General features: G+C 40.9%; 3 protein-coding genes across 4 annotated transcripts; 2 read left to right on the top strand and 1 right to left on the bottom strand.

Moving 5' to 3' along the window:
- The first annotated feature begins 11,413 nt into the window (after positions 1 to 11,413).
- On the top strand, positions 11,414 to 14,911 carry mnx1 (motor neuron and pancreas homeobox 1). Its single transcript, XM_052016159.1, has 3 exons — positions 11,414 to 11,888; positions 14,199 to 14,359; positions 14,615 to 14,911. The coding sequence occupies exons 1-3, from the start codon at positions 11,414 to 11,416 to the stop codon at positions 14,909 to 14,911; spliced, it is 933 nt and encodes a 310-aa protein (XP_051872119.1).
- Positions 14,912 to 55,112: 40,201 nt separating this feature from the next.
- Positions 55,113 to 100,609, bottom strand: nom1 (nucleolar protein with MIF4G domain 1). Its single transcript, XM_052016194.1, has 11 exons — positions 99,564 to 100,609; positions 96,469 to 96,605; positions 91,147 to 91,342; positions 90,285 to 90,608; positions 85,160 to 85,270; positions 74,370 to 74,531; positions 69,573 to 69,694; positions 65,997 to 66,129; positions 61,253 to 61,384; positions 58,208 to 58,317; positions 55,113 to 55,316 (listed from the first exon to the last, which is right to left on the bottom strand). The coding sequence occupies exons 1-11, from the start codon at positions 100,422 to 100,424 to the stop codon at positions 55,139 to 55,141; spliced, it is 2,466 nt and encodes an 821-aa protein (XP_051872154.1). The 5' UTR covers positions 100,425 to 100,609; the 3' UTR covers positions 55,113 to 55,138.
- A 180-nt stretch (positions 100,610 to 100,789) lies between these two features.
- Positions 100,790 to 268,517, top strand: lmbr1 (limb development membrane protein 1). 2 transcript variants are annotated; one of them, XM_052016196.1, is made up of 17 exons: positions 100,790 to 101,141; positions 118,194 to 118,266; positions 126,986 to 127,025; positions 128,316 to 128,455; positions 138,971 to 139,074; positions 160,223 to 160,349; positions 165,058 to 165,126; positions 188,898 to 188,962; positions 197,090 to 197,162; positions 211,080 to 211,166; positions 213,863 to 213,939; positions 223,364 to 223,441; positions 233,529 to 233,602; positions 233,855 to 233,945; positions 235,087 to 235,153; positions 258,814 to 258,975; positions 262,224 to 268,517. In XM_052016196.1, the coding sequence occupies exons 1-17, from the start codon at positions 101,079 to 101,081 to the stop codon at positions 262,307 to 262,309; spliced, it is 1,476 nt and encodes a 491-aa protein (XP_051872156.1). In that variant the 5' UTR covers positions 100,790 to 101,078; the 3' UTR covers positions 262,310 to 268,517. The 2 variants fall into 2 exon arrangements, with proteins under 2 accessions (XP_051872156.1, XP_051872157.1); XM_052016197.1 differs by lacking the exons at positions 188,898 to 188,962; positions 197,090 to 197,162 and having other exon boundaries at positions 100,798 to 101,141.
- Positions 268,518 to 276,070: the final 7,553 nt, after the last annotated feature.

Genomic DNA, 276,070 nt, shown 5'->3' with positions numbered 1-276,070 from the left:
AGTCAAAGTTGAGTTTATTGCTGTACGCACCAGTACATGTGTGCACAGGTGAAGTGAAAAACTTACTTGCAGCAGCATCACAGGCACATAGCATCATACAAGCAGCATTCACAAGGAAAACATAAATTAAACACAATTTTTACGAGAAAGAACACAATTAGAACAAAAAAGAGTTCATTTGAATCAAGGAACATGGAGAGTGGACAGGAAAGTGTACCTAATATAGGAACACCCACGACCCCCGTGAATGGTGTGGCCATTCTTAAAACCATTACCCCTAATTTCCATGTGTGACTCCTCACACTCTGTCCCATCTCTTCCATGTACAATTCTTAACCAGTTTCCACTCGTATGGACAATATCAATCTCATTCTCATTGTTCATTTTGTTGATTATCTAAAATTGGCCCTGACTCGCTTCCACCACTAAGCTTCCTTCCTCCGGAGTGTCCACTTATTCCTAAAGTGTTTTAGCAATCCCTTTCTTTAAAAGAAAACAATTTACACTTGGGATGCAGAGCATCAAATATGTGACAATAATGAAATAATGAATTCAGAACTTCGGGGCCATAACTGCAGATAAGCAAATGTGAATGAGCTGAAATATCGTTTAATGCTCCTTAATTAGTTAGGCAAAGAAGGGACGTGTGGCGTTTCCTGAATGAACTTTGGACACGAGGACATAAAATATATGAGCTGGGTCAACAGAGGAAATTACAGAAAATATTAATTATTCTTGGTGTAGGATGGAGTTGATTTAATTCCAGGTAAATCCATTTTTGTCATTAAACGTACATTTACACCACGCAATGTGTGATGGCTAATGTAATCAGCGGGACAGGCAGAATGGTGATATGATGTGACTCAATTTACCCTTTATTTCTTCACTAATTTGTATCGTAAGTCTTGTTTGAATGTGGGCTTCCAGTAATCAGCGTGTCCTCTTTGGTCTCCTCTATAAGGCCATGCCTGGATCAGACAGAAATGCTGGTTTAAGGTTTTTGTTTAATGGTTTTCTATTAGCGAGAAGCTATAAAGAACGTCCGTTAGACCAGAGGTCAACGTGTACTACAGTTACACATGACAAAGATCTGTAGGCCTGTGACTATGTCTGTTCCTGTGGGCAGAACACGACACCGTAGAACATGTTGCCACATTAAAAAGACTAACATAAGCCCACAGGATCCCTTTTGTGATACCGTAGTAGTGTCCTGATCACACCTTTCTTCTGAGGGACCATAATTTTGAGCATTTACAAATATTAAAATTATCGTTCTGGGTTTGTAGCCTCATCCGAGAATACCAGTGAATGGCATTAGTAGGGAGGCGAGTCCAGTGCCTGGTAAAACTCCGAACAGTTAACGCGATAGAAAGAACAGAAGACTGCATTATAGGGACAGGCCCTTCGACCCACGATGCCAGTCCGACCATGATGCTAAATTAATCTAAAGCTACCTGCCTCCACATGATCTATATCTCGCCATCTCATGCATGTTCATGTGCCTGTCCAAATGCCTCTTCAACGCCACTATTGTATCTGGTTCCACCGCCACCCATGGCAGCCCGTTCCAGGCACCTACCGCTCACTGTGTAAAAAATTTACCCCCACCTCTCCTTTCTTTCCCCCCAATCTCACCTTAAAGCTATGCTTTCTAGTATTTGACAAGTCTACCCCGAGGAAAAAAATTCTGACTGTCTACCCTATCTTTGCCTCTCATAACTTGATAAACCCCTCAGATTAGGGTTCTTCTGCCACTGGAGAGGGAAGGGCGGGATCAGGCGAGGAAGCCCCTTAAGTGGTGTGAATATAGGATTGGGGTATCACCCCAGGGAACCACACGAGTGCCATCGGTGCTGTGGGTTTAATAAAGAAGGTAACACTAATGATTCATCCGTACACGAATGTAAAGTTTGCACTGTTTTATTGTTGTATATAGTTCGTCTTTTTTAATGATGAATGAATTTTATTTTGTAATATAAAAATAAACCTCTCAGCCTCCGACGCTCCAGAGAAAACAACCCGAGTTTGTCCAACCTTACGTTAAAGTAAGACATATTTAGTATCTCCTTAGTAACCGGGATGATGACTACTTGCTACTTGGTGAGAAGAGACAACAATAGGCTTTATTCATGTTCTTAATAATCACTTGGAGAGAAATCAATTCAATAAACGAGAATATCAAAAGAAGGTTGTCAATTAAAATAATTCGCAAGAAAATTGCATATATTTGAACATGTATTTCCTTCACGTCATTCCTAATTATTTTCTGACCAGTTTCGTTACAAGAGGCCAATAACAACAACGCGGGGTATTCACAATATTTTAGAATTACATCAAACGAAAGATATTTGAGCCCATTCTTTCCTTTCTCTGGGAATATGTTTAAGTATTATATGTTGAGTACCCTGCCACATCCTGGCTATGCGCAAGTCCACCGCCACTTTGGTCATTTTCTCCACAGATTTCGGGAGATTAAGGCGCATCCAGCATCCGTTCCGTCAAAGTCAAAACCGGAGCCCGCACCTACAATATGTTGGGTTTTTTTGGCCATTTCTTCATTTAAAAAAAAATTTCAGCTGATAGCTGCATAAAAAAAAATTGTACACGCTGACATATATTTAAAAAATAACAAATAACCCAGTCGCTCCCCAACTAAACCCCACTTAGAATCCGCAAACTGATGTCTGGCTCGGTAATGTGCAAACATTTTAATGGCATCGCTTTTGTCTCGGCTCCACTTCAGAACAAAGTCCTCAAAACTAAAACACGGCTGCCGTTTTGAAACGCCCGATTCGACTCATTATTATTTATGTCGAAATAAAAAGAAACGGATAGCGGTGGGACGAGGGAAGAATCATTCTGTAATGCAGCAACTGAACATTTGTACAGATCAGCGGCGGATAGAAGTTGAATGAGAATATCGACGTCCCACTAAATCAACGCGCAAAGCCTTGTCTTTTGGATGCATTTAAAGTAATCGTGTAATGATATTATGATTCGCTCATCATGTCTTTATTTTTGAGAAATAATTATATAAAAGATTTATAACAAAATGGTACATTTTAGGCTCTCGTTTCCTCGGGCTAATTTATTGCGCCAAAGAGGACGCCTAGAAAGGTCTTTCACCCCTTCGCTCTTTTTTCATATTGCATAAATTTCGAGTGGCTAATTAAATATAAACTGGGACAATTTGTCAGCTTGATTTGTATTTTAGTTAATTGTGAAAGTAATTAGGAATACAAATTTACAGGATCCGGAAAAAGGGCCCAGTGTAAGGTTTTTCCCCCTCATCTTCCCCTCTCCCCTCCTTTAACCCGAGTTGCACAAAAATTAATTTTCTCCCAGCCTTTTCATTTGGGCATCCAGCAGCATCACGAGTCATAAATCAGACTGAAGGGCGGCGGCGGCGGCGCTAAATGGCTTCATATATCACCGGGTTTAATAGAAATAATCAGTGGCTGGTTAATGAAATTAAACTGAACAGAAGGTGTTAGGGCCCCTAAAGGGCGGAAGACTTTTCCTACATGTAAAAGAGACAGCTTAGGTTGAAGGCAACCCGTGCAAAATAAACCCCCAAAGGTATGTCATTTGTTTCAGAACTGCTGTGCCTAGCACTTCCCCCTCCCCGACTTCGGATAGCAGCGTTTTAGCGGATAGAGATGGGGCTAATTCCTATCCTCAAACGCAATATTTTCTTGCTTTAAAATTATTTTGCACTACTAGTAAGCAGCAGAGTGGAAAGAGTAAAGAGGGAATAAAGTCTAGAAGTATCAAGCGTCCAAACTTCGACCCACCTATTTATTACAGGTATTTTAATTCCTCAATAAAGTTATGTTGGAAGATAATTTAATAATCAATAATTATACACATCGACTGATCCCGATTCTGCGAACATCTGCTTTATATAGACTTCACTTGCTGTCTGGCGTGATCCGCACTCTATCAGTGAAAGGAACAGGAGGTGATTTCTGTCTGCCAACTCTCAATTGGAGGTGATCCCAAACCACCAGCCAGAAATTAACTGTTTCCATGTCTTTCATAATTCAATGAATGTTTTATTCGCATATTATTCGATTCTATCTTTGTGCTCCAGATACAACAAATCGTTGAGTTGTCGACATCATTCAAACATTCACTATCACATAATGTTGTCTGAAGAGTATAATTGTTTCTTCTTCAGTGACAACAATGGTAAGGTTAAAATTATTTCACTTCATATGTTGATGTTATTTGAAAAGTAGTTGGAAAGACACTGCACCCCCTCTGTATGAGTTTCTGCGTGGTGAGCTTGCTTTATTTGGAAGGACGCCATTCCTTTTTCTCAGTTCATCCGCCGCATCTGTTCCCGAGATGAGGCCTTCTACTCCAGGATATCCGAGATCCCACCCACCCGGGCCATTCTCTCTTCTCTCCTCTTCCATCGGGTAGAAGATACAGGAGCCTGAGGGCACGTACCACCGGACTTAAGGACAGCTTCTATCCCACTGTGATAAGACTATTGAACACTCGGTTCCCTTATACGATGAGATGGGCTCTGACCTCACTATCTACCTTGTTGTGACCTTGCACCTTATTGCACTGCACTTTCTCTGTAGCTGTGACACTTTACTCTGTACTGTTATTGTTCTTACCTGTACTCCTCAATGCACTCTGTACTAACCCAATGTAACTGCACTGTGTAATGAATTGACCTGTACGATCGGTACGCAAGACAAGTTTTTCACTGTACCTCGGTACAAGTGACAATAATAAACCAATACCTATACCAATACCAATGTCCTTTTTCAGAAAACGCCCCACTATTTAGACTAGCTCTATTTATAATTCGCCTGACAATCTTATTTTCCGTTATTACTGGCCGCCAGAGACTTCGCTCTGCGCTCCAGTCTCCATTGTGAAGGGATGTCCTTAGGATGTTTTGACGATGGGGTCTCCCACGAATTATATCAAATGACTTGATACACATCGGGGACAATAGGTTTTAGTGATTCAACTCACACGTTTTGTTTTTAAAAGTCACAGAGCCCAAAGGAAAGGAAAACGAATAAAGAAACTAACATACCAAAAAAGAACCTAAGGCCTTCATTAACACGAATGTGGGAGGATAAATCTACCCTTCAGCGTTACTTAAAAAGACAATCACCGCTGATACCCACAGTCTGAACAAGCCTCATCCACGATAACTACTACCTCATTCATTCTCTTGCAGTACTCAGTTGGAGGAGTTGAGCGGCCGTTTTAAACGTGTGCGTGAGTGGTGTTGGGGGACGGTGAAATCTGTTGAGAATCTTGAGATTTAACCATTTCATCACTGACTGGAGATACCTTTGACATTTGGCGACTTTGAATATCAGTTTTATTTCGATGTGGTTGATATCAGGTTTTCATTGAAGGTTTGTGGAGTCAAGCTGTCTTCTAAGAGGAACACACGCTAACCACATGCATTCTCCAGTGCCATGGCGCTAAATGACAAGGTTTTGCCTTGTCCAGTTTTGTCTTGAATTGAGATATTTCCTGAAAAGTACCTATTTTCTCTGGTATCTATTAAAACCATATGCATTGGCTGGTTTAGGGAAATCTGATCAATCTGATGTCCGTATATCGACCAATAAAAATAAGAATACTTTTTTTTTCACTTTAGTGCTGCAGATGACTCGGTTGGTAATGATGTTATAGACTCATAGAGCACCGAAATAGGTCCTTCGGCCCATTGTGTTCCTGCTGACTAATCTTTGCTAGTCCTGTTGCTAATTCTATTTCCCAGCACTTCGGCCCATATACTATGGCTTTTCAAGTTCTCGTCCAAATACTTCTTAAGTGTTGTGACTGTGCTCTCCACCGCCCTTACGGATGGTGTGCTCCAGGTCCCAACCACCCTCAGGGTGAAGTAAAAAAAATCTTCCTCAAGTTTCCTGTAAACGTCCTACCCTTGTCTCTGTGCCAGAAGGTTCAAGGTTCAAATTCCACTCTAGTGCAGTATTGAAGGGGGGTTACTCTGTCGGAGGTGCTGGCTTTCAAGGTCCCTTCTGTTCTCTGATGTAATAGACACTATGATACAACTTGGAAGAAGTTATCCCTTGGTAATCCTCAACTAACATCCCATTACCAAATTGGCGTTGCTGGGAGTTGCCGCAATCCTTCCCATTGAACAACTGTGACTGCACATCGAAGTGTTTTATTGGCTATGGGACGTTCTGCAAGGGACGTGGAAGGTGCTACAGAAAATGAGTTTATTTAAGACTATTTAGTAAATGGGTAAATTAATATGAATTATTCCCTGTAATCCCGCAGCTAAAAATTTAAGTAAATACTGCAAGTTGGAACGTCCTCTGAAAGAAACAGAAGAAACCTTTAAGCTAAAGAGGTTGAGTTCAACTGTATAAGAATAATTGAACACACAGCCAAATCCAGCGGTTTTTTTAACGATTTCTTGTAGTAATAAAATAATATCCTTGGATACAATACTTGGTATGAGCGATTAACCCTTTCACAATTCTTCAAAAATTTATTATAAAACACATCCATTTACAACGGCTGCAAGTGTGTGCAATGTCCGTGTGTTGTAGAAATTGGTAACTTTGATACTCCAAGCTGCTACTTTAATGCTTTGTTGAAATGTTCATCACATCTCAACCAACCCCAGGGATTGTAGTAAAACTTTGATTTTGCTTAATATGTTCTCGGGGAACTCCGAGAGAGAAAGAATAAGAAGCCAACTCTGTGGCTCATATTTCCTGATATTATCGGGGGGTTAATGTGAAAAAAGTCACTAAATTAAACAGGCCGGGTGTGTGTGTGTGTGTGGGGGGGGGGGGGGGTGGGGGGAGGTGGAGGACAGGAACGGTAAAGGTGAGAGACAGAGGGCGAAAGAAAGAGAAAGGCAGGGTGGTTGGCATCGCCGAGTTCGTTGTGGCTGAACTTGGCAGAGTTCGTTCTTTTTTAGGAACGTGTTTTTTTTAAACGAATCTATACGAGTCTACTGGAGTGTCCCCATTGAACACCTTTACCGCACATTTTTTTTTTATGTTGCTTAACAACAGCACAAAGTTTTGTACTATTTTTGTTAAAGGAGCTATTTTGTTTAAAATATGCATCGGAGTAAGAGAGAAGGGTTTCAATTTTCTTTAAAAACATGCTCACAGTTACTCTCCTCTGTATTTTCTATCAGCGCCACAATAGCAGGAGACCCCTCGCGTTAACTATCGTCATATAAAGTATCTGGGACATGGTATTAATACAAATAACGGATTCCTTTGCTATTTCCCATATTTATGACGAGAAAGGGGTAAGGATCACTCGTTTGATTTAACGTGGCACCAACTCCTCGAGAAATGAGACGAGATTATTCAACGGAACTCCATCAACACGCCTGCCGAGCAGCTGAAATCTCCATGAATACAGTGGGGTGTTCTCGGAATAAAAAATACTTTCAAATTTCAAAACACTAACCATTGATACATAATTTTTACAACTTAAATCACTTGTGTTTTTTTACTAAAACAAAGCAACTGGTGAAGATTTTAAAAAAGTTGTAAAATTCAGATCGGAGTAAGTTATATATTTTTTGAAATGGTTAAATTGGAAAGAGACGGGCGATGGGAAACCAAAATGCCCACAAAATGACCAGCAGAAAGCCTCGGGAAGGTAATGGATTTGATCTGTGCCTTGTTGATTTCCCCTGAGCAAATAAGCCTTTGATGCAGTCACAGTGAGAGTGGTTAGCTGATGAATTGAGAAAATGTAATCAGCTTTATTGGGAAACAGGTTACGGAGAGCTGGGTGTCAATAATTCCGATCATGACCCGTTCATCCATTAAATGGAGCTGTCTGATTAGGCCGATGAAGCTCCGGTGCATTCTGTAAAGAAATTGCTTCCATAAACTTACCATCATTAGCCGTCTATGTAAGCTGCCTCTTCGGGGGTAAGACAGAAGAGTCGTCATCCATCACCAGCTTAATATATCACAATCTTGTTACTTAATGTCAAAATGTTACGGACAGCTTTGGATCACAAATATGACCTGCCGGCAGTAGATGGGATCCTGATGTTTAGCTGACTATCAATGATTGCAACTCATCCGCCGTCGTCTTTTTTTTTAATAAATGCATTTATTTACAAAGGAATCAATTCACGGGATGCGACTACACAGGTCGCCGCAGCTACAGAAGCAATCCTAAATAAAACGGGGAAAAGACGGTGATGGCCCCTTCCTTCTCGGGTCCCACAGTGCATGTGAAAAACATCACACGGTGCAACGCAGGTCTGGTGAGAAAGCCCTCGCAACCGAAAGCTCTTTGCAGATAGTGACATTAAATCCAGGATTTAAAGAAAATGCATAATTTCATTTTTTTGCCAGTGGAATTGCATTATCCGGCTACAGCCGCGTCATTTAAAAAATTACATCACAAGATCACAATATCACAAGACAAGGGAGAAGAAGTAGGCCATTCGGCCCATCGAGTCTGCTCCAAAGAAAAGGGGGAAAAAAGAAAAAGAATGAGAAATGGGGGGGGCAATGAAAAAAAACTATTCTAACCCCAATTTCTGGCCTTATCCCCATATCCCTTGATACCTTGACTAATTAGATATCTATCTATCTCCTCCTTAAACGCCTCCAGTGGTCTAGCCTCCACTGCTGTAGGTGGCAAGGAATTCCATAAATTCATTATCCTCTGGCTAAAGAAATTTCTCCTCATCTCTGTTTTAAACCTGTACCCTCTAATGTTAAGCTTGTGCCCTCTGGTCCTGGACTCACCCACCAAGGGAAACAGCTTGGCCACATCTACTCTGTCCAGTCCTTTCAACATTTTAAATGTCTCTATGAGGTCCCCTCTCATTCTTCTGTACTCCAGTGAGTACAGTCCAAGAGCCGACAAACGCTCATCATATGTAAGCCCTTTCATTCCGGGAATCATCCTCATAAATCTCCTCTGAACCCTCTCCAACATCAGCACATCCATCCTAAGACATGGGGCCCAAAACTGTGCACAGTATTCCAAATGAGGCCTCACTAGTTCCCCGTAGAGCCTCATCAACATTTCCTTACTTTTATACACTATACCTCTCGAAATGAATGCCAACATAGTATTCGTTTTCTTTGCCACCGATCCGACCTAGTGGTTAACCTTTAAGGTATCCTGCACGAGTACCCCCAAGTCCCTCTGTATTTCTGAACTTTGAATTTTCTCCCCTTCTAGATAATAATCTGCCCGTTTATTTCTGTTTCCAAAGTGTACAACTGCACATTAAATCTCATCTGCCATTTCCTTGCCCATTCTCCTAAACTATCTAGGTCTCTGCAACCTTCCTGTCTCCTCAATTCTCCCTACTCCTCCACCTATCTTGGTGTCATCTGCAAACTTAGCCACAAAACCATTTACTCCATCATCCAAATCGTTAATGTACAAAGTAAAAAGAAGCGGCCCCAACACCGACCCCTGCGGAACACCACTAGTAACCGGTAGCCAACCAGAACAGGATCCTTTTATTCCCACCCTTTACATCATACCTACATAAACCTATGTATTGCAAACGGTTCTTGGTTACATTTAGAAGCCGTGGAAACGTTTTATATTGAACCCTTATATTTAAAATTAAGAAATCTTCTCGCTGACTGTTAAAATGACAGCTCGACAGATTTTAAGATAGGAAGACAATCGAGGGACGTAAGAGTTAGTGCAGGAAAGTGGCACTGAGGTAAAAGATCGGCCATGGTTTTATTAAATGGTGGAGCAGGTATGAGGGGCCGAATGGCCTACTCCCCCTTCAATTCCTTATGTTCTTGTGTCCTTATAGTTGTATGCTTAACTGGTGTATGATTAGAAGTTGGTTGAAGTCATAAGACATGAGAATCCGGTCTCTTGGCAGTGGAACTATTTAAAATAATTCGGAAATGCGATATCATTTTTCTAATTATAACAAAGTCGTTCAAATTTGAAGGGGGTTATTGATGTAGGAGAAGACTGGTAGAAGCCTAGGGGGATTGCTGGTGAGCAGATCCAGTTTATCATTAGCCTCCGGGAATAAAACTAACTCGGGTAAATAATATTAAAACGAACTGCCGGGATCTTCAAATGAGTGATATCCACTGACAGTTCAAGTCATTCACAATTGCAATGCGGCGTTATTATTTGGGATTGTAATATTTTGATAACTACAGATAAAACACTTGCAAAAATGTTCTCTTAATTTTATTTTAGTTTTAAGGTCTCTTTCGCTGCACTTTAGTCCCCAGCTGTTTATTTAACTCACCAAACTATCTTAGAATAAAACGAGGGGAAAGTTTCACTTGTAACTTACGGAAAGAAATCCCGAAAGCCCGAAAAGTACACATTGCACAGTCGCCTACAATGTGTTCTTTATATAAAATAAAGCACACAGTAGGTATTTACTTGCGTTCTCACACCTCTTGTGTGTGTGGAGGGGGAGGGGGGGATTGCTGTCAGTGCGTGGGGGTTGGCTAACAACATCTTCAGTCAACACAGGTGCACGGACTCATGTTAGGTGTTCTGACCGCGGGCAAAATAAATGGTAACATTTACCAGAAAGTTTCACATCAGATTCCTTCTAAAATTAAACTGTGGCGTAATGGTCTGTTCCTTCTAAAATTAAACTGTGGCGTAAGGGTCTGTGGCGTAAGGTTCATATACCTGTCAACTGGAACGAGATATTCTAAGGGTCTCCGTCCCTTAAAAAGCGTGACCCCTTGCACCAGCGCAGACTATAACACAGTTGGGTTATTTGCTTTCTATTTTATTTCCATCTATTAAATCATTGCATAAGAAAATGCCTCGCTGGAGTTCTCCAAATTTCAGAGTAATTTTCCACCCTCAAACTGGAGCTAAATCTCAAAGGGAGGAAAACAGAATTAACACCTTTAATTACTTTAATTAAGGAGATTATCTCCTCCAATAACAAACAGTGACTTCTTCTCAAATAATGTTGATGACGGCAACGAATGGGCGAGCAAGGTGTCAACAAGTGGACCAATCACCATTGGGGTGGTAAATATTGACGCAAGTAGGAGTGACGTTGGCCAATCAAAAATCCGAGTTGGCTGATTCTTTCCCCGCAAGTTTGTCTATGGACCAATGGGGAGCGGGGAGTGGGAGAAGTTGAGCGGGGGGAGCTCTTGAAATCAGCAGATTCAACCTATTGAAATATACCAAACCTTCAGCAGATTGACCAATAGAGACCCAGTTTCGCGCAGGGAAGACTGGTTTAACCAATGGGATAGAGGCCAGGATCTTCAAGCGTGAAATACTGAACCAAGGTGGAGCTGAAAGCTGCTGTCTAGTAAATACAGTAAAAGAACTAACCGGATCTGCAGGAAGAGAGAAAGGATCGTTGCATCATCTTTCCAACAAAATCTAGCGTTTTACTTTTCCTCCCACGGTTTGGAATAAAAAGCCGATGGAAAAATCCAAAAATTTCCGAATCGACGCCCTCCTGGCCGTCGATCTGCCCAAACCGCAAACTTGTTCGCCTCTTCTTGCAACTTCACCCCCGTCCTCCAGCGCCAGCCCTCCAATGCTCGAGCAGCACCCGGCCACCTCCGACTGCCTGCGCACTGACAGCCCGTCGCCTCCCAGGCTGACTCTCGGGAACCTGATGTCCAAACCCGGTTTCCTGAGCGTGCAGCAGCACCCCGGGGTGACCGGCCTTCATCCCCACGGGGCCATCCCGGCTTCGGCTCTCTACGGCCACCCGGTTTACACCTATTCGGCGCTGACGGGCCAGTCCAGCGCCTTGCCATACCCTTACCCCCAGCTAGCAGGCACTCATCACTCGGAGCCAGTCAAAGTAACGGCCGGGACGTTTCAGATAGACCAGTGGCTTCGAGCCTCGACTGCCGGGATGATGCTGCCTAAAATGCCGGATTTCAACGGTAAGCGTCCCCATTTCTTTCTAGAAAAAGAGGCAAAAATCTTGATGCAATTGCAAAACTTATTATATTGCACCGTAACTGCAAATTATAAAATCAGTTAAGATTTTAAACAGTATCGATTGTGTGATTAGCTCCCCTAAAGGATATCACGATATCAGAACAGTGGGATATTGCATAATCATTAAGCTCTGTTTAATCTTACATTAGTTGGCCGCCATTGGACAGCGAGCCGTCCGTAAACAAGCTTTCAGTTTGCACTTTAACTGCATTTAAAAAAAGAGTCATTGGATAGGGAAACAGCAGCCAAATAAACCTTCCAACTGTACACTGTTTTCAACCGTAAATAGAAACCAAGTCACTGCCCACCTTGGAAAAATAAACAGCAAAGGGGGAGTTGGTTAAACACGTTGGCCGATTGGAACATATTCCTTTGGAAGAATTCTGCCTCAGCTCCGTTTTCAATTACGAAGTTCACTTTCCCCGTTATGGTCGTACTGGCACTTAATGTTCACTGTGGAAGGAGCAAAATGGTGGGTTTAGATGACATGTAAATAAATGTTCGCCCAGCCGTAAAGATGCGAGATGCTGCAATGCACTGATTTTAGGAACACTTAAAAATAGTTATTGGGACATCGGGTTTTTTTAATGGTCCAGTCATGTGTGTGAAAAATTCCTGAGTGAAAAAATACTAATTAGGTGAGGAGTGAAAATTCTCGAAACGTAAATCTCAAACAAGGTTTCAGTGGTGATTAAATAAGGAAAAAGGAAGCGAAATGGCTGGATAATAGCCGGCTGGAAAGTGGCAAGGTGGTGTTAAAATCTCAACGCTGTTGCTGTTTGCAGAAGAGAGACTGGGCTTTTTGTTTCTGCCTATTCTAGCAGATTTGTTCAAGATGAAGCAGTAAATAGCGCCTTTTCTTTCCACCGTTTGCTGTGAATGGCGGGCTCTATGCAAACCCAGCAACAATGAGCTGACAAATCCAACATGTGGCTTATTTATTAGCCTTTGCAAACGATTCTTTATTCGACCTGATTTTAGTACCCTGTGACACGAATTCTTTCTACGTGTTAGGATCCTTTAAGTAAAATAAGCACATTCCTGTAGGTTTTTTTAAAATGTCCAGATGTCCAGCGGCCATTAAAATATCCACAATCCTAATGTTCATAGAGTATTTTAATATTGATATGAAATAGACAACGATTTCTTAAATTCTCAGTATGTGGTTTTATTTGTCGATTTAGTAATCAACGGTATGTTGGAATGAACCTGTAGGTATTTTCGCATTTGGGGTTAGGTGTACACTATATTTAATCCCTGTGGGTTAGATAGTATTGATTTAATTAAAGGATTGTCTACCTTACACTGGGATTTAGAGGGGATGCCGGTAAACGGTGGGCGTTTTCACTAAACAGAGCCAATCAACTTTCCCTGGGGATCTGGAGCTAATTTCACCCGTCTTCTATTGTACCTTTTATTGTCTGGCCCATGTTAGCCCTGTGGGAAATCAGTGTTCTTTTTAAAGAAACTATTTGAAATTGCTGGCGAATATAATATCTTAATACATCAGGAAACCACAGTTATGTCCATTTAAAGGGTTCTGCGTGTAGCTAATGATGATTACATTTAACAGATGATTCGGTGTCAGGCAACCAACGAATATAAATTGTTATCTTAGTACAAGGCCGCAAGACTGATACGGGTTACATTTCCAGTCTTTGAATTTTAACTCACAAATGACAAATAATGCCATAATCACATTTTAAAATCTGGAACTCACTGTTCTAAGTTAATATTAAATAAAGATGAGTTCGGATTAATATTTCAGTTTAAGGACAATACAATAATCCGTGAACATTTTAAAAGCTCTGCAGATGCTGAAAGTCTGCAAATGCAGTAGTCAACACATGCAAAGCAACCAAGTGGCAGTCTTTTCTATTCCGATTTGACATTTCCGCGGACCGATCAAAACGTGTGATTATTATTTAGCGGTAGACAGGTTTAAAATAAAAAAAAGTTGCCATTTGGCAAACCAGTTTGCTAATTTTCATATGTAGTTTTGTAGAGCGTGTTTATTTTAAAATCCAGCCTTTAGGAACGATACAACAACAAAAAGATGTTAGGTTAGAAAACTACATAAAACACCCCTCCCAAATACCAAAAGGATAGGTTCATATGAATGTAAGAAAAATACAAGAGCTTACCTCTCCCCTCCCTCACTCTACCCGTTATACCCTTGTAGCTATGGAAGGAATGTTAATTTGTTAAGGGATGTTCGCCTGTCATGTTGCTGCTTAACTCGTGTTCCGCAGCACAAACACAGTCCAGCATGCTGGGGAAATGCCGCAGGCCGCGAACCGCTTTTACCAGCCAGCAGCTCTTGGAGCTCGAACATCAATTCAAACTGAACAAGTACCTCTCCCGGCCCAAACGATTTGAGGTGGCCACATCCCTGATGCTAACAGAGACACAGGTAAGAGTCGCCAGCACACATTCTGCACAGATCAGTCATCTAATATAAACCGTTGGCAACTTTTAAAGCTTCCAGTTTTAATTCAGAACCGCGTTTGCGTTTGATACTTTTTTTTATATATCCGTTTGATTTACGTGGTGGGTGGGTCGTAAGGAAATTGCCTCGTACTGTTCCATGTTTTAAACTGCCCGCCTTTGCCACCTGCGCGGCTCCTGTTAAAATCTGGATCTACTTCTCTCTTTTAAACCCAAAAAGGTTAAAATATGGTTTCAAAACAGACGGATGAAGTGGAAACGGAGTAAAAAGGCCAAAGAACAAGCGGCCCAGGAAGCGGTCAAACAGAAAGGGAAACCCACGGAGCACACGTCCAACGATTTCCAGGAGAAACCTGACATTACCAAAAGCGATCAGAGCAAACATTCCAGATTAAGGAACGTTCGGGGCAGCGACGAGGAAGGAGGGAGTTTAACGTGCCCCTCGTCCGAATGTTCTTCAGACGAGGAACCGGAGCAGGCTCAGACACATCAGGGCCCAACCATGAAAATTAAATAGGTCCCATCCAGCAGATCACGCCCTCAGGCAAATAGCTCGACCTGTACAGCGTCTCACGGAGGGTCCGGACTGGCAAGTTTCTCTGAAACCAGGTTTGTTTCCGTCTTTTGCAGTTCAAGTCGCTCCATTGACGACGTCTGTAACCGATCGCCATAAACATACAGGTTCGTGTATCTCTGAACGTTAAAAAATGAAAAATTGCAAGACTGTACCGTCTTTATTTTTGTATTGTATTTATAAGAACTGGCCCATAGTTATGCATGCTAAGTTATTGTTTAGCTAGTGTGCTGTTTCGTTCCCCTACCCCAATATATTGCAATATGCTGCTGTATATAACGCACAATAAATGTTTTGTATGGAACACGGCATTGCGATTTATTTGAGTACATTTTAAACTGTGACGATCCGATTCCTTCGCTAACGTGCCACAGATGAGATAACATCGAGGCAAAAATCATGGAGCCACGTCTAATACCGCTGAACAAAATAAAGCAGGGTAAAACTTAACGTTGCACCGCCCCGGCTTCAAACCATGCACCACAGCTCTCTTCAGTCAGAGAATCAAAATATCCACATGTAGGATACAGAATTAAATGCCAGTGCCCAAACCCGAACAATAAAGAATAAAGCAGCGCGCACACTGTGTGCATCCGTGTAGAAGCGAAGGTGAAGTGCCCGCAATACAGCGCTGCCGACTGCCCGTGGGCGAGGCCGCTGCTCCCGGTGGATGTTGGCACTTTTCCTCTATCTGAAGGGCGGTTGCTAATGATTCTGTCGGATCTGTGCGAACGTGCCGTTCGGCAAACACTAGGATCGAGTAAAGCTGCAGAAACATTTAACAACCCGGGCTGAAATGGTTTTATTTTAATAAACCTTTGGAACTGCCGTCATCAATCACCGCTGTAGAGCGAAGAGTCTTCCGCTGAGGTGTGGGAGTTCGCCCGTGGACCATATGCTCAGCAGATAAATCAAACATTTATCGCCTTCCCCTTCGTTGATTTTATTGATTTTTTTCAAACTTTCAAATATTTGCAAATAAAATTATACCCGAAGGAGGCAGCGATAACTTCCTACGGTCAATCGCGGATTGGGTCTGCAAGAGTAAACTGCGTTTATAAATCCCATCCCTTCACTCAGTTCAATCAAAATAAAGACAGGAAAAGTGAATGTTTATTTTATATCATTTTTCTCCAAGGCAGACTTTATTTCCACCATCGTTTCCGTTTCAATCGTTGTGTAATTTAGCAGGCAGGTAAATGAGGTGTGACATCACGGCGCCAGCCTCACCGCTGGGGGAGAATGGAACATAACTTTGAGCACCCGAATATTAAAAGACAATCTGTTTTGAACTGCAGCGACTATCATTTGATAAAAATGGAAAGGATTTTGAGTGCATGAGTTCCGTCCCGCATTCGTCACGGCCGTAATGCAGCGGCGAATTAAAGGTTCATTTTGTGTTGAGTTTTGCTTCACTTGTTCGCGAATAGCTTCTCACTCTCCCTGTTTTCTGAGAGACCCCGTGAGTTGACAGAACGCCGCTCAACATTATTACCAGCACAATTAGTAAGAATATTTCCACAGATTCCGTAAACCTAACTCTTATTCTCCAGAATGTCAAAGGAAAACAAGTAACGAAGTTTTCTTAAAAGGTGTAGGGCCGCGCTGGAGTTTGGGGATGGGTCGGAGCGCTTGGATGTGGAGCGAAGCTCTCAATGTCTGTGATTACTTACATTTTGAGTATTCGCCGGTTTTATAGCCTGCAAGGAAATATGAACTTCTGAAAACCCAGCATTCTTTTATTCAGTCTCATCGTTCTCAGCACCCACGGGACTGGTGCGGAAACAAGTCATTCTCGATCCCGAGGGACAACCTAAGACAAGAGATAGGACGCCGGTCTGTTTTCTGACGAAACCTCAAACCCGAGATTTGTACGTTGTTTTAAAACATGGAATTTTCAGCTAATATTTTTTCAAGACCATAGTGTAAAATTAGCCAGTAAGTGGCAAGTGCTGGAACTGGTGAAAGCTTACTTTTAAAATTGATAAGCGATCAGTAATCAATAATCAGAACAGACCCTATAAATTCATGCACAAACAGTCCCTATAAATTCATGCAAGATGCAGTCTTAGATTTAAATAAGTGAAAAGGGGTGAAATATGAATGAAAGCTGTATTGATTTGGTTTTGTATCCTTGAAGATATGGTAAACACAGAATGAAGCCCGCAGAGTAAATTGAACAGGTGTTTGCAGAGGCTCTGTGGTTTTGATACTACATCGTTATCAACCCGCCTTTCATTACAATTCACCACGGCAAGAATATCTGAAGTAACAACATTTGCGAGATCGTATTAATTGTTTTATAGCCTATTTAAGGATTCATTGCTCTACTCTAATATTTTTTCACTTGCCTTGATTTACACGTATTACCTATTAGTTCTTAATCCCTCGCAATACTCAAATCCCTAAATGCCATTTGATAAAAACGATCACTTCAAGTCTAAATCCAATTTAAAGGCACCGTGTTAGAATCTGGCAAATGTTTAAAGCATTTTGTACGTAACCGGAAAAAAATCTTTCGACTTCCATCAGCGAATTATATTACTCAATAAAAGAACTTAGTTTACCGCTGCACATTTCAAAAGCACATCACGTTTTTTTAACGTGTACTAACCGCTCATAATGATCGGCTAAGCCAATTATCAATTCAAGCCGTAGAATGACTTTCCCAAATAAATTCCCGCCACAACCAGATGAGTAATAAACTAGCTTCATTCTTGCTAGTTGATTCCCAGCACAGAATTAACCACAATGATGTGGACTTGTTTGATACCGGTGGCGATAGCTGGTTTCATACAGCTATTGTTGGTAGTGCCAGCGCTAGCGAAAACATCGAAGGGCTTTCGCTTGTGTTCATATGCAAAATCGCAAAGTTGTCTGTATGTGTGCATCCAATATGAACTCAGCAGAAATTTATCCATGTTGAAAGTAACGAGTCGGAGCCCGTGGCTGTTGTTTGGCGATAAATTAAGGATCAATTCATTATTGTCATCTCAGCTAATCCTGCAATCAATTACAGTAACATTAAATATAATCACTGGCAGTACTCGTCAATTGGTAATTCATTTCCAATAATACATCGAGGACGTCTTTCTGCTTCATTTCTTCATTGGTCTGCAAGTCAATGGCTGTGTGGGCAAAAGTTACTCTGATTAGAAATATAATAGCTCACATCATTGAGAACCTGTCTCTCAGCGGACACCACACAACGAGGACACGAGTAATAAAACAATACTAAATATCAAAACAGCACCAATTGTACATGCAAGTTAAGTGTATGCGCAGCGCTGTGCCTGTTACGAGCGTGCACCGGTCACTACGTGGATAAAATGCAACTAATTTTCTTGCTTTTCTATTGTAATCATTAGTAAAATGTCTTGCGTGCTTGGCTACAGCGCTTTATTATACCGTCACCTGCCCATCAACTACACAGCAATGAATTAAAATAAAAGCGAAGGCACTTGTGATTGAAAGCTGTTTTGTTTTGAGAATGACATTGATATGAAATACTCATATACCTCAATCAGATGCACAAATAACGAACAATAAATCGACGTACACGCATAGATTCAGATAGATAATTGATAGATGTCCACCTTCCACACTAAGCTGTGACCCATTCGCAGCAGCGAGACAAAGGCTAAAATGCTAAGGGGAAATGGAGGTGAGGGACACAGTTGTGAAAACTAGGAGTTTTGTAACGTTTTGGGTTGCTTTCTAAAAAAGAATAAAGAATCTTTCAACGTGACTACGTTTGCGATGAATAACCGGGATACGAGCAGAAAATATTGATTGTATGGCCCAATTTCCAGTTGTAAGTACGAAAAATTTTAAGTCAGTTTGGAAGTTGTTTTATCACTGCGAAATCCTCGGGCATGGTGTCCTCTCTCGTTGACCAGGATATACCCCAGAAGTCGCAATCACAGCCGTAGTCCGAAAGACAACACACTCCGGCTTTAATATTTGAATTAACTAATATAAGATCATGAGGGGCATAGACAGGGTGAAAGCACATAGTCTTTTTCCCAGGGAGGGGGTGCCAAAAACAAGAGGGCAGAGGTTTAAGGTCAGAGGCGAGAGATTTAAAAGGGACATCAGAGGCAGCTTCTTCACACAAAGGAATGAGCTGCCAGAAACAGTGGTTGAGGCGGGCACAGAAACAACATTTAAAAGCCATCCAGATAAGTACATGGATAGGAGAGGTTTAGCGGGCTAGGGGCCAAACGCAGGCAAATACGACCAGCTCGCTGGGCAACACAATCGGTATGGACGAGTTTCCATGCTGTGACTCTAATTAACTCGCTTCGTTTAAAAAGGAAACCGATCTTGAGATTTACTCAACGGTGCAGAAACTTCAACACCATCCAGACCTGATCACCATTTTAGTTACCATATGCATTTGGCTGGGCAGCAAATACATTTTATGTTTTATAGCAACATGATGGCGCGTTCCTAGTAATAAACTAGAGGGCACTTTAACAGATGTTGGCCAACAACCATATGATTTGGAAATGATTATGTTAATGATCTATGGCATTTTTTTCTGAGCAATAATCTTTCACAGAGATGAAAGAAACTGTTCAATAAACTTTCAATTGCACTGATACCGCCGACGTTTAATTATATCTGACGACCCTTCCGCGCAATGATCTGCACAAGGCTGTCATTTATCAAGAACTCGCACCTTTACGGCACTAATCACGGACTCTGTACCCAAGTCCCAATGCAGTGTTGTATCTGTCAACAAACTAATCCTTTAAAACTCCGATCTCGCAGTCCCAGGATCAGCAAGGCACCGTTGCTGCATCTTGCCCGTGATAGGAAATAAGCACCATCATTGGTCGTCAGGCAAGTGGAGAGAAATCGGGAGAAATTCACTGCAATTCTGATAATTTATTATTCTTGTTCAAGATACTGTTGTTCCTTTAATGCGGATGGCAACGAGTAGGGGGACCTCCCTCGCCAGGAAGTTCGCCCCTCTGGCTTTTTTTTTTCGCCTTTATTTTCGAATCTCCTGACTGCATAGAGCATTAAATTCAATTGGCCTATCTCCTAAATTATTTTATTAACTTGCAATATTTTACTGATCGTGTTTGCTTGATCAGGTTAAGGTTTAGTTTCAGTTGGTCTCATTGCACAATATCTTAGCGATTTGGCAAACTAAATCAGAGTTTAGTTACTGCAGTTGCTGGAAATACGAAGCCTTAACAGAAAGTGCCGGGAATACTCGGCATTGGGAGTCACGGGACGTGGGTGGTCAATCAGCGCGAATGGTAATTGGGCTGCTCCTTCACAGCCCGAGGGTTTGGGTTTCAATTCTGACCGCGGGTGTTGTCTGTGTGGAGTTTGCGCGTTCCCCCTGTGGGTTTCTAGCCACTTGCCGAAGGTGTGCTGGTAGGTTAATCGGCCGCTGTAAATTAGCCCATAGTGGAAGAACCAAAAAGAAGTTAAAGGGCACGTGAGAGGGAATCAGGAGCAGGGCCATTGGGGGAAGAGTGAATGGGGCGGGGGGGGGGGGGGGGGGGGGGGGGATTGCTCTGCTGGGAGCGGACCTGGGACTCGACCGGTTTCTCTCTCATAGTAAGTAAGTGTTGGAGCAAACTGGTCATTGTTGCGATGAGAGGGCATGTCTTCTGCAGTGCTATGCAGGAGTCATTGTCTGGACCTCAGCTTTTAACACCTGCACCAATGATGTGGATAAAGAAAGCCACAGCATTATCTCCAAATTCCCTGACGATACAGAATGCAAAAGAATTTGCAAAGAATCTGCAGAGGGATATAGATCAGTTAAGAGTCTGGGCGAGAAAGTGCTGACCAAAGTATAATGAAATTATTCACTTTGGTATGAAGAATGGATACTCGGAATTTTGTTCTGAAAAGACCACTAAAGGTTGATACACAGAGAGACCTGGATGCCCTCAGGTATCATACAATGTTAACATGAAGTGACTGTAATCAGTAATGGGTCGTGGGACCAGATTCCAATCCAGCTGTGGTGCTGAAGACTTGTGCTCCAAAGTTAGCTCTGCCCCTGGCCAAACTGTTCCAGTACAACTGCACCCAGCAATGTGGAACATTGTCCAAGTGTGATCCATAGAGCAAAACAAATGTAATCATGCTAACTACTAGTGATCAGCCCACCCTCAATCATCAGTAAGACATTAGAGGGTGTTGTGGATTGTAGTCAGAAGCAATACTCACTAATAACGTGCTTTCTATTGGTCAGATTGCATTTTGCCAAGACCACTCAGTTCCAGACATGATAGCCTTAGTCAAAACACAGCCAAAGGAGTTAAGCTCCAGAGGTGAGATGAGAGTGACTATCCACGACAGCAAGCAGCACTTATCCAAATGGAGTACTGATGATGCTCAGGTAAAACTGAAGTCAATGGGCATCAAAGGGAGAGACTCATCTTTTACACTGGAGGACTGCAAATGTAGGCAGCATAAGACAGGTGATACACACCTGTGAGTCTAATGTCAGTGGAATGTTATTGGAAAATATTCTGAGGGATAGGATTAACCTATACTTGGAAAGGCAGGAATTGATCAGGGATAGTCAGCATGGATTTGTTGGTGGGAGATTCTGTCTGACTAACTTAATCGAGTTTTTTTTAAGAAGTTACAAAATGTATTTATCGGGGCAGTGAGGTTGATGTAGTCTTCATGGACTTCAGTAAGGCTTTTGACAAGGTCCCACATGACAGACTGGTCCAAAAAAGTTGACAAATTGCACCTAAAATTGGCTTGGTTATAGATGACACAGGGTGATGGTGGAAGGTTGCCTTTGTGATTGGGAGCTTGTATCAGTGCTTGGACCCTTACTGTTTGTCATATACGTTAGTGATTTGGATATGAATGTAGGAGGTGTGAACAATAAGTTTGCAATTGGCACAAATATTGATGGCGTTGTTGATAGGATGCTGGTGAGGAGGATAGGTCGCAGAGCACTTTTGATTAGCTGGTAAGTTGGGCAGAGCAGCGGCAGATGGAATATAATGCCAATAAGCTTGAGGTACTGCGTTTTGGGAAGTCTAATAAGGATAGGACATGCACCAATCATATTAGGGCTCAATGGAATATTGGGGAACAGAGGGACCACTAAAGGTGGCAGCACAGACAGTTGCGGTGGTGAAGAAGACGTACAGGATGCTGGTCTTCATCAGCCAGGGCAAAGAATATCAGAGCAGGGAGGTCATAGTACAACTTCATAAAACTTTGATTAGGCCACAGATGGAGTACTGTCTGCACTTCTGGCAATCACACTATAGGAACTTTGTGAACACACTGGAGAGGGTGCAGAGAGATTTACCAGGATGTTGCCAGGGATGGGACATTTCAGTTATGAGGAGAGACTGGATAGACTGGGTTTGTTTACCTTGGAGTGGAGGAGGGTGAGGGAGGATCTGATAGAGCTGTACAAAATTATGAGGAGCATAGACAGGCTGGATGGTGAGAAACTTCTCACTGTAAGAGAAGCATCTAAAACCAGAGAGCAGAGGTTTAAGGTAAGGGATTAGAGCGTAAGAGGAGATCTGAGGAAAAATATTTTTACTCAGAGAGTGGTGACAAACTGGAACACGCAAGGCAGTGAAGATAGGGACTCTCACAACATTTAGAAAGTATCTGGATATTTTTGAGATAAAAGTATCTGGATACAGGACATTTCTGCAGGAATTCCTCAGGGTAGTGTCCGAGGCCCAACCATCTTTGGCTATTTTATCAATGACCTTCCTTCAGTCATAAAGTCAGAAGTAGGGATGTCTGCTGATGACTGCACAATGGCCAGCACTATCCATAACTCCTCAGATAATGGAATAGTCCACATCCAAATGCAGCAAGTCCTGGACAATATCCAAACCTGGGTTAATAGGTGACAAATGTCAACAAAACATTGACTTCAGGAAAGGGGGCATTGACTTCAGGAAAGGGGGCGATGTACATGCACCTGTCTACATCAATGGTGCTGAGGTCAAGAGGGTTGAGAGCTTCAGGTTCCTGGGAGTGAACATCACCAACAGCCCGTCCTGGTCAAATCACGTAGATGCCACGGCCAAGAAAGCTCACCAGCACCTCTACTTCCTCAGGAGGATAAGGAAATTTGGTTTGTCCCCTTTGACTCTCACCAACTTCTACCGATGCACCATAGAAAGCATCCTATCTGAATGTATCATAGCTTAGTACGGCAACTGCTCTGCCCAGGACCGCAAGAAACTGCAGAGAGTTGTGGACACAGCCCAGTGCATCACAGACATCAGCCTCTCCTCCTTGGACTCTGTCTTTACCTCTCATTGTCTTGGTGAAGCAGCCAACATAATCAAAGACCACACCCATCCAGGACATTGTCTCTTCTCTCCTCTTCCATCGGGTAGAAGACACAGGAGCCTGAGGGCAAGTACCACCAGACTTAAGGACAGCTTCTACCCCACTGTGATAAGACTGTTGAATGGTTCCCTTATGCGATGAGATGGACTATGACTTCACGATCTACCTTGTTGTGACCTTGCACCTTATTGCACTGCACTTTCTCTGTAGCTGTGACACTTTACTCTGTACTGTTATTGTTTTTACCTGTACTACCTCAATGCACTCTGTACTAACTCAATGTAACTGCACTGTGTAATGAATTGACCTGTACGATTGGTATGCAAGACAAGTTTTTCACTGTACCTCGGTACAAGTGACAATAATAAACCAATACCAATACCAGTACCAATACCAAATAACATTCACACCACACAAGTGCCATGCAATGACGATATCTAACAAGAGAAAATCCAACTATAACCCCTTGACATTCAATGGCATTACCTTCACTGAATCCCCGGATATTAATATCCTGAGGGTTACCACTGACCACAAACTGAACCAGGTCAGAGGCTGGGAATCTTACAGTGAGTAATGCACCTCCTCACCCCTCAGAGTCTGTCCATCATCTACAAGGTTCAAGCCAGGAGTGTGATGGAACACTCTCCACTTGCCGGGATGAGTGCGGCATCAGCAACACTTAAGGAGCTTGACACCATAAAGGATATAGCAGCCCACTTGTTACACACCCCATCCACAACTATTCACTCACTCCACCACCGACGCACAATAGCAGCAGTTTGTATCGATGACAGGAGGCACTGCAGCAACTCACCAAGCCTCCTTAGGCAGCACCTTCCAAACCCACCACCTCTACCAGATAGAAGGACAAGGGGAGCAAAAGCACAGAGAACACCACCACCTAGAAGTTGCCCTCCAAGCCACACACCATCTTGACTTGGAAATATATCGCTGTTCCTTCACCGTCGCTGGTTCAAAATCCTGGAACTCCCTCCTTAACAGCATTACGGGTATACCCACACCTCAAGGACTGCAGCAGTTCAAGGGCAACTAGGGGTGGGTAATTAAATGCTGGCTCATCCTGCAAAGGCCACATCTTTTGAATGAATTTAAAACAAAAGTATGAGCACTTGAATAGAAGGTTCTGGTAACTGGGATTAGAACAGATGGGTCAACAAACAATCTGCTGGAGCAACTCAGCGGGTCGAACAGCATCTGTGGGAGGAAAGGAATTGTTGACGTTTCAGGTCGAAACCCAGCTTCAGTTTGTTGCTCCAGATTGCAGCATCTACAGTCTCTTGCGTCTCCTTTAGAATAGCTGGGTACATAATGTTTGGCAAGGTGGGCAGAATGGCCTGTTTCTGTGATGTACATCTCTCTGATGAACAAAATAGTTAAAATTGTTGGAGGTCAATCATCCCAGCTCCAGGACGTCACTGTAGGAGTTCCTAAGGAAGGTGTCCTTGGCTCAAACATCTTTAGCTGCTTCAACTGTGACTTACCTTGGTAGTGTAGCAGTTAGCGTAACGCTATTACAGCGCCAGCAACCCGGGTTCAATTCTGGCCACTGTCTGTAAGGAACTTGTACGTTCTCCCCGTGTCTGCGTGGGTTTCCTCCAAGTGCTCTGGTTTCCTCCCCCATTCCAAAGACATACGGGTTAGGAAGTTGTGGGCATGCTATGTTGTCGCCAGAAGCGTGGTGACACTTGCGGGCTGCCCCCAAAACACCCTATGCAAAAGATGTTTTTCACTGTGTGTTTCGATGTACATGTGATTAATAAGGATATCTCATTCTATCTTACCATAGGCTCAGGAGTGGGGATGCCCAGCAATAACTCTCTCCAAGGGACAATTTAACCACCTGTCCTTTATATTCTATGACATTACCATCACTGAGTTCTTCAGTACTGAGGTTGCCACTGAACAGAAGTTTAACTGGAATAGCCACACAAATGAATTTAGAATAGGTCAGAGGCTGTGCATTCTGCAGCAAGGACCTATCTCAAGACTCCCAAAGCCTCCTCACCACTTACAGGAACAAGTTAAGAGTATGATGCCTGGAAGATGGTCTTTGCCTGGCATTTATGTGGCATGACTGTTACTTACTGCTTATTAGCCCAAGTCTGAATATTTACCCAGGATTAGTTCTTTGCAGGTACTGGCTATTTCATTTGCTGAGGAGTTGCTAATGGAGTTGCTAATGAAATTGGGCATTGTGCATTCATCAGCGAGCAGCCCACCTCTGACCTGACGATGGAAGGCAGTCATTGATGAAGCAGATGAAAATGATTTGGCCTTGGGCACCCACTGAGGAACTGCCACAATATCCTTATCACTATCCATGATAGAGTACCTGTTTGTTGGCATACCACCCGCCACTTGAAACATTCACTCCATTCATCATCAACACACTGTGATTACAATGTAAACCCAGCCAAAAGATTCACTTCAAATACTTGCCTTGGCTACCCCAACAGCACCACCCAATCATGATCTCTGTCATTCTGACTGGTTGCGTCATGGCCTGGTACGGGAACTTCAATGCACAGGAACGCAAGAGGCTACAGAGAGTGCTGGGACTCAGCCAGTTCCGTCAGGGATACAGCTCTCCCCGCCATCCAGGACATCTACAAGAGGCGATGTCTCAGGAAAGCGACATCCAGCATTAAGGAGCCCCACCATTCCAGCCATGCCCTCTTCTCCTTGCTGCCACCAGGCCAGAGGACCCACACCTCACGGTTCAACAGCAGCTTCTTCCCCACTGCCATCAAGTTCTTGAACTGACCTGAAAAACCCAAATTCTCCCTCGGACTATACTTCCCTCAGCTTGCACTAATGTTGTTATGATTATTCTTGTTTATTCTATCATGTCTGTATAATTTATGTTAATTTAAGTTTATGTAATTTATGTTTGTAATGTATTGTGCTGCTACTGCAAAAACTAATTTTCATGGCATTTATAGCCTGGGTATATGTGCCCATGACAATAAACTTGAAATTGTACTATCAAAGAGGACAATAGCAACAAGTGCATTGGGCCACACAGCTGGTGAAGCTGCTGCCTCACTGTTCCAATGACCCATGTTTAATCCCAAACACATGTGCTCTCTGTGGAGTTTGCACATTCTCCCTGTGATCATGTGGATTTCTTCTGAGAGCTCCGGTTTCCTCCCACATCGCAAAGACACTCAGGTTGGTAGGTTAATTGGCCACTGGTGTGGAGGTGAATGGTAGAATCTGGGGGGAGTTGATGGGAATGTGGGGAGAGTCAAATGGGACTAGTATGAATGGGTGCTTGAAGGATGGTTTGGGTTCATTTGCCAGAGGGCCTGTTTCCATGATCACTCTATAACATCACTCGTAGATTACCCTCCAAGTTGCATATCATCCAGATATTGGAAATATAAATCTGTTCCTATATCATCATTACTTCTAAATCCTAGAACTCCCTCTCCAATTCCAGAGTAAAATAGGAACAAGAACAAGCTATTCAGCCCTTTGAGCCTGCTCCACCATCCAATATTGTGGGCAGGCATGGTGGTGGAGCAGTTAGTGTAACACTAGTAGAGCTCAAGAAACCCGGGTTCAATTCCAGCCGCTATCTGTAAGGAGTTTGTACGTTCTCCCCGTGTCTGCGTGGGTTTCCTCCGGGTGCTCCAGTTTCCTCCCACATTCCAAAGACGTACGGGTTAGGAAGTTGTGGGCGTGCTATGTTGGCGCCGGAAGCATGGCGTCACTTGCAGGCTGCCCCCAGAACACTTTACGCAAAAAGATACATTTCACTGTGTGTTTCGATGTACATGTGACTAATAAAGATATCTTGTCTTATCAATACCATCACTGCTGATCATCTATCTCAATGCAATATTCAATATACAATACAACTCTCTCTCCACACCTCTCAATTCTTTTCTCACCTGGAAATGTATCTATCTTCTTCTTAGATATATTCTGCTTACTTCAGTGGTAAAGAATTCTTCAGGTTCACAATACACTGCGTGAAAAAAGTTTCTCAGTCCTAGATCTCTTGGTTTGTAAACTGAGATTGTGACTTCTCATTCTGGACACCCCAGGCAGGGGAAACATCCTTCCCACATCTAATCTGTCGAGCCCTGTCAGAATTTTGCATGTTCCAATTAAGATCCCCCCTCACTCATCTAAACTCAAATGAATGCAAACCTCATTGAATTAAAAGCAGAAACTGCTGGAAACACTCAGCAGGTCAGGCAGCATCCGTGGAAGGAGAAACAGTCAGCGTTTCAGGTCCAGGATCCTTCGTCAGAACAGGGAAGGAGAGAAAAGCAAGTTAGTGTTCAATAGCTGAAAAGTGGAGGAGGGAAGAGTGGAAGAACAAAGGGAATATCTCTGATAGGGTAAGACCAATTGGGTAAATATAGCAGTAAAGTAGCAGTAAGGGTCAGATTAAGCATCTTTATGTGTTATCAATAGTAAGTCTGTGGGACATGTTCAGCAGGCCAGATTACACAAATAAAATAGAATGTGAAACAAAATGCTGACAGGCAGAAATGGCAAGTTCTGATGTAAACAGAAAGAAAGTGGGTTACTTAAAGTTGGAGAAGTGGGAGGCTGGAAGGCTGCAGTGAGCTCAGCTGGAAGATGAGGCGTCATTCCTCAAACTTACCTTGGGCTTTATTGTAATAGTGTGGGATGTCACAGCCCGACAGGGCAGAGGGGAAACACTGGGTCACTCCTGAGGACTGAATGTAGGTGTTTCACAAAGCGATCATCGAATCTGCGTTTGGATTCTCTGCTGTATAGGGGGACACTTTGTGAATACTGAATGCAGTATATTAGATTGGAAGATATGCAAGTAGGTCATTACTTCACCTGACGAGGTAGTTTGGGTCCCTGGATGGAGGGGAGGGACAAAGTGAAAGGCGAAGTTTTGCACCTCCTGGGGTTGCAAGTGCATTGGACAAGGAGTGGGAGGCAGTGTGGAAGAGTCGATGGGGGAGTTGTGAAGGGAACAAATCCTTTGAAATGCTGAAAGGTGTGGGAAGTTGCTGAGATGTGGTTAATATTCAGTATAATAGAGGGAAAGCCACAGTTAAGGAAGAAGGAGGACATTTCAAAGGTGTCTGTACCAAATGTCCCATCACTGGAACACGTGACAGAATCAGAGGAACTAGGAGAATGGAATGGAGTCCTTACAGAGGGCAGGATGGGAGGAAGTATAGTTAAGATAGCAGTGGGAGTCTATGGGCTCAATATCGATGGTTGTAGTTAGCTTATCCCCAAGACAGAGGCAAAGAGCATAGAACACAGAACGGTATAGCACAGGAACAGTTTCTTTGGCTTCGGGCATTGTGCCAAACTAATTAAGCTAATGACACCTAATTCCTTCTTCCTGCACAATGTCCATGACCCTCCATTCTCTACAGATTCGTGTGCCTATCTAAGAGCCTCTTAAATGTCTCTGCTGTATCTGCCTCGACCACCACCCCTGGCAGTGCATTCCAGGCACCCACCACTCTCTGTGTAAAACACTTACCCTGCACATTTCCTTTGAACTTTCCCCCTCTCACCTTAAATGCATATCCTCTGGTATTAGATATTTCGACCCTGGGAAAAAGATACCAGCTGTCTACTCTATCTATGCCTCTCATAATTTTATAAACTTCTATCAGGTCTCCCCACGGCCTCCGCCGGGAAGGGAAGAGTCAGATGCATAGTGTGAAGGTGAGGGCAGGGTGGAAAATGGCAGCAAAAGTGATGACATTTTCAAATTCTTCAGGAGTGCAGGAAGCAGCATCAATATGGTCGTCAATGTACAGCAAAAGGAGTTGGGGATGGGGGTTCGGTTAAGACTGTTCCCACAAAAAGACAAGCAGAGCTGGGGCCCATGTGTTTGACCGAGGTACACCTTTGATCTGGGGAAAGTGAGTGGAGTTGAAAGGGAAGTTATTCAATATCAGTACAACTTCAGCCAGGCAAATGTGTGGTGGTGGAGAGGAACTAGTTGGGCCTCTGTCGAACGAAGGTGGAGGGCCCTCAGACCCTCCTAATGTGGGATGGGGTTGTAGCAGATCGAATGTCCTTGGCGAAGATTAACTCATTGGGACAGGGAATTGGAAAGTGTTGAAGTGGCAAGGGGGCACTTGAAAGGTTACAGATGTAAGTGGGAAGGGACTGAACTTGGGGCGATAGGATGAAGTCAAGGTAGGAAGAAGTAAGCTCAGTGGGGCAAGAGCAGGCTGGAACAATGGGTCTGCCTGTGCAGCCCTGTTAGTGGACGTAGGGCGTGAGGTAGAAATGGGCTGAGCAGGGTGGAGGCACCACAAGGATGGAAGCTGTGAAGAGAAGACCTCTGAGGAAGTGAGGCCAGTGAATGTGTGGTCCGATGTTCAGTGGGGGGGAGGACTGGGCTCACAGTCCAGAGGGAGGTATGAGGATGTGTCTGAGGTCTGACTTCTGGTCTCTGCAAGACAGAGGTCAGTTCACCAAACCTGGTTGGCAGGTTTGATAACGATGTCAGAATTGATTCTTAGTGAGCAGAGTGTCATGGAGTTATACAGCACAGAAACAGGCCCTTCAGCCCAACTCGTCCATGCCGACTAAGGCACCTACCTCAGCTAATCCCTTTGCTTGTGTTTGGCCCATATCCTTCTCAAGTTTTCTTATCCATGAACCTGTCCAAATGTGTTTTAAATGTTGTAATTGTGCCCGCCTCTACAACTTCCTTTGGCAGCTTGTTCCATATACCCACTACCATCTGTCTGGGAAACTTGCCCCTCAGGTCCTGTTTAAGTCTTTCCCCTCTTACCTTAAGTCTATCCCCTCTAGGTTTAGACTCCCCTGCCCTGGGAAAAAGACTGTGACCACTCACCTTATCTATGCCCCTTATGATTTTATATAAGGTCACCCCTCAGTCTCCTACGCTCCAGGAGAAAAAGTCCCAGCCTATCTAGTCTCTCCTTATAATTCATGCCTTCAAATCCCAGCAGTGTCCTTGTGAATCTTTTCTGCACCCTCACTAGCTTAATAACATCCTTCCTGTGGTGTGGCAAATGGAACTGCACACAATATTCCAAGTGTGGTCTCACCAACATTTCCTACTGCTGTAATATGACAGACTGCAATACCCTGACCGATGAAGGCAAACGTGCCATGTGCCTTTTTCACCACCCTGCCTGACCGTGTCACCACTTTCAGGGAACTATGTATTTGTACCTGGAGTTCTCTCTGCTCTGCAACACTCCCCAGGGCCCTGCCATTCACTGTGTATGTCCTGCCCTGGTTTAACTTCCCAAAGTGCATGACTTTACACTTGTCTGAGTTAAATGCCATCTGCCATTCCTCTGCCCAGTTTCCCAGTTGATCTAGATCTATATGTCATCTTACACAACCTTCTTCACTGTCCACTCTACCACCAATTTTGGTGTCACCTGGAAACTTACTAATCATTCCACCTACATGCTCATCCAAATCATTAATATATATGATAAACCAATCCTTGCAGCACACTGCTGGTCACAGGACTCCAATCTGAAAATATCTGTCCACTGCCGCCCGTTGACGCCACCACCAAGCCAATTTTGTATGCTGTGCTGACTATCCCTAATCAGTCTTTGCCTTTCCAAATGCAGATAGATCCTGTCTCTCAGAATCCCCTCCAGTAACTTTCTCACCACTGAGTTTAAGCTCACTGGCCTGTAGTTCCCTGGCTTGTCCTTGAAGCCCGTGGATAACAAAGACACAGAAATCTCTGTCAGGGCCCCAGCAATTTCTTCCCTTGCCTTCCACAATGTCCCACCGCAAGTGCTGCAAGTTTGGAGGGCAATAGGTTAGAGTAAGTGAGGGGAGTGGAAGAATCAAGGCCATCATTTTGCTGTTGGCAGTTAACAATGAAAAAAATCGAGACAAGGCTGCAGACCAAGTGAACAATTCTGTCACCTCAGGAATCTGTCTGGAGAACCCTTGTTATGCTCCCTTTATGACAAATGTGTCTATTCTGAAGTTTGGAGACCAGTACTGCATATAATAGTTCAGGCATGATTTCACCAATGTTCTGTATAACTGTAACAACATATCCTTGCTCTTGTACTCAGAACCTCTTGCTATGAAGACCAACATAACATTTGCCTTCTTAACTGCTTGCTTTATGCATCTACATATTTAACCTCAAAAAAGCCTTCAACAAATGGTGGAGTTAAGGTTCATTCTGAAACGTGGCTGTCCTCAAACATTCATCTTCATCCTCTGTTCCAGGATGACATGCAAGCCCTGATCCTCACGGGCAGATCCAACACAAAGTCAAAGTCGAGGTTATTGTCATCTGCACATGTACATGTATGCACAGGTGTAATGAAAAACTTACTTGCAGCAGCATCACAGGCACATAGCATCATATAAGCAGCATTCACAAGAAAAACATAAACTAAACATAAATAATACACAGAATTTTTACAAGAAGGAGTACAATTAGAACATAAAAAAACAGTCTATTTTAGTTGCGAAGTGATCAAAATGAATGTTGCTGAACTGTAGTGATCAGGGTTTTGGCAATTGGTTCAAGAACTGAATGGTTGAAGGGAAATTGCTGTTCTTGAACTTGGTGATGTGGGACTTCAGGCTTCTGTACCTCCTGCCCGATGGTAGCAGCGACAAGGTGGCATGGCCCGGATGGTGGGGATCTTTGACGATGGATGTTGTCTTCTCGAGACCCTATCCCATTGAAGACTGGGGTCCAGCAAAGTTGTGTCATTGCACAAACTCTCTTAATCTTACTTGCTCCAAACTTGCCCCTTACCTCCGCTTTCCTTTTCTCTACCTCAGGTACCCTCCAAGGTTTGGGTCTCTGCATTGGACAACTGCCCTCCCTAGCCTGGGACTACTTTGGGGCCAACTTCCTCCAGACCTACTGAAGGTGCAGCCACCCACACCCCAGGTACTGACCTCCCAGGCCAACATTGAGGGGCACTTCCTGCTGCAGGAATACACTGGGCAGCTCCTGCACCTTATTCAAATCAAGCAGTAGCACTGTGGGAGCACCTTCACCAGAAGGACTGCAGCAATTCAAGGCTGTCATTATCACCTTCTCTAGGGCAATGAGGAATGGCCAATAAGTGTGTAAACCCATGATGTCCACCCACTGGAAGATTAATAAAAATAAATATCCTTTGGCCTTTATTGCAAGCATCTTGGAAAATAAGTACATCTTGTTCCAGTTACATCAGGCTGCAGTGAGTTCATGCTCAGAACACGTGGGGTTGTCTCTCCCCAACAGAGGGGTTCAATGAGTCCTGAAGAAGGGACTTGACCCAAAATGTTGACTGCCTGCTTTTCTCCACGGATGCTGCCTGGCCTGCTGAGTTCCTCCAGCATCATCGTGTTTTTCATTAGAGGGGTTCAATGATTGGTTCCTGGAAATAGAAAGGTTAAAGAGCAATTGAGTAGGTGTTTATGTTTTCTGGAATTATTTTTAGAATGAGGGGTGATCTCACTGAAACATATAAAATTATATAGTGGCTTAAGAGGATGGATGCTGGAAGTTTAGAACTAGAGTCATAATCTCAAATTAGCAGGTCAGACTTTTATAAATGTGATGTGGAGAGATTTCCTTACTCAGTGGGTGTGAATTTTTGGATTTCTCCACTAAAAAAGCCATGAATCTTCTGTATAATCAAGACTGAGCTCAATAAATCATGGGATGTCACCAGTATGTGTGGTCTCAATGTCAAGTAGCTGTCAATCTTTACCAGGGTGCATGAACCACAACACAGTTAGGTCATGCTATGAAACTATGGTTTAACATGTGAAATGTATTACAATATTACAAACTGTTGTTTGCAGCAACTATAGGCTGCTTTTAGAAGATGTAAATATACCAACAGTTATGCCTGGTGCAAAGGCTGCAATGTATATAAGCTAATTTCAACACACAGTTGCAGATTATCAACTTCTAAACAATCATTTGTTTATGATTGCCTCCTGAGTATCTGCGGTCTGTACTTGTCTGGAAAGGCTGTATCAGTTCAGGAAGATGGCTCACAACTTGATTGCATGGATATTGAATATAGTGTTTACACAGGCACAGTTGCATCTCCAGGGCATTCCCACACAGCTTCAACTTATCAGCACATGTAACTGGGGATGGTAAAGATGTGTTTAGGAGGTGCCTGGCTCATATACATAAGCAGAGTTGGAAATAACATTTGAGAGACTGGAAGATCCCTCCCAACGCTACCAAAGCATTCATTCGTTGCTCGTTGAGAATGAGCTGGGCAGACAACTCCTTTTCAGACTGTGAGAGTGCTATCTGATCAATCAGTACAATTAGGCCTTTGTTAGCTGTACATCGATTTGTCATTACCGGATTCAAGCCAGGAGCATCGTATCAATATAACCTAAGGTTTAACTAGATGTGTGTGAGCTCTTCCTGACATGCAGATTACTTGACATGTTAATTGTCTTCTCAATTTTTAGAAGACTCTTCCATTAGCTTTAGGGCAGGCACAGTAAGGTAGCGGTTAGTGTAATGCTATTACAGTGCCAGCGACCTGGGTTCGATCCCGGCCGCTGTCTGTAGGGAGTTTGTATGTTCTCCCCATGTTTTTTCCTCCGGCTGCTCTGGTTTCCTCCCCCATTCCAAAGACGTACAGATTAGGAAGTTGTGGGCATGCTACGTTGGCGGTGGAAGCGTGGCGACACTTGCGGGCTGCCCCCAGAACACTCTACGCGAAAAGATGCATTTCACTGAGTGTTTTGATGTACGTGTGATTAACAAAGACATCTTATCTTATGGGAAATTATCGGTGGTGTCTTAATGGTTACATCACATATGATCTAATTCATCCCTTGTCCTCAGACCTGTTTTACTTGTGTATTTGTTTTATATCTGAGCATCACTAACAAGGACAACATTCATTGCCCATCCCTGATCACCCTTCGGAAGGTGGGAATAAGCTGCCTTTTTGAACTGCAGCAGTCCCCTGGTGAAGGTAGGGAGTTCCAGGATTTGGACCGAGTGATGAAGAAGGACTGACTATATACACCTTCAAGTCAGTGTGGGGTGTGACAAGCAGGGGCAACCTGCAGCAGTGCTTCTTCCGTGAATCTGCTGCCCTTGTTCCTCTTGTGTGCTGGAAGTCATGCGTTTGCGAGATGCTGTTGGAGTTTATCAGCCACATAACTGCAGTACCTTTTGTATATGGCAACCATTATAGCCATGGTGCACCCAGTTGGAGCGTTTAGAGTGGTTGATGGGGAGCCAGTCAAGTGGGCTGCTTTAGTGCCTGGTGTAAGAGTGGCTGGCACTGTACTCATCCAGGCAAATAGAGATTATTCCCTCGTGCTCCTGGTGTGCCTTGTAGATGGTGGAAAGGTATTGGAGTGTCAGGAAGTGACAGGATAAGATAAGATATATAAAATAAGATCTCTTTATTAATCACACGTACATCGAAACACACAGTGAAATACATCTTTTGTGTAGAGTGTTCTGGGGGCAGCCCGCAAGTGTCGCCACGCTTCCGGCACCAACATAGCATGCCCACAGCCCCTAACCAGTATGTCTTTGGAATGTGGGAGGAAACCGGAGCAAACTGACACAGACACGGGGAGAACGTACAAACTCCTTACAGACAGCGGCCAGAATTGAACCCGGGTCTCTGGCGCTGTAATAGTGTTACACAAACTGCTACACTACCATGAGGATGCCCAGCGTCTGACTTGTTCTTGAGGCTGTGATGTTTATGAGGCTATTCCAGCTGAATCTCTAATCAATGGTGAGCCCACGATATTAATGGTGGGAGACTTGGCAATGGTAATGTCATTGAATGTCAAGGGGAGGGGGTTAGACTCTCTCTTATTGGAGATGGTCAGTGCCTGGCCCTTTTGTAGTGTGAATGTTACTTGCCACTTATCTGCTACCTCTTTGTGTTGTCTAGATCTTGCTGCATGCCAGCATGGGCTGCTTCATTTGCTAAGGAGTTGTGAATAGAAGTGATAAATTGATCGATGTTCAATAAAAACCATTTACCTGAACTAAATCTGCATTTAATAGCTAAGAAGTGCACTAATTCTCCTCAAATCATAGAATTTTTATGGAACAGAAAGAAGCTGTTCCATAAAGTCTATGTTGGCTTCACATACAGTAATTTACCATTCACTGACTCTTATAGCTCAGCAAATTATTCTCCCCCAGGTGCTTATCCAATGCCCTTTAAAAGCCCTAATTGAATCTGTTGCATCATCCATTCTGTGAATTCCAGATTATTCCAATCCCTTGAGTAAAAAAACTTCTCCCGCACACTGCCCAAAATTTTAATTCTGTGATCTCTGGTCCTTGAACCATCCACAAACAGTTTCACTCCTTTTACTGTATCTAAACCAATCCTGATCTTGTAAGTCACTGTCAAGTTCCCTCTCAAGCTGCCTATCACCCACACACTCAACCCACTGGGTCACCTAACCACCCCTTCCACTGTTCTCATCTGCCGCACCATCCCTCCCTTATCTGCTTCCACACATCTCCTTCCTTTCTTATCAGATCCCATCATCTGCAGCCCTTTGCTGCCTCCACCTATCATCTGCCAGCCTCTGTCACTGGCCCTACCCTTCCATTCCCCCACCTGACTTCATCTGCCCATCACCTGGATCCACCTATGGCTTGCCAGCTCCTGCCTCGTCCCTCCTCATCACCTCTTTATACTGGCTTTCTCGCCTCCACACTCCCAGACCTGATGCAGGGGGTTGATCCGAAACATTGACTATCCCTTTGTCTCCACAGGTGCTGCCTGACCTGTTGAGTTATTCCAGCAATTTGTTTTTTGTTCCTCTCAAGCTACTTTGCTCTAAGGAGAACAAGCCCAGTTTCCTTAGCATAAACTGACTGCTGAAACCTCTCATCCTTGGAACCATTCTAGTAAGACTTTCCTATACCCTTTCTGGGATCTTCACATTCTTCTGGAAGTGCATTCATAGGTATTGGAAACATTACTTCATTTGTGGTCTAAGCAGCATCTTCAGTCATTGCCTGATACAGTAGAGAAACAGGCCTTTTGGCCCACGTGTCCATGCTGCCTATCAAGTTCCTATCTCCTGTTCATCCCTGATCTCCCCGTTGACTGAAAATCAAACCAAATGCAGATGCTGGGAACTTGAAATTAAAACAGAAAATGCTGGAAACCCTCAGCACATCAGCTAACTTCCCTGGTACTCATCCTCCACTCTTACATTTAACAGGTTATCCGTTGCAGTTTCTGCTAGTTTCAACAAGATTTTAGCACCAGACACACCTCTCCCTCTCCACCCCCCCCCATTCACCAATTTGATCATATCATTACCTTCACAACTCCCTTGTCTGCTTTTCTGTCTCCACCAACTCTCCCCTTATAGGACTTCCCCATGCAACTGCAGGAGATGCATCATCTGTCCTTTTAACACCTCCCTTCCCACTATCCAGAGATCCAAATCATCTTCCAAATGAAGCAGTGATTAACTTCCTCTTTTTCAAACAAACAAGATGCTGGAGGAACTCAGTGGGTCAGGCAGATCCCAAGATCACAAGACAAAGGAGCAGAAGTAGGCCATTCGGGCTATCGTGTCTGCTCTGCTACCTCACCATGAGCTAAACTATTCCCATCTAGCCCCAATTCCTGGCCTTTTTCCCATATCCCTTGATACCTTGAGTAATTAGATACTTGTCAATCTCCTCCTTAAACACCCCCAATGATCGGGCCTCCACAGCTGTATGTGGCAATGAATTCCATAGATCCACGACCCTCTGGCTAAAGAAATTTCTTCTCATTACTGTTCTAAATGGGTACCCTCTAATTCTAAGACTGTGCCCTGGACTCACCCACCAAGGGAAACAGCTTGGCCACATCTACTCTGTCCAGTCCTTTCAACATTTGAAATGTTTCTATGAGGTCCCCTCATTCTTCTGTACTCCAGTGAGTACAGTCCAAGAGCCGACAATCGCTCATCATATGTAAGCCTTTTCATTCCAGGAATCATCCTCATAAATCTTCCCTGAACCCTCTCCAACATCAGCACACCCTTCCTAAGATAAGGGGCCCAAAACTGCACACGGTATTCCAAACGAGGTCTCACCAGTGCCCCGTAGAGCCTCATCAACACATCCTTACTTTTATACGTTATTCCTCTCGAAATGAATGCCAACATAGCATTCACTTTCCTTACTGCTGATCCGACCTGGTGGTTAACCTCTAGGGTATCCTGCACGAGGACCCCCAAGTCCCTTTGCACTTCTGGATTTGGAATTTTCTCCCCATCTAGATAATAATCTGCCCGTTTATTTCTTTTTCCAAAGTGTACAACCGCACATTTCTCAACATTGAATCTCATCTGCCATTTCTTTGCCCATGCTCCTAAACTGTCTAAGTTTCTCTGCAACCTTCCTATTTCTTCAGTACTCCCTACTCCTCCACCAATCTTGGTGTCATCCGCAAACTTAGCTACAAAACCATTTACTCCATAATCTAAGTCATCGATATACAGTGTAAATAGCAGCGGTCCCAACACCGAACCTTGCGGAACACCACTGGTAACCAGCAGCCAACCAGAACAGCAGCCCTTTATTCCCACCCTTTGCTTTCTGCCAACCAGCCAACGCTCCACCCATTCTACTATCCTACCTGTAATTCCATGGGTTCGCATCTTATTAATCAGCCTCTTGTACGGCACCTTGTCGAAGGCCTTTTGAAAATCCAAATACACAACATCCACAGCCTCTCCCTTATCCACCCTACTTGAGATTTCCTCAAAAAACTCCAATAGGTTGGTCAGGCAGGATCTTCCCTTCATGAAACCATGCTGGCTTGGACCTATCTTATCATGTACCTCTAGGTATTTCATAACCTCATCCTTGAGGATCGACTCCATTAACTTTCCAACCACCGATGTCAGACTAATAGGTCTGTAATTTCCCTTATGCTGCCTCCCACCTTTCTTATACAGAGGAACTACATTTGTGACCTTCCAGGCCTCTGGAACCATGCCGGCAGCATCTGTGGAGGAAAATGGATAGTCGCTATTTCAGGTTGAGACCCTTCATCTGGACAGATGCTGTCTGACCTGTTGAGTCCCTCCAGCATCTTGTTTGTTGCTGTAGATTCCAGCATCTGCCGTCCCTTGTGTCTCCGCCTTTTCCAATCTCAGGCACTGCATTTGGCATTCACAAGTAGTACGGTGGGTGGCCATTTTACAGGGCACCTAATGTCTAGTCCACAAGGGTGACCCTGACCTTCTTGTTGCTTGCCATCTTAATTCTCCATCCTAGTCCCACTCTGACCTAACGATGGCTTCTTGCACTGTTGTAATGAGGCCCAAAATAGGCTTGGGCATGTTGCAGCTTTCTTGACTTAAGACAGAATTCTACAGCTTTCTCTGCCTGTACCAATCCATCTCTGATATTGGTTCAGTTTTTCTCCATAACCGTAGCCTGATCTGCCGGGCATGTCCTATGGTCCCGTGTTTTGCAACTTTTACATTCCTGTGTTTGTGTAACTGCCCTCATTTCATTGCTTCTGTCCATTTTCTCTGTCTCTAACTGTCCTTCCATTAACCTATCAACTAGATGACCTCCACAACTTACCTCATTGGCATCCCTGGCCTCACCCCATCCAATATATTCCCTATGGTCTATCCATCCTTGGCCAATCTCTCTGCAACTTAATACTAACTTGTTTTTGCACTTTCCCACTTCTGATGAAGGGTCTTCAACCAAAAATGTTAACTCTCTTTCTCTTTCCACTGATGCTGGCTGACCAACTCTTTCCAATGGCGCTTCTATTTTCTGTGACCATCTACACTAATCCTATTGGCCCAGAGCCTCCTATGCCATGACATTTCAAGTGTTCATCTAGATACTTCTTGAATATTGTCAGAATTCCTGCTGATACCATTCACTCAGGCAGTGCTTTCCAGATTTCAGCCATCCTCTGGGTGAAAAGATTCTCCTTCAATTCCTCTCAACTTAAACCGATGCCTTCTAGTTCTAGAATCTCTGGTAAGGGGAAACATTTCTTACCATCTGCCCTATCAGCTTAGTAATAGAGAAATACTGTTACAATTTTACCAAATATTGGTGGGACAACACCTGGAGTACTGTGCCGTTTTGGTCCTGTGTTTCAGAAAGGATATTGTATCATTAGGAGCATTACAAAAGGCTAATTCCTGCTGGTCCTGTTGTGAGGAGCTAAAAAAGTTGGATTTATGTTTTAGAATGAGGGGTGATCTTATTGAAACATACAGGATCCTGAAGCAGACATTGAGATGTTTTGATTCATGGGGGAGTCTTGAATAAGGGGACTCTAACTCCATCTACAAGTTTGCAGATGATACCACCGTTGTAGGCCGTATCTCAAACAACGATGAGTCGGGAACAGGAAGGAGATAGAGAGCTTGGTGGCATGGTATCTTGACAACAACCTTTCCCTCAATTTCAACAAAACAATAGAGCTAGTCATTGACTTCAGGAAAGGGGGGGGGGGGGGGTGTACATGCACCTGTCCACGTCAATGGTGCTGAGGTCGAGAGGGTTGAGAGCTTCAGGTTCCTGGGAGTGAACATCACCAATAGCCCGTCCTGGTCAAATCACGTAGATGCCACTAAGGTCAAGAAAGCTCACAAGCACCTCTATTTCCTCAGGAGGCTAAAGAAATTCAATATGTCCCCTTTGCCACTCAACAACTTTTATCATTGCACCATAGAAACCATCCTATCTGGATGCATCACAGCTGGGTACAGCAACTGCTCTGTCCAGGACCACAAGAAACTGCAGAGAGTTGTGGACACAGCCCAGTGCGTCACGCAAACCAGCCTCTCCTCCTTGGACTCTGTCTTTACCTCTCGCTGCCTTGGCGAAGCAGCCAGCATCATCAAAGACCCCACCCACCCGAGTCATTCTCTCTTCTCTCCTCTTCCATCAGGTAGAAGATACAGGAGACTGAGGGCACCTACCACCAGGCTTAAGGACAGCTTCAGTTCCACTGTGATACAACTATTGGATGGTTCCCTTATACGATGAGATGGACTCTGACCTCACAATCTACCATGTTGTGACCTTGCACCTTATTGCACTGCACTTTCTCTGTAGCTGTGACACTTTACTCTGTACTGTTATTGTTTTTACCTGTACTACATCAATGCACTCTGTACTAACTCAATGTAACTGCACTGTGTAATGAATTGACCTGTACGAACTGTATGCAAGACAAGTTTTTCACTGTACCTCGGTACAAATGACAATAATAAACCAATACCAATAGTTACAAGATAAGGGGTCGGTCATTTTAAAACTGAGGTACATAGTCATGTTTTTCTCAAAGAGGGTGATGTGTAGATGCTGGTGAATCCCTGGAATTCTTTACCCCAGAGGGTTGTTGCAGAAGGATCAGTGGAGGCATTTAAAGAGGATGCAGATGTTTTTTTGAAAGATCAGGAATCGAGGGCTGTGGAACTGGCACAGAAAGTGAGGCGAGGCCTCTGGTAGATCAGCCATAATCCTATTGCATGGCGGGACAGCCTTGAGGGGCCTGGTAATCTACTCCTGCTCCTATTTTGTTGTGTGCGGTGCTCTCTGTTTAGTGAAAACAGCATCTCAGAATCAGAAACAGATGTATTATCACTGACATATGAGGTGAAATTTGTTGTTTTGTGGCAGCAGTACAGTGCAAAGACATAAAAACCTATAAATTACAAAACTAAATAAATAGTGCAAAAGGAAGGAATGATGAGGTAATGTCCCTGGGTTCATGGATCGTTCAAAAATCTGATGGCGGAGGGGAAGAAGCTGTTCCTGAATCATTGAGTTTGGGTCTTCAGGCTCCTGTACCTCCTCCCTGATGGTAGTAAGCAGGCATCTTTGAGGTGCGCCTGTGTTGATAGTTGATAGAGAGCACAGGAGTCAGGGTTGGTGTGGAGGGAGTGGAGAGCAGAGCGTTCAGAAGGGGTGAGGTTGGATTAGGTGAGGGGGGGGCAGAAAAATTGAGCCGGCTGGCAGTTGACTATGAATAGGTCCAGGGAAGGTAACAGGCCCGGAAGGTGATAGTTGATAGATTGTGCTGATCTGGCTGATAGCCTCCCCACTGACACGGACTGGTTTATGCATTGGTAATTATCAATTGAACACACCAGAGTAAATGACTGCACATCAATCTTTCTGGATTGGATTCACGAATGTGTCCCCAAAATGAGGAGGCAACAAGCAAAAGAACTTTGAGGAAAATAGCGGAAGTTCCATTCCCCCAGTGCTGGGAACCTATAAAGACCGATTTGTCGCAAAAAAGGTTCATACATTCCTGGCACTCGCCTCTTGGGCAGTTTTGCCTATCGACTGAACCGATGTGCAGTATGACCGTAAGGTTAACTCCGTGTCTCTTTCCACTGAAGCTGCATGTCCTCATGCCTGTTCCCAACAGTTTTGTTCTGCTTTTAAGGTGGGTCAAGTCATAGGCAGCTCCTTTTTTTTAAAGCAACCCGTCACTCAAACATTAAATCAGAGGCGGAGAACCCATTTGAAATGAGAAAATTATCGAGGTCTTGAACAGGGAGACCCCCGTCCACCCCAACCTGAAATGGGACAGATAAATTGTGCAGGATCCGTGAGAATCCACTGCGGCGTTATTGGTTTATCCTGATAAATCAGTTCATCTCCTTTCAAGATGACCTGTTAAAAAAGGACAGTGACACTAGGCGTATCTCCGATTCGTTTGCCGAGTTAATGGGACAATGGAGTCGGGGCTCTAAAAGCACACATCAACCAGATAAAGTGCGACCTGTTCCTTCGCAAATTTCACGGCAATTAGTGCGATTATGGCACGGCCTGGATTACCAGTATCAATTATTGATTAAACTACAATTCGAAGAAAAAGGCCCGGTTTGCCCAGCTGGGACGGAACAAAAGGAGTGCAACATCTTATCTCGTCTATCGCAGGGGCCCCAAAGCAACAAGTTTTATTTAAATGACAGAGACCACAATGTCAACAAGCAGAGAGAGAGACACACAGAGACAGAGAGAGGGAGCAATGATCTTGCTCACCTGGGCCAGACAAAGTTCTCCGGAGGAAAATGCTTGGAAGGAGAAGCGCGCTTGTTGCAATACACAATCTGCAACAGGTTAGAAAGGAAGATCTGTGTTGTTCTACACACGTAGCTTATTTATTTAGACATTCAAGTGAAACGAAATTAATAATGTTAACATCAACATCCACCTACCTTCACGGTTTCTTCGTTTAAGGCGCCTCCATGGGGTCATTATTAATATTTAACTAGTCAGTGGGTAATGATGACCACAGCACTATCTAATTGTTGAAAAAAAGCCTTCAAGAAAGGAAATCTATCATCCTTACCTGGTCTGACTCCAGAACCGCCAATGCGGTTGATTTTAACTCAGGTTGAAGGTGTGTTGGCTATCACAGATTGGTGAGGTTTATTAAAGGTGGATAGGTAATGGCTAACACATGTTGAAATGGCAGGTACACATTCCTTTCTAGAACAAAAACGAAAGTGGCCCAAACCGCTGCTTATAAAGGAATTGAACTGGACCCAAAGATGAGGCATATAAAGTTACCCAGAAAATGTAGCAAGCCTGAGCATTGTAAGTGGTTTAGAACTCAGTCAAAAGGAGCAACAATTTGATTAAAAGAAGAAAACTAGTACGAGAATAAACTTGCAAGCATAAAGGTGGACTGCTAAAGTTATGACTATGTGAAGGAAAAAGAAAATGAAGCCCAATGTAGGCCCATTAAAGTAAGAAATGGAGAATTTATAAAAGGAGGGAAAAGAAATAGAAGAGCAATGAAACAAAACGTTTGGTTGTCTTCATGGAAGAGGATACAATAACCTTCCCAGAAATGCTGGGGCACTGAGTCTGTTGAAAAGGAAGAATTAACAGAAAAAAATGCTGGAGAAATTAAAGACAAATTCCCAGGGTTTGATAATCTACATTCCAGAGTACTGAGAGAGAGATAGCCAGGAAGGCATTGCTTGTCACCTTCTAAACTTCTAGAGATTATTGAACAATTCCTGCAGATGCTGCCTGGATTAGAGGGCATGTGCTCTCAGGAGAGGCTGGACAAACTTGGGCTCTTTTCTCTGGAGCGGTGGAGGCTGAGGGGTGATCTGTTGGAAGTGTATAAAATTATGAGGGGCATAGATAGGGTGGACAAGCAATATCTTTTTCCCATTATTGAGTGATCCAATACCAGAGGGCATGCATTTGTGAGAGGGGGTAGGTTCAGAACAACAGTGAGGGGTACGTTTTTTACTCAGAGAGTGGTGGGTGCCTGAAATGCATTGCCTGATAGGGTGGTGGAGGCAAATTTATTGGGGGCTTTTAAGAGGGGCTTGGATGGGCACATGAATGAGAGGAAAATGGAGGGATATGGGTATTCTGTAGGTGGGAGGGATTAGCTACAGTATGTTGGCACAACATTGTGGGCCGAAGGGCCTGTTCTGTGCTGTACTGTTCTATGTAGATGGAACAGTGGCAAATGTAATCCCACTATTTAAAAAAGGAGAGAAATCAGGGAATCATAGATTGGTTAGCCTATCATCAGCAAGAGGGAAAACATGTAACATAGAAGAGTACAGCACAGGAACAGGCCATTCAGCCCACATTGTCTGTGCCAACCATGATACCATATTAAACTATTCCCTTTTGCCCGCACATGTTCCATATCCTTCCATATTCAGATGCCTATCTAAATGCCACTACTGTATGCTTTCACCACCACCCATGGGAGCACGTTCTAGGCACTTACCACTCTCTGCATAAAAAAGTTGCCCCACACATCTCCTTTAAGCTTTCCCCCTCTAATCTTAAAACTATGCCCTCTGGTATTTGACATTTCTACCCTGGGAAAAAAGTTTCTGGCTGGCCACTCTATCTATGCCTCTCACCATTTTATAAACTTCTATCAGGTCTCCCCTCAGCCTCTGCTGCTCCAGAGAAAACAATCCAAGTTTGTTCAACCTCTCCTTATAGCTAGTACCCTCTAATCCAGGCAGCTTCTTAGGCAAAGAGTGGTTGTTGACGGGTCATATTCTGCATGGAGGTCGGTGACCAGTGGTGTGCCTCAGGGATCTGTTCTGGGACCCTTACTCTTCATGATTTTTATAAATGACCTGGATGAGGAAGTGGAGGGATGGGTTAGTAAGTTTGCAGATGACACAAAGGTTGGAGGTGTCGTGGATAGTGTGGAGGGCTGTCAGAGGTTACAGCGGGACATAGATAGGATGCAAAACTGGGCTGAGAAGTGACAGATGGAGTTCAACCCAGATAAGTGTGAAGTGGTTCATTTTTGTAGGTCAAATATAATGGCAGAATATAGTATTAATGGTAAGACTCTTGGCAGTGTGAAGGATCAGAGGGATCTTGGGGTCCAAGTCCATAGGACACTCAAAGCAGCTGCACAGGTTGACTCTGTGGTTAAGAAGGCATATGGTGTATTGTCCTTCATCAATCATGGAATTGAATTTAGGAGCCAAGAGGTAATGTTGCAGCTATATAGGTCCCTGGTCAGTGCTCAGTTCTGGTCACCTCACTGCAGGAAGGATGTGGAAGCCATAGAAAGGGTGCAGAAGAGATTTACAAGGATGTTGCCTGGATTGGGGAGCATGCCTTATGAAAACAGGTTGAGGGAACTCGGCCTTTTCTCCTTGGAGAGACGGAGGATGAGAGGTGACCTGATAGAGGCGCATAAGATGATGAGAGTCATTGATCGTGTGGCTAGTCAGAGGCTTTTTCCCAGGGCTGAAATGGTTGCCACAAGAGGACACAGGTTGAAGTGCTGGGGAGTAGGCACAGAGGAGATGTCAGGGGTAAGTTTTTTTACTCAGAGAGTGGTGAGTGCGTGGAATGAGCTGCCGGCAACGGTGGTGGAGGCGGATATGATAGGGTCTTTCAAGAAACTTTTGGATAGGTACATGGAGCTGAGAAAAATAGAGAGCAATGGTAAGCCTAGTAATTTCTAAGGTAGGGACATGTTCGGCACAACTTTGTGGGCCGAAGGGCCTGAATTGTGCTGTAGATTTTCTATGTTTCTAAACCTCTTCCTCTCCCTCTCCAAAGCCTCTACATCCTTCCCATAATGGGGTGACAAAAGTGGATGCAATACTCCACGTGTGGCCTGACCAAGGTTTTATACAGCTGCAATATGACTTCCTGACTCTTATACTCAGTGCCCTGACTGATGAAGGCAAGCATGCCATGTGCCTTCTTTAACTACTTGTGTTGCCACTTTCAAGGACCTATGAACTTGTACCCCAGGTACTCTCTATTCATCAGTGCTGAGTCCTGCCATTTACTGTATACTTTCTGCTTACATTTGACCTCCCAAAGTGCAACATCTCACACTTGCCTGGATTAAATGCCATCTGCCATTTCTCCGTCCATATCTAGTCACTAATCTATATCCTGTTGTATGCTTTGACAACCTTAAAGGGCCCTAAACAGTCCTTCCAGGTAATGCAGTCCTTCAAACGCGAATCCATCAGTGTTATTTATTGCATCCAGTGCTCCCGTTGTGGCCTCCTCCACATCAGTGAGGCCGGACACAGATTGGGGGACCCTCGCTCCGTCCGCTGTGTCAGCCAGGATCTCCCGGCGGCCAGCCATTTCAATTCCACCTCACGTTCCCACACTGACATGTTTGTCCACAGCCTCCTCTACTGCCAGGTCACAGCCAGATGAAAATTAGAGGAACACCACCTCATATTCTGCCTGGGCAGTCTCCAACCTGGCGGCACGGACATCAAATTCTCAGACTTCCGGTAACTGCTCCCCCTCTGTCCCTTTTCCCCCTTGTTTCTTTTCTCTCTCCTCCTGATGCCACTGGCCCCCATCACCCTATGTACTTCCCCTCCCCCCCCACCCTCTCCATCAGCCCATCATCCACACACCTCCCACTGGTTCCCCTCCCCACCTCCCTCCCTTTACTCCATGCTGCACTGTCCTCTCCTATCACGTTCCATCTTCTTCAGTCCTTTGTCACTTCCACCAATCACCTCCCAGCTTCTGACATCATTCCCGCCCTCACCTTCCTATCACCCTCCTCACCTGGATCCACCTATCACCTGCTAGTTCTTGCTCCACACCTTCCCTCCACCTTTTTATACTGGCCAGTTTCTTTACAGTCCAGAAAAAGGGTCTCGACTTTTAAAAATTCAAAAATAGGACACTGAGAAAATATTTATGGGATTAGACAAATTCAACAGAAGATTTATGAAAGAGAAATAGTATTTGACAAACCTGCTGCAGTTGTTTAGGATCTAACTGGTAGGAGAATCAGTTGGTGTGGTGTATTTGGATTTTCACAAGCCCCTTATAAAGTCTCACATAAGAGGTCAGTGTACAAAATTAAAGTTCATGGAATTGAGGGGTAATACACAGGAATGAACTGAAAATCAGTTGGCAGGTAGGAAACAGAGTAAGAGTAAACAGGAGGTTCTCATCATGACAGATGGATACCGCAGGAATTAGTGCTTGGGCCCCAGCTATTCATAACATATGTCAATTATTTGGGTCAGGGAACCAGATGTTTTGACACTGGCTTACAATGCAAAACCAGGCAAGATTGCGAAATTTGGGGAGGACGCAAGGAGGCTTCAAGGTGATTTAGACAGGTTGTAAGTGGGCAAACACAAGGCAGATGCAGGTTAATGTGGATCAGTGTAAAATTATCCACTAGGAAAGACATAATTATTTAAATAATGATAGAATGGAAAACATTTATGTACAAAGGATCTTGTCCTTGTACACCTATAACTAGAGACAATGATGCAGTTACAGTAAGCAGCGAAGAAGACAAATGATATGTTGGCCTTCGGTGCAAGAGGATTTAAGTGCTGGAGCAATGACCTTGGTGAGACCACATCTAGAGTATTATTTACAGATATGTCTCCTTACCTAATAAAGGACATATTTGCCATAATAGTAGTGAAGTATAGGTTCACCAGACTGATTCCTGAGAATGGCAGGACTATCATATGAGGACCATTGAGGCTTATGTACATTAACAGAATGAGGAGATCTCATTGAAATGTATAAAATACTAACAGGACTAGATAGAATGGGTGCAGGTAGGTTCAAGGACACAGGGTCAGAGTTTCAAGGTAAATGGTAAGAGATTTAGGATTGAGATGTGGAGAAATGTCATCAGAACGTGGTGGACCTGTAGAATTCTCATCCACAGAATGATGTGGAAGCCAAATGGTTGGATGTATTTAAGAAGGTAGATATATTTCTCAACACAAAAGGCAGAAAGTGGAATGGGAGAGGTGGGAATATGGTATTGCTATAGAACATCAAGCCATGATTGTATTGAATGGCAAAGCAAGTTCAAAGGGCTGAATGGTGTACTCCTGCTCCTTTTTTAAAATGCTTCTATGTTTAAAGGTTCATTGAAATGGCCTGCAAGTCATTCAGTTGAAGGGCATTTAGGGGCAGGTCCTGAAAAAAAAATACAACCATTAAGACAAAACCAGCTAAGATCTTTCAACATGTTCATTTTTCCTCCCCATTTCTAACTGACAGGAACGATTCTTCCTCCATAGAAGGCAATGATTTCCATGAGGGCCCTAGGGTACCAGTATCCTTCTGGTCATGGACATAAAGGAAGTCTTTATGTTTATATCAGACGAGTTCACAAGATCACAAGACAAGGGAGCAGAAGCAGGCCATTTGGCCCATCGAGTCTGCTCCAAGGAAAAGGGAAAAAAAGAAATGAGAAATGGGGAATGGGGGGGGGGGGGAGAACAAAAAAAAACCTATTCTAATCCCAATTTCCGGCCTTATCCCCATATCCCTTGATACCCTGACTATTTAGATATCTATCTATCTCCTCCTTGAACGCCCCCACTGATCTGGCCTCCACTGCTGTACGTGGCAAGGAGTTCCACAAATTCACCACCCTCTGGCTAAAGAAATTTCTCCTCATCTCTGTTTTGAAACTGTACCCTCTAATTCTAAGATTGTGCCCTCTGGTCCTAGACTCACCCACCAAGGGAAACAGCCTAGCCACATCTAGTCTGTCCTTTCCTATCAACATTTTAAATGTCGCTATGAGGTCCCCTCTCATTCTTCTGTACTCCAGTGAGTACAGTCCAAGAGCCGACAAACGCTCCTCATACTTAAGCCCTTTCATTCCTGGAATCATCCTCGTAAATCTGCTCTGAACCCTCCCCAATGTCAGCACATCCTTCCTAAGATGTGGGGCCCAAAACTGCGCACAATATTCCAAATGAGGCCTCACTAGTGCCCCGTAGAGCCTCATCAACACTTCCTTACTTTTATACACTATACCTCTCAAAATGAATGCCAACATAGCATTCGCTTTCTTTACCACCGATCCGACCTGGTGGTTAACCTTTAGGGTATCCTGCATGAGTACCCCCAAGTCCCTTTGTACTTCCGTACTTTGAATTTTCTCTCCTTCTAGGTAATAATCTGCCCGCTTATCTCTGCTTCCAAAGTGTACAACTGCACAGTTCTCAACATTGAATCTCATCTGCCATTTCCTTGCCCACTCTCCTAAACTGTCTAGGTCTCTCTGCAACCTTCCTGTCTCCTCAATACTCCCTACTCTTCCACCTATCTTGGTGTCATCTGCACTTAGCCACGAAACCATTTATTCCATCATCCAAACCATTAATGTATAAGGTAAAAAGGAGCGGCCCCAACACCGACCCCTGCGGCACACCACTAGTAACCGGTAGCCAACCAGAACTAGATCCTTTTATTTCCACTCTTTGCTTCCTGCCAACCAGCCAATGCTCCACCCATTCTGTTATCCTACCTGTAATTCCATGACCTCTCATCTTATTAATCAGTCTCTTGTGAGGCACCTTGTCGAAGGCCTTTTGAAAGTCTAAATACACAGCATCTACCGCCTCTCCCTAATCCACCCTACCTGTGATTTCTTCAAAAAACTCCAATAGGTTGGTCAGGCAGGATCTTCCCTTCACAAAACCATGTTGGCTAGGACCTATCTTGCCTTGCGCCTCCAGGTATTCTGTAACCCCATCCTTGAGGATAGATTCCAATAACTTTCCCACCACTGATGTCAGACTAGTAGGTCTGTAATTTCCTTTATGCTGCCTCCCTCCTTTCTTATACAGCGGAACTACATTTGCGACCCTCCAGTCCTCCGGAACCATGCCGGAATCTATCGATTCCTGGAAAATTATCACCAATGCCTCTGCTATCTCTAAAGCCACCTCCTTCAGAACCTGGGGATGCACCTCATCCGGTCTGGGAGACTTATCAGTCTTTAGCCCATTTAGTTTTCCTAGCACCTTCTCCCTAGTAATCTTAACTGAACTCAGTTCCATTTCGTGAGACTCCTGACTAACCGGCACATTGCTGATGTCCTCCACGGTGAAGACCGATGCAAAATATTCATTCAATTCCTCCGCCATCTCTCTATTGTCCATTATAATATCTCCTGCACCGTTATCAATTGGTCCTATATCAACCCGTGTCTATCTTTTACTCCTTATGTATTTAAAAAAACTCTTAGTATCCTTTCGAATGTTATCCGCCAACTTCCTTTCATAATTCATCCTTTCTTTCCTAATGACCTTCTTAGTTTCTCTCTGCAGGTTTTTAAAAGCTTCCCAGTCTTCTGTTTTCCCACTAATTTTTGCTTCTTTGTACGCCACCCCTTTTGCTTTTATTTTAGCCTTCACCTCTCTCGTTATCCACATTTGTGCCTTTTTTCCATTCAAAACCTTCTTTTTTCTTGGAATATATCTATCCTGCATTTTCCTTATTTCCTGTAGAAATTCCTTCCACTTCTCCTCCGCCGTCCCTCCAGCTAGCTTACTCTTCCAATCAATTTGGGCCAACTCCTCTCTCATACCATTGTAATTTCCTTTGTTCCACTGAAATATCGATACACCAGTTATCAGCTTCTCCTTCTCAAACTTGAAACTGAACTCAATCATATTGTGATCACTGGTTCCCAGTAGTTTCTTTACCTTTAATTCCCTAAACACCTCCGGTTCATTACACAGCACCCAATCCAAAACAGCCGATCCCCTGGTGGGCTCATCAACAAGTTGCTCCAGAAAAACATCCCTTAGACATTCCACAAACTCACTCTCCTGAGTTCTACTGCCTTGCTGGATTTCCCAGTCCACCTTTATGTTAAAATCCCCCATAATTATCTTCACATTGTCACGCTCTGGCACGCTTTTTCTATCTCAAACTGCAACTTATCGTCCACTTCTTGACTGCTATTAGGGGGCCTATATATGACTGCTACTATTGTCCTTTTACCCTTGCTATTTCTTAGCTCCACCCATAAGGATTCCACCTCCTCTGACCCAATGTCCTTCCTTTCTATTGATTTTATATCGCTACTAACCATCATGGCCACACCTCCCCCTCTGCCTACCCGCCTATCCTTCCTATACACTGTGTACCCCTGGACATTCAGTTCCCAATCACATCCATCATGAAGAGTTATAGGAGTCAAGCTCAGTGCTGACTTCACCCAACATTCACACACAGTCATTGGCCGGGTTCACTAACATGGAACAAAAGTGATTGCTGCTGAGCCATTTAAACAATGCATATTTAAGGTAACTTTCTTGTTCATTTGCAGGTTTCTCACCACCCATTTTCGCATTGTTCCAAAGCAGCTTGAGAATCAAATGAGGCAGGTTCACTGCCATGACTACTGGAGAATCCAGGCCACTGTTTCACCTTTTAAAAGCTCCAAAACAAAATTTCATGTTATTATCAAACCTATAATTGATCATTTGAACCATAAATACTTTGTTAGACAACTACATACAGGGCTCTGCAGAATTTTTGTTCACATGGCCATATATGCTTTTTTTTAAACAGCAGATGTAACGGATTTATAAACAATTCAACAAACAGCGTCTGGTGAATTAAAATAAGTAGTGGGTTTAAACAATGAGCCAGGGAATTTTAAATAGTTCAGGGTAATTAAACCAGCAAGTAGTCAATAGTAAAAGTAGTATATTCTGTTAGTTGCATTCATTACTGGCCACCTGGTCCCTCTAGCCTGCCCGGCCATTCAATGTGATCATGGCTGATCTGCCCCTCTTCAGTGCCAGTTCCCAATCACTCTGGATTCTCTACATTCAAAAAATTATCTACTGCCTTCTTCAATGTGCAGATTCCATAACCGTCTGGGACAGAGAATCCAGAGATTCATCCCACTTTGGGATAAGAAACTCCTACTCCTCACAACAATCTGTTTGTGAGACTGGGTGTTTTGTTACAGCACACTTTAAAGATGGAATGGGTGACAATCACACAGACAAAAAGAACAGGCAGGACCACCCCCCCCCCCCCCCCAACCACATCTATCTAACCAGGTGTTCAGTTCTGACTACTGAAGCAGGAGGTGGCTTCCCCTGCCCAGATATAGGGCACTCTACAGTTTGAGAAGCTGACAGGCATTTCTGTGGTTGTGATTGTTCTGTGGTTCTCGAATGGGTATGGTTGCAACCTTGGTGCCAGGAATATATCACTGAGCATTCTAGAAGGGGATGATGAAGAGCCAGATGTTGTGGCCCGCATCAGTAGAGAAAGATGAAATATTGCAAGCAGATTTGGAAGAGATTAAGCTGCTGGACCTCAAAGATGGCGGTTTCCAGATTACTCCTTGCATCATGTGCCAATGAGTAGAGAAATAGGAGGATAGCACAGATAAACAAGTGGCTGGACAGACAAATATAGGAGGAAGGTCTTTAGATTCCTGGAACCAGTTCAGGAGGAGCTGGAATTAATGACCCCACTCGGTAGTTTACTACTGCTGGCAGGCAGTTGGGCACAGAAAGTGGGCAAAAAAAGTGCAAAAGGATTGAGAATAAATAACATAGACAAGAAAAACTCCTGTCTAAAAATTTAAAAAACTCTAGAAGGGAGTGAAAGAACATTCACAATGGGTTTACAGTGCATGTATGTTAACGTGAGAAGTTGGTGACCAGCAGACGCAGTTAGAACATAGAACATTTACAGCACAATTCAGGCCCTTCGGCCCACAAAGCTGTGCCGAACATGTCCCTACCCTAGAAATTACTAGGCTTACCCATAGCCCTCTATTTTACTCAGCTCCATATACCTAATAGTCTCTTGAAAGATCCTATCGTATCAGCCTCCACCACAGTTTCTGGCAGCCCATTTCACGCACTCACCACTCTCTGAGTAAAAAACTTACCCCTGACATCTCCTCTATATCTACTCCCCAGCACCTTAAACCTATGTCCTCTTGTGGCCACCAATTCAGCCCTGGGGAAAAGCCTCTGGCTATCTACCTGATCAATACCTCTCATCATCTTATACACCTCAATCAGGTCCCCTCTCATCCTCCATCTCTCCAAGGAGAAAAGGCCGAGTTCCCTCAACCTGCTTTCATAAGGCATGCTCCGCATTCCAGGCAGCATCCTTGTGAATCTCCTCTGCACCCTCTCTATGGCTTCCACATCTTTCCTGTAGTGAGGTGACCAGAACTGAGCACAGTACTCCAAGTGGGGTCTGACCAGGGACCTATATAGCTGCAACAATACCTCACGGCTCCTAAATTCAATTCCACGATTGATGAAGGACAATACACCATATGCCTTCTTAACCACAGAGTCAACCTGCGCCGCCACTTTGAGCATCCTATGGACTCGGACCCCAAGATTCCTCTGATCCTCCACACTGCCAAGAGTCCTACCATTAAGACTATATTGACTATAAGACTATATGACTGGAGGTATTACAACAATGGAGCAATAACAGAGACTTGGCTAAAGAAAGGGCAGGAATGGCTTCTAAATATCTGTGGGTACAGGTTTTTGGGAAAGTTAGCTTGTAGGAGAGAATGGATAGGTTGGGCTTGTTGTCCTTGGAATGGAGAAGGCTGAAGGGAGATCCTATTGAGATATATAAAATTATGAATGAAAAATTTTTCCTCTTAGCAGAGATGCCTATAACCAGAGGACCTTGCTTTAAGGTGAGAGGGGGAGGTTTAGAGGGGATTGGAGGAAGAACTTTTTCACATAGAGGGTGGCTGAGATCTGGAACACACTGTGAGAGAGCATGGTAGAGGCAGGTACTCTCCCAACATTGAGCACTTGAAATGCCATGTAAGGTTAGCAATATAGAGGTGACATTTATAAAAGGGGTGAGATAATATACTTGCATAGTTCATTGGAAGAGCTAGGGCAGGGCAGAACAGCAAATGCCATGCTGGGCTTTCTAAATAGTGGCATAGAGTTCAAGAGCAAGAAAATACTGGTGAACCCTAATAAAACACTGCTCTGACCACAATATTGTGTTCATTTCTCTGTGTCAATCTTCAGAACAATGCAGCAAAAATGAACCAAAATAATTTTGGGGTTGATAAGATTTTTGTTTTGTGGAGAGATTGGAGAAGGTACGGTTTTTGTCCTTGGAACAGAGGTAGTTGCAAGGAAATACAGTAGAGGTAATTAAAAGCAATGAAAGGGTACAGTAAGAGTAAGTGGGGATAAACTGTTCCCACTGGCAAAAGGGTCAAGAACTAGAAGACATCAAATAAAGGTGATTGACAAAAGGACTAAAATTGATACAAGGATTTTCTTTTTTGGTTTATACAGCTTGTGATAAAGACATTGAATGCACTGGAAGCAGTGGAGGTAGATTTAACAGTAGGATTCAAAAAGGAGCTGGATAAGCATCTAAAAGGAACAAATTTGCAGGCCAATGGAGAGAAGGACAAGCTGCATTGCCCTTCACCGAGCCGGTACATACTTGATGAGCTGAATGGCCTTCTTCCTTGCTACGATTTTGTAAATTGCAGACTAAAGATTACTCTCTGTTCCAATAGATTTTTACTTCCCGATAAACTCATTCACACAACAAAACATTTTCAATGTAATATCCTCAGAACCATTAACTTCTTTAACTGGGAATTATCAAACTGGGAATTATAAAAGTTTAATTGGAGAGAAACTTTGAAATTCTTTTGTTTATAATATTATTTATACAGAAAATACTGGTAAATATATAATTTGTTATAAATTGGAAACTGGATAATACTGGTGTTCATTATCCAGTGAATAGCATGGTGAAAGGCACAAGATATTGAAGGATAAAACATACGCTGGCTTGTGGTTAATTTTGCAAATGCTGAAACTTGCAAAAATTTCTTTTAAATACAACAGCATGTACTACATTCTTTATAGCACAAATCCTACAAATGGAAATGCTGAGTTTGGTGTCCACAGATTTTGACGTGAATTCAAATACAGTAGTGTAGTGGTTAGCATAACGCTATTACAGCGCCAGCGACCCGGGTTGAATTCCGGCCACTGTCTGTAAGGAGTTTGTACGTTCTCCCCATGTCTGCATGGGTTTCCTCCAGATGCTCCGGTTTCCTCCCACATTCCAAAGACATACAGGTTAGGAAGTTGTGGGCATGCTGTGTTGGCGCCGGAAGCATGGCGACACTGCGGGCTGCCCCCAGAACACTCTACGCAAACATGCATTTCACTGTGTGTCTCAATGTACATGTGACTAATAAAGATATCTTATCTAATCTTAACTGTGGAAGTTGATTTCAATAGTTAAAAATAAACAGGTAGTTTCATTGTTGGTGACCGAGTAACTGGAAGACTGTCACAAAAGCCCAGAGATTCACTAATGCTCTTCAGGGACTGAGATCTGCCATCTTTGCCTTTGACTGTAGACCCATCAATATGGTTAACTTTTAACTGCTGTGCAAAATGACCTAGGAATTAGGGATGAGTAATAAATGCCAGCCTTGTCAGAGACAGTCGCATCCTGTGAACAAATACATAAAAGATCTTCCGCTTCACATTGGAATAAAATTTTTCATGGTTTTTTTATTATTAAAATTTTAGTCTGCCATCTTTGCTTTGTAAAGCCTTTTCAGCAATGTCCACACGTTCTTTAAGCAAACTAGCTTGTTCTGAACTGCCCAGGCTGGAGGCATTCTTCAATAAGAAATGGGAAATGAAGAGTTTCAGACCTTCCCGTAACATTGCCAGATTTGGAATTCCAGCGATCCTGTAAAAACAGAATACAAAGGTCTTTTGAAGAACACAGTTTCAGTTTGTGTTAATGGTTATAATTATTGGAGCATTTTGTTATGCTGTTCTTATATAGAGATCAAAATTCAAAATAAATAACAAAGATAGTTTAAAATTTGTAATTTTTAAGTACAAAACTTTAGTCTAAGGGCAGATATTTGAAATAATATGGCATACCTTCTGTTGAAATCTGAGACAAATGACTGGGCAATTCCTGAGCACAAGTTGTAAAACAGTTTCCTCTAAAGAGGCCACTAATAATGTGATTTCAACGCTGCCCTAATCATAGAGATATATAGCAAGGAAACAGGCCCTTTGGTCCACCAAAGGATGTGATGTAATCATACAAACACTACACCTGAGAGACAGTTAGACAGGCAAGGCATGGAAGGATACAGACCTAATCCGGGCGAATGAGATCAGTGTAGATGGGCAACAAGTCAGCATTGACATAGTGGACCAAAGAGCCCATTTCTCTGCTGGACAATTCTATGACTCTATGTCAACCATTAACTACCCAAAAAGACTCACTCCAGGCAAACGGGAGCTAGGGCCCCAGTGAGCCAGAAGGGAGTGCAGCAAACATTACCCATTAAGATAGATGCTGAACCACTGGGATTTCTGAGTGGTTGGATAGTGGATTATTGGAGTTTTAACTAGTCTTATTAGTACTTTTCTAACAAACTTTACTTACTGTCATCAATGATTGGGATTAGATCTCCTGCTGGAAGCAAGTTAATTATGGAGGCTGAAGACAAACTACAATTATATACCTCAAATGTCAAAAGAAAATGCATTCTGCATACAGAATCATTTTGTACGAAATCCCCTCCAGACAGTACACAGAACATTACAGCACAGTACAGGCCCTTCGGCCCATGACGTTATGCCGACATTTTATCGTGCTATAATATCTATCTAACCCTTCCCTCCCACATAGACCTCCATTTCTCTATCATTCATATGTCTATCTAAGAGTCTCTTAAATGTCCCTAATGTATCTGCCCCCACAACCTCTGCTGGCAGTGCGTTCCACGCACCCACCACTCTGCGTGTAAAAAACTTACCTCTGACATCTCCCTTGTATCTTCCTCTAGTCACCTTAAAATCATGCCCACTCGTGTTAGCCATTTTCGCCTTGGGGAAAAAGTCTCTGACTGTCCACTCGATCTATGCCTCTTACCATCTTGTACACCTCTATCAAGTCACCTCTCATCCTCCAAAGAGAAAAGTCCTATCTCACTCAACCTATCCTCATAAGACATGCTCTCCAATCCAGGCAGCATCCTGGTAAATCTCCTCTGCACCTCTAAAGCTTCCACATCCTTTCTATAATGAGGCGACCAGAACTGAACACAATACTCCAAGTGTGGTCTGACCGGAGTTCAAAAGAGCTCTAACATCACCTCGCAGCTCTTGAACTCAATACCCCGACTAATGAAGGCCAATACACCATACGTCTTCTTAACAACCCTATCAATCTGCGCGGCAATCTATGGATGTGAACCCCAAGATCCCTCTGTTCCTCCACACTGCTAAGAGTTCCGCCATTAACCTTGTATTCTGCCTTCAAATTCGATCTCCCGAAGTGTATCACTTCACACTTTTCCGGGTTGAACTCCATCTGTCACTTCTCAGCCCAGCTCTGTATTCTATCAATATCCTGTTGTAATCTACAGCAACTTTCTACACTATCCACAACACCACCAACCTTTGTATCAGCACCAACCTTACTAACCCACCCTTGCACATCCTCATCCAAGTCATTTATTAAAATCACAAAGAGCAGGGGTCCCAGAACAGATCCCTGCAGAACACACTGGTCACCGACCTCCAGGCAGAATACTCTCCATCTACCACCACCCTCTGTCTTCTATGAGTAGTCTAATTGGCCTATACAATTGTTGCAACCTGATGCACGTGTAATCTGAATTATTGATGAAAATAGGCAAAATATGTGTAATATGTTGTTGCACTGGTCAACAGCAGCATAACTAAGGCAAAGGATTGATTATCCCTCTGTTGGTATCTCCAGCAGCTCTACTTTCTTAGGAGTTTGAAGAGATTCGGTATTTCACCGAAGACTCTTACAAATTTCTACAGATGTACGGTGGAGAACGTTCTGACTGGTTACATCACAGCCTGGTATGGAGGTTCCAATGTGCAGGATCACAAGAGGCTGCAGAGGGTTGTAGACTCAACCAGCTCCATCATGAGCACAGCCCTTCCCATCATCGAGGACATCTTCAAGAAGTGGTGCCTCAAGAAGGCGGCATCCATCACTAAGGCCCTCACCATCCGGGACATGCCCACTTCTCGTTATTACCATTGGGGAGGAGCTACAGGAACCTGAAGACCCACACTCAGTCATTCAGAAACAGCTTCTTCCCCTCCGCCATCAGGTTTCTGAATGGTCCATGAACGCTACCTCATTATTCTTTATATATGCACTAATTATTTATTTTTGTAATTTATAGTAATTTTATATTTTTGCACTGTACTGCTGCCACCAAACAACAAACCACATCCTGTAAGTCAGTATTAATAAATATGATTCCGATCTGAATTATCTTGGATTTTAGAAGGCAGAACTCTTTGCAACCAGGCCACTCAAATAAGCAATTCAAAGAATTGTACAAAGTCAATTTAATGATTCAATCATTAATCATCATTTTCTCTCAAACTAAGCATTAACATAAGGAAGTTAAGAGTGTTAAAATAAGCAGTGACATATTGGAATTATTTACATTTACATCTTAGATACATTAAATAGATGTATAAGCCTATTGCATTTTAAAGTAAACTTACATGGGTGAGCACTTATGGAATTCAATATTATTAGTAATAAAATGTAATACAAAAAGTTACCTTTGAAATATTGTTACTAATTCTTCTGGTTCTGTATCCATAAGTAGTTTATGGAGAACTTGTCGCAGGAACTTGACTCGAGGTTTATCCAGTTCACTGAACTCAATCACCTGCAATATTGGAACAGGTAATTTATGTATACAGATTGCTTTCATTGGGAAAATAAGGGCAGGTGCAATTATTAAGCCCATCAAGCCTGATTTGTCATTTAATTAGATCATGGCTGATTTGTATCATTACATCTCACAATAATCAATAAAAATGTAACCCAACACCCATAGTTTTTTGACTAAAAGTGTCCTAGATTTACAATATTTCTCTTCCAGAGTCCTGCTTCCTGAGTTCACCTGACTAGTCCAGCTTTAATTTTAAAGTTACACTGTCTGAACCACCCAAGCCCTCATTCCCCAGTAGTGGACACAGATCTATGGCTGCACTGTTGACATGCTGGTAGAAACGGTGTGTAGGGTACAGATAAATGGCAATCTTGGAGCAGTAGAAGGTATGCTCTAATGTGCACTTACTCTTAGCTCCTGTCTCTATCTAATCATCTCAAACAGTACAATGAGTTCATTTATTTATCTTCTTTACATCCTTCATCGTTCCTTCATTCTGTGATTATGTACTCTAGTAGGTTCCAATCAGAACTGTGCAATTTTTAAAAAAATATGTACTGGGATAGAACTTCTGTTGTTTTAGGTTTATATGCATTTTGTTATTTTCCTCTGATGTTTAAACAGACATAAAGTAGTCATTTAATCAATCTATTTCCTATTACAGCCATGTGTTTAAAGGGATATTTTACAGCATTGGGTTTGCTAGACAAAAAATAGTGACCAAGGGGCATCCAGTTCACCATCATCCTGGTAGATGCTTGATTAAACATTAATTTATTTCATTTTTGAGTTATGGGCATTGCTAGAAAAGCCAGCATATTTTGCCCAGTTCTAATTGCTTGAGAAGGTGCTGGTGAGCCACCTTTGTTAATTGCTGTTGTCCTTCTGGGGAAGGTGCTCCCACAGTGCTGTTGTGGAGGGAGTTCCAGGATTTAGACCTGTAATCATGAAGGAATGGTGATATATTTCCAAATCAGATAGTATGTGACACAGAGGGGGGCCTGCAGGTGGTGGTATTCCCAGATATCTACTGTCCTTTGTCCTTCTTGGTGTTGGGATTACGGGTTTGAGGAGCGTTGTTGGAATATCTCCGTCGAGTGACTGCAGAGAATTTTGCACATGGTACACACTGCCTGCCGGTGGTGGAGGAAAGGAATATTTAAGGGTGGTTGATGGGATGACAGTTAAACAGGCTTTGTCCTGGATGGTGTCTAACTTCATTAGCACAGCATTTATCCAGTGACAAGGCCAACGTGGAATCTACAAACAGGTAGTGACATGAAGTACTGTATTCTTTCCACTGTTTTTCTATGTGCCCCCTATTCATGGAGTTGAGATTATCAGTGTCATCCTGAATGTTCCTTCCTCTCTTTGAGCAGTCATTGGTTAGGTATTCCCAGAAGTCATGGGGATCCTATAAATTTCGAAAGGATTTGAGGGCACCCTGAATATTTCTGTTGGGACATCTGGTGATCTCATTCTGTGGCAAAGCTGGAATAAAGCATCCATTTCAGGAGTCTGCTGTTGGGCATGCAAAAGATCTGACCTGCCTAGTTGAGCTCAATGCTGAGGATGCTGGCCTGGGACAGGATGCTGATGTTGGTTCACTTATCTTGACAGTGGATGTAGAGGATTTTGCAGAGACAGCATTGGTTGCATCTTTCCAGAACCTCGATGTGCCTCTAGACTTAGACTAAGTCTTAGAAGCACACAGGTACGTAGCAATTATTGCTGTTCCGTAGAACATGAATTTTATGCTGTGTTTTAGGTTTAGATCTGCAAGCATCCATTTTCTCAGTTAGTCAGAGGCTGCATTGCCATACTGAAGGCAATGGTGAATTTTATCATCTATGTCTAGATTTCACTGAGAGGATATTAAATATATCTGAGAGAATCACTTTCAACAAAATGATGAGTAATTTTTTGGAAGAGGTATAGGCTATGGCTATGATTTTCATTCAGCACTTGAGTGAGCATTATTTATTTGTTTAATTCAAACAGAATAAGTTTACAGGGTTTCACGCTTGGGTGCATTGCCATCAATCAAACTGAGTTCTTACTCCACATCAATAGATGCAAATTAAGAACAGTGTTCCTGGATTGCAATCAGGAATGGAATTCTCAGTCATTTCTCTCCCCTATTGCAATCAACACAGACAAGGATTAAATTTAGATATATACTGCATCATGTAAGGCTTAATAACCAACTAGCTACAAAAACTAAAACATGATAGCAACCTTACGATTGTGATATTCATGGCTCGTATTGAGAGATTAGATGGTTTTAGATTTTACCTATTGTTTTAACCATATCAATATTTCTTTTCTTAATTTCCCACGTTGAAAGCAAGTATCCAAGTGGATGGTTTTACAGTGGAATTGAGTCATTGGCCAGATTCTAATGCTAGCAACTCAAGCAATCCAGCATCCCACTACATTTCCAGTAATATTATAATCTACTTTTGAAATAAAGGCTTCCTATTTATCCACCCAAACACACACGATTCACTTTTCCCCCACCTACTCATTATCCTGATAAAATCATTTATACTTGCTATAATTGCTATTTGTTCTCTCACTTCTGTGGAAACTTGGTTCATACCTTTGTGTGAAAAGTATATGCAAATTAGATCTTTTTATGTAATTAAATTATATATATAGAAAATTAGATCCATAGGCAAGCAAGTTTACATAAGTTTTTCATGTGAAGATCTCTCCAACACTCCAGGAGGTACGCTATTTGTTTTCTGCGCCCAATGCTGAACATGGCTAGCAGAAGTTCAATAACAGTGACCTAATAACACACTAGGATGTCAAATTACACATTGTGCCATAAGGAAGGCAACAAAGAAGCATCTAAATTAAATATCTTCTACAATAATCAATAACGTTTGGAACAGCAATGAATTCACATCCATTATGCATTCACCTTAAAGATGGCGAGGGATAGCACTTTCCTACTGAGAAGGTGAATAAGAAGATGAACCAAATTTGTGGTTGCCACATTACTCATGCTCTTCAATTCTCGGAAGTGATCCCACATGCTGAATTGGAATGTCATCTGTTTAGGATCAAATAAAAATATTAAAAGTATCTGCAGATAGGTAATGAACCTAAACACCATTTGCAAGGTTTTAGCTTCTTAATCCAGTTGAACAGCACAAACTCTCCCACTCTCAGACAAGCAGGTTAAAGAGTATTTTAAATTTGTAATTAAAAATGAAAATAACCACACTTAGTATTTAAACATGAGTTTCAAAGTACAGGGGGTGAATTGCCACCATTTGTTCATCACATTCACTCCTACTCCTGTCACAGAAATTGCAATGTAAAGGTATCAAAATGGTAGCTAAGAGTTTGCAACAGGTTATTCTGGAAACAGCACCCAAATGGATAGGATGAATCATTTGATTCCATCAGAATTCATTGTCTATTTTTTATAATGTTAGCAAATAAGTTCAAATCTGAATCCAGGACTATTTAAAATGTGCAGACAAACTTTGTTCATTAGTATTTCCTCAGTAGAGATTGATGTTGAGATCGGAAACCACATCTGAAATTAATTCTTCACTCTGTGAGCTTTGTTTTAAAAAGATTTCAGCTGTTATCACATCTGTCTACAGGTCCTGCCTGGGTTATGAACGCCCGACTTATGGATACTCTGTACATATGAATGAGCATCTGGGAGACTGGCAGAATAGATAGGATGGATTTACTAGCTTCTGTGGGGCTGCACACATCTTCTGCTGGGTGGTAATGGGGCATTTCTGTGTGCCTTCTCTCCCCACCTCCCCCTCCCCCCCACCCAACTCCAAGCCGCAACAATCGGCGGCTGTGTCAAGCTGAGCAGAGCTGGGAGTGCTGAGCAGACTCACTTTCTGTCAGTGAGGCTGGCTGGTGGCTGCTCTTCCCACACCTGCTCGTTCTCCTGTTGTAGCTGTATCTGTGATCCTCTTCCACACGTTTTGTTCATTTCTGACTTACGATCAGGTTGTGAACAGTTCTCAGGAACAGAACCCGTCGTAACCATATTATATGTTGAAAAAATGTAAAGCTATTTATTGTTGTTAACTCTAACTGATACGATCGTAAATACACTATTATATTGTTAGAATTGCTAAACCTTTCAATCTGTTTTAAAGTCAACATTACATCACGAAAATCCATCAGCTTAAGTTATTAGAGGAAATGTTGAATGGCATCTTTTACAACACGGCAAAGTACCAATATCTTGATATGCTAAATGGAGGTAAAATGCAATTTAACTTGCAGTATATAATACAACCTGCATTATAATGGAAGAATTTTTTTGCTGACATCTCCCAACCTGTTGACATGTGAGCATTTAGTTCTCAAGGCCAGCTTTAAGCACAGAGATTAATGCTCACAGAAACAAAACAAATATTGAGTGTGGTCATGTTTATCTTCAACGGAAGAATCGTGTCAGGTAAATGCATTCTAATTCACTTGTAAACTTGTATAGCTGAATGAATAGACGTAATCCTTTAAGTATCAGAAAGAAAGAAAACATAAAATATGGTATTAAACGAAAATCAACTGGCACTTCAAATTACCTGACCACAATATCAAGTTGAATAAAGAATGGCACTCATCACCTTTTTGTACTGATGTCTATAAATAACTAATTTGTTCCTAAATAGTTTTAGAAAAAATACAGCTCATTTTGGAGGAGTTCCCCACTTGTTAATTTGTGAGAAATCTGCTGTATTCAACAGTGTAATGAGAAACAAATACTCATTTTCACATGTTCAATAATTTTCAATTCGTACTTTCCAAACTTGGGCTCTCAGAAAAGTGTCAGTGTGTGGCAAAGTTGTGAAGAGGATGTAAGGAGGCTACAAAGCGATAGAGATAGGTTAAATCAATGGCAAAGATCTGGCAAATGGAATATAATTTGGGAAAATATGGAATTGTCCATTTTGGCAGGAAAAATTAAAAAAAAAGCATATTATCTAAATGGCAAGAGTTTAGTGCTCTGAGAATCAGAGGGATCTGGCTGTCCTGGTACATGATTCAGGATAGGCTAATATACAGGTATAGCAAATAATCAGGGACAGTTAACAGAACTTTATTGTTTGTTGCTGGGAGAATAATTAACCTACCAATCCACACATCTTTAGGATGTGGGAGGAAACCAGAGCACCGAGAGGATACCCATGCTGTTACAGACTCCACACAGACAGCGTCGGGAGTCAGGATTGAACTCAGCTCCCAGAGCTTCGACGCAACAGCTCCATTAGCAATGCCGCTGTGTCACCCCATGCTTAAATTACATATAGCACTGGCAAAATCACATCTGGAGTACTGGCTATGGCGTTGGTCACATTATTTAAGGATATTAATATATTGGAAGGTATTCTCGGAAGGCGCACTGGACCAATACCTGGAACAGGCAGATTTGTCTTCTAAAGAAAGGCTGGACAGGCTAGGCTTGTACCTACTGGAGCACAGAAGAGTGAGAGGGGAATTGATTGGAATACTTAAGATCCCAAGGGCTTCTGACAGCATGCATGTGGAGAGGATGTTTTCGTCCATGGAAAAATCTAGAACTAAGAATTTTTTTTCCCCTCAGAGGTCACCAGTCTTTGGACCTCCCTTCCTCAAAGTACACTGGAATCAGACTCTTTGAATATAATGTAGATAGATTCTTTATAAGCTGGTGAAAGGTTACAGTGGGTAGAAAGGAATCTAGAGTTGGGGGGTCACATGATCTTATTAATTGGCACTGCAGGGTCTGAGTGCCTTACTCTCACTCCTCAGTGATATGTTGTTATGTAAACTGTGTTATCAGTATCTTAAAAAGCCAGTTCAAGTTCTGTTCCTTCCAAAATTCTCTGTATCCAAACAAAATAAGCTTTGAGAGTCATCTTTCATAACTTAGGGCTCTAAGTCCTAGGATCATTTTGTACCTTTGAATATGGTCAAAAATATCTTAAAAGGCAGGGTACCCAAAGTTGCACAACTATACAAAAGAGGTTCAAGACTGATTTATTGTATATTAAATTAACTAATTTCACTTTACAGTCAAGTCAGTGCCCAGTGGAAGGGATGCTTTGAAGGTCCCTTCAACCACAACTCTGTCACTGAGCTCATTTAGGCAACCTGGTCAGCATGGACGAGTTGGGCCAAAGGGCCTTTTTTCGTGTTGTATTGCTCTGACTCTATTGATGCGAGTGCCCTTGACCCCATCCCACAACATATTATTCCTTCCTGCCTCACCGCCACTTCTGACGATAAAAAGTCTAAAATGTCATAAGAATGTAGGAAATATGAGCAAGAATCCATATAAGCATGCTAATTAGGAGTAGGAGGCCAGTCGGCCCTTTAAGCCTGCTTAGTTTTTGAGTAGAATCATGAATGATCTGACTGTAGCCTCAACTTTGCATTTCTACCTACATTCTTGCATATCAAGAATTTATCTGTATCTGGCTTAAATTATTCAAAGACTCTGCTTCCACTGCTCTTTGAAGAAGCGAGTTCTTATGACTTGCCACTCTCAAAAAAATGTCACCTCATTTCTGTCTTAAATCGGTGAGCTGCCATATTTTTTAATCGTGACCTCTTGCTCCAGATTCTGCCACAAGAGGAAACATTCTCCCTGCATTGGCCCTTCACGACCTCTTGATATCTTGTGTTGCAATCACATATTCTCAATCTGTCCCTCGCATCAGTTTTGCCACTCAGTGAGACCATAGAAGATCTATGTCAAAGACCAATCTCCCTCCTTTGCTTCCTTTGATTTCTGAAATCTATCGATCTCTGTTTTAAATGCAATGATGATGATGATATTCCATAGTTCTCCGGGTTATAGAATTCCAAAGATTTGCCATTTTGAAGAAATTTCTACTCAACTCATTCCTGAATGATGTATATATTGTTTTGAGAAACGCTAGTTCTAGACTTCTTAGCCAGGTGCAACATCCTCCGCAAATCTACGCTGTCAAGCCATCTAAGAATTTTGTATACTTCACTGATATCACTTTTCATTGTTCGAAGCTCTCAATAGGCATGATGGCATAGCAATAGAGCTGCTGCCTCACAATTCCAGTGACCTGGGTTCAATTCTGACTTCTGGCCCTATCTGTGTGGAGTTAAAGATTAAACTTTAACCAGAATCCTCCAGCATAGGGCTCACCTTCGTCAGTCACTAATTCATTAAATGCTGCAATTCCATTTCTCTTTCAAACCCTAATAAGATAACACAAAATGTGGGGGAAAAGTAGTGGCACAATTACTTTTGGCTATCTTAGGGTCAATGGAGTAAATATTCTGCTCTTATACTGGGTTACTAAGACTGACCATTATCACCAGTTTGGTACCTAATTAGGACCGATGCCTTCAGGCTCTTACTACCTTCACGCAAATTAGCTGACCAGCAAGGCGAACAATGGAAATTAACAGCAGGCATTACTATTGCATTAGTACTGGGATTGCTAACCCAAGGGGTTTCTCAGCCCTTGTTTTCATAATCATGAGTGTAAATGACCTGGCTGTCAGAAGTACAAACTCTACTGCTTAAATAAATGATGCAGAAATGTTAAATATTGGCAACTTTAATTTTCTAATTTCATTAATGCTGCTGGTAAAAGGATTAAAATAATTAAAAATCCAACAGATTATGAACCATCAGAAAATTGTAAATGCAGTATTACCTGAAATCTCCTCTCATATTCACAGAATTTTTCCACCAAAAAAGCATAAAAAGGATTAAAAGTCTTTTCTTGCAGGCAACAGTGAACAAGGACGTGAATAATCTCCCTTTCCTGTTGATCTTTCAGCCCAAGCCTGTGAGAATAAAGGTTAAATGTAAAGTCTGAAAAATGGTTAAGACATGAAGAATTTTAAGTATCTTTAACTTAATGGAATGTTGGCAAATAGGGTGAAGTATAATATACACAAGAGTGGTATCAAATCATTAATTGATGGCTGTGCTGAATAATATAAACTTAATCACAGATAAAAGTACATTGGTAACAATTTAGTGACAGCAGTTGGTTAGAAAAATCATTACAATTAATTATTGGATAACATTCAGTTGCTTCTATGTCCTTACATTCTAATATTCAGAAATGGGGACAAATACATTAGAAAATAATTGATTTTGGAAATTTTTCCTACAACCTTCTATAATTAAGGGAATGTAGCCTGGTCGATTCAACTAGTCCTCAATTTAATGCTTTTGGCAATGCTGCATCACAACCTCTTTAAGAACACATTCATCATGCCACAGTCAGGGCACTGAGTATAGAAGTTGGGCTGCTATTTGCAGTTGTACAAGACATTGGTGAAGCTGCATTTGGAATACTGTGTTCAGTTTTGATTACATAGTACAGGAAAGTTGCCATTAAGCTGGAAAAAGTGCAGAGGGGATTTACAAGGATGTTGCCGGGACTCAAGGGAGTGAGTTATGGAGAGAGGTTGAGCAGGTTGGGATTTGTTTCATTGTAGTGTAGGACAATGAGCTGTGATCTCATAGAGGTATATAAAATTATGAGGGCCATAGATAGGGTGAATGCACACGGTCTTTTTCCCAGGATTGGGGAATCAAGAACTAAAGAGCATTAGTTTAAGGTGAGAGGGGAGAGATTTAACTGGAACCTTAGGGGCAACTTTTTCACACAGAGAGACAGGTACATTAACAACATTTAAAAGGTACTTGGACAGGTACATGGATAGGAAAGGTTTAGAGGGATATGGGCCAACCGTGGGCAAATGAGGATAGTTTAGGCAAGAATCTTGGTCGGCATGGGCCAGTTGGGCTGAAGGGCCTGTTTCCATGCTGTAGGACTCTATCCTGAAGTACTGTACACAAAACTGAACACAGTATTCCAAATGGGAATTATCTGGAACTTGTGCTGTATAATAACTTTCACTACATGGTAATCCAATATACAGGAGATAAATTGCAATACTCACTTACCCAGTTCTGCTAAAGGGCTCCTGACCTGAAGTGGTAACTTTGTTTCTTTTTATACAGATGCTGCCTAACCTGCTGAGCATTTTCTGTTTTTATTTTAGATATTCAGCATTTGCATTTTTAAAAATTTTCATCCAATATTAAATCATTTTTTCTCAACCTGTCCAGTACCATTTAGTTATTTCTCCACTCATCTCCAAACTCCTACATCTGGGACTCAACACCTCCCTTTGCAACTGGATCCTTGAAATCCTAACCAACAGACCACAATCAGTGAGGATAGGCAGCAACACCTCTGCTACAATTATCCTCAACACTGGTGCCCCACAAAGCTGCATCCTCGGCCGCATACTTTACTCCTTATACACTCACAACTGCGTGGCCAGATTCTGCTCTAACTCCATCTACAAGTTTGTAGATGATACCACTGTACTGGGCCGTATCTCAAATAACGATGAGCTGGAGTATAAGAAGGAGATAAAGAGCCTAGTGGCATGGTGTCATGACAATAACCTTTCCCTCAATATCAGCAAAACAAAAGAGTTGGTCTGACTTCACATAGGGGAGCAGTGCACATGCTCCTGTTTACATTAACGGTGCTGAGATCAAGGGGGTTGAGAGCTTCAAGTTCCTAGGAGTGAACATCACCAATAGCCTGTTCTGGTCCAACCACATGAACGCCATGCCCAAGAAAATTCACCAGCGTCTCTACTTCCTCAGGAAGCTAAAGAAATTTGGCATGTCCTCCTTGACCCTCACCGATTTTTATCGATGCACCATAGAAAGCATCCTATCCAGGTGCTTCATGGCTTGGTATGGCAACTGCTCTGCCCAGAACCGCAAGAAATGGCAGAAAGTTGTGGACACTGCTCAGCACATCATGAAAACCAGCCTCCCCTCCATGGACTCTGTCTATACTTCTCACTGCCTTGGTAAAGCAGCCAACAAAATCAATACCCCACTCATCGCGGACATTTTCTCTTCTCTCCTCTCCCACCGGGCAGAAGATACAACAGCCTGAAAGCACGTACCACCAGGCATAAGGACAGCTTCTATCCTGCTGTTATAAGACTATTAAACGATCCCCTAGTACAATAAGATAGACTCTTGACCTCACAATCTACCTCCTTATGGCCTTGCACCTTATTGTCTGCCTGCACTGCACTTCATCCGTAACTGTAACACTTTATTCTACATTCTTAATGGATTGATGTGATGAAACGATCTTGTATGGATGGCATGCAAAACAAAGATTTTCACTGTACCTTGGTACATGAAAACCAATCTACCCTGCCCAGTACAATTCCAAGTTTCTCACCATGTAGAAAATGCTATGATCCATTTTTCGTTGGTCCAGAGATAGACTTCATACTTCCCCAAATGGAAGTTGAATTGCCACTGTTTCACCCATTCACTATTTGTAATATTCTGTTTCTGCCTACCCTATAATATAGTGACACTCAACTTGGTGTCATCAACAAACTTGGAACTAAGACTCCTTCATCCATCTAATTCATTTCAGGGGAAAAGCAAGGCTTTAGCAGAAGTCCTTGGAAGAACAACACATTTCTATATTCTGCCATACGAATACATATTCTTGCGCTTACTCTCTGACTTTGAGGCTGCTTCCAATTCCCTTTGATTATATTTTCTCATTAGCTTCTCTTATCTGGAACCTAAATGAATGCTTTCTGAAAGTCCTTAAAAATAACATCCATAAAACATTCCTTTATTGACCATACCAGCAGGGGCTACAACATTATGTCATCAGTTAAATCTGCTTTGGCTGGGTTACCCAGATTTCTCCTACACACCTCCTGGAATAGGACAATCAGATCTGAATGTACAAGCAATTGTTTTAGAGTTTAAGCTGGAAGCTGACAACTCCGTCAGTGAGACACATCTCACTAATGCACTGAAGTGCCTGCCTGAATGACACATTCCAGTCCTGTGTGGGGCTTTCAACTTTATTAATTGATGTTACCAAATAACCAAGGTTTCCTTCAATCACTGTTTCACATATGAATTAATGGAGCAAACTGTCTTCTAAGCAGCCCACTGCCCAGTTTCACTGACCTATGTTGCTTGTTATCTAACCCCTCTTACTTTATCTGGATGTGAAAGCTGGAAGAACTGACTATCCACACCCAAAAGGCAACTGGCAGCATGGATTGGGCTCAGTCTGCATGTTTGCTGGCTGTCAAAGGCTATGCCAAGGTGCATGTGGTTGATGGCCCAATTTGGCTCAACATTTACTGTTAAATTGTGTTAAGTTATTTTGCACTCAGCAAAAGAACAAGTGGATACTGACCTTAGAAGTTTTTCAAAAGCATCCAAGTAATCCTCACTGGTCATCATGACACAGAAGATGTTTTTCCGTATATCTGTATTCATCCTCTGTTTGCGTGCCAGCTCCATAATTTTTCCACTTAGCTAAAATGTAACAAATAGTCATCAAGTATGGAGAAATATTGATTGTAGTTGAAGGGTACTTTATTGTGTTTTATTTATACATTGGGTGGAAAGCATATTTAAAACCAGAAGTGCTTTGAACAAGCTATGATGGCATTGTGAAGATAAATTCATGATTAGTTTTATAGTTATGGTAGAGCGCGCTAATGTTTGTCAATTGACAAATCATTGGCAATGTGCCTTTTTGAGGATATCATAGCTTTCCAGGTCTTTAATTTGAGAGCAGCAGCATTCAAGTAAATTCTAATTTACTTGATTTAATCAGCACAGTGGTGCAGCTAGCAGAGACGCTGCCTCACAACTCCAGAGACCTGGGTTCAATCTTGAACTCGGGTGCTATCTGTGTGGAATTTGCACATTCTCCCTGTGACCATGTGGGCTTCCTCAGGGTGCTTTGGTTTCCTCCAACATACCAAAGAGATGTGGGTCAGTAGCTTAACTGGCCACAGTAAATTACCCCCAGTGTCCAGCTGAGTGCCAGAATCTGGGGGGAGTTGATGAGAATGTGGGGAGGATTTAAAAAAATGGGATTGATGTAGGATTAGTGGTGTGCAGACTGATGGGCTGAAAGGCCTGTTTCCATGCTCTATGCACCTCTCTACCTCGCAGATGTTTATTTGTTCTATTAGTTATTATGGCTGCAGTTCTTTTTTATTAAATTGATCATTAAGTTGGGGGACCAATATTCTGGCAGAGAGATTTGCGAGTGCTACTCTGGAGGCTTTAAACTAGATTGTCAGAGGCTGAGACCCTGAGCAGTAGTGATGCAGATGAGAAGACAGGGGAAAATACCATAGCCAACGAGAGAACGTTTAGTAGTCAGGATAGCCAGCAGCACAGTAAAGGAAGAGGAAAGACCGCTGGCTTAAACTGCATTTATTTCAATGCAAGAGGCTTAATTGACAAGGTGGATGAACTCAGGGCATGGATCGGTTCTGGGGACTGGGATATTATTGCCATAATAGAAAGATGGCTGAGAGAAGGGCAGGACTGGCAGCTTAATGTTCCAGGATACAGATGCTACAGGTGTGACAGAGGAAGAGAGGAGAGGAAGTTGCCATTTTGATGAGGCAGGATGTAACAACAGTGCTTAGAGAGGATATTCCTGGGGGATCATCCAGCGAAGCCATATGGGCAGACCTTAGAAACAAGAAGGGGATGGTCACTTTGATGGGACTGTATTATAGGCCCCCTAATAGTCAATGGGAATTAGAGAAGCAGATGTGAAGAGAGATTGCGGATAGTTGTGAGAATAATAGGGTAGTATCAGTGGGAGATTTTAACTTGCCTAACATTATCTCGGCCACCTATAGTGTAAAGGACTTGTACAGGATGGAATTTATTAAATGTGTCCAAGAAAGTTCCCTTAGTCAATATATAGAGGGACCTACTAGAGAGGGCTCAACACTGGACCTCCTCTTAGGGAACGAGGTAGGGCAAGTAACTGAAGTGGCAGTCAGGGAGCATTTTGGGTCCAGTGACCATAATTCTATTGTTTTAAAACAGTTATGGAGAAAGGTAGGAAAGGTCCACAGGTTAAGGTCCTAAACTGGGGCAGGGCTAATTTTGGAGGCATTTGGTGGGATCTTGCAGAGGTTGATTGGGTGAGACTGTTTGCTGGTAAAGGGCTGACTGGCAAGTGAGAGGCTTTTAAAAGTGTGATATCAAGATTCCAGAGCAGGATGCTCTTGCGAGGGTGAACGGCAAGATTGGCAAGTTTAGGGAACACTGGTTGATGAGAGACATTGAGGCTCTGGTCAGAAAAAAGGAGGCATACACTGGGTTTAGGTGTTTGGGAACAAGCGAATCCCTCGATGACTATAAGTGCAGGAGTACACTTAAGAGGGAAATCAGGAGGGCAAAAAGAGAGTATGAGATGGACCTGGCAGGCAGGGTTAAGGAAAATCCCAAGAGGTTCTAAAGGTATATTAAAAGGGTGGCTAGGGAGAGAAAAGGTCCCCTTAAAGATCAGCATGGACATGTATGTGTGGAACCACAGGAGATTGTGAGATTTTTAATGACTATTTCTCATCAGTTTTTACTGTGGAGAAAATGATGGATCCTAAAGAAGTGAGGGAAATGAGCAATGATATCTTGAACCACATACAAATTACCAGGTGGGAGGTACTGGCGGCCTTAAAGTGCATTAAGGTGAATAAATCCCCAGGGTCTGAGTACATGCTTGGACCTTGTGAGAAGCAAGGGAAGAAATTGCAAAGGCCCTTGCACAGATATTTGCTTCATCTTTAGCCAGGTGCTGGGACCTTTGTTGTTTATATAAACGATTTGGTTGTGAATGTACAAGGCATGGTTAGTAAGTTTGTGGATGATACTAAAATATGACAGTATCATAGACAGTGAAGAAGGTTATCATAAACTACAGAGGGACCTTGATCAGCTTATTGAGTGGGTCAAGGATTGGCAAATGACTTTCAATTTGGATAAATATGAAGTTTTCCATTTTGGGAAGTCAAACCAGGGTTGGACTTAAACAGTGAATACAGTGACTCAAAGGCTTGAGGTATAGAGAGAGGTTGTGCAGCCTAGACTTTATTCTTTGGAATACAGGAGATTGAGGGGGTGACCTTATAGAGGTGTACAAAGTCATGAAGGCTATAAATAGCGTGAATGCACATAGTTTTTTTCCCCTAGGGAAAAGGAACTAAAAACTAAAGGACATAGGTGAAAGATTTAAAAGGGACCTGAGGGGCAACTTCTTCACGCAGAGGGTGGTGCATATATGGAACAAGTTGTCAGAGAAAGTGATGGAGTCAGGTATAATAACAATGTTGAAAGACATTAGGATGAGTATATGGACTGAATTTGAAGAACGGGAAACACTATGATAAAACATCATCGACCTAAAACTTTAACTTTACTTGAAAATAAAAAACATCTCTGCACAGATGTTGCCTGGTCTGTTGAATGATAGAAAAATAGGGGGCTATGTGGGAGGGAAGGGCTAGATAGATCTTAGAGCAGGATAAAATGTCAGCACAACATTGTGGGCCGAAGGGCCTGTACTGTGCTGTAGTGTTCTATGTTCCACAACATAATGTGTTTAGAGTACAATTTTTAAATGTAAAATTTTCATGCAATGGTCATTTATTCATTTTCTTCAGTCTTCTGTTCTCCTGTCTAACATACCTCAGAGACATAGAGAGGTACAGCATGGCAACAAGCCCTTTGGTCCCCTGAGTTCACCTTTTTTTTTTAAAGACAATTGGACAGATACCTCGATAGGAAAAGTTTAGAAGGAAGTGGGCCAAACATGGGCAAGTAGGACTAGCATGGGCATCATGGATCAGTTGGGCCAAAGGGCCTGTTTTCATGTTGTGAGTTCATGCTGACCATCAAGCACCCATTTTTTACACTAATTTTAAGCCATTTTATCTTCCCCTTTTCCCATCAACCCCCCCCGCCCACCTCCAACCCTCCTCCCCACCCCCCCCCACCACCACCACCAACCAATACCACTCTCATCTACACATTGGCAGCAATTTACAGTGGCTAATTAATCTACCAATTTGCACATTTTGGGGATGGGAAATGAAACCATAACATCTAAAGGAAACTCATGCAGTCACAGAGAGAATGTGCAAATTCAACACAGATAGCACTGGAGGTCAGGATTGAACCCTGGTTGCCGGAGCTCGGAGGAAGCAGCTCCACTAGCTGATGCCTCTGTACCCGTTCTTGATTCACCTTTATTCTTACTTTATTGGGATGGTAGATCTACTTGGCATATCGTTGTTCAATGCCAGTGGAAAATTTTGCAATGAAAGATAATGTACCATTTGCCTTATTAGCCGTTGACTGGTGTAGAAGGACATCCAGATCCCTTTATACATCAACATTTCTCAATGTCTCACTATTTGAATAATATTCTACCTTTCTGTTTTTCCCACCAAAGTGGATACCCTCACAATTATCTTCATTATACTGCATTACTATATATTTGACCACTTACTCAACTTTTTAAAGTTGGTTTGAAGCCTTTTTTGCTTCCCCTTCACATCTCACGATACCACCGAGTTTTGTGTCATTAGCAAACTTCAAAATATTACATTTGTTCCCTCATCTTAATAATTGATGTCGATTGTGAATAGCTGGGTCCCAAGCATTGATCCTTGCCTGTTGCGTTGAAAAAGACCATTCATTATAGAAATTAAAGTGAACTGCCACTCAAATTTTTAAAGGTTGAGAAGGTTGTGGGCCAAATACTGGCAAATGGGACTAGCTTGGATGGGGCGTCTTGGTCGGCATGGACCAGTTGGGCTGAAGTGACTGTTTCCATGCTGTACAATTCTATGAATAAATGATCAAAATCATTACCAGGAAGGTTAGAAATATTTCATGAAAATGATTATCAGAATGTGGATTGCATTTCCAGAAAGGCAAATAAAACATATTCAGTCACAACACTATATGATGAAATAAACATGCAAGATATGGAATGCAGGAAATTAGATTACAAATCCAATGGGGAAAGCAACCTAGCTACACAGGAACGAAAACTCAATTAGCTCTCAATGTATCAAAACTACTACATAATTTTTGGAAGTAGTGAACTTTTTTTTTTAATTAGAGTTCCCCAAGTCCATTCCCAGAAGACAGTGGCAAGCCAAATACTCACCTCACCAACAACTACGTCTGGCTGTGTTTTAGTACCCACGGGGTCAATCATAGGGGCACCACTCCATGAAGATCCCACAATCCACCACCGTCCAACTTGGTCTGCTGAAAGTAGGTTTTCTAATGTTACACGGAGTTGGAAGTCACCACGACTGTTACGAATCTGGAAATAGATAGGTGAGCTGCAGGTCTTACTTTCCAGAATCAAGACATATTTTAAAAATTGATTCCAGAATTTTGACACAGCAATGATAAACAGTTGGCAATATTTATCTTATTTTAAAATCGTTAATTTGGAATTCTTCCGGGGGGGGGGGGGGGGGGGGGGAGGTGTCTGAATGGTCTACATCTGTTCTTATGCCCGTTCCAGCTATTTCTGTAAATTTTGCTAGAGATATAGATAGTTCTGAAATGGCCAATATTCATGGATTCCAGTGGACAACTAACATGTATTGTAATGTGAAGCGATTACTGGGCCCTAAAATTACTGGGCCTTTTTACTGGGCCTTAAAATAGAGGGATATGTTGGAGGAAGGGATTAGATAGTCTTAGGCGAGGTTTAAAGGTTGGCACAACATTGTGGGCCAAAGGGCCTGTATTGTGCTGTGCTGTTCTATGCTCTATGCACTAAGCTGAATGCAGGGCAATCCAAGTACACTTGCACAGAAAACAGAATTTGACAGCAGTTGCATCAGCTCTTTCCAATGAAAAAAGGATTAGTTATTCAGAAAAATATGGTTTATGGAGAATTATTACATACACCTATGTACAAATTGATGCAATGGTGGAAATCCAAAATGAAAACAGAAATGGTAGAAATCTGGGGAGAAATAAAGAGTCAACATTTCAGACTGAAATAAGGGGTCAGAGTCAAAAACAACAGCATGAGTGCAGAACAGATTCACTGCATGTAGCCTGGATTGTGAGATGTGAAGAGGAAGCAAAAAGGCTCCAAACCAACTTTAAAAAGTTGAGAGTGGTCAAATATATACTAATGCAGTATAATGAAGATAAATGTGAGGGTATCCACTTTGGTAGGAAAAACAGAAAGGTAGAATATTATGCAAATAGTGAGAGATTGAGAAATGTTGATGTACAAAGGGATCTGGATGTCCTTCTACACCAGTCAATGAGAAGAAATTGGATAGGTTTGGTTTGTTCTCACTGGAAAATAGGAGGCTGAGGGGTGACCTTATAAAGGTTTATAAGAGGGGCATCTATAGGGTTGATATTCTGAGCCTTATTTCCCCAGGGTATGCGTCTAAAATTAGAGGGCACAGTTTTAAGGTGAGAGGGGAGAAATGTAAAAGAGACCTGAAGGGCAAATTTTTCCACACGGAGAGTGGTGATTATTTGGAATGAGCTGCCAGAGACTATTCTAATATTTAAAAGCCATTTGGAGAGGTACTTGGATAGGAAAAGAGTAGAGGAATATGGGGCTATTGTGGGCAAATGGGATTTGCAAAGAAAGGCATCACGGTTGGCATGGACAAGTTGGACCAAAGGGCTCATTTTTATGCTGTACAGCTCTATGATCCGATGATCTTTCATCAGAATACAATTTGCCCCACTCTGGCTAGGTATCACATAGGCATTGACACATTTTCTTAAAAAAAAAATCCTCACAGAGAAGTTTGAAAGTTCTGATAGGTTCTCAAACAATAAAGCAAGCATGTAAATAATGAATGGATTAATTGAGGTGGGCTGGGGTTGATTAACAGCTAAAGTGGATATTTACAATTGGAGCTAATGGAGCATGATAACTTTTCATATCTTTACCAAAGTCATAGTAAAGGAGGGAATAGCTGAGATACTGGAAAGGCTAAATAATTGATACAGGAGAGGTACTAGAAAGGCCAGGTGTACTCAAGGTAGATAACCACTAGGTTGGGAAAGGATGCATCCTAGGTTAGCAAGGAAGGCATGGATCAAAATTGCAGAGGTTCTGGTCACAACCTTCCAATCCTCTTTAGATATTAGAGTAATGGCAGAAAACTGAAGGATTGCAAATGGTGTGCCCGTGTTCAAAAAAAGGATTCACAGGCCAACCATTTTAATATTAATTTTCGCAAATATGAATTCTTGAGTGCTTGCATGTACAAATATTAGAAGGTTGCAGGATAAGTTGACAAAGTAAGTTTAAAAAATAACAGTTTGCAGGCTTTTTAAGAGGCATGGTGTTATATTAAACCTCTTCAAAATATGTCAGTATGGTTTGGCTGCTAATAGAGTATTGCATTCAGTTCTGGTCATTGCATTAGAGGAAGGAGGTGAAGGCCCAGGAGAGTGTGCTGAAAAACAAAACACAGTAGAATGATCATTGCAGTGAGGGACTACAGTTTTGTGCACAGAAAGGAGAAAATGAGATTTTACTCCTTAGAGCATAGATGGTAATAAAAGGCGATTTGATCAAAGTATTTAAAACCACAACAGAATAGACAACAGAAAGAAACTGCTCCCATCCAGTGAGTAGCTGTGACTTGTGATTCATTGTCTAAAAGGTCAGTAGAAGTAGATTTAATTGTGGCTTTTAAAAGGGAATTGGATGAATATTTGAGGGAGAAAAAGTGACAGGACAAGGAAAGAGCTGGGGAATGGTACTCACCAGATTGCTCTCGCACAGAACTGATGTGGGCACGATGGGCCAAATGGCCACATTCCACATTATAATGATTCTATGATTTTAATTTAAAATGTTGAAAACCTCAACAATAGATGTTTTCAATGAGTAATAGTTCTTAACAAAAGAATAATTGCATCTAAAATTATTTTTGGCACCCACTCACCCCAGCCCACTCTCTGGGCATCTGCCATGGAACTTTCTCACTCTATGTTCGTAATGGTCACCACAAACAAAAGATACTTATATAATGATGCATCTATAATAACACTAACATATGTTAATTCATTAGCTTTTATTGCCAAAAAGAATTTCTCATTTTTTAATGTCTCCTCCTTTCCATATTTCACTGTTGTAAAATTATTTCCATTTACATCAAAATCTAAAATATTTGGTGCATTTTTGTCCTTACACAACTTCTTAAATAATGTTCCCTCTCATTATACCGATCTGCCTCAGCAAAACACAATTGAGTTGCATTAGTTGAGACCAGATGTTCCACACATCCAAATATTCCATTTTACTTAAAACTGAAATAATAAAGTTGGAGGAAAAAAAAACATCAGGTCAAATAATGTTTATTTTTCAGTCCATAAAGCAAAATTTGCCTGGAAGTACAGAAGCAATAAAACACATATCATCTGAAGTGTTCTTATAATGATCCCTTTTAACTGTAAAGTAAACAGACAGATTTACAGTCTGGATATAAAAACAAATTCACTTTTCAAACACGGTAACATTAACCTTTTCATCAGCATAATGCAGAGTTATAGTTCAACAAAATTTTGTGCATTTGTGCAAAACAAGAAGTGTTTTCTGCTTCTATGGATCTTTCAACATAGTGTACATATCTAGAAGAGTAGATGAGGGCCAACAAAACAATTTCATTGTTTAGTCATACAGCATTACATTTGAAGCATAATGATGCACTAAATACTTAATGCATTGCAAACTGACTTGTGCCTTGTCATGCTATAATTATGCTAATTTTCATATCCAAGCAAAATTAAGATTAACCATAAATAAATCCACACAATCTATAGTTCCCTCTGCTACTTAATCATTTAATGGAGAACCTCTCCCAAAATGTACCCCTTCACATTTCTCGGCATTAGTCATGACTGAACATCTTTTTGCCAATCTGCCTGAAACCACATTCCCCATTTCAGAATCAACCATATTCCCTATTTTAGACTCAACCACATTCCCCATTTTATGTTGTCTCCAAAGCAAGCTCATTTCCACATATCCAAGACTAGATCCATATATAGTATGAAAGTAGTAAGAGTAAAGGCACCAACACAAACCACTATTAAAAAGAACTTACACCACAAAAGTCACTAATTAATCATTACAATGAAAGTCAACTTTCCACTTGCTCACTGTGTATCCTCATCCACTGGAAGAACATAACAAATTGCATGTTAATGGAAAAAATCAGGAACTGCACAATCAGGATCTGCAATTGTCTTACTTGTCCTTTAGATATTCAGTGCTATCGCAAAGGATAACATAAATGGAAAACTCATCCTTTAATCATCAACCTTGCTTAGGGAGGCTTCAAAGATGAGTTTTTCAGGAAATTGGGACTGGATATATTGTTCGAATAGGATACTCGAACAAATCCATGTAATACTTCTCTGCAAAAGGTTTACATGGCAGTGTGGAGATGTCAGTCATGACCGAAAGGTAGCATTTTGACTTTTGTGATAATAGATTGTGGATGGAAGTTCCATGTGAGGTATGAACAGCTATTCTAGGTCAGCATTTTCATACGGGGACTGTTCATGTCAAAGATCCCTTTTTTATTGCATGCAATATTAATAAAATCCTATTAGTAAATAAAAAAGATTTCATGGTCTATTTCGTAGAACAGGAAAATTCTACTCGGAATCCTGGATAATACTTACATTTATTCTGAAGAGATTTGAGAGACTCAATTACATTTTATCTTTTCAAAAATTTAACATAACATTTGAGTTCATAGGCTAAAACTACTATATCACATGCCTAATTTCACATTAGCATTAACTCTCAAATATGTAGTGAAGGTTGAAGTTTGCTTTTATATTGCAATTTTTCATGCACAATACCATTTTTGCGAAGTGAGCTTTAGCTTAAGATGAACATCACCTCTTGACCTGTTATTTGCATATTGATTCAAATAACAGAAATATAGAAAAATAGGAGTAGGCTATTTGGTCTTTGAGCCTACTCCACCATTCAATATAATCATGGATGATCATTCAAATTCAGTATTCTGTTCCAGCTTCTTCCCCATATCACTTGATCCCTCTAGCCCCAAGAACAATATATAACTTCTTCCTGAATATATGTATTGGGACATTCTGTAAACTACTCAGTGAGAAATTTAGATAGCTGAGTGTTTTGCCTCTTTCTAAAGCAGTCAAATTGGTTGGCGATGTTGGGGCTTTTCATTGTAAAATAATGTTACACGACCACATAATCATTCTGTTTGCCAAGGCAGGCTTGCTGTATTCAATTTTCATGATGGTAAACACCACCCATAAGAACTGGAACGGTGTAATTATCAGATAAATTTGCAAATGGTTTTGCTGGAATGGCAAAAAAATGCATCTAGGATCTACCTATTGCTTACTTCTTCTGCTCCACCCCTTCCTTTCATCTTATGTTTATGTTTAGTTTAGGTTTTTCATGTAGAATGCTGCTTATATGATGCTATTTGCCTGTGATTTTGCTGAGTAAGTTTTTCATTGCACCTGTGCACACATGTACTTGTGCACATGACAATAAACTCAACCTTGACTTTTTATACTGGCCATCTCCCCTCTACCTTTCAGTCCAGGTCGAGGGCCTCCACCAGAAATGGCAACTGTCCATTTCCCTCCACAGATGCTGCCTGACCTACTGAGTTCCTCCAGCATCTTGTTTGTTGCCACTGGAAAATGGAAATCATACTTGAATGATACTGAGTGGAAAAAGATGCCAAAATAGCTGGGCATTTATGAGAATTGTGAAGAAAAGTGATAGTCCGAGACAAAATAAGGAAATGGATTTCATTTAATTCAGAATTAAATAAAACATGGTATGTAGCTGGGATTGGGCAGTCCGCCGAGCCAATGAGTAGCAGCAAGTGTTTTTTTTAAAAGAGGGCTGGCTGAGAAGCTCATCAAATATATAATGTCCGATGGTGGAGATGGGTCCAGTTGAGCTGCCAAAGGCAGAAGCACCATACAACAGATCCAGTGGATGGAAGCTAGAAGAGCTATGAATAACATAAGAAATATAAGCACACAAGGCCATTTGGCCCTTTGCACCAGGCCTGCCATTTAGTAAGATCATGGCTGATCTTTTAACTCAGTGCTACACTTCTGTACTAACCCCATGTTCCTTGATTCCCTTAATGTCTAAAAGTCTATCAGGTTTGGTGTTAAATACACTCAGTGACTGAGCCTCCACAGATCTTTTGGGAGAGAATTCCAAGGATTCATCATCTCAGGGTGAAGAAATTTCTTATCACCTCTGTCCTGAATGGCTGACATATTATTTTGATACTGTGCCTCCCCAGTTCTAGATACCCTGGCCAGGGGAAACATCAGTTGTACATGTACCTATTCAAACACTGAAAAAATGTTGTCTTGTTTAATGAGATCATCTCTTATTCTTCTAAACTCGAAAACATAGACTCATTCTGTTAATAGACCGACTCTTCTTCACTGAAAAAACCCAACATCCCAGAAATTAATCCTGCGAACCTTTGCTCACTTCCTCTATTACAAGAATATCCTTTCTTGGCTTGGGAGGCTCGTCCTTTGCACAATATACCAGATACAGTCTCACCGGCACCCATGACTTCTCTACCCTGGCACTCAAAGTCTCTTGCCATAAACATGTATGGAAGACATAGACAAGGAAAGGCTACATACATCAGGAAGAGTATGACAAAGCACTACAGAAATAAATGACAAGGGAACACAATGTACATGTTAAGCGATAAATTAACATTTCTGAGATCAATTTTGACATTGAACAAATATTCCAATATCAGGATCAATGGGGAAAAATTACTAATAATTACTTTCATTGATAGATATGAGTGGAACCAATTCTTTTTATTACATATTTTGTAAAAACAGTTGGTTGCAGTCATATCTATCAATGAGATTGCTAAATTTTGTGAATAACTCTGACCATACAACATTGCCACCTAGTGGCATTACACCAGCAGGCATTTTTCAGGAGCTTCCCACTGGGCTCGCCTACAAATATGTGAAGGTCAGTTGAATATTGACTGAGAATAAGTTATTTCATTTAAAATTTTCTGTGTCTGAAGAGAGAGACAAAATATGCAATGGACTCGTTCAGAGGCATCTAAAAAGAAAGAAACCTTAAAGATCATTAAATTTGGAAGAAAGAACAAGTTTTTTCTTGAAATGTTGAGGGCAGTAGAAGTGTTCTATGTAAGTGCAATTTATTTCACTGAACCAAGTATGTTTTCTTCCTGGATACAAAGCAAGCAGTTCAGTGTGTGAGAGAAAGTGTTTGGCTCCAGTGAAATGAAAATCAAAGGTGACTGTATTTCTTAAAGTCACTACATATCTCTCCAACCTCCACCATTCCCATCTCCAGTCACCTTTGTCGTATGTGATTCTTGACTACGCTCTTGTCAGAGTCAGAAGGTTGTGGCTTCCAATCCCACTCAAGCGATTTCAGAACAAAAGCTAGGATGACCAGTGTAATTGTTAAGGGAGTACTGCAATGTCTGAAGTGCTGTCTTGCATTTGAGATGTTAAACGAAGACTCCAACCAGGAAAAAGCAGTCAGCCTGATTGGCAATCTATAACCACCCTAACCATTGATACATTCTACTATTGCTGTAGACTGCACCATCTTCAAGTTACACTGCAACAACTTGCCACGTCTTCTTTGATAGTACAGGTGACCTCTTTCACCCAATTTAAGAAATTAGGTCACTGAGAATACCACTACCCTGCAGTTCGCTTCTTCTGGATGTGGAAATATACCATTTCTTCATCATCACCCACTCAAAACATTATTGGACCAACTTTCATTCCTAACACTCTTGCCTCTGACTCAGAAAGTCATGGGTGCAACTTGTGCTCCAGAGGTACAATCACAAAAGAATCTACATCTACATCAAATCACATCTACCCTGCTAACCAATTTTTTTTATTCATTCAAGAGATGTGGACTTTGCAGGCTGAGACAGTATTTAATTGGCCATCCCGAATTGTCCTTGAGAAGATGGCAGTGGGCTGCATTATATAACCACTGCAGTCCTTGAGGGGTGGGTATACTCACAATGCTGTGAGGGAGGGAATTCCAGGATTTTGACACAGTGACGATGAATGAACTGCAATATATTTCCAAGTCAGGATGGTGTGTGGCTTAGAAGGCAACTTCCAGGTAATGGTGTTCCTATGCTTTTGCTGCCCTTGTCCTTCTAGCTGATAGAGGTCGTGGTTTGGAAGGTGCTGTCTGAGGAGTCTTAGTGAGTTGCTGCAGTGCATCCTGCAGACGGTACAAACTACTGCTACTGTGAGGCCGTGGTGGAGTGAGTGAATTGTTGTGGATGGGGTGCCCATCAAGTGGGCCGTGTTGTGTTATCTATAAACTTTCTTGCCCATGATCCAAATCTGAATTCAAATGACTTATGGCATCATCACGAATCTAATGGAACTCCATTAGTTACATCTGGTTAATTTGAATACTGGGCCAAAATCTGTTTCCTGTCACTCAGCCATTGTCCTAGCAAAGTCAATACACTGCCTTCAGTCCCTTCGGCTTCAACTTTAGTTATCAATCTCTTCAAGTACTTCTGGGTCCAAATAAATGGCAACCTATAGACATTGGACAGAGGTGTATAAAATCATGAGGGGCATAGACTGGGTGAATGCACAAGTCTTTTTCCCCTCAGAGTTGGGGAATCAAGAACTAGAGGGCATAGGTTTAAGGTGAGAGGGGAAAGATTTAATAGGAACTTGAGGTACAATTGTCTATTTTTACACAGAGGGGGGTATGTAAGTGGAATGAGCTGACAGAGGAAATGGTTGAGGCAGGTAAATAACAACTTTTAAAGGACAATTGGACAGGTACATGAATAGGAAAGATTTAAATGTTTGTGGGCCAAATGCTGGGAAATGGAACTAGCTTGGAAAGGCATCTTGAAGGGTCATCACATCATTCAGCGGCAGGCACAGTGGTGCAGGGTTCAATTCCGGCCGCTGTCTATAAGGAGATTGTATGTTCTCTCCGTGATTGCGTGGGTTTCCTCTGGGCGCTCTGGTTTCCTCCCACATTCCAAAGATGTATGGGTTAGGAAGCTGAGGGCACACTATGTTGGCGTTGGAAGTGTGGCGACACTTGCGGGCTGCCCCCAGAACATTCTACGCAAAAGATGTATTTCACTGTGTGTTTCGATGTACAAGTGACTACTAAAGATATCTCTTATCTTCTGAAATGTTAACTCTGTTTCCCTCGCCACAGAAGCCCAACCTACTGAACAGTACTGTTTATATACCACTCCATGTGCACAACTTCAGCTCTGGAGGAGGCTAGGGAGAATGGAAGTGTGAAGACATGGAGGGATTTGAATACACAAATGAGAATTTCAAGAAAGAGACACAGAGACTGCAGGTGCTGGAATCTGGAGCAACAAAGAAGGCACTGGAGGAACTCAGCGGGTCAGGCAGCATCTATGGAGGGATATGGACAGTCAATGTTATGGATCAAGACCCCTCACCTGGACTGGAAAGAAAGGGGGAGATAGCCAGTATAAAAAGGTGGAAGGAAGGGGTGGAACAAGAGCTAGCAGGTGATCGGTAGACGCAGGTGAGCAGGGTGATGTCAGAAGCTGGGAGATGATTGATGGAAGTGACAAAGGGCTGAAGATGATGGAATATGATACGATAGGATGGTGGAGCATAGAATAAAGGGAGGGAGGTGGGGAGGGGAACTATTGGGAGGAGCGTGCGGCGATAGGCCAATGGAGAGGATAAGAACGTCAAAATGGAGTAACTGGTAGACATTAGCCAATGCAGGCATAGGATGATGGGTGAATGGGACAGAATAGATTTACATAGCTAACGAAGATGATGTTTAAGGATTGAAAATGAACCTAAGCCAAAGTCCACTAGTTGAGTCTAGAATTGATAGAAGCATGAATGAAGTTTTCAGCAGTTGGTAACTTGACACAAGGGCAGATATAGGTAACAAGAGAGAAAGCAGGTTTAGGCCACAGCTAGAGTACTATGTGCAGTTCTGATCACCATACTATAGGATGTGATTGTATTGGAGAAGATTAACCAGGACATTATTGGGATGAGGACAGAATGGATATGCTAGTTTGTTTTCTTTGGAACACAGAATTCAAGGGTGGGAACCTGACTGAGGGGGATATATAGGGTCAGTATAAACTTTTAGCAGAGGCATCAATAGCCTGAGGGCATTGGTTTAGGGTAAATGGTAGGACATGCAGAGGACATACGAGGAAGAATTTTTCACAGAGAGGGTGGCTGAAACCTGGAGCTTGCTGCCTAAGGGGGTTGTACTCTCACAACGTTTAGAAAGTATTTAAATAAGTAACTGAGACATCATGGCATAGAAGGTTACAAGCTGAGTGATGGAAAATAGGATTAGTGTATGTGATGGCCACATGATCACAGTGGGGCAAAGGGCCTGTTTCTGTGCCTTGTGACTCTGAGTCTTTGTAATGGAGTGGATACACAATTGGAAGCTTATCACGTAATTTCATACAATGCTGAAGTTCTGAACAACTCAGTTGGACTGAGAGAGGAATGTTACTGTATACATGTCAGTGAACAGAATTTCTGATGCTAGCTAAGATACTGACAATGGTGCTTCTCGTGTTTAACTGAAGACAACTGTGACACATCCAGTGATGTACATCAGAGAAGCAGCTGACGACAAAGATTTAGAGGGGTTGAGAGAAATGGTGGTAAGATGGAGATATTGAATCTGTTATCTTTTGGATGGTGCTGCTTGAGGGGGAAAGCAATTCAAGTGGAGGAGATGCCATATGTAAATACCCAGACTATGATTCATTATAGTCTAATCAGTAAACCTTAATTAGGGAAAATTCCCAGCATACTTCCACTTGTTAGAAGTATGTTGTTTAGAAGTAATATTTAATAATATTGTTACATTACCAGACTCCTCTGCAGTTTTCGAAATCTTTCCACTGGTTCAGGATCATAGCCTGGAATTTTTCTCATATCATTATTTTTCAATGCCAACATGATTTCCAGCATAAAACGAATCTGGAAAAGGAAAATGAGTTGCAGTGTAAAGAGGTAAGCAATGGATTGCAAAAGACCATGTTGGTTCATTTGGCTGATTCTAAAGCACACACAGAAAAAAAATTCATTACCCACAGTCCAACCAATTTCACTATCAAATGTTTGGCAAAACTGCTGGTGTTGTCAGCCTCATTTGCCCTCCGCGATAATCCACTCAAAATAATCATTATATCACTGGTGAAATGTTTACAAACGAGCTGGATTTCATCCCGGTCCAACTCATTATCATTCTGATAGTTTTGGCTCTCTCCACAGATGCCATCTGACTGCTGAGTACTTGCAGCTAATTCTGTTTTTATTTGCATTTGATGTTGTCTATGCAGATTTTAGCAAGGTTTTTGACAAGGTTGCTTATGGCAGGCCAGAAAATTCAAAATCCACAGAATCCAATGGGGGTTGGTAAAGTGGATGACTAGAAAGTTGTAATTGCACTGGAGAGGGTGAAGAAAATATTTACAGGGACACTGCACTGGAAAAGGTTAGCTATCAGGAAAATATTGATCAGGCTGTGGTTGTTACATTGGAACAAAGAATCAGACTTATACAGCATGGAAGCAGGCCTCTTGGCTCAACTGTTCTCATTTGCCTGCATTTGGCCCATATCTCTCTGAACCTTTTCTATCAATGTACCTGTCTAAATATCTTACAAACACTGTAATTGTAGCCGCCTCTACAGCTTCCTCTGGCAGCTCATTCCGTATACCCACCACCCTCTGTGTGAAAAAGTTTCCCCTTAGGTTCTTTTTAAATTTTTCCCCTCTCACCTTAAATCTATGTCCTCTAGTTTTACACTCCCCTATCCTGGGAAAAAGACTGTAACCATTCACCTTAACTATGCCCCTCATGATTTTATAAACCTCTTCAAGGTCACCCCTCAGCATCCTACGCTCCTATCAGCCCCTCTTTATAACTCAAGCCCTCCGGTCCCAGTAACATCCTTGTGAATCTTTTCTGCACCTTTTCCAGCTTAATGACATCCTTCTTATAGCAGGGCGACCAGAACTGAGCACAATACTCCAAGTGCGGTCTCACCAATGACTTGTACAGTTGCAACATGATATCCCAGCTCCTGTACTCAATGCCCTGACCATTGAAGACAAGAGTGCCAAACGCCATCTTCACCACCCTGTCTACCTGCGTTGGCACTTTCAGGGAACTATGTACCTGCACTCCTAGGTCTACAACACTCTCCAGATGAGTCTGGGGGGAGATATAATTGAGGTGTACAAAACTATGGGGAGCCTAGACAGCATAAATAATCTCCTAAACAAAGTTGTCAAAAGCAAAGGTTAGAGTCATTCAGCACAGAAACAGGCCCTTTGACCATCATGTCCATCAAGTACCTATCAATACTAACCCCACTTACCAGCACTTGGTCTATCACCTTCTATGCACTGGCAATTCAAATGCTCATCTACATACTTCTTAAATATTGCAAGAGTACCTCCTTCAACACGCACTCAGGCATTGCATTCCAGGCAGAGATGGAGGACAGAAAATGTGGTAGCTCTATTCACAAAGGGCAACAGGGCTAAGCCAGGGAATTACAGTCTTGAGACTCTAATGTCAGTAGGGAAGTTATCGGAAAAAACTGAGGGACAGGATTAATCTACATCTGGAAAGGCAGGGATTAATCAAAGATAGTCAGCATGGCTTTTGTATTCTTTCTACATTGGTTAGGCCACAACTGGAGTACTGTGTGTCATTCTGGTCTCCACGTTATAGGAAGAAAATGATTGCATAGGAGAGGGTGCAGAGGAGATTCACCAAGATTCTTCAGTTATGAGGAGAGACTGGAGAGGCTGGTTTTGCGTTCCTTGGAGCAGAAGAGGCTGAGGGGGACCTGACAGAGAAAATTATGAGGGGCATAGATAGGGTAAGTAATAGGAATCCTTTCCTCATAACGGAAGTATCAAAAACTAAAAGGCAAGAGGTTTAAGAGATTTAGAAGGGATCTGAGGAAGTTGGGCAGTTCTCCAGATCTCCAGTGGGCAATTGGAATCTCTTAGGACCCCTTCAATTCCCTTCCTTGCCTCCCTAGCAGTTTGTGGATTCCTCGACCATTAAGCCTGCTAGGGCATCCAATACTCCTTTGTAGTGACAACGTGTTCTAGAATTTCACCACGCCTTTCCCTAGCATTTACCCTATCCTACTCAGAAGTAAAATGCAATGGAAGAAATCACTATCACTACCAACAGGCAACACTTGATCATCAAAACCTCTTTTAGCATGCACTCCCAGATATTAGAGTGCTAATTTCATCCATACTAAAAGGTGGAGAGTCAAGCCCTGTGTTGATAATAACTTACCCATTATGCTACTGCACCATGTCAGAGATGGACATTGATTAGAAAATCAAGTGGACTAGCCATTAAAGCTGTGGCCACAGGAGGAGGTTGGAACTTGGGAATTTTATGATGTGGTTCACCATGTAATTTTCCGAAGCGTCTCCATTAGTTACAAAAGAATACGCTTCATATGTCTTAGTGAGTTTTGTTGCATGAAAAGACAAAGCAGTTCTGACTGCCACTTCACCCTAAATATCACTCCATTTATAACCAGTATATCATGGCTAGAGTTTCTATCATCTACAGAACGGACTGGAGCAATTCCATCAACTCATATCAGCAAAAATTGTTACAATCTGTAATCGCCACCAACTAGAACAAGAGCATCAGATGTCCTGGGCATTAACAGATATCTTGATCTCGTTACTGGCATATTAATTAGGATATAAAGCCTGCTTTGGACTCAAGTGGTTCAAGTAGAAGATTCACTGCATCATGACAATTTGTGCTAGGCATATATGTTGGCCTTGCTAGCAAAGCTCACATCTCAAAACTGATACAAAGCTGGGAAGCAGTGCAAGTTGCGAGAAGAATGCAGGGAAGCTTCAGAGGGAAATGATAGAGTGGGCAAGGACATGGCAGATGGAATATTGTATGGATAATGGCAAGATAATCCACTTCGGTAGAAAAATAGAAGCGTTAAGGAGGGACGGAGGATGAGGGGGGACCTGATAGAGGTGTATAAGATGATGAGAGGCATTGATCACGTGGATAGTCAGAGGCTTTTTCCCAGGGCTGAAATGGTTGCCACAAGAGGACATAGATTTAAGGTGCTGGGGAGTAGGTATAGAGATGTCAGGGGTAAGTTTTTTAATCAGAGAGTGGTGAGTGTGTGTAATGGGCTGCCGGCAACAGTGGTGGAGGAGGATACGATAGGGTCTTTTAAGACACTTTTGGATAGGTACATGGAGCTGAGAAAAATAGAGGGCTATGGGTAAGTCTAGTAATTTCTCAGGTTGGGACATGTTCTGCACAGCTTTGTGGGCCAAAGGGCCTGAATTGTGCTGTAGGTTTTCTATGTTCTATGTTAAGGATCAGAGGCTGAGGGGAGAACTGATTGAAGTTTATAAAATTATGAGAGGCATGAATAGGGTACATAGTCAGAAGCCTTCTTCCCTAGGGTGGAAATGTCAAGTACTAGAGGGCATAGCTTTCAGGTGAGAGGGGGAAAGTTTAAAGGAGATTTACAAGGCAAGTATTTTTTTAAACATAGAGTGGTAGGTGCTTGGAACGCACTGTCAAGGAAAGTAGTGGAAGCAAATATGATAGCAACATTTAGGAGGCATTTAGACAGGCACATGAACAGGCAGGGAATGGAGGGATATAGACCATGTGCAGGCAGATGGGATTTGTTTAGTTTGGCATCATGGTTGGCACAGACATAATAGCTTGAAGGATCTATTCCTGTGCTGTACTGTTCTATGTTCTAGGTTTCTTTAAATATGAGCAATTGAAAGGTAATGGTATGCAGAGGGATCCAGGCACACGTGCATGAATCATTGAAAATTAACATGTAATCAGCAAGCAATCAAAATAAGCATATTGCAAGCTGATGACACTTAACTGTAGGATAAACAGTAATTATGGCCATGTGTGAATTACAATGTTAAAGACATTAAGCATTTGCAATGCCAGACATAAATGGACTAATCCATGGTACAAGGACAAGGGGGAAGAGATAAAGGTAATGAAGGTCAGTTACAATGTTAGATAATGGGTTGTATTGGGGGTAACATCTGCTATAATCTACATGGCAAAATTAACCATAAATGGAACATATCAGAGTCAGCTGTTGAGGAGGTAAGAAATTGCCATGATCACTGTCAATTTGATATGGTATACCAAGAGTTTGCCCCTTAAAAAGTTTGAATAAAACTTTGATCACTTAAACTCCAAGGACTCGTGACTACTGGTCATTATCCCACAAAAGCCTTTTATAATAACTATCTAGGACCCTCTTGAGATAGCACCTAGAATACTATGTACAGGTATGGTCTCCCTACTGAAGGAGGGATACACTTACAATGCAGGGAGTGCAACAAAGGATCACCAGGTTGATTCCTGGAATGGATTTTGGGGGTGGGGGGTGGGGTAGGGGGTTGGTTGTGGAGGTTTAGGACTCAGATGAGAAAATATTTCGTCACATGAAAGGGGTACTAAATCTTGGGAATTCTCCACCCAAGAGAACTCTGGAAACTCAGTTATTTTGAAGACCAAGCTAATATCTTTGTATGTTAAGGCAATTAAGGGACATTGGGATATTGCAGGAAAGTAGTGTAAGGAAAAGAGTAGCCAAGAGAATTTGAATGATGGAGTTGGCAATAGAGCCGAATAGCACAATTTTTTTCATTCCAAGCAATTCAGGTCAAATGTATTGCAGCTAAATGGAAAATTGAAGATCCTTAATTTAATCCCAGATCTGTATTAATGTCAATTATCGTTTCCCCAATTTCTGATCAGTTCCTCAATGGTATAACTGAATTAAGAATTGAATAATGAACTTCAGAGTCTGACAATATACTTCAATTTCATAACAGAGTAGGTGCTATATTCTGTAATATTTTAACCAGTTTTAAGATTCCCAATCCTTTAATTAACTATGTCTTAAATTTGAAATCTTTCTTACCCTGGTCTGGTCATGAAACTGTTTACCATCACTGTTAACTTTTTTTTGAGCCTCCATGATGAATTCTCTCAATGTCACAGCATCATCTTTCCGAAGAGTAAATCCCACATGTTTCAATAAAAAAAGGGTGAGCTCAATGTCTTTCTGTTTGAAGCTTTTTGTAAGTTTTCTTAGAATATCAAACACCAACACAGAGTGTATCACATGGAAGTTGTAAAAGTGCGCAATCAAATTGATTAGATTATCACATTCCTTTCCTTCAACAACATTTCTGGAATGTTCTTCAAATCTCTTCACCACTGCCTCCAAAACATGTGCTCCAACCTGCAAAACAAAAAGGCATCAATCTTGTACCTATAATTCTAATACATTCTAGTTAGAGTTTGAAGTATAGCTCAAAATTCATGATCATGAGTAAAAAGGACTTAAAAGTTATGCTGACCTTATAACCACCAGATAACCCAAAGCACTTTACAGCTACAAAGTACTTAAATCGGGCAATCATTGTTATCATTCAAGAAACTTCAAGACTGTTCTTAACATTTAAGAATCTCAGTATAGGAAGAATGCCATGGCTTCATTAGATCTGGAAACCTGTTTAACAAGCTGCTACAGTTATCTGAAAGCCCTTTTCTAGTAATAATGGAATTGAAAGATGGTTCAACTATGAGTTATTTTAAACTTACAGCCAAAATGAAATGTCTGCACTTGTTCTACCAAATATAACGCAATTCCTGAAAACTTGTTTTCAACGATGTTGATTTGTTGCCAAATAAACAAATGGTAAAAAAAAACAATAGAAATATCACATGCATAAAAAGAGTTCATGGAACAATTTGGTAAACATATTTGAGAAATTTACCTCAATTCCAACATTGTGATGAAGAATGCTAACCAGCAGAACATGTTCCATCATCAGCCTGTTAGGCATCAAGGCTGGTGTGACACATGCAGTTAGGAGAATATCAGTTAGGGTCTCATTCATGTCTTTACGACTATTTGCCATGTATAATTCTTCAAGCTGGCCACTAATGGAGGCCATATTAGGTTCACTCAATCTGAAAGCAGAAATCAAATTATTTAATACATATATAAGGCATACATGTAAATATCAGTATAATTGAATATTTATCCAATATTGTGGTTAACCTTTACAACTCAGGTACCATTCTAGTAAATCTATGCTGCAGATCTAATACTGTGGTTCTCAAAACTGCTCTCAGTATTGTAGGTGCAGTCTAACAAGAGCTTTGTATTATTTTGGTATGACTCCTGCTAGAAGTCATCTATACACAAAGGTAAATTTTCATTACCCTTTGTTTTTGTGCCATGATATTTTAATGATCTATGAGCATGAACCATCAAGTCACTTTGGATCCACAATGCTTCCAGCTTTTTGTCATTTAGAAAGAACCACCCTTCTACGTTCTCAAGTAGATTTTGCACACCATCCCACATTTACATGTTTAATTGAAACTGCAACACTTGCTTCTACTCTGTTCTAAAGAAGAAAATATTAAGAAAAGCAGTTAGCAAATGAAAGTTTCTTGACATCTGAGAAACAACAGATATTACACATTCACTCGTTACTCACCCATCAAACCTTCAAAGAAATACTCTATTTACTTTGCTGTACAGATTACAACTCCATTTGCATTCCCAAACCCAAATTAAAAGATTTCTTCTATTAGTTCTCAGTGGTAACAGCATAGGAGGAGCTGCCTCTCCACCAAAGTAATTCACTAGTTCCACTTCCAGTCCCTTCTTCGTAGCCACGCAATTCTCATCTTCATTTTTTTTTCACTTTTTTCTTTTAATTTTATCATTTTTCCTAACTCTGACTTTATTTGCTAGTGCACTCTGTCTCTTCCCAACACACTTTGTTCCTTCCCAATATACTGTACTCTGGCAGTCACTGTTCTGCATTATTCAGGGGTTTCCTTCCTGAATATCCCCTTAGTCAAACCTCTACTTTAGAGTCATAGAGTCGGAGAGTTATACAGCTTGGAAATAGGCCCTTCGTCCCAACACATTCATGCCGACCAAGTTGTCTGCCAGGGCTAGTCCATTTGACTGCATTTGGCCCATATCCCTCCAAATCTTTCCTACCCAAAGACCTGTCTAAATGCCTTTTAAACATTGTAATTGTATCTATCCTACAGCTGTCTCTAGCAGCTTGATCCACATACCCATATACCTCTGTGTCTCTTTTAAATCTTTTCCCGCTCACCTTAAACCTATGCCATCTAGTTTTAGACTTCCCTATCCTGAGGATAAAGACTGTGACCGTCACTTTTTCTTTGCCCCTCATGATTTTATTTACCTCCATAAGGTCACCCCTCAGCCTCGTATGCTCCAGGGAAACAAGTCCCAGCCTATCCTTAATAATTCAGCCCAACAGCCCCAACAACATCTTTGTGAATCTTTTCTGTACTCTCTTTAGCTTAATCACAACCAGAACTGCACACAACATTTCAGGTGTGGTCTCACCAATGTCTTGTACTCAATGCCCTGACCAATGAAGGCAAGCGTGTCATATGCCTTCTTCACCACCCTGTCTACCTGTGTCTCCATTTTTGGGGAACTACGTACCTGTACCCCTTGGTGTCTCTGTTCTACAACACTCTCAAAGGTTGTGTAAGTCCTGCCCTTGTTCAACTTAGCGAAGTGCAACACCTTGAACTTGTGCAAGTTAACCTCCATCTGCAATTCTTTGGCCCAGTTCCCCGGTTGATCTAGATCTTAGATAACCCTCTTCACGGTCCACTATATCACCAATTTTGGAATCATTCACAAACTTACTAACTCTATTCTCATCCAAATTGTTAATATAGATGACAAACAACAGTGGACCCAGCACCGTTCCTTGTGGCACACCACTGGTCCCACCTGAAAAACAACCCTCCACTACCACCCTCTGACTCCTGTCATCGAGCCAATTCTGTATCCAATTGGCTAGCTCACCCTGGATCCCATGTGATCTGATCTTCTGGACTAGCCTATCATGTGGGATCCTGTCAAAGGCCTTGCTAAAGTCCATGTAGATAACATTCTCTGCCCTGCCTTCATCAATCCTCTTCGTCAAATTTGATTTCCCATGTACAAAGCCACGCTAACTATCTGTAATCAGTCCTTGCCTTTCCGAATGCTGGTAGATCCTTTCTCTCAGAATTCTCTCCAGTAAGTTTCCTACCACTGATGTTAGGCTCACTGGCCAGTGGTTCCCTGGCTTGTCCTTACAGCCCATTTTAAATAAAGGCACAACATTTGCCACCCTCCAGTCCTCCAGTACCTCAACCGTGGCTAAAGATGATGTAAATATCTCTGCCAGGGCCCCTACAATTTCTTCTCTACCTTCCCACAATGTTCTAATCTACACTTGGTCAGGCCCCAGGCATTTATCCACCTTAATGTGGTTTAAGGCTGCCAGCACCTCCTCTTTTCTAATGTGGTTAAAACTGCCAGCACTTCCACTTCTGTATGTGGTATTTTGTAAAAATTTTCTATTTCCTGTTCAGTCTTTTCCCCTTCTGATTCTACCAACTCTTTGCCAACAACACTAGCAAACCCATGAGGATATTGGTCCCATTCCTGTTGAAGTGCAGCTCATCTTGTTTGTAAAGGTTCCATCTCCTCCAGAGATGGTCTGAATTCCTCAGGAATCTAAAGCCTTCCCCTCCTACATCACCTCTCCAGCCAAGTCAATAATCTGCTTTACTTTTCCTATTCCTATGCTCAAAACATGTGACAATGATATAAACCAGATATTAATAACTTTGAGATCCTGCCTTCTAATATCTTTCTTAACTCCCTAAACACTTGCCTCTGGAACATCGTCCGTCTTTCTACTAATGTCATTGGTATCAAGATGAACCACGACCTCTGGCTGTTCACCCTTCCTCTTTAAGATATTCTGTAAAGGAAATACAAAATCTATCTTACAGTCTAATGCCTATCATTTCCTGAAAATATTTCAAATTTAACTGAATAAATGGCTTAAGTTATTTAAGCTTTATAAGTCATTTAACCAAGTAAGTCACTCTAGTAATGATTTTTTCAGCTTGCTAAGAATATCAAATTATATTGGTTGAAAAGCAAAAAATCTGCAGGTACTGGTGATTTGAAATAACAATCGAAAATGCTGGCAACACTCAGCAGGTTAGGCAGATCTGTGGAGAAAGAAACAGTTAACCTAGTTCTGATGAAAAGTCATCAATGTGAAATATTAACTGAATTTCTCTCTCCTTATATGCTGTGTGACCCAAGTATTTGCAGCATTTTCTGTTTTTATTTTATACTAAACTGGATGACAAGACCCATCATGTTCAGAATCAAACAATGTCTTCCAGATTAACCATTTCCCTTACAAAACATCCTTAAAGCTTCTAAAACATTGAAATTAGCCAATTTGTTACGGAAGTTATTGGTCTTTAAAGGTTTACTACAATATTTGTAGTAAATTTTTGTAGCAGTTCAAATATTTATAATGCATATTAATTTTAAGAACAAAATATGTTGGAAACACTTAGCCATTCAGGTAGCATCTCTAGATTTAGTAAGACAGAAACAATACTATGAATATGAACCGTTAAGTCACTATGGATCGCAAATGCTTCCAACTCTTTGCCATTTAGAAAACACCATCCTTCTACATCCTCAAGTGAATTTTGCATATAGTCCCATGTTTACGTGTTTGATTAAAACTGAAATGCTTGAAGCAAGGAAGGTGATTGCGGACAAAGGACTGTTTGGGGTGTGGGGGTGGTGTCAGCATGATTTTGTGTATGGGAAATCCTGCCTCACAGATGTTTGAGTTTTCTGAGGAGGTTACTTAGAAAATTGATCAAGGCAAGATGGTAGATGTGGTATACATGGACTTTAGTAAGACTTTTGACAGTAGGTTGGTCCAGAACATTAGGGCACATGGGATCCAAGGTGTTTTGACAAACTGGATTCAAAATTGGTTTGGTGACAGGATGCAGAACGTACTGGTGGAAGGTCATTTTTCCTGACTCGAAGTCTGTAATTAGAGGTGTACCGCATGGATCGGTGTTGGGACCTTTGTTGTTTGTCGTATGACTTGGATGAGAATGTCTGTCGTCTGATAAGCAAGGTTGGTGATGACATGAAGATTGGTAGTGTTGTAGATAGCGAGGATACAGAGGAACATAGATCAGCTGGAAAGTTGGGCAGACCGGTGGCAGCTGGAACTTAGTCCACACAAGTGTGAGGTAATGCATTTTAAGTCATCTAACACTGGCTGATTAAATACAGTATACATCAGAGATCTTGGAAGCATTGATGTACAGAGGGTCCTTGAGCTGCAAGTTCAGAGCTGCCTGAAAGTGGCAACACAACTGGATAGGAGAGTGAAGAAGGCATTTAGCTTTCTTGTTTGCCTTCTTGGGCAGGTTGATGGAGTATAAGAGTTGGGACATCATGTTGCAGCTCTCAAGACATTGGAATATTGTGTGCAGTTCTGGTCACTACACTATTGAAAGGATGTGGTAGCACTAGAAAGAGTGCATTAGAGATTTGCCAGGATGTTGGCTGGAATGGACAGCTTTGGTTACAAGGAGAGATTGAATAGGCTGGGATGGTTCTTACTGGAGTGCAGGAGGATCAGGTTTATAGAATTATTAAGGCATAAGTACAGTAGATAGTTAGTCTTTCTCCAAGGGTAGCAGAGCCCAAAATTAAGGACATAGTTTATGGTGAGAGGGGAAATTTTTAGGAGACCTGAGGGGTAAGTTTTTCCACAGAGGGTAGTGGGTATATGGAACAAGCTGACAGGTGAGGTAATAGAGGCAAGTACAATCACAGCATTTAAAAAGCATTTGAACAGGTACATGGAAAGGAGAGGGATATGGGTCAAATAAAGGAAAATAAGTAAACTGCAAGCAAGCTTTTCATTGCACCCATGTATATATGTACTTGTGCATATGACAATAAATTCAACTTTGACTTGACTTTGAAAATGCGATCAATGTAGATTGGCATCTCAGTCGCATGGATGAGTTGGTCCAAAGGGCCCATTTCCTTGCTGTTGCTATGACTTCAGATTGCTAACTTTATTTGAAATCAAAAACCGTTGCAAGATCTGGGCTCAAAGCAGCATTTTTTATTTCTAAAATAAAATTCTCTACTGTCTAAAAGCACCACTACAGAGTGTTCATATCTATACCTATTCAGAAGTCCTTTTACAGTCTTCCTCAGTCTTGCAAGTTCTTCTTTCTTTTTTGCTGTCACAGTTTCAGACAATTCACGTAATTGTGGAGGAATATATTTTCCCAAAACAGTGCCATCGTTTGATCTTTGGTCCTATAAGAAATGATTGAACATGTTGTACCAGCTGAGGTGTACTGTATGTCCCTCCCCATTTCCCCCTCCCTCCAGAGTATAATCTAAAATTTTTTTCTTAAATACCTGTTAGGGATAAATTCAACATTCAAATCCAATTAAGAAAAGTTTACTTTGCAAGATTCCCTCATGGATTGCACATGTTGAATTAGATGCCCAAATAGCAGAATCATATTGAGATTTAAATTCTTTTTTAGAATTAAATATGTCATGTATTTTGATATGCTCCATTGTTGAGAATGGAGTTCTGACTTTGTATGCAAGTGAACATTTCTCTCCTAGTTTTATCAAGAAGTTTTATACATTGTAAGGCTATCATATACTATGACCACTTTGCACCAAAATAGACTTTTTTTTGTTCCAATTGTGTTCTTTCTTGTTTAAAAAAGTGTATAATTTATATTTAAATTATGTTTTTCTTGTGAATGCTGCTTATATGATGCTATGTGCCTGTGATGCCGCTGCAAGTAAGTTTTTCATTGCACCTGTGCATACATGTACTTGTGCAGATAACAATAAACTCAACTTTGAACATGAATGGGTTTATTTAACTCTCACCCCCAGAAACAAAGCCCAGCATTGGACTGGATAGGACAAAAAAAGATAATAATCCCAAATAACACACCAAATTGTCTCATATCTCTCAGTCAAACAGGGCAAAATATCAGGAAACATTGGGCCAACTCAGCCTGACTCTGATTGATGGTTCCAAAGAGAAACACTGTTGTTTAACTACTTATCCAATACTCCTAAATGTATGCAGATTCACTACAAGTGGAGGATCAATTAAACTCTACTGCTGGGCTTCTATATGGAGCACAGCTGTAATGCTAAAACATGACAAGTTTCCCAAGTCGAATGCTGGAGATTTCATCTCCAAGATCTTACACCACCAAGACCTGGCGTAGGATCAGAATCCCTACTCATTTAAATGGCAATTTTAGTCTTGAAATTAGGAAGGAAGTGGTAACCTCAGTTACACAATGTTTCTAATTATTTGTGCTTGAATATACTTTAAGCAATTAAAAAATTTCGTTTCCGATTTTTTTGTTATTTTTAATTATTTAAAGCAACAAGAGCAGTTTTTAAGAATTAAAAATAATATTATGAATATTTGGCTTCCAACATGGTGTGGCCAGAGAGCACTGGGTGTGGGTCACAGTGAAAAGAGACCATAGAAAAGTTTGTCTTGCTAATAATGGGATGGAAAAAAAATCCAGGATTTATTGAATGATTTGAAATTTAACAGGATAAAGGACAAAGAGGGTGAACAATTTCTGAATTGTGCACCAGAGAGTATTTTTATTGACAATGGAACTGTATTCCAGTAGGAGACCATCCAGGTAACAGTGATTATAACAGGTCACCTTAAAATTTTTCCACTCTCAGCTTAAACTCATGCCCTCTAGTTTTAGATTTCCTTGCCCTGGGAAAAAGACTGACCATCTATGACTAGAGGTCATAGGTTTAGGGTGAAAGGCGAAATATTTAAGGGGAATCTGAGGGGAAACTAAGAGGGTGGTGCGAGTGTGGAATGAGCTGCCAGTGGAAGTGGTAGGTGCGGGTTCAATTGTAACATTTAAGAGAAGTTTTGATAGGTGCATGGATGAGAGAGGTATGGAGGGTTATTGTCTGGGTGCAGGTAGATGGGACTAGGCTGAAAACCAGGCCGGCATGGACTAGATGGACCAAAGGGCCTGTTTCTGTTCTATGGCACTCATGACTCTATCCACCTTAACTGAGCCCTTCATGATTTTATAAACCTCCAAGATACCCTCTGCCTCCAGGGAAAACAGTCCCAGCCTATCCAGTCTCTCCTCACAGCTCAAACCCTTCAGTTCCATCAACATCCTTACATATCTTCACTGCACCCTCTTAAGCTTAATCACATCCTTCCTATAGTATGGCAACCAGAACTGCACACAATCTTCCAGATGCAGTCTTACCAACGTCCTATACAGCTGTAACATGAATTTCTAATTCTTGTACTCGTTGCCCTGTTCAACGAAGGAAAGCATGCCGTACACCTTCTTCACCACTTTAACTATTTGCGTCGCCACTTTCAGGGAACTATGTACTTGTACCCTTTGGTTTCTCTTTTCTATATGATTATGATGCAATTATACACAAAATGTCAGCAGCTGGAATTAATCATAACTGTTCTTCCAAAAGACCATCACAAACACAATTGCCAAATGACCTTCTTCATTGTGACAGCAGCACAGCCAGTAGCGTCACTGCCTTACAGCACCAGAGAGCCAGGTTCAATCCTGACTTCGGATTCAGTCCGTGTGGAGTTGGCACATTCCCTCCGTGACTTTGTGTTTCCTTCCATGTCCCAAAGATGTTGGTAGGACAACTGGCCTCTCTAAATTGTCCCTAGTGTTCAGATGAGTGGTAGAATCTGGGAAGAGCTGATGCAGACAAAAAGAAATGGGACTAATGGAATATTAGTTTTAGATGGGTGGTTTTTGGTTGGCATGGACCCAGAGGGCTGAAAGGGCCCGTTTCTGTGCTGTCTCTCTCTCTGTTTCTTTGTTGTAATGAGGGCAGTGGGTCAAGGGAACCTGACAGGACCTCACAAATATCTTCAAAACAAAAGGGCAAGATCAAGGTAATGTGTAAAATGTGTATGATTGGAGGAAATAAGTATGATGGGTAAATTGAATAAGAATAGTAGAGGGGAGAAAGGGAAATTTAAAGGAAATTAGGTTTAAAAAAATTAAGGAAAAGTTGCTCAACACAAAGACTATGGAAAATGAATGAAAAGTTATAGCATGAAATTATTACTGGACTTCGATAAGTAACAGATTCTTGAAGTATTCCAGGGAAGAAACCCAAAAAAGTTTTAAATTAGTCAACAACTTTCACAACTCCTGCCCATTTTGGGCATACATGACAATAATTGTATTGAAATACCCGTTCGTCTTCAAGTGTTGGTTGACTTGGCTGGGTACCTTCGTCAGCGTCATCACTGGATTGATCAAAATCCTGGTTGGGAGATGCTGTCACTGCCATCAGATCATCATCTTCCTTCATACAATCAGTGTCGGACGGGCACGAACCCGCTTCTGACATCTGTTCATCATCGGACTGACCCAGGTCACTGTCGGCCTCCTCATTCATCAGCTCCTCTTGCAGTGCGCCCATCTCATCGTCACTCTCTTCATACAAGCCTGACATGGAAGCAGCGGCTCCCGGCTCTACAATCCCTAAGATATAATCCAAACCATCCCGGGCGAAGGCCTGTGGGATGGTAGTTTTATTTTTCCTCTTGTTCAGTCCCAAGGCTTTTTCCAACCTCTTGATCTCCCTCTCCTCCTCCTGGTTGGCCTCCAGCAAGCCCAGTCTCCGGGCTTGCTTGCTCTTGACTTTGGCTGGGGATCTTCCTTTACCATGGCCGGTGGACTTGGCCGAGACTGATGTCGCCTTCTTCTTCTTCTTCTTTTCCTGGCGAGACCCGAGTCCTTCACCATCTCCCTCGCCCGATTTCTCTTTCGGAGCCGGTGTTTTCACGCCGCTCTCCGGAGCTTCCTCGGGGCTCGGGTTCAGGTACTTCCTATGATAATAGTCTCTCATCCTGCGCTTCTTCAGCACCCTCTGCTCCTTCCTCATCTCCTTCCGACTCTTCGGCCTGCTCGGCCCGAGGCCGGAACCTTGGAGCCGAGCCCCTGCTTGCTCCGGTTCGGCCGCCGCCTCCGCCTCTCCCACGAACCGCTCGATCGCTTCTTGAAACTGCTTCAAGGTGCCGGGGCCGCGCCGCCGTCTCTTCCCCTTCATCGCCGACCAAAACCACTCCTTGCCAAAATAAAACAAAACCCGCGCACGTAAATATTTATTTGCAACGCCTTTACAATCGCAGTTACACGTGGTTAAAACTCCACGCAACGTGATTTAAAAGTGAATCCACGGCCGCGGCAACCCACGAGAACCGCCATGAGCAATTTAAAAAAAAGTCGTTGGACGGGTACATCCTAACTTGACTCTCCAATAAATACCGCCCCTCTTAGCAATTTTAAACCACTATTGGTTCGATTGGCGATCAGTCTCCAAGCACTTCTCCATGTTCATTGGTTGTTGTGCACATCAATCATCCTTCGCCTTTCGTTTTTTCCTGTTTATCCCACCTCCGCTCCCGACAAGTTAGGTTGATGCCACGTCTAACCTATCGGTGGATGGGATTTAGCGGGGTGCTGTTATCTTGCGGGAGCGGTCAGCCTATGGAGGGGATCGTTACTGCCTTAGGCTGCTGTCGCGCAGTGATGGAGGGGGGGATGTGACGGTCTCGGCGTTGCGCTGCCGTTTGAAATACGGTGCCGGTGGTTGTGTGTCTTTGCTCCAGCGTCGCCTCGCCGTGAATGTAGTTGGTTCTCAATCGCTTGTTATGTGGCCTTTATTTTTGTCGTTGACTTGAATGTTAAGCTTGAGTGAAGGATGGACGCCGACGATGTGACAATCAGAGAACAAAACTTTCACAGCCAGGTCCGGGAGTACATTGTAAGTAGTTGCACCTGCACTGCCTCCCCGCCGCATCGTTTCTGTGTTATTTTTGCACAATGCCTCTCGAGTGAGAGACCGAGAGGGGCAAGGTGAATATTGGCGGCTGTTGAGATGGGTCTCATTCTGTTGAGATCGGTCTCATTCGGTTGAGATAAGTCCATCGAAGTGGAGGCTTCTTGCTTTGTTTTTTTTTGTGCACATTGCTGATGATTTGCGGTTTTTGCGCTTTCCGCGCAAGAGTTTCGGGTCGATCTCGCATCGCCTGTTACTGGTCGCAGTGTCTTGCAGGTTGAAATGTTTCATTAGGCTACGTGCTTCCTGTATTTGGATGGTCCGCTGTTCCCCGCCCACCCCTCTGTTTCCATGTCTTGGTGCTCGTAAAAATAAATTGCTGTGGGTAGTTGTGACAGAATAACCATTTGGGTCGAGATGCAGGTGTACTTGTTGCAAAGGCTGGTAATGTTGCCATATTACTGCACATAGGCCTAGAATATTGCGAGGAAGTGTCAAGGGAACTGGTTCGACAGAGAGCTATTGTTGGGCGTATTATCAGCGTTTCTAAATTAATTTTTGTCAGTATGACTGATTAGATTTGCATTATAAGGTCTCCTGATACTACACTTCAGAAAAGAAAACTAATATCTAATTCAGATGAAAAGTCATGGACCTGAAACATTAATACTTCTTCCACGGATGCTGTTTAACCTACTAAATATTTTCAGCATTTTAAAAAAAAAATCATATTTGTAGTATTTGCTTTTCTCTTTGCCCTTCAATAAAGTTCTGGTTAATTTTAGTATTATAATACAACGTATTTGGTATATTGACAACAAAGCTATGTTGAATGAGTAAAGTATTACATTAGTTGGTGCTGTTGTTTTAGGAAGAACAAATGTTTTTAAACATTAATTTGTTTTATTTGGAATGAGAGTATTTGTCTTTTGATTGCAATATTTTATGTATTTGCACTAAATTCTTAAGTCTTAATTTAAATACTTTCATTCAAGGAACCAGGGAATCTTGTTGATATCTTATTAGCAGTTTGTAGTTATTGAATTTATATATTCCATGAAATGTGTTTGCTCTAGTGTGTTAATGTTGGTTCTGATTCTTGTGCAAAATTATTATTTTTTTGGGGAAGGGGAATATGAGTGGTGTCTGAAATGAACACTATTTATTGTATTTACCAGGGAGGAGGATGGAAAGTTAAGGGAGGGGTATGCTGACATTCTGAAACATGTTTGTATCAGGAGTTGACACATGTTAAGATACATCAATTCCCAGGGCCTGACACGATCTATTCCAGGATGCTGTCGGTAGCCAGGGAGGAGGTCGCTGGGGCCCTGATGGAGATTTTTGCATCTTTAGACTTAGGTGACATACCAGAAAGACAGTAGGGATAAGCCACAAAATACGGGCCTTGGATCGGTAGTAGGGAAATTATTGGAAGAAATTCTAACACACAGGATTTGTGTTCACTTGGAAATGTGAGGACTGATTAGGTGGAGTCAGCATGGTTTTAAATAAGATAATCCAGTCTCTCAAATCTTGCTCAATTTTGTTTTTGAGGTAACTGAGGAAATTGAAGGCAGGGCAGTAGGTGTGGTATGTGTTAACTTGTCGCAAGGGCTTTGACAAGGTCACATATGGTAGACAGATCCAGAAGGTTGAAATGCATTGGATCCGAGGTGAGTTGGCAATCTGGATCCAAAATTGGTTTGGTAATAGGAGGCAGAGGGTACCTTGATTATTTGCCTTCCTGATTATTTGCCATCACAGTTAAAGGCATTGAGTGTAAGAGTTGGGATGTCATGTTGTGGCTATATGATATATTGATTAGTCCTGCACTTGGGGAATTGTCTATGGTTCTGGTTGCCACACTACAGGAAGGCCGTGATAACATTAGAAAAATTGCAGTAGAGATTGAAGGAGAAGTGGATCGGCTGTGTTTGCCCTCACTGGAGCATAGGAGGATTAGAACCATGCTGACTCTTCCCAATCAATCCCTACCTTATAGAAGTTTATAATATTACGAGGGGCATAGATAGGGTAGATAGTCTTTCTTCATGAGTAGAGGTGCCTAGAACTAGAGGATATAGGTTTAAGGTCAGTAGAGAGAAATCTGAGGGGCAACTTTTTCACCACAGAAGGTGCTGGTTAGATATAATGAGCTTTATCAATTTATAGGCAGTAAGGCCGGAGTTTTTGTCTTGATTCAGAAGAATGTATCTCTTTCTTACTTGAGTATTTTATCAAAGCTGACCTTTCAGCACTGTACCAAATGAAATCTAAGTTGGAGACATGAGATTGCAGATGCTGGAAATCTGGAGCAACACACAAAGTAGCTGGAGGAACTCAGTGGGTCAGGCAGCGTCTATGGAGGGAAATGGACAATCAATGTTTTGGGCCAAGACCCTTCATCAGGACTGGTAAATCTGAACTGCCTACTTTTGGATTTGATGTCAAATTGAGGTTGTGTTATCAAATCACCCTGAACTGAAACTTGAATGTCAGTTCCATTTCAGTTTCCTTTTTATGTTGTTTGTTTCTTGGCTTAAAGCCCTTTTAGCACTTTAATGAAAGATGAAATCCTATTGGTAGTGTTAAAGCAAACAGTGGCAAACCTGATGATACTGGTTCTCTGGAGTTGTAAGAGAAGCAGTGGTGATATTACACTTTTATGTCTAGCTTAAAGATGCATGGGAGATGGTGAGTTGTGGCAAAATGACAAAAATGGAATTCATTGCATTATTTCTGTGCCTTAATCAACTGAACTTGGACAAGGTGAAACAAAGAAAACTCATTGTTCTAAAGCAAAATGACCAATTTTTCAATTGACTATTAAGGCAGAATCGGAATCACATTTATTATCATTGTCTGGTATGATGTGAAATTTGTTTTGCAGCAGTGCAAAGACATTTTAAAAAAAACTATAAATTACAAAATAAATATTGCAAAACAAAAGGAACAATGCATACTTGAATGACTTAAACACTGAACAATGATTGTGATGTTTCTGTATCTTGATGAAAAGGTTGTGCAAGAAGGATCTTGCTGCATCATACTGTGTTTTTTAGTCTATCAGGGCCAAATGTTTGCTCTTGCCTTGGCCTGAACCAAGGTTGAAGCAACACTATAAAAGCAAAATCTGCAGAAGGTGATTTCTATTTTGGATCGCATGAGGAAACTGATGTTTCACGGTGAATGAAACGGTAATGTATTGGATGTTGCGTACTTCCCAGTGGAACTTGGAACACTTGATTCCCAAGTGTCAGTAATTGCTGTAGAAACTGTTTTGTGGGAAAATTGACTCTGGTGCAGATGAGGTGGTTAGTGAAGCTTCAAGAGGATATGGGCAAACTGAATGAGTGGGCAAGAATGTAGCAGGTGGAATATAAAATATGGAGAAGTGTGAGGTCATGTGTACGTAAATGGTAGAGATTCAGTCGTGTTGATTTCAAAGGGACCTGTATGTGCTTGTGCACTAGTCGTGGAAGGCCAATGTGCAGGTGCAGTAAGCAATAAAGAGGCCAAATGGAATGTTTCCCTTTAGTAGCAGGTTGTTCACAGCAGTTTGTTTCTCATTCTCTTTTAACAAAGTGAATGGTGTTTAACTTTTAAAGACTTAACTAAAAGTTTTTGTGTATCAAATCAGCCTTTATTGCTTTGTGGAAATGTTTTATTTATGGTTGTAATCGTATGTTTATATTTAATTGAGATTTGGCATAGAGAGGGTGGTTATTCATGTCTGGGGTAGCAGGCTTTTTGCTGGTGGTGCAGCCCGACAGAACTGTCCTTAGTCATCGTTTGCACATACACATCTAGGCATAGCTTAGTATTTAGCAGTGTTTCTATTTACTGAAGCCAATTGTACCCATCCCAATTGTAATTACCAGAGAAAATCTTTGTGGCATCTACCCGACTGTGGAAAATTATACTGATGTGAGCAATGCACAAAAAGACTAACCCAGATGCATCACCTCCCTTTTGGCTCACTCCATTTATCATCAAATGATGGAGTCATTAATCACATTGCCAAATATCACTTGCTCACCAATGACCTGTTTTGGAGATGCTCAGTTTGGGTTCTGCCAGGGCCACTTGGCTTCAGACATTAATACAGAACTATTGCTAATGTCATAACTGCATCATTTATTGGACGAAGGAGATCAGGCCATACTCTCCAATGCAAGGCTAGTCTTATCAATTTCCTTGGATTATCTGTGTCTTTAAACAGGAAATTATTTTTAAATTTACAGCACGTGAGTAATCTGGGATAAAAGGCATAGTGTGGCGACTCATCGTCCATGCAGGCGAACTGGCTCGGCGGTCGGGGCGCGTGTCGTCGGAGCGGCAGGGCCCAAGATGGCGCTGGGCCTTCATCTTCCCCGAGCGATGGGGGAGAACCCGCACGTGAAGAGATTTCGATGACGTAGCACGTACGTCATTTCCGTTTTTCGGAAGGCGGGAACTGCGCGGCTTAAAAGGCCCACGCAAGGCGGGTAAATAAATCAGCCTTGTTCCACAGCTTGCAGACTCGTGTCTTTATTCTCACATCGTGGTAGCGGCTGCTACATAGCCCGATGGTCCAAACGGATTTTGGACCGACACAATGAACGACAACGCAGTGGCACTCAAGCTGCCCATCTTTTGGATGCTTTGGCCCCACATGTGGTTCAACCAGGCCGAAGCCCAGTTCCAACTTTGACAGATCACCTCCAACTCCACACGGTACTACCACGTGGTCAGCTCCCTGGACCAGGAGACAGCAGCCCAGGTCAGAAACTTCATCCAGTCTCCTCTGGAGGAAGGCAAGTACCCGGCTTTCAAGACCCTTCTCATTCGGACCTTCGGCCTCTTCCGTCGTGAGCACGCAGCCCGCCTGCTTCATCTCGACGGCCTGGGGGACAGATCTCCATCGGCCCTGATGAGCGAGATGCTGTCCTTGGCTGAGGGACACAAGCCCTGCCTGATGTTCGAGCAGGCCTTCCTTGAACAGCTGCCCGACGACATTCACCTGCTGTTGGCCAACGCTGACTTCAGCAACCCACGTGAGGTAGCTGCCTGGGTAGATGTCCTGAGAAAGGCCAAGCGCGAGAGCAGTTTGTCCGTCGGCCAAATCGCCAGACCGTGTGCCCAATGCCTACCTAAACCAGTCCCGGCAGCCGAGAGACCACACCCCAGAAACACAGACGATGACACTGACGACCAGCTGTGTTCCTACCATCAGAGGTGGGGCGCGGAGGCCCGTCGATGCCGCCCACCCTGCAAGTTTCAGGGAAACGCCAGGGCCAGCCGCTGCTGATGGCTACAGCGGCTGGCCACCAACACAGCCTCCTATTCGTTTGGGACAAGCAGTTCGGGTGTCGTTTCCTTGTCGATACTGGAGCAGAGGTCAGTGTTTTACCCCTGACTGGCTGCGACGCTTGTAGCAGGCAACAGGGACCTGCCCTCAAAGCTGCAAATGGCACAATGATACAGACTTCCGGTACCCGTACAGTCCAATTACAATTTGACGACAGCCGTTTTACCTGGAACTTTACCCTTGCTGCCATCGCCCAGCCACTCCTGGGAGCCGACTTCCTCCGGGCCCACAGCCTGTTAGTTAACCTGCAAGGGAAACAGCTAGTGCACTCCAGAACCTTCCAAACTTACTCTCTGGGAGAAGCCAACCTACCAGCCCTGTGCCTGGACCCCGTTTCCCTGTCTGGCAACGAGTTCACCAAGCTCCTAGCCGAGTTCCCATTGGTTCTGGCACCTCAGTTCACGAATTCGATGCCCAAACATTGGGTGTGGCACCACATCACTACGACAGGGCCACCCCTTCACGCCCAAGCACGACGACTACCTCCAGACAAGCTCAGCCTGGCAAAGGAGGAGTTCTGCCGCATGGAGGAGCTGGGGATCGTTCACAGGTCAGACAGACCCTGGGCCTCCCCCCCCTGCACATGGTCCCCAAAGCTACCGGCGGGTGGAGGCCCTGCGGCAACTACTGCAGGCTGAACGATGCCACTACCCCAGACCGCTACCCCATCCCTCATATCCAGGACTTCGCGGCAAACCTACACGGGGCCCACATCTTCTCCAAGGTGGACGTCGTCCGGGGATACCACTAAATCCTGGTCCACCCTGACGACGTCCCCAAAACTGCGCTCATCATTCCATTTGGCCTCTTCGAATGCCGTTTGGCCTTAAGAACGCCGCGCAGACCTTCCAGCGGCTGATGGACGCAGTAGGCTGCGACCTGGACTTCGTGGTCATTTACTTAGATGACACCCTCGTCGCCAGCCATACCTGCCAAGAACACCTTTTCCCACCTCTGCCGACTGTACTCCCGCCTCAGTGATTTTGGCCTCACTATCAACCCAGCCAAGTGCCAATTCGGACTCGACTCTATCGATTTCCTCAGCCACAGAATCACCAGCGAGGGAGCAACACCCCTACCCGCCAAGGTAGACGCTATCCGCCATTTTGCCCATCCCAACATGGTCAAAGGCCTGCAGGAGTTCGTTGGGATGGTCAACTTTAACCATCGTTTCATCCCTGCAGCAGCCTGTATCATGCGCCCTTTGTTCTCGCTGATGTCTGGCAAGGGCAAGGGCATCGCCTGGGACGTCGAGGCTGTGGCTGCCTTCGTTAAGGCCAAAGAAGACCTAGCAGACGCCGCGATGCTGGTACGCCCCGGGACAGACATCCCAACGGCCCTCACGGTGGACGCATCCAACATCGCGATCAGTGGGGTACTGGAACAACTAATTGAAGGCCGTTGGCAACCCTTGGCGTTTTTCAGCAGGCACCTTAGGCCACCCAAACTCAAATACAGCGCTTTTGATTGAGAACTACTAGCGCTGTACCTGGCAATCCGGCATTTCTGGTACTTATTAGAAGGCAGGCCTTTCACCGCGTTCACTGACCAGAAGCCATTGTCTTTCGCCTTCTCTAAGATCTCCGATCCCTGGTCAGCCCGCCAGCAGTGACATTTGTCCTACATTTCCGAGTTCACAACGGATATCCAACATGTCTCCGGAAAGGACAATGTCGTTGCTGACGCACTCTCCAGACCGACCATCCACAGCCTATCCCTGGGTGTAGACTACGTGGCCCTGGCTGACGCACAGCAAGCTGACAACAAGCTGCCCAACTACAGAACCGCAGTCTCAGGCCTGCAGCTCCAAGATTTCGTAGTTGGCCCAGGTCAGCGGACCCTCCTGTGCGATGTTGCAACTGGTCAGCCCCACCCTATAGTTCCTGCAGCCTGGCGGAAATGCGTTTTCGACTCGGTACACGGATTGGCACACTCATCCATCAGATCGACTGTCTGACTAGTTGCCAGCAAGTTCGTCTGGCACGGCCTGCGCAAACAGGTCAGTGAGTGGGCCAAGACTTGTCCACGCTGCCAGACATCAAAAATCCAACGATGCACCAAGGTCCCGCCACAGCAGTTCGAGCCTACCCGTAGAAGGTTCGACCACATTCACATCGACCTCGTTGGTCCCCTGCCAGTTTCAAGAGGAGTGCAGTACCTCCTTACCATCGTGGACCGGTTAACGAGGTGGCCAGAGGCAACTCCTCTCTCAGACATCACAACCGATTCCTGCGCCCGGGCACTGCTCACAACTTGGGTCTCGCGCTTTGGTGTTTTGGCCCACATCACTTCAGACAGAGGTGCCCAGTTTACCTCCAGCCTATGATCTGCATTAGCGAACATGCTAGGAACGCAGCTGCACACCACCATGGCCTACCACCCTCAGTCAAACGGGTTGGTAGAACATTTCCACCGCCATCTGAAATCGGCCCTGATGGCCTGCCTGAAAGGTCCTAACTGGGTCGACGAACTTCTTTGGGTCCTGCTCGGCATACACACTGCCCCCAAGGAGGACCTCCACACTTCGTCAGCCGAACTCGTGTACGGTGCACCCCTGGTCGTCCCAGAGGAGTTCATACCCGCCCTTAGGGGGCGAGAGGAACAACCTGCGCCAGTCCTGGAAAGACTGCGCGAGAGGCTCGGCAGCTTGGCACCAATTCCCACTTCACGACATGGTCAGTCCCCATCCTGTGAGCCCATGGAACTGAGACTGTAAGTTCGTTTTCATTCGCAGGGGCACGCCCCGGGTACCGTTGCAACGACCACTGGAGGGGCTGTTCCGGGTCGTCAGAAATAATGGGTCCACCTTTATTTTGGACATTGAGGGCAAGGAAGAAGTCTTCACGATGGACTGGCCCATTTAGACCTACGACAACCGGTCGAGGTCCCAACACCGCGACGCAGAGGCCGACCACCTAAGCAACGGCTAGCACAGCCCGTGAACTTTGGGGACCATATCGCCGGTTCTGGTGGGCGGGGAGGGGGGGCGGCTGTGTGGCGACTCATCGTCCGTGCAGGTGAACTGGCTCAGCGGTCGGGGCGTGCATCATCGGAGCGGCGGGGCCCAAAATTGTGCTGGGCCTTCGTCTTCCCCGAGCGACGGGGGAGAACCCGCATGTGTGAAAAGATTTCGATGACGTATTACGTACATTATTTCCGTTTTTCAGAAGGCAGGAACCGTGCGGCTTAAAAGGCCCGCGCAAGGTGGGTAAATAAATCAGTCTTGTTCCACAGCTTGCAGACTCGTGTTTTTATTCTCGCATCGCGGTAGCAGCCGCTACAATAGCATATTAAAAAAAGATAAATTATTTTAAAAAATGTTTGAGATAAAAGGGATGTAGGCAGTTTGACTGAGCATCTGGAGGCAGGAGGTTAACAGGAATACATCTGACTAGAGTTGGAAGCCTTGGTGACAATTGGAGCGAGGAAAGATGTTGCCAATCCCATGACACTTCTGCAGGAATTTCTCATGGCACTGTGCAAAGTTCAAGTATCGTCTTTACCTCATCAATGAGTTTAATCAATGACCTTCTCTCCTCTATACTAGCTATCTCCGCTTTACACTCTGTCCTGATGCAGGATATTGACCTGAAACATCGACTATACCTCTGTCTCTACAGATGCTTCTTGGCCCACTGAGTTCCCCCAGCAGTTTGTTTTTTTGCTCTAGATTCCAGCATCTGCAGTCTCTTATAATACCTTCTCTCCATTGTTTATTATGTTTGAGGTGAATCCGAGTTATTATCACTGACGTATGACATGAAATTTGTTGTTTGATGTGGTTATTTCATTGGTAATTGCAGTCTTTGATACCGTTTGCAATTCGTTGCACATACCCGGAATTATTCAGAAACCTTGCTCAAATATTTGTGGGCCTATTGCTCATCAATGCCCACCACAAACAATGGAGTGTGTAGCTGCTTCACACTGATGCTCTATGGCAATACCGTAATTGAATCTTCCAGTATCAATGTCATCATGGGCCAGAAACTGAATGGACTAGGCACATAAATATCCTTCCCATCAAAGTAGGACAAATGCTTGGGTGTTCTGTAGTGGGTGATTTTACTTTCTTCATTCATAAGGAATAGGTGTTATTGGGAAGACCAGAGTATAATCCCCATTTCCAATTAGGTTCTTTTATTCTCTGAGGTAAAATAACAAGAATTAAGGGAATAGGAGCAGAAAAAATAAATGATTAAAAGATGAGAATTGCAATACTGAGATTAAAGTATGATTAAGTGACTCTACCAATTTCTGTATAATGGGATAAGATATAGTAATGTATTCAGCATTTTGTACATTTTGCCATGATGTAATGTCACATGTTCTCCCGCCCACAATACCCCCCCCCCCCCCCCAAATCCAAGATGCTAACACAATTATATCTGGAAAGGTGTAAATGGCATAACAGATCTACAATGATTATAACATTAGTACATTTAAAAATAACAACAAAATTATGGTTTTACGTTGAGGACCGAGTTGTTCCAACATGCGTTGTGCATTGTCTCTCACTCCTCCACCTTGTTTTACCTCAAACGTCTGCTTTTGACTGTTTATTATACCATTGATTAACACCTATTTTCCTGCATCTACTTTCTTGCTGTACTTCCAGCATTTTTTTCTCTTTACTAATTCCTGTATTCATTGTCATGATATATTCAATTGTTTCCTGAAGTTCTGTAATTACAGGCCTCTTTGGTGGACATTTTAATTGCTGAGCAATGGAGTTAGCTGTGGAGCAGAAGATAAGGTTTTAATTTTTGGGGTCAAAGCTATTTTTGAGAGCTTGTTTGTGTAGTTTGGAGAAACGGTTGCAATGAGTGCTAGCATTGTGAACTAGTAAAGTCAAGTCTAGTTGGAATGGGGCCAAGAGATAGAGGTGGCAGTGAGAGACTTAAAAGGAGTGGGAACTCTGAGACTTCGTCAGCAGGAGAAGCTTGGAGGCAGCAGGAGGCCAGAGATGGAGCAGGGTTTAGTTTAGAAGAGCAGGGACACAAACCTGGGTACAGTTTGTTTGTATTTGTTAGTGCTAGGGTGTGACATCACCGGAGAGCAGTTGGACAACTAATGAATCTCCACCCCCCCCCCCCCCCCCACCAACCGCCTCCACAAGTCACTTCCAATTTAATTTGGGGCACAGAGAACCAAAGGACTGCAGATGCTGGAATCTAGATGAAAAACACGATAAATTAATAGGTCCTGACCCGAAACATTGACCGCCTGCTTTTCTCCACAGATTCTGCCTGGCCTGCTGAGTTCCTCCAGCATCATTGTGTTTTAATTTGGGGCATGTCAGTATAACTAAGAAGTACCTACTTAAGGTACTGAAATCCAATCTGAATTAAATAGGACAGAGATGGCTGGGTAGGCAATGCTATAGTTGCAACAAGTAGGAATCAGTGACTAAATCTACAGCAAGTGTTGGCTGCTTGAGCAACTTCAGCTCAGGGTTAATGAGTTGGAATTCAAACTTCAAACACTGTGACACATCAGGGAGGGGGAGAGTTACCTGGGCACTGTTCTGAGAGGCAGTCACGCCCCTTATATTAACTCCTTTGAGTTTGATAAATTGATTGTGTGATTGCAGGAAAGGCTTTTTTAATGTCACATATATATTTTATTTATAAGAAGTACAATAAATTGAGCTATGTTTTCCTCTACACTCATTGTACCATTAATTAAATGCATTCTCTTACAATGCATTCAATTCCATGCATGTTTCCTCCTTAAGTGCCCCTGTGAAGCTTTTGAGAGGCTGTTACACAAGGCCCAGGAGGTGGGTAGAGGGATTGACAGTGTAGTTCTGGAGGAGTTTTGGCCTTTGCATTTGTCCAACTGGTAGCAGGTTCTTGCTTCCTGTTTGGAAAGGATGGGAGCTGCAGGGAGGATGTACAAACTGTACACGGCACCACAGTGCTATATTATCTAGGGTACCATTTCAAGTAGGGGTGTGGGGACTGGAGGAAATGTTGTAGTGGAAGGGGATAGCATAGTTGGGAACCCAGACACTGTTCTCTGCGCCAAAAACAAAGTCCTGAAGGCTCTATTGCTTGCCTGATGCCAAGGTTAAGGATATTTCTTCTGGGTTGGAGAAGTGGTGGGGGGGGGGGGGGGGGGGGGTGGAGAATCCAGTTGCAATGGTTCATGTAGGCATTCTTGACATAAGTAGGACCAGGAAGGAGGTTTTACTGAGGGATTATGAGAAACTGGGGGCAAAATTGAAAAGCAGACCATAAGGAGGGTAGTCTCATTCACAATCTCGTTTTGAGCTATGTGCAAATTGGCAGAGGATAAATAAGATATGAGAAGTAAATGTGAGACACTAAGCTTGGTGTAGCAGAAATGGGTTCCAATTCATGAGGCACTGACTACGGAAGGAGGGCGTTGTTCCATTGGGACTGGCTTTATCAGAACTATGCTGGGACCAGTTTCCTGGCAAATTGCCTACATTTAAAGACAGGATTTTAAACTAGTTGGTGGTAGGATTCTAGTGATGGCAAGTTTCTAAATCAAAAAGAAATGGGAGAGCAGTAGTGCAAAATAGAAAGAGGGAGAATGAAAGTCAAAGAAAGGGCAGAAACTATAGGCAAAGGTGTGGAGCAGAAAATGAAATCACAGTAAGTAAAAATTGTAAAAGTTGAAGCTTGAGGCTCTTTATCTGAAAGCATATAACATTTGCAAAATGATAGATGAGTTGATAGCACAAATAGTGATTTATGTATATTATCTAAGAGCTGTTACAGAGATATAGTTGCAGGGTGATCAGAAATGTGAACTCAATATTTCAGATTATTAAAAATTTTCAAAACTCGTTGAGTTTTGAGAAGCTACTTTTGGATTAGAAAACAGCAAGTGTGACTCCATTGTTCAATAAAGGAACGAGGCAGCAAGTGGGCAACCAAAGGCCAGTTAGTTCAACATCTGTTGTTGGTAAGATGCTAGAGCCGATATTCAAAGAAGTAGCTAATCATTTGAAAGGTTAATATAAACTAACTTACTGTGGTTTTGTGAAAAGTAAAACATTTAACCAATTCGTGAGTGTTCCTCAACGATGTAGCAAGCAGAGTTGATAGAGGGGCACCTGTAGGTGCAGTGTATTTGGATTTCCAGAGGACATTGACAAGGTGCCTCAAAGGGCTGGTGCACAAGATAAGAGCTTATGGTGCTGGGAGAAGTGGGTTAGCATGGATTGAAGATTGGTTATTACGTCGAAAATGAATAGCTGGAATAAACAAGTTTTTTTTTCAGACTGGAAGGATGGAGTTAATAATGTGTCCAAGGGATCAGTTGTTGGTCCTCAATTGTTTACAATTTACAGGCTGTGCCCGGGTTACGAATGTTTGACTTATGGACGCCCCTGTGTATGAGTGGACTCCTATAATATTATTAAATTCAAAAGTCAGATATATGTAGCTGTATTTGTTCCTACCAATGGTAGAACTAACCTCCTCTCTCCACTTTTAGTAATTGTTTCTTATTTGCGTGCGTTTGATGCCATTCATTACAATACTGTGGAGGTATGGTTACCATACAGAGTATTTTTTTTTGTGTATTTTTTGACTTGTAGGCAAAATCAATATATGAACCTCTGTAAAAATGGAATCTGTTTGTTACCTGGGGATGACCTGTATATTAATAATTGGAAGGGGGGCAGAATGTTAAGTATCTGAGTGGCTGATGACACAAAAATAGGTGACAAGGCATTTTGTATTTTGTGACTCTGCAATAGGATATAGATTAAGTGGGTGAAAATTGGCAAATGGAGTTTAATGTTGGAAAGTGTGAGGTCATGCACCTTAGTAAGTGGAATCAAAAGACAGACCAATACCTTAATGGAGAGAGCTCTCAATGTGTTAAGTACAGAGGGATCTAGGTGTTCTTGTGCAGGAATTAAAAAAAAATTAACAAGCAGGTGAAACAAGTGGTTAAGACAAACAGCATATTGGCATTTATTGCACGGGAATTTAGAAATAGGGAAGTATTGTTACAATTGTACAGGGTGTTGGTGAATTCAGTAATCTCTGTGCACCATTTTGTTCCCTTTACCTAAGAAATAATGTATTAGTATTGGATAAGAGAAGATATCTTTATTAGTCACATGTACATCGAAACACACAGTGAAATGCATCTTTTGCATAGAGTGTTCTGGGGGCAGCCCACAAGTGTCGCCATGCTTCTGGCACCAACATAGCATGCCCACAACTTCCTAACCTGTATGTCTTTGGAATGTGGGGAGGAAACCAGAGCACCCGGAGAAAGCCCACACAGACACAGGGAGAACGTACAAACTCCTTACAGACAGTGGCTGGAATTGAACCCGGGTTGCTGGCGCTGTAATAGCATTACGCTAACCGCTACACTACTGTGCGTGAGGCAGTCCAAAGGAGATTCACCAGGCTAAGTCTTGGGATGAGAGGATTGTCCTTTCACGAGAGACTAAAGAAGTAGGATTTGTGTTCTTCAGAGTTTAGAAGAATGTGAGTTCATCTTATGGGGGCATTTCGGGGTAGATGTTGAGATGTTTCCACTAGTGGGAGAGTCTTGAATGAAGGGACATAGGTAAAAGATAAGGGGGTGGTAATTTAAAACTGAGCTGCAAGGAAATTCCTTCTCAAAGAAGGTGGTGGATTTGTGGAATTTTCTACCTAGAGTGTTGTGGAGGCTAGGTCATTGGAAGTATTTGAAATGGAGGTAGAGAAATATTTGAAAGATTAGACAATTAAGTGCTGTGGGAAACTGGCACAAAAGAGCCTTTGAGGCCTGGGGCTTTTTAGTCATGATCATTGTTCTTTCCCTGAGTTTTGAGGAACTATTTGGCCTACTTCTGCTTTATCTTGTGTTATTGTGAGATGGTTTTCATTGGCAATGTGAAATTCCTGTGGGCAAGAAAGAGGATGTGGGAGGTGTCTTTGGGTAGTGGTTTCATTTTATTGAATTAGTTTGAGCAAAAGAAAGACAGGTAAAACAGAATTGTTTCCATTTCTTACCACTTGTAACGGATGTTGGCCATTTGGCTCAAATTAGCGTGTGTATGTGTGTATATTTACAGGTGTGTGTGTGTGTGTACACACACACACACACACACACACACACACACGCAAAAGTTCGGGCACCCCTGGACAAAATTTCTGTTACTGTGAATAGTTAAGTGAGTAGAAGATGAACTGATCTCCAAAGGTTATAAAGTTAAAGATGAAACATTCTTTTCAACATTTTAAGCAAGATTAGTGTATTATTTTTGTTTTGTACAATTTTAGAGTGAAAAAAGGAAAGGAACACCATGCAAAAGTTTGGGCACCCCAAGAGATTTGAGCTCTCAGATAACTTTTACCAAGGTCTCAGACCTTCATTAGCCTGTTAGGGCTATGGCTTGTTCACAGTCATCGTTAGGAAAGGCCAGGTGATGTGAATTTCAAAGCTTTGTAAATACCCTGACTCCTCAAACCTTGTCCCAACAATCAGCAGCCATGGGCTCCTCTAAGCATCTGGAAAATTAAAATAAATGATGCCCACAGAGCAGGAGAAGGCTATAAGAAGATAGCAAAGCGTTTTCAGGTAGCCGTTTCCTCAGTTCATAATGTAATTAAGAAGTGGCAGTTAACAGGAACAGCGGAGGTCAAGTTGAGGTCTGGAAGACCAAGAAAACTTTCTGAGGGAACTGCTTGTAGGATTGCTAGGTAGGCAAATCAAATCCCCCGTTTGACTGCAAAACACCTTCAGGAAGATTTAGCAGACTCTGGAGTGGTGATGCACTGTTCTACTGTACAGCGACATCTGCACAGATCTGATGTCTCTTCATGGAAGAGACATCAGAAGAAAACCTTTCCTGCGTCCTCACCACAAAATTCAGCGTCAGAAGTTTGCAAAGGAACATCAAAATAAGCCTGATGCATTTTGGAATCGAGTCCTGTGGACTGATGAAGTTAAAATAGAACTCTTTGGCCGCAATAAGCAAAGGTATGTTTGGAGAAAAAAGGGTGCAGAATTTCATGAAATGAACACCTCTCCAACTGTTAAGCACAGGGGTGGATCGATCATGCTTTGGGCTTGTGTTGCAGCTAGTGGCACAGGGAACATTTCACTGGTAGAGGGAAGAATGAGTTCAATTAAGTACCAGCAAATTCTGGAAGCAAACATCACACCGTCTGTAAAAAAAAAAGCTGAAGGTGAAAAGAGGATGGCTTCTACAACCGGATAATGATCCTAAATACACCTCAAAATCCACAATGGACTACCTGAAGAGGCACAAGCTGAAGGTTTTGCCGTGGCCCTCACAGTCCCCTGACCTAAACATCATCGAAAATCAGTGGCTAGACCTCAAAAGAGCAGTGCATGCAAGACAGCCCAAGAATCTCACAGAACTAGAAGCCTTTTGCAAGGAAGAATGGGTGAAAATCCCCCCAAAGAAGAATTGAAAGACTCTTAGCTGGCTACAGAAAGTGTTTACAAGCTGTGAATCTTGCCAAAGTGGGTGTTACTAAGTACTGACCATGCAGGGTGCCCAAACTTTTGCTTCGGGCCCTTTTATTTTTTGTTATTTTGCAACTGTAAAAGATGGAAATAAAAAAGTAATCTTAAAATATTAAAGAAATGTGTCATCTTTAACTTTATGCCTTTTGGAAATCAGGTCATCTTTCACTCAGCTATTCAGAGTAACAGAAATTTTGACCAGAGGTGCCCAAACTTTTGCATGCCACTGTATATGTGTGTGTGTGTGTGTGTGTGTGTCTATATATATATATATATATGTGTATATATATATGTAGTATTACTTTATTCAAAAAGATTCTGGAATGTGAATGATAATGGGATGAGCATCTGAGAGCTTGGTGAACAATAGGGCAAAAAATATAATTGTTTAACCACTGGGGTTTAAGTGTAGAAAAATGATCATTGTATCATGTTTGGAGTTGCATCAGTTCCAGAATAGGAATGTATCTGGCATCCTACATTCAGCTTGGGACATGAAACTTAAGATGTATCACCTTTGGTTAACATAGCAGAACCCTCAAAATGAATTGGAGGAATTTTTGAAGGCTAATTTGAGAGGATTGTAAACTAGATGTATGCCTTTGGATTTTAAAAGCTTGAGGTTTGATGTTACTCCCCTTTCCCACTTTCACCCGACTAACATGATTTGTACCTATAGCCCACTAGTCTTGTAAGATACTTGGGACATTTATGTGCATATCGTATAGTTTCCTTCTTATTTCTTTGCCATTCAGAAGTAGCCAGCATTTTTAAGTTGTTATAATCTGTAATAAATTGCCTCTGGTATTTCTCACTATCTGTTTTGATATTTCTCACAAATGAACAAAGTTTTTTGTTTTCAGGTCATACCATATAACCTGTAGTATGTTATTTTATGTTGAAAAAATGTGGTCTTAAGAATGAAACTGGGTGACAAATTGTGATTTGTCAAGGAAGCACAGATTCTTCAGCAGAACATGGTTTAGTGAGGAAAATCTGTATTGAAGTGCATGTTTGAGGCATAGGTTTGAAATGGTTAGGACTTTCAAGGTGGTTTTGCCTTTTCAGTAAACTGTAGTTCTCTTCTGATGTGCTCTTGTAAAACATCACAATAAATGTATAAAATGAACTAGTTTCAGGTATATGTTTATAACAAAAAGCTGATCATTGGTAGGATTTTTCTGATGAATGTTTCTGTTCTCTTTTAGATTTGCTTCCTTTTGTTTACCATTCTATACACAATCTCCTACTTCATTATCACCAAATACAAGAGGAAACCAGGTTAGTAGAGATTTTCAGTCTTAAAATGATGAATTTGCAACAATAACTGGAAAAATTGGTATAAATATTGATCTTGGATGAACAAAGGACCGTAAAAACTGTCTCATTGAATGACTGTTTGTTTGCTTGAAGAATCTCTTTTTGTCACCAGCCAGAAAGACTGGAAAAATCTATGAAAAATTATGTATTTCATTGTTTCTAGGGCAGCGATTGAATGCTTTCTGATCTGATGCCTTGCATATATAGAGGGAAATTGGATACAGGAATAAATTGCCATTATGTTGTACCTGCTTTATTATTTTGGTAGGAGGAAACATGTAGAGCCTCTTCATAGAACTCAAAATGAACTTGTGTATGTTTTGAAGAATGAATCTGTTTCATTGTTGACGTCGAGTGTCTGTATATTTCCATCCCTCATCAGGAAGGCTTTAAGGCTCTCTGTTTCTTTCTTGAGAACAGACCCAACCAGTTCTCCTCCACCACCACCCTCCTCTGTCTGCCAGAACTGGTACTCACCCTTAATAACTTTTCTTTCAGCTCCTGTCACTTTCTCCAAATTAAAAGGGTAGCCATGGGCCCCAGTTATGCATGCCTCTTTGTTGGCCACATTGAACAGTCCATGTTCCAAGCCTACACTGGTAACACTCCCCAACTCTTTCTCTGTTACATTGATGACTGCATTGGGGCTGCTTCCTGCACCCGTGCTGAGCTTGTCAATTTCATCAACTTTGGCTCCAACTTCCACCATGCCCTCATTCACTTGGTCCATCTCTGACACTTCACTCCCCTTTCTGGATCTCTCTGTCTCCAGCTCCGGAGACAGAGTAACCACAGACATCTTCTACAAACCCACTGACTTCCACAGTTATCTTGACTACACCTCTTCCCACCTTGTTACTTGTAAGGGCGCCATTCCCTTCTCCCAGTTCCTCTGCCTCCGCCGCATCTGTTCCCATGATGAGGCTTTCTAGTCTAGGACGTCAGAGTGATGTCCTTTTTTCAGTAGCCGGGGTTTCTCGTCCATCATTCTACCCTTGCCCGTATCTCCTCCACTTCCTGCACATCTGCCCTCACTCCCTCCACCCCCCCCCCCCAACATAACAGGGACAGGGTTCCCCTTGTCCTCACTTACCACCCCCAAGCCTCCCCTGTATTGAACACAGCATTCTCCGCAACTTCCGCCACCTTCAACGGGATCCTACCACCAGGCACATCTTCCCCTCGCCCCCTCTCTCTGCTTTCCGAAGGGACCACTCTCTCCATGACTCCCTTGTCCACTCTTTGCTCCCCACAGATTTAACCCCTCAGCACTTATACCTGAAATCGCACCAACTGCTACACCTGTCGCTACACGTCCTCCCTCACCACCATTCAAGGTCCCAAACAATCCTTCCAGGTGAGGCAGCGCTTCCCCTCTGAGTCTGAGGGGGTCATTCATTGCATCTGGTGCTCCTGGTGCTGCCTCCTGGACATCGGTGAGACCCGACACAGATTAGGTGCCCACTTCGTTGAGCACCTTCGCTCCATCCGTTGAAACAGCAAGGACCTCCCAGTGGCCACCCACTTCAATTCCACATCCCACTCCCAAACTGACATGTCTATCCATGGCCTCTTCCACTGCCACGTTGAGGCCAGGCGCAAGTTGGAGGAGCAACACCTCATATTCCGCCTTGGGAGTCTCTAACCTGATGGCCTTAACATCGATTTCTCTAACTTCTGGTAAACCACCCCCCCCCCCCCCCCCCCCACCACCACCCCAAACTCCTTATTCCCTTATTCCTATGGCTCCCTTCCCCTGCCTTGATGACCTGCCCATCTCCTCCCCTCTCCACCCCTATCCTTTATTCCATGGACAACTGCCCTCTCCTACTGGATTTCTCCTCCTTCAGCCCTTGGCCTCTTCTACCTATCACCTCTCAGCTTATTACATCTTCTCCCCCTCCTGCACCCACTACCTTCCCCCTCTCACCTGGACTTGCCTGTCACCTGAACTCGCCTATCCCCTGCCTTTGTGTACTCCTCCCCCTCCCCCTACCTTCTTATTCTGGCTTCTGCCCTCTTCCTTTCCAGGTCTGATGAAGGGTCTCTGCTCGAAATGTTGACTGTTTATTTCCCTCCATGGATTCTGCCTGACCTGCTGAGTTCCTCCAGCACTTTTTGTGTATTGCTCCAGATTTCAGCATCTGCAAAATTTCTTGGTTTCTATTTCATTGGTTGCTTTTTCTTATTTTTCTTTGATTGTATGACTAAAGTGTCTGATTTAAGGTCATACCATAGATGTCTGATATTTAACTGCCAATAAAGTCTCTAATTATTTTAGCTCGAGTCAATAGTTTGGTGTTACAGTTACATTAAAGTTTGCCCAGAAAGCCAGAATCATAGAACATTACAGCACAATACAGGCCCTTCGGCCCATGATGTTGCAACAACATTTTATCCTACTGTAATATCTTTCTAACCCTTCCATCCCACATTGCCCTCCATTTTTCTATCATTCATGTTCCTAAATTCTTGAATCATAGAACATTATTTTTTGTTATTCAGGAAGTCCAGGGTTTTGTTGCAATTTTATGCTGTTGGCTTCATGTGAGCGCTACAGTTAGCTTCAGTATCTTTGGGTTTAAAATAAAAAGGAATATCACTGCCCCTTTTCCAATATTGGTAAATACCAAAGCTTCCAGATCAATGAATTAGTCCCTGTTTCATCTAAATCAACTTTTTTTTAAAAAAAAGGAAACTTTTTGTTCTAATGTATGTATTAAAATGTAAAATGGATCTGTCCACTGACTCATATTGAGCATTGCTGGGGGGAAAACATCCAGTAATACAATTTCTAATTGATGGACATGCATTAATCCAAGGCCAGCATTGGATAACCATACCAGTAAATATTGCATTGCAAAAATTATTTTCTGTTCAGCATATTAATTTGCTGAACAAATTACACATTTTGCTCCATTAGGAAGTTGCAGTGCCTAAATGCCTAAATTTACTGCTGTGGTTGCAGAAATAGTTCAGCCCCTAAATTTAATATTGTATTTTGTAGAAATTAAATGCCATTAGTTTGGTGTGTTAAATTGCTCAAGTTGAGTGGACTTTGATACTTGATCTGTGTGGGAAGGGAATTTTTCTCCATGAGGTCAGTGTTGAGACCAGAGTTGATTTCTTTCATACTGAGACACGAATGTGGAGAGTAACATTTCCAACTTTGCTGATGACACAAAACTTGGAAGTGTGGTAAATAGTGAGGAGGAAAAGCTGTAAGAAGATGTGGTTTGATAAATATACTGACATGTATGGGTGAAAATTTAATACTGAGATCTGTGAGGTGATACATTATTGCAGGGAGGTTAAGTAAGGACATTATTGATCAAAAGACACTTGAAAGGGTGTTGTTGTCTGCAGCAAAAGAGGGACATGAGTGTACATTTGTGTGAGAATCCTTGTAAGTAACATGGCATTGTGAGGGAGTGGTTTGTAAAGTGTATGGACTCCTTGGATTAATAAATTGAGGCACAGAGTACAAAAGGAACTGTGTTTAGGTTTAAGTTGTACAAAACTCTGGGCCATAACTAGAATATTCCTTCCAGTTCTGGGTAATGTACTCCCTGGAGGATGCGATGGTTCAGAACAGATTTACTAGAGACGCTGCTGGAGTTGTTCTCGGAGCAAGGAAAGACCAGAACAATGCAAAGAAAAAAACGATGGAAATATTGGCATGCCAGACAGCATCTGAAGAAAAAGGAACTGAGCTAACCTTTCAGATCAAAGACCCATTTGCAGAAAGATTTGATAGGGTGGAGAGAGGGAAGCTGTTAGGATCAGGTGGCACAGGTTTCAAATTTTGGCCAAAAGATAGGGGGATGTGAAGAAAGAAAAAACAAAATCACTGAAATCTATTGCCTGTAGGAGTTAGTGCCAGAAGGGTTAGGCATTTAAGAGGGGATGATTTTCAGAGCTATGGAGAGAGAATGGGTACTTGAGCCTGACAAGATTGGTGTATGCAGCATTGAAGCAGAAAATGTGTTATAAGAGTTTGATGATTCGGTGCTTAATAGATGGTGCTGTTACAGAGCTGCTCACTTTCAGGATTAAAATAATCAAGTTGTCTGTGCTCAAAGGCAATTTGGATGAATAAAGTTGATTTTTGTTTTGTTCTTAATCAATACCAGGCATGATAGGTGATAATTTCACAATAAATCTCTCAAATTGGCATAGCCTAGGCTTTGCTAAGTATAAAAGTTAATAACTGGCAGTATCATAAAATGTTATGAAGGACAGTTTTCTGCAATTGATTGTTGTTCCCAATCATATTGGTGCTCTGAATGTAAAATTGCAATGCCTGAAAGTGAAGCACATTTTAACTTTGATATCCACCAGGTACTTGCCATTTGATGGGGCATAAACAGTATAAACTTCTAATGTCTGGGAATGCAAGTGGATTTGGACAAGTGAGAAATTATGTAAAAAGAGATTGCGAAACTATTTCATTTGCTGATGACCTGCACCAGGCATAATTAGGGCTTAAATAGGCAATGAATTCAGTTATGAAATTGGTTTTAGTCTCTTCACCTTGTGAATTCTTAATTATTTTCTTTGCCTTTTTTTTTACTGTCAGGTACTTGAGCTAGATAGCTTATATTACAGCCAGAAAGTTGAGTTTAACCACTGGTGAAATTGTACAGTCATTCTACAACTGCTTGGGAAAAAAGAATGGCCATTTTCTTTTCAAGTTGATCCTTTTTTACTTAATCACTGAAGTGCTTTCGAAGTACTGCCTGGATAATGTCTGTCTTGAAATGTTTATCTAAATAGACTATGTAAGGCTTTGCACTCTTTCACTGTACAGGATGGATCAATAAATGAACAAGCTGCAGGCTTTAATTTAAGATGTGTTTGAACTAAAGTACAATAGGACCAGACTTCAATAAGGCCTTTGATAAGCTTCCATATTTAAGGCTGATCTAAAAGGTTAGACCCCATAGGATCCAAGGCAAGTTAACAAATTGGATCCCATGTTGGCTTGGTAAGAGGAGACTGAGGGTGATTGGAAGCCTGTGACTAGTGGTGTACCCAGGGATCACTACTGAGACCCTTGCTATACATGTACATGAATGAATTGGATATGAATGTGATGAGTATGATTGCAAGTCTGCAGGTGAGATGAAAATTAGTTGAATTGTTGATACTGAGGAGGATAGTCTGAAGTTAGAGGATATTGATCACTTTGTAAGTTGGCAGGACAAGGGCAGGTGGAATTTAATCCTGATAAGTGGGAGGTGATGCATTTTCGGAGGCCTAATAAGGGTAGGACATAACGAATGTTAAGACCCCTGAGAGCATCGAGGATTGCAGGAACCATATAAATAAATGATATAGTTCCCCGATGATGGAAGCATAAGTGGGTAGTTGAAGAAGGCATACAGGATGTTGGCCTTTATTGGATGTTCATAAGTATAAGGGCATGGGAGTCATGGTACAACTTTATAAAACTTTGGTTAGGCCACAGCTGGGGTACAGTGGCAGTTCTAGTCGACACACTGCAGGGGAGTCTAAAACTAGAAGGCATAGGTTTAAAGTGAGAGGAGAAAGATTTAAAAGTGGGACTGAGGGATAAGTTTTTCCACACAGGTTTAAAAAAGTATTTGGACAGGTATATGGCAAGGAAAGGTTTAAGAGGGATATAGGCCAAATGCAGGCAAATGGGACTAGCGGAAGTAGGCACCTTGGTCAGCATGGACAAGTTGAACCGAAGATACGGTTTTCATGCTGCGTAACTCTGGCTCTCTAACCAAAGCGTCATTGCAATCTGGGTTGCATTGCCTGAGAAGATGGAGCAGGTACTCTTGGAAAACTTAAAATATCTGGACCAGCACTTGATTTGCCAAGGCATAAAAGGCTACAGACCACAAAATACTGGTAAATGGGGTTCATGTAAATGGACTTGATGGTCTTTGTGGGTTGAAGGGCCCACTGCTGTGCTGTGTGACTCTGTAATTCCATGATAAAATGGGTGAAAAGAAACTAGGAATTGACAAGGAAACGGATATGGGAGGATATCTGGAGTTTAAGGTTAATTCTGTTAATACTGGCGTGATTAGAGGGCGCAGAGAAGATGCGCAAAAATGGCTATCTGACAGCTTTAGTCCTTGCATTCTCAAGGCTAGAGAAAGGTTTTGAGGTGTGAGTGATCCAAGACTAAAAGATAGGAAAACAAAGTTATTAAATTTTGTGCATTGACTTATTATATTTTGACGATCAAGAGATGACATTAATTGAACTCGATGAAGGAAGGCCAGCAAAATGGATGTTAGAAGTGACATGTTTATGTGTAAGGATTTTGTCAGTGAAGGGTTCACATGAGGGTGAATGAGGAGAAATGTTAAGCAGGCATAAATAAGTGGCTTCAGTCATTCTCGTAACGTCATATTGAAGTATGACCTAGCTTTGAATATTATGCCCAAGTTTTATGAAGTTTTGATGAAAGTGAAAGGGTGGTCAACAAGGGGAGGTATGTTGATGGTGAGATAGAGGGGAGGTGTGAAAATGAAGGTTTTGATGTTTTGAATTTGACAATTGAAGATAGATTCATGGCATAATAGAAATTTTAAATGCTAATTATTATCAGAAGTTCACTTCGAAATACTATGTTATCTGTGATATCTCCTTTGCTGCAATGTATAAGGTGTTTCTCCTGAAAAAGCAATTTGAATATTAACTAAGAATACAGTCTGAGGTTGCAAACAAAAAAAATCCAGATGATTCATATGCAATTATGCACTGCTGCTGCTTAGAATCACTCAGATTGCAGTGATATTGGCTGTGTTTTGAAGGAAGCTATTTATGTATTGTCTTCCATGTTCTTGGCATGTCCCAGTGAAGATTGTAGTCAATTATATATTTCCAGAAACCTTGTCACTACTAATTTATTGAGAAATGCAGCACCCAAACAATGAATAACAAAGTTCTGTGAGATAAACAAGCAGATAATCCACTGATGTGGCAGCCTCTATTATATTCTGAGCTCTCAACCTTCTGAGCCAAGACTGACAGTTTATAAAAAGGCTTTTTGTGAATCATATAATGAATGAGATAATCTCACTTTTGCGGTGACCAACTACATGCACTCAATTTTGCTTAATTATTTTCAAATGAAATTTTAATGCACTTAAGCAAAATCAATACCATCAATGTTAAATCTCTGAATGTAATCCTAATTTTTTTTTTATCAAGCAATTTTTTTTAATCCAGGTAAATGTGAAGTCTTGACCATTTATACTTGCATATTTTGCAATTAATTTTGAATTGCATTTAGAATCCTACTAATTATATTTAGCAATACTTCAACTTCAACTTCATGTTGATTAGCATATTCTAATTATAAAAAAATTGTTTAGACAATTGAGTGTATTGAAGTATTAATTATCTAAATAGTAATACCCAGTTATTCTGTTTAATTTAATAAGATATCTTTATTAGACACATGTACATCGAAACACACAGTAAAATACATCTTTTTGTGCAGAGTGTTGTGGGGGCAGCCTGCAAGTGTCACCACGCTTCCGGCGCCAACATAGCATGTCCACAACTTCTTAACCTGTAAATCTTTTGGAACGTGGGAGGAAACTGGAGCACCCGGAGGAGACCCACACAGACACGAGGAGAATGTACAAACTCCTTACAGACAGTGGCCAGAATTGAATCCGGCCCGCTGGTGCTCTAATAGTGTTATGCTAACCACTACACTACCATGCATTCCTGATTAGTTAATTAAAGGATTATAATGAATTGCATTATGAGTTATATCAGCACATACTGATGAAAGTATTAGGAGCTTTATTTAGTTGAACTTCCTCATGCATTTTTTTCTCTGAGTAGGTAATTAAGTTTTGCTTGGGACTGGTTTTGTTCTTTTGTGATAAGTTTAGCATGTTAAAGAAGTTTGCAGATGTGATTTTAAAAATTGGCCTTCAGGTTGACAGTGAGGCACATTGCTTTAAACTGCAGGGTGATGTAGGTAGTGAGGTCAGTTGGGTAGAACGGTAGCCAATGGAATTTAATCCAGAAAAGTGTATGGTAATACACTTGTGGACGTGCAAAAGGGCAAGGAATACACAATAAATGGGAGGATCAAAAAAGCAAACAAAAAAAACCCTGCAGATGCTGAAAATGGAAAATTAAAAAAAAAGTAGCTGAAAATCCTCAGTACTTGCCAGGTGAGGCAGCATTGTGGAGACTGAATCTGAGTTAGTGTTTTGAGTTGACCTTTCATCAGAACTGGAAGCTCTTATAAATGAAAATGATCATGTGCTTTTCTTCAATAAATAAATATATTGCAGCTATTTGTTGCATATCAGTTTGACAATTTCTCATTGATTTCTCCCTAAATTAATTTTATCCGTGGTTGTGCCCTTTGTTTCTGAAGGTATATCCTGACTGTTAACTTTTGTAGGGACTTGAAGTACAATTGTGATTGTAAACTGATAAATGCAATTAGGAGGATTTGATAATTTTATGATATTTTGTTTCCCATAGCTGTTCTATTTTTGTCCATGTATTTTGTTCGAATCCAGTCCAGAGTTTTATATGAAAATCTCTTCTCTCAACTGGAAGAAAATTTAATTGTTTACTTGGGTTTAAAACTGAAGCTATTTTTGACTGTCCACACACAAGTAAATTGTTGTGCAGTTTGGATATAAGATTTTCCTTTTGTTTGCAGATGATCATGAGGATGAAGATGCCATTGTGAACAGGATTTCGTATGTATTAAACACAATATTTCTCATATTGCCCAGTTATCCCATTTGCTGTTATAGTATCCCTTTAGTCAAGTGGAGGACTTGGGAGTACTTGATTGACTGTAAGTCATTTGCTGCCTCCAGTCATCTATGGCTAGAGAAGGTTTTTGTCACAGCCCCCACAATTTTCTCTCTTGCCTCCCAACGTGTATTCCATGTCATTAGGATCCAAGGATTTATCCACCTTTTAAAGTTTGCTAAGACATATAATGCTACCACCTTCTTGATGGTAATTTACTCCAATGACCTCCTACGAGTTGTCCAACTAGATTATCCTTCTCCTTAGTAAATACGGATGAGAATTATCCATTTAACAGCTCATCTACGAGCTCTGGTTCCATGCCAGACCACTTTGGTCTCTGATTGACTTGATTGGTTATACGAGCCCCTGATAAACTTACAAAATGCTTTGGGGTTTTTCTTCATCTTGGGTTATTTTGTGCCCCCACTTTGCTCTCATAATTTCTTTTTTAAAATCCCCCCTATACTCCTGTAGCATTTCTCTTGTTTTCAATCCTCTATATCTGCCATATGCTACTATTTTAAAAATTATTTATCCAACTCTCAATATTCCTTGACTTCCACTTGTCAGCTGATAACATAACTACAGGTAATTGCCACTAGTCTACTTTTGCCAAGTACAGTCTTGCAATCCTGAAATTGGCCTTGTCCATCAGCACCTTAATTTCTGATCATCCCTATCCCATGCCTTAATTAGTTTGAAACTTAAGAGTTATGTTTACCAATTTGAAATGTTATCCATCACTAAAGACCCTCACCATCTGGGACATAACCTCTTCTCGTTACTACCATTGGGGAGGAGGTACAGGAACCTGAAGACCTGCACTCAATGATTCAGGAACAGCTTCTTCCCCTCCACCAACAGATTTCTGAATGGTCCATGTACCCATGAACACCATCTCGTTATTCCTTTTTTTTTGCACTATTTATTTATTTTTGTAATTTATACTAATTTTATGTCTCTGTCTCTGCACTATACTGCTGCCGCAAAACAACAAATTTCATGTCATACAAGTTGGTGATAATCAGTCTGATTCTGAGGCTCTCTCACTGACACTCCTGCCACTTGTCTGACTACGTTCCTAACGATTGGGTTCAGTGCTGCCCTTCTCCAGTTGGATAAGATGACACTAATTTAGTTGGAGTGATGCGTCGTTTGATTTTTTTTCTCATTGATGGTTGTTAGCTGAAATAAATTCCTTATTCTAATTTTTTTCTGCACATTTTCAGGTTGTACCTCTGCACGTTTACCCTGGCTGTTTCAGCTGGTGCAGTCTTGTTGTTGCCATTTTCTATCATCAGCAATGAGATCCTGCTTTCTTTCCCACAAACGTACTATATACAGTGGCTGAATGGGTCATTAATTCACGGTTAGTATATATTATTTTGTTTCTCACATTATCTGAAAAATCATATGTCATTTTGTCCACTTCCCAAGCATGAGTACACAAAGCTCTGTTGTCTTATACCTTTTGTCTGTGCACTGGTTTAAACATTAAATTCTGTTCCAACAATGATGTTAATGGGATTCTGACAGTGATTTCCTCTTTCCCTTTATGCTGATTTTAATTAAACTGACCTCGTACTGTGCTGTTGCCATTTGCTTTGGACTGTGGAACAAAGGACTTGGGAACATGGAAAAAAAAGAGTGAAATATTGGCTTGCCCATTGTACTGTGCTTGCATCATCATTTCTCCATCAATGCAGGCTGCTATCTCTTTGGGGAGGGAAAAATAAGCAGAATGAAAACTGTGGGTCAATTTAGAGTAAGGATATCTGGAGAATTCCTGCCTGTTCCCTAAAAGCAGTCAAATTAATATCAGCAGACCACAGTGACTGAGAGACTTGTTTCCCTTTTATAAGCTTCTATATGTAGTGATGCCGGTCATTCCTAGATACTCTCTTGGTTTCCATTTTGATGCTTTCTGAAAGTATGCTCTCAATTCATCAAGGCAATTTTTTTTAAAGAAAAGAACCTAGAGACTGTTTTGAAATTTCATAATAACCCTTCACCATCCATATCTTGATTGAATGCTTATAGCAAGCTCCCTGTAACCAAAATCAGATTAATGGGTTTGGTGGTACTTGGATTTGACAATTCTTTTTTTTAAATATTGACACTTCCCAGTGCATGGAATTAAATGCATAAATTCAGACCCTGTTAAGCTGTTAAATATTTGCTTGCAGAGCAAAACCTACAATTCTTCAAGTGAATCTGTTCTATGATCAGTGATAAAATTGTACTTATCATTTTTGACTTTTTAGCATCTTGTGTTGTAAGGGAGCAGCATCTTCAGCCTTCTAATTTGTCGGAACTGTCTGATGACCCCAATTACTAACTATTGCATGCAATTGTATGTGTAGAGCTCCATCTTGTGGAGCAGTTTATCTGGAGCAGAATTTATGCAGCTTTTTAAAGGATCATGAAATCCTGACATCTGGCAGTTTATGCTATTGACTTGGCCACCAAGGTATTTTTTATGAAGGGCTTTTTAAAGCAATACGCTGTTGTGTGAAAGAGTGGGCATCACTGGATAATCCTACTGTCAATCAAGCCTTATAATCTCATTGGTGCACATGAATGACATTGTACCGAAACATCTAACTTATGTGTAACTATTCTCCAACTACTGTTTCTGACAAAAAAGTCTCTGCTTAGATACAGAGAGGTTGCTCTAATTGCTTTTAAGTTTTCTTTCTTTCACTAACTTGTCTTCTCAGTTAGATTATGTTGGTAGAAGTTGGCATTTGTTCTCCCTCTATGCTTTGTCTGATTGCACCCAGCTTCTTTTGCATATATTAGAGGTTCTTGAGTCATAGAGTAATACAGCACAGAAGCAGGCCCAACTTGTCCATGCCAACCAAGATGCCCACCTAAGCTTGCCCCATTTGGCTCGTATCCCTATGAACTTTTCCTATCCATGCACGTATCGAAATGTCTTTTAAATTTTGTTATTGTACCTGCCTCAACTGCTTTCTCTACCATCTTGTTCCATATACTCGCCACCTTCTGCTTGAAGAAGTTTCCCCTCTAGTCCCTTTTAAATCTTTCCCCTCTTACCTTGAACCTCTGTCCTTTAGTTTTTAGTTTCCCTTCCCTGGGAATTCACCCTATCCGTGCCTCTCATAATTTTTATATACCACTTCTAAGGTCACTCCTCAGTCTGCTATGTTCCAAGGAATAAAGTCCTAGCCTGCCCAACCTCTCCCGATTAACTCAGGCCCTTGAGTCCTGGCAACATTCTCTTAAATCTTCTTTGCACTCTTTGAGCACTCGTGCCAAATAACAAAAATTTTCATTCACATTTTTAACTTCAAAGATACAAGCTGTTGTTGCCAAGTAATTGTATTTCCTGTTTGAACTAACTGTCAGGATCAGTTTTAACTTGCAGCAGGTGAGCATTAGAACATGGAACACTACAGCACAATACAGGCCCTTCGGCCCACAATGTTGTGCCAACATTTTATCCTGCTCTATTATCTATATAACCCTTCCCTCCCACATAGCCCCCTATTTTTTCTACCATTCATGTGTCTATCTAAGAGTTAAGAGACTGTCCCATTATGGGCAATGTTAGTATTTGTTGTCTATCTTTAATTGCCCTTGATAAGGTAATGATGTGTAGTTTTTCACCATTGCAGTTCATATAGTGAAAATAGTTCCTCAGTGCTGTTGGTTCAGGAGTACCAGGATTTTGATCCAACAAAGGCGATGTATTTCTATGTCAAGATTGTGTGCGACTTAGAAGAGAACCCACAATTGGTGATGTTTCCTGTATCTGCTGCTTATATCCTCGATGGCAGAGGCTGTGGTTTTATAATAGGCGTGGAGGAATGCTCTTGAAGAAACCTTGGTAATTTGTTGCATTGCATTCTGTTGATGGTGACAGTGCAGATGTGGTGCACTGGTGGCAGAGAAAGGGGTGGGTCTGAATGTTTAGGTGGTGATTGGTATGGTGCTTCATTGTTGAGTTTAAATATATTACCTTGATGTACTTTAAGTGGCTTGTAAGACCATTTCACAAGGCAACCACATTATTACATGCGGATATTACAGGATAAGGGGAGATCAATGAAACCGTTGCTGATAACTTTTAATTAACTGTGTTTTTAAAATTCCAAGCATTATTGTAAACACTTGAATTCATGTTTTTAATTCACTCGTTCAGGTCTGGTTTACTAGTCCAGTAATGGAACCACGATGCCACCATTCACTTTGTCCTCAATGGTTTGGAACAGCTTATTTGGATGCAAAGCTGATGTTTTTTCTTACTTAACAATTCATTTTTCAGAGTCTGTATGTTGCTGGCAAGGCTAGGCAAGGCAAATCTCATATTGCTCTTGAGAAGGTGGTGATGAGCCACTGCCTTGAACTGCTTCAGTCCTTCTGGTGAAGGTACTTCCATAGTCCTGTTAGAGAGGGAGCTTTAGGCTTTGGAACCAACATAAAAAGTCAAGATGGTGTGTGACTCAGTAGAAAGCATAAAGGTAGTGGTGTTCCAATGTACCTGAAGCCTTTGTCCTTCAAGGTGGTAGTGGTTACATGGTTGGGAGCTTCTGTCGGCATGGCCTATGTGAGTAACAGCAGTGAATTTTGTAGATGGTCCATGCTGCAGGCATTGTTTGCCAGTGATGAAGGGAATGGGAATGAAAGTGTAAGTTAGAATACCAATGAAGTGCACTGCTTTGTGCTTGCTCTGTGGAGTTGCTTGAGTGTTGTTAGAGCTACACTCTTCCAGGCATGTGGAGAGTGTTCCATCATATTCTAGACTTTATACTTTTGTAGATGGTGGAAAGGCTTTGGGGGTGTCAGGTGGTAGTCACTCAAGTCACTTTCCCTTCATTATAATGAAGGGGACATGGTTGAGGTCAGTGAATGCATAATGAAACCCCATCTTAATTACACTGCTAGTCTCCCACACAGCTCCATACACCTAATGAGGCAAGGACATGCACCATGAATGGTAGGGTCTTCAGGAGCATTGATGAACAGAGGGACCTTGGAGTTCAAGTCCATAGATCCTTGAAGGTGGCAGTGTAAGTAGATAATCCGTAGGGTAGACTGCAGGAAACTTTTCCCCATTCAGTGATATCTAAAACTAGAGTTTTTAGATTTAGGCTAAGGAGCAAGAGATTCAGAGGGGATATGAGGCTGACCTTTTATACCCAGAGAGTGGTAAGTACTTGGAATGCACTGCTCAGGAGGGTGGTTGAAGTGGGATTGCTGACAGAATTAAGAGTAGTTGAGCACTTGAAACAATTGGGCATGGAAGGGCATGGGCCAAGTGTTGGGGAATGATATTAATGCAGATGAGTACCCATTGATTTGGCATGGATATACTGTGCCAAATGGCCTGTTTCCCTGCTGTATGCCTATATGACTCTATGATCTGCATCCTGCTTTGTTAAATTAGTTTATTTTTGTGGGTCATTGATCTCCTAAACTTCAGATTTAATAAATTCACTGATGTAGGATCCTTGCAGAAGATAAGGTTACTTCCTCAGTTTGGCTTGGACCTGAACCCTATTAATGCTGGTCTGTTTTCCATATTCAAAATGTGTTTCATTTGTGTACTTTTGTGGTTAAATGGGAATTAGTAACTTCTATTTTTTCTGCAAAATCATCACAAGTATTAATAGCTGAGATAAGAGAACATGATATTCTTGGGTATTCAGGTGCAATATTTGGAGAAAAATGTTTTGGTATTAAATAGCTTCATCATACATCTTGCTTTGCACTAAAAAACCAGCAGGTGGTGGTAGTGCACAACATTAAAATTTTGTGGAGCAATTGGATGGCACTGGAATGCTTTGTTATCCAGTGTCCAATTGACCAGTGCAGGACACACAAAATTCATTCCCCTCTCAAAATCTCATTGTCTTGATTTTGGCATTCAGCTGCCCTTAACAGTGCCATTTAACTTGGTGGTGTCCATTTTGAGTGGCTAACATCAATTGAAACTATGCTTGTACCCAATAAAGGAAAGGCGCTCATTGCCTGCAACCAGTGACATTGCAAAAGGTTGTAGATACTGAGGGGAAGTCATGAAGAGTAGGAATGAAAGCAAACATACTGATTTTTGGATATGTTGTGGATCACCTTGGTCAATGGAATAAAGTGAAGATGCATAGCTCCACGCTATGCCACTTGTTACTCCATGAAGACTATCAAGCATCAGTAGCCACTGAGTTGAGCACTGGGAGTGACGCCCCCAGTGTCATGGAGGCAGTGCCACAAGAATTTTACTGGACCTCGTGGACACAGTTGAGGTCTGTGAACACATTGAATCGCATCCTTCCAGGACTGCACTGCTAGCATTGCACACAGCTCCATATCCCAAACACCTCATCTTTACAATGGATATCAGTCTCTAATCGCTGATGCGGTGGATAGTGAAGAACATATTCTAAAGTTACAACAGAGTCCAAATCAACTGGGAAAGCAGGTAAAGGAATGGCAGATGGAATTTAACTTGGACAAGTGTGAAGTGATGAAGTTTGGGAAGTTAAAGGGAGTATTGTCAAACAGAGAGCCCTGGGACTACAAGTACATACTGGGATCTGGAACAAAACAAAACAGCTGCATCAGGCAACATCTGTGGATGCAGTCAAAGTTTTGGGTCAATCCTGTTTCAGGACTGAGAGTATAAAGGGGAGATGGGCACTACAGAGGTGAAGGGGAGGGGTGAGGTAGGAGCTGGCAAGAGATGGGTAGATCAGGGTGAGGACGGGTTGACGGGCAGATAAAGCTAGTTGGGCGAGGGAGGGGTGGAGACAGCGAGGGAGGGGTGGAGACAGCGAGGGAGGCTGGAAGGTGTTTAGTGGAGACAACAAAGGGCTGCCAGTTTTAGAATCTCATAAGAAAGGAAGGTGATCAGTGGAACCAAATAAGGTAAGGATGCCGGACAGATGGGAATCTTCATCTGCTTCCATCTTTTGCCTACCAGCCTCTGTCTCACTCCCTCTATTTACTGGCTATCTTTCCCTCTGCACTCAGTGCTGATGCGGGGTCTCAATCTGATTTGCCTCAACAGATGTTACTTGACCTGCTGTGTTCTTCCAGCAGTTTTTTTTTACTCCAGGTTCCAGCATCTGCAGTCTCTTGTGGGTCCATATTATAAGCCACTATGTACACCTGTCATTCACTTTAACAACATCTCTATCTATTACTGCTCCTGCCTCATGAATATATGTACGTCTACTCCCTCACACACTTGACAGTACACCAACCTGCACCCCCACATTTTGCGTGTAGTACGTATTGTAAGCAGGTGTAGTGGTAGTGCAGCAGTTGAGTTACTTGCTAATGATCGAGATCCCTGGACCAACAGTCCAGAGATCCAAGTCTGTGGCACATATGGAATTTAAATTTGGTTGGAAATGTGGAAATTTAAAAGAAAATGTTATAACGGCAGTTATAGAACTCAAGGTTCACGAGTCCTTCAGGGGAGAAAATCTGTTGACCTTAGTGTTGTGGGAGGAGTGGGGTGTAAGACAAGACCACTTGGCGATAGGTTCAGATAATCAAGTGACATTTTATACAACTAAGAATAGTATAGAACATGTGCATAATAATGGGAAGTTGGAAAATGCTGTGTTCGTTCTAGATGGTTGCAAAGTGCCCAGACAGAAGAGATTTTTCTTCTAGTTTACATTGGGCCTTGTACTAGAAGTGGCGGAGGCTGTAGAATTGGAGTAGGATTGAGAATTGAGAAGACAAGCAACAGGGAGTCCAGGATCATCAAACTGCTTTAATTTTAATTTTTTTTGGACCAGATTGTTCTAGACCAGATCCTGGCCTGGACTTGCAACTTGTGGTGCCTGCTTGTCCACACTTACCTTTTGAGGATGCAGTGGGCTAAATGAGCTGACCCTTTGCACCCTAGAGGTGTCCTGTGAGGTGGAGCAGGCTGCCAAGGACAAGTAGGCCTCTGGCAGTGTATTGTGAATGATTTGACAGCTCACCACTGTCAAGTCCTTTGAAGTGTTTTTAAATAACTCTCTGATTAGTCAATTTCTTTTCAAATAGGTGTAAATAATAGCAAAGATTACAACAAAAAAATTAAATGGCATAAAAACAAAAATAATTAAGTACATTAACTTAAACTCTTAACTTGCACACCTTTTTTTCCACAGGGTTGACCATCCACTTTAAAGAAAGGCAACACTGTTAGAATGCTAGCATTCTCTGGCATAAAAGGAAGGAGTTGGATGTGAATTGCATCCTGGTCCCCTTTTCCAGCAGGGGACCAGGATGCAATTATTCTATCTGCTGGATTCTATGGTGAATCTAATGACAAATGCAAGGTCCGATGTGCCGACATCCAACTTCCAACTCATCTTGAGCTGTCTGCTGTTTGTTTGTCAGTCAGCTTGATTCAGTCTGTTGTCTTAGTGATGCATCTGCTGTACCCAAGAATTATTTGAAAGGTGATTTACTCTTGAGAATCTGATATTTTCAGCTTTTTAAGACCTTGTGATCTTTGTATGCCAGTGCACTTTGTATTGGGGTTACCAGAAGTAAAAATGGCGGTATTTTGTAGACAGTGGAGATTTTTGCTCAAGGATTGGCTACCACTTAGTTCAAGAATTTGTGGGTAAAGAGAAAAGGTCATGGATCTGTTCAAAATGCATCTCACCCTGAATTTGGACTACTGTTTTGCTCTGATGCATAAACGTTTGTTTGTCCCCATCTCTGATCAAGCATGTCTTCACCCCTTCGAAAATCTTTCCTGCTGGATATTTGTTTTTGTTTGATTGTGGTTTGCTTTTCTCTGTTGTAAGTATATTATGTCAGAAGGAATTATTTTACAGTTCTGTTGAGATTTCCAACATTAAGGACAATCTTGTATGTCATAACAACTAATTTCAATTTAGCTCTTCTGCCTCTTCTTTCTCCATTGCTTCTTCCCTTCCCAAAAAGCCCCAACTTCACCCATTCAAGATGGTATCAGAACAGAAAAATATGCAATATACCTTACTCTGCACATTTTTGGATGTATTAATTATGGATACAAGGACAAATACTGTTTCATGTCCTCTTCATGATACAGAAAAGAAATTATATTTTTGAGATTTTTCTTTTCAAACTGTAAAGCAATGAGTTAAAATTTCAATATTGTGCTGGCTGCATCAGCTGCTAACTAATCCATCACAATTGGTGTTACTTTTTCACTAATTGTGTTTCATTTAAAAACAAAAGCTGTACAAGCAGCACCGCATAGACTTCTGTACAGGCAAAATATACCAGCATGGTATTTCCTTAAGAAGTTATATTTGGCCATTTTTTTGAGACAAGTTAATGGATGGTTTAACTGATGTTCAAGTTTAGAAAATATAGTTCTCATTTACTTGGATTTGCTTGTTTTGAAGCTGAATTGGTGTCTGCAATAACCAGCTCAATAAGACTGAAGGTTCCCAGACATGAAATGTTAACCATTCTTCTTTCCACAGATGCTGCCTGTTTGTTTCCAGCATTTACAGTATCTGTAACTTTTTGATTTTTCAGTTTAATAAGGCTGGCTGAATAACCATTGTGTCAACTGGAAAGATAAAATGAGTTGCAGCAGCTGCTAAAACTCAAGACCATTTTAATTTTTTCTTCAGAAATTGACCTTCCTGAAGTTCTTAACATGTAAGCCATTGTACTACAAATTGATGCTCTCCAGTTGTGAAAAAGGAGGTTTTAGTTTCTTACAAAATGGATAAATTGCCAGGGCCAGATCAAATATATTCCAGACTGTTAAAGGAAGCATTTGCCTATAAAGTTTCAATTCTTCTTGGTAGAATGATGGTAGAGGATCAGAGGACTGCTAATGTACTGTTGAAAATGGAGGAAGGGATAAATGGGCCAGTTAGTTTAACTTAATTTATGAGTAAATTTAATGGAATCTGTTATAATGGACAATATAAACCTTCATTTAGAAAAGGCACAAACTAATCAGGGACATTCAGTATGGATTTGTTAGGGGAAATTTGTATAATTTGAATTCTTTGAGGAGATAACCAGTAGAGTTGATGAGGGCAATACATTTGACATAGAATGTGTTTCAGCAAGGTTTTTGACTAGGTTTGTAATCCAGAGAAGTCAGAGGTAATGTCTTTGGGAGGGGTGTAACAGGGCAAAGGAATATAGAATAAATGGCAGGATATTGAGTTGTGGGAGGAACAGTGGGAACTTGGAGTATATGCCCACGGCTTCTTAAAGGATAATGGGACGTCAGTAAGGTGGTTAAGAAGGCATTGGAGGTGTGTTCTTCTGTGGAAAGAAAAATATGATTGCACTGGAGAAGATGCAGAGAAAATGTATGAACTTGTTATAATTATGAGAAAAGGTTGGATAAAGTTTTGTAATAAGGGAGGCTGAGGGGTGACTTAACCAAGTATAAAATTATGGGGTCTTGCTAAACTGAATAGGAAGACCCATTTCCTTTAGAAGAAAAGTGAAAGATAAACAGAGACGTGGATTTAAAGTTATTGTTGGAAGGATTATCATTGAGAGAAGGAAAATCTTTTCACCCAGTTGGTGAGGTGGGGGAAGGTTTGGAACTCCCCATCTCTAATATGACAACCCCTCATCCCATTTAAGTGTGCTGCGATGTGCAAGTGCCTTGACTTGCAGGGTTATGGATCTAGTGCTGGAAGGTGGCATTTGGTATGGTAGCTCTTTTTTTTTGACAGGCACATATAAGATGAGTTGAATGGCCCTCTGCTTTGTAAATTTTCTGATTCTATATTCATTGAGGAAGGCTTTTTAATGCTTCTGGCAGTATAGGTCTGGCTTCCTGTTATATCAGATAGATCTTAGCACTTCATGATGTAGCAAAGCATCTGATTTCTTGAAATGTGGCACCATCTTAAAATATCTTTGTTAAACAGTGTATAATCATTTAAAAATAAAGAAAATAAAGTTGTGAACTGCTGTAACATTATAATTCTAGTTCATTTGCTACTTTTAATTATTATGTTGTATTTATAAGACCATAAGATATTGGAGCAGAATTAGGCCATTTGGCCCATTGAGTTATCTTCAATCATGGCTGATTTTTTTTCTCAGCCCCATTCTTCTACCTTCTCTCTGTAACCCTTAGTCCCCTTACCAATTAAGAACCTATCAGTCCCCACCTTAAATACATCCAATGACTTGGCCTCCACCTCCCTTATTTATAAAATAACCTGTACACTTTTTAAATTACATTGCCTGAGAGAATCCTTTCCTCAAAATTCCATAGATTTTTAGAGTTAATTCCCAGAGATTTAAAAGCAGACATTATCTCCACCTCACCTCCTTGACCTCTGTGGCAATGAATTCCACAGATTCTCACCCCCTCTGGCTGAAGAAATGCATCCTCATGTCGGTTCTAAAGGGACATCCCTTTATTCCGAGGCTGTGCCCTTGGATCCTAGACTCTCCTACTAATGGAAACATTCTTTCCACGTCCACTCTATCCAGGCCTTTTAATTTTCAATAGGTAATAGGTTTTAATGAGATTTCCCTTCTTCCTACCCCCTCCCTCCCTCCCATCCTTCTGAATTCCATCGAATATAGGCCCAGAACCATCAAACTCTCCTTGAATGTTAAGCCTTTCATTCCTGGGATCATTCTTGCGAGCCTCCTCTGGGCCCTCGCCAGGGGTACCACATCTTTCCTTAAATTCTCAGGAATTACGGGAATCTCAAGCCTGTTAGATGATCTCGAGGGCTGAGGCTCCTTCAACAATTTGAATGTAATTGTTTTTCGAAAAAGCCAGATGGTGAAATAATTGTAGGAGAACAACACATGTAATAATTGTAAGAAACACTTTTATTTTATAATCTCATCACTCTCTCTATTTGCAGATATTGACTATTTTGTTTATATAAAATACTTTTTATCTTTATTCTAGGTCTGTGGAATCTTGTATCGCTTTTCTCCAACCTTTCTTTATTTGTGCTGATGCCTTTTGCCTATTTTTTCTTGGAATCTGAAGGATTTGCTGGATCAAAGAAGGTAGGTCCTTGTTCTGAGTGGTTTTTAACTTTTCTTTTACACAACTATGACAACTAACTTTGGTAAATATGAACGAAAATATGTGGAATTGTAAGGTTCTTCCCTCCACAAATAAGACACGAATATGGACTAGACTAGGTTGAGAAGACTATTTTTTCATAGTTGAAAGAAGAAGGACTCTTCGAACTTGCTTGTCCTTCACATGTCAGAGGGGCATATCAGCCATTGTACTGAATGGTGGGGCAGGCTCGAGGCTGAGTGCCTACTCCTGCTACTATTTCTAATGTTTGTATTTCACTCAACAAAAGCTGAGCTATATGAAATGATCGAACAACTGTTTTTAAAGGCAGCACCCTTTTGGTGCAAGTTAGGACTGACTAGGCTAGAGGTATTAGTTGTATAGGCCTGGAATCTCAAAAAGCGCATGTCTCTGGAAATGCAAGAAAAATGAACATCGTTTGTAGACTGAGATATTGTTTGGCTTTCAGTACCACATGGCCTGCAAATATATTTCACATTAATAACCCGACTTTTTCTTCAGCAGCATCATGATTGTGTTCTCGCTCAATGTTCAGGTATAACATATTCTGACTTCCCTTGATGGCCTCCATCACTACAAAGGCACTTCTGTAGCATCAATTGGCTGGCAAATGCATTGACCTTATAGAGTTTGTGAAAATTGCTTTATAAATGCAAGGCTCTTTCTGTTCTGTTTTACTTGCGAGATTTTAGAACTATCAGAACATCATAATTTGTATAACATTTCTTGTCTGTACCTCTTAAGTTCTTCAGCCAATAGTTTGAAATCTGTGCCCTCTGGTTACCAGTTCATTTGCCAATGGAAGCCTTTTTGTACCTTTTTACTCCATTGATACTCATAAATTTGAACATTTTGTAATGAAGTTCTTATCCTCTGTTTTGGGGAAGATGATTTCAAATTCTTGTGACTGCACATAATTGAAGTCTCTGAAGTCTGGTATCATTCTTATAAATCTCTTCTGACCCCACTCCAGACCCTTAACATTGTTTTGAAAAGGTGATGGCCAGAAATCAACAGACTATTTCAACATAAGATTGAACCAATGATCTATGAAGGTTTAGCATAAATTACTTTTATTGTTGCATTCTTGTTTTAAAAACATTTGAAACAAAAAAACTAGCAAAAGGTGGAGGGTTATAATTTGGAGCAGTTCAATTCAGTCACAGTTTATTATTCAACTAGGCCAAATTTCTGTGAGTTTTATTGTAAATCGAATTGTGTACATTTAATGTTAAAAGAATTGGGTCTGTTGCTTGGAAAGACGAGAGTAATGTTTGACTCTACTTGTAAGGTTTGTCACCTAAAATGGATGTGGCTAGTTCAGGTCTGCTCTTTTCTTCCTTTAGTTGCACAGTTGGAGCTTACCGTGTGATAATAATTATTGTACAAGCTGAGCGTGACTTGATCTTAGAATTTAAAATGTCATCTGGAACTGCTGTATGAATTGGATTCTCCTTGTTTGCCTTGGCTGTGTCCATGCATATGTTATAGTTGTACAAACCAGACAATTGGTTGTATTTTGGCAGATGGTTTTTTAAATGAACTGAGGTGTGTTAAGTTGTCCTGTAATCAGAGAAAACACTTCTCCATAATGATAAATGAATCAGAAAGTTGAGTAATAGTTACAAACCAATCTTTTTAACTCATTGATTCATTGCTGAATGCAAGTGGAACATTTTTAATATTACTCATGGCTGAACATTGGGAAAATTTCAAAGTTTGTCTATATTTGGCTTAGCTCATTTCAGCAGATTATAATATAGACTATCTATTAAATAGTTGAAAAGTTCCTATTTCTAAAAGTATTAACAGTTACACTACCTGTTTATGGAGAAGGAAGAAATGTGATTTTTTTTAATCCATAGAAATAAGTGTCTGTGTTGTGACATTTTCTTTGCATAAATCTGTGAATATAGTCTGAGGTTGATACTATCCACATGTTCATCAACAGTCAGATGACATCAGCATCCTAAACCATTATACCAATTATCCAGACATTACAAAACACTGAACTCTCATGTAGCAGCTGTGAGTTTAAGTCAGTGAAATGTTTTTTTTAAGAAGTCTATCAATAAAGGGAGCAGTATGAAATTTGGAGTGATTTCCTTGCCTAATTAATTAGATCCACCAGATGGAAGTGAAGAGGCCAATATTAGTGCTCAAAATGTCTATAAACTTCTGCAAAAAGACAGCACAATGGATGAGAAAAAAAGATTTTTAATACACTTCAATCCTGCGTCGCAGTTTGAGATTGTCCTGGTTTGCATCCCTTTTGGCAAACTTACATAAAACTGACCATGTACTGTATTTTACGACCAGATGACTTTTTTTGTAGTGCTCATTGAAGTTAATTTGTATCAGACCCATATTAAAGAGACTTCAAAATCAGTAGGAAGTACAAGTCTGCTTAGTCAGTTTCTTTCATTGCATTCTTTCATTTTTTTTTAAAACTTGTTTTCTCCGCATTGATGATCCATAAATTGTTGTTAAAGACTGATTACGGAAGCACTGTTTTGTGTTAATAGCACATGCATATTTTTGCTGTTCATTTGGGTAGTGAGACTAACCATATTGAAAAAAGCTGATGGAATAAAGAAAATGTTATTTCAAGCAAAGATGATACTGTTTAAATTTAAGAACAAATTGATTTAATTTTAAATGATTTTATGAGATGTATACCTTTGTAATTTAAAATATGTTGTCAAAAGCTCAGATTTCATCACATTTAAATGTGGAAACATTGGTGTTGAAGTAAATATGGTTTTAAGTCATTATGACTTCAACATGTCTTTATTTGATTGAAGAATTTCAATTTGTTTTCTGGAATTCTTTGTACCTTGGCTCAGCAGCCTTCAAGGGCATTAATTAACTTGCAAAGCAAAGATGCTAATGTTCCAGATTATGTTATGGCTAAAGCAATTTTAATTGTTGTTTGAATTTTATGGATTTTTAATGAAATTGGTAAATATGTTGATACCTAGTTCATTCTGATGTTGCTAACATTTAATTTCTTGACGTGGAATCTTTTATTAGAGTACTGAATGAGTGGTAGAAATTGGTGGAGGATTAGCTCATTATTTGTAGTTTTAGCTGTCAATTGTCATCCAGTGATTGATTTTAGTTTAATAACCCTGGCTGCTGACCACAAAGAAATCCTAATCCTTTCTTTTGCTGCCATAAACTTGAGGTCACTCTAAAACGCTGCTACCCATGTCTTAATTTGCACTATTTTTACCCATCACTGGTGTGCTTGCTGACTTAGTTTGGCTCCAAATTAAGCCATACCACTATCTGAAAATTCTCATTCTTATTTTCGTATTTTCCCCATGTGTTTCCTCTACTAACTCGATAATTTATTCTTGTTCTCGTGAGATAGCGTTGCAAATCTAATTCTGGCCCCTTGATCGTTCCACCAATGACAGCTAGTCTTTCAAGCTGTCAGGATCACAAGCTCTGAAATTCTCTCCCCAAACCTCGCTGCTGCTTTGCACTTAAGGTGCTCTTGAAACCTATTTCCCTGACCATACTTTTGATAATCTGCCTGGCATCAGTTTTTATTTGATGTATCAGCAAAGTGCCTTGGGATATTTGGCTTTGTTAAAATGTCATATAAATGGATTTGTTATGGTGTATGCAGTACAGGCTTCAAATCACCCACAGCAGCTTTCTATGAAAGCATATCTTACTCTACACAAATTCTTCTACGTCCTAGAGAATTGGCTAGGTTGTCAACACCCTAAAATTGGCTTCATTGAGATAAAGCTGTATGTTTGCGCCATTGACATGAATGATGCTATGACTAGAACAAGTCATTAAAATCAATCCAAAAAACAGGTGTTGAAAAAGTGTTACTTCTGTCTTTAGAACTCTGTGCCTATCTTATCATTGAAGATGATCCTGAAGAACGATTATTTGCATAACTTTTAAGCGAGAGGAAACTTCAACTTTTCATGTTGCGTTCATTGTGTTACATCATTGATTAAATAAGTCATTTTGTTAAATGCACATTTATTTTCTTTGCACAAAGGAAAATGAGGGGAGATATAACTGAGAAACCCAGACAAGAGTAAAGACTCTAAAAATCAAAATTGCTGATGCCAAAAATCTGAAGTAACAACCAAACATGCTGGAAGCACTCAAGTGGCCAAGTAGCATCTTGGGGGTGAAAAGGAACTGTTAACATTTTAGGTCAAAGCCCTTTTGTCAAAATGGGGAAAGAAAGAAAATGAGTTCATTTTAAATTGCACAGGGTAGGGGAGCAATGGATAGGGCAAAAGGTGAGGCCAGGGTTGTTGCAATCATAGAATCACTGAAAGGTTGCAGCACAGAGGCCACCCAGTCCATCGTGTTAGCATTGGCTCTCTATCCAGATCAATCCCACAAGTTCTGACCTGGCCCCTTGTCCACAGCCTCTGATTATCTACTGTATCTATGCCTCTTAATTTTATCCACTTCTATTAGGTTGCCCCTTGGCCTCTGGATGTGGGAGAGAAATTAATTACCTCAACAAGTGGTCAGTGCCTGAAACTCACTTTCTAGAACAAAAGGATGTAGGCCGAAACCCTCATCACATTTTAATAAGTACTTGGATGGTTACTTGAAGAATCATGAGACACAAGGCTACTGACCAAGTGCTGGAAGGTGGGATTAGGATGGCTACTTGTTCTACTGGCATGGACAAGATGGGCTGAATGCTCTTCTATGTTGTGAATTTTCCTGTTTCTATTATGTTCAACTTTGAATATCTTTGTGTTAGTTTGCATGTCACATCTATGTTCTGAATGGCTAACTTCTTATTTTTACATTGTGAGCCTTGGTTCTTGACACCCTATAAAGGGAAACTTCATCCCTACATCTATTCTGGAAGCTCCATAAGAATTCTGTGTTTCAGCTCTCATTCTTATAAATTTGTAATAGGCTGAGTCAATTTAATCAGTCCTCCTAGAGCAAAACTATAACTACACATCTCGGGAATTAATCTGATGAACTTTTATTGAAGTAGTTCTGTTACGGTTACTAGCTCTCAGTAAAGAGAACACGTCTATACACTATATTACTAATGATGTGACGTGTGTGTTTCAATTCTAACCAATGGTCCACCATAGACACAATCCATTATAGTTAACATGCAGGTACAGCAAGCAATTAGGGAGGTAAAAGGAATGTTGGCCTTTATTACAAGTGGTTGGAGCACTTGGGTAAAGAGGCCTTACTGCAGTTATGCAGTTGCCTTATGAGACTGCACCCAGATGGTAGTGCAAGTTTGGAATTCTCTACCTAAGAGAACTGTGGAGGCTTGGTCACCTGAGTGCATTCAAATCACAGATTGATAAGTTTTTAGTTATTAAGGGAATTGAAGGATATGGGGCTTGCGTTGGAAGATTGTGCTGAGGTCAGAGATCAGCCATGACCTTGTTGAATTGCAGAGTAAGCACGAGGGACCAAAGGGCTTACTACTGCTTCTGTTTTTCATGTTCTTGTGTTTTGAATATGGAATCAAGCAAGGTTTTGTCAACACTCGAATGTTCATCGAGCTGCAGAATGCAGACTTGTGTATGTGTATACAAGAAGGCCAGAATCCATTATTATTGGCTAGTTCACTAAAGCATGTGAGCGAATTACAGAATGGGCCTTATGATAAACATCTGTGAGGTTCCTGCTAACTTCCAACAGAAAACGCTGGAAGTACTCAGCAGGTCGGGCTGCATCTGTGGGAAGAGAAAGAGTCAATGTTTCAGGTCGGAAACCCTTTACCAAAACTGAAAAGGAGACAAAAGCTTGCAGGGAGGATGGAGGAGAGTGGGATGTTTCTGATGGGGCAAACTAGGGTAACCATGGGAATAAACTTTAAACCAGATTGTCTGGTCAGTGAGTGAATGGGAGCAGTTAGGGGCAACGTAGACAAAAGAACCCAGACTAAAGAAAGTGGGAGTTGTTTAAAGCAGAGAAGGAAGACACGACCAGCAGGTCAGGCTGGGATGTCCTCCACTTGCAAAGACTAAAACATTAACAAGCTGAGCTAATACTTAAGATGGATGACTGATAGATGGAGAAATCAAGTTATCTAAAGTTGTTAAATTCAATATTGAGTTCAGAAGGCAGCAATGTGCCCAGATGGAAAATGGGATGCATTTCCTCAAGCCTGTCTTGAGCCTTGCTGTGATAGTACTGGAGGCCGCAGATGGGAAGCTCAAGGTCCTGCTCTGCATTTCGCAATTCTCACATTCTTTTGTCTTTGTTCTCACCCTTTAGCTGCTCCCTTTCACTCATTGACCAGATAACCTTGTTTGCAGTTTATCCCCAAGGTCATCCTGGTTTTACTCTACCCTATTTTCCCTGTGGCTTTGCAAGCTGCTTGTGACTCCTTTTCAGTTCTGATGAAGGGTCTCTGACCTGATGTGCTGACTATGTTTTTCCACTCACAGATGTGGACCTACTGAGCATTTTCTGTTTTTGTTTTGGTTTTCCAGCATCTGCCTTTTTTTTTGTTTGATCTTCACATTCCTGGCAATTTGTCCCTATTGCACCACCTCCCTTTTCCCTGCTCCCTTGTTGACAATTGAGATCTGCAACGAGACCCTGAAAAACATGAATGGCTTTCCAAATCTTGGGAGCCACCTGTCAATGAAGGCAGACATCCAATATTGAAATTCGCCATCACTACCAGTGTGGCCTTTGGTCACCTGAGTAAACGTGTTTGAAGATTAAGACCTCAAACCCAGCACTAAGCTAATGGTTTACATAGCAGCAGTGATCCCTCCCCTATTGTATGCTTCAGAGACACGGACTATCTATTAACAGGTACCTTAAATGTCAATGGTGTCTCCACAAAATCCTCCAAACCCACTAGTGAGATAAACTTTCTTAAACTTCATTTAAACAGCACGGTAACAGGCCCTTCCGGCCCAACAAGTCTGCGCCGCCCATTTGAAATCCATGTTAACCTACCTGTACGTCTTTAGAATAAATGAGACAACATCAGCCTCTTCTACCAGACCAACATTTGCTGTTCTAATTACTGACCCATGTCCATTGGTTGGGCCTGATCAGTCATCTGTCTGACACCTGACTCTCAGAACACCCACTCTATCACATCAAGAGATTTGTAGGAGGGTAGAGAAAATGTTTCTCAATGGCACATTAGGGAAATATAACACCCTCCATTAATTCATGGGAATACTTGGCCAATGCCTGCACAACATTGAGAAGGAACTGAACACCTGCAGTCTGTTCAGACTTGCATGAAGGCCAAGCAAAGCAGTGGGGGGGGGGGTGGGGGGTGGAGTGCAGAACCTTCCCAAAAATAAAAGCCGCCCTCCTGTCATGTGCCACCTGCCCTGCTTGTAGTAGATTGTGGTTCCATACAGGCCTCATCAGCCATCTCAGAACCAGTGTGGAAGCAAGCCATCCTCAACAATCTAGGAATAATAGTAGATTTATACAGCACTGAAGCAGGCCTTTTGGTAAAACTCATCCATGCCAATCAAGTTGCCCACCTGAGCTCATCCCATTTGGCCCATATCCCTCTAAACCTTTCCTATCCATGTAGCAGTTTAAAATGCCCTTTAACTGTTTTAATTTTACTGGCCTCTACCATTTTCTCTGGCAGCTTGGTCCATATACCCACCACCCTCTGTGTGGCAAAATTTCCCCCTCAGGTCCACTTTAAATTTCTCCCCTTATACCATAAATCTATGCTCTCCAGTTTTAGAATTCCTTACAATGGGAAAAAGACTGTGACCATCCACCTTATCTATGCCCCTCATGATTTTATCTACCTCGACAAGGTCACCCTTCAGGCTCCTCCACTCAAGGGGAATAAAGGCCCAGCCTATCCAGTCTTTCCTTATATAAACTCATGTCTTCCAGTCCTGTTAACATCCTGGTGGATCTTTTCTGCATCCTTTCCAGTTTATTGACATCCTTTCTATAACTCAGCGATCAGAACTGCACCATAATAATCCAAATATGGTATCACCAACGTCTTGTATAGTTCTATCATTACGTCCTAACTCAAATGCCTAGTTATGTAACACTGGAATTACTCAGTGATAACACTCTTGTTTTTGAGTTCAAAAATTGATGGCTTAAACTACTTCAGAGCATTAACCTAATCCAGTGTTTCAGAGCAGTCGTGAAGATTTTATGTTATGCTCCGTTTGTTAAGCTGGTTTCCTCCACATTAAAGATCCCATATACTTTCCAAAGGATGTGAAGTTATTTGTATTTTGCCTGGCATACTTAGCAACAGATTTCTTAAACAAAAAAAACTAAGCTACTTGTTTCATGATATTGTGAATTGTATATGATTATATGATGTGTTGCTGTATACAGATTGGCTGGTGTTTATAAAATAATGTCTGCTCCTTAAAAGTAATTCGTTAGTGATGTTTCATTGACGACGTGGAAGGTGGTATAACAAGACAAGTTCCACTCCCCATCTCTTCCTGCAAACCTGTCATGCAGAATTCCAGTTGTGGAAATGGCTATCAATGTACTATAATTGGTATTGAAAGCAGCTTTTAATTTTATAATGGTATTGTAGTATGCATGGGGTGGCACAGAATGAATATTCCTGCTGACAGACTTTTTACGAAGTGTGAGGAGATGGCGTTTACTGGCAGTGTACAATAAATTTACAGAGTTTAGGAATAAAACATGAAAGAAATTTGAAAAAGTATAAATTGGACTTGCATAACAATGGGGACAAACAACCACACATGCCATTTTTTTTCCTTAAAAATTGCATTATGTTGTTTAGGAAGTGCTATTTAAATTACTTGGAAAGGGGAATGGATACCATATTGGCTTGTGATCAGAGCTTTCAATTCTGTTGGCTGCTTTAGAAACTGTTCCATATTGATGAGTAATATTTTATATCTTTGGGTATTAAGCAACTTATCCAAATTGGGTTGAGTTCGGCAACCTCAGGCTCCTTTTTTTGGCCTTTGAGTCTCCAGCATCTAGAAGGGCCGGATCGAATTTAACATTCTTGCTTCAAAGTGGCTGGTGTGGGGGAAAATGCAAAATCACTGTTGCATTTAGCAGTAAATTTTGTGATGGGCTACTGAATAAGGGTTAAGATTTTAACTGTGCATTTTGTTGCAGACTTTTGCTGCCATTACCCAGTTGAAGCTTCAGTGTGCTTATTGATGGCATGGGGTGCTTGATCTGCATCATATTAATAATTGTGAGATGTGTCTAATGAAAAATAAAAATTGAATTGACCTTGCAGTATTAAAAAGCCATACAACTGGGTTTTGAAAATGTACAACTGCATTTGCTAACATTTGTGGGCAAACTTAATGCTAATGCACTTCTTACAATGTACATTTGTTTTTAGCTATTATGTTATTTGCATATTCATGACTTGCTGAGCTTTTTGCACATTCTCATCAATTTCCAATCCAGCATACCACTTTTTAATGATGGGAATAGGTCCATGCATGCTGTTTTCTATATGGTGAACTGTTGATTTTACTGCTACCACCCTTGCTGAGTGGAAGACCCTGTTAAGGGTCAAGCAGGATCAGTGGATAGAGATAATTCATGTTCTGGTTTGAAAGCTAGAAGTTGTGATTAAACCATTTCCTACGTATCAGAATCTCACGGCAGGCACTCTATTCTGAGTTTTGTTATAGGAGGTTACCAACCCGACAGAGGAAAGGAATTGAGGATAAGCTTGAAAAAGTGCAACGTCCCCCACCGACTCCTGGGAACTTCCAGCCTTTGACTGCTCAAAAAAGAGAATGAGCATTTAGGATGGTATTGAGAGCATAGAGGCCATGCACTGGAGCATTCAGAAGCATAAGCAGTGAAAGGAAAGCATTGTCCCACAAACTACCCATTTGCCTGCTCCGTCAGTCACCACCTTCTCCATCTTGGAAGAGTTTTGTAGTTCCCACGTTGGCTTCCTTAACTACATCTGAACTCCTAAAATTGGAGTGGAAGCAAATCATCCTCCATTATTAAGGACTGCCCAAGGGGGGAGGAGGAGGATGACCATTCTGCTCAAATCTTTTCCTGGAGATCTTGAAAGGGAATATTTCCCAATGTTCTTGGTGGATTGAATGAAGGTATATAGGCATGTGGAGCAATAACAGAATGCAGCAGGTGAACAGGTGGATTGGAAATGCCCTCTAGCAATGATGCTCATGATATAGACATTGGTGAAATATGTATGTTCTAGTAGGTCTGTGAGAGAATGACAAATTGCCATAATAATATGGGAGCATCTGTTGATATCAAACAAAACAACCTGTCTCTTGCCCTTGCCAAATCTTTGAAGGTCCACTCATGGTTTTTTTTTTTGGGTTTTGTTGCCCAGAAGCAAATCTAGTTTAAGTGACTGGACAAATTGGATTATCTATATAGAGTCAGAGTTGTACAGCCTAAAAACTGTCTGTGCTTAACATCATGCTTATCAATACCACTTGACTGCATTAATTTCACATCACTATATGCCTTGCTCACTCAAGTACCTGTCCAGATGATGCTTAAATGTTGTTGTCATATATGACAAACATCAGTGGACCCAGCACAGATCCCTGTGGCACACAACTGGTCACAGGCCTCCAGTCTGGAAAAACAACCCCCCACTACCTCTGCCTCTTATCACCAAACCAGTTTTAGAACAGTACGGGCCCTTCAGCCCACAATGTTGTGCCGACCTATGTAAACTTAAAATTTTGTATCCATTTGACTAGCTGATCCTATGTGTTTTGGCCTTCTGGACCAGCCTACAATGTGGGACCTTGTTAAAGTCCATGTAAACAGCGTCTACTGCCATACCCTCATCAATCCTCTGGGTCACCTTTTTTTTTTGAAAAAAGGTTGTGATTTTTTTTTCCCCATGTTTAAAGCCATGCTGACTATTCCCAATTAGTCCTTGCCTTACCAAATAAATCCTGTCTCTCAGAATCCTTTCCAATAACTTTCCTACAACTAATGTAAGGCTCACCGGCCTGTAGCTCCCTGGCTTATCCTTGCTGCCCTCCATAAATAATGGCAGAGTATTAGTTATCCTCTAGTCTTCCGATACCTCACTGGTGGCCAACAAAGATTTCTGCCAGGGCCCAATCAATCTCCTGTCTTGCTTCCCATAACATCCTAGGATATACCTGGTCAGGCCCTGGGGAATCATCCACCTTTGGTCCTCCAACACCTTTATATCTTCAAAGCAGTATATACTGGTGATACAGTATAAGCAGTACTTGGGTATTAAATGTTATTGAAAAGGAAGAATATATTTCTGCAGTGAAATAGAACCGTTAACACTATTTATTTCCTGCTAGTATCATCTGGCGTCTGTGATCCCTTGAGTAAAACCAGATGGCGTTACTGATTTTATGTGTGAATGTAAAGATTGGTCATCAAGGGTATGCACTTTTAAGTACAGTATCTTGTTGATAAATGGCAATATTTTTAGAACTGTGTTAAGATGGGCTTCATGCAGGTTGGGGATATTAATTCTTGAAAATGCTTTCTCTCCAACTTGCAGAATTAACTATAATAGGAAGCTAATAAAGCAGTAAATAGTTTAGCAGCCTAAGTAGGTGGCTCTATTAAAGCATTGTTAGCATAGTGGTCGTATAAATTGTTTACATAAGTTCACTGTCACAAATCTAATGCTCTACCTATTAATGCTTTTGGTGCATGGTGCTTTAAGTACTTTTGGCCTGGCTTAAAGAAAGTATGAGGCATTGGTTAGCATGTTAATTGAAGACACTGGAAATTCGGTTGTAGATTGTGTAATTCTTTTGGGATGCTATGGGGTTAGTACCAAGGTAACATAAAGAGAGGTCTTTTCAAACATAAAAAACATTTTATTTTCTCTTTAGCATTATTTTCAGTTGATATTATAAGTATTTGATAGGCTTATCAATTTTGTTCATTTAGAGACTTTATTTATAGCACTGTTAAAGAAAATTCTTGGAAATAAAATATAGTAAATTCAGTGAAATTACTATCAAAGAGTATAAAATTTTTGGTTTATGATATTTGTAAATGTCTGAATGTTTCACAACCACTAAAGCTCTTGTGTGCAATGCAGACTGACAATGTGGCACAGTTGGTGCAAGTAAGTAACTTTCCTGAACACAAATATTGCTGGGAGTAGTTGGATTAATTAAATGAGGTATTGGTTACTAGTTGATATGATTGAGTTGGTATTTTTCCTGCATCTTTGATGACGCATGCTAAAACAATTTAAAAGTTTTTTTTTTCATTCGTTTCTGGGATCTGGATGTCACTGACAAGGACAGCATTGAATGTTCATTCCTGATTTTCCTAGAAAAAAGTGGTGATCAACTGCTGCCAATCTATTCCCACAATGTAATAGATTGGGGAGTTTTAGGATTTTGACCCTACTGTGGTCAAGGGTTGGTAACACAGTTCAAGATTGGATCTTGCATGATTCAGAGAGGAATTTGTGGGTCGAGGAATATCCAAATGTAATGGATGCAGAGGTTATGTAGTAAATCCATAATTGCCAAGTTTTGATGTCTCCTGAAAACCGTTTGAAGTGTTTAATGAGATCTTAAGTAATGCTGAGATTGAAAGGCAACCTTCAAATCATAACGTGATCTGGTAGTATTTGAAAAATGTATAAACTACAGAATTTTGGGTCTCATTGTTTCATTTTATCGTCTAGGTAGGATATTTATTCCTTTTAGGAGAAAATTATATATTTGATATTTTCATTGTTTTCTTTGTAAGTTTTGCTGTCAATCTATTTAGTCAAGTGCTCCTGTGAGCTTTCTCTCAGAACTCTTCTAATAAGTTACTAAGTAGTTATTTTTTCTTCCTACATGAAACCTTCCTCGCCTTATGTATTCTCTTCAGGCTTTACATTTCCCAAACTCTCTTTTATAGATTACTTTAGCTTTGAGTTGCATCTTGCACTGTGAACCTTTTGTCCTGAACCTTGGTTTCTCAATAAATTTATGCAAATAATGCATTAAATTGCATGGATGTATGGGATATTGAAATGGTGCTTTTACCTTGATTGCAAGCAAAATTTTCAATTACTCAGTTTTACAAATTTCTATTACTTTTTCTGGTTTTCAGATAATTAAGATTTATGTTGAAGTATAATGTCTCTATTAGCTTTTATATGGATTGCCTGACTGAACATTGCCAATTACCATTTTGTTTCATTGGAGCTTGAAGCAATAGGTTTTAACTAGTCAGGAAGAAAATGTATTTATTGCAGTAGTGATTTGCATTAAATTACAACTTGAATGTTAAATCTGACCAATGTTAATTTTAGTAGTCTTGTGTTTTCTTTTGATTGGTACAAAAGCAAACTATCATAGGTGGTGTACCCAAATCCTCGTTTCATTTTGGACCAGTTGCTGACAGTCTGTCCCCCTCTCCAGTTTTTTTTCCACTGTGCAAATACCTGATTTTTGTAATATTTTATCATATTAGTGAAGTAAAAGAGATTTAACTTTTTTGTGTGGAAAGCTTCATTAGGAAGTATGTCATCAAAGTGCCATTCACTGTCCTAGTGTTTTATTATGAACAGTAGCAGTCTGCTTTTCATCTCTGACACAGTGCAGCACTCCTTTGGTTGAAGAATAGACTAATAAGTAAGCTTGACATCTGGTGTGTCTTTAACTAAAGTATATGTGAGCGATGAACTGATAGGAGGCTTCCTCTTGGGACCTTCCAACTCCAGATTATAGCAGTTAATGGAGAGCTGGGCAGTTGGCTGAGTTTTGCTCCCGTGTGTTTATCTGTGGCTGATTAATGGTGGCAGTAAAAGCTCTCTCTCCACTTTGAGTAATTTACAGTCAGCAGTGTCTCTGAAGGTCTATAAATCAGAGGAAATAATGTGCTGAAGACAACCTGGTTTTGAGAATGAGAGTATTTAATTGAATGACATTGACGGTTTTTGACAATATTATTAGCACTTGTTTTAGAGCTATTGTATACAGTCATCTGCATCATTATCTACATTAGTAGAACAAACTGCAATGCTCAATGTTTTTTAACATGCTAGTGTTTCATTGATAATTCCTCATTTTGAGTCATGTCAACTTTACTTGCATCATCCTGAATTTATAGATTTGTAATTCCCTATATATCTTGGTGTTCCAGAATGAGGTACATATCCAAATTTATTTTGGTGCCATTTGAGCCCAATACTATCATGGCTGACTTCTACTTTTTAGAGTAATTTTAATTTGAATGTCGAAGCCAACTTAACTGTTTTACACAAGCTTTAAGTGAGTATAAAAGACTTAAGAGATTTGAAGTGCATTAAGCAGCAGAAGTAATCACTTTGTATATTCGTATTTAGAAAATGAGTATCTGTTGAATGTGTAGTTTTTCATGACCACAATTGGGAACGCTTAGATACCTCAAACAAATGCATTTCTGTGCACCTGATGATTGTGCTTGGGCTGCATCCATTGTGAAGTGCCCTTCAAAAGAGTCATGAGCTGTTCCTCGCATGTCATAGTAAGAACATCACATCTTATTGCCAATGGAGATGAGACAAGGAAGGAAAAAAGTTCACTTCATTTTTCCTTGATGGCTTTAACAATTTTGCAATAGTCTATATATTGCTGTTACTGACCCACAAACTGGAAGATTAGATGAAGCAGGAGCCTTTTTTATTTGGAGCATGAAATTTGCCAAAATTTTCCAGTACCACCAAATTTGTAAAGAATCTTCTTGTCTCATGTTGGTTATGTAGTTCCCTTCTTGAGCATTACTTGACAGGGCTGCTAACTTTTGATTATTTTTGTGATCATTATGTTCAAATTGAGGGATATTGGTGTTGAAGTAGTAACACCAATATCCCTCAATTTGAACATAATGCTCACAAATGTGATCTTCCATCAGAACACGGAAAAGTTAGAAAATGATTATTTTCTTTCATTACTGGGAAAGGAAAGGGGTGGAGACGGCTAACAGAATATTTCTAATTGGCTGGAAACAGAGAGAATGAATGAAACAGGATGGTGAGGACTTATTAGTTGCAGCTGATCTCTCTGGAGGAGATGTAGATGAATAAGTATAGAGGAGTGAGGAAGAAAATACTTGAGACAGAAGATTGCATTTGTGGAGATCTGAAATAAAAGGTAGCATCTGTGGAGAGTCTAGGTTGAGAAAGGGGAGGAAGGAGTCTTTTGGACCATGTAAAGGTGAGAACGAGGTGGAGCTTGGCTGCAAGGTTTATGTAACCTTTATTTCTATGTGAGACCAGGAGGCAGCATCAATGCAGTCATCAGTGTATCTGAGGGAAAAGGTGAAGAAGGGAGCCTGAATAGAACTGAAACAAGGACTCTTCCACATACCCCTTAATGAGAGTTTGGACCCATGCGAGTTTTGATAGCTATTCGTAAATTAGTTTGTTATTGTTACATGTACCGAGGTACAGTGAAAAACTTTGTTTTGCATGTCATCCATTACAGATCATTTCATCACATCAGTAGATTAAAGTAGTACAAGGGAAAAGCAATAACAATGCAGAATATAGTGTTACAGAGAAAGTGCAGTGCAGGCAGACAATAAGGTACAAGGCCATGGCAAGGTAGATTGTGAGGTCAAGAATCCATCTTATCGTTCAATGGTCTTAAAACAATGGGATAGAAGCTGTCCTTGAGCCTGGTGGTATGTGCTTTTAGGCTTTTATATCTTCTGCTCGATGGCAGGAGTCTTTGATTATGTTGGCCGCTTTCCCGAGGCAGCGAAGTGCAGACAGTGTCCATGGAAGGGAGGGTGGTTTTCATGATGTGCTGAGCTGTGTCCACAACTTTCTGCAGTTTCTTGTGGTCTCGTGACATTGAGGGGAAGGTTGTTGTCAAAAGTTACTCTTTTTGATTAGAGAAAGTGAGTGGAATTAAAGGAGAAGATATTCATTTTGAGAATGAGCTGACCAGGCGAAGGAGGGTGGTGCTGGAGGGAGTCTGATTGGGCCTCTATTCAAGAAAGAAATGAAGGGCCTGAGGGTCATGCTGGTGTAGGATGGAATTGTAGAGAGACAATAGACAATAGGAGCAGAAGTAGACCATTCGGCCCTTCGAGTCTGCACCGCCATTTTGAGATCATGGCTGATCCTCAACAATCAATATCCTGTTCCTGCCTTGTCCCCATATCCCTTGATTCCCCTATCTATAAGAAACCTATCTAGCTCCTTCTTGAAAGTGCCCAGAGAATTGGCCTCCACTGCCCTCTGAAGCAGTGCATTCCACAAATTCACAACCCTCTGGGAGAAGAAGTTTTTCCTCACCTCTGTCCTAAATGGCCTAGCCCTTATTCTTAAATCATGCCCCCTGGTCCTGGACTTGCCCAACATCTGGAACATATTTCCTGTCTCTATCTTGTCCAATCCCTTAATAATCCTGTATGTTTCAATCAGATCCCCTCTCAATCTTCTCAATTCCAGCGTGTACAATCCCAGTCTCTCCAACCTCTCAGCATAAGACAGTCCCGACATCCCCGGAATTAACCTCATAAACCTACGATTGGATGTCTGTGGTGAAAATGAACCAGTTGGAATTGGGAAACTGGACACTGTCAAAGAGGCAGACAGCATCTGAGGTGTCGTGGATATCAGTGGGAAGAGGGAGGACAAAGTGAGAGAAAAAAAAGTTGTGTTAGGAAGAAATGCTGAAGGAGTGAAAAAGCTGAAACAATGGGTCAATCAGGACAGCCCTGCTTGTGGAACATGGAGAGGAGTGGGTTGTCTATGTTTGGAAGACTAAGACTGAATGCTATGGAGGGAAGATGTGGAGGAAACATGGCCAGTAACTGCCTTGGAGATAATGGCTTGGTTTAGGGTCATAGTCCAGAGTGAGATATGAAATATCAGAGAGCTGGTGTAGCATACCATTCTCAACAGGTATGATGATGGTATTAGGGCTGTTCCTTTCTGAGTGCTGAAAATTCAGAGAAGTAGTTGTGGGGGTTGGGGGTGTTGGGTAGGCTAGATTGAGTAGGGCAATTAAAAAAAAAGTATGGACTACATCATGTTGATAGTTGGGGATGAACAGATCTAGGAGGAGTAAGAGATTACGAATTCTGCAAAGCCATAGGGTCCACAGACTGTATTGAAGACTTGTAGCCAAATAAATGGACTTGGAAATATAACAATATCATGTGGAATTGGAATCCATTGAGATGGTGACTTGGGTGGATGAAGCAGAGTCTCTGCCAAGGATGGATAGTTTGGGATCAGAAGGAATAGTGAAGACATGGCAAAGGCAAGACTGGGGAGAAAGTTGGCATCAGTGGAAAGTGGAAAAAGATCCAGTAGAATAGTAGAATTTAAGAATTATTTTTGTCTTTGATGTCTGAAAGGAAGGAAAGATCTCTTTTTGAAGGAGAAAATGTGGCTGTGCTCATGGGTGCATCTTCAATAATATCAAAAACAACAAAACCAAATGTAAGTCTGAGGAAGATCATCTCACCTGACTGGGATGTTTAAACTCCTGGGACTCTACGTTGAGTTCAGCAATTTCAGAAAATCAGCCTTTTTCAGCTTGTGTCATTTCTTTTGAAGGGCCATCAGTCATTGCTTTCTCCACTGATGCTGCCTGACCTGCTAGGTACTTTAACTGCTCTTATTTCATGTTTCACAGTGTGTTGTGTATTTCACAGTTCCAGCACTTTCTTCTCTCCTCTGTCCTTGTTCGTCCATATTTGCATATCCAGACCTATCACCTGTCATTAACGAGCCTTCATCACCACCAACATTCAGCTGGCACTACCAATATATTTTGTTCCTTGGTGTCCCTCTGGTTCTGCAACAAAATGTCAGATTTGTAAAGCAATGCACAAAGTGCTGGAGGAACTCGGCAGCATCTATGAAGGGAAGTGGATAGTCGATGTTTCAGTTCGAGAACTTTTCCTAGTTGTGATGAAAGATGTTCAACCTTTCCACAGATGCTGCCTGATCACCTGATAATTTGCAGCATTTTCTGCTTTTATTTGGTTTTCAGCATCTGGAGGTTTTTTTTGTTTTTTGTTTCTTATGTTGGGAATTGGCACCAAGTTTGCAACTTGGTGTCATGCTTTCGGCTAAAACAGGGTAATTAATATTAACAAAATATTCCTTGTCCTTAATGGGGACTATTCCAGGAGATTAATTAAAGCAATCTCCATCCTCTAACAGTCCCATCCATAAGCTCTCTTCACTGAATGCTTTCTGCAACTCCTCGCCTTTCTGAGGCAACTAAACAGTGAACAAACATTCTTGCCTTACTGGATGATTCTGAACTATTAGTAATGTGCCCTCTTTATCTTAATCAAATATTATAGTCATAGAGAAAGCACAAGAATGTACCCTTTTGGCTTAGAGTCTACACTGACCATCAAACACTTATTTACACTAATTATACCCGAACCCATTTATTCTCCCCACGTTCCCATAAGCATCTACTCATATACTACTACTCATACACACACTGAGGCAATTCACAGTGGCCAATTGAAGTACTAACTTTCACATGTTTGAGGTGTGGGAGGAAACCAGAGCACCTTGAGGAAACCCATAGGGAGAATGTGCAAACTCTAAGCAGACAGCACCTGAGATCAGGATTGAACCTGCATCACTGGAGCTGTAGTAGCTGCATCACTGTTCTAACTAATTGCTGCCCCAATGTTGTAACTAATAAACTAAAATTAAAAAGCATATCACTTTATTTTGGTGTCAGACTGAATATTCTTGCATTTTATTCACCCTCAATTTCTGACAGATTAATAATTTCTGGAGACTTTAGAGCTATTTTGGTGGGTTGGTAGTCAGCACTTTGCATGTTGACATCATGGATGTGACATCCATATAACTTGTGCTCTATTTTCACTAAGAAAATAAGGTAAGACCAGCAGACAGGAAACTTGCTTGTGTAGATCTAGATAATTATTACACTATACAATGGACACTAATCATTCTTTATGCAAAAACAAACACTAGTATTCCGTCTGAGGTAGGTATGGAACTGAGATACTGTATCAGTATTTTGACAGATTTTTACTTCAGGTGTCATTAACCAAAGGTTGACTTAAGTTACAGACCAAGGCATTGTTTACAAGATCGCAACTATTTGCTGCTTCACAATTGTCACCTATTTTTACTATCTCATTTAGCAGACAAGGACCATGGGTCACACAGTAAACACACGTTACTCTTCTTCACTTTGAATCTATGAACTATGTAGTGTTTGAGTGAGATTTGCCCAGTGAGGGTCACTTGAAAAAAATGTGAACAATGTAAATAATAGTAGTTTGTCATTTAGTAGGGCTATGCCTTCCATTGGGCAGCTTTCTTGTTCTTTGAGTTTTGATATTGGTTAACACTTTTTGTCACTTTTATACCAAAGATAAATAAAATATATTGAGCATTGGGTTCTAACATCTAACTGTAAAAAAAACTTGGGAACAATCTGCTGTCATCCGAACTCCAGAAGAGCACTTTCTTCTGAAGTAGGATAATATCTCTTAATTCAATGGCCATCCTGCTGCTGGTGCCAAAGCAGCCAGTTTGTACTGACAGTATATTTCCATTTGTTTGTTTTCCCACATAATTTTGAATGGATTTGGGACTATAATTTTCTCTTGATGTTTGGTTTTGCTGGCAATTGGAGTGAGAATGGAATGGCAAAACTGATTGTATCAATAAAATACTGTCCCTTCATCTAAGTGTAAATGATTCAAGGTGGGATCTGTATTCTGCTGGAATAGATTGGAGAAAATGAATTTGAGTTTGCATGTTAAAATATTCCTGTTGCTGTTAGGAGTACAGACTTGGAGTAAGCAGTTCAGTCTAGAGGTATTTTTGGACTTTGAATTTACCAAAAAATAAATTCATTTCATGTATAAAATAAACTTGTAAATGGTCTTTGTTTCTGCTTGTATTACCAGTGAGAATCGTCCATTTTAAGTACAGTACATTTTTTCCAGGTTAATGATTGTTGTATAATTAGTTTTACGATTAAAGAACATATCTTGTATTGGACAAATGGTTATGACTAATGCTGAAATTACGACAAGCTGTTGAATTTAGTAATTGCAGTGATTGGTGGGTTACTACCAGAAATCTTCCATAAAATTGTAAGTAAAAACCCAGCTGGTTCACTGATGCCCTTTTAGGGATGGGATCCTGCAGTTATTTTAAAAAGTAGGTAACGAGTTTACATGGACCGAAGAATTGAAAGATGCTTGGCACAATCTGTAGAACTTCTATGTGGGTACTGTTATAAATAAGACAACTTTAGCTAATTCATTTTCCAACTGCAGTTTCTCTGTATCCTTTCCTTCTGCCCATGATAGTGCTTGATTCATTTTGCATCTTTTGCTGTTTAAATGATTGGTATTCCTGTTTATGAAAATTGCCATTCTTCAAAGGCTAGTGGAGATCAAAAGAGTTTGTTCGCACCATTGTGCAAAATATTTTCCTGAATGATCAGATGTGACTGCTGCTTGGGGCCTGTCCAAAACAATTACCCATCCTGAAATAATTACTTTTTTTGTTTGCTGACTGATTCATAATATAGCTTGGGTCTGTCTTAGGGCACCACACACTTCAAGCTTTTTCTTATTTAACGAAAAAGGACTGTTTGAACAGGGCTGATGCCCAAATCTTTAATATGGGGAGGGGAAAATTGACAAAGGAATCCTGACCTTTGAATATTACATAGTTTTTTAATTATTGGGTTACTTGGAGGTGAGTTCTGAAATTGGTTGGACTGCTTCAACTTGTTTTGTGAAATAGGTTGGGAATGAAGGGCATCTTGTGTCTTTGAGGGTGGGATTCTTATTAGTTTTAATTTTTTCCTACTGTACAATTGCTGTCCTGGATTTTTGCTTTGATTTTTGTTTGACTTCTACTTGCTATTAAAGTAAAATAAAAAATGTTATGTGATTTCATTGTTATTTCTAGGGTATAGAATGCTTTGCCTGCCAAACACCATAGTCCTTGTTTTAATCTCGTACTGGTGAAGTGATTGTTCTTTTCCTCCCTGTTAGTGTTGCTCAGCATGCTCTGGATGCAAACAGGATGCCATACTTTACAGACTGTGAATGAAATTGTATGTTTCTTAACCACAAAAATTGTGGCTTTAATATGTCAACATGCTGTTTTCCATTTACTTTTAGGGAATTAGAGCACGAATTCTGGAGACTCTAGTCATGCTTATTCTTCTTGGACTCCTCATTTTGGGAATAGTTTGGGTGGCTTCTGCCTTGATTAATAACGATGCTGCCAGTATGGAATCTTTGTATGGTAAGTGAACTGAAAATTCTAAATTTTAATAGATTGTTTAAAAGTGATGTAATGCTACATTTTGGATTTTGTTCTCTGTCCCATACATTACCCCCAGAAACTATTAAATAAAACAAATACTTCAGTGTTTAGGGCAGATAATGGCACTGGTTACTGATTTTTAAAAACATCCAACTAGAGAATTGAAGCAACTTGCTGGTCTGGTATCGAAGTTGCAATATTCCTCTTGTGTTGGTGTAATGCATGTATTGTTGGTGCAGGCTGTGCGTCTGGGCTATAAAGCTGTTAATGGAATAGCAGGGATTTAGAGTTTGTTCAGAAATGTTTGGACAGAGACGTCTCGGATCGAGTCCACAGCATTCTTAAGGGGGAGGGTGAGTAGCCAGAAGCTGGGGTACACATTGGTACCAACAACATAGATAGGAAAAGAGATGAGGTCCTGAAGAGGGAATATAGGGAGATAGGAAGGAAGCTAAAAAGCAGGAACTCAAGGGTGGTAATTTCTGGCTTGCTGCATGTGCCACACTCTAGTGAGGGTAAGAATAGGATGATATGGCAGATGAATATGTGGCTGAAGAGTTGGTGCAGGGGGCAGAGTTTCAGATTTGTGGATCACTGGGATCTCTTCTGCGGAAGGTAAGACCTGTACAAAAGGGACGGGTTACACCTGAACTGGAGGCGGACCAATGTCCTTGTGAGCACGTTTGCTAGAGCTGTTGGGGAGGGTTTAAACTGGGTTGGCAGGGGGATGGGAACCAGCATGTTAGGTCAGATGATGGAGCACTTGGTGTAAAGGTAGGTGCAATGTGCAGAGAGGAAGGACAGGCAGTGGATAGGGCATAAATGCAGACAGTTGGATGGGTCGGAGTGTATTTAATGCAAGAAGCATTGAGAATAAGGGTGATGAACTTGGAGGATGGAATTACGATGTTGTGGCCATTACAGAGACTTGGCTGTCACAAGGGCAGGATTGGCTGCTTGATGTTCTGGGGTTGGAGGTAAAGGGGGGAGGGTGTATGGGGGAGTGGCATTGCTAATAAGAGATAGTATCTCAGCTGCAGAAAGGGAGGATGTTGTGGAAGGGTCATGTACTGAGTCAGTGTGGGTGGAAATTAGAAACGAGAAGGGTGCAATCACTCTATAGGGAGTATTCTGTAGGCTCTCCAGCAGCCACGGGGACACTGAGGAGTAGATGAGTAGGCAGATTTTGGAAAGGTGCAAAGATAACAGGGTTGTTGTCATGGGTGACTTCAACTTCCCTAACATTGATTGGCAATTCCTTAGTGCAAAATGTTTAGATGGGGCAGATTTTGTTAGGTGTGTCTGGGACACAGTATATGGATGGACTGACTGGAGGAGAGGTCATACTGCATCTCATACTAGGCAATGAACCTGGTCAGGTGACAGACCTCTCGGTGGGCAAGCATTTTGGAGACAGCGACCACAACTCCCTGATCTTTAGCATAGCCATGGACAAGGATAGGAGCAGATGATATGGGAAAGTTTTTAATTGGGGGGGGCGGGTGTTAATTACACTGGTATTAGGCGAGAACTTGGGACTGTAAATTGGGAACAGATGCTCTCAGGGAAATGCACAGCAGATATGTGGATGCTGTTTAGGGAACACTTGCATGGGGTTTTGGATAGGTTTGTCCCACTGAGACAGGGTAAGGATGGTAGAGTGAAGGAACCGTGGTTGATGAGATGTCGAATATCTTGTCAAGAGGAAGAAGGAAGCTTACCTGAGGTTTAGAAAGCATGGATCAGACAGGGCTCTGGAGAGTTACAAGGTAGCCAGGAAGGAGCTTAAGAATGGACTTAGAGCTAGAAGGGGGCATGAGAAGTCCTTGGTGAGTAGGATCATGGAAAACCCCAAGGTGTTCTACACATATGTGAAGAAAAGGAGGATGACCAGAGTGACGGTAGGACTGATCAGGGATAAATGAGGAAATGTGTGCCTGGAGGTGGAGAAAGTAGGTGAGGTCCTTAATGAATACTTTGCTTCAGTTTTCACTAGGGAGAGGGACTTTGAATGTGAGGTCCGTGTAGACAGGCTAATGTGCTGGAGCATGTTGAGGTTAAGAAGGAGGTAATGTTGGAGCTTCTGAAAAATCAGGGGGATGTTGGCCAGACAGGATGTACCCCAGGTTACTACAGGAAGTGAGGGAAGAGATTGCTGTGGTGTTGACGATGATATTTGCGTCCTCCCTGGCCACGGGAGTTGTGCTGGAGGATTGGAGGATGGCTAATGTTCCCAGGAATAATCCTGGGAATTATAGACCAGTGAGTCTTGCATCAGTGGTAGGCAAGCTATTGGAGAGGATTCTTAGGGACAGGATTTATGAGCATTTGGAGAAGCAGTCTTATTAGGGACAGTCAGCATACCCTTGTGAGGGGCCGGTCATGCCTCATGAGCCTAATTTAGTTTTTCAAGGAGGTGACAAAATAAATTGATGAAGGTAGACCGGTGGATGTGGTGTATATGGACTTTCGTAAGGTGTTTGACAAGGTTCCCCGTGGTAGGCTCATCCAGCAAGTTATGAGGCATAAGATCCATGGAGACTTGGCTGCATGGATTCGGAATTGGCTTGCCCACAGAAGGTGGTAGTAGATGGAGACTATTCTACCTGGAGGTTGGTGACTAGTGGTGTTCCGCAAGGGTCTGTTCTGAGACCGCTGCTCTTTGTGACTTTTATACGTGACTTGGACGAGGGATGGAGTTCAATCTGGAAGTGTGAAATGATACACTTTGGAAGATTGAACATGGAGGAGGAGTACAATGTTACTGGCAGGGTTCTTAGCAGTGTGGAGGAACAGAGGGATCCTGGGATCCAAGTCTATAGATCCCTTAAAGTTGCCATGCAAGTTGATAGGGTGGCTAAGAAGGTGTATGGTGTGCTGGCCTTTATTAGTTGGGGGAATTGAGTTCAAGAGACATCAGGTAATGTTGCAGCTCCATAAAACTCTGGTTAGACCACACTTAAGAGTATTGTTTTCAGTTCTAGTAGTCTCATTTTCTCTTTGGAGTCACACAGGATGAGAGGCGATTTGATAGAGGTGTATAAGATTATGAGGGGCGTAGATAGTGGACAGCCAATACCAGAGAACATCAGTTTAAGGTCAGAGGAGGAAAGTTAAGGGGGGGATGTCAGAGGTAGGTTTTCTTTTTACAGAGTGGTGGTTGCCTGGAACGTACTGCTGGGAGTAGTAGTAGAGGCTGATACAATAGGGGCATTTAAGAGATTCTTAGCTAGGCACATGGATGTAAGAAAAATGGAGGGTTATGGGTTGTTTAGGAGGGAAGGGTTAGATTGATTATGGAGTAGGTTTATATAGATTGGCACAACATCATGGGCTGAAGGGCCTGCACTGAGCTGTACTGTTCTACGTTCTAACTCTCAACTCTTCTGGGCATATTACGTGACTACTATATATTATGTCAAATCCGTTAAGTGTTTTTATTACAACATCCCAACTTTCTAAATAACCACAAGAGATTTGACCATTTAAAAACCACTATTGATGCTTTTAGAACACTTTAGATTTCTATAGAACTCCTAGTGAATTCTGAAAGCCTGTGTCAATTGTAATGATTGTCTTAACCAACCTTATTAAATGACAAAGGAGGAATGGGCCCCACAGCCCTTGAAGCCGCTTTGTCATTTGGTAAGCTCATGGCTGATCTGAATGTAACTTCGCAGAGATATTTATACGACTTCTTTACATTTTATGGAGTTCTTAAGTAGTATGAGAACAGATTATCAGGTCATATCTCACTGCTGTTTGAACAAATACAATGTTATTGGGACTCAAGTGTGTAAATTAGCTGCTCTATTTACTTGTATTAATTGCAATAACCTCATGATTCAAAAATACTTCTGGTTGTGAGGCATATGTGTGCACTTTCACATCAAGATGTCAAAGTCAAGCTTATTGTTGTATGCACAGGTCCAATGAGAAACTTGCTTGCAGTAGCATCACAGGCACACAGCATCAGAGAGACAATATTCACAAGAAAAGCATAAATTAAACAAATTGTACAAAATTATACAAGAAAGACCACAATTAGAACAATTACTAACACAATATATTATCCATTTTCTGGAAGTCTACCTTCATGGGGGTTATTCCAAAGAAGTAATTAGATTGAGGAATTCAGATGCTATTGTGAAGAGCAAAACTGATAGTGGAGTGGTTTATGATTTGCATGATCTTTAATATCAGACTGTTGTCCCAAAGTAACTCTTACAGATCCATTGTTTCAAGCATGCTCTAAGAATTTTGGAGGTACAAACCTTGGTTATTGTATTTCTGTTGAAAGTGGGCTATGATTTGGTGAACATTCTCCCTGAACCGGATAAGCATTAAGCCAAAAGAAAGATTAATGCTGAGTTTACAGATTTGTCCAGACAATTACTGCACACACTTTCTAAATTCTAGTGGAATATTTTTTGCAACTGTCTTTTAGGTACTTAATTTCAAGAAGGGGTGAACTTACAGTAAAATCTAGTAACAGTCCTCACTTATTTACTTAATTATTTTCTTCTTATATACATAATTCTAGTCGTATGTCATGCATTTTACTATGGTGGCTGTTTGTTGTATATTCCAAAATGGTTATGAACTAATTAGCTCTTTTGGTTTTTGAACAATGAATGGAGCAAATTTAGCTAAAGGTGTCTTATTACTGGGTTGTTTCCTCCTGCAGATCTTTGGGAATTTTATCTTCCTTATTTGTATTCCTGCATCTCGTTGATGGGTGGATTACTACTATTGTGTAAGTAACTATTCAGTAACTGTAAAAGATTGAGTTATTTATTATCCATGCTGTGTTGCTACAAAACAGGGTACATTTTCTGGTTGGAGTGATGTTGGTTGCATCACTGTGGTGGAATACTGAAGACTGCAGCAGCAACATAAGGAACCATTGTCCTATCACAAAACTCAGGCTGTAACAAGAGATTAAGCAGGGGTCATGTTTATGTGGAGCCCAAAAGAAATGACAGAGCCCAATGCCTAATGGAACTGGGTAAGCTCCAATGAAGGAGCCAATAGGATTCTGGACATCAGTAAATTAATTGGGTGGTGGGATTGTCAAGATTATTGCATGGATTTTAAAAAGACATGGACAGGGTTTAGTGGGAAATCCACATAATTTAGGAAAACATACTGTTGAAAATATTTTCTAAAAGTATCAAATTTGCAGGGAAAAATGTTTTATTCTGCTTTCAGCACGTTTTGTGAAAATTTGTAGAATAACAGCGGAGAGTAACTTCCTGTGATGTTGATCACGGTTGGTTCTGATGACTCACCTTCACTTTTTCTCATTTTAAATGGAATTCTCAAAGAATTTTAGGGATAGAAAGTTTTCCTCTGCCCCAAGCACTAAATGTGCAATGCAATATGGCTGCATATTTTCAGTTCCCAAGTTCTGTTCCATTTGATGTTACCAAGATCAATTTTCTTGAACTGTAAGTCTATTGTGTACCATGCACTTCTTTTGCATTTGTTTTTGTCACAATTAGGATGTAAAAAAAATGCAGTGTCTAATGACTCGGCATTAATGCAATTATGTGAGAATAGTTTTCTTTAAGTAAATGTGTTGAGAAGTTGCATACAAACTGGTTTCCTTAGAAAACTTTCTTTAAAATTAAAGAATGCAGATCTGGAAATCTGAAATGAATAGAAAATGCTGGAAATATTCAGCAGGTCTGAGGGCATCATGGAAAGAGAAACAGTTAACATTTCAGGTCTGAGACTTCTTGTTAGAACTGAGAAAGTGAGTTGGTTTTCAATAGCAGAGAAGGTGGGGGATGTATGGGTAGAGCAAGGGGAAATATCTCTGATAGGGTGGGACAAAATTAATTAATGTAATTGTTAGAATCAAACTTTGTGTGATGTGCTGCTAATAGCAAGGCTGTGGGACATGTCCGGCAGGCCAGAAAAAGAACAAAGCCAAAATGAGAATGGCCAGAAGTGGCCAGTTCTGATCCAGACAAAGAGCGAGTTGGAAAATTTGATACAGAATCCAGCAACATGAAAGATGAGATGTTGTTCCTCAAGCGTGCATTGTGTTTCATTGTAGCAGTGCAGGAGGACATAGACAGATGCATCACAGTGCAGATGTGATAGGGAATTAAAGTAGCAGGGAACTGGAAGCTCTAGGTCACTCCTATAGCCTGAATGCAGGTGCTTCACAAAGCGATTATCCTATATGCCTCTGTTTTCTCTGAAATAGATGAGATTGCATTTGATTGTAAGGAGTGCAAAGAAATTGCTGCTTCATCTGGAAAGACTGGGTCTTGCAAAGCAACTAACTTCTCTTTTCATCTAAAAACACACAGTGTGGATCATAGGCAGTGGTAGGGTGTCAAGGGTTGATCCTGATATAGTGAGATCAGAGGCTTCTGTTTTGTTGGTCCAAGGAAGAGAATCCGAGATCTAGCATAATTTATGTCTGGAAACTTCTTGTCACACACTGTGGTGTCACAGAAAGACCCTAGTAGCCTAGAGTTGGTTGAAGTAGCACATGTACTTGAAAACTTGGCCAGTGATGTTTTTGAAAAATGGGAGCACAAGCACCTGGATTGGAGCAGCACCCAGTGTAACTGGGTGATGCCCATCTGAGAGAAGCAGTATACTATGTGGCTTGGTTATTACCAGGTAGCATCAGAACCTCCTTGAAGGAAATGACGAACTCCCTCTCCACCAAGGAACCTTTCTTCAAATGCACAAGTTTTACCATGGATTGGGGTCTTTCAATGAGTGCAAGGAACAAGGGCTACTGTGCCTGTCTTTCACTAACCTGGGTCTCTTGACCACTTTTTTCTTAAGTACATTATGCCATCATTGGTGGCAATGCCTTCAGTTGCCAAGGCCTTAAACTCTGTGGTTCCTTTCTAAAACTCCTTTATGCAGTCTCTTTTTCCCTTTAAGGCACTTTTGAAAGCATTCCAATCAAGCTTGTGGTCTTAAGTTAATGTTCAATTTAATTTGTTAAATCTCCTGTTTTAAGTGCATTATGTTTCGTTGCTCTAAAGTTACTTTCTAATTTGCATGCTGTGTCAGATTGGTCGTGATATTTTCCATATCAATATCCAGTCTTGCCACCATATGGTGTACTGACAGCAAGTAAGTCTTTGAAGAGTAGGTTGGGGGAAGATTCAGTTTATTAAGTATATAATCGTTGGATGGTCTGACTATTTAAAATACTGCAGCTTTGATCAATTAGTAGTACTGGGAGGAAGAGATTGGAAAATAGTGAGGTTATGAAATGGGTGCAAGAAGATAGAGGTCTAGAGCAATGCACGCAAAGTGCTGGAGGAACTCAGCAGGTCAGGCAGCATCTATGGAGAGAAATAAACAGTTGATGTTTCCGGTCGAGGCCCTTCATCAGGACTGGAAAGGAAGAGGGCAGAAGCCGGAATAAGAAGGTCTGGATATGACTTGGAAGATGGCAAGACATGTTAGGAAGGCTGTTTTGAAGGCATGCAGATTACTTGTAAATAGAGGCACAAAGTATAAAAAGAAGGTATGTTAATCCCTTTGAGACACTGGTTAGGCCCCATCTGGAGTAAATTCTCTAATTCTTTTGGGACATCAAGGCCTTTGGTGAGAATACAGTGGAAATTTACTGGAAAAGTCACTGAGTCAACCAAGTGCAATAAAGTTGGTCTCGCCTCCTGGTGGCTCAGTGGTGTAACTCTTTACTCTGTGATTAACAACTCCACAGCTGCTGCAAAGGCATTTTTTTAATATCTTAACAATATTACCTTGTTTGTTGCCTTCCTTTTTTTCTTCCACTTTACCAAAAATCTTATTCCATTGTTTGCCTGTACCCTTTGTCCAAAATATGTAAATATAGGAAGTCCCCGGATTACGAACAGGTTCTGTTTTTGAGTCTGTTCCATAGAACAATACCTAACAATCTCTTGAACTTGTCCAATGTATCAGCCTCCACCACCACCCCAGGCAGCGCATTCCATGCACCAACCACTCTCTGGGTGAAAAACCTCCCTCTGACATCACCCTTGAACTTCCCACCCAATACCTTAAAGCCATGTCCTCTTGTTTTGAGCATTGGCGCCCTGGGAAAGAGGTGCTGGCTGTCCACTCTATCTATTCCTCTCAATATCTTGTATACCTCTATTATGTCTCCCCTCATCCTTCTTCTCTCCAATGAGAACAGCCCTAGCTCCTTTAGTCTCTCCTCATAATCCATACTGGTAAATCTCCTCTGCACTCTTTCCAACGCCTCCACATCCTTCCTATAATGAGGAGACCAGAACTGGACACAGTACTCCAAGTGTGGTCTAACCAGAGTTTTGTAAAGCTGCATCATCACTTTGTGGCTCTTAAACTCGATCCCCCGACTTATGAAAGCTAACATCCCATAACTACCCTATCCACCTGCGAGGCAACTTTCAGTGATCTGTGGATATGAACCCCCAGATCCCTCTGTTCCTCCACACTGCCCAGAATCCTGCCATTTACCTTGTACTCTGCCTTGGAGTTTGTCCTTCCAAAGTGTACCACCTCACACTTCTCTGGATTGAACTCCATCTGCCACTTGTCAGCCCAGCTGTGCATCCTATCAATATCCCTCTGCAAGCTTCTACAGCCCTCCACACTATCCACAACACCACCGATCTTTGTGTCATCTGCAAACTTGCTAACCCCACCTTCCACCCCCTTATCTAAGTCGTTAATAAATATCACAAAAAGTAGAGGTCCCAGAACTGATCCCTGTGGGACACCACTAGTCACAGCCCTCCAATCTAAATGCACTCCCTCCACTACAGCCCTCTGCTTTCTACAGGCAAGCCAATTTTGAATCCACACGGCCAAGCTTCCCTGGATCCCTTGGTTTCTGACCTTCTGAAGAAGCCTACCATGCGGAACCTTGTCAAACGCCTTACTAAAATCCACGTAGACCACATCCATTGCACTACCCTCATCAATCTTCCTGGGTCACCTCCTCAAAGAACCCTATCAGGCTTGTGGGGCAAGATCTTCCCTTCACAAAACCACGCTGGCTGTCCCTAATCAGTCCATGTTTCTCCAAATGCTCATAGATCCTATCTCTTAGAATCCTTTCCAACAGCTTGCCCACCACAGACGTAAGGCTTACTGGTCTGTAATTCCCTGGACTATCCCTGCTACCTTTTTTGAATAAGGGGACAACATTCGCCACCCTCCGATCCTCCGGTACCATCTCCATGTACAACGAGGACTCAAATATCCTAACCAATGGTTCAGCAATCTCCTCCCTTGCCTCACGAAGCAGCCTGGGGAATATTCTGTCAGGCCCCGGGGACTTATCTGTCCTAATATTTTCTAACAACTCCAACACATCCTCTCTCTCGATATCTACATTCTCTAGAACGTTACCCTTACCAACACTGTTCTCAGCATCATCAAGACCCCTCTCCTTGGTGAATACTGAAGAGAAGTATTCATTGAGAACCTCACCCACTTCCACAGCTTCCAGGCATATCCTCCCACCTTTGTCTTTAATCAGACATACCTTTACCCTAGCCATCCTTCTGCTCTTTAGGTATGAGAAAAAAGCTTTGGGATCCTCCTTAACCCTACTCGCCAAAGCCTTTTCATGTCCCCTTCTCGCTCTCCTCGGCCCTTTCTTGAGCTCCTTCCTTGCTACTCTATATTCCTCACGAGCCCTGTCCGATCCTTGCTGCTTACACCTTATGTATCCTGCCCTCTTCTTCCTAACTAGTTGTTCCACCTCTCTGGTCACCCACGGTTCTTTCACCCTACTATTCCTTCTCTGCCTCACCGGGACAAATTTATCCCTAACATCCTGCAAGAGATCCCTGAACATCGACCACATCTCCATAGTACATTTCCCTTCAAAAATGTCACCCCAATTTACACTCCCAAGTTCTCGCCTTACAGCCTCATAATTTGCCTTCCCCCAATTAAATATCTTCCCGTCCTCTTTGCTCCTATCCCTGTCCATGACAATTCTAAAGGTTATGGAGCAATGGTCACTGTCCCCCAAATGCTCACCCACTGATAGATCTGTCACCAGACCTGGTTCATTACCTAAAACTAGATCTAATATGGCATTTCCTCTAGTCGGCCTGTCAACATACTGCGTCAGGAATCTGTCCTGGACGCACTTAACAAACTGCACCCCGTCTAAGCCTTTGGCACTAAGTAGGTGCCAATCAATATTTGGGAAGTTGAAGTCTTTCGTAATAACCCTGTTATTTTCGTATCTTTCTAAAATCTGCCTCCCAATCTGCTCGTAAGGTGAATTTGTATGTAAGTCGGAACAATTACGTACAGTTCACATCTAGCATCAATTATTCCTAAATCACCGGAAGCTTCAGTTACTTATTGCTATATATTAAGATCCAAATGGAATTTTGATTTCAGTTTCATTATAATTCCACACATAATTTGAAGCAATCTAAAATACAGCATAACTTGTTATCGCCGGGACATGTGAAGACTGTCATCAGTCTTATGTGCTTTGGTGTCATTCATTACAGTACAGTTCTGTGGAGGTACAGTTACTGCATCGAGTGAGTTTTGTGTATTTTCTGACTGACGGACAAAATCAACTTGACATCTGTAGAAATGGACCTCAGTCATTACCTGGGGACGACCTGTCGGGGGAGAGTGCTGGATAGGTAGAAAGAGAGGGAGATAGAGAGAGAAATATGGTGGGTGGGGGCAGCGGGAGAGGGGGCTGGTGACCATTCATGGCGTCCCTCATCATTCGGAACTCCTCGAACATCCCTGCCCTGAAATAGCGGTACAGACTGTAACACATGAAATCCACGATCCAGCCATTCGCCACCTCCATCACCTGGAAAAAGTCAACACTGACAGACAAACTGTTCTGCGCCCAATTCCGTGCCTTCTTCCTGCCGTTCGTAAGTCGGGCGTTCGTAACCCGGGTACTAGAAAATAGAAAGGGTTAAAAGGATATGTTGAAAGACTAAAGTTAAACTAGTGTCATCCAGTAAAGAAAAGCATCCCATGTGCCTTTTTAAACTACCTATTCACCTATCCTTTTAAAAGATGTCTGAGCTTGCTTGCTTATTAAAATATAGAAAGAAACCATAGGGCTTTCTAGCAACCCCATCAGTTCCTTTTTCCACTCCCCCCCCTTCTCCCCCCCCCCCCCCCCCCCCCCCCCACACACAACTTTTTTTCCTCTCTTGGATGCCTGTCAGTTCCTCTTTGATTCTTTAGCTGCTTATCTACATTAAGGGGTAATTTACAGTAGATACTTGACCTACCAGCATGTCTTGGATGTGGAAGGAAAAGAGCACTTGGTTAAAACACATGCAGTCATGGGCAGGACATGCTAACTCCACACAGACTGTACCCAAGGGGTTCAGGATTGATTCTGAGTTCCTAGGGCTGTGAGGCAGCAGCACTAAATACTGCACCACAGTACCACTCTAAGACCAGATTTGGATATGCAAAATCATGTGAGGTTTAATGGACTACCCATGAAAAGTTGCTTCAGAGTCACGGAATGATCAATAATCAGAGGGTAGAGATTTAAGAAGCGAGCAAATAAACAATGAGGACATTTTTTTCATTTAGACAGTTGACATTTGCATTGCATTCCTTGAAAGGATATTGGAAGGGAATGCATTCATAACTTCTAGGAGTGATTTGAATAAAGACTTGAAATATTTGCAGGGCTGTTTGGAGTGAATGGGAATGAGGCTGTGAGTAAAGGGATGATTCTTTCAAAATGACTACTTCTGCACTATAAGATTCTGTGAAGCTTACGAATCTCCAACTAGAAGTGGACTGTTATTTCATCAATGGAAATTTACATAGAACATAGGACAGTACAGCATAGTACGGGCCCTTTGACCCACGATGTTGTGCTGACCTATATAAACCTACCCCATGATCAATCTAACCCTTCCCTCCTACACAGCCCATAACCCTCCATTTTCCTTGCATCCATGTGCCTATCCAAGAGTCTTTTAAATGGGCCTATTGTATCAACCTCTACCACCACCCCCGGCAGTGCATTCCAGGCACCCATCACTCTCTGTGGTGGGGGGGGGGGGGGGTAGAAAAAAATCTACCTCTTACATCTCCCCTAAATTTTCCTCCACTCACAAATGGATGTCCTCTGGTTTTGGCCATTGCTGCCCTGGGAAAAGTTTGATCTTCCAAAGTGTATCACTTCACAGTTTTCCAGATTGATCTCCATCTGCCACTTCTCCACCCAACTCTGCATCCTGTCTATATCCCGTTGTAACCTAGAACAACCTTCTACACCATCCACAACACCTCCAACCTTCGTGTCATCTGCAAACTTACTAACCCCTCTCTCCAGTTCCTCATCCAAGCCATGTATAAAAATCAGAAATAGAAGTGGTCCCAGAGCAGACCCCTGCAGAACACCACTAGTCACCAACCTCCAGGCAGAATACTGTCCATCTGCTGCCACCCTCTGCCTTCTGTGGGCAAGCCAATTCTGAATCCATGCATCCAAGTTTCCATGGATCCCATGCCTTGTGACTTTCTGAATGTGCCTCCCTTTGGTGAAACTTTTCAAATGCCTTACTAAAATTAATATACACCACTCTACCTTCATCAATTTGTTTTGTCACCTTCTCAAAACTCATTTGGGCTCGTGAGACATGACCTGCCCCTCTCAAAGGCATGTTGATATCGCTAATAAGACCGCTTCTCCAAATGCTCAAGTCCTCCCTAAGAATCATCTCTAATGGTTTACCAACCACTGACTTAAGACTCACTGGTCTAATATTCCCAGGATTATCCCTATTATCTTTCTTGAACAACAGAACAATATTTGCTATCCTCCAATTCTCTGGTACCACTCCTGTGGTCAGGGAGGACTCAAATATCATCGTCAAAGTCCCGGCTATCTCTTCCTGTAGTAACCTGGGGTATATCCTGTTTGGCCCTGGGGACTCTCAGGTATCTATCCTAATGTTTTTCTGAACCTCCAATGCTACTCCTTTCTTAACCTCAATGTGCTTCAGCACATTAGCCTGTTCTGCGCTGACCTCGCGTTCGCCTGTGCTCTGTAGGTGAATATTTCAGTTTGTTACTTTATTGCTTGTAAAGCTCTGTTTATGGAAGAATCATAGGAAATGTGCAATACAGAAGGAGTCTATTGTGTCTGGGTTGAAGCCTGCTCTTCAAGTTCACATTCAAGTACTTTGTATATGTGGTGAAGGTTTCTGCTTTTACCACCCTTTCAGGCAGTGAATTCCAGATCTCTGCCAGTCCCTGCATTGGGGGAGAAACCTCTCCTCATCTCTCCTCCAATCCTCCTACCAATACACGTATTTTAAATCTATGTCCCCTGGTTTTGGATTCATCCGATGTAATCTGTCTAGCTCTCGTAATTGCATACATCTCAGTTAAGTATTGCCTCAACCTTCTTTGTTCCAAAGAAACCAACCTCAGTGTATCTAATCTTCCCTCAAAGCTAAAATCTTGACTGCATTCTCTCCAGTGCAGTTGCATCTTTCCTGTAACATGGTGATCACAATTGTATGTAGTATTTCAGCTGTGGTCTTATTGGTGTTGTATACTCTTCTAGTAAGACAGATTTGAAATTTTCATCGCAATGCTGTACCTCGCATCCAACAAACTTGCAGCGGTGAAGCTAATCTTAAGAACTAGTAGGAAATGGTTAAACCCTTGGAGACAGCAGTTGAGACCTAAGGTCATGGGAACCTCAGAAGTTGAGCTGTAGTATGCAAACTATGTTTGCATTTGCCCATGAATGGAGACAGAGTTCCAAGCCAAGGTTTGATTCCTTTGCTGAAACTTGGGAGGGTAAGTTTAGCACTTTATATCCGCAAGACAAGGATCAACTACTGACCTGCCCAAGCTATACAACACTGCCCTCTGACAAGGTTCACTGCAAGACCCTGGAAAACATAGACAACCATTTTTAAGTAGGAAGTCACCTCTTAACAAAGGCAAACATTGATGATGGAATTCACCATAGTCTTCAACATGCCAACACAACTTTTGGTTGATTGAGGAAAAGCTTATTTTGAAGATCAAGACTTCAGACCTGACATTAAACCAGGCAGCAGTGAACCTTGCCCTCCAATGCAATTCTGAGGCCGGGGCTACTACGGCACGCACCTCAAGGCATTGGAAAGATACCACAAATACTGTCTCTGCAATATCTTCCAAATTCACTGAAAGGATAAGTGAATCAATGCCAGTGTCTTCTCTGAGGCTAACATTTCCAGCTCCTTTGGGCACATCTCATCGTTCGCATGCCCAACAAGGACTTGCGCAAGCGATGTTCTATTCCAGTTTCTGTTGGGGATGAGATTACCAGATAAACATGAAAAGCTTCAAGAATGTGCTCAAAGTCTTCTCAAAAAATTTCACCATCTCTGTTGACACCTGGGAATTCCTGGCCCATGACTGCTCAAAGTGGAGGAACATTAAAGACCTCGAGTACATGCATTGGGGGCATACAGAAACCCTGCATAAACAGCAGAAGAAGTGCACTAGAACCTGCTTCAGGGTTTGGAGTTCCCATATTAGCCTCATCAGTCATCCTTGAAGCAGAGAAAGCAGATACAAGAAGATGCATATTAAATCTTGTATTCTGTGTCTCAGCCAAAAAAGGAAAGCATTCCCCCATATTGTTTCAAAACCACCTTATTCAACTACCCTGCTAATTTTTAGGAATCTGAGAATGTACACTCCCAAGGCCCCTCTGTTCCTATACACTACTCCATTGGTGCCTTCCAGATTTAATTTATCGTATTCATGTAGTGCTGGTCCTGTAAATTTGTGTATCAACCAGCAGATGTCACTAACAACTTTAGATACTGTAATGAAACAAGTGAATCCCTTAGTGTTTGGCTGGGGAGTTGTTCAATATTCAATGTTCAAAGAGAAATTAAGAGCAACTGTGTCTTCTTCCTTGGAAGATGGTCTTCATTGACTATAATTGGAAGTCTACTCATGCGCAAGTGAGATTGATGTTCAGTCATTTGAACCCATCTCCCATATAGTGTTAGGCAAAATCCCCATAGTCTTCAATATGTTCCATTGTCCATGAATATTACATTAGCTGACCTGATGTTGCCTGTTTCCTCCTTTCTGTTTAAAGGTCCCACGAGAATATTTTGGGTGTGCAGACAAGATCTCGGGGAACACATCAGTCTGAAAATCTCATTGTTTGTCTAGCTATGAGATTTGTATTAGGCATTCTCACCAGTCTTCGATTTTGATAATTAATGGAAATGTGCAAAATAAAAGGTGTCTTAAATTTGTTGTCAGTTTGTATTTTATATTATAGTGCTCAAAGTAAATGTAGTTGCAGTGTTCCACTTGTTTCATATTGGAATGCAGTAGTCAAATATTAATCAAACTGTTTAATACAACTGTCTCTGCATTCTTACTACAGTTATACAGTGCATATGGAAGATTGGAAGCATTTCATTCTAGATTAGTTGTTAACTACAATCTAAGTAACTTCAGAACATATACATTGAAGAATCTTTTTAAGTCTCTATAACATTTATCAAAAAATTTGGTATGTTATGTGTTGCTGTGTGACATATTTCACAGTTGGAATCACATGTGCAGGACCTATTTAATGGGAATTAGTCCACGATTGATTTAGTTATGTGTGGAATGCACACAGTGAGGATGTTGGCCTCATTTCCCATTCAACGTACTTTAGTTGTTATTTTGGTACAAAGTGATGTAGCAAACTCGGTTATACTTACTAGCTTCTCCTTGAGATATGATCATTTTGTATTATTTGGCTTGTTTATTAGCATATCCTATAAGTTTCAATCAGATACATGGGTTCAGAGTTGGAGTGCTGTTTGCTGATTTAGCACATTATGCATTTTGATGGCCTGTGTGCTGTAGCGATTTTTTTCCAATAAGTATGTGCAATATATACAGTGATCTGATTTCCAAAAGGCATAACGTTAAAGATGACACATTTCTTTAATATTTTAAGCAAGATTACTTTTTTATTTCCATCTTGTACAGTTTCAAAATAACAAAAAAGGAAAAGGGCCGGAAGCAAAAGTTTGGGCACCCTGCATAGTCAGTACTTAGTAACACCCCCTTTGGCAAGTATCACAGCGTGTGATACTTGTGAGCGCATTCTGCAGCCAGCTAAGAGTCTTTCAATTCTTGTTTGGGGGATTTTTGCCCATTCTTCCTTGCAAGAGCTTCTAGTTCTGAGAGATTCTTGTGCCATCTTGCATGAACTGCTCTTTTGAGGTCTATCCACAGATTTTCAATGATGTTTCTGTCGGGGGACTGTGAGGGCCATGGCAAAACCTTCAGCTTGTGCCTCCTGAGGTAGTCCATTGTGGATTTTGAGCTGTGTTTAGGATCGTTATCCTGTTGTAGAAGCCGTCCTCTTTTCATCTTCAGCTTTTTTATAGATGGTGTGAATGTTTGCTTCCAGAATTTACTGGTATTTAATTGAATTCATTCTTCCCTCTACCAGTGAAATGTTCCCCATGCCACTGCCTTTTTTCTCCAAACTTTCCTGCGTCCTCACCACAAAATTCAGCGTCAGAAGTTTGCAAAGGAACATCTAAACGAGCCCGATGCATTTTGGGAAACAAGTCCTGTGGACTGATGAAGTTAAAATAGAACTTGTTGGCCGCAATGAGCAAAGGTATGTTTGGAGAAAAAAGGGTGCAGAATTTCATGAAAAGAACACCTCTCCAACTGTTAAGCAGGGGGGTGGATCGATCATGCTTTGGGCTTGTGTTGCAGCCAGTGGCATGGGAACATTTCACGGTAGAGAGAAGAATGAATTCAATTAAATACCAGCAAATTCTGGAAGCAAACATCACACCGTCTGTTTAAAAAAAAAAGCTGAAGATGAAAAGAGGATGGCTTCTACAACAGGATAACGATCCTAAACACCTCAAAATCCACAGTGGACTACTTCAAGAGGCACAAGCTGAAGGTTTTGCCATGGCCTTCACAGTCCCCTGATGGAAACATCATTGAATATCAGTGGATAGACCTCAAAAGAGCAGTTCATGCAAGATGGCACAAGAATCTCTCAGAACTAGAAGCTTTTGCAAGGAAGAATGGGCAAAAATCCCCCAAACAAGAATTGAAAGACTCTTAGCTGGCTGCAGAAAGCGTTCACGAGCTGTGATACTTGCCAAAGGGGGTGTTACTAAATACTGACCATGCAGGGTGCCCAAACTTTTGCTTCAGGCCCTTTTCCTTTTTTGTTATTTTGAAACTGTAAAAGATGTAAGTAAAAAAAAAAGTAATCTTGCTTAAAATATTAAAGAAATGTGTCATCTTAACCTTATTTCCAAAAGGCATAAAGTTAATCTTTTACTCACTTAGCTATTCACAGTAACAGAAATTTTGACCGGGGTGCCCAACCTTTTGCATGCCACTGTATACAAGATGTATCAATGACATTTTTTCAGATGACTTGTGTATTTTTTTTTCCAGTTCCTAGCAGTTTTGTTTCTCAATTAGTGTGAAGAAATGTTGACAAATTTTAGAAGCTTTACTCAAATAAATTATTAAAAGGAAACTGGTTCTGGGCAGGGGACCATTGATTGTATGTTTATGTAGAACTCAAAGATAATCATTCTGAAAGACCATATCATTCTTATCTTCATTTGAGCCCACATTTCTCAGGGAAAAAAAGTAATTTTGAATTTATTTTCTAAACAAGATTAGTGTCCAATGCTCTCTGGTAATTCACAAGATAAATGGGAAGAGTGAAAAGAAAGTGAAGACTAGTTGAGCAATCTAGGAATAAATGGAAAATTGGAATTGAATGGGGGTTCCAACACAAAGAAGTAAAGTCAACAAAACAGGAGAAGAATGGGAAGAAAGGGAGGGGTTAGTAGGAAGATGATAATCTTAGGACACGGAGGCCATTTGCTTCATTTGAGTCTCAAAGCATTCCCATCAGAACCAGTAGCGTATTCTCTCATCCTATGAACTCTACCCTAATTCTTCGGGCACCCACCTACACCAGGGACAAGCAACAGTCACCAGTTAACCTACCAGCACGTCTTTGGGATGTGGATAGAAACTGGAGCCAGCAGTGGGTGGTGGAATCCCAGACAGGCACAGGGAGAACCTGCAAACTTCACACACACAATTAAATGTAGGTTGATGCAAAGAGAATGTTGTGTGTGGAATGCATACAGTGAGGATGATGGCCTCATTTCACTATCTCTGTACTTTAGTTGTTATTTTGGTACAAAATGATTGGAAAACTCTGTTATACTTCCTAGCTTCTTCTCCTAGAAACATGACCATTTTGTAGCTTGTATATTAGCATAAGTTTGAATTGGATACATGGGTTCAGAGCTGCAGTGCTGTTTGCTGATTGGCACATTATGCATTTTGATGGCCACCTGTGTGCTCACAGGAAGCATGAATGATGGAAGAGGAGGTGAGATATCCATCTATCCTTAACATTCAATGCCGTGACCTCTGTTTCCCCCGAAACGTGAGGGTGGTCACTATTGACCAGAAAGGAGATTTGCCAGGATTGGAAGACTTCAGTGAGGGGGAGAGATTTATATGCTGGGCTTATTTTCCCTAAGAAAGACGCCTACATCAGACTTCTTTCTTGACTATAGATCCGCCTTCAACACCATAAATCCAAACAAACTTGTGTAAAAACTCCTAGCTCTTGGACTCTGCATCCCATTCTGCAACTGGATCCTTGACTTACTGACCAACAGACCACAATCTGTAAAGAAATGCAACAACATCTCCTCCACAATTACCCTCAACACTGGTGCATCGCAAGGCTGTGTCCTCAGCCCCTTACTAAACTCCCTACACAGTCGTGACTGTGTGGCCAAATTTTGCTCTAACTCAATTTGCAGATGACACCACTGTAGTGGGCCAGATCTCAAACAATGATGAGACAGAGTACAGAAAGGAGATGGAGAATCAAGTGGCATTGTGTCAAGATAACAAACTTTGCCTCAATGTCAGAAAAACAAATGAGCTCGTCATTGACTTCAGGAAGCAGGGTGGAGTACATGCCCCTGTTTGTATCAATGGTGCTGAAGTGGAGATGGTTGAGAGCTTCTGGTCTGGTCAGAAAGCTAAAGAAATTCAGTGTGTCCCTGATGATTCTTGGCTTCCTATCTGGATGCATCACAGCTTGGTAGGGCAATTGCTATGCCCAAGAATTCAAGAAATTGCAGAGAGTTGTGAATGCAACCCAGTCTATCATGCAAACCAGCCTTCCCTCCATTGACTCTGTCTACACTTCCCTCTGCCTCAGGAAAGCAGCCAACATAATCAGGAACCCCTCCCACTCTGGTCATTCTTTCTTCTCCCCCTTCCATCGGGCTTGAGAGCACATCATCAAGCTCGAGGACCGCTTCTGTCATGCTGCTCTAAGACTCTTGAATGGACCTCTTGTACGATAAAGATGAATTCTTGATCTCCCAATCTACCTTGTCATGGCCCTTGCACTTTATTTGTCTATCTGCACTGCACTTTCTCTGTAATTGCAATGCTATATTCTGCATTCAGTTTCCTTTTTACCACCTTGATGTAATTATACATGGCATGATCTGTTGGGATGGCACGCAAAACAAAAGCTTTTCATTGAATCTTGATACATCTGAGAATAATAAACCAATACTAATCCCTGAAGCAAAGGGTGACCTGACAGAGGTATATAAACTCAAAATAAGCACAGATATGGGTAGATAATATTTTTCCCACAATAGGGCTATCAAAAACGAGAACAGAGATTTAAGGTGATTAACTATTTCAACAGTTCCTTTCAAGCCCATGACCAACCAACCATGCTAAGGGTTGTTTCAATGTTGGGTGTTAGGCATTGCTTTGGGATAGTAATTTTGCCTCTGAGCCACCAAGGTAATGTGTTCAACTAATGCTCTGAAGACTTGACGACATCATATAAAATGATGTTCGGAACATTACTGAGGGAGATCTGCTCTACCTCTAATGCCAATCTTTGGATGAGACATGCCCTGTGTCTCCACTTGAGTAAATGTAAAAACTTCCTGAGTTTTATTTGCAGGAAAGGAGAAAAGTTGTCCTAATGACCTGGCCAACGTTTATTCCTTTACCAGTATCACTGAAACAGATTTCTATACTGAAGTTGTCTGCTGCATTCCCCTAAATTACAACAACTGTTTCATTGCTATAAAAAGGGGTTTGTGATGTTCCGAGCTTGTGTAAAATCTGCTGTAGAAATGCAAGCCTAGCTGGAAGGGAGATCATGAGGCAGGAAATCTAAGATGGGAAAGAAATGATGCAAAAATTCATTTTTAAAAGCACTTTTATTTAGCCAATTATTGTCTAGAAGTGGAAAGATTTTGTCACAATCTTTGGTATAATTCAGGTGGGGAAATAAAATGTGCTGCAGCTTTTTTCAGTCAAGGATCTCAGAAGTGGTACCTGTCTCCAACAGGGATGTTGAGCAGGAACATTGCTGTTCAATAAATAAGAAGACTGACATTTTTAGTGACCATGCATGGGAATCGCTCTATTATAAAACTGCATTAACTGGAAAACAGCCCGTATCGCTATTTTTCATAACGTGAAGCTGTGTCATCTGCACATGCATCAAGAAATGAGAGTTAGGAAAAAAATGTTTATTTACTTTTTTCTACATAAATTTTGTAAAAGCAAATTTTTATTCCCTAGCCTAGATTTTTTTGGTAGTGACTTGTGAATTCCACATGGGCGAATTTCCATTATTGAAAGCTTTAATGTGAGGGTTGCTTGATAGGAATATCATGGGCGTTGTTTAGGATATTGGAGCAATCTATCATGCAAACAGGCATAAGTTGTAGTTTTCACAGTGGAGAGAAGTTTCTTGCTTTTCATCTCTTGATTTCCTTAATGAAAGAGGTTGACATATTAAATGACCTTTTGACAGGTAGAATATTCTGCATAAGCTCTTGGGTTTGAATTTAATGCTTGTTTTTTTTAAGAAAAAGAACTTTTCATTATTGAAGGATACACATTGTAATCCTGGTTTCTGTTGAGAGAATTGGTGCGTTCCAGGCCAAATTAAGACACCTGCCATATTACCAGGCAGGAGAAGGGAATATTCTTTCATCCTTGAAATTTTAACTGAAGCTTAATTCTTGCACTTGTATCAGAAGGCCATAATTTCGCTCACACTTCTGTCAGAGAGGGGTGGAGTAATGGGAAATCCACAAAGTACCCATCAAAAAGATCAAAGATTTTTTTGAAAACCTCCAATGTTTTTGTGGATCAGGTTATTTTCCTCCTTGGTTTTGGTTAATAGGCATTGCATAAATGTATTGATGAATGGATTGTTTTTTTATATAGATATATATATATATAGATATATATATGTATATATGTATATATATATATATATATATATGTATATATGTATATATATTCTAAATATATATACATGTATGTTTTTTCCCAAACTAGTTAGAATATGAAAGCATTAACAACTTGAATTAACTTTATAAATCTCCTCTAAGCCTAACTGATTAAAGAAAATCAGTTAAAATTTGAGGAGATTTAGAAAGAAGCTTCAGAAGCTATTTGCCACAATTTCAGAAATTATTAGTGCTTGATACAAGCTACGTTTTGAACCACTTGGGCCTTTGTGTACTCTTTGGTTAGTTAATCTATACATTAAATTCATTTAGTCTGCTTTGCTTTACATCCTGAAATTTCTTTACTAAATAAAAGCTATCAATTTAGGGGATAAGTGTACCCAGATGTTTACTATTTACTGGTTTAAGGTTATGGCCCCTTGTTCAAGAATGCTTATGGTATATTTTGGTTCTGTCACTTTGTACAGATAGATTATGTTGCTTTACTCTTGGACTCTGCACTGAGCTCAGTTATCCTCTGAATGCTTGGGTGCACTTTGCATCCTGTCCCTCGGGTTATGTAGTCCATTTGAATGGGGTCGTTGGACAAGATTGAACAGGTTAAAATCATGCAAGTGGCTTGCATGCAAGGTTCTGAATTAGGAGTATGTGTAGGTCCCTCAGGCCCTCAAGCCTCCTTTGTTAGTAAAACTGTGGTTGATCAACTTGCTTTCCTGCCGAAACGCTAACATTCCTGCAACCCCTCTGCTCTGGCTATTCTTACCATCTATCCAATATTCTAAAACATTTCTACAGTCTTTTGGGAAACGTAGTTTCCAAGACACAACTCTATCTTAAGTATCCAACACCTTAATGTTAAATGGTGACTCCCTGGTTCTAAGTTCTCCCACAAGAGGAAATATCCTTTCCATATCCACACTGTCAAGACCCCTCAGGGTCCTACCTTTCAATCAAGTCCCCTGTCAGTCTTTTAAACTCCAGGGGATAGAAGCTTAGTCTGTCCAATTTTTCCACATTAGACAAGCTGCCCTTTCCAATAAGCAAACTCGTAACCCTCCTGAACTGATTCCAATGCATTAACATCCTCCCTGTGGCACACCGCTCATTACATCTTGCCAGTTGAAAATGACCCATTTATGTCTGCTGTCTCTTGTTGGCCAACCAATATTTTATCCACAAAAATGTTACCTCCTACACTGAACTTTTATTTTTTGAAATAATCTGTAGTACAGTATTTTGTCAAATGCATCTTGTCATACTTACCTCTTTAATCTTTGCTTATTTTAGTCAGTCATAATAGTTTTGATATAAACTTTTATTTTTAATCATGTTTAATTTTATTTTTATTTGTCTCCTCGTTTGATCTGCAGGGCCATGGAAATAGTTTAAGATGTATGCATTTGATTACTGCCAGTTACTACTGGTTTCCAGATTCAAACATGTGAAATAGACAATTCAAATCAAAGGCTTGGGAGATGAAAAATAATTTTACTTAATGAGCAAGAGTATGCAAACTATCCTATAGTAGCATCACATATAGAAATTACAGATCAGTAACAAACACGGAAAAAAAAGCTCTTGTTTTGCTTTAAACTAAGACTTTCTTGAGAAACCCGTTTTAAGTTTTGCCTCTTTCACTACGTTACTGTTCTTTACAAATGGTAATCATTGTACATTTCAATGACTATAAGCAAGCCCTTGCATGCTTGGATGGACCCAATGAGACCTTCCATCTTGCAAGCCACCAATTTGCCCCTAACTTCAGTGCCAAATGTGACTTGCTGGCAGCACTGTACAAATTTGATTAATCTCATTTACCTTGTAGTAACCACAATTCTTGGAAAGCCTGGTGAAGTCCAGCCAAATGGGATAGTTTCAGCTTCTAGAAATCTCATAACTTAGTCAGGCAGCGATGGTTCTTTTCTTTTTTGCTGGAAATTGTACGACCTATAGAAGCCATGCAGAAGATTTCCCAAGATACATTTAGGCTTTGCAGTTCTATAATCGTGCAGAGGATGAGTTTATGGAGTGGTTTGGATCATACGTGACTTGGTCAGATACCTTTTCTTCCTCTTCATTCCTTTCTTCTGCCCAGCACTCCTCTTTGCTTAGCTGGGCCACCTTATCTAATATGGGCTTGGTGGAGCATACTGAGTGGATGGAATGCTCTCTCCCTGTGATTTTGGTCTGAAGACTTAATAGGTGTTAAAGCAGGCTGTCTGGTTTGGGTCAGGACTGTGGATCTGCCTGTTGTCAACTGGCAAATTGCCTAGCTTTGATCAGTATTTAAGCTCGTTCTGAAATTTCTTCCATCAGCTGTTACTTGGTGTCCTCGGGGACCTTGTTTTACTCTTATTGCCCTTTGCTTGCATCCAGAGCACTTGTCATATGGTAAACAATTTACATGGGGTTGCGTCATCTTCAGTTGTTAACAGATCAAAAAATAAAGATGAACGAAATAACTGACAAAATAAACTGGAATAATGCTAGCATAAGTGTTGTGAACACCAGTTTATTTTACATGCAGCTTGAAAATGTCTCAATTTATTCAAGTTATTAAAATAGAAAATGCTGGAAATGCGGAGATTACTCAAGGGTAGTAATCTCTGGATTGCTGCCTGTGCCACACGCCAGTGAGTTAAGAATAGGATGAATTGGCAGATGAATGTGTGGCTAAGGAATGGGTCAGGGTTTAAGATTTATTGATCATTGGAATCTCTTCTGGGGAAGGTATGACCTGTACAAAAGGGACAGGTTACACCTGAACTGGAGAGGGACCAATATTCTTGCAGGCAGGTTTGCTAGAACTGTTGGGGAGGGTTTAAACTAGTTTGGCAGGGGGATGGGAACCAGAGTGATAGGACAGAGGTTGGTGCATTTAGTGTATGAGTAGATGCAGAGTGTAGAAAGACTGTGAGGAAAGATAGGCAGTTGAAAGGGCAAAATTGCAGTCAGTTGGATGGGCTGAAGTGTGTCTACTTCTTAATGCAAGAAGTATCAGGAACAAGGGTGATGAACTTAGAGTATGGGTAAGTATGTGGAACTGTGACATGGTGGCCATTACAGAGACTTGGCTGTCTCAAGCGTAGGAATGGTTGCTGGATATTCTGGGGTTTAGATGTTTCAAAAGCGACAGGGACAGAGGTAAAAGAGGTGGGGGAGTGGCTTTGCTGATCAGGGACAGTGTCACAGCTGCAGAAAGGGAGGATGTCCTGGAGGGATCATCCACTGAGTAAGTGCGGGTGGAAGTCAGAAACAGGATGGGAGCGATCGCACTATTGGGAGTATTCTACAGACACCCCACCCCCCTCCTTCCCCCCCCCCCCCCCCCCCAATAGCAGCAGAGATGCTGAGGAGCAGATTGGGAGGCAGATTTTGGAGAGGTGCAAAAATAACAGGGTTGTTGTCATGGGTGATTTCAACTTCCCTAATATTGATTGGCACCTCCTTAGTGTAAAGGGGATAGATGGGGCGGAGTTTGTTAGGTGTGTCCAGGAAGGATTCCTGACACAATATGTGGACAGGCCGACTAGAGGAGAGGCCATACTGAACCTGGTACTAGGCAATAAGCCTGATCAGGTTTCAGATCTCAGTGGGAGAGCATTTTGGAGATAGTGACTATAGCTCCTTGGCCTTTATCATAGCCTTGGAGAGGGATAGGAGCAGACGATATGGGAAAGTATTTAACTGGGGGAGGGGGAATTATGATGCTATTAAGCAGGAACTTGGGAGTGTACATTGGAATAGATGTTCTTGGGGAAGTGCACAGCGGAAATGCGGAGGTTGTTTAGGGAGTACTTGCATGGGGTTCTGGATAGGTTTGTCCCATTTGAGGCAGGGTAAGGATGGGTAGAGTGAAGGAACTGTGGTTGACAGGAGATGTCGAATATCTTGTCAAGAGGAAGAAGGAAACTTACTTGAGGTTTAGAAAGCATGGATCAGACAGGGCTCTGGAGAGTTAGAAGGTAGCCAGGAGGGACCTTAAGAATAGACTTAGTAGAGCTAGAAGGGGGCATGAGAAGTCCTTGGTGAGTAGGGTCATGGAAAACCCCAAGGCATTCTACGCGTATGTGAAGAATAGGAGGATGACCAGAGTGACGGTAGGACCGATCAGGGATAAAAGAGGAAACATGACTGGAGTCGGAGGAGGTAGGGGAGGTCTTTAATGAATACTTTGCTCCTGTATTCACCAGTGAGAGAGACCTTGACGTTTGTGAGGATGGCGTACGACACGCTGATACGCTAGGGCATGTCGACGTGAAGAAAGAGGATGTGTTAGTACTTTTGAAAAACATTAGGATAGATAAGTCACTGGGGCTGGACGGGATATATCCAAGCTTATTACAGGAAGTGAGGGAAGAGATTGCTGTGCCTTTGACGATGATCTTTGTGTCCTCACTGGCAACAGGAGTAGTGACAGATGATTGGAGAGTGGCAAATGTTGTTCCTTTGTTTAAGAAAGGGAGTAGGGATAACCCTGGGAATTACAGACCAATGAGTCTTACTTCGGTGGTGGGCAAATTATTGGAGAAGATTCTTATAGACAGGATTTATGGGGATTTGGAGAAGCATAGGCTGATTAGGGACAGTCAGCATGGCTTTGTGAGGAGCAGGTCATGCCTCATGAGCCTGACTGAATTCTTTGAGGATGTGACAAAGCACATTGATGAAGGTAGAGCAGTGGATGTGGTATACATGGAATTTAGTAAGGCATTTGATAGGGTTCCTCACGGAAGGCTCATTCAGGAGATATGGGATCCAGGGAAACTTGGCTGCCTGGATACAGAATTGGCTCGCTCATAGAAGACAGAGGGTGATGGTAGATGGAGCATATTCTGCCTGGTGGTTGGTGACCAGTGGTGTTCCACAGGGATCTGTTCTGGGACCCCTGCTCTTTGTGATTTTTTAATAAATGACTTGGATGAGGATGAGGATGTGGAAGGGTGGGTTAGTAAGTTTGCTGATGATACAAAGGTTGGTGGTGTTGTGGATAGTGTAGAAGGTTGCTGTAGATTACAACAGGACATTGATAGAATGCAGACCCAGGCAAAGAAGTGGCAGATGGAGTTCAACCCAGATAAGTGTGAAGTGATGCACTTCGGGAGATCGAATTTCAAGGCAGAATACAAGGTTAATGGCAGGACTCTTAGCAGTGTGGAGGAACAGAGGGATCTTCGGGTCCATGTCCATAGATCCCTCAAGGTTGCCATGTGGGTCGATAGGGCTGTTAAGAAGGTGTATGGTGTGTTGGCCTTCGTTAGCTGGGGTATTGAGTTCAAGAGCTGCGAGGTAACGTTGCAGCTCTATAGAACTCTGGTCAGACCACGCTTGGAGTATTGTGTTCAGTTCTGGTCACCTCATTATAGAAAGGATGTGGACGCTTTAGAGAGGGTGCGGAGGTGATTTACCAGGATGCTGCCTGGATTGGAGAGCATTTGTTATGAGGATAGGTTGAGTGAGCTAGGGCTTTTCTCTTTGGAGAGAAGGAGGATGAGAGGTGACTTGATATGTGTACAAAATGATAAGAGGCATAGATCGAGTGGGCAGTCAGACTTTTTCCCAAGGCGAAAATGGCTAATATGAGAGGACATAATTTTAAGGTGATTGGAGGAAGGTATAAGGGGGATGTCAGAGGTAAGTTTTTTTTTACACAGAGTGGTGGATCCGTGGAACACACTGCCAGCAGAGGTTGTGGGGGCAGATACATTAGGGACATTTAAGAGACTCTTAGACACAAGAATGATAGAGAAATAAGATATCTTTATTAGTCACATGTACATCGAAACACAGTGAAATGCATCTTTTGCATAGAGTGTTCTGGGGAAGCCCGCAAGTGTCACCACGCTTCCAGCGCCAACATAGCTTGCCCACAACTTCCTAACCTGTCCGTCTTTGGAATGTGGGAGGAAACCAGAGCACCTGGAGGAAACTCATGCAGACACAGGGAGAACATATAAACTCCTTACAGACAGCGGCTGGATTTGAATCTGGGTCGCTGGTGCTGTAAAGTGTTAAGCTAACTGCTATGGGAGGGAAGGGTTAGATTGATCTTAGAGCAGGATAAGTGTCGGCACAACATTGTGGGCTGAAGGGTCTGTACTGTGTTGTAATGTTCTATGTACTCAAGGCCAGGCAGAAGCTGTGGAGAGAGAGAGATGAGATTAGCATTTCAGTTGGTGTCTCCAATGAATGCTGCCAGGCCTGCTGAGTATTTCCACCTTGGTTTTATTTCAGATTTCTAGTAGCCCTGGTATTTTGCTGCTTAGATCTTAAAATTCATATGTTTGTTGCATATGGTCTTTGTTGTATGTGATCATGATATTTAAGGATGTGGACATCCTTTATGTGTATATAATAAGGATGTGGACATCGCTGGCAAGCCTAGCATTTACTAACCCTCAATTGCCTTTGGTGGTGCAGCAGCTTCTTGAGTTGCTACAGTCAATCCAGTGAAGGGTCTCTCAAAATGTTATTGAGAATTGCAACATTTTGACCCAGCGCTGTGCACAACAACCTAGGTAGCCACCTAGTTAATTTTGAAGAGCAGATCTTTAGCACCACAGTTGGAATGTTATCGGGAGCCCTTATTCTTTGCTGCATTTAGTTCACACAGCTACTTGATATCGCACACTGAATCTTGTTGTTTGAAAAGTAATATCTGTGATGGTGGGAACCTTGCAAAGAGAATTAACTGGATCACCCACTCACCACATCCACTCAATATAGACATCGTAATGGTACGGAATTCAGCTCCTGTTGTAATCTGGCGCCTCATGGAACCCTAGTTTTGAGCTGCTGGACCAAATCTGTTTTTCTTGAAATTAGTGGTAGCATTACACCACACAATGAAAGATGATCACTGCATGAAGATGCAATTTTGTTTCCTTGTGGGCTACGCAATGGTCAGTTATAGTAATGTTGAATATGGGTGAATCTGTGACAGGTTGTTGAGGACAAGGTCAAGGAGGTTACCTCAGCACCTGCCTCATGCTCATTCTAGGTCCAGGACTTGGCCAAGTATGCTGTGCTTTATTATAGATGTGAACGTGCTTATGGCATCACTGTACAGGTACTCAAATATAAGGTTAATTCACATTTGTGGTTTCTAATCTCTTTTTATGAGAGAATCCTAATGCAATAATTTATTTTTTTTTGGAATGGGGTACTGTAAATGCCTTTTTCTTTTCAGTATGTACTCCGGTTGGTCTCTCCAGAATGTTCACAGTAATGGGACAGTTGCTTGTAAAACCAACAGTAAGTAATGAAAACTTTTGCTGTAAGTATAACGAGTAGTTCTGCTTTAAGATGCTACTATTGAAAGGTGTCCCTTTTGTAAATTGCTTGTGTCTACACTGAACATGTTTGCTGCTATGTATTTTTTATAAGGATCTAGTAATTTGTGTACTTCAACCATGTTTCTCCCGTCATAAACCATGCAAGCTTGACAGCTTGTGACATTTTTTTTAGAGTGTGCTCCAATCAGAACCACTAACAAGATTTGTAAGAGATCATCAGAAACTTAGACAGGCTTGTTAATGATATGATCTGTGAAATATTCCTGTGTAAAGCCAATAATATAAGAGCAAATTAACTGATATTTTGCAAGCCATTAACTTTTATCTTATTTTCACTAAATACCATGTATTTCTTTTGGCAATCCTGCCTTCTATTTTCAGTGTTTTTTATGTTCCTTTCCTATAGATTGGTAAATGTATGGTGATCACATTTGTTTTATATTTGATGGGTGGCGTTCTAGTGGAAATCACTTAAAACAGAAGCTGTCAAACCAAATCAAATCCCAGTGTCACAACATTCCAGCAGGCATGTCAGTTCTCCATTTTATGCATATTCAGGAGTTCAAGCATTATTGGATATTACATCCCACTGTGGCTTTTGGATCTTGCTCCCTGGCCTCTGTAGCATTATTGTAACAAGGGGAGAATATAAATTGACACATCATGATGTTTATCGTCAGATGAACTATCAGCTTAATCCTTCGACCATACTTGCCCAGCATTCTTTCAAATTTCCCTTTTTCCTGTGTAACTCTGCAATTTCATGGAGTCGTACAGCACGGAAACAGGCTCTTTGGCCCAACTGGTTAATTTTGACTGAGATACTCCATCCAAGCTCGTCTCATTTGCCAGTGTTTGGCCCATAACCTTTTAAATCTTTCCATCCATGTACCTGTCCAACTGTCTTTTAAAAGTTGTTTTTGTACCTGCATCAACTACTTCCTCTGGCAGCTCATTCCACATACATACCACCCTTTGTGTAAAGAAAAAAGTTTCCCCTCAAGTTCCTATTAAATCTTTCCTTTTTCACCTTAAACCTATGCCATCTAGTTCTTGATTCCCCAACGCTGGGAAAAAGACATTCACCCTATCTATGCCCCCTCATGATCTTATACACCTCTATAAGATCAGCCCTCATCCACCTATGCTCCAAGGAATAAAGTTCCAGCCTGTCCAACCTCTCCCCATAACTCAGTCCCTTTAAGTCCTGGCAACGTCCTTTTAAATCTTTTCTGCACTCTTTCCAGTTAAGTAACATCTTTCCTATAGCAGGGTGAACACAGTACACCAAGCACGGCATCAACAGCGTCCTATACAACCGCACCATGACCTCCCAACTTTTATGCTCAGTGCCCTGCCTTACGAAGGCCAGCATGCCTAAAGCCACCTTCACTGTCCAGGGCTCTGGATGGGTTCTGCCGTCCACTATGAAGGTCCTACCTGGATTTGACTTTCCAAAATGCAATACCTTTACACTTATCCGAATTAAACTTGACCCACTTATTCAGTTGATCCAGATCCCCCTGTAATTTTTGATAACCTCCTTCATTATCCACTATATTACCTATTTTAGTGTCATTTACAAACTTATGAACCATGCCTTGTACATTCTTATCCAGATCACTGATGTAAATGACGAACAACAGTGGACCTAGCACCAACCCCTGAGGAATACCACTAGTCACGACCTCTAGTCCAGGAAACAACCTTCCACCATCACCCTCTGCTTTCCTCCATCAAGCAAATGGTGTATCCATTAGCCAGCTCTCCCTGGATTCCATGCAATCCGTCCTTCCAGAGCAGTCTACCATGTAGAACCTGATCAAAGGCCTGACTGAAGTCCATGTAAACCAAGTCTACCACCCTACCCTCATCGACTTTCTTGGTCACATCATCAAAAAACTGAATCAAGTTCATAAGATATGATTTCCCACACACAAAGCCGTGCTGTCAAAGGTATTCCTTTGCAGTATTTCTTGCGTCCTGCAACTTGTTCTCTCTCACATGCCTATCAACTTCCTTTTGATTCTTTTGCCACGTAACTACTCAAAGGGGTAATTTCAAGTCACTAAATAACCCACAAGTACATCTGTGCGATGAGGGAGGAAACCCAAAGATCCTGGCGGAAACACACAAGGTCATGGAGAGAATGTGTAAACTCTACATAGGCAGCACCTGAGTTGGGATTGAAGCTGGGTTCCTGGAGCTAACTGCTGCATACATGTGACTGTTCTATGAATAAAAAAACTGGAAATCTGAAATGAAAACAGAAAATACTGGAAACTCACCACAAATCAGGCAGCATCAATGGAAAGAGAAACAGAGTTAATGTTTGAAGTTCAACAGAATTTGTTAAGTTGCAGAGAAACTGGGGGAGGAGTGTGTGGGGCAAGGGATGTTGAGGCCAGGGATGTTGTGAGTGCAAGTTGTAAAGATCATCTGATCAATGGGTTAATGGGGCTACTTAGAGAAAAAGTGGAACAAAAATGAGAGTGTGAGAGTATAGACAAAGGAACATGAAAAAGTATAAACTGCAGGGCTGTAAGTTATGCCCAAGAGTTTAAGTGCTAATGGAGAGAGAAAAATTGAGCTGATATCAGAGATGGATGACTTGCAGCAAAAATGGGTTGCTCTGATATAGAAAGAGAACATGAGTTACCTGAAGCTGGAGAATTATTCAGTCCTGAAGACTGCAATATGCCCTGACAAGGTAACATGCCTCAATGACTACCGACTAGTGGCTCTGACATCCACCATCATGAAGTGCTTTGAGAGGTTAGTCATGGCACGCATCAACTCCAGCCTACCAGACAACCTGGACCCATTGCAATTTGCCTGTCACTGAAATAGGTCTACAGCGGATGCCATCTCCTTGGCCCTACACTCAGCTCTGGAGCATCTGGACAGTAAAGACAACAAGGTTAGACTATTGTTTATTGACTACAGCTCTGCCCTCAATACAATAATTCCAAGCAAGCTTGTCACCAAATTCCGACACCTAGGACTCAACGCCTCCCTTTGTAACTGGATCCTTGACTTTCTAACAAACAGACCGCAATCAGTGAGGATAGGCAGCAATACCTCTGGCACAATTATTCTCAACACTGGTACCCCACAAGGCTGCGTCCTCAGCCCTCTACTCTACTCCCTATACACTCACGAATGTGTGGCCAGATTCTGCTCTAACTCCAAGTTTGCAGATGATACCACCGTTGTAGGCCGTATCTCAAACAGCGATGAGTCGGAGTACAGGAAGGAGATAGAGAGCTTAGTGGAATGATGTCATGACAACAACCTTTCCCTCAATGTCAACAAAACTAAAGAGCTAGTCATTGACTTCAGGAACGGGGGCGGTGTACATGCACCTGTCTACATCAATGGTGCTGAGTTCGAGAGGGTTGACAGCTTCAAGTTCCTGGGTGTGAACATCACCAACAACCTGTCCTGGTCAAATCACGTAGATGCCACGGCCAAGAAAAGCTCACCAGTGCCTCTGCTTCCTCATGAGGCTAAAGAAATTTGGTTTGTCCCCTTTGACTCTCACCAACTTTTACTGATGCACCATAGAAAGCATTCTATCTGGATGTATCACGGCTTGGTACGGCAACTGCTCTGCCCAAGACTGCAAAAAGCTGCAGAGAGTTGTGGACACAGCCCAGTGCATCACGGACACCAACCTCCCCTCCTTGGACTCTGTCTTTACCTCTCGTTGTCTTGGTGTAGCAGCCAGCATAATGAAAGACCCCACCCATCTGGGTCATTCTCTCTTCTCTTCTCTTCCATCGGGTAGAAGATACAGGAGCCTGAGGGCACATGCTACCAGACTTGAGGACAGCTTCTACCCCACTGTGATAAGACTATTGAACACTCGGTTCCCTTATATGATGAGACGGACTATGACCTCATGATCTACCTTGTTGTGACCTTGCACCTTATTGCACTGCACTTTCTCTGTAGCTGGGACACTTTACTCTGTACTGTTACTGTTTTTACCTGTACTACATCAATGCACTTTGTACTAACTCAATGTAACTGCACTGTGTAATGAATTGACTTGTACGATCTGTTTGTAAGACAAGTTTTTCACTGTACCTTGGTACAAGTGACAATAATAAACCAATACCAATGACTGAAGATGAGGATGTGTCCATCCAGCTTGATGGGGCATCATTAAGGCCAGAGGCCGCAGACAGATGTGCCAAATTGGGAGTGGCATGGAGAATTAGAGTGACGTGGACCAGGGAGCTTTGGACTGAAAGAGAATGCAGGTACACAGCAAAGTGGTTAGCCATCCTGCATTTGGTTCAACTGTTGGAGAGGAGGCCACATTGTGAACATCGAATACAGTACACTAGATTGGAAAAAGTGCAAGTGAATAGCTGCTTCACCAGGAAGGACTGTTTGTGTCCCTGGATGTTGAGAAGGGAAGAGGTGAAAGGACAGATGTTGTACTCTCTGCGGTCGCATGGGGAATTGCCATAAGAAAGTTGTAGTTGTTTGGGACAGAAGAGCAGATCAGAGGACCACTAAAGTAATAGTACCTATGAAATGCTGAGAGGGGACGGGCAGATGTCTCTTGGTGGAATCTTGTTGAAACTGTCGGAAATTATGAAGAATGATCCAGTGAGTGTGAAAGCTGATGACGTGGAAGGTGGAACTCTATCCTTGTTCTGTCCAGGAGGAAACTGGATGAGAGCAGAGATGTGGGAAATAGATGAGATGTTGCCAATGACTCTTCAACAATGTGAAAACCACTGTTCCGAAACTGTTCTATGATTGCCTGGTTTCTGACGAGTTGCTTTATAGCTGATGTATTGTTCTGGAGGTAGTATATTTTGTAAAGTTGATGCCAATGGTACAAGATCATTTGAAAAGAAATTGCTGAGTTGTTTCAAAATGAGGAATATTGAAAGAATGCAGAGCCAGAGGATAACAGTCTTGCACTGGATAGTTCAGCTAAAGATACTCATAATCATCCCCCAATTTTTATTCTCTTTTTACAACAATTCTATTGATGTGTTTAAAGTTTGAGTTTGTAAATTAGTGTTTCATTGGCTTGACCCTTTGAATAGAGAAAACAATTGTCCAGTTTAAAAATAACGTTGCAGATAATATTTGCTTAATGTAAAGTAAAATGTTTCCGAAAACACAGAGGAGATGTTATGCATTTTGCTTATAACTTTACAAGGACTGGGGAATTTAATATTGCAATAATTTCAGCATATCTAAATTGTTCTACTTAAGTTTCTTCTACTTTAGCTGTCAATTAACAAGCAATGCAATTGATAAATCAATAATTAAATATTTAATTTTCTTTTAAAAATTCACCAAAGAGTTTGCGCTTGCTTTCTGCTGCTGTGCTATGCTTGACAGACTACCCAATTTTTCTTCTTTTCAATTAACTGGAAAGTCGCTTATGATTTTTTTTAAGAAAAAAAACTTCTACACAAGTTAGTGCGCCAAAAGCAATCAACTTATCTCTTTGGAGGATGCTTAGAGTACAGAGGCATTGCTGGAAAAAAACATGCCTGCAACATAATAGGAAAGTGTTGCATATTCTGGAAAGTATGCCAAAATATAGATCAGAAAGGCTTGCAAAAGAAGACAGCAGGTGAACATGAAGATTACAAGCTAAGGCAACTAAATAAAAAGCGCAAGAGAGAATGTGGTCACATAGATGAAGGTTGTAATCTTGTACTTGAAAATGTGGACATGACAGATATACTTGATAGATATTAACTCGGGCTTTCAGAGATGTTAGTTACTAGATAGTAACATTAAAGGTTTTTAAAAAAAACTACATTTATCAAGACTTAAGACATCCTTGTATCCCAATATACTTCACAACCAATAGATCATTTTTGCAGTTATTATTGTTGTTGGTAGATCTAAAGCAGCAGTCCATTTGTGCACAGACCTGAAATAATTGCTAGTTGATCTGGATATTCATCATCAGAGGAGGTTGAGGGAGCAATATTAATCATATACCAGAAAATCTGCCTGATCATCTTCAGCTATAGCCGAGAGATGTTTTGTTCCAGGTGAACAAGCAGGCAGGGTTTAATATCTGATCAGAATTCTAGCATCTCCCACATTGATGCACTCTGTCTGTATTGCACTGTAGTATCAGTGCCTTGCTGTGGATGGTCCAGGTCTCAGAAACATGGGAGCACTGGTAAATTCTGCTGCCTGGGAGACAGTGAGTTTTCTGCCAGGTGTGAGATCTTGATCTTTTTTAAAAAAAAAACACCTTTTCCTCAATAGACCAAAGGTTGTGCTAGTGGATTAAAAGCATTGATCCTTGCAGGACACCGCAGGTCACAGACCTTCAGACAGAATTGCAGCCCTCCACTGCTATCTTGTATCTTATCCTTTGTCTTCTGTGGCTAAAATAATTTTGAATCCAATTTACCAAGTCTCCATGGATCCCAGTGTGCCTTACAGCCATTCTTAAAAGGAGGAACAACCATTGACTATTCTCCAGTTCTTTGGGACCTTTTCTGTGGATGCAAAGATCTCTTTCAAGGCACCAGCAATCTCCTCTTGCCTCTCTCAATAACCTGGGTTAGATCCCATCAGGCCTTGGAGACATCCCCCTTGGTGTTCTTCAAGGGTGGTATAGTGGGGGCAGGTTTGTAGAGGACCTTGGTCTTGGAGGTGTTGAGTTTGGAGCGCATCTTATGTTTGTGTGGAGCGTGCATGTGTGGAGGATGGCTTGGAGCTCAGAATCTGAGTGCATGCAAATACAAGCATCGTTTGTGTACATCAGCTCAACTACTGTGGTCTGTGTGACCTTGGTTCTGTAGAAGAGCTGCCATAGGTTGAGTACTTTCTCATTTAGTTCTGAAGATCAGTTCTGAAGGAGGTTCGTTGGAGGAGAGGTCCAACGTACAGCAAGAAAGATTGAGAGAAGCGTTGGGGCAATAACACAGCCTTGTTTGGTACTGGTGTTCATGGAAATTGGCTGTGTTGTAGACCAGTTGGTTAGGATCATGGCTTACGTGCCATCATGGAGCAAATGTAAGAATTGAGATGGGAAAAATACTGCCAACGGTGTCTCTCTGCAAAATCCTCCAAACTGATTAGAAGAATAAGTGAAACGTTGCCAACGTCCACTCCCAATGTAACACTCCCAGCATTCGATCCCTAGTTACATTCAGTTGACTGAATTGGGCAGGTCATATAGTTTGCATTCCTGTCATCAAACTCCCAGAAAGGGCACTCTATTCCCTGCTGTCATGGGAAGAGATTAGCAGGTGGATGGAGGAAAGATTAGAGAATGTGCTCAAAAACTCCTTGAAGAAATGCAACTGACTGAAAATCTTTGGCACATGACCACTCAAAGTGGAGAAGGAGAATTTGGAATGATAGTAAGAACCTGGAGCACATGCATTGGGAGCACACAGAACCCTTCATGAACAGCAGAAGGAGCACACTGCCTCGCACACCATCCTGCCCCATCAAATCCCTCATGCCCCTTCAAACCCTCATGCTCCATCTGTGGAAGAGTCTCTGGATCCCACATTGGCCATCTCAGTCCCACATAACAGGAGTGGAAGTAAGCCATCCTTGATTCCAAGAGCCTGAGTAGTAGTGTCAGTCTGCATGTGCTCATGTTTGTACTGGAGTTTCACTTCTCTCACTTTTGGCCTCTTGCTCAGAACTGTACACGTTAAATAAATGAAAATGTCACTTTGATACTTTTGTGATCAGGTGTCTCTTATCATAAAATAATTAAGGTTAAATAACAATACCAAAGAGATTTGGTAGGGCAATGACCAAAATAGTAACTAGAATTTTCTTAAGAACTTTAGAAACAAAACTATTGAAGCACTGGAGGATGTCAAAACACTTTAAGAAAAGAAAGAATGTTAACTGGAATATTATAGTCCCATTGATCATAAACAAAGGTTGCAAGATCTATAGTCGACCATTCCAGTTAATTTTTTTGTGGCACAGCCACCAATTTTTAAATATCTTGTTCTACTGAATCAATGATACAACAATTCATCTAATTTTCTGGGTTATTTCAAATAAAGCTGTGGTCAGAAACTGTTTTATTTAATTTATCTGTTTATAATTTCAGATTTTAGAGGACCTGGATGAGCAAATCTATTGCATTGGGCTTCAGGAGGAAGCACTTATAAGGAGATTAAATGGTATGCAGCCCATACTGGTAATTTTTTTTTGCATTTTGGCAGCAAACTGAGAAGTTGCACTGAGAACAGATAATTTACTGAAATGATAAACTGGATGAAGCGCTCAGTTTTCAGAAGTAGTCTGATTTATATTAGAAACACTAGGCTTTATAATGGGATTAATGGTTGCAATTCCAGAAGAAAAGGAACAGAATGTCCAATCAATTTCTATCACTGCCTTTATTAATTGAAAACTAAATTAACTTTTAGCTCTTGGTTCTCTCGAGATTTTAAGAAGGCCTATATCAACCTCCTATTGATGCTATTTATGAGCACTATGAGAACCAAGGGAGAGAGAAAAATATATTTTTGGCTTGTTTGTTCATCGTCTGAATAGGCTTAATTACAAATCTATGAATCAGAAGTTGGCCACTCAGCTCCTTGTATCTGCTTCATCATTAAATAAATTCAAGATTCACCTTCCCGTCTATCTGCTGTAACTCTTCACCCCATGCTTATCAAGAAATCTATCTGCATCGAGTTCTAAATTCTCGCAAGGGAAACATCCTCTCCATATTCACCCTGACAAAACCTCTTGGATCATACATGTTTCAATCAAATCCCCTCTCATTCTGCTAAACTCCAGCAGATACAAGTCTAGCTTGTCCAACATTTCCAACCTGCCCATTCCAGGTACTGGTCAAGTAAACTTTTTCTGAACTACTTCCAATGCGCATATATCCCTCCTTAAGTAAGGAAACCAGTATTGTACATAGTACTCCAGATGTGGTCTCACAAATGCCCTGTATAGCTCCTAGCAATAAACAATAACATTCTGTTAGCTTTCATAATTACTTGCTGTATCTGTATGTCAACCTTTCGTGAATCATGCACGAGAACAGCTAGATCTCTTTGTGTCTCAGAGCTCACCATTTCAATAAAATGCTTCTTTTATTTTGTTACCAAAATGGACAATTTCATATTTTCCTACTGCCAGATGTTTGGTTCACTTAAACTGTCTACAGAAAAATTTCGGTAATCCAGCATCCAGTTGTTTAGAAATCTTGCTCATCCAGCATCTAGCTCACTCATTAGTCCAGAAGGTGAGCCCTTATGTGTGTTTGGAGTGTGTCTGGGGCAGATTGTATAACGTGAAGCTGGGCTTGGGGTCTGGAACCTCACAGATCAGAAACATGGGTAAGTTTGTGGCTGGAGATGAGGTATAGAGTACTTATATATTTCCCTCTCCCTGACTGGGTTCGCAGGAAAATGTATTATCCTACTGTGTAACGTGTTTTTTTTAAATAAAGTGAAATTTAAAGTGTGTTTGGATATTAGTAGGAGTAACATCCAATAGTCCAGAAAATCTGCTAACGTGGCAATAATGAAGTCCCAAGGATGCTGACTTATGGGAGTTTTACTGCATACTGTTTTGTGTTTTCTTTACATTTTCACAACTTGCTTTCTGACCTATCTTTGTGTCATTAATAAATTTAGCAATTTACGATGACTTTGTCCAAGTTATTTACTTTCAGTGAAAAATTTTGAACTGTTACATTGAAAATACTTGAACTACAAATAGAAACTGTGGTCTATTGAAGCATTTTGTACATTTTGGATGATAACGACAAATGTATTGTTAGAGGGAAATGTCCAGCTATGAATCTACAAGTTTTTTTTCCTTTGGAACCAGAAAGACAACTGGTGGGTTTTACCTGATTTGAGCGTGGTACTCTAATTTGGTAGAGATGAGTAGTATGGTGTCTTGCTTTTTCTGATTTGATTTGATTAATGAATTTCTTATATTACAGTAACTTATGAAGATTACAGTGGTGGTGCTCTATTCTCCTCCTCCTTGGGCAGTCTCTTGGGATTGACAATGAATGGCTTTGGCTCTGGTCTTGTGTTATGAGGTGACTAATGAAGCCAGTGTGGGAACTGCAGGTTACCAACTTGCACGTTCTGTCTATGACTCAGTGCTTCAGTTTCCTCCCTCGCCACAAAGACGTGCAGGTGCAGGTTGGTAGGATGGGGTGTGGGGTGTGGGGGGTGGAGTTGATGGGAATGTGGGGAGAATAAATTGGGTTAGGATAGGATAAGTGTAAAAATGGGTTCTTGATGGTCGGTGTGGACTCGCTAAGCTGAAATGTGTGTTTCCTTGCTGATATGGCCTCGAGGTCCTACCATAGAAAGCAGTGTCTGAGTAATACAGCACGGAAACAAGGCCCTTCAGCCCAACTGGTCCATGCTGACTAAGATGCCCATCCAGCTAGTCCCATTTGGCCGATAACCTTCTAAATCTGTCCAAGTGTCTTTTTAAATGTCATTATTGAACCTGCCTTAACCACTTTCTCTGGCAGTTCATTCCATATACACACCACCTGCTGTGTGAAGAAGTTGCCCCTCAAGTCCTTTTTAAATCTTTCACCTCTCACCTTAAATCTGTGCTCTCTAGTTTGATTCCAGTGTTTGATTCCTAAGTAAAATTGTAAATTAGATGACTTGCTACTTCAAAGAAAAAGTGAAATGTAGATTGTTTTGCAGCAAACCTTTTTGGACTGTGTATACAAAATTGATAGTATGTGAACTTTCTGCTGATAACTTATTTTTGTGCTTGTTATAAAAAGATGCACTGATAAATGTTTAACCGTGGGTGGCTTCATGAGTTGTGCACGTCCTCCACGAAAAGATGTATGAAAAGTCATTGTGATGCTTTTAAGCAGGCTTGTTGAACTTTCCATTATACTTGTATATTACAGCCACTGGGTTAAAGCCAAGTTACTGTATTATGAAGTCATGCAAGTAACTGGTGTATTGATGCAAAGTGATTGTTTACTATATAAAGCAAAACAGCAGCAAAGATCTAACGAATGATGGTAATTAAACATGGTCTATCTTCAGATTAAAAACTTAGAGCTTATTGAACAAATGAAGATCATCTGATTTTCATGGTTTGAAAATATAAGAAAAACTTTTAACTTATCAGTGGATATTTGATGTCTTTGGTCAATGTTTGGATCATTTTAAAATCTTTTCCACAATAAAATATTTGTGTATGTGAGGAGGCAAAAAGTAATGCACCATGTTCTTATCAAAGTGAATAATATATCAATTGTGGCAATATTTCTATTTTTTTAAACTCTACTTCCAACATTTCTTAGTTTGTCTGAGCATAAATTTCGCCTATTGAGGTCTTTCTCACCACACTCATGGAATATGTAGTAGAAGAATGTGCCATTTGGTCCAACTAGTTCATGCTAATGTTTAGTGTTTAACTTGCCTCTTCCCTCACCCTTGATCTTCTAAACTCCATTGGTGTTTACATGCTCTTCTTCTTATCCCCTCATTTACTTAGATTCCCCTGAAATATATGTATATTGTTTACCTGAACCACTCCATGGTGCTGAGTTGCACATTCTCACTACTATCTGAGTAAAGAAGTTTCTTATGAATTCCTTATCTGGTTTTTGTTAGTTTTCATTAATGGTATGAGTGCCATATGTTGTGTATGAAATATATTGGTATTCTTGTGAGGAATGAAGGTCTCAAAGAGGAACAGAAATTTTAGACATGGGCATATACCACAGAAATGACCCATCCTGTCCATGCCAGCCAAGTACCAGCTGTACTAATCCCATTTACCGGCACTTGGTCTATAGCCTTCCGTGTCTTGGCAATTCAATTGCTTATCTAGATCTTAAATGTTGTGAGAGTATCTTCCCTCTCAGGCAGTGTCTTGCAATCTGGATTGCAACCACTCTTTTTGGGGGGGAAAAAAACTTGCTCAGGTCCCCTCCAAACCTTGTATCCCAAATCATGTTCTTTCTATGGTGTTGCAACCAGAGTTTATAATTAAAATTATATATTTAGAACCATAGAACAATACAGGCCCTTCGGCCCACCATGTTATGCCGACCTTCAAACCACTCCTAAGACTATCTAACCCCTTCCTCCCACATATCCCTCTATCTTAAATTCCTCCATGTGCTTATCTAACAATCTCTTGAACTTGACCAACGTATCTGCCTCCACCACCACACCAGGCAGTGCATTCCATGCACCAACCACTCTCTGGGTGAAAAACCTCCCTCTGATATCTCCCTTGAACTTCCCACCCATTACCTTAAAGCCATGTCCTCTTGTATTGAGCATTGGTGCCCTGGGAAAGAAGCACTGGCTGTCTACTCTATCTATTCCTCTTCATATTTTGTATACCTCTATTATGTCTTCCCTCATCCTCCTCCTCTCCAATGAGTAAAGCCCTAGCTCCTTTGTTCTCTCCTCATAATCCATACACTCTAATCCAGGCAGCATCCTGGTAAATCTCCTCTGCACCCTTTCCAACACCTCCACATCTCTCCCATAATGAGGTGACCAGAACTGGACACAGTACTCCAAATGTGGTCTAACCAGAGTTTTGTAGAGCTGCATTATTACCTTGTGGCTCTTAAACGTGATCCCACAATTTATGAAAGCTAACATCCCATAAGCTTTCTTAACTACCCTATCCACCTGTGTAGCAACTTTCAGTGATCTGTGGATATGAACCCCCAGATCCCTCTGCTCCTCCACACTGCCCAGAATCCTGCCATTTACCTTGTATTCCATCTTGGAGTTTGTCCTTCCAAAGTGTACCACCTCATACTTCTCCGGATTGAACTCCATCTGCCACTTGTCAGCTCAGCTCTGCATCCTATCAATATCGCTCTGTAAGCTTCGACAGCCCTCCACACTATCCACAACACCACCGATCTTTGTGTCATCTGCAAACTTGCTAATCCACCCTTCCACCCCCTCATCTGTCATTAATAAATATCACAAAAAGTAGAGGTCCCAGAACTGATCCTTGTGGGACACCACTAGTCACAGCCCTCCAATCCGAATGCACTCCCTCCACCACAACCCTCTGCTTTCTACAGGCAAGCCAATTCTGAATCCACACGGCCAAGCCTCCCTGGATCCCTTGGCCTCTAACCTTCTGAAGAAGCCTACCATGCGGAACCTTGTCAAACGCCTTACTAAAATCCACGTAGACCACATCTACTGCACTACCCTCATCAATCTTCCTGGTCACCTCCTCAAAGAACCCTATCAGGCTAGTGAGGCAAGATCTTCCCTTCACAAATCCATGCTGGCTGTCGCTAATCAGTCCATGATTCTCTAAATGATCATAGATCCTATCCCTTAGAATCCTTTCTAGCAGCCTACCCACCACAGACGTAAGGCTCACTGGTCTGTAATTCCCTGGACTTTCCCTACTACCTTTTTTGAATAAGGGAACAACTTTCGCTTCCGGTACCATCCCCGTGGACAACGAGGACTCAAAGATCCTAGCCAACGGTTCAGCAATCTCTTCCCTCGCCTCACGAAGCAGCCTGGGGAATATTCCATCAGGCCATGGGGACTTATCTGTCCCAATATTTTCTAACAACTCCAACACATCCTCTCTTGATATCTACATTCTCTAGAACATTACCCTTACCAACACTGTCCTCAGTGTCATCAAGACCCCTCTCCTTGGTGAATACTGAAGAGAAGTATTCATTGAGAACCTCACCCACTTCCACAGCTTCCCACCTTTGTCTTTAATCGGACCTACCTTTACCCTAGCCATCCTTCTGCTCTTCTTGTATGAGTAAAAAGCCTTGGGATTCTCCTTAACCCTACTCGCCAAAGCCTTTTCATGTCCCCTTCTTGCTCTCCTCAGCCCTTAAGCTCCTTCCTTGCTACTCTATATTCCTCACGAGCCCTGTCTGATCCTTGCTGCTTACACCTTATGTATGCTGCTGCCTTCTTCCTAACTAGTTTTTCCACCTCTCTGGTCACCCATGGTTCCTTCACCCTACTATTCCTTCTCTGCCTCACCGGGACAAATTTATCCCTAACATCCTGCAAGAGATCCCTGAACATCGACCACATCTCCATAGTACATTTCCCTTCAAAAATGTCACCCCAATTTACACTCTCAAGTTCTCGCCTTTATAGCCTCATAATTCGCTTTTCCCCAATTAAATATCTTCCCGTCCTCTTTGCTCCTATCCCTGTCCATGACAATTCTAAAGGTTATGGAGCAGTGGTCGCTGTCCCCCAAATGCTCACCCACCGATAGATCTATCACCTGACCTGGTTCATTACCTAAAACTAGATCTAATATGGCATTTCCTCTAGCCGGCCTGTCAACATACTGTGACAGGAATCCGTCCTGGACACACTTAACAAACTCTGCCCCGTCTAAACCTTTGGCACTAAGCAGGTGCCAATCAATATTTCGGAAGTTGAAGTCTCCCACTATAACAATCCTGTTGTTTATGCATCTTTCTAAAATCTGCCTCCCAATCTGCTCCTCAGTATCTCTGATGCTACCGGGGGGGCCTATGGAATACTCCCAGTAGAGTAACTGCTCCTTTCTTGTTCCTAACTTCCACCCATACTGACTCTAGAGAGGATCCTTCTACATTATCCACCCTTTCTGCAGCTGTAATAGTGTCCCTGACCTGTATTGCCACCCCTTCTCCTCTTCTTCCCCCCCTCCCTATCCCTTTTAAAACACTGAAAACCAGGAATATTCAATATCCATTCCTGCCCTGATGTCAGCCATGCCTCTGTGATAGCTGCAATAATGTAGTCCCATGTACTTATCCAAGCTCTCAGTTCATCTCCCTTATTCCTGATGCTGCTTGCATTTAAGTAAATGCACTTTAGCCCATCCGCCTTACTACTTTTATAGCCTGTACTCTGCTTCTCCTTCCTCAAAGCCACCCTACCTGTTAGATCTGACTTTTCCCCATCCCCTTCTTCCTCTGACCTACTCCTCCGGTTCCCATCCCCCTTCAAACTAGTTTAAACCCTCCCGAACCACCCTGGCAAACCTGCCTGCAAGGATATTGGCCCCCCTCAGGTTCAGGTGTAATCTGTCCTCTCTGTACAGGTCCCACCTTCCCCTGAAGAGATTCCAGTGATCCAAAAATCTAAAACCTTCCCTCCTGCACCAACTTCTCAGTCACACATTTATTTGCCATCTCCTCCTATTCTTACCTTCACTATCACGTGGCACTGGCAGCAATCCCGAGATTGCTACCCTTGAGGTCCTGATCTTCAGCCTTCTGCCTAGCTTCCTAAACTCACTTTTCAGGACTTCATCCCTCTTCCTACCTATGTCGTTGGTACCAACTTGTACCACGACTTCTGGCTGTTCTCCTTCCTACTCAAGAATCCTGTGGACCCGATCAGAGACATCCCGGACCCTGGCACCTGGGATGCAACATACCATCTGGGATTCATGCTCACTGCCACAGAACCTCCTATCTGTTTCCCTGACTATCAAGTCCCCTATCACTACTGCCTTCCTCTTCTCCTCCCTTCCCTTCTGAGCAGCAGGACCGGTCCCAGTGCCAGAGACCTGGCTACTGCTGCTAGGCCCCTGCAGGTTATTCCCACACCCCCCACACCCCCCACCCCCAACAGCTTCCAAAGCGGAAAACCTGTTATTGAGGGGATCAGCCTCCGGGGTGCTCTGCACTATCTGCCTGTTTGTTTTCTTTTTCCTTTTCTCTCCCCTGACAATCACCCTTCTATCTACTTGCTGGACTCCAGAAGTACCTTCTCTAAGGGGGGTGACTGTCTCCTGATGTACAGTATCTACATAACTCTCTCCCTCCCTGATGCTGCGCAGCGTTTGAAGCTGCAACTCCAGCTCATCGATTTTGAGTCGAAGTTCCTCCAGCCTCAAGCACTTACTGCAGACGTGGTCATCGTGGACAGCAGCAAGGTCCACAATCTCCCACATCAAGCAGCTGCAGCACACCACCATGTCCTGCATCTGAACTAATTCTTTTTTTTTCCCTACCTAGTTTTTTCCTACTTAAATATTTCTAACAGATAACAGGTAAACCTTACCTTTTACTTACCAGCTACTCACCTGCCTCACCCCTTTAGCTCCTAAGCCCCTTGAGCCAAAGCTGAAACACTCTGCTCCCTCTCACTCCACTGCCTGCTCCGACAATTGCGTGCACAATTTCAATATAATTATTTAAATCAATCCAAATGTATTGGGAACTCCAGGCTTTTAAGTTGGCATTGTATGATTGTTTCAATTGATGAGTTTTTTCCCCAAAAATTTATGGTATATTTTCATTGAAGTGTTTTATTTCATCAGAACAGTTTGAGTATGGGGGTTGCTATAGTAGTCAGAAGTTTGGCTTTTGACTATGGTTAACCTTGAAATATGTCAATGTAAGAGTTGAATTGAAGGGGAAGATGTGATTTTGGTCAACTTGGTTTGAATATGGGTCTATTCTACATCAAATTAATGGGCACTGGCTTAATGTTGATGGTGATTGAACGTGAAAATGTGTACCGTTATATTGGTGTATCAAGGCGAAGCTCCTATGATTTGAGGCAATAAAAACTGACCTATTCATAATGGTTGCCTTTAATTTCATTATCTTAGAGAACAGACATTTTGATTTCAGTGCATAATGACATTCGTGCACATGTGGGACTTAAGTCAGAGAGGGCAAAGGAATCTAGATTGTGAATAGAAGCAAAATGGAATGAGGAATATAACCAGAGTGAAAAGCCATTGTTTCCAGAATTGTGTTCAAGCTGGTCATGGGTATCCTTGGCAAAGCCAGCATGTATTCCTTATCCCCAATTGCCTCACTCCTTGGAAGGAGTGGCTTGGTATATTTAGATTATTTCTCGGGGCACTTAAGAGTCAACTGCATTGAAATCATACATGGATAAGGACAGTAGTTTCCTTCCCTGAAGAGCTTTAGTGAATCGCGTGTATCTGAAGAGTGGTACTGGCCCACAAGAGCAGATGAATGTATTAACTAGAGAGATGTGCAGTGCATCCTGTGACACTGAATTGTGCAATGAGATGATCCTTTTCCTACTTGAAACTTAAAACAGGAACTTAAACTTCTACTTGTCAAGATGTAATAAGCTCTGGTGACTTGTTCTTCCATTTAGTTTGATAACTTGACATATTCTCAAAGACCATTTTTGATAATTTCAATGTATGTTCAATAGGTTGAACAATTAAATGATTTATCCTGTATGATAGACATCTCTAATTATAAGAGCAGTTCGCCCCCCTGCCTATAGCTATTAGTTCTCCAAGTTCAAGAGGCACAGGGTGTGGTGGGCTCAGAAATGCTTACTTGATCAAAGACATTTAATTTTCATTACCTATTCAATGAAGATGAAAGGTTGTTGTATTTGATGCCACTTACAGTGTTAGGAGTGAACTAATTGGTGTCGCTCTCCCAGTTGCCTGGGGGTGTTAGCAATCAAGCCACTTGGATCCTTTTCTTTGAGCAACTGAATCTCTGTCTCAGAGCTAGGAAGATAACAAAATTAAACTGTTAAGTGATTTTAAATGAACTGTATAGTTGGTTCATTTGTGAACCCACATTAAATATCTGAACAAGCCCAAACAAGTAAATTTGCTAAATTTGTTGGCTAACTACATTACTGATTGCTGATTTTTTTTTGTTTGTTCAAAATAGTTAACTTTGGTAGGATACGGTTAAACTTATGAAGTTGAGAAGTTGTGAATTTTAGCATAGATTGAAATTATTTTTAGTCCTTGAAGCAAGTGTTCTGCGAACTCTGTTTTTAAATAGCCTTATGGACTTTGGAGGCTTACTGTAAAATGAAAAGAGTTCATTGTGCCTCTATGATTTTGGTTACTTTAGGGTTGTTTTGAGCAGTCTCACTATTTTAGGGAAAACAAATGAGAGTTCCTTGAGTCTTGCAGAATCAGGTTTATTATCACTGACGTACGGTGTTGTTTTGCAGCAGCAGTACAGGGCAAGACATAAAAATTACTGTAAGTTACAAAATATAGCGTGAAAGAGGAATAATGAGGTAGTGTTCATGGACCATTCAGAAACTTGATGGAGGAGGGGAAGAAACTGTTCCTAAAATGTGTGTGGGTCTTCAGGCTCCTGTACTGCCTCCCTGATAGAAGTAATGTGAAGAGGGTATGTGAGCATCCTTAATGATGGATGCCGCCACCTTGAGCATCACCTCTTGAAGATGCCCTCAATGGTGGGGAAGGTTGTGCCTGTGATGGAGCTGGCTGAGTCTACAACCCTCTGCAGCCTCTCTTGATCCTGCGCATTGAAGCCTCCATACCAGGAGGTGATGCAACCAGTCAGATTGCTCTCCATCGTACATCTGTAGAAATTTGCAAGAGTCTTTGGTGACATACCAAATCTCTTCAAGTTCCTAATGAAGTAGAGCCGCTGGCATTTCTTCCTTTTAAGTTTAATAGAAAATGATTAGTATACAATAATTTTATACAGTTATATTGGAATTTAATGTTACTGGGTTAATTGTGAAGCTCTAAAGTAGGTCAATGATAATAGATTATAATTATGTAGCATCTTTAATATGGGAGAACATCCCAAGATGCTTCAGAATGTCATCAGTCAAAATTGACACTGAGCCAAAGGCAAGTGGACCTTGTATGGACAGATATGAGTAAATGTTTGCTCAGAGGTGGTTTTCAGGAATGTCTTGGGAAGAAAGAAGTAACTATTGGTAATTCAATAATTTAGCACCCTGATTGACTGGTTTAACTAAAAATCAAGAATTTTTAAGTTGTCAGAATTGGAAGAATGTAGCATTCTTGAGGATTGTTGAGCTGGTGGTGGTTAGAGACATGGTGAGGGAGAAGCCATATAGGAATTTAAAAACGAGATAGAAAATCTAAAAATGAAAGTATTGAAGAACTGACAGAAGCTTTAGTCAGCAAGTACAAGGGTGATAATTGAGAGGGGCTTGGTGCTCTTTAAGGAAAAGTTGCATGCATGGAGGCTTCAGTGAAGTATCTTGGTCCATGTATGCTCAAGGACATGGTAGATAGAATATTGTGGAGAAATATCAGGGAAAATCGAAAAAGGAATAATGCGTTTGAAATGCTGAGAGATTAAAAGATGCTGGTGTTCACAGAGACCTCACTGGCTTTGTATATTAATCGCTGAATGCAGATAGAGGAAGCAAGTGTGGTCTCCTCACCCAAGGAAGTTGAGAGTTATGATAGAGGGAGTGCAATGAAGGTTTATCAGGTTGATTATTGTGATGGGGTTCTTATGATGAAAGACAGTATTCTGGGCCTCTACATTTTCGAAAAATGAAAGGAAACCTCATTGAAGCATACTAAATTTGTAGAGGGTTTAATAGGCTAGATGCAGGTTCCCCTGCCTGGGTTGTCTAGACCCAGGGGTCACAGTCTCAAGGTGTTGGTGATTTAGGACAGATGAGAAGAGGCTTCTTTTATTCAGAGGTTTGTGAATCTTTAGAATTCTTTATCAAGAGGCTCAGTCACTGAGTGTATTCAAGAAAGATTGATAGATGTTTGGATATTGGTGGAAATCAAAGGATTTGGTATTAAGGTATATAGCATGCTTGCCTTAATCGGCTGAGGCAATGAGTACAAGAGTGGGATGTCATGTTACAGTTGTATATAACATTGGTTAGGGCACGCTTAGAGTATTACGTGCAGTTCTGGTCATTGTAGAGGATTGTGTGGTGGTTGATACTGGGCAAGTAACTATTAATCATCTAGTAGAATATCAAGTTCCAGTATGCTTACCACTAACCCCTCCTCCAGTCAGAAATGTGCATTATTTTATTTTAAAGATGTACATCTTTTAAAATTCATATATGTGAAATGTTGGTATACTATTTTGCGATCTGTAAAATGTGTAGTCTGTGACAAGAGTAAGGTTGTTGTAATTTATCCTTTGTACTTATGAATATGAGAGTATTGTACTGATGAATATTAAAAATGGTTTATTTTCTGTAGTAACAATAGTAGTAGTAATAATATATCATTAGTTCATTCAGTCAATTATGGTATCTGATGCCAGTATGAAGCACCCTTTAGAGTGACTGGTTCTATTGTGATTGCAAAATGTTGGCAATTTAGTGTATTGGGTCATCTGGCAAATTGCTTTGATTTGAACTTGGCCAAACGGATTTGGAGGAACCATATAGTTTTATGCATCTTGGCATCACTGGCAAAGCCAGCGTTTATTGCCCATTCCTAATTGCTTTTGAGAAGGTGGTGGTGAGTTGTCACATTTAAGCACTCTAGTTCTCCTGCTGCCTACCTTGTGCTTGCAATTTCAAAACATAAGAAGTTGCAGAGTATCTACATCTGAGGCACACGAGAGCTAAGATTACATTACACTGTATTTCTTGCATACTAATTAATGGTGTTCTACCTTGGTTATTGATTCTAGTGCAATTCTATTGGTCACTTCAGCTGAGGCTTCAAATGCACTGTTATCTTTAAACAATTTACGTTGCACTGTAGCATTTTGGAGTGAATCATACAACATAGTTTTGTCAAGGTAGATTGATGAATTCAGTGCATTATGTGTGCCCAATCATAAATTCAGGTGGTGCATAGTTTTTCAGTGTCTACAGCTAAATTTTAAGCAGTAGCATTTTATGTTGATAGCAATGGTAAAGTGAGTGTACATTTATGGAATGGGCACTCCTGGCTTTAGATTGTATGAGTTGTCAAATGGTGTGTTACCATTGAGAAAGGGAATATTTTGAGTAAGAAGCCTCCTAAGACGACTTATAGCCTAACATCAAGAATGTGCAAGGAGGCAAAATTAATTTGTATTTCAAAAGGCTGCAGTCTCTAATATATTTGATACTCTCTTGGGCTGATATAACCCTAGAAGAAGACCTTGTTTTCTAACCACTTGGTCCTCTTTATCTGTCCTCCCCTTCTCGTATTCCTCTTGTCAGAATTTTTTTTGTTTGGCTCTACCTCTGGTGGTTTTACTTCTCTATAAAAGTTCACATGCATTAATTTAGTTGCTCTGTAAATGCCACAGGAAAAAGTCTTTACTTTTCAGAAGCCAAGTAAGAACTGTGGTGCTGTGCATAACCCCTTTAGGAATTTTATGTAATGTCCACAAATGTTTCTACCGTGGTCTCTGTGCACATTCATATCTTTCAGTATGGTAATAGCAATCATCTCCGGGCCATTGAATGAAAACTTTGTGGTTTAGGTGTTTATTTACCCTTGCAATTTTATTTTATAACTTGCCCATCTAAGCCACCTGGATGGTGACGGTTTGGGAATAGAAAGGTTAATAGGAAAATGTATTTTTTCCTATAGTTAAAGAGTTGCACATTGACATAATTATGACCAGGCAAGCATGGGTTTCAGCAAGCTCTTCGTATAAGTATCGTCTTACCATCTCCTATTGCTTAAAAAAAACAGAAGATCACATTCTGCAAGTTTTCGTTTATGATCCACTGTGGAGGATCCAATATTCAAAACTTCAGTATGAAGATTTGAATTCTTCCACTTGGGAAATGCCACTGTACAAGAAGGCTATTGTCAAGTGGGTGTTAGAAGTGCTTGCAGCCAGTTTAAAAGCAACTCTTTCTCATAATGTCCCCAAAAAAAGTAGACACGTTTGGATGTCCCAGGTCTCGGGAGCTTAAATACAGTACGATGTTATGGGAAAAGTGTAAGATGTTATGGGGAAAGTGTGAAATGTTATTACAAATAAGCATATCATTTACTGATCTGGCTTGGTGTGTCGTAAGAAATCCTGCCTTTAAAGGACAGTTGGATTTCAAGGTGATTCAGATGAGCAAGCCCTCAACATAGGTAACCTATAGATAATTAACTTAATGGGAACACAATGATACTGGAGGAACTCAACAGGTCGAGCAGCATCCGTGGAGAAAAGCAGGCAGCCAACGTTTCGGGTCAGGACCCTTCTTCCTGCAGACTGTTAAATATCATTCTAAATGTTAGTAATAAATGAAAAGAGGGCTGAATATGTGAAACTACATTTTTCAGATGCCAGAATTGTACGGGCGTTGTGCATTCCTTAAATAAAGTGAAACTTACTAGGAATTGATTAAAAAAAAAGTTTTTTCTTTTCTCAGGTGCTTATATGACGTCCTACTTAAAATATAATTCTGAGGATCTTGAACTGGAACTGGATGGTGTAAGAAGCAAGAAGTCAAACCTTGGTATATTTCACATTATTTTACTCTTATTACAGAATAGTAGCGATGAAGGAGAGAATAGCAAAATATAAAAATCAAAATAGAAGAAGAGGATAAACTGGGTCTAGAAAGTTGGGATGTTTTAGAGTCTCATCTTTACAGCATGGAAAGAGGCTCTCTGTCCCACAGAGTCTGTGCTGACTACCAAGCACCCATTTACATGATTCCCATTTTATTCTCTCCACCTTCCCATCAACGCTCCCTAGATTCTACCACTCACCTTCAGGGCTAACTTTAGGTGGCTGGTTAACCTACCGGTCTTTGCATCTTGGCGATGTGGGAGGAAATAGACATGGTCACAGGAGACTATGCAAACTGCTCCCTTCATCTGGTCTTGACCCGAAATGTCGACTCTCCATTCCCCTCTATAGATGCTGTCTGACCTGCTGAGTTCCTCCAGTGTGTGATGTGTTGCTCCAGATTTCAGCATCTGCAGCCTCTTGTGTCTCCATTTACCAGGACTTGGATTGTAACCTACTTTTCCCGTTGTGATTCAAGTGCTCATCCAGATGCTTAAATGTTGTAGGAGTACCTACCTCCACCACCTTCTTGCCCTCTGAGTGAATAAATTCTTCCTCGGATTCCCTCCAAATCTCTTACTCCTCAGTTAAACTTATAAACCCGGGTCTTGGGTACTTCTGCCATGGTTTCTTTCTATCGACCCTATCTGTGGTGCTCATATTTTTTGCATACATCTATCGGGTCCCCACTCTGCCCCTCCTGATCCAAGGAAAATGTATCAAGCCGATCCAGTTTTTCCTCGTAACTGAAACACTCCATCCCAGGTAACATACTGGTGAATCTCCTCTGCACTGTCTCCAAAGCAATCATGTTTTCCTACAACATGGTGACCAGAACAGCGCACAGTATTCCAGCTGTGGCCTAACTAAGTTTAATTAAGTTTTACCAAGACCTTCCTGCTTTTGTAGTCTGCCTCAACTAATGAAGGCAGCCATCCTGTATGCCTCCTTCAACATTCTATCTACCTGTGAAACCACCTCAGGGATCTTTGGACATGCACCAAGGTCCCTATAATTTACTTTTACTACACGCTCCTTTTGCTCCATCAATGGTGGCTTGATGTCAAGGTCAATGAATCTCGCGTGATCTCTGGACCAAGGTTACTATCCAAATTGGTGCAGAGTGATCCTGACAGACCCAAGGTGAGCTTCAGGGAGCAAGCCTTTGCTGAGTAAGTTGTGACTGATTTTGCCTTTGACTTCTTACACCTTTTTCCTCATAATTGTGAATAGATGGGATGATAATTGGCTGGATTGCAGTTGTCCTGTTTTTTTTTTTGGACAGAAGGTAACTGCAATTTTGTTGGTGGATGCTGGAGCTATGGCTAGTTTTGGAATAGAAATATACAACACTACAGTCATTGGGGCTCAGGACCTTGGTTGTTAATCATCCATTTTTTATCCTGTGAATTGAATTGGCAGATGACTGTCTTATATGTTTGTGGGGGGTGGGTGAGGTCTTTGGGAGGAAGCTGAGGTGATCTTCCACTTGGCACTGAAAATGAGTTCATATGCTAGTCTTTTGTACTCATGCTGGTGAGCTCCATCATGGTTGAGAATGGCGGCATTCATTCACGTGTTTCCTTCATCTGTCAATTTCATTGTCTACCACTTGATCTGAATGTATGGCTCCAGGGCTTTGATATGAAGGTTTGGTTGTGGAATCACTTAATTCTGGCTGCAGCATGCTCCACCCACCCTTCAGCATGCATCTATAACACATTAACAAAGTTTTCACCTTGTGACTCCTCATTAAAGTCTTTTGCCACAAGATTATAACTTTCCTTTATACTCTATGGCTTTAAAAGGGGATATAGGATACTTAGTTTTTTTTAAGTGCCTTTTGAACCAGTCCTATCACCTTTTAAAGGATTTTACAGATATCCACAAATTCTTCCTGTTAAAACTGCACCAACCTCTCCTAAAATGAATCACTTCACACTTCTGTTTCAGATTTCATCTGCCACCTGTCTACCTATTCCACCAGTTTCTCTTTCTGGAACCTGCTACGATGCTTTCACTGTTTATTGCCATGTTTAGTTTTTGTATCACTTGCAAACTTTTTAAGTTGTGCCCCAAGTGCCCAAGTCTAGGCTATTAATGTATGTCCTGTGGTCCCAACACTGATCCATGGGAAATATAGCCACGTTACCCACTCCATTCTGTAAAGCAAGCTTTCACTACTGCTCTCTGCTTTTTTAACTATGCTGCTGACACCACTTTGATCACATGGACTTCAATTTTGCTAGCTCGTCTATATGTACTTCATTGCAAGCCTCCTGAGATGCCTTTTCATCAACCTTTCCCTCATCAACCATCTCTGTTACCTAATTTTAAGATTCAATGCAGTTGAACACAGATCTGTTGATGGCAATTTGTGTGGATGTCCATTTACTCATTTATAGTTTTCCAAGTGGAGAGGATAAGTAACTATGAATGGCATGCTGAAGAAGTCTACTTTGCAAGGCATAAAATGAGGGAAGAAGTGGCATGTCTCTATCCCATATTAGGCAAGGGAAATGGCTTGTTCTGTGGCATTTTATTTTCTTTAAACAATTTTGTATACCTAAATTTGGTTTAAAACTGTGGCACCACATTACAATGGTATTGTTATCTAATCTTGTATCTGTTTCTTGTAAGAGCGTCGCAAGAAAGCTTCTGCGTGGGAGAGGAATTTGGTTTATCCTGTTGTCATGCTGATACTACTATCTGGAACGGTAAGCTGTTAGGTTGTTCATTATTCCAGTTGGAACTTTTACATTATTCTCTTATTTCCAAAAGCAAATGAAAGTCAAAATCGGTTCTGATGAAAAGGCTTCCATTTGAAACGTCGACACTTTGTCTTTCTACAGATGCTGCCTGATTTGCAGAGTAATTCCAGCATTTTCTGTTTTATTTTAAAATAACATTTTCAAATGTGGATGTGCTTGATCAATTGCACAGGTTTCATTGAGTCTGTACTGGCTCTTTTGCAACAATGAAATTACTTTTTTTTTACTATATCCTTCAGAGCAAGAATTTATCCAATTTTCCTTCTGTAGTATCATGAGTTAATTTGATTCAAAATGCTAATAATTTGTATTGCATAAAAAGTTTTTCCTAATTAAAAGAGAAAATGCTGAAAACATTCAGCAGGTCAGGCAGAATCTGTAGGAAGGGAAACAAAGTTCACATTTCAGGTTGATGACCCTGCATCAGAGCAGCACTTCATTTTTTTTTATTTCAGTCCAGCATGTCAATTTTTTCTTTGATTTTCAAGCTTTCTCTAATATTGTCTTTTGCTAGTTGACCCGCAAGTAACTGGAAATAGTTTTTCTTTATCTGTTTTATTTAAACCTTTCATGATGTTGTCTTGCTATTAAATCTCTTCTCAACCTCTTCTCTAACATAAACAACTCCAGTTTCAGTCTTTCCACACAACTCTAATCTCTTATCTCTGGAACCAATCTGGTAAATCTCTTGTGTACCTTCTCCAAGTAGAGCCTTGACATCCTTCCTGATGTGCAATGCCCAGAATTATTGTGTAATATAGGTTTAATGCAACCTCCTGGCATATGTGTACTCTATAAAGCCCAAGGTCTCATTTGCTTTATTAACAGTTTTGTTAACTTATCCATCCACTGTCATAAGGTTGGACATAAACACATTACCAACTCTAAATCTCATCTACTCCAAAGGAAATGAAAAATAAATCATTTTCACTTGGAATGAAGCAAATGGTCCATATGGTGCATTATTTACACAGATTGATTGTAACTTTTCAGCTTTAAAAAGTGGTGTTTTAATGGGAGATTGGAGGAGGTTTGGATGGAATGATGGCAAGTTGAATGAGAAATTATGACCAGAGTTCCTATACCTAAGAGTGACTAAATTGCAGTGATATTAACCTTTTTTGATTTGGTTACTTGTCTATCCTTTCTCATCCCGTGTGGCTCACTAGATGAGAAAGGATAGACAAGCAGCCAAATCAAAATATACTGATCATTTTTGATGGTACGATTAAATTCTTTAAACATTTTTTTCTTAAAAATTCATAACTAAATATCCCTTTTTATGGCTGAATTTATCTAGTGAGTAGCTGAACGTTTAGTTTAGGATCGATCAGTCTATACTGAGTTATGTGACCCAAGATGGATGGCCTCAAAGCTACTGCAATCAACTTTTGCATTCCTGGGTCAGAGCAGAAAGTTAGGGTTGGGGAGGTTTATTTGATACAGAGCTGTGGATTTAAAATGAAAAGAAAACATAAAAAATGGAAGATCAGGGGAGACATTTGGCTTCTTGTGCTTGCTCACCCATTCAGTAAAACCATGGTTTAGCACAGTAGTAAGCTATCTGGCCCTTCAAGCATACTCTATCATCTACCTCTGATCTTCTACCTCTACTCCATTTAATTACATTGTCACCACATCCCTTAATATCCAGAAATCTATCGATCAGTGTTTTGAATGAACTCAATGGCATCACCATCTTTAGAGAAAGAAAGCTCTCCTCATCTTTGTGCCACGTGCCAGGGAGGGAAAGAATAGGAAGATACGGCAGAATAATGATTGGCTGAAGAGTTGGGGCAGGGGTTCAGATTTGTGGATCATTGGGTATGACCTGTACAAAAGGGATCGGTTACACCTGAACTGGAGAGGGACCAACGTCCTTGTGGGTAGGTTTGCTAGAGCTGTTGGGGAGAGTTTAAACTAGGTTGCTAGGGGGATGGGAACCAGAGTGTTAGATTAGAAGATGGATCAGCTGGTGTTGAAGTAGATGCGATGGGTACAGGGAAGGTGAGGAAGGATAAGAAGGGGATGGGCCATAAATGTGATCAGTTGGATGGGTTGAAATGTGTTTACCTTAATGTGAGAAGCATTAAGAATAAGGGTGATAAACTTAGAGCATGGATCAGTACGTGGAATTACAGTATTGTGGTCATTAGAGGCCTTGTTATGCTGCAATCTACCTTGTTATGACCTTGCACCTACCTGCACTGCACTTCCTCTGTAGCTGTGACACTTTACTCTGTATTCTGTTATTGTTTTTACCCTGTTCTACTTCAATGCACTGTGTAATGAATTGATCTGTATGAACAGTATGCAAGGCAAGTTTTTCACTGTACCTTGGTACAAGTGACAATAACATACCAATACTTGGCTGTTGCAAGAGCAGGTGTGGCTGCTTGAGGTTCTGGGGTTTAGATGTTTCAAAAGGCATAGGGTGGGGGGGGAGGGTTGGCATTGCTAATCTGGGATAATATCACAACTGTAGGAAGGGAGGACATCATAGAAGGATCGTCTATTGAGTCAGTGTAGGTGGAAGTCAGAAACAGGAAGGGAGTGATCACTCTATTGGGAGTATTCAGTAGGCCCCCAAATAGCCATTGGAACACTGAGGAGTAGATGAGTAGGCAGATTTTGGAAAGGTGCAAAAATAACAAGGTTGTTGTCATGGATGACTTCAACTTCCCTAATATTGCTTGGCACCTCCTTAATGCAAAAGGTTTAGAAGGGGCAGATTTTGTTAAGTGTGTACAGGAAGGATTCCTGACACAGTATGTAGACAGGTCAACTCGAGGAGAGGCCATGCTGGATCTGGTATTAGGCAATGAACCTGGTTCAGGTGAAAGACCTCTTGGTGGGCAAGCATTTCGGGGATAGTGACCACAACTCCCTGACCTTTAGCATAGCCATGGACAAAGATAGGAGCAGACGTTATGGGGAAAATATTTAATTGGGAGAGGGCAAATTACTATGGTATTAGGCAAGAACTTGGGAGCATAAACGTGGAAAGATGTGCTCTGGTAAATGCACAGCAGAAATGTGGAGGTTGTTTAGGGATCACTTACATAGGGTTTTAGATAGGCTTGTCCCGCTGAGACAAGTGAAGAAACCATGGTTAACAAGAGAGGTGGAAAGTTTAGTCAAGAGGAAGAAGGAAGCATATTTAAGGTTTAAGAAGCAAAAGTCAGATAGGGCTCTTGAGAGTTATAAGGTAGCCAGGAAGGACCTTAAGAAGGGACTTAGGAGAGCTAGAAGGGGACATGAGAATGCCTTGGCAAGTAGGATTAAGGAAAACCCTAAGGTGTTCTACACGTATGTGAGGAACAAGAGGATGACAAGGGTGAGGGTAGGACCGCTCAGGGATAAGGGAGGAAACGTGTCTGGAGGCGAAGGAGTTAGTGGAAGTCCTAAATGAATATTTTGCTTAAGTATTCACCAGGGAGAGGGACTTTGATGAATGTGAGGTTAGTGTAGAACAGGCAAATGTGCTGGAGCATGTCGAGGTTAAGAAAGAAGCAGTGTTGGAGCTACTAAAAAGCATTAGGATAGATAGGTCCCTGGAGCCGGACAGGATATACCCCAAGTTAGTATGGGAAATGAGGGAAGAGATTGCAGGAGCATTAACAATGATTTTTGAGTCCTTCCTGGCCACAGGAGTAGTACCGGAAGATTGGAGGATGGCAAATGTTATTCCATTGTTCGAGAAAGGTAAAAGGGATAATCCTGGGAATTATAGACCAATGAGTCTTACGCAAACTATTGGAGAGGATTCTTAAGGATAGGATTTATGAACATTTGGAGAAGCATAGTCTTATTAGGGATAGTCAACATAGCTTTGTGAAGGGCAGGTCATGCCACACGAGCCTAATAGAGTTTTTTGAGGAAGTGACAAGACAAATTGATGAAGGTAGTGCGGCGGATGTGGTATATATGGATTTTAGCAAGATGTTTGACAAGGTTCCCCATGGTAGGCTCATTCAGAAAGTCACGAGGTATGGGATCCATGGAAAATTGGCTGTGTGGATTTGAAATTGGCTTGCCCACAGAAGGAAGAGGGTGATTGTAGAAGGAGAGTATTCGACTTGGAGGTTGATGACTAGTGGTGTTCTGCAGGGATATGTTCTGGAACCCCTGCTCTTTGTGATTTTTATAAATGATTTGGATGAGGAATTGGAAAGATGTGTTGGTAAGTTTGCAGATGACATGAAGGTTGGTGGTGTAGTAGATAGTGCAGTAGGTTGTCGTAGGTTGCAACGGGATTTAGACAGGATGCAGAGCTGGGCGGAGAAGTGGCAGATAGAATTCAATCTGGAGATGTGTGAAGTGATGCACTTTGGAAGAATGAACTTGAAGGCAGAGTACATGGTTAATGGCAGGATTCTTAGTAGTGTGGAGGAACAGAGAGATCTTGGGGTCAAGTCCATAGATTCCTCAAAGTATACAATATTTCAGGTGGTCTCTCATATTTCCTGTATAGTTGGAGTAAAGTACTCATTCCTTTCATAATAAAAGCCAAGACATCCCATATCCTTTGATCCCACAAATGTCTAAAAATTTATTCATTGGGTCATCTATCATGTTTGAGGTCATCATTGACCAGAAAATCAACTGGGCAAGCCACATACATACCATGGCTACAAGAATAGGTTGGAGGCCTTCAGTGAATAACTCACCTGACACTGCAAAGCCCTTACACTATCTATAAGGTATGACTCAGTTTTGTGATGAAAATCGCTCCACTTTTATAGATGAGTGGAGCTCCAGCAAAACATAAGAAGCTCGGTACCATCCGGGACAAAGCAGCCAGCTTGATTGGCATTAAATTTACCACCCTAAACATTAATTTCCTGCACCACTGGGGCATTATGGCTGTGGTGTGTACTGAGCTACTCCAACACAATATCCCCAACCTGTGACATCTGCCATCAAGGAAAAGAGCTCCAGCTGAAAGGAGCGCAGCCACCTACTCGTCCCTGTCCAAGTCACCTAATGCTAACATGGAAATATATCAAGGGTCCTTCGTTGTCACTGGGTCTAAATCCTGGAACTTGTTCAACTATTTTGTGGAAGCATCTTCACCATAACCCTACACTATAACACTGTATTCTGCATTCTTTTACTGTTTCTCCTTTGTTCTACCTTGATGTACTGATGTGGTGAAATGATCTGTATGGAAGACATGCAAAAAAAAGTTTTTTTTTACTGTACCTCAGTACATGTGACAGTAATAAACCAACTACCAAGAAGGACTATGGCGGTTCAAGAAGGAAGCTCAGCAGAACCTTCTCACTGGTACTTAGGGATTGTAACTAAGTGCTGGCATTGCCAATGACACTTAGCTCTGCAAAACTGAATCAATAAAAAATAAATTCTACTGAAGGGCCAAATTAGAAATGACTTCGAATGATGTTCAATGCTGCGGCATCTCTTATTTTTTCCTTGATAGGAAGTTAGCACTTTAAAGGAGTGCAAAACAATTGGTTCAGGGAAAGAACACTTTTTAAAAAAAAGAAAACAATCTGTACTTTTTGACTTATTAAGAAAAACCTTTTGATTTAATTGGTCATTTTGGTAAGTGCGTCTGGACAGTTATTGCCACCATGTTATTAGGTTGCGAAGACATAACCCTGTTTTACTCAACATGGAAGCATTTGTCAAAAGTGATCAGTGGTTAGTGATGAGCTGGTGAACTGCACAGTTTGCTTTTGAACAAAAAAAGTCACGTGACATGGCTGGACTGTGTATGTAAAATACGGTTTAACAGTTTTCTTTCTCTTTTTAAAAACAAAACAAATAAGTTGTGCTGTTCTAATGGGTTAAATTCCTTATTTTAAGCCATACAAGTTGATTGAAATAAACATTAGCAAATAATGCACAGAAGAATTGTTGCAGTTTAAATTCTGTAATATTTTTATTTTCTAAGTTAATTTGCCATAATTTATATTTAGAAGTATAAATACAACTTTTTAATATTTTCAGAGAAAAATATTGAAAAATAATACTAAACCATCGGAGAAGCCAATGTTTAATGGTTTCTGAAGCTTGCTTGTAAAAGTCTGCTCTGTGCAGTTTGAGGCTTTAATTCTGTTTTGGGCACAAAGCTGGAGATTGATATTGGTTTATTATTGTCACTTGTACCGAGGTACAGTGAAAAGCTTGTCTTACAAACCGATCGTACAGATCAATTCATTACACAGTGCAGTTACATTGAGTTAGTACAAAGTGCATTGATGTAGTACAGGTAAAAACAGTAACAGTACAGAGTAAAGTGTCACAGCTATAGAGAAAGTGCAGTGCAATCAGGTGTAAGGTCACAACAAGGTAGATCGTGAGGTCATAGTCCATCTCATTGTATAAGAGAACCGTTCAATAGTCTTATCATAGTGGGATAGAAGCTGTCCTTAAGTCTGGTGGTACGTGCCCTCAGGCTCCTGTATCTTCTACCCGATGGAAGAGGAGAGAAGAGAGGATGTCCCGGGTGGGTGGGGTCTTTGATTATGCTGGCTGCTACACCAAGACAACAAGAGGTAAAGACAGAGTCCAAGGAGGGGGGGCTGGTGTCCGTGACGTGCTGGGCTGTGTCCACAACTCTCTGCAGCTTCTTACGGTCCTGGGCAGAGCAGTTGCTGTACCAAGCCGTGATACATCCAGATAAGGTGTTTTCTATAGTGCATCGGTAAAAGTTGGTGAGAGTCAAAGGGGACAAACCAAATTTCTTTATCCTCCTGAGGAAGTAGAGGCGCTGGTGAGCTTTCTTGGCCGTGGTATCTACGTGATTTGACCAGGACAGGCTGTTGGTGATGTTCACTTCCAGGAACTTGAAGCTCTCAACCCTCGGATTTACACCCAAGACCAGATGAAGGATCTCAACCCAAAACGTCGACTTTCCATTTCCCTCCATAGGTGCTGCCTGACCCATTGAGTTTCTCCAGCGCTTTTTGTGTTGCACCTGAATCTTGATGAACAAATGGTGTATCTACAGAAGTGTTAGAGAAGTTTTTCCAAGCTATTTCTGTTTGGTACAGCAATAGTCAGTATATCAAAAGAAGGCATGAAGGCATGTAATGCAACTAGATGGGAGTTTTCAAGAAAGGTGCGTCGTGGAAGTTATCATTTTCACTGCACTGGGATTAGGAACCAAAGAGCATCGTGTTAACCTGTCAAAAAACCTGAAATGTCAACTTGGATCTTTTGCCTCAACAGATGCTGCTTGACCTGCTGACAGCTTCCAGTGTCCTGTTTTCTTTTTGTTTCAGATTCCAGCATCTGCAGTCTCTTTTGTCTTCTTGTTAACCTGTCATATTAACAATATACAATATTTACAGCTGATGCTACAATTTGTATGCCATGTCACTAACATGTATCTTTTAATTTGTCAATAAACTGTAGTTATAATTGGTGCATTCTTTCGTTCTTTCATTAAAAAGATAACTGGTTTAAAAAAAAATCATATCTTTTAACTAAGTTTGAACCAAAGAAATGAAAGTTCCATGCAGAAATGTTTTTTTTTAAATGAAGCTTTTTTTATGTTAAACATGGCTGGTTTATTGTTGACCTTTAAATATTGTAAACCCAATCAGCTATTTCTCTGGAGTTTTACTGTAGCAATGGTACTTCAACAAAAACTACATTAATGTGGTGAGTCAAGGGGGTATTATACAATCCTTTAACATCTGATTGTACAAAGACAGTTTTTGGGAGACATGAATGAATAAATACTTTGATATTTACTGTAACAAGTAATGAAAAATTAAATGCATATTATAAGTAAATGAATTTGTGAGGAGACTCAATGAATAGTTTATCTTGGCATTTTTGCCTGAAGTATTTAGTCAGTAATTTTTCCACAAACTTTATAGCTTTCCGTTTCAAACATTTACTGTAATGTATGCTTTGTGTTGACTTTGTGCATCTTTGTACGTAACCTGGTATTTTTGCCGTATTAGAGTGATGTGTAAACTGTTGCTTATGGCCTGCTGATAGAAAACTGCAGATGTCAGAAACTATGGAGTAATCTCAAAATTGATGAGTTTGGATTGTGTGGAATGTAAAAATTAAAAGTTTCAAATCCTAAATCCTGAGCAAATTGGGGGCAAGGAATCTGTTCCCTTTTGTTAGGTCTGTTAGCTAAGTATTTTAATGAGGCTTTGTGCTTTAGATTTTTATTTTATCCAGCTTTAATGCTGGCTGGCTACCTGCCTGGATTTACCTCACTTCCTGCATCCCTAAGACAAAAGAGGTAAGGATTGCTGCATGGAGGGGTAATTTTCTTTTTATTAGCATTTTGGTCTTTTGTGCAGGAAAAGAGGAATGCTTTCCCTTGACACCATCCCCTCTCCAACTTGCCTATTTCCCTTCCTACAGTCAAACTCTTACATGCCATAATGGAATGGGGTTGATTTTTGTTTTAATAAAATTGCTCAAGAGCACCAGGTGAAATTAGAATGCAACAGCAATTGCATTGAGGTCATGTAACTTGGCTTGAATTGGGATTAATTCGTATTCTGCTTAATTCATTTTTCAGGTACTGGTCATTGCTGGCAAGGCCAGCATTTATTGCTTGCACTTTGAGAAGGTGACAGTGAAGCACCACCTTGAACCGTTGCAATCCAACTCTGAATGTAGTGATAATGGTCCAGCTGAGTGGCTTCTTGGGTGTCAACGGCTTGGGGTGGGTCTAGAGTCACATATTGACCCGATTGGGTTGGGAAGGTAGATTTCGCCTCCTGCAGGACATTGGTGAACCAGATGAATATTTATGGCAATCTGGTAAATTTTTCTATGGTTTTTCATGACTAAAGCTAGTTGCTCTTTCCTCTAAATTCAAGACTATTAACTGAATGTAAATTCTATAGCTGTCATAGTAGGATTTGAATTCTGTTGTTGGATTGTTTGTCCAGGCCTTTTAATTTAACTGCTGCACCACCCAGTTGTAAACATTTTTTTCATTACTGTCATAATTCAGGGTGGTAACTCCTGCATCTTTGGTAATTTTTTAATTTACTTTGTTACCACCAAAACCAGTTAATGTTATATGGACTGAAAGTAGCAGATGGAAAGATTATGGTATGGTGCCTCTGATGATATTTGGTGTGAGTGGGCAGATAAGCAAGGATTTATGATCCCTGCTCTTTATAGCTGGCATTGCCTTTCAACCACGGTGATGAATGGCAGACATACAAGGAATGTTTTGTAAATTGTCAAAATAAGTCTGTCAAAAATTGTGCTGTCTGGTTACAGTAATTGCATTGTCATTCTGCAAATTAAGTTAAGGTGAATCTGTGTAATATTTCCAATTTGTCTATGAAGAATTAAAATTGCATAATAATTACTGAAACTAATAAACATTTTCCCCATACATTACATCTTTCAGGCCATCTCTGTCCTCTTGGTTGCTTTTAATATCCTTGCTCTGTTGGTTGATGAAACTGCAATGCCAAAAGGATCACAGGTAATGGATTGTTTTAAAGAATGTTCCCTTGATATCCTTGCATTTGGATGCTCTTCTGATGCTTTTTATCTTTAACTGCAGCTTTTGGTTTACCTTCTAATGTTTTTGATCTTGTACTTTCCTGTTGTTAGACCTTTCCACTAGATTCTTGTTCAACATAAATACAAGAGTTAACATATTAACAATATATAATTCTAAATACTCAGGTAAATATTTGCAAAGTGTATTCATTACATGGTTCACTGATACAGCTGCTGTCTGTTCTGCTCAACTTCATGCATTCAAGCTTGTAGGGTTGAGAACAGTAACTTGTGCTGGCCAGCAGGGAGAACTCTCAATGCACTGAAGCAATTTATGAGAGGAAGCTCCCTCTGCTGAGCTTAGAAGCTAGTTTTATCAGGCTACCAATGACTAATAATTTGGCTTAAAAATAATTTTAAACACGTGATGCATTTGAATGTACAGCTGTTTGACAATTTTGTTACATTTTGGAATTGTGTTTTCATTTTAACTGGTACCCATCTGTATCTGCTGTACTAAGATGAATGGAAAATATGGTATGTTATTAATGCCTCTTCAAAAAGAAGAACATGTCTTACTGCCTTTCATGTAATAAGAAACTTTTAGGACGTCCCAAAGAGCTTTGAAGCCAGTAAAGTACTTTTGAAGAGCACTCATTAGTGTAAGAAATCTAAAATGTATGAATTTGGAAGGATACAGCCTTTCAATGAATTGAGCTGGTTACCTTGGTCTCCATCTTATCCCAGACATTACCTTTCTTTTCTCCCTACTCCCTTTCTGCATGTTTGATTACTTTTTCTCTCAGTTCTAATGAAAGGTCATTGACTTAAACCATTAATTCTCTGTTCACAGATGCTGCTTGCTCTGATGAGTATTAACATCATTTTCTGTTTTTATTTTAGATTATAGCATCCAATGCTTTTGCTTTTGGATCCAAGATTAAACCATAATTCAAGAATTATCTGTAGTTCTAGGAGGGATTAAAAAAGTAACAAAAACTGCAAAGTAAAAAAAAATTGAGATATTCCTTTTATCAGATTTCAGAATAGGCAAGCATGAAACTGTTTTGGTAGTGTTGGAGAAAATAAAACGTAGTAATCTCTATCCATTATAAATCTTGTACACACTAAATGTTATTTCAAGAAATATTTGTTATTAATGTTTACCACTTTTAATAGAATTGGAGTTTGAAAGCATCAAGCTTCTTATGAGAACCATTTATGTTAAATACAGACATTTAAGGTATTGAATTGGAGCAAATTTTAAGGCTGGTAAATCATTGATGGAAATGCTAATGAGATATCAATTATTAATTTAGAAGTATAATTTCAATGTGCACTATTCTTGTGAAAATTTAAAAATTCTATGTAGAACTCAAATTTTTGACTTTGTGAATGCAACAGCATATTTACAGTCTTGGGAACTTCAAATGACTTGGATGAGGAAGTGGAGGGGTGGGTTAGTAAGTTTGCAGATGACGTGAAGGTTGGAGGTGTTGTGGATAGTGTAGAAGATTGTTGTAGGTTACAATGGGATATAGACGTGATGCAGAGTTGGGCGGATAAATCCGAAAAAGTACGAAGTGATGCACTTTGGAAGATCGAACCTGAAGGCGGAGTACAAGGTTAATGGCGGGATTTTTAGTAGTGTGGAGGAATAGAGGGATCTTGAGGTTCAAGCCCCTATATCCCTCAAAGTTGCCGCGCAAGTTGATATGGTGGTTAAGAAGGCATGTGGTGTGCTGGCCTTCATTAGTTGAGGGGTTTAGTTCAAGAGCCGTGAGGTAATGTTGTGGCTCTATAAAACTCTAGTTGGACCATACTTGGAGTATTGTTTTCAGTCCTGGTCGCCTCATTATACGATGTGGAAGCTTTAGAAAGGGTGCAGTGAAGATTTACTAGGATGCTGCATGGATTTGAAAACGTGTCTTATAAGGAAAGGTTGAGCGAGCTAGGGCTTTTCTCTTTAGAGTGACGGAAGATGAGAAGTGACTTGATAGACGCATATAAGATTATGAGGGGCGTAGAGTGGACAGCCATCAACCTTTTCTCAGGGTGGCAATGGCCAATACCAGACGACATCCATTTAAGGTGAGAGGAGGAAAGTTTAGGGGGGATGTCAGAGGTATGCTTTTCACACACAGTGGTGGGTGCCTGGAATACACTGCCCGGGGTGGTGGTAGAGGCTGATACAGTAGGGACATTTAAAAGGCTATTAGGCACATGGATGTAAGAAAAATGGTGGGTTATGGTCTGTGCAGGAGGGAAAGGTTAGATTGATCATGGAGTAGGTGTATATAGGTCGGCACAACATTGTGAGCCAAAGGGCTTGTACTGTGCTGTATGGTTCTATGTTCTACAACCTTACATCAAAAAGTAATTAAGTATAGAAATTAAATAATCTGAAGTTGTTAAAGGCTATGTAGAATAAATTTTTGAACTAAAGATCGAGAAAAATAAAGAAGAAAATTACTTCCAAACAGTGTGGGGACATTTTCAAAGGTGTTACAGTTTGGAATAAGTGGCCTTGTAACACTATTGCATGTTTATCAGAAGATTGAGCTTGTTCAAGTTCAGGGATGAGCAAATAACAGAGCAGAGCTGAGGAGGTGCTGCACTATTGGATATGTTCCTTTTTGATGAACTGTCAACCATGGCCTGTCCGACCATATTTTCATTTTTTTCCCCACAATAGAGAATAAGATGTTTCTGTCTGTCAAGGCTATGCCGGCTCACAGACCAATCCCTCTCCCACCAATTCTACTACTCGGGGCAATTTACAATGGCTAATTAACCTACCAGGCAGCATGCCTTTTGGGATGTGGGTGGCAACCAAGACACCTGAAGAAGACCTGTGTAGTCACAAGAAGAACATGCTAACTGCACCAGAACCTGGATCCCTGGCATTGAGGCAGCAGTTCTACTAGCTGTGCTACTGTGCTGTATGATCTCTTAAGTTTACTCCTCTCAAGAGATTCCATGGCACTATTTGGAAGAAAAGGATGGTGAGGGTAGTTCTTCCTTGATGTGCTGTCCAACATTTACCCTAACATCAGTAAAAGCGATTTTACTGGTCAGTATTCTCATTACTTTCTGTGGGACCTGACTGTGTGTGAGGTAGCTGCCTCATTTCTAACATTACAGCAGTGACTACCTTCAAAAGTACTTCATTTGCTGTAAGCTACTTTGGGATGTCCTGAAGTTTTTAAAGATGGTTTAATAAATTCAAATCCTTCATTTCTTGTATGAACTTACATTTTGAGAATACTTTATAAAAATTTCCATTGGTCATCAATGGTGAAGAGGAAGGTACAGGTATTAAATGGGATCGAAATGTGTCACAAAAAATGTGGTAGTTGTAGAAGAGAATCATTTGGAATAGAAGGAGGAGTCATGTTCTGTGAGTAACAGGCTCGAGGACCGTTATCTGTACAAGTGTGATAATAACCACTTTTTGTCCCGGGTTCTGTTGCTTTTCTAGGCTTTGTCCTTGCATTTATATTGGGCCATAATGAATACCTTTTATTTAAGTTGCTTCTGTTTCAACAACATAATTTTTCATTCACTCATGTTTTGATTATAGTTTATATTTTAACTTTTATATTCAATGGTTCAAAGTTCATTCAACCAAACACACTAGTGTCAACCAGTGAGAACTTATGTTACTATGCCACTGAAAAATTCAAGTGGACCTCAGTGAAATGAATTTCAGATTAAAAGCTGCTGTGACCATAAAGTGCGTTTAGTGCTACAAATGGTGGAGGAATTTGAATGCAACAATGTTCCAAAGCAAGTTTGGGACTGATGTCTCTCGAGTGCTGACGAGCCCTAGTATAGAGTTATAGAGTAATACAGCACGGCCCTTTGGCCCAACTCATCCATGCCTTTGTTGCTGGATTGATGTTCTCTATTGTCTGAACTGGGAGCAACAGTGTAGACTAGCTAGATAAAAGCAGACTGTTGGAGCTTTTATAGGTATGGAGGAAAAGGAAACAACGAAAGGTGAAACGGAGGTAAGAAATGTATGATAGGGAGTAAGGAAATGGCAGAGGAATTAGACATTACTTTGCATCTGCCTTCATGGAAGAAACATGTATTTTGCACATAAGTGAGTTATCTGAAAATTTGTAGCTTGAAATGGAGTCCCAAATAGCTGGGCAAGTCTGTGGACTTTGGCTGCCCACCCATCCCTTGACATAAGGAAGATACAGCAGTGAATTCTGCCAACTTTCATCCTGTTCTTGCCTATGAAAATAAGAGCAGGGTGAAAATTGGCGGAAAAGGTAACAAAATGTTTGAGTTCTACAGGAGGGCAGGGAGTGGTATGAATATAATGATCAGTATACCAGAAAAACAGATGAGGGAGGGGGCCCGCGTAGGATTTAAAACAAGGACTGCTCAAAGGATCCCACAGAGAGTGTGGCTTGGATTCGTGTAGGATTCCAGTTTGGGGGAAGTAAATTAAATGGAGTTAATGGAAAAGTTGTTCAATGTGAGAGCAAGTTCAGTCAGATTATGTAGGGTAGTGGTGGAGGGTCTGGTTGGGCCACCATTCAAGAAAGAAAACATTTACAGTGCTGTTTATCTTTTTTGTATAATGTATGCATAATTCAAAATGCATTAAAAATATAAAGGAAAAAGAGCACAATTTACAATGAAATGTGATTTATTCAATCATTAGTAATTTTATTGCTTGCAGAGCTTTTATCTACTTATTATTATACAAAACCATGAACTCAATTTATTCTTTTATCAGAGTTTGAAAAAAGTATAGTTTTTTAAACAAGAACTTTGGTTTTGTTCAGACCAGCTTTTGCCACTTTTGATATTTTTGTTTGTAGTCTGTATTTGGGCTGTAGGCATGAGCGTGCACATGATCAAATAGTTGTGGCAGAGCGACGAATCGTGAAGCAGCTTGTTTTTTAAGTTGAATCTTGTAAGGATATGCAAGTCTCATTGCACGTGGATCAAGTGGAACTGGAAACAAAAAGAGGTATGTATTCTAGGCTGATGACTCAGTGGTATTTGTTGGCTTGATAAGGATGGCAGTGTGCCAGTTTGCATACACTCTTATCAAATCAAGAAATCCCGTTTTGAAGTCTTGTACTTTCTTTATAGTAACAAAAAAGAAGAATCAATACAAAGGTTCAAGGAGGTGGCTTCTGTTTGCTAGTATAAACCTGGGGAAGTCAAAAATACCAAGGAACCACTGATGAGAGGGAGAATAAAACAATTGGCCCCTCTGGTTGATTGCAAGAAATCTGGAGAAAAGATGCACCAATGATAATGCTCATTTGGTTACCTGAATAGACAAGCTGCATGGATCAGGTATGTACAAGACTTGATGCCTCATCTTTGCTCAGGACTGAGTCAGGGTATTATTGTGGTTATGTGGGGACCTCAGATTTCTGAACAGTCCTTGGACACATGAACACTACCTCGTTCCTTTACTTTGCTCTATTTATTTATTTTTGTAATTTATAGTAACTTTATATCTTTGCACTGTACTGTTGCCGCAAAACAGTAAGTTTCATGACACACAAGTCAGTGATAATGATTCTGATAATAGGTTGAGTGTCTGGACTCTAAACTGCTCAGCTGTGGAACTTGAAGGGACTATTTGTGCGTCTCTTCTGTCAGTTGGCCCACTAATCATTGTCCTTGCATAAAAAAAAATGTGCAAGGAAAATATAAAACAATGTAGTATACAGGGGACTTCAATTATTACTGTCATTAAAATGCTGAAACTGAGGTTGAGCACATCCAATTTTTTTATGGGATGAAAACGTCAAAGGGTTCATAACATTCAACAGAAACCTGTGCTATTAGAACCTATGTAATAGCATAAGAATTTAAGAAATACAAGAATACATAGGCCATGTATCTTATAGATAGTCATACACGATGAATCAAGCCCTTTGGCCTACCGATTCCATGCAGACCATCAAGCATCCATTTATACTAATCCTACATTAACTCACCTTAGTTCATCCCACAGTCTCAACAACTTCCCTGAGATTCTATCACTACACTCACTTATACACCAGGGGTAATTTACAGCAGCTAATTAACCTACCAACCTACATATTTGGGATGAGGGGAAAAACCAGAGCACCTGAGGAAACCTATGCAGTCACAGGTAGAACATGCAGACTCCAGCCAGACAACAGCTGGGGTCAGGAATGAACTGGGTTGCTGGAGCTGTGAGGTAGCAGCTCTACTAGCTGTACTTTTGTGCCTTCCTGACCCTTCTCCTCTATCCAAAAGATTATGGCTGATCTAATCCTTGGCCTTTTCTCCTTGATGCACATAATCTTTGGTTTTGCACTGTAGTCCAAAAATCTATCTGTGTCAGCTTTGAATTTAATGACTCAGCATTCACAGGTTGCTGGGGTAGATATGTTACTATCAATCCTATGAGTCTATAATCTATAACTTATAAACTTTCATGTACCTTGATATCACTTGCCTTTTGGAAATCCAAATGCAGCACACCAACACGTTCCAGTTTTAACTGTCCTTCCAATTACATCCTCAGAGCTCTAATAAGTTTGCTAAAGACACATTTCCCTTTCATAACACCATGTTGAGCCTGTGTAATGATATTTATGCTTTCTAAGTGCTCTGTTATCATTTCCTTAAGTTATACCAGTTCATGCTTCTCCTTTTATTATTATTTATTTTGTCACCTCAGTTCATTCTTATCACTTATTCAACCTTTTGCATCAAAACTCTCCGCCAAGCTCAAAGAAATACTGTTAACACCTCGAAACTGTTCAATTTACAGATTTCAATGCAATATTCTTTTTTGAGATGCAAATTTATCCCAAAATGACTTGCTTTCCTACAATGTGGTTTTGGCTTCCTACGGTTTCTGTGAAATACATTTGTAAAGTTATCGAATGGAAATACCAATGAGTGGACTTAGATCAGTGTCAGATGATTTGCCTTAGAACTTTTCTCTGATATCTTTGAACCCTCTATCATTCATTCAATTTGTTCAATAATGTTTACCTTGTCTGGATTAGTGCATTTGGAAGGTTTTAGAAATAATCATCTTTTTACTATTTTTGAACATACTGACAAATTCAAAGGACTGTATGTTAATTAGGTTGAAGAATACTACTTTAATGTCACAAATGAAGTTGGTATTATCCTTTTGTCAAGTGCCTAATTTATGCTGAGGAATTTGGAGATGTTTGAAGATACCATTATGCCTACCATTTTTTTTCTTTTCTCCATTGTTATATGAATTCTTCATAAACCAACAATTTTCTTATCTTCTTGTGAAAGTTTAGAAAAATTCATCAACAGAAAGGGACTTACTTCTGAGCTTGCTTTAACCCATCAGTACTGGGATCTGAATTTCTTTTTGTACCTTTTTTTTCAACATAGGATGGTGTATGATTTCAAAAAGCTGGATTACCACTTCACCTGTTTTTAGTACTGAAGTGTGAAGCACACAAGAAACATGAAAGGAATACGAGAATTACAAAAAATGCAGCTGATAAAATATGGATTTATTGAACGCTAAATGTTTCAGGATAATGAACTTTTGCACTGTGGCACACAAGCATCAAAGCAACTTCTTTGGTGTTTGTTGCAGCATGAAGTGCATTGAATTTGCCACTCCTGAAGTGTACAAGGTCACATACAGCGTAAATACCTTTTTTGTGTCTGAATTTAGTAAATAGTCAGGTTGTTGGTGGCTGGTTACCAGTAAATACTTTCATCTATTGACATGATCCTTGCTCTTAAGTACAACAAAATACCTTTTTAATCCATATGATTTCTTTTTCCCTTTGGAAAAAGATAATTCATTTTTGGTTGTCCTTTGATGCTGTCTTGTGCGCACTGACTAATTGTGCTAATAACTTGATGTCCGTGAGGTTTTAAACAATTCATCTGATTTCCTTCTATCAGCTATGTTTCCTATCGCCATTGAAGATATCGAGCATTGTGACAGCATTTAAAAATGGTGATACAACTTTTGTCTCAAATTTTTTTCCTTGGTTTCTGTCCTGCTCTGAAGATTGTGATTTGTGCTGAGTATGATAATGGTTCATGAACAACAAAATGGTCACTCCTTTCCCCCTCCCCACCCCCCTCCCCCCCCACCACCCAAAGAGATTATTGGCTCAGTATTTTGAAGTTGCAAGCCAGCAAGGAAGGGACAATGGAGTTGGACTAACTGAATTGCTCTGGCAGAGAAGGCCAAATGGCCTTTTCTGGAGCTGATATCATCCTTTATTCAGTGATTTACTTCTGTGGGTATTCAAGCAAGGACCGATTGGAGTGAGTGTAGCTGCACAACCAAACCGATCTGTCTTTCCACTAATACCAGCGTCCATATAAATATCATTGAACAATAATCAGTTAATAGACAATGAGCACATAGGTGACTCTGTGCTGTCTCCTCTACCCTTCACAACCCCTCAAGCTCTGAATGTTTGCACCAGAATGTATAATTTGGGTTTAAATATTTGGTTAGTATTTGTTTAATTTGCACATTTCTGAAGGGTCTTTTTTCAGTTACAGCTATTACTTAAGTTGCTGCGGCTTAAGCTTTTGTTTTGCAGGTTATGCATCTGTATACTTTAATAGTAATTGAAATGTTAAAATTCAATTTTGGGCTGCAGGTGCTGCTGGTAAAGTCATTATGTGTTGCCCATCCCTAATGATCCTTGAGGGGGTGGTGGTGAGCCTTTGTGAATTCCTTGTGCCTGCCTGGTTTAATTCTCATTATTGCTCTCAGTGATTCAGTGCAACTAAATGGCCACTTTAGCAGATAACTAAGAATCATTTGGAGTATTGCAGTCACCAGATTAAGTAATGGCAATAGGTTTCCTTCCATAAAGGGTGTTAGTCAATCGGTTATGTTTAATTTGAAAATCTAACAGCTTTGTGGCCACTTAAATAAACACCAGCTTTTTCTTTAAGTTCCACATTTCTTTAAACTGAACGCAAATTCTCAAATTCCAGTGAAATGAACATGCATTTTCTGGATTTGCAGTCTGGACCTTTGCTCATCTTATAGAATAACGTGCACAATAGTATCTATCATATGGTGTCTCTCTGCAATCCCTTAGAACTGTTTTACTTCGTTATAATTGAACATAAACTGTAATATTTATAAACTAGCAGATCGTATGCTGCTAATCTATCAGTCATAGTCTCTTAATTATTCATAAACTTTTATCAAAATACAGACCCCTAAATTGCATCTTTTAAATATTACTGAACCTATAAAATGAGAATGTGGAATGTTTAATAGTATAAGTTTTAACTTTACCATAAATTTTAATAATTTGAACTTGTAACCATCTTGTTTTCTTTATATGGCCAAAGTTTTTTAGTACTTGCAAAAGTAGAGGTGAGGATTCTACCTTAAAATGCTTTTTTAAATTAAAAAAACACTGGAATTATGTGCATTTCTTATTATGGTCATATTTTTCTCTCAATGATATTTGTAATTTGCAGTAACTTGGTGATGGCAAAAGCAGAAATGTCAAAATTGATAATACTACATGTTGTTTTATCAATATTTTATCAACAGAAAAGGAAGATCCCATGCTGCTTTTCAAATGCACCCAATGGGATCATTAGCATCCACTTCAAAGGGCATATGGCACCTAATTTATTGACTCAACAAACAAAGTTATGTAAAATGAAGAAGGTGATATAGAATTTTGGAGAGGAAAATAACTAAAAATGCTAATTCTACAAACATGTTATTTAAAATGAAATCAATTGTTTGACGTACCCTCTGACTTCAACTAGAAAGTGAAAAGATTGTTCATCTAGCCAGAGAAATAAACTAAAATAACAAAAACAAAACTGATCCCCTCTGTATTCTGGTGTATTTTTCCATTTTTAATTCATAAAATTCTATAATTCTGCCCCTTTGCAATTATTTCAAAGGATGTAATAATTCACTTTGACATGTAGGTTTCAGGATTAAGAATAACCATTGTTTTAATGTACTTTCTCCAAGGTATGTCTAAAATGCAGTACCTAGGCATTTCGATTTATTTCATGGGAGAAAAACTTTGTTTTTTCCTTTTCAGGAACTAGGCCTTGGTAAAGCCTCTCTGTCTGCATTTGGGTTTGTTGGTGCGGCGATTGAAATCATCCTGATTTTGTATCCTTTTTTTCTCAAAACCAGTCATGTCTGTTAACAAGTATTATATGCAGTTTTCTGGGACAGTGGTATTTTACTAAGAGTTAGAGCTAGATAAACAGTGGTGAAGGCTTTGGCCATGTTACTATGGAGACACTTCAGTGAAATTCTTTGTTATTTCCCATTCTAAGGAAGTGAAGGGGGTGGCAAAGGATATGAATGAAACCCTTGCATTCCTCATCCTGCAGAAGTTCTTCTCCTTAATTCTCACAGCTATCTGATGGTGTCCTCTGTCGTCGGCTTCTATAGCCTCCGGTTCTTTGCAGCCCTCGCTCCCACAAAAGATGACACAACCATGACAAAGGTATGGTGGGCAGTGGTGATGATGTATTTGTGGCCCCTCTTGTGACCAGACAGCTGGCAGTTTTTCCTCGGATAATTGCCTTAAATGGCTCATTTGCAATGATCAATATTTGTTTGTGTGGTACGTAAACATAAATGGGAAGATTTTCATAAAACTAGGTAGTGGAGAAAAAGGATGTACTCTGTTTGGTTTGGATAGTGTCCATTCACTTGTAAATAGCTTGGGATGGAAAGGCTTGTTAACTAGCTATAGAAATCCAGTGAAAGGACTTTTCCTCAAAGGAAACATCTGCTAATGAGTAACTTTAATTGAACTAATTGTATCTCTAATGCTAGCATGCAAGTCATAGAATCCGATTTATTTAGAGTGTCTACAGAAAATTATTCTTCAAAGCACACCACTAAGATTGAAGATCTAAAACTTTAAAATACTCTGAGACAGATGGTGCCATCTCTGATTTGCATATATAAACTAGTGGTTTAAGACTAACACTGTAACTTGAGCTTTGTAACGACATTGCAAAGGTCCTTTTTCTATTATTTGGGTAGATTGGAAAGTCTCAATAAAGCACCAGTACTGTGCTATGTATTTTACCTTAGTAAAATGCCAGTACAGATTTTAAAAATTTATGATGTTTGAGAAGCTTCAAGTAAGTGTAAAAGGTAAATTAAACCTCTGATATAAATTCTTTTAATAAAAGTAATATCTAATCCTATACTTTTATTGAAGGTGATTAATTGCTGCTGAATTTGATTTTTGATCTATTTTCATGAGGGGGTGAGGATCAAAAATACACAGTTGACCATTAAGCAGATTTGTCCATGGTTTGGCTTTTTTTTTACTAGATCAATGTAAAGATAGATAGTTTTGCTACATTTGACCATGTATTCCTATGCATGATACTCATTCAGACAACTGGATTCATCCTCCATTTTGGAAAATTTTATCAAGTACAAATAAAACATAATTTGCCAAATCCTTAAATCAAATAAAGTGTGTAAACCTCTCATTTAAATGAAGTTTGATTTTTGAAAATCCTTGTTAAGCCTTGTAAAGTTAAGCCTTGTAACTTCTCCTGATTTTACAATTCAGAAATTTAATGAGGTTGTTTTAATGGAAATATTTTCTCCCTGTCCAACAGATTATTGGAAATTGTGTTTCGATATTGGTTCTTAGCTCAGCATTACCTGTTATGTCAAGAACTTTGGGTAAGATTGATTATAGTCACTATTTATGAGACTAGATTTTATTACTGCACTTGTGGTGTTTGTCAGGAAGTTGGGTTGGCGTAAGGGCAGATGTAATGTGAGTTGTGCAGTATTCCTCTGCTGCCATTACTAAAAGTACCACCATAACTACATATACCCAGTATTTAGAAGACTAGGAAGTAACTTGGAAGTGTCGTTATAGACTCCAGAGGGTTCTAATAAAATTATTTCCATAAATTGGTGAAATAGTTTGGTTTGTCGGTGAGTAGAACATAGAACATTACAGCACAGTACAGGCCCTTTGGCCCACGATGTTGTGCCGACATTTTATTCTGCTCTAAGATCTATCTAACCCTTCTCTTCCACATAGCCCACCATTTTTCTATCATTCAAGCGCCCATCTAGGAGTCTCTTAAATGTCCCTAATGTATCTGCCTCTACCACCTCTGCTGGCAGTGTGTTCCATGCGCCCACCACACTCTGTGTAAACAAAAAAAAATTACCTCTGACATCCCACCTATACCTTCCTCCAATCACCTTAAAATTATGCCTCCTCATGTTAGCCATTTTCGTCCTGGGAAAAAGTCTCTGACTGTCCACTCGATCTGTGCCTCTTATCATCTTGTACACCTCGTCAATGTGCTTTCTCACATCCTCAAAGAATTCAATCAGGCTCGTGAGGCACGACCTGCCCCCCTCAAAGCCATGCTGACTGTCCCTAATCAGCCTATGCTTCTCAAATGCCCATAAATCCTGTCTCTAAGAATCTTCTCCAGTAATTTGCCCACCACTGAAGTAAGACTCACTGGTCTGTAATTTCCAGGGTTATCCCTACTCCCTTTCTTGAACAAAGGAACAACATTTGCCACTCTCCAATCATCTGGCACTACTCCTGTGGCCAGTGAGGATGCAAAGATCATCACCAAAGGCGCAGCAATCTCTTCTGCTTCCCATAATAACCTTGGATATATCCTGTCTGGTCCCAGTGACATATCTATCCTAATGTTTTTCAGAAGTTCCAGCACATCCTCTTTCTTCACATTAACATGCTCTAGCGTATCAGCCGGTTGTATGCCATCCTCACCAACGTCAAGGTCTCTCTTACTGGTGAATACTGAAGCAAAGTATTCATTAAGGACGTCCCCTACCTCTTCTGACTCCAGGCACATGTTTCCTCTTTTATCCCTGATTGGTCCTCCCCTCACTCTAGTCATCCTCTTATTGTTCACATGCATGTAGAACGCCTTGGTGTTTTCCTTAATCCTACTCACCAAGGCCTTCTCATGCCCCCTTCTAGCTCTCCGAAGTCCATTCTTAAACTCCCTCCTGGCTACCTTATAACTCTCCAGAGCCCTGTCTGATCCATGCTTTCTAAACCTTAGTTAAGCTTCTTTCTTCCTCTTAACAAGATATTCTGTCTCTTGGCAGCCATGGTTCCTTCACTCTACCATCCTTAAACTGCCTCAAAGGGACAAACCTGTCCAGAACCAAGTACTCCCTAAACAACCTCCACACTTCTGTTGTGCATTTCCCCAAGAACATCTGTTCCCAATTTACACTCCCAAATTCCTAATCCCCCTCCCCCAATTAAATACTTTCCCATATCATCTGCTCCTATCCCTCTTCAAGGCTATGGTAAAGGTCAAGGAATTATGGTCGCTGTCTCCAAAATGCTGTCCCACTGAGAGATCTGAAACCTGATTAGGCTCATAGCCCAATACCAGGTCCAGAATGGCCTCTCCTCTAGTTGGCCTGTCCACATATGGTATCAGGAATCCTTCCTGGACACTTTAACAAACTCTGTCCCATCTATCCCCTTTACACTAAGGAGGTGCCAATCAATATTAGGGAAGTTAAAATCACCCACAACAACAATTCTGTTATTTTTGCACCTTTCCAAGATCTGCCTCCCGATCTGCTCCTCAGTGTCTCTGCTGCTATTGGGGGATCTGTAGGTAGGGTCAGAAGGTAATGTAAAGGCACAAATTCATGATTCTGAAACAAGTTAAAGGATAAATTATTTTGCAGAAGGGAACTAGAAGGCTTAATTTTTCTCCATCCAACAATAATAGTCTGTAATAAATTTTTCTGGAGGAGAATTAGATGCTTGTTTGAAAAAGAGAAATAGTAGATAAAAGGGACAAGACAGTGGGATTAAACTAAGTTAGCTTGTGGAGGAAGTACATGAATGAATTGAACTAAATGTATTTTGTTGCCTCAAGTCCTCCTTCAAACAACCCTTGCAACATTCTGGATCTCTATGTTGAGTGGATAAGTAGAGTGTTACACATAATCTGTTAGCCTAAATATGGTCTACTTACTTTATTTCATAGACAGTTTTATGTGTGGAACAATATTTGACTTGGTAGAGCAATTGAAGCAGGGTTTATTAGAGTTGCAAAAAATTGCTATGCAAACACTGCAGGAACACTTTAAAGTCCTGTAGTAATGATCAAGGAATGCCTCAAATCTGAACTTTGGAACTATGCAAAGTGTGGAATGCAAAGTTCACTCATATTAAGTGCTCTGGAGCTGTGGTTTACTTCCTACCAATAGCTAAGTTGTCAACCACTTTCCTCTCAGTTATGTTCAGGAAAGGTTTTACAGGAACTTAGTTGTAAGCTTGATGGGCCAAATGGCAACTTTCTGTGCTGTAGTGATTATTGAGTCACTTCCTCATTAATTGTGATTAATTGGATTCTGGGTATGTGGTGTACTTGCATGATCCCCTTACTTGGGGAATGAATGCATGAATGAGGTCTGAGTTCTGCATTCCTCCTAAACAAAATTAAATATTTGCACACTGGTTAGAATTGGTATAGGTTTATTATTGTCACTTGTACCGAGATCAATTCATTACACAGTGCATTGAGGTAGTACAGGGTAAAAAACAATAACAGAATACAGAGTAAAGTGTCACAGCTACAGGGAAGTGCATTGCAGGTAGACGATAAGATATCTTTATTAGTCACATGTACATCGAAACACCCAGTGAAATGCATCTTTTGCTTGGAGTGTTCTGGGGGCAGCCTGCTAGTGTCGCCACGCTTCCGGCGCATGCCCACAACTTCCTAACTGGTACGTCTTTGGAATGTGGGAGGAAACCAGAGCACCCCAAGAAAACCCATGCAGACATGGGGAGAACGTACAAACTCTTTACAGACAGCGGCCGGAATTGAACCCATGTCGCTGGCGCTGTAATAGCGTTAAGCTAACCGCTACACTACTGTTCAAGGTCATAACAAGGTAGATTGTGAGGTCAAGAGTCCATCTCATCATATAAGGGAACTGTTCAATAGTCTTATCATAGAAGCTGTCCTTGAGCCTGGTGGTATGTGCCCTCAGGCTCCTGTATCTTCTGCCTGATGGGAGAGGAGAGAAGAGAGAATGACCTGGGTGGGTGGGTTCTTTGATTACGCTGGCTGCTTCACCAAGGCAGTGAGAGGTATAGACAAAATCCATGGAGGGGACACTGGTTTCTGTGATGTGCTGGGCTGTGTCCATAACCTTCTCTGCAGTTTCTTGTGGTCTCGGGCAGAGCAGTTGCCATACCAAGCTGTGATGCATCCAGATAGGATGCGTTCTATGATACGTCGATAAAAGTTGGTGAGTGTCAAAGGGGACATGCCAAACTATTGTAAGAACATCAACAAATGTAATGAGCTGTCTTCTACACTATTGCTTCTGAGATCGCTCCCTTGTTTCTTTAACTGTTGTTTCCCCTCCTCCATAATTGCCAGGGTTTTCAACGACTTCTAATCTACTTCTTGCATTTCTGCTCTCACCCCCACACATCCCAGCCAGAGCACAAGTAGGCTTTCTCTTGTCCTCTTTTTTTTATTTTCACCCATTAGCCCCACGTACACAGATCCTCTTTCATAATTTCCACCGACTTCACATGATATCACCACTAGAGACATTTCCCCTCTCCTTTTCGAAGGAACTATTTGCTCTGCGTTCAATGGTTCACACTTTCACCAGCAGCCACTTCCCATCACACAGCATCTTCCCATGCATCTCAGCACCTTTCCTTCACCTCTTCCCTACCCACCAAGCAGGAGTCCAAACTCTCTTTCCAAGTGGAGCAATGATTCACTTGTACTACTTTCAACTTGGGTGTACTGCATTCATGCTTGCGATGAAAGGCTGATTTGGTGACTGCTTTGTGGAACACCTCTGGTCAGTCAACAAAGGTACCCCTAAGCTTCCTGTTGCCTGTCACTTTTATTCTCCATCCCCACTCCCACTCTGACACCTCTGTCTTGGCCTCTTATACTGTTCAAAAGAAACCCAGCATAAGCTCAAAGGACACTGTCTCATTTTCCTACCAGACATTCGGGGCTCAATATTGAATTCAACAATTCCAGATAACCAGCCTTTCCAGTTTGTGTCCAACTGGCAAATTCAGGTCTATGGTCATCAACTCGTAACATTGACTAGTTTTTCTCTCCACAGATGTTGCCTGACCTGCTGGGTACTTCCACCTTTCTCTTTTATTTGAGATTTCCAGCAACTGTCACATTTGTATCTCAGTTTCAGAATTGTTTATTTTTCTCTTCTCCATTCTAATTCACACCCTTCTTCTCTTTACATCTCCTTCAGATCAGCCACGGTTAACAAGCTTTCACCATCCTCCCAGCTGGCACCACTTGTGCCATTCAATCTTTCTTGTTCTCTCCATTCCTCCCCCTGCAATATAAAACAGGTTTAATTTCATTGAATTGAAATATTAACCCTGTTTCATTCTCCACAGATGTTGCCTGACCTGCTGAGTATTACCAGCATTTTCTGTCTTTGTCTTCTGTCAGCTTCATTTCATTTTATTGAGCATTTAATCCCCGATACTGCACATTAGATTGTGAATGGAATATTTTTTACAATGTGAACCAACAATAATCCCAGTAGGAATGGATTTCAGGGTGAATCACGTTTAACACTGCATTTGAAGGTAGATAAATCTCCAGGGCTGGTCAGGTATATCCAAGGACACTGCGGGGAAACTAGAGAAGAAATTGCTGGAGCCCTGACTCAGATATGTGCATTGTCGTTAGCAACAAGTGAAGTGTCAGAGGCTGAAGGGTGGCTAATGTTGTGTCTTTATTTAAGAAGGGCTGCAAAGGAAAACTGGGAACTGTAGACCAGTAAGCCTCACATCTGTAGTAGGTAAGTTACTAGAGGTGATTTTGAGGGATAAGATATACATGCATTTGGAAAGATAGGTTGATTAAGGATAGTTAGCACGGGCTCTGTGTGTAGGAGATGTGAGAGATAAATTGGGCATGGGCTCTGTGTGTGGCGATATGTCAATGTAAACTTCAACATAAAAACTACCTTTTAAGATTGTACCAAAGCAACATTGCAAAATTTGTAGCATCTCATGATATTGTATCGATTGTTTTCAATGCTGCCCTCCTCATTGTCTGCTGTTGAAAACTGCCCACATCAACGAATTTAAATCTGGTCAAATCCACTTTTTATAATAGTAGCTATGCATTTTATTCCACTTCCGAAATTTGTCTCTGTTGACTTAAATGGAAGAGAAATAGAATGCATGTTTGGTACAACATAGTGTGTTTCATGTTACAATTCTCTTAGGCTATGTATCCATAAAGTATAGCAAGAAAGAAGTTTCTGGAGGAACTCTTGCAGTCAGGCTGCAGCTGTAGAGGCAGAGGGATAGTCTATGTTTCCGTAAACTGTGCATCTGTAAACTGTTAATGTATTTGACCGTGAAATATAGTATTAAAAGTGTTGTGATGGCCACTTTGTAATTTTAAGGCTGAATTCTCCAAGATTTCCCTCAAAATACTGATTTAAGCAATTACATTGTTGTGTGACAAGCCTTCACTTTTTAATCTTGCTATTAACAATAGACAAAGAAGCATATAGCTATCCCCGTTAACCTGTTTGGATTGGCCCTTTCTTTCTCTTTGTTCTACTTATCCTTCCATTGCCTTCACTGCTATTGAAAACTAAACTTTTCTTTTCCCCCTTTCCCAGTTCTGACGAAGGGCTTTTGGACCTAATATTTTAACTACTTCTCTTTCCACAGATACTGCATGACCTGCTAAGCTTTTCCAGCATTTTCTGTTTTTATTTTAAGCAAAGCAATTTGGCATAAGATACTTTTCCAAACTGGCAGGCTGAATCTTTTTTGCTACATTTTTACTTAAGTCAGATGAAGATGGAAAGTTGAATATCTCCTCTGATTTGTTATACATAGAAAACTGATGTAAACATGATCATCCTTGACAGATTACTGTTTAGAAGCGCCTCATTGTAAACAAAGCATGCCATTCCTGATTTAAAAATAAAATTTTAATTAACCTAGATAACACAAAAATATGATTTTTTTTCTAATAGTGAGGAGAGTCGTCGTAGGCTACAGGAAGATGTTGATCAGTTGGTAAATTGGGCAGAGCAATGGCAGGTGGTATTTAATCCTGATAAGTGCAAAGAGATGCATTTTGGAAGGTCAAGTAAGGGAAGGGCAGATGCAGTGAATGGTAGGAAGCCAAGGAGGATCGAGGAACAGAGAGACCTTGGTGTACAAGTCCAAAGATCCCTGAAGGTGGCAGCATGGGTAGTAGGGTGGTAAAATGCATACAGGACGTTGCCCTTGATTAGCTTAGTCATAGAATATAAAAGCAGTGGTACATCTTTATAAAGTATTGGTAAGGCCACATTTGGAATATGATATGCAGTTTTGGATGCCACAGTATAGAAAGAACATATAATTATTCTGGAAAGGGTGCAGAGGAGATTGTCTATCCTATGTATGCATCTCATAATTATGTATACTTCTATCAGGTCACCCTTCCAGCTTATGACACTCCAAAGAAAACAATCCAAATTTGTCCAACCTTTTCTTGTAGCTAATGTAATTCAGGCGATATCCTGGTGAACCTCTTCTGTACCCTCTCCAAAGCGTCCACATCCTACCTGTAATGTGGTGACTGGAACTGCATACAATACTCTAAATGTGACCTAACCAAAGTTTAATACAGCTACAAATGAATTCCCAACTTTTATACTCAGTACCCCAACTGATGAAGGCGAGTATGTTGTACACCTTCTTTACCACCCTATCTACTTGTGTTGATACTTTCAGGGAGCTATGGAGTTGTACCCCAAGATCCTTCTGTACATCAACACTGAGAGGGAGCATTTCGGTTTTGATTAGAGACTGGATAGGCTGGGTTTGTATTCCTTGGAGTGGAGATGGCTGCCGGGGTACCTGATAGAGATGTACAAAATCATGAGGGGCATAGATTGGGTGCACAACGGGAAACTTTTCCCCTGTAACCAGAGTTTGTCAGGAGTAAAGGGTTTAGAAGGGATATAAGGAAGTTTTTTTTTTACCTTAAGAATGGTTGGAATTTGGAATGCACTACCTGAGAGGGGAGTGGAGGTAAAGACTCTAGCAACATTTAAGAAATAACTGGATAAGTGCTTGAATTGCCAAGGCAGAATATGCTGGTAAATGGGATTAGTATAGATGGGTATGGTGGTCAGTATGGACACGGTAAGCTGGTGGCCCTGTTTTTCTCCTGTATGACCCTACATAATTTAATGGCTTACATTTTGGGCATTATAATTACTTTTGACCTAAACTTGCATGAATAAATCTATTCATCATAGCAGGAGATTAGGAATCAGATAAATGAAGTATATATGTTAATTACTATGGCATCACTGGAGATGTCCTCTTCCTATCGTTTGCTAATCTGTTGAGACCACTGTTCTCAATCTGCTTGTTCCTTAATGATGTGTCTGGTGGCACGTAAGTAAACGGATGTTTTATTGTAAAATCTCTAATGTTAAAATGGAACCACCTTCTCTACTGAAAGCCCAAGGTCCTCTGGGGATTCAATTTATGTATTGCTGGTGGTTGAGGTTCCAGAATGCAGCACTAAGCTTAAATTGGCCTAAACTAATCTCAGCTAAATCTTAAATGTAGCTGGCATATAAGTGGGGAAAAAATGCACGATTATGGAATGGAAGCTCCTTGAACGTTAGGTCAACATTTATTGTTGAGATTGAAATGAGGATGGTTTCATTCTGTATCTCACTGCACCACTTCTTTAACCCTGAAATGCTTAATATCAATGCAGTCTTGATGCAGGGTTTCAACCCAAAACATCGATAATTCCTGTCCACCCACAGCTGCTGCTTGACCTGCTGAGTTACTCCAGGAGATTGTTTGCTGCAAAAGATTCCAGCATTTGCTGTCTCTAGTGTCTCCAATGCTTAATATTTAATGGTGGAAAAATTGAGCAGGATATTCTGAAGCTAATGTTCTTCAAATTGGTGAATGGTTTAAAATACATACAAATTTTAAAAATGCATGCATGTAGAAATGTGAACCAAAGTATGTTCACTGTCAGGAAGTATGTTTATTGTACTTAATGAGTTATCACAGGCGAGATTGTTTTTGAGGATTTGTTTTCCTTGTGATCAAATTTTGACATTAACAATCTTCATTAGACCAAGTTATTTTTGTTCAGCAGCTAAGCTGAATGTTTATTAAATATAATTTGCATGTGAAGCTTTGCATCACAGCACATGCTGTGACTAAGAAGCTAGTATGTTGGCAAAAATCTGCCATCTCTTTCAGTAAAAGAATGAGTTTCCTGAATCGTTTACTATAGGGATTTATGTAAAGAATAGAAGAGGAGAAAAAAGGAAGCGATTGAACAATTTAAAATTCTGCTACCAAATGCACAGACACAGCTGTCCAAACAAGATTAATGGGATGTATTAGAGTACAGTGATTCATGCAGTGCTTCAGAAAATATCAAGATGCATCATTTTGTAGGTTATGCTGAGTGGCACTCAATAGATGAAAAGAAATAAATGCATTTAGCAGATTCAAAGGTTGCTACACAATACGCAAAACTGTGGAGATTGGAAAGATTCCAGATGGGTGCAGTTTTGAATGCTAAGTGAGGTAAAGTTGTGTTTTAACTTGAGAAATGTTCAGTACCATAGTACTTTTAATCATCTAAATTGGAGGGAAGGGGTAAAAATGAAAGAAATGGTTATGTGTTGCAATATTTGAATTTCGTAAATAATGACCAAGGTGGGAGGAGAGTGAGAAAGCTAAATATTTGCATGCTTTTGGGGTCCTTGATCTACAGTGATTCAGATGAACTCTTCATTCCAAGATGATGGGAAATTTATAGACAAGGAAAGGGATTATTGTATTACTCTGTATTAATATTGACAGTTTGGTGTTGGGAAGGGACATGATAGTAGTGGGGAAAATGGCAGAGTATTGCAAGCTACCTAGAAAATCATTATATGGTAGAATGAGCAAAGATTCATAAAAGAGAAATGGTGTTTGAGTTCTGTGAGGAAGCAAATAGAAAGGTAGATATGGGGGAACTAGTGGATGAATTGTATACGGATTTTCAGAAAGCATTTGCTAAGATGGCTCTGGAGAGATTATTAATCAAAATTAATGATTATCAGATTGAGGTAATGGATCACAGTTGTTGAAAAGAAAGGAGTAATGAACAGAAATAAAAAAATGTGTAGTGAGAGAAAAGAACTTAACATTTTGGGTCAATGAAAGGTCATCAAACTGAAATGTTGACTATTTCACTTTCTGCTTTTATTTCAGATTTCTAGTTCTGTAATATTTTGCCCATAGGATGAACTGGTCATTTTTATCAAGTAGTAATTGATGAGGTTATACAAATAAGAGTCAGTTATTTACATGGATTTTCAGAAGGCCTTTGAAACGTGCACATGAGGTTGCTAAACAAGATAAGAGCTCATGGTGCAAGAGGCAAGGTACTAGCATTGGATAGAAGATTGGCTGACTGGCAGAAGGCAGAGAGTGGAGATAAAGGGGACCCTTTCAGGGTGGCTGCCAGTGACTAATGGAGTTCCACAGGGGTTAGTGCTGGGACCACAACTTTTCACTTTATACATTAATGATGTGGATGAAGGAACTGATAGCATTGTGGCCAAGTTTGCAGACGATGCAGAGATGGGTGGAGTGACGGGTAGTGTTGGGGAGGCAGGGGGTCTGCAGGAGGATTTGGGCAGGTTGGGAGAGTGGGCAAGGAAGTGGCAGATAGAATACAGTGTAGGATAATGTGGGGTTATGCAGTCTTTAGAAGACTAAAGGATGTACTGCTGAAGCTTTATAAGGTGTTGGTCAGACCACATTTGGAATATTGTGAGCAATTTTGGGCCCCATATTTAAGGACAGAGGTGCTGGCCCTGGAGAGGGTCTAGAGGAGGTTCACAAGAATGATTCCGGGAATGAAAGGCTTAATGTATGAGGACTGTGTGATGGCTCTGGGCCCATACTCAACGGAGTTCAGAAGTGTGAGGGGAGATCTCATTGAAACCTACTGGATAACTGAAAATCCTGGATAGAATGGACGTGGAGAGGATGTTTCCATTAGTAGGAGAGTCAAGGATCTGAGGGCACAGCCTCAAAATAAACGGATGTCCCTTTAAAACTGAGATGAGGAGGGGTTTCTTCAGCCAGAGGGTGCTGAATCTATGGAATTTGTTGCCGCAGATGGCTGTGGAGGCCAAGTCATTGGGTGTATTTAAGGCAGAAATTGATGGGTTCTTGATTAGCAAAGGGGTTAAGTATTACAGGGAGAAGGCAAGGGAATGGGGTTTGAAAAAATCAGCCATGATTGAATGGTAGAGCAGACCTGATGGGCCGAATGGCCTAATTCTGCTCCAATATCTTATGGTTTTATGGAGTAAAAAACTGCAGATGATGAAAATCTGAAATAAAACCATAAAGTGCCTGAAACATTCAGCAGGTTGGGTAGCATCTTTGGAAACAGAAACGCAGTTAATGTTTCAGGTCTGTATGAAGGATCAGGCCTTCACCCTTTGTTTGTAATCTTTATCAGTGACTTGGATAAGGGACCCAATTGTGATATTTCAATGTTTACTGGCTAAAGAAAGTGAGTAAACAATGATCAACACATTAACAAAAAAATGTGTAAGAGTATATACAGTGGCATGTAAAAGTTTGGGCACCTCTGGTGAAAATTTCTGTTACTGTGAATAGCTAAGCGAGTAAGAGATGACCTGATTTCCAAAAGGCATAAAGTTAAAGATGACACATTTCTTTAATATTTTAAGCAAGATTACTTTTTTATTTCCATCTTGTACAGTTTCAAAATATCAAAAAAGGAAAAGGGCCTGAAGCAAAAGTTTGGGCACCCTGCATGGTCAGTACTTAGTAACACCCCCTTTGGCAAGTATCACAGCTTGTAAATGCTTTCTGCAGCCAGCTAAGAGTCTTTCAATTCTTGTTTGGGCGATTTTTGCCTATTCTTCCTTGCAAAAGGCTTCTAGTTCTGTGAGATTCTTGGGCCATCTTACATGCACTGCACTTTTGAGGTCTATGCACAGATTTACGATGATGTTTAGGTCGGGGGACCGTGAGGGCCATCCTCTTTTCATCTTCAACTTTTTTACAGATGGCGTGATGTTTGCTTCCAGAATTTGCTGGTATTTAATTGAATTCATTCTTCCCTCTACCAGTGAAATGTTCCCATGCCACTGGCTGCAACACAAGCCCAAAGCATGATCGATCCACCCCCCTGCTTAACAGTTGGAGAGGTGTTCTTTTCATGAAATTCTGCACCCTTTTTTCTCCAAACATACCTTTGCTCATTGCGGCCAACAAGTTCTATTTTAACTTCAGTCCACAGGACTTGTTTCCAAAATGCATCGAGCTCATTTAGATGTTCCTTTGCAAACTTCTGACGCTGAATTTTGTGGTGAGGACGCAGGAAAGTTTGGAGAAAAAAGGCAGTGGCATGGGGAACATTTCACTGGTAGAGGGAAGAATGAATTCAATTAAATACCAGCAAATACTGGAAGCAAACATCACACCGTCAAAAAAAAAAGCTGAAGATGAAAAGAGGACGGCTTCTACAACAGGATAACGATCCTAAACGCACTTCAAAATCCACAATGGACTACCTGAAGAGGCACAAGCTGAAGGTTTTGCCGTGGCCCTCACAGTTCCCCAACCAAAACATCATCGAAAATTAGTGGATAGACCTCAAAAGAGTAGTGCATGCAAGACGGCCCAAGAATCTCACAGAACTAGAAGCCTTTTGCAAGGACGAATGGGTGAAAATCCCCCAAACAAGAATTGAAAGACTCTTAGCTGGCTGCAGAAAGCATTTACAAGCTATGATACTTGCCAAAGGGGGTGTTACTAAGTACTGATCGTGCAGAGTGCCTGAATTTTTGCTTGGGGCCCTTTTCCTTTTTTGTTATTTTGAAACTGTAAAAGATGGAAGTAAAAAAGTAATCTTAAAATATTAGAGAAATGTGTCATCTTTAACTTTATGCCTTTTGGAAATCGGGTCATCTTTTACTCGCTTAGCTATTCACAGAAACAGAAATTTTGACCAGGGGTGCCCAAACTTTTGCATGCCACTGTATTAATACAAGTAACTCTGTGTTTAAGAATATGACCAATGGCATATAATGTAAAGTTATCCCCTTCTCTAGGAAAAAAATAGGAAAGTGGAATGTATTTTCTGAAATGGTGAAAGACTGGGGAATGTGGGTGTTCATACAGACATTTCATTTAAAGGTAGACAGAAGTGCCTTGTAAGCAAATCGGAGGAAATGAACATGCAGATTCAGGAAGCTGTTACGTAAGTATTCTTTTAATGTGAAAAAAATTGGAGTTCAAGAGTAAATATAATTACCATTGTATGGGGCATTAGTATGTACTGTAATGCTGTAGTACTGTCTTCAGCTTTTTTCCCCTTTTTTTTCATAAATACTTGCCAAAGAGGGAGAAAAACTAAGATTCAGTATGAGGATTCTTGGGATGGGGAGGAGAAATTGAGCTGAACAGCCAACTTTTCTCCAGAGTTTGGAGGAATCTTCTTGCAATGTACAAAATTCTTAAGAGACTTAAGAGGATGGATGTATGGAAGATGTTTTTCTTGGCTGTGGGTAGAGCATTCTCAGTTCTTGAACATGCCCACTCTGCATCTATAGCTCTTCAGATGTGAAAAGAATTGAACAATAATTTGTAGTATTGGAGGTGGAGTTCAGTTTGCTGATCAGCACTGATCTTAGTGAATGACAGAGTCCTTGTTGTATGTTCTTTGTTCAAATCTTAATCAGGTTATCTTTCTCACTTTTTTTTGGAATGATTTCACAATCTTATTGACTCAATCAAAAGTATTTTTTGGTGTACAATCTTGAGTGCCGTGAGCTGATCAAACATAGAATGGGAACAGCCCTTTGGCCCATGGTTTCTGTGCTGACCGTGATGCCAATCCAAAATAATTCCATCTGGCTGCACATGGTTCATATCCCTCCATTCCCTGCTTGTTCATGTGTCTGTCTAAATACTTCTTAAACAGTGCTATCGTTTCTGCTTCCATTACTTTGCCCTGGCAGTGCATTCCAGGCACCCACCACTCTCTATTTAAAAATAAAACTTTCCTGGTAAATCTCCTTTAAATTTTCCCCCTCTCACCTTAAAGGTACGCTAACTTGTATTGATATTTCCATCCTGGGAAAAAAGATTCTGGCTGTCTACCCTATATATGCATCTCATAATTATGTATACTTCTATCAGGTCACCCCTCCAGCTTCCGACACTCCAGAGAAAACCATCCAAGTTTGTCCAACCTTTTCTTATTCCCTGAATTAGAGACATTAGCTATATCCTGATGAACCTCTTCTGTATCCTCTCCAAAGCGTCCACATCCTACCTGTAATGTGGCGACCGGAACTGCATACGATACTCTGAATGTGGCCTAACCAAAGTTTAATACAGCTACAAATGAATTCCCAACTTATATACTCAGTATCCCGACTGATGAAGGCGAGTATGTTGTTTGCCTTCTTTACCACCCTATCTACTTGTGTTGATACTTTCAGGGAGCTATGGAGTTGTACCCCAACATCAATACTCCTGAGGATCCTGCCATTTACTGTATACTTTCCTCTTGCTTTTGACCTTCCAAAGTACAACACCTCACAATTGCCCAGATTAAATTCCATCTGCCACTTATCTGCCCACATTTCCAACTGGTCTATATCCTGCTGAATACTTTGACAACCTTCCTCACCATCCACAACTCTGCCAATTTTTGTATTGTCTGCAAATTTACAAATCAGACTACATAGATTTTTGTCCAAATCATATATCACAAATGCCACTGGTCACAGACCTCCAGTCAGAATAACACCCCTCCACCACTACCCTCTTCTATGGCCAAGCCAGTTTTGAGGCACACATGATTCATGGAGACTTGGTAGATTTGGAATTAATCTGCTGGATCAGCCTACGATGAGGGGGGAAGCTTTGGTAAACTTTATTGTTGTAATGCACTTCTGTATTGGTTGTGTGGTTTATATTGTGTGATCAGTTTGTGATGGAGAAAGCTACTTGGTAATTATTGAAGATGTTTTTTAAGATTTATATTTTATGGACATCATCTTCAAGTAGCATGTACTTCGAAAAGGTTACTGTATTATAAATGTTTGAATTGTCTAAATTGGGAAATTTACATTAATATAAATTTGTAAATGGTAAGTAAGCAGTTGTCTTTCTCAATTTTTGGTGGTGATTTAGCTTTTTAATAGCTTTTTTTAATTGAGCATGGACTATCCATAATATTTTCCATGGATTGGCTACAAGAGGAGAGTATGACACTTAAAAGTAGTTAATCTTCTGGAAATTATATTTGTATAATGTTTTATGATTTTAATTTTTTTTAATGTAATGGGACTTTTTCAGAAATGAGGAAGCAGGTAGCTTTCACATTCTGGGTAGGGCAATAAGTTTATGCAGTCTGCTATTGACCTGTTAAATGATTTTATTCGATGCCTGTGTTACCAGTCTGAGAAACTTTGAGGTGAATATCAAGAAACACTTGCCCTAATTTTCTTGCAGGGTTCTTTAGTAGGGATGATTTTTGGTCCATATATGATTACATTTAATCAATGTGTTTTAACCCAAATGCCATTTTTCTTTAATCTTTTGGAACATAGTGGCTAATTCTGTTCACTCACTTTTACTTTATTTTCATGTTTTGAGAAAATATGGCCTGCTTGATGAAAATTGGAACGTAGGAACATCTACTAATTGATTAAAATTGCCAGGAAACTTCTGTAATTTTGGCATACTTATAAAGCATGCAATGTCTTGTAGTCATTCCGAAGTAGTTCACGACCAATTTGCCTTCACAACCAGTGAATTATGATGTGTAGACTGTTACATGGGGAATTTATACTCGATAATTCATTATGGACAAACAAGATAATTAGCAAGTTAATTAATTAGCAAATCTATTAGCCATGTTGGATCAGAAAGAAACATTAGCTCCAAATAGCTCTCTGTTCCTTTTCAACTTCTGGCATGGGAAGTTGCTCATCAGACAAGATTTTTATTAATGGGGCAATTGAAGTATGGAATCAACAGATCTTTGTTAGCTGATACAGAGGAATAGAGGGTAAAGGCAGTTAAATGGGATTGAGATGCAGGTTGGCCATAATATCAGTGGATGCAAAACAGATTTCATGTTTAAAAACAAAAAGCATGAAAATTAAGTAAAATGATGGAAGGGACCAAAAATAAAAGGCTCAGTATAAATATGTCCTCACTGGTGCTAGAAAGAATCAGAATCAGGTTTACTATCGCTGACATATGTCATGAAATTTGTTTTACGGCAGCATTCAAATTGTTATTTTTATGCACAAACAATATATGGGCCCTTATTTCTTTTACTGGATTAATATTATATTTGTGGCTGTGGAACTCATGAGTGTGGTATATTGCTGTAGCATTCTGACTGCCATTCTAGAGATGTCATTTACCTGGTAATTAATAACACAAGAGGCTTGCCAGGTCTTGTCTTTCATTTGTTAAATCCACTTTTATTATCTTCCACCCAACTCATCAAAATATAGAGCAGCCCCGTGTGTTTGTTTTATAGCCCTTCAGCAGCTTATCAAATTTTTCCACTTACTTTTCCACAGGCATCTGTTCCTGACTGATATAATTAGGATATAAGGACTGCATTCCCGGCAGGGAACAGTGCTCACAAGGAGCATGGTGGGCAAATCATTGTAGCTTTTTTTCTGACCTATACTTTCTACTAAATCTGTTGGATTATGGAATTAATCAAGTATATCCCACCATTTCTTCTTTTAAGAAATCTTTCATGGAAGAAGCAATATGTTGTTTCAAGTATATTTATTCCAAACACTAATTTATTTTAATGGGCCTTTTCATTAAACTGTAAAATCCTGAATCTGTAAGTTTTTCTTTCAGTATACAGACAGAAGCAGTTATATGAAGTATTTTCCTCTGCCATTTTATTCATTAATTAAACCCACGGCAGGTTAAAAGTGGAATTGTTTCTGAACCACATTTTATGTCAGCAGCTTTGAAAGGTGAGGATTGGGGCAAATGCCAGAAAGATATGTTTCCCCTTTACAAGAGTTTGAAGTTTGAACATCATGTCATGTCATGACTTATTTTTTTTCAAACACATTCATTCCTTGACTCCCATAATGCGGTATTCATTGTTACAGTAGATATCATTATCTAAGATGCCATGACAGGGACATGCATGTTTGATCATAAGTAATGCATTGTTCTATTGAAACGTTTCCATCCACCTTGCAAACATGTGATCTTCAGTATGTAAATTTGATACACTTCACCTCTCACCTTCATTCTCTGTTCTCTGCCAATACACTCAAGCTGCTGCTTAGCAATAAGAAAATTTTCTTCAAATTCGCCATGTTCTTGAGTTCTTCAGTGGATTTTAAAAAGGTGCCCAATTAAACGGTCATGAAACCTTTTGGGTGCATTTTGTTGTATGCATTTTTTTAAAATATTTTTTTTGTTGTCTGCATTCAATGATGTCATCATATAACACCATCAGAGTATTTCCTTTTGTCAATTATTTTCTTTAATTTTGACATCTGTTTTCGATGTCACTTTTTGCCACGTGCATACTGCAGTAGTCATGTTGAGGGATTATTAATATTCTACAGCTGCAAATCCTTTAAAACTAATGGTACTTGTTCTAGTTATTAATCCCAATTAATGAAACCTTTGGAAAATGCTTTTGAGAGGCTTTATAACATAACTTGAACTTAAGATGAAAATCAAGGAAAGGCATTGTGGCGAGTCCACTCTACGTGTGATTGAACCACTGCTTTAGCCAAGCTGGTTGGCACAATGGTGCTGCAGGCCCCTATGTACAAAAAAATATTGTGTGCCCTTTCATGAAGATGAAAACAATGCGATTTTTTTATTCATTTGTGTCAAAGCCAGCATTCATTTTCCATCCCTATTGGCTGAGGTTAGGTGGCACAGTGGAGCAGCCAGTAGAGCTGTTGCCTCACAGTGTGATCCTGACCTTGGGCACTGTCTGTGTGGTGTTTGCACGTTCTCCATTTGACCATTGGGGTTTCCTTAAATATCCCAAAGACATGCAGATTGGTAGGTTAATTGGCCATTGCAAATTGTCACTAGTGTGTAGGTGAGTGGTAGAATCTGGGGGCAATTGATGAGAATATGGGGAGCATAAAAAAAGGAATTAATATAGAATTAATGTAAATAAGTGGTCAATGGTTGACCTGAACGTGATAGGCTGAAAGGCTTATTTCTGTGCTGTATGACTCTATGACTCTATCTTCACTCAAGGAGTTTTGGGTGGCATCTTTACAAAGGAAGTGTTAGCTGACCCACTTCCTGAATTGAACTTGGTCATATCTAATTACTTTAAGTCTGAATTTCCTACCTAAGCAGGCTCACAAAACTAGTTTTCCTCTTCCTGTCATGTACATATCAGTTGTGAATTTCACCCATATTCCTGGCTTTAGGATGAGTTCCTTGCTTCAAACTCAGGTTGCATTAAGTTGCGATAGTAATACAGCAAGGAAACAGGCCCTTTGGCTCAACTCATCCATGCCAGCCAAGATGCCCATCTAAACTAGATAGAGTCATAGAGTAATAGCAGATCATAGAGATCTGCTATGTTTGATGAACCAACTTTTCCCAAATCTTTCATTTGAAACAAACAGCCTTCTAAAACTTTGGATGAGTCCAGGAAGTTTCTCTCAGATGCCCATGGGGAAATTATCAGTGGCAATTTGTATGCATTTGCTACTTGTGAAGTGTTCCTTGGAGGCAATAATTCTGATTTATAATATGCTTTGATAATTCTGATTTATAATTCTGACTTGCTTTGAGAAGAGGGCCTTTCAAAATATAGAAAAGGATATGTCCTTGTATCCACCATTCAGTTATCTGGTTTATGAGAGCCATGATGAAGTTTTATAAAGTTTCCTCCTTTGTTTAATGGATTAGCATCCAGAAAGCTTTTGTTTTAAAACAATATTAAAAGGGAACTATATATTTTATACTAAAGATTTAGAATTTTTAAGCATTTAGTCTCCCAACCTTCCTGGCTGGCAGTCTTTTATTCCTAGGCACATAATGTGTTTTATTGAATGCTCAGTGGACAATCATATGTAGCTTTATGTTCTAATCTTGACATGAGAATACCCATAGTTTTCAGGTTTGTGAGAATTGCATAGTTGAGCCTTTTATTCACCTTATTACACCTCTTTTTAAAAACTTGATTTCTACATTATTTTGTCTCTCCTGATTGAACATGGTAGAGTGTGCTCTCAATTGCCTGAATCTGAAAATGATTGTGTGTTTAACTTGATGCTTAAATTTTGTGAGAGAAGTAATTTTGTTTGACATGTTAAGAAGTCTTGACTTTATTTTTTACAGAGGTAATTATATCTTTAATGTTTTAATGAATCTTGAAATTAATTATTACATGTAATACAACAAATAGATTTTTAGTTGTCTCAACAAATGTGAATTGACAAAGTAGTTAAAAGGCTACTCATGGAATAATAGTTTCTTTAGAGTATCAACAAGTTGAGCAAAATGATTTCACACTTTTTGGATTTGAGGTCTTGGGATGGCTTATACTATGGCAGTTCTGGCTATCTTCATTATTACTACCTTGGTGCATTCATTTATATAGATTCATAGAGTTACATAGCATGGAAATGAGCCCAACGTGTCTGTGCTAACCAAGATGCCTATCTGCATTACTCCCATTTGCCTGCATTTGACCCATATCCCTCCAAGCCTTTCCGATCCATGTACCTGTCCGAATGCCTTTTGGAGCAGAAAAAAAGAATATATAGAGAATGATGTTGGACTATTTAGAATCAGAGCTTTTGGCTTCGAACTTGATATGCAAAGCTTCCAAAGTTCCATATTAAATGGAATAGTCACTTGCACATTGATACAACACATTGAATAAAACAGCTCTTAGGTAATTTGGGTTAAACCTCTAAGTGGTTAGACGCTCAATACTAGGAGTTGGGAAGTATTAATGGGAAAGAGTCCAGGCTGTCAGTGAACACCAGTCACTGAGAGCAAATGTACAGGTGCAGCAAGCTGTTAAGAAGGCAAGTGGTATATTCTGTGCAGCTTTAGTTTATTTACCTAAAGTGACACAATATTTTGTGTTTTGCATTCAAAGTGCATTTTCTTTGCTTTTATAGAGCTGAATATGCTTATATTTGTTGCATATGATGTCTCCCATATTTAAAACTATATTTCTGCTTAACTTCTAAAGGTAGATATGTATTTCAGATTCTTGTGGTGCAAAATGGAGATGGCGAGTATTTTTTATGTTCTTGATATTTTGTCATTTTGGACCTTGAATGTCATTTGCTGTAGGCTAGATCTGGCTAACTAACTCTAAACTTGGCATCAAAATGCTTCCTAAATTTCCCCTGAGGGCCCAGTGCAAATGGTCTCTGAGCAGCTGCAGAAAATATCTACTTAACCAATAGTTTTTCTATTGCCTTTTAAATACAGCAACCTGAGCAGACAGTGATTCTTTCAGCTAATCAGATGGATATGAAGGACACTTGGCTGTATGACACTCAGCCAACATACTTTCCTCAAGATTAAAGACTTAATAAGCACAAAAAAAACAGATGGAAAGTTCAACTCCTCTAGAAACAAATGTGGCTTCATTTCATTAGTTCAAGTAGATTGCTAGCAATAGATACTATTGTGCACAATGAGTATTTTTGAACATTCTCTTACTAATTACTCTAATATTTTTAAGGTGCATAACGGGGTTATCTTTCTCTGGCTGAAATGTAATCAGTCATTCACACTCCAGTGTGACAAAATGGACATTCTTCACTCATCAGAATGCTCTAAGATATTGGCTCATCTTGATCTTTTGGTGCTAGGTTTAACATTTGCCTTGGAGCTTTGTCATTGAGTTCAAGTCCCAGCAGCAGCCAGCATGTCACGATGAAAAGTATCTCCCCTTAGCCAATCTGCTTGGTCATGTGCCAAAAACTGACAGTTCACTTGATCATGTACTGATCTCTGATTTGCCTTTTAAGCAATCTACAAAGCATCACCGTGAACTGGATGTTATAGGGGTGTGGGGCTGCCTGCTGTGGGGTTAGAATTGGAGGTGACAGTGTTAATGTATGATTTAAATCAAGGGAGAAGTGTCTTTTATTCACAAATCCTTTGAGATTGTCTTAAAATGCACAGATGCGTAGATATCAGTCTGGATTTAATATTTATGGTGTGATTGCTTGCAGTAGAGGCTTTAATGCTGAAACGTGCAGGTAGCAAGTATTGGCAATATTAGCCCATGTCTGTTACTCCGATGCTACTTGCATTGTTGTGCAGCAGTATGGACATACCATTAATACAAAAGAAATTTTATTAGCAGTTTTTGTTTGCAGGTCTTTTCTCTTTTTTTTGTTATTTTGACTAATTTAACGAGTCAGTGTTCTACCATTGCTACAAAATGGTAAAATCAACACTATTATAAACACATCTTAACATCCACAATTATGAATCACACATTAGGAAACTATACTTGGTGTTGCACACTATTTGGCATATGTTGAAATTCTTCACAGCTTATGACAACTATTCTTTATATAAAGTTGATGAAGTCTAGGGTCTAAAATATTATGACTGGGAGAATATTGAATAGGTATTTCGTGAATGTGGATCAAGTATGTTTTTAATTCAATTAGAAATCTATATTTGATATATTGGAATCTAGGTATCATTAAGCCTCTAATATCCAATGCCGGCATGTTTTGTATTGGCTTTGTTCCAAACTCATATCTTTATTTTATTCGTTGTCGGTTAAAGCTGTGCCAAGTAATAGATTTGTGGCTTATGAGAGCTTTCTTTTCCCATCTGTCACTTTTGAAGATGTAGAAGAATGAACTCTTAAAAGATTACTGTATGAATCAGCTGTTCTGTTTCATGAAAGAAGTCTGCCTTAATGTTGAAACAGAAAATACTGTTAATGCACAGAATTTAGGGCCTTTCCATGAACTTTTATTTCTTTGGGATTTTGATGTGGTTATTACTCACATCCAGCATCCACAAAGGTGACCTTTGCTTCTCATCATCTGTCACTTCAATTCAATTACTTTACACTGTTGCAGTGCTGCCCAATGTTCCTTGAGGAACAGCATCTCATCTTCCATCTAGGCAAGTTTCAGAGAGGACAATTGTATTCAACAGTTTCGGGTGCCTTTCCCCATCAGAACTGGCCAATTCTGATGCAAGGCCACTCATTACTAAATTAACTCTGTTTTCTTCTCTCTCCACAGTTGCTGCCAGCATACTTCTTTGTTTCAGATTTCCAGCAACACATTGCTTTGTTTCTTTAACTGCTGGCACTGGTAGTAATTATGTGGCCAATACAGTTTTGGTCTCCATCCTGTTGCAAACATTTCCTCTCCACCCCACCACCTCTTCACAACTTAAATCGCACTTGCTTTCCCACTGTTCCAGTTCTAATGAAGAGTGATTGACTTGAACTTTTGACTCCAGTATCTAGTTCCACAGTTGCTGCCTGACCTACTGAGTGTTTCTGGCATTTTCTGTTTTATTAGGCTACCCTACATTTTTTTGAGGAAGCTTTCCCATCATGCTTTATGGCTATGTTTGTCAACTTAAAGATGCAAGTAACGACAATGTCACCAACACCAGATTCAAATTAAACAACATATTTGAAGGAGTTGGCCAATTAAGAGAGATTGCATAGAATGGACCTATATTTTCTTGAATTTAAAAGAATTGGGAGTGAATGCACGTGAAATGTTTTTAAAGGAATTAGAGTAGGCACTGAGGGGCTGCTATCTTTGGCTGAAAAGTCTTAAACTAGGGATCGTAGGTAGGGGAGTAACATATTTAGGACTGATGAAGAAAGGGTTCATCATTCATTGGAATTCTCCAACACAGAGCTGAGAATACTTATTTACAGTATGTTCAAGACTGATCAATAGGTCTTTGGGAACAAAGGAAGTCATATGATATTGGGATAGAGTGGAAAAGTGGAGGTGATTGTAGCTGAACTCTTAATAGAAATTTTGGGATGGGTACATGCAGAACTTTCAGAAGGAGATTTGGTTCTCTCTGTTCTGAGTGAAGGCATTATTAATTATCTCACAAAGCTGCAGACTCCAAAAAAAGAATTTGTAGCTCTCTGAATAGGCAAGTGCAGCTTTTCTGTATAGTGGCTCCTGTTACGCACAGCTGTGCACCAGCAGCACAACATCACTGTTTCTACCATTTAGACAGTGCTGGATTAGCTGATCTCAATTACTGCAGTAGCGGGGCTGCTGCAGTTATCATCAGTATAACTTGGGCCATGAGGAGAAAAATCTTCTCTATTTCAATTGTTCAATATTTCTAATAACTGAAGCTGAAAAATTCTCCATGTAGAATGTGTGTATGAGGACATAATTAAATATGGTCTTATAAGTTTAAAAAAAACTTACTGAAGTATAGTTTTGATTTGCAACAAAATGAGGGATCAAAAACTTACTAAGTTGTAGTGAAGTGATGCACCATTGTGTAGTGGAATTTTGCCTTTGGTTGCAGCTCAAAACAAATGGCATCATGTTTACTGCCAGCCTGCTTAAATGCCAAGTGTCCAGTTCCATTGACTTCATTGAAACTAAATGTTAGTCAAGCAAATAACATGTGGCCAGGCTGATACTGCCTTTTATTTTTGCATAGTCTTCCAAAGCACAGCTTTGACCCTTGCAATTGAGGGGGTGGCTGGAGAGGAATAAATGTGCATTTAGACAAAAGAAATTACAGATGCTGGAATCTAGAACAAAACCAGAATGCTGGAAAAACTCAGTGGGTCAAGCAGCATCGGTGGAGGCAAAAGGTGTAAGTCAGCGTTTCTGGTCGAGACCCTGCATCGGACTGAGAGAGAGCAGGGAAGATTGCCAGTATGTAGCAGTTTGTAGGACGGGTGGAATAGAGGCTGGTAGGTGATGGGTGGGGCCAGATGGGGAGCATTTTTTGGTGATTGTCTTTGGATTGCAATTCCCATTTTCAAGGGTAGGAGTTCTTTGAACGTTGCTTTGTAAATTTTCTCATTAACAGTGTAAATGTCAAATGCAGTCTTGAGTGCAGTCATCTAAGTGTTACCATTTATTCTTGACACATGATACTTTACTCTATGCAGAAATATGTAATTGTATCAGGGAGTCTGTCAGTCATTTGTTACATTCTTTGTGTGAAATTTCCTTGATCTTTTTTGGCAAATACTTGTTTTTAACAGGAATAACCAGATTTGACCTACTTGGAGACTTTGGAAGGTTCAATTGGCTTGGCAACTTTTACATTGTACTCTCCTACAATCTGTTGTTTGCTGTGGTAACGACTCTGTGCCTGATCAGAAAATTTACATCTGCAGTAAGAGAAGAACTGCTTAAAGCTTTAGGTAAGGGGCAATGCCTATTAACACTCCTTGATCCAATATTAAAACTAAGAAGCTTAACTCCTGAATTTTCTCATCTCTTAATGTATCTTAAAATGCATATCTATGCTTGGCATTAAAAGATCCACGTAACACTTAGATTGCCATCATACTTTTATATGTTGCTTTTGAATTATCTGGATGATGCAAGTTGGTGTGCTAGACCCAAGTTATGCTGCCCGTTGTGGCTAACTGTTAATGCTGTACGTGTTGCGATTGATAATGAAGGTTTGCTGTTTTCTGAATGGTTAATGTTAGAAGAAAGCAACAGGTGCACCCATTTTCTCAATACACTTAATGCAAAAAAAGTTACAAAATCAATTTGATTGTGTACATCTATAAAATGTGGCTTTGTACTAGTTTATAAAGATTTATACTCCATTTGGCTTACAACTGCTGGTAGGGTTTATGTAGTTCTTGGCTTTGGGGAAGTTAATGTATATGATTATTGAGTTACACTGCAATTTTTGTGGATCCAAAACTGGTTTCCATCAACTCAAAAGTTAAAATTTTCAGTCTCCTAAATTTGTAGATATTTCTTAAGTTATTTTACATGGCAAATCCCTGTGAATGCTGAAAATCTGAAATTGCTGGAATTACTCAGCAGGTCAAGTAGCATCTATGGAGAGAGAAACTTGACCTTTTACTTTTTCCCTTTCCTCTATCCAGATACACATTCTAGGTTGAAGTGATTGTACTATTAATTTGGAATATCGTATTTGTGCTCAAAACTTGATCTCTACAATCAGGAGACCAAATGCAAATCAAGACATTGCTTTACGGAACACCCCTATTCAGACTTGCTGCCCCTCTCCCATTCCTATACTGTTCCAATAAAATCCAACATCGGCTTGAGGAAAAAGACTTCATCTTTCAGCTAGGCACATTGCAACTTTTTGAGCTCAATGTTGAATTCAACAACTTAAGATAATTTTGCTGTTCCCTTTTTAAACCTATGGATCCCCCTGTTGCCTAGAATTTTAATTGGTAACAATCATTTTCATGTCATTTGCATCTTTCTGGAATTTTGACTGGTTATGAGTCACCAACGTGCGTCTGACATGATTTCTATGTCAGTCATTCAAGAGCACTGGAGGGCAACTTAAGCATTTGGCATTGTTGGGATGGTCTTATCTGATAAATGGTGGAATAAAATACCTACCGGGTAAGTAAATCCTTGAGGCTTACTCCCCACTTCCCTCTGCTGCACCAAATCTCCCACCAAGCCCAAATGTTGCTCCTAATCTCCAAATCAGGAATTGTGCAGTGCAGTCTTGTACCCCACTGATGGGTCTTTCTGGCATACTCCTTTGTGTTGAATTTCTTGAATTTCTGGGCATTTGTTTCTTCATTACCACTTTCTTTTATTTGCATAAATTTTGCCATTTGATAGAAACATGCAGCACAGAAAAAGGCCCTTCAACCCATTGTGCCTATGCTGATCATCAAGTAACTATCTATACTAATCCCATTTACTAGTATTTGGGCCTACTATGCCTTGGCAATTCAGCTGCTTGTCTAGCTGTGGCTTAAATGTTGCGAGAACCTGCCTCCACTGCCTTCTCAGGCAGTGAATTCCAAAAAGCAACCACAATCTGGATGAAATAACTGTTCCTTAGATCCCTTTAAACCTCTTACTCTTTAGCTTAAACCTATGGCACGGTAGCATAGTGGTTAGCACAATGCTTTACAGCACCAGCGACCCGGGTTCAAATCTGGCCACTGTCTGTAAGGAGTTTGTATGTTCTTCCCGTGTCTGTGTGGGTTTCCTCCGGGTGCTCCAGTTTCCTCCCACATTCCAAAGACGTACAGGTTAGGAAGTTATGGGCATGCTATGTTGGCACCGGAAGCGTGGCGACACTTGCGGGCTGCCCCTCAAAATCACTACACAAAAGATGTATTTCACTGTGTGTTTCGATGTACATGTGACTAATAAAGATCTTATCTTATGGCCTGTAGCCTTGGGCATCTCTATGGTGGGGGTGGCAGGGTGCAGTTTCTTGCTCTCTACCCTAAACGTGCCATTTATAATTTCACAAAACTCTCAGGTCCCCGCTCAGTGTCCCCTATTCCAAGGAAAACAAGCCCAGCCTGTCCAGTCTCTCCTCCTAACTGAAGAATTCCATCCCAGGCAACCTGGCAAATCTCCTCTGCACCCTCACCAGTGCAATCACTTCCTTCCTATACTGTGGGGACCAGAACTGCACACACTATTCCAGATGTGACCTAAACATGGTTTCGTAAAGACTGCAGATGCTGGAATCTGGAGCAGCAAACAATCTGCTGGAGGAACTCCGCAGACGGGCAGCATCTGAGATGATGATGAGATGAGATATCTTTATTAGTCACATGTACATCGAAACACACAGTGAAATGCACCTTTTGTGTAGAGTGTTCTGGGGGCAGCCTGCAAGCGTCGCCAACATAGCATGCCCACAACTTCCTAACCCGTACGTCTTTGGAATGTGGGAGGAAACTGGAGCACCCGGAGGAAACCCACACAGACACAAGGAGAATGTACAAACTCCTTACAGACAGTGGCCGGAATTGAACCCGGGTCACTGGCGCTGTAAAGCCTTACGCTAACTGCTACACTACCGTGCCTGCCCATATGAGTGGCTTCCTAGAGCACTTCAGTCAATCACTGTACTGCAGGCCTGGAGTCACATATTGACCAGATTGGGTAAAACAGGCAGGTTTTCTCCCTGAAGAGTAGTAGAGAACCAGATAAACTTTACATATCAAAGCTTTACAGAGTTACGTGGTCTGTGTGTGTGGGGGAGTCGAAACCCTGCATCAGTCCTGATTTTGTGCGATGGCCTAGGATCTCCCTAGCTGCCAACCAATACCTTTCCTTTTGTAATTTCCTTTGTTTGCTCCCTTCCTCTGCCTCCAGTGCTTAAAACACATGACATCTATTTCCAATTTTGATGACCTGAAATGTCAACTCTTCCATCCCCTATTCTCTGCCTGGCATGCTGAGTTATATTTTGGATTTCCAGCATTTGCAATATTGTGCTTTTATGCTATTAAAAATGTTATTAGCTATGTCTTGTTCCATGTGGTGTGAATGTTTTCAAGTTGCTTTTTAATTTTATTGCTAAAATAGTGGGCATAACTGTCTTCGGCAATTAACTTGTAATGCAGGGATAATGGTTGTATATCAGTGATTTTAAAATGATATGAAACTTAAACACTTTCTTTTTCTCTAGGTCTGAATAATTTGCATCTTTCAAGTAGGACACAAGACACAGAGAAGGTCCTGCATTCTGCAAACGGACATCAAAAATCATTCTGAGATCAGCAATTTGGCAACTTTATGTGTGTGTAGAGGAGGGAGGGGGAAGCAAACAATTCAGTTGGATGACATTCCACTCCACCTATCTTGAGTCTTAATGGTCATTTATTTTCAGCTGCTATGAAGAGTCAAAGAAGGGTTCACTAGTGGGAAAATTCGAACTAGGAAACGCATAGTAAGTAAATGTCTGGGACTCCCTGCTTTGCAATCAGATTCTGAATACTACTGAATATGCTTTGCTTGGACTGTCATGCGGCATTCAGACTAACCACTACAAATCATCAGATTACGATTTGGGATCCATTTGGCTGTGATTAAAGATTCTTTTCAGAGTCAACTGGTCAGTTTGTCACTGAAACACTCGTTTATCTAGGCCCTGGACCACTTCTGGAAATGTCTTCACTGTAAATGTGCTGTTTCAGAGAGCTTTGGAATTCTGGCTGTTACTTGCATTGAAGTTATGGAGCTGTTGCCATTTACTGCTTTTGAACAGAATCCGATTTTCAGTTGAGCCAACCTGGACTCTGATAATTCTGGTCACATTCAGATACTTCGGCTGAATGAAGTAACCGTTAGCAGAAAAAAAATCTGTTTAGTTTGTTGCCTAAACTCTTCTATTGTATTGTAACAAATTGGTTTTCCATCTTCTGTTGTATAACAAAAAATTAGCTGGTTGGGTTTACTTGTGAATAAAACCCCAACAGGATTAGTATAGGTATTAAGTAAATGCCCTTTTATGCTAGCAACTGGAAACCTGTGACCTTGCAGTTTCCCAACACAATCCAGGTGTCAGTTGGTTCTAATGAACTGATTCGGGTGCTTTCAGACCTGTCTTGGCAAATTGGCTGCCCATGAAGTTTGAACTGATTGCTGTGAAGATTCTGCCTGGCTTTTTCATTCTGGTATACAGGTCAGCTAGGAATTCATATCCAACTGTTTGAAGTATTAATTTTGTGTTTATAATTCCCCTATATCAATAATAAAATAATTTATTGTGTTGCTATCTTAGAATATTCACCTACAGTGTAATAAGTTTTAATGCCCTACTGTATGACATTATTAAATAGTTGTGATGGAGACGACTTCAGGAGGAGACGTGAATTTGTTGAGAATTTGCTATTTGAAGACAGGTAAATGGCCATGAATTATGCTGACTAGGGACAAAGTGGAATGATCCCAGATCAATTGGTTACAAACTGTTTGTTGAAATTCATTCCTAAAGCATTTCCTGTAACCAGTAGATTCCTGGCTCACTACCATTTCTGTGTACTGTGGAGCTGAAAGTAGAAAAAAAAATTGATTACATAAAGCCCTTCTAAATCATTATTATTTAACATTAACTTCTTTTGAAATTTATAAATATAAAGTGGTAATTTATGATAGTCTGATCCTAGTGTGAAAGGAAACCTGAAAGGAAATCCAGAAAAAGTAATGTATATTACTTAATTTGCAAATTTGGGGGTGGGGGGGGGGGTGTTGGGGTGAGGGAAAGGGGAGAGAGGAACGTTCACCAATATTTAAAATCTGACATACCCATTTTGTACTTCCACAGAGTATCCATTATAATGGTGATTAATTTGGAATGATGCCAGAAATGTAAATCGAGTCATCCCTGAATTCGCTCCTGTCCACCACCTATTTCACCATTCTCCCCACAAGTATGCACATTGCCATGTTGTCTACATAACAGTAGTAACTGTTCTTAAAAATATTGTTGATTGTAAAGGGAACAGGATATATTGAGGATGTGAAAAGGTGCTATATAACCACAAGTCTATTTGTTCTCAATTCTTCAGTAATTTCACTTGGCATCCTGTTTAATAGCATTTTTTTTAAATTAATGCCCACTTAGTGATTGTATTTGAGTTGCTTCTCCAATTTGGTTGTGTTTCATGTTTCAAGTAAAAAGGAATTGTTTCAGACTTTGTATGAAGAGCTGAACACTACTAAATTTATGTTGTGATATTAATCGCTGTTACCCAAGCAGATTAATTTGATTGGTGTAGGAAAGTTTTTTGGAAAATGTTTCATGTTATTGTTGGAAAATAAATAATATTCTTTTGCATTGTGGGGAAGAAAGGGCATTTGTCCTGGTCTTTGAAGATATTTGAAGATCCTGATCACATTCTGAGTTCTGCAGACCTTGGTTACCTTGTATCAAGGTTAAATTCTAGTTCTGTTTACATTAACTGTGATCCATTTTGATAAACCCATTTATGTAGATTCTAGGCTAAACATTTAGTTAGGATATAATTTGAGGCAATAGCTGAATGAAGGCACTATTCACCAGTGTTTGATGAGTTGTCCACATGAGCATTGCTTTTAGGGAAAGAACAGGAAGAATAGATTGTGAAGTGCATTTTATGTTCATGGGTCTGTGGGAAGTTGAGCCTGGCCTTTTGAATGAAATGGGAAATTTAAAAATATCTTCCATCATAATCTTGAATGAGGGAGCAAAATAAAGCTCACGTTCGCTGCTTTGGCTAGTTTGCAAGTTTTGAAGACTTTGAATCACCAACATGTTGGTGAATATTATTTCAACATCTTGAGTACCTTGTCAAATGCTATTTTTGCCACTTAAATTGTTTGTGGTCTAAGTATTGTTTTCTGTAATACTAATAGTACAATATATTGCATATTCTGATTTCTGTTTTTCTTCATTGTCACTCATTGTTCCTTAACTATAACACTGGTTATGTCTAGTCAGTGTGGAGGTGATAATTCTTTGCAGAAAATGCCCATGAAGCTGTTTCCAGTTTCCAATGAAGTCACTTAGATGCAAGTGTGCACAGGTTGGTGACATTGTCCTTAGCCGAGCCTAATAAAATTGCACAAGGATTACTGCTATAATGAAATTGGATGTTATCAAACATTTTCAGGATCATCAGCAGATGCTGACCTGTATCCATCACTTGTTGAAGCAGTTTTAATGACCTGGCATGGTGGCGGGGAGTGAAGCCATGCATCAAACTCATAGCATTTTTGGTTCAAAATACAAATAATTTTAGTGTGATCCAACTAGATGCCAAAATCCAGATTTGCAGCTATTATAGTTTTTCAGCAAAGGTGGAAATGAAGAAATGTGGCTTTAGTTTGCGACAGTCTTCGTGACTGATCTGTCTTAATATTTATAGGATCTAAGGATGCTGTTTTCTTGTACCTTTTTAAGAATAATCTGTTGCATGCTAATAGTATTCAAATTCCATTTGCATTGAGAAGTTTTACATTCCTGAGAGAGGAGTAAGAAGCAGTGTTTAATCCATTGAATTTGAGGCACTTTCTATGTGAGAGGAATGCAGTATATTAGCAGGCACACTAATTGTAATTTGTGGGGTGGGTGGGGGAGGTGATGCTACAAAACCCTAGTATCATAGGCAAAGTTAATGTAGGTATATAAGCTATTAGGTTTGTATCATCAGTTCAAGAAGAGTTAAATGACAGCTGATCAGTGTGTTTGCATTCTGTATCTGTGTGTTGGACAGCAGTGCCCAGCTGGTTTATGGAGGCTGTCTGCTCTTTAAGAGGATATCCACAGAGTTCATTCTCAGCAAGCGTGAATTAGAAAAGCCAGTAGTGTGAATGCACAAAGTGAAGTAAATACTGCCTAACTGCCAGCATATAATTCTCCTGCATTAAAAATAACTAACTTGTGAATATGAAATGAAAAGCAAGTTACAGTAACAAGCAATTTTTTGAGCTACTTTAGTTTTTTTTTCCCTTTGGTAACAATGACCTTTGGTTCTGGTGCAGTAACAACGAGATAGAAGTAAAGGTGCCAGATTTCTCAGGAGAGGTACCACAACATTTTGTTTTTGTCACTTGAGTTTTGCCCAGCCTCTGTCCTTGGCAAATCCCACATGTTTAGTTTGGCATTGCTACTGAATGTTCATTAGATTTACTTAATTGCTTTATGTACAATTATTTACAGTGACCAAAAATGCCTACACGTGTGGTGTCTTGTGAACCAATTATAAATGTCCCAGCTTCTTAACTATAAAGGGTTTCTTTAATGACAAATTCACTGTGATTTTTCTTCATGCCTCTCAAATCAATGTTGTTTTAGTGAGTTTTTATTTTTTGATCACATTTTTGTAGCAATTTTTTTGTGTACATATTGATGGAGTTCATTATAGTAAATTGCATCTTTATTGTCTTATGCACTGTGATCTGACATGTAGAAATATTTTCCTGTCATGTTGCAATTAAAAGGAACTGCAAAATACAGATAATTTTGCTATGTTTGAGTAAACTTAGAATGGCCCATTATGTGGTGCCAGTAAAAATTCCTGTTGGTTAAAGGCTATAGCTGTAACAGCGTGTACAGACATGTAATTTATCTGACACCCATTCATAGTTGGATTACTGGGAAAATAAAAATAAAAACATATTGTGAGCTTATTTCAAATGTATATACAAATCCAACCAGTTCAAATGTGAGAAACTTTCTGATAACTAGGCTGTGAAGCAACACTTTAGATTGTTTCCTCTTGTGAACGATGTTCGGTGAAGGATTGCAGTTTGATGAATTGGCAGCTGCATGCTTCTTTTCGAAACCAACTCCAAAGTCATGATTACATCCCTGCAAAGAGTCATGTTTGTTTAAGTTCAATGTGTTGATGCCATTGCTTGGGAAAAATGCCTGCTCTGGTTATTTAAATAGGAATTCTACAGTGGTACTGAAAAGGGTGTTGATTTTTCTGGACATTTTTATTTAAGTTTAAAAACAGTGAAATTTTTTTTAAAGATTAGGCAGAGTTGAAAAGGATCGAACTCCATAAATAAGCAGTACATTTTCTTATTCATTATCAAATTGTGCGATACTTTGTGAATGGCAGGCAGTTACTGCTGTATCAAATTACAATATTTAATTTTTGTTGGGCACTGAAATGTAGTTTAGGGGTCTAAAAAAACACCCCACTAATGTAAGTTACCGTACTGAATAAGACGAGTTGAAAATAAAACAGAAGCAGTTATTTAACGTATTAGTTGGCTACCGAAGATGCTGGTTTTAACCTTCTGTGTTAACCTTTATGTATTTGAGTCAGGACAGACTGGTGTGAGTTATTTTCATCACTTGACTGTATTTTTGCACATTGAGGAGTAAACATCTATGTTTTCTCATGAAGTCTATGTCCCTCTCATTTATATTGTAAGCAGTCAGTTTGGCAGTCATTTTGCTCATCATTCCAAAAACTTGGACAGATTTTTTTTCTCCCCAATTTAAAGCCAACACGTTAAATCTCATGTTAGAAAGATATGGAAGATCAGTGGCATATAAACACACCAGGTTTGAATGTAGGGCTGCACGGGTGCCCTTAATTTGACAAGAAATCACTAACTTAATTCATGGAGCAAAGGGATGACTCTTGCGGGAAGTGGAAAAGTTTTGTGCGTGGTACTGATGCTGAGGTGTCGAGCTAAATGTTCTTCATGCTGTGCTGTGTGAAAGCTACACCAGTCATAATGTAGAATTTTGCTGCCTTTATTGGGGTTTGTTCAAAAACATTATTTTGGTAGCTATCCAAAAAATTCTCTAAGGCTTACAAATTAATGGTGAATTAATAAAGCTCCATGGTTATCACTTGCATGGCTTAGAACTTGCACATTCTAAAATTAATGTTAATCTAATAGTTTAAGGAAAATGGTGACTCAGATGGAGATATCTAAAAACGACACTCCATCGTAACTGTGAGGGGAATAAACAACAAACAAAAACTGCCGCAATGTCATCTTTTTTTGAAATAGTAACTGCATTCTTGTCATGTTGGTTTACTTATCAGCAATTATTTTGTTTTAACATTTTTGTTCTGCTGTCATATTCTGAGAATAGCTATTTCCTATAACTCACAAATGCTGCTTGCCCAATAGTGCCCATACTAATGGAACATTTTTATAATTAGATTTGTTACACATTGTTCTAATGCGAACTTGATTCTTGTGCCGAATTTATTGAGGTGTACCTTGCAGAAACGCAACAAGCCAGTAGCTGCCAATTCATTAGTTAGGTTATTAATTTTGATATCTAGGATGCAGATCCTGTGTGTTCCAGTTATTGACAAATTGCATGTTAGTATTGTTTCATTGTTGGAACTGAGAATGTATCATCAACATTGTACCTATATTACATTTATAGTTTATTTTGTAAAATTGTTTGTAATCAAAGCTTACATTGTGACTCCGGTGTTTACAATAAATTTAGTTAACTGTTTGATGTGTATTTCCATATTTATGCAATCCATCAAAATGTAATGCTGTGTAGATGAATTGGTTTGGTTTATTATTGTCACATGTACCAAGGTACAGTGAAAAACTTTGTTTTACATGCATCCATACAGTTCACTTCATTACAATAGTGCATTGAGGTAGTACAAGGGAAAAGCAATAACAGTGCAGAATAAAGTGTTACAGTTACAGAGAAAGTGCAGTGCAGGTAGACAACAAGGGGCAAGGCCTTAACGAGGCAGATTCTGAGGTCAAGAGTCAATCTTACTGTACTAGAGGACTGTTCAATAGTCTTGTAACAGCAGGATAGAGGTGTCCTTGAGCCTGGTGGTACATGCTTTCAGGCTGTTGTATCTTCTGCCCAATGGGAGAGGGGAGAAGAAAGAATGTCTGAGTGGCTGGGGTCTTTGATTATGTTGGCTGCTTTACCGAGGCAGCGAGAAGTGTAGACAGAGCCCATGGAAGGGAGGCTGGTTTCCGTGATGTGCTGAGCTGTGTCCACAACTTTCTGCAGCTTCTCGCAATCTCGGGCAGAGCAGTTGCCATACCAAGCGGTGATGCATCCAGATAGGATGCTTTCTATGGTGCATCGATTAAAAACTGGTGAGGGTCAAAGGGGACATGCAAAATTTTTTTTTGCCACCAGAGGAAGTAGAGGTGCTGGTGAACTTTCTTGGCCATAGTGTCTGTGTGGTTGGACCAGGACAGGCTATTGGTGATGTTCGCTCCTAGGAAGTTGAAACTCTCAACCCTCTCAACCTCAGTGCCATTGATGTAAACAGGAGTGTGTGCACCGCACAAATTGGGGATATAATGTCTAATTTATAATGCAGTCTGACCGCACCTCTTATTTCAGTTTGGAGGTTCCACCTGGTAGAAAATCAAGAGATTCCAAACCGTGGCTTCCCAGAATTGTCTTTAATACAGAGCAGACTGGAAGCCTTTATCTAAATGTGGTGCTGCATTAACAATAGAGAATTGAGAAATAAAGACTTACAATTATGTTTGCATTTTCAGTCAATTATGCTATTGTGGATTATCTCCACATACCTTAATGAAACAATATTGCAATGGTGAATAACAAGGAAATGGGGGAAATGTCCCAAATCTCCGGCAAACTCCAAAGTTAACCTAGCAAATAATTTGAATATCCTTCAAAATCACTGTCTCTTCACCCATCTTCTGCTGTTTTGGCGGTGAGAGTGCAGAGAGAGCCAGAAATTAACGAAGAGCGAGTGCTTTTTTTTCTCTTTTCTCTTTAGCGTTCGGAATAGCGGCGAGTGACTGCACAGGCGTGTGATATCATTCAGAAGCGCGCGGGCCATTTAAGTAAAAGACTTCCATATCCAGCGGGCAGCAGAGTGAGAGGGAGCAGAGTGGTTTGGGCTTTGGCTCAACAGGCTTCGGCGAGACCGGGTAAGAGGCGAGAGTTATAGAGCAAGTGTAAGTCGCTGGTTTATTTATCTCAGTAGATAGTATTGGACAGTGCCATAGCAGTATGCATCTGGGATTGGTCTTATGTTTGGAGTGCCAGATGTGGGGACCCTGGGAGACTGTCAGCCTCCCTGATAACTACATCTGCACAAAGTGCACCGAGATGCGGCTCCTCAAGGAACGGGTTGAGAGTCTGGACCAGCTGCTCAATGACCTTCGGCTGATTAGGGAGAGTGAGCAGGAAATAGACAGAAGTTATAAAAAAGTTTGTAGAGAGTACCTCTGTGGCGGTCCCCCTCGAAAATTGGTACCTCATTTTAGATTCTGTTGGAGAGGATGACCTGACAGAGGAAGACCATGGCAATTGGGACTTTGGCACCGTGCCTGGTGCTGTGGTCCAGAGGGGAAGGAGTAATGCGGTGGTTATTGGGGATTCTAAAGTGAGGGGAATGGATAAGAGATTCTGTGAACCCGACAATGAATCCCAGATGGTGTGTTGCCTCCCTGGTGCCAGGGTACGGGATGTCACGGACCGGGTCCAGAATATTCTGAGGGGAGAGGGTGATCAGCCAGAAGTCTTGGTACATGTAGGTAGAAAAAGAGAAGAGGTCCTGAAGGAGGAATACAAGGAGTTGAGAAGTAGGACCTCTATGGTGGTAATTTCAGGATTACTACCTGTGCCACGTGCCAATGGAAGTAAAAATAGACAGCTCTGGCAGATGAATGCGTGGCTGAGTGACTGGTGCAGGGGCAGGGCTTCAAATTTCTGGATCATTGGGACCTTTTTTGGGGGAGGCATGACCTATTCACTAAGGATGGGTTACACCTAAACTCTAAGGGGTTCAATATCCTGGCGGGAATATTTAATTTAGCTGTTGGGGAGGGTGTAAACTAATCTGGCAGGGGGATGGAAACCAGGATGTTTGGATACAAGATGTTAGGGTAAGGGAGGAGGTTTATAGAAACAAGTCCAAGATAGTGTGCAGTGAGGATGGTAAGAAGGACAGGCAGGTGATAAGTCAGGATAATTTGCTGAACAATAAAAGTACAACAAAATCAGTAGCAGATACTGGACTAAATGTACTATATTTAAATGCACATAGCATTAGGAATAAAGTAGATGACCTAGTGGCACAACTACAGGTTAATAAATACGACATTGTGGCAATCACCGAGTCATGACTTTATGACGGATGTGATTGGGAACTGAATGTCCAGGGGTACACAGTGTATAGGAAGGATAGGCAGGTAGGCAGAGGGGGTGGTGTGGCCATGATGGTTAGTAATGATATAAAATCAATAGAAAGGAAGGACATTGGGTCAGAAGATGTGGAATCCTTATGGGTCGAGCTAAAAAATAGCAAGGGTAAAAGCACAATAGTAGCAGTTATATATTGGCCCACTGATAGCAGTCAGGATGTGGACTATAAGTTGCAGTTAGAAATATAAAAAGGGTGTCAGAGTGACAATAAGATAATTATGGGGGATTTTAACATGAAGGTGGATTGGGAAATCCAGCAAGGCAGTGGATCTCAGGAGAGAGAGTTTGTGGAATGTCTACGGGACGGCTTTTTGGAGCAACTTGTTGATGAGCCCACCAGGGGATTGGCTGTTTTGGATTGGGTGCTGTGTAACGAACCGGAGGTGATTAGGGAACTAAAGGTAAAGGAATCATTAGGAACTAGTGATCACAATATGATTGAGTTCAGTTTCAAATCTGAGAAGGAGAAGCTGATAACTGGTGTATCGATATTTCAGTGGGACAAAGGAAATTACAGTGGCATGAGAGAGGAGCTGGCCCAAATTGATTGCAAGAGTAAGCTAGCTGGAGGGACGGCGGAGCAGAAATGGATGGAATTTCTACAAGAAATAAGGCAAATGTAGGATAGATATATTCCAAGAAAAAAAGGTTTTGTATGGAAAAAAGGCACAAATGTGGATAACGAGAGAGGTTAAGGCTAAAATAAGAGCAAAAGGGAGGGCATGCGAGGAAGCAAGAATTAGAGGGAAAACAGAAGACTGGGAAACCTTTAAAAACTTGCAGAAAGAAACTAAGAAGGTCATTAGGAAAGAAAAGATGAATTATGAAAGAAAGTTGGCAGATAACATTCGAAAGGATACTAAGAGTTTTTTAAATATATGAAGAGTAAAAAAGAGACGGGTTGATATAGGACCAATCGATAATGGTGTGGGAGAGATTATAATGGATGATAAAGAGATGGCAGAGGAACTAAATGAGTATATTACATTGGTCTTCACTGTGGAGGACATCAGCAATATACCGGATAGTCAGGGGTCTCAAGGAATGGAACTGAGTTCAGTTAAGATTACTAGAGAGAAGGTGCTAGGAAAGCTAAATGGACTAAAGACAGATAAGTCTCCAGGACCGGATGAGATGTATCCCTGGGTTCTGAAGGAGGTGGCTTTAGAGATTGCGGAAGTACTGGTGATAATTTTCCAGGAATGGATAGACTCCGGCATGGTTCTGGAGGACTGGAGGGTTGCAAATGTAGTTCCACTGTATAAGAAAGGTGGGAGGCAGCATAAAGGAAATTACAGACCTATTAGTCTGACATCGGTGGTGGGAAAGTTATTAGAATCGATCCTCAAAGATGAGGTTATGGAATACCTACAGGTGCAAGGCAAGATAGGTCCAAGCCAACATGGTTTCGTGAAGGGAAGATCCTGCCTGACCAACCTATTGGAGTTTTTTGAGGAAATCTCAGGTAGGGTGGATGAGGGAGAAGCTGTAGATGTTGTGTATTTAGACTTTCAAAAGGCCTTCGACAAGGTGCTGCACAAGAGACTGATTAATAAGATGCAAGCTCATGGAATTACAGGTAGGATAACAGAATGGGTGGAGCATTGGCTGGTAGGCAGAAAGCAAAGGGTGGGAATAAAAGGATCCTGTTCTAGTTGGCTACCGGTTACTAGTGGTGTTCCACAGGGGTCGGTGTTGGGGCCGCTTCTTTATACTTTGTACATTAATGATTTGGATGATGGAGTAAATGGTTTTGTGGCTAAGTTTGCAGATGCCACCAAGATAGGTGGAGGAGTAGGGAGCATTGAGGAGACAGGAAGGTTGCAGAGAGACCTAGATAGTTTAGGAGAATGGGCAAAGAAATGGCAGATGAGATTCAATGTTGAGAAATGTGCAGTTGCACACTTTAGAAACAGAAATAAACGGGCAGATTATTATCTAGAAGGTGAGAAAATTCAAAGTACGGAAGTACAAAGGGACTTTGGGGTACTCGTGCAGGATACCCTAAAGGTTAACCAGCAGGTCGGATCGGCGGTAAGGAAAGCGAATGCTATGTTGGCATTCATTTCGAGAGGTATAGCGTATAAAAATAGGGAGGTGTTAATGAGGCTCTACGGGTCAATAGTGAGGCCTCATTTGGAATACTGTGTGCAGTTTTGGGCCCCATATCTTAGGAAGGATGTGCTGATGTTGGAGAGGGTTCAGAGGAGATTTACGAGGACGATTCCTGGGATGAAAGGGCTTACATATGATGAGCGTTTGTTGGCTCTTGGACTGTACTCACTGGAGTACAGAAGAATGAGAGGGGACCTCATAGAAACACTTAGAATGTTGAAAGGACTGGACAGAGTAGATGTGGCCAAGCTGTTTCCCTTGGTGGGTGAGTCCAGGACCAGAGGGCACAATCTTAGAATTATAGGGTACAGGGTTAAAACAGAGTTGAGGAGAAATTTCTTAAGCCAGAGGGTAGTGAAATTATGGAATTCTTTGCCATGTACAGCAGTGGAGGCCCGATCATTGGAGGCATTTAAGGTGGAGATAGATAGTTATCTAATTAGTCAGGATATCAAGGGATATGAGGATAAGGCCAGAAATTGGGGCTAGAAAGGAATAGTTTTTTTTTCTCTCATGGACATCATTTCTCATTTCTTTTTCCCTTTCTTTTCTTTGGAGCAGACTCGATGGGCCGAATAGCCTACTTCTGCTCCCTTGTCTTGTGATCTTGTGAAATCCTCAACCATGTCCTTATAAATTTCACACGATATTGGAATATTTTACTGGCTGGGCTACTGTTTGAAACTCCACTACCTACAGTATATCCTGCTCATCTGTCCCCATTCCTCTTTAAAAAAAAATCCATTTTGGCTTCCAATGTTCCATTATTTTAAATTTTGTAATATTGAAGAATATATAATTTACCTCCTTAACCAAAGATTAGTCACCTTCACTCTCTCAGCAAGTTGGATACCATTTTGGAGAGAGAAACAGAGTTAGTGTTTTTGAATTCAGAATTGCCATGAAAGATCATTGATCTGAAACAAACTCTGCTTTTCTCTCTGTAGATGCTGAGTGTTCCCAAAGTTTTTCTGTTTTTATTTTATTGTTCCAGCAATTAAAGCGTTTTGGTCTTGTTTCTTTAACTATTCCTGGCTAGTTGTATTCCTGCTGCTAATTTCATTCCTGATACACTTTTTGATAAGAGAAATGCATTTTGTAACATCCTTGTGTGTCAGATACTGTTTTAACATAATAGTAGCGGTGAAACACTTGATAAAGATGTGATAATTGTTTTGGTGGCAAATAATGGTTATAGTTTTATAAAAAATCCATCTATATTCATTCAGCTGGCTCTTAAACATGGTTTTGTTCATTCATTACCCTGTACTGGTAAGTTATTATGATAGTTGACAAAACACTCAAGCTTTTGACATTGTTGAGACTATTTTACTCAAATTTGTCTCCATGTGCAACATGTAGTGCCTTTGTGGTGATTTATGTCCAGGTATTTTGCCTATTTTGGCATTAGTTTCTTCATGTTCTACCTAAGAATGAAAATATCAGGCAGCATGGACTAGATGGGCTGAAGGGCCTGTTTCTGTGCTGTAGTGCTCTATGACTCTATATCCAGATCAGACAATAACTATATTTCAGGTTGTGAAAAAAGCTTTTATATATAAAGTCTGTTTGGCTTGAGAATCAGATTTCAAAATACTTTCATTTATCCCATGTATTATCTGCTCAGAATGCTTTTGTGTTGGTTCCTTGTACTGGATGAGGATTTCTTATTTTACATTACAAGGCTGAAACAACTCCTCAGTTATTTAGTTGTGCCACAAAATAAAATTCTTTCCCCAATCCCAGCAAAGATTTCCTCAAATATTCAACACTAGAACTTGAGATTATCTTTAATGTGACCTTTTTATAGTGCCACAGTAAGCAGTGTTTTCAAAGACAGCACTTGAGTATTTGCAAGAAATGTAAGATCATGTTGAGGAAAGGTTGGACCTGATGCAGTACTTGTCCTGGACTGAAGAGTGACCAAGTAAATTAATGGGTAATTACTAAGTCTGAAGTCAATTGTATCTTCACCATGAGCTGAAAAAGACAACCAAGTTCTCGATAAATGATCAGTGATGACTGGATAACTTCAAGGTGAGTTGATACAAAATGATGCAATTGATAGCAAAGGTTCAGCATAGAAGTGTAATTAAAGAGTTTTTCTATAATTATATGATGAATAAGGAGCTTCATTCTTGGAAGAGTTTGGCACTTGATGGAATTTGGACACTTTTTTAAAGAAATGTACAGTAGTGACCATAAGGATGGCTGCACGGGGAACTTTCCTAATGAATGTGGAATGAGATATGTGGATTGTTGTGGATCTTCAACGATTGAAAACTGAAACTGTAGGAGACGCTGGTCAAAGAAAGGAGTGCATTTTGAAAGCACTGACATCCATTTCACAAGAATACAGAAAGTAGGTGCAGGAGCTGGTTGCCTGTCCCATCAAAGGGCAGGCTTGAGGGGCTGAGTGGCCTACTGTTACTTTCTTTATGTTCTCAAGCCAGCCCGTCATTCAATATTATCTTGGCTGAAACAGCCCCAGGTCTCAATCTTCTGTGCCAGGTTCCCATTTCCCTAAATTCCCCAATCTGTCAAAACTTTATCTATTTAGCTCTAGGGTAGAGAATTCCAGAGATTCACCACCTGACTCGAGAAGAACTCCTACGCAACTTGAGTATAAATGACTGCTCCTTTGTAACCACGTCCCCCTCTTTTGAACTCTGCCACTAGTGGAAACGTCCTAATCTTTATCCCGTCATGCACATTTCAATGGTCTCAGG

This window comes from Pristis pectinata, chromosome 5, assembly GCF_009764475.1.
Source record: "Pristis pectinata isolate sPriPec2 chromosome 5, sPriPec2.1.pri, whole genome shotgun sequence".
NCBI classification, from domain to species: domain Eukaryota; kingdom Metazoa; phylum Chordata; class Chondrichthyes; order Rhinopristiformes; family Pristidae; genus Pristis; species Pristis pectinata.
The sequence above is the reverse complement of the archived record's forward strand: the minus strand, read 5'-3'. Positions and strand labels throughout refer to the sequence as shown.

Coding starts and splice junctions, on each gene's coding strand:
- mnx1 (XM_052016159.1), top strand. CDS start 11,414: ATGGAAAAATCCAAAAATTTCCGAATCGACGCCCTCCTGGCCGTCGAT. Junction 11,889..14,198: donor TAAAATGCCGGATTTCAACG/GTAAGCGTCCCC, acceptor CGTGTTCCGCAG/CACAAACACAGTCCAGCATG. Junction 14,360..14,614: donor TGATGCTAACAGAGACACAG/GTAAGAGTCGCC, acceptor AAACCCAAAAAG/GTTAAAATATGGTTTCAAAA.
- nom1 (XM_052016194.1), bottom strand. CDS start 100,424: ATGAAGGGGAAGAGACGGCGGCGCGGCCCCGGCACCTTGAAGCAGTTT. Junction 91,343..96,468: donor GTAAAAGGACTTCTGAATAG/GTATAGATATGA, acceptor TTCTGCTTTCAG/ATTGAGTGAACCTAATATGG. Junction 90,609..91,146: donor ATCACAATGTTGGAATTGAG/GTAAATTTCTCA, acceptor TTTGTTTTGCAG/GTTGGAGCACATGTTTTGGA.
- lmbr1 (XM_052016196.1), top strand. CDS start 101,079: ATGGACGCCGACGATGTGACAATCAGAGAACAAAACTTTCACAGCCAG. Junction 213,940..223,363: donor TGATACTACTATCTGGAACG/GTAAGCTGTTAG, acceptor TACATCTTTCAG/GCCATCTCTGTCCTCTTGGT. Junction 223,442..233,528: donor CAATGCCAAAAGGATCACAG/GTAATGGATTGT, acceptor TTTCCTTTTCAG/GAACTAGGCCTTGGTAAAGC.